Source organism: Oculina patagonica, chromosome 11, assembly GCF_052425735.1.
Source record: "Oculina patagonica isolate OP01 chromosome 11, crgOcupat, whole genome shotgun sequence".
In the NCBI taxonomy this organism is placed as follows: domain Eukaryota; kingdom Metazoa; phylum Cnidaria; class Anthozoa; order Scleractinia; family Oculinidae; genus Oculina; species Oculina patagonica.
Genome location: NC_135768.1, coordinates 19289727 through 19533143, shown reverse-complemented (window position 1 = coordinate 19533143; position 243417 = coordinate 19289727). Strand labels below are relative to the sequence as shown.

Here is a 243417-nt window from a genome sequence, read left to right as displayed (position 1 = left end):
GGGGGGGGGTACTCCCATAAGTTTCCGATAGGTGTGTGCTGTGAAGGCTCTTAAACTTAGACCCTATTTCTAAGGATAAAGAAAGCGAAGAAAGAGAAGCATTCCATGACGACCCAAATAACGATGAACCGCGCACGGCAAAATACAAATCTGTATAAAATCGCTTTACCAATACTTGAACAGATAGATACCTTTTTTCTCGTTTTGCTGAGCTTTTTTTAGCTGATAGAATTTAGGTAACCTATCTAAGGATCACACGGGGAAAACATCATTTCCAAAAAGAGCAAAAGTGTTAGCCTATTTAAGGACCGAGAACCTCAAAAACCACACCCTATTCCGCGGCACATACCTATATAGCCCATATATGGGAGTACTCCCCCCCCGGATCTGGATGACTGTCAAGGAGAGAGGTGATAGGAATAAAGAGAATGATTAACTCGGGGATTCTGTTTTCATATGTCACTAAATTCTGAGAACTAACCTTGAAAGAAAAGTATGACGATCAGTAAGAAGAATTCAAACATTTCAAGCCTGGTAAATTTGGGAAAACTCTGGTATTCGTGACATTCGTTCTTAATATGCTAGTTTCGAATTACGCTGTACTGATCCTAAACAAAGGAGTGAAGTCGAGGCAGCCTAGTCCCAAGGCGTTCTCCTCCTCTCTCGGGCGAGCGAAAGGTCCACGTAAGGGCCTGGGAACGGGTTAGCTTGCCGGCCGGAGAGTGTCATTCGGTGACGTCACGAAATTTCGCGGCAAATCGATAAGCGGGAAGGGAACGCCTGGGTACTAGGCTAAAGTCGAGGTTGGGGGGAATAAAACAAAAGAAAATTCAAATTATTTCCCTGAGCCTCGACTTTATTCCTTTGTTTGTGATCAGTGCCTATTCGATTATGAATTATCTTTAATACAAAAACAAAACGTTTTTAATTAATTCAATTTACCCTTTAGTAGTTTGTCATTTTTAAAGGGTATTTAGTTTTCGATTTTCAGGGATCATGCCCATACTAAATTTACCACAGTACTTTGGGAAAAAATCAAGCAATTGCTCTCAAGGCTCGTTTAAATTGTTAAGGAAATTTAACTATACACTCCTGTTTGCCAAATACTATCTATATACACAATAACTACTCAAAAAAGAAATAAACACGAAAGAGAATATTAGGTAACTCACTTTTAAATATCAAATTGAAAAGCTATTTTGAGCAGTTATCAACGCTGTTCTCCAGCCCTCCCCACTACTCTTACTGTTAGTCATAAGAAGAATACTGTGTGGTAAATACTCCCTTTCTGTCTTTCTTTATTTTTTATGTATGTATTCTTATTTTAGTGACGTAGGTGATACTTTAAGCTACCTCTTGAACGCAGTTATTTTGCACTAGAATTTTATAAACATTGTCAATAAATCAATGGTTGTAAAAAAAAAATGAATAAATAAATACTGTAAATACTAGTGTTAACCGCTGCTGTTAATGTAATTCCGCTACAAGTATAAAATTTTATTTTATGTAATTATGCATCGACGCCAGATACCGCTAGTAATGTATTAAGTAATTCTACTGTAAATAATGCCACTGTATTGTATTCTAACAACCATGTTGTCTGTAATTAAAGAAGTATTGTTACCGTATCTCTAGGTTTTTACTTTTTTTGTTCTTCTCTATGTGTGTACTGAAATGAATTTAAAAAAAATTACCACAGTACCCTCCCTAGCCCCTCCCCAACCCCCACCCCACCCCACCACGGGCCTGTTGCTGGTAAAAAGTGCGTTTGATTTGCATTGAATGGAAAAACCTGCTTTAGGTGGGGTTTTATAGGTAAAGTTATTTTCATATAAAAGACATACCATCTTTGGAGACCCAGGGGCAGTTAGTTGGGGCGAAGCTGAGGGAAAGTCCAATACGGGCGGAAAAAAAATCGGCGAAGACAATTCACTCCTCTCCCCCAGACCCCCGCTGGTCTCAGAGGATAATGAAAGACTGATCAGCTGATGAGTAAAGGACTCGTGACGTTAGAATTTGAAAAAACACGTGTAAAATAGCTGTGGAGAATATTTTCGACGAATGGTCAAGATCCCCGGTCAAGATCCAAGCAACCATGAAGCCAATAACAATCTCCATATTGTATTAATAAGCCAGTCACGCTCAATACACTAATTTAATGGAATCAACATCGATCGATCGTTCTTCCGCAAAGAGAATTCCAAAAAGAATGGATTTTGACTCCGCACTAGAACACGTTGGAGGATTTGGCCGTCATCAACTTAGAATCTATTTCGTAGTGAGTCTTATCTCTCTTCCACTCGCTGCTCAAATGTTAATTGTCGTTTTTGTCGGAGCTGTTCCAGAATGGAAATGCCCAACGTCAATCGGCGATATACTGCACTGCAACTCAAGGCCCCGCAACTCAAGCCACGCTCGCTGTTGTGACACCGATGGTTCTATTTGTCCCGGGGCAAAATTTTCCTCGGCGTCTACATCTATTGCGACAGAATGGAACTTAGTGTGCGCCCAACGCTACAAAATTGAGCTGAGTCAGTCGATCTTTGTAGCAGGGTTCATGTTTGGAGTTCTGATCTTTGGTATTCTGTCAGACAAATATGGCCGACGAAAACCGTGGCTTTTCGCTTATATAGTTGGAGGTGTTTTAACGCTGATGTCTGCCTTTGTGGGAACCTATGAAGAGTACATTACTTTGAGGTTCGCCATGGGTGTTTTTAATGGTGGAGGAGGGCTTATAACTTATATTTTATCAACAGAATCGATCGGTCCTTCATATCGAGGTAGGTGTACTATAATCACGGATCTTCGAATCGAATATGTTAATATTACCCGTGTTCCATTTTCCAAGGGAATTTATTGATCAGCTTTTCTAAAAGTTTGGAAGCTAAATTGACTGTGCATAGTCCCTGTTTTGTTTTTAATGAATTTGTCGTGAGGCCGCTATTTTGAATTGAATATCGTGACACACAACAAGAAGTTCTGTCACGCAATTCAATATGGCGGGTTTACAGGCAAGCAAAGCTGTTTGCATTACAAACATTACCACGAAAATAGGGAGACTGCCATTAAAGTTCAATAACAGTACCCCACCAGAAAATAATCCCTCTAAAAATAATATCACCCCCCACATCCAGATGCAAAAATCTTTAACAAAAGGCCTGTAACCCCCAACTTTATAAGGCCATATTTGGGTTAAGCATTAAAGGGACTATGTCACAGGGATTTTGCAGATTTTTGGTCTAAACTGTTAAGTTTCCTACGACACAAATATAAATTTTGGCTGTTCAAAAATCTGTAAAAATCTGTGACATAGTCCCGTTAAGGTCTACAAGCAGAAGGGTGAGGTACATGAGAATAAAGAAAAAAAAATGTATTTTACAAGGAAAATTTTTTCGGACCCATGATAATTGGAGCAGATTCAAAATTGATGAGTCAATGAGAGTCTGAGTGAGAGCACATAGGAGTAACAAGATTTGGCAGCCAAGTGAAGGCAAGAGTTGGAACTCTCACCTACTCTCATTCTCATAACCTTTTCTGGAAGCCCCTTAAGTAGCAAGCATGTATTCTCAGCATTGTGATTTGTCTGGCGTAGTAAGCCAATTTTAAGCGTCAGTCTGTGGAAAAATTCTTTAAGACGGATTCCGCTGAAAATTCGAGCAATGAGTGCAAAAAACAATGAGACCAAAAACTTACTCATAGTAGGGTAACATTTATATACTATTTGAAACATCTCACTGAAATTCATTTGTCTTAGTGACCCCGTGATTAATCTCTAAAGCATTTTTGAGAAAACTAAAGTCAAACCATGTAAAAATGTTTAAAACGTCCGCCATTTTGTTTTAAACTGGCACGAAACATCCGTTTTAACTAAGATAATTTCAAATCCATTTTTCTCTGGCGGAGTCGGCTTGAGAGCTAAAGTTTTGGTAGGTTTTGTTAGCTGTGTTCAAACTGTTACCATGCTAGGAGATCTCTTTGGTACCCTACTTTATTTGCCCGTATTGCTCAAATGTTCGGCGGAAACCATCTTAATATCTGGCCGTTTATGGTCAAGAAATTCATGGTGGTGTCGGGCTTCAGGAGAAAATAAAAGAGATTTGTGGTCTATGAAGAAAAAAAATGGTGGTCTGCAGACTGAACAACCCCCTATTATGAGGAAATTGTTAGTTGCAGAGGATGATGGGAAGGAAAAAAGACGGGAGTCTCTCTCCCTTCTCTGTTTCCTTCCTATCATTCCCCTGTGTCTAGATAGAGACAGACAGACAGACAGACAGACAGACAGACAGACAGACAGACAGACAGACAGACAGACAGACAGACAAACAGACAACTTTACTTAGAGGGGTAAGCACGTAACAGAAAAAATTCTGATGAACCTGTGGCCCTGCTTTTTTTCCTGGTAAGAGATGACTGGGAGTAAGTCAGGATTCTCAGTCTACATTGGAAGTTTGGGGTGCCTCCTCTACATGTAACTGTAGACCTGTGGAGGAAACTATTTGGGTACTACCCTCCCTTCGGCAGAGGCTTCAGTGATGGCGGAGCATTTTTCCAACTGGGGGGGGGGGGGGGCTGACTAGTGACTTAAAGTGGGAGGGGCTTAAAAGACTCTTCTCTTAGTAAGTCGTTATTTTTTCGGAAATTCTGGGGGGGCTAAAGCCTCCCCGCCCCCCCCCTCCCCCGGCTCCGCCATCCATAGGCTTCCAAGAGAAAACTGCAGGAGACTAATACTTAGCAAAGCACTGAACTGCAGATTGAGTGGTCCTGGTTCGAGCTCTGAACAGGGTCATTGCGTTGTTTCTTGAACAAGACACTTCACTCTCACAGTGCCCCCCTCTCCACTCAGGAATATAAATGCCACAAATGACTTATTATCCGGGCAATCTGACGGAGAGGATGGGGTGGGGTGGGGGTGCCTGGGAAAGACTACCACGGCATGTAGGGATGAGAATAGTGATTCTCCTAGTCTGATTATGCTTTAAAAAAATTGGCATTAGCTTGTAGTCGGTTTTACCCTTTATACATAAAACTGGATTCTTTCAGCCAGGAAGGCTGTAGCAGCTAGGCTACAACTTAACCTTTTTTCTTACTTTTCATTATAGGATCAGCAGGCACTTGGCAGCAAGCATTCTATGCTGTAGGTTACGTAGTTTTGGTGCTTGAGGCTTATTTCATTCCTGACTGGCGGACTTTGACAACAATTTCAATTTTACCCTCGTTCATCGTTTTATTGATTTTCAAAAGTATTCCTGAATCTCCAAGATGGCTGGCGTCCCAGGGAAGGATAAAAGAAGCAGAAAACATTCTACGGAAAATCGAGAAAGAAAATGGTTATGATAAGAACGAGGTTATTTTTCTAAAAACAGAATCAACCAAAGGAGACACGAAAACTGCCCAGTATGGAATAATCGACTTATTTACTCACAAGTCCGTATGCGTTGTCACCGTCATTATGATGTTTTCATGGTGTGTGAACAGTATGGTGTATTATGGACTTGCCCTGAATGTTAAAAACCTCGGAGGAAGTCTGTATATCAACTTTGCGCTCGCCAGCATCATAGAGCTACCTTCCTTTGTGGTGACCCAGGTTCTCCTTTCACGGCTCGGTCGTAGGCGGAGCTTATTTTGTTTTCTTCTTGCCGCAAGTGTGTCATGTTTTCTGTGCATGTTCCTACAACTACAAGGCGGGAAAAATGTCGCGGCAATATCGATGACAGCTCTTGTCGGTAGGTTCTGTATCTCTGCATCTTTTGCCATACTTTATGTTTACTCCGCAGAGCTTTTCCCAACAGTTGTACGTAACGCGGGAATGGGCATATCAAGTTTATCAGCCAGGCTAGGCGGAATCGTCGCACCCTTTATTGTTCTGCTCGGAGATCAACATAACTCGTTACCGATGTTTGTCTTTGCGTTTGCCGCACTGTTTGCCGCCATAGCAGGACTGAGACTGCGCGAGACGCAAGGAAAACCAATGCCAGAGACATTTGCAGAGCTTGAGGAAAGCCATCCAAGAAAACCGAAGACTAATGGCGACCCATACTAGCCCAAAATAGCTGAACAATTTAGAGCTGTTCTGTGTGAGGTTTACTACTAAACCATTTAAGGGGCAGTATCATGAGCATCACTTCGAATAGTCAAAAGTCAAAAGTAATATTTACATTAATGGAAACCTAAATCGAACCTAAAAATAATGGACAAGCTTTGTTAAAAATGACTATAACAGTCCACTTAAGTAACAAAAGAGGTATTATCGGGAGCTATACTAACCTGCGATCAGGCTTTCTTGACTACGTACACCGCCGCGAGAAAAACAACGCCTGATCGCTGGTTAGAGCTATATAGGTATGAGATTTCAATCAAAATTTGAAAACGTTTGGCAGACGTTTTCAAACTCTGCCCATGTGTCTTGGATGAATCGTTAAAAACCAGGAGCCCATGTTAAAAACCTAATTACGCTTTGCTCACCTTTGAATGATTCACTAATTATATTTATCTTGGTGTTCTAGGCGCATGTTGTGAAAGAGCGAAGATATTTTAATAGTCATTATTTCAGCTCCGTAATGGCTGAAAACGCATCGAAATCCCCATGACACTGCCGCTTTAAAGGGCCTAACGCAAATAAACGGTGGTCAGGTAAAGGACCAGAGGGGATAAGAAGGGCGAATAGAGGAACCTTACCGTAAGGCCATCCCCTTTTTTTTTTCGTTTATCGTCGTATGTGTTTTCTGATTTTGGGTCGGTCGGTCGGAATTAAAAAAAAAAATTAAAAAAAAAAGTGGATAAGGAGTCTGGAACTATGAGGCCCGGTACCTCAGCATAATGTCCGTGGAGCCTGGAAACAAGAAGACATGGTTACAAAGTCAACATGGCGGCAATGGAGGAAGGAAAAATCGACGTCGTGGTTTAAACTCAAACAAGAACAGCGTAAAAAGGATGAAACATTATTTAAAATAATGTGTCATTGCCTTCTATACCTTCTGTATAATTTTTTTTTTTTTTGAAAACGCGAAAATCTGGGTCGGTCGGACGACGCTAAACAGAGAAAAAAAGGGGATGGCCTAAGACCACTCAATGATGTGATAACCTCGTTATTTTGGTCAGTTTTTTTCTACCTGAACAAAAGCTCATTCAATTTCTCATGTGAAAATCCTTTTATGACCAACGACGTCCTTCTGAATAACTTGCAATGCAGGTGTATTCTAGCGAGTGAGCGTATTTTGACAGGGCGAGCGCCATCTTGGATTCGAACTCGGAAGAGGCTTGGGGAGAGAGGAAAAAAGCGTCAAAGAGATTAGGAAAAGTGAGGTCTCCCTAGCCCCGTTCTCTCGTCTCCACCCTTTACGTTTGCGACTCCAGGGCCAAATACGCGAACAAAATTATCGAAAGCTCGCCCATCAAAAATGCCTGCATTGCAGGCGACCTTAATTTTGAAGTCCTAAAAATGCCTGGTGAGATTAGTGATCCTGAAACTGAATGAAAATCATTTAATGTTGCAAGTGATATTTCAAAAGTATTAGCATAAACATAAGGGCAAGGATAAGCACAGGGATGATAACAGTGTGATAAGCATAAAGGCAAGTTATACTGAATAATATATATATAATAAATTAAAATAAATATATTTAACATAAATTAAAAGGACCGCCACTGCTTAAGTTATCCTGGTTTACACGGGCGACGCCATGCATTTGCACAAGAACATACGTTCTTAAAAGAACGTTACATTTAGCTTTTCAGTTTTTTTTCGTTCAATTTTATTTAATAAATCAACCACGCCATAAAGGTAGCAGGATCTCAAAGGGATGGGGAATGACTTTTTTATAAATAACTTTATACAAGTGTCAAGGAGTCTTGCCGAGGGTAAAAACCTTCTACTCAAAGTGGACACTTTAAATAAAATAAAATAAATTATAAAATATATATAAAACACTTAAAAGTTGGCTATTTACAATAAAAAGACTAAAATTTAACTTACTTATTTACAATAATTTCAAAATAAATAAATTAGATTATTCACAAATAATGTTCACGAAACAAGCTTGGTGGTTAAGTGCTACATTGGGCACAGTTCTCACATTGGTGTTCTATCTTGGACGAAAGGTCACCCTGTCCAAAGCCCTAAACCATTTAGGACTCTGAGCTTTAAAGGGAACCTGCTCTTGACGCAAGTTGACGTTGAGTTGTTTGCAATAATGCCTAAACTACAAATTTTACCGGACAAGGGAGCAATAGCATTTAATTACAAGCATAAACGGAAAAGAAAATGACTTGACCAGTGCGTTGCCCAATTGTTCCTTATAAAAGAACCATGATTCCTGACAAAAGCGGCAACGCACTGACGTCATAAAATTCAAATTCAAAGGCCCAGTATTCGAATGAAAAGACGAATCCGCGACTTTTAACAACCAAAGCGGTTTAAGACTGTGGCTGACTTATTATTTTGACCAGAACTGTTTCACAGCCGAGGTTCGCTTTTAGGGTTAACGTTTGTGCCATCTTGAGAACCTTCCAGTTCTTGTGGTCTGAGAATGTAAGCGTGTCTGCAGTTTAAAATACCGGTAGCATGTGTAATTCGCGGAGCTTGTAACTTGGAAGAAATAACTTGTTCTGAATAAAATAAGTTTTATCAAGCTTCTTATTTTTGGTCCTTTTTGCAAGCTGCTAACATTGCGTTAAAACACTGGTTCGTAATATCCTGAGATATTTTTATAAAAACTTGTTAGAAAGCTTCATTATCAGCTCGTTTTAGTATATTGAATTATCGTATTCTAACAGGCGTCTCGTGCCCCTCTTTTTTTTTCAAATATAACTACCTCCTTTCTTATATAAGCACCCCATTTCTAATATCAGAAACCGGCCAGAATTAACAAAGCGGAAATGCGAGAAAACGATTACCGTATTTACTCAAATAAGCGCCGCGGCGCTTATTAAATTTGTCGCGCCTCAAGTGCGGCGCTTATTCGAGGGCGGCGTTTATTTAACATTTGGACGCCACAAAGAATCTTACCTTTTACTTGATTGTCAGTATTAGTCTCTTGCTGAAGAGAGAAGTGGCGCTTGCTGTCCTGGCAAAGTTCGCGGTCTTTACAACGTTTACAGAACTAATGGGTGAGCAGTAAAACAATCATTGTGAACTGCAAAAATCGCTTTTGATGGAAAGAAATGTCCAAGTTTGTTTTAGGGTTGCTTTTTAGTGCTTTTTTAGTTTAACGGAATTCCTGGAATAAGCGCCGCATCGGGACTGCGGCGCTTATTGACTTTTTTGTCCCATATGCGGCGCTTATTCGAGTAAATACGGTAATCTCTCGCGAGAGTTTTTTTTTACCGTTTACGCACCCCATTTTTGACAACTATCCCCTTTCTAATAGGTTCCCCATTTCTTAAAACTATGCCGTTTCTAATAAGCAATAAAACACTTTTAAACAAGAGAAATTGAACCCTTGCTCAACTTTTATTCTTGGCTGGTGTTAATCACCTTTCGAACAACCTGGTCCTGGGAGAAATATAGCTTTAAAGCAGGCTCTCTAGCGTAAAGAGCCCAAAAAAATTGGCAAGCAGAACGAGTTGAGTACAATCTGAGTAGGAAGATCTTGCATGCTTGAGTTTTCTTATTTCTTTTCAGCTTGCCCCTCTTGCCTAATTTTTCACCTACCCTTTTAGGGGGCCTGGTTAAATATGGCACTGTAACACAATTCACTGGCCAAACTCAAAACTGGGCCTCTGAATTCAACTTATTACCCATTAGGGGACTTAACAAGATAAAAAGGTAAGGTAAAGCCTGCTGTCAAGCCAAGTGGCACATCAGGCCGGGGCTTATATCCCGCTTTCTGTGGCATAAGTGGCTAGAAGTATTTCTACTCCCCCTGGGTGGGATGCTAGTACACCTGGGTGGAGAAAGGCATTATGAGAGTAAAGTGTCTTGCCTAAGAACACATCACAGTGCCCGGCCAGGTCTCGAACCCGGACTGCTCGATCTGGAGTCCGGCACACTAACCATTATGCCACTGCGCCTCCCACAGGCACTTAACTAGACCTGCTGGATAATACCAGTATTATATGGCTGGCTCCATGAGCGGGCAAGATGAAGTAAACCCTACATTGTGATAATGGCTACCCAAGCCAATCACAATGCTGCTGTTGTTGCTGCTGGCTCTCACACTGAAATTTGGTGTGAAGAAAATATTTGCATTCTTCAAATTTTTCAATCAATTAAATTAACGCATTTTATTGTTTTAGGCAATCGCCACAAAAAAGTGTGTGCAGTCGTTTGTGCCTTGATGCTTCATTTAGGTCCATAAAGAGTCATTCAGTTCTAATTATAACTTTATTGCCCATATAATAAATCCTTTATTGACTAACTTGTTTAGCCAAGATGTTGTGATATTGGCTTCATTCTTTTTTTGCATGTTCATGGACCAAGACTAAATAAACAATCAAAAAAAGGAACTTGGTCAATATCCACCATCTTGAACTCATGCTTGGTCAATAACCCACATTTTAAGTAAATGAAACATTTGTATTAAATTCACTTATGAGCAGGACTGTGCAATGCAAATAATAAATATCAATAATTCAAAGTAGCAATTCAGATATAAAAGACAATAACAAAGTAGTATAAACATTTTGTCTTGCCTAATAAAATATATTGTAAAAATCTTTGTCAAGCTTGTGAAAATTGGCCATGAAAAATGAATGCTCATGGGAAAAAATGTAATTTGCCTTAACCCCTGAAAGAGGGCAGAGAGCTTTAACTTACATTTTTGAAATGAAAACTTTGTAACATCTACATTTAGTTTGTCAGATACAACATACCGGTAATTTTTGTATTATTGAACCACTTATAAAATTTCAAGTGTTATCAACATGCTATTTCTTCTTATAATGTTAATACACAATCAAGCCTAAAGGTGATAAGAACTTAGAAAACAATCACCAGAGCCCCCCTCCCGCAACTTGATTGTGATTTATTCTCCTAACTTGCACAATAACAAAGGTATCGTGACGACAATTTACATGCTGACATTGCAAATTAAACAATTATTATGCTTTTACAATTTTCACTTCTTCATGTTCTGATCTCTCCAAATCTTCCATGGTTTCCGGCATGGGTCGTCCCTTGGTTTCAGGCAGCTTTAGACCAGCCAAACCTGCCACTAATGACAAACAAGCAAATATAAACATTGGTAAAGATCTACTCTGTTCGCCCATCAGTACAACAAACGGACATAAAATCCCACCACAACGCGATGCAACAGTTGCCACACCCATGCCGATATTGCGGATGACAGTGGGAAAGAGTTCTGATGCATACACATATAGCACGGCAAATGATGCAGAGATACAAAACTTCCCGAGCATGGCTGAAAATGACAGCCAAGCAGGATTGGCATTTTCTTGTTCTTGCAGTTTCATGCAGGTCCAGCACGACCCAGCAGCTCCCATCATGAAATAGAACAAGGACTTGCGTCGACCGGACCAATTCAGGAGAACGACAGTCAACAAATAAGATGGAATTTCCACCAAACCAGCCAAGACAAAATTGACGTACATGTTGCCACCAAGGTTTTTCACGTTCAGCGACAGACCATAATAAACGAGACTGTTTACAAACCAACTAATGATCATGATAAGTGTTATTATACAAGTGCTACTGTTTGTAAACAAGTCAAGAATTCCGTAACTTCTTGCTGACGAGCCTGATTTTGATGCCGATTTTGCTCGCCGTAAAGACACGTGTTTATTCCCAAAGCCATTTTCCATGGATATTTTCTTCAAAATAGCTTCTGCTTCATCGTATCTCCCTTGAGAGGCCAACCATCTGGGAGATTCTGGAATTGAATTGACAATAAAAGGGCCAAACACTGCAATAAGGGTTGAAGCTATAGTGAGGTGTCGCCAGGACGGAATAAGGTACGCCATGAGTCCCAGCAATGCCACAGAGATTGCAAAAAAGACTTGTAACATAGTCCCAGCAAAACCTGTAATGATCGTAAGAAAAAATTAGCTTGCAAAACAGGGGAGTAGCCAGCTTTCTTAAGGTTTGTAGGACTAGTTGCTCTAGTCGCTAGTCGGGGGGGGGGGGAGGTATGCTCTCCTAATAAAGACCCTCAAAAGGCAATTTTGCAGCACCTAAATTTTGACATTTTGTTACAGAGAATGGGCCAATTTTCACTTATTGCTAAATACAACTTGTCTTCAACAACACATACCTATCATTTGGCTATTCTAGATAAATCGCGAAAGGGTGGTTGTGATATTTATCTTGAAATTACTTCAGTGGGCTAAAAAAAATTTGTAGGCCTGGACCTACGGGTCCATAGGCTAGCTATGTCCCTGGAGGAATTTGCAATGTTAGTAGTACTCCCTTGGAGTACTACTACACTGTACTTCCCTTGGGTGGAAATTGGCAGTTCACAACAGTTACCTTGTAGAAATTTCAGAGAATTTTTACAAAATGAACCCCCTCTTCTCTCCCTCCTCCACCCTTAGTGTTTGGAGTATCTGACAAAACTTGTATAATATTCAACAAATAGCTGAAAATGCTTATATGCCATAAGAATTTAACGGGCTCCCCTAATCCAAATAACTGGATGTAATTTCAGCATGTTCTATTGGGACTGTTTGGTTCCACAAAATACCCAAACCAGTGGCAGGTCTAGGGGAGGGGTCCAGGAGACCAGGCCCCAACCTTATTTTTAGGCCAAACAGAGGTCCATAGTGCCGGAAAAAAAATTTTAAGAACCACCCTCCTCCTTATTCCAGGGTCTGGATGATCGGGCCCCCCACTTAGCTGAAAGTCTGGATCCGCTACTGCATACCCCACTAAGGAAGGCTTTTTGGTTTGCATCCTCCCGCCCTTTTTTTTTTTTTTTAATTTTTTTAAGGGCCCCCCCCCCCCCCCCCCCCCCCCCTCCCCCTTCCCACCCCTCAGGAATTTCTGTTCCAAGGCCATGAATCTGGTTGCTTCTCCCACTGCACAATCCTGCATGTGCATTGTTCTTTTAAAAGGGAATTTAATCACTCTTGATTTTGAATGTAAATACCGTTGCTTGCATCTACATGTAAGCGTGAACGTGTGCCGCCGAAATATGATCTAACTGGATATTAAATTTATCAAGACGGCTTAATTCATCTTTCATGGCATGATTGGTAATTAAAAGTTTGAAGTTTGGCAGACCGTAATGGCAACTTGTGCATCGAAAGTTAAACACATTCTGGTTTTGAAATGGCGGAAAGATTGGATATAGACTTCTTCCAAAAAAGTTGATCCTGATCTGGGTTAATATGCATTTGCAGGTTTGCTTGTATCGTTTCTGGTGTAAAGTTTCACCCATCGTTGCGTTACAGTCTGGTTAACTTTAAATGTTTGACGATCAATCATGCCGAGTTTAACACCCAATTAGATCACATTTCGGCAGCACATGTTCACGCTTAGATGCAAGCGACAATATATACATAAAATTATAGGTTTCGGACTCCAATCCTTTAGACTAGACTGTGACTTGTTCACTATTCACTCGTAGAAACATGGGCTTGTTGTATAATATTTTGTTAAAAGCGCCACATGCAAAACATCTTACAGGGTAACCCCACCTCCACCCTCCACCCGCTAGAAAAACACTTATTAGAATCTGATCTAGGGTACCCCCACTGGGGGTCACCGAAAAATTACAACCTCAAAAGTATTGGCGCCGGTTACTATTTTTCACGTACCTCTGTAAGAAGGACCGATCGACTCCGTTGCCAGCACAAAAATGATCAAACCTCCTCCGCCAGCGAAAATCCCAACGAGAAACTTCAGAGCCACAAAGATGTGATATGATGGTGACAATCCTGAAAGAAATGCCAGGCCGCCGGCAACAAAATAACTGATCACCCACAAAAGTTTTCGACCATGCTTATCGGCCAAACCTCCGATTAATGGCGCCCCGACTAATGTCCCGGCCATATATATAGACTGCGCTAGTTCATTCTTGTACGTTTGCCCACAAAGAAGATTCCACTCCGTTGCGATCGACGTGAAATTCGTAGTAAACTTCGCTCCGCGACAGATAGTACCGTCTAGTGCACAACAATTTTCCAGCGACTTGCAATGTTTTAGCTTCGCTTTGTCGTCTTCTGGGCACATCCATTTTGGCGTTGCTGCTGTGAATACGAGTACAAGCATTTGAAAGAACATCGGCAAGGCCGACAGTGAGATTAGAATGAACTGCTTTCGTTGATTACGACCGAATTCGCCGACAACCTTCAGCGCGCTGTCGAAGTCCATGTTGACGGTGAAAGTTTTGAGACTTCCTTTGTGATCAGCTGCTTTGTGATGAGCTGGCACGAACACAACGGAGGAAAGCTGGGGCGAGTTTCTGTAAACAGCACTGTGGGGGAGTGGGAGAGGACGAATTTCAGTTCGGTCGTGCGCTCACTGGAGTCCCTGACCACAGAAGAGGGCTTATTAAAATGCACACTATTTTTGTGTCATAAACTTCATTCACCTTTATAAAATACACTTGATGAGGTTGCTGCTATCGAAAGTTGCGATTAATGAGATTTCAGTGGCTCAAAAACCGGCAGAGGCGAAAGAGTCAGGTTTTACATTAACCATTTGCGCTGTTATGGTAACAGAAATTCTGTAAAAAAAATGTCTAAACAGCTCGCAAAGGTGTTTAACAAATGAATTTAGACGTGAAAACTCACAAATGATCAACGTACCCATTCACATTAGAGAAGAGTCAAAGTATTTTTTCGAGGATTGGGGTAAAGAGGGGGAGGGGGGGGGGTGAGGGATGGATTTAGTAGTGTTTGATTCCCTTTTTCCTCGCCGCGACTTTTCTCTTCTAATATCGGCTGTAAAGGAGAACACCATTCCATCGTACCATTTTCCAATACAAGAGGTGGGAATGGACAAAATAAATCAAATAATCAAACTGAATAAGTTATTGCTATTCATCCCGCATTTTATTTCATTAATGCTTCAACAATTTATTTGTTTTATCCCGTAGATTATTTAGAGTTTCCCAGAAGTATGTTGCTCCGCTATTCCCCCATGCGTTGTCTTCTTAGTATCACCAACACCAAGCACTTCTGAAAACTGCCGACCTGTAAAAGAACATAAGTACTATTCAATGACCAGAGACAACTTTGGCATTTCAGTGTAAGAGGAGGGGGGTGAATAGGGGTACGGAAATCAGCCGATCCGTGCTTAGGGATTTCCACAAGTTGCTCGTAATTTCTCAAAAAGTTGCTCAAAAGTTGCTCCAAAAATCCAAAAAAGTTGCTTCTGATAATAAAAGTTGCTCGAAAGTTGCTCCAAAAAATTCAAAACGCTGTTTCTAATCAAGATAATTTCTCTAAATATATGCTAATTTCCCTTGAGGGTAAGATTTCTAAGCAGTTTTATGCAATTTTACAGCAAAAGGAATAACATATTAAGGGGAAAATTTGTTAAATAACCGTGATTTCTTAATTAAACTGAGAAAAATCGTGAAGATATCGATGACGTAATGTTTGCAGAGGGGTTTTTGTAAAGCCGAAAGTTGAAACGTCTTCAGATGTTTCTCGAAAATCTTCGGCAAACTTCGTAAATCTTCGGAAACGTTTATATGGCCCATAAACAATACTCAGATAATCTTCGGAGATCTTCAGTCTGGAAATTCGCTCAAAATGCAACAAGTTGCTCGAGAGGAAAAAAGTTGCTCGAAGGGGAAAAAGTTGCTCGAGATATGAAAAGTTGCCAAAAAGTTGCCGAGCAACTTGTGGAAAGCCCTATTCGTGCTATTATTTGGCAAAATCCATCAATCCGCCTCTATTTTCGTTTCAATCCGAATCCGCACTACTTGAAAACTATATGAGGTATAGTTTCACTTCAACGGACAGTAAATGTTGTTTTTTATGCCATTTTTTAAGAAGTTTTGTTTCATTGCTTGTTTCTGCGACAATTTCGCCATTATACCGACGAAGACCGACCAAAATTACCCGAACTTCGTAAAGTATCCATGATCCGAACTTCCTGACATGAAGAAGCCGGAATCCGCGCCAACATTCTCAGTTAATCCGCGATCTGCTGTATTTTCGGAATCCGCGAATGCGCTCAATGCAGGGCCGTACATAGCGACATAGCGGGGGGAGAGGGCAGTTGCCCCCGCCAGGAAAACTACAAAAACGTTTGCTCCCGCAGACAAAAAATCCTAGGTACGGCCCTGCACTGTATTGCGAGAGTCCACAATCCGTGCGTCCTTTAAGGCCAACTGCGTCGATCTTCGAACTTATTCATCCCCTCATGTGAGTTTGTAAGCCTAACATCTAGGACCTAATAATTATTTACACCACCCACTGGTGTTACAAGTCTAACAAGGATGGCGATGAAATCTAACATCTCAATACATTTTCTTTTTTTAAAAAAGTTGGAAATCATATATTCAGCCAGTCATCCAATAATAATAACATTTATTTAACCTCGGTTTGATGGGGCTGATTTGGCCCCTAGCAAAAGTATGCTAATGTGCCGAGAAAAAAAATGGCAATAAAAAGAAAACACAAAACGGACCAAATCCAAACGGACCTCTCAGGAAATAGATGTTCAATTCAACCGCACCCAACCTAGAAGTTTTTGTTGTCTTGTCAATGAATTTCATAAGAGTTATTAGACAGTCCGTGGGAGGCGCTCAGGCGCAGTGGCCTCATGGTGCGCTGGACTCCGGATCGAGCGGTCCGGGTTTGAGCTCTGGCCGGGGCACTGCGTTGTGTTCTTAGGCAAGACACTTTACACTTATAGTGTCCTCTTCAGGTGAATAAATTGTTACCGGCGAATTTATTGCTGGGGGTAACACTGCGATGAACTAGCATCCCATCCAGGGGGGAGTAGAAATACTCCTAGCCGCTTCATGCTACTGAAACCGGATGATAGCCCGGCGTAATGGGCCACTAGGCTTGTAAGCATACTTTCCTTTTACTATACCTTTGATTTCTGATTCTTTTACCAATCAGGACAACCTTTTCTTTATCCATTTCACGTAATTAGAAACCCGAGCAAACACGGAGAAATAATCCGTCTGGCACTTGTAGTGACCCCAGCTGACTGCACCTCTCAAAACCCACTTTCCGTTTTCTTCGCATACAAAAGGTCCTCCGCTGTCACCCTAAGAGAGTAAAATTTTAGTAAGTTTTATATAAGGTCAAATCCAGTACAAAAAACAATCGGTGGAAAGGATAAAATTAGGAATTTATATTTTAAAACAAGGCCGTAGGTAGAGCTGTAATCCCATGAACAGACGTTAAAACGAAAAAAATGAACGAACAGGGATACAAAAGAACGAACGAACGAATGCACGAACGCACAAACGAACGAACGAACGAACGAACGTTCCCTATAAATTAAAACGAAACAGCGTACGTTGCGTCTGTTTGAAATACTTAATTTAAATACCTTATATATATATATAAATAATGAAAGATTTCCCTACCCATTCATATACCTAAAATTGTGAAATCCCTATCCCTTTATATACCTGAAGCCTGAAAAAGCTACCCCTTTCGGGCGGAGACTCCCGTAAAGGCCATTCTAGGGAGTACCCCCCGGCCATTTTCACTTTTTCGACTTTGGATTTCGGAATATATTAGAAAATGTGCTTCATATTTTATTGTTCACCTGACAGCCCCCTTTGCCCTGACCACCAGCACACAGCATAGGTCCTTTGTAGACTTTGGCCAACACTTTGTTTGTTGCTTTGCATGTTTTGTGATCTGCTACTGGCAGTGCTGCTTGTTGCAGTACTTCCGATGCATTCCCTCCACCGATGGTGCGTCCCCATCCTAAGAAAATACCGTATTTATTCGATTAAGCGCCCTGGGCGCTTATTAAATTTTTGGACCTTGAGAGTGGGCGCTTATTCGAGGTGGGCGCTTATTCGAGGCTGGGCGCTAATTAAATTTTTACGATTTTCAGCAAATGTTAAGTTTAGATTTGTAACAAAACAATAAATAATAACAAAACGTGAAGATGTACCAAAGCAGAAATTTAATTGTTCATTGAAAGTTTCTGTACAATACTAAGAAAACTCGGTCATGGGGGAAGTCTTCTTAGTAGTACATAGTCAATTTCAATAATCAATACTCCTTTTATGGACTTCAGTTTTTTTCTTGGGTGGGGGTGGGCGCTTATTCGAGGCTGGGCGCTTATTAACTTTTCCTACCTTAAGGGTGGGCGCTTATTCGAGGTGGGCGCTTATTCGAGGTTGGGCGCTTAATCGAATAAATACGGTACATAAAAACACATAAAAAATCATGATGGAAACATAGTTAGTAGACTACTGATGGAAAGAAATAATAAAGACGAAAAGGACAAGAAGTTTTCTTGATTGGCAGTTTGCCATGAATTAAAATTGCAAAGAGAGCTATTGTCTGATACGTTTTAAAAAATGTTGTATAGTCATAAGAAATAACGAAGTCGTCAAGAAAATGACGAAGACATAAGGCCAACGAGATTTCTTGATTGGCAGTTTGCCATGAATTAAGATTGCAAAGAGAGCTATATATGCCTGATTTTATTCATAATAATCAAAGAAGTCGAATGGCTTTTCACCTTCAGCACAAACCTTCTTTCTTTTAGAAAGAAGAAAACTATTTTCACTCCCTGATTTTCATACACCTGGGTGTATGAATAGGTACAACACTTTTGTTTTTCGTGTTCTTTTAGAATACTATTTTCACCGAAAAACAAGAAATTAATTTTTTTATCTAATTAAACCAATTTGCCTGAGGGCCTTGTGTATCCAGAAGTATTCACAATATAGTTAGTAAACTTGCATGGTGTATAAAGCACTCAGAAATATTCATTTTAGTGATAATCATGTGCCATATGACTCGAAAAATAAGATCATGCTTTTCAAAGAATCTGTCTCACAAGGTAACTTGAAAAATGGAAAAAGCAATTGCAAGAAAGCAAGTACTGCAAGGAACTGGTCATTATTTAGAGTGGCGAGGGACGTTGCAAATGGAGGGAGGCTATGTTCACACCTCCCTTTTCATGAAGCACATTTTTTGCTGAATCTAACCCCTCTTACCCACTCACTCCCTTAATCCTCCCGTATATGAGGGGGTGCATGAATTTATAATGCCCACGCCCACCAATTTTTCCCTGTATAAAAATCATTGACCCTCCCTCTATTTGCACCAACCCTCCCCACCCTCTAAATAATGACCGATCCCTAAACTTCTCGGTCTAAAATTTTCATAAAAAACAAAAATCTACTTTACCAGTGATGAAACAGTTTTTCCCTGCAGATATCTTATCGTTCCGTCCTTTTGGAAGACAGACCGTGTTGACTTTGTCACTTGGTGTTATTGGCCTCTCGAGCTTCAGCAATGCCACGTCGTGTCTCAAATCCGTGCTTTCGGGAGGATTGTATTTGAACTTACTGTGATAGATCACTTTTACCACATTGATTGTTTCTTGAACCGACGTGGGAGAGCCTGTACGGTGGTGAGCACCTAAAAACAAAGAAGAGGCAATTGCCATAAATTGTGGTATACAGCTAACTAATTCACGAAAGGTTGTCGGGGAAAAAAAGGTGCACACGACAAGACCGAAAGTTGGTCTGGGTATTCACTGGAATTTTGCATATTGGCCCAGAGGAAATGTACAAGTTTGTATTTTTGCACGTGAAGATTTTGCTTTTTCTCTCAGAAGGTTTTTTTCTGAAGCTTTACTTTTACTGTCGCATGTCTTTGAGTTTTGAAAAATTATTGAGCTAAAATTCAGCGTGACTAAAAGTGCCTTGTTTCAACATGTCTGAGGAGGAAAAAAACGTGCAAATTCGCGTTTGTCATGCCGCCATCTTATTAGTATTCAGCACACGCAGTAGCTTTCTACTTCTACCCATACTACCTTTCGGTCTTGTATCGTGCACTTTTGTGCTTTTTTCCGACAACTTTTTTCGAAATAGCTGTATACACAAAAACCCATCTCGCAAAAATTTCTTCTTGACAATACGACCGATTCCGTCAACCATTTTTGGAGATTTCTGAGCCAATTTTAACGAATATGAGTAATGTAAGCTGATTTTTGCACGCTCCTCCAAACATTGACTTAGATGGCAGTTGTAGCCAAACTTAGGGCCGAATCGCACTAGCGGACAAGTTTTAAATGTCATAACATTTTTTACAAAAACAAAATTGTCGCGACAAGTCAGAGACATTTTGAAGAAAACAAAAGGTGTAATTATTAGTACAATAGCTCTGCACGTGCTTCTCCCATCCCTGTACATTTCTCAGCACGGCCATCTTGGGCAAACATCAAATATGCAGAACAACCCGGTAAAAAAATCTAAAACAATTCGCATTTAAAGTACGCGTGTTCTCATGCAGTAGAATAATGAGTCGTCTCAAGATAACTTTTTCTTTTCTCATTCTTACATTTGGCCGAAGCACTTCACTTATAAATATGCTTTGCCTCTCGCGAAAAGATTTTGCGGCTGGATTATGATAGTGAGAGCCACATCACGGTGTATACTATCCCAACAGCTTTTGAGTGCGTGTTGTTTTTCGGTGCAATTTGGGCCAAACACAATAGCCAATCAACAACGTATTGTTATCTGGTATTACGAGGGGCATGGGAATGCGACTTGTCATGAATTGTCCTGCCTTGAGGCAGGACTTCGGCCCCTTTGATGATTTGTCTGTTTTGACAAAATTTGCCCTTGTTCAACAAGTCGTTCGCACTTGTTTTTGCAATTGTTTGACAATATCTATCGCGCGTGCAACGCGGACCAATCATAAGACAACTGCTTCTTTGTTTTCCTGAAATGTTGGACAAGTTCTAGGTCTCAAAAAACGCACTCGCACTTGTTTTCTGTAACAAGTGACACGTTAATGATGAAATCTACCAATTGTTACAAAATTTGTCCGCTAGTGCGATTCGGCCCTTAGTGAAAAAAGACGTTTTAAAAATACATATTAATCTTATGCTACAAAAATTCTCAATAACAGCGTTTTACCATGGGAATGAAAAACAAGTGATATTATTGTGATGCCATGCATCAGGAACTTCAGATCTTAACTTGAACAAGTCAGGCTGACTTTTTCAAGTTCTGTCCTTGTGGCCTGGAAAAACAGCTTAAAACTTACAACGGCTCCCCTCTTCCTTCAACAACAATTTACTTTATATATTCATCTTGATGTTCTAAGCGCATTTCGTGTACGAGCGAGAGCACTTCGCCAATTTTAGTACTTTTTACTGAAAAGCAGAAACATCCCCATGACAGGGTCCATTTAATTGAATGGAAAGTATTCATTAACAATTTACACGTTACGCAATTGGGAATGCTTACGCGATGTAAGGCCAGATTGCACCATCATTTCGACGCTAGCGGGACTTCGAACGCGATGTTCGACGAGTTAGCTTTCACCGAAAGGTTTCTGATGAGTCTCTTGGCGGAGACGAAACATGCGTGTCAGACCAGCCACGAAAGGAAAGAAAAGTGAACTGAATTGAAGTGAATGGAAGAGCAGCTGTATAAATAGAAGGAAAGTCATACTCACCAACAGTGACTTTAAATGAAGCAGGAGTGGGGTCAAAGTTCACACAATGAGCCGCTGTCAAAACCCAGTCTTTCTCGATCAGTGATCCGCCACAGATGTGACCGTAGTTTTTATAGCGGAGGGAAATCTGCCAAGGCCACGAGTGGGGTGTGGCATCTTCACCGTTTACTACGCGCGATGGCTGCGAGACACGCTTCCCACATTCGGCTGTTCCAATTAAAAAAAATAAAATAAAAAGCATCAAAAAGCGTTTCCAAACAGCCAATAAAAAAAAAAAATCGAATTTAGCCCTTCGTTTTCTCGTGCCAAGGCCTAGCCTGCTAAGAGAAACGAAAGGGCTATGGGGACGAGAATGATAGTAGTCATTGCTTTTTAGGTCATTTATCTCATTTTACTCTGTACTTTTCTTATATCCCATTAACACTAAAGCTAGATCACGTTTTAAAGCTGTTTAGTTAAACATAGTTTAAACTTGTTTTCTACGGTGAAGTTGTTAACTGCTGTTTGTGGGCTTTAAATTTTGCACAGTGAAAACACGAATTTAAGCCTTCTTGAACTCTATGTAATATTTCAGTGTTTCAGTTTTCTATAAATGACTTTCCTTTTCTCAAACCTGGTTTCGTGACTAAACATGTCGAACTAAGGATTGGAAGCAACGATAGCTTTAAGAAATTATCACAAATCTGCCATAAAACAAGATCTTGTATTATTTAAACAGCTTATCATACATTTATAAGTAAGCCATAATTTTTAACTTAGCGGCACAATTGTTTTTAATGGTGCCCGTATTTTAATACAGGTTACTGAAGTATATTGACAAATTAATTTTCCTCTTTTCTCCCGAACTCCTTCGACGTTGTTTCTTTATTAATTGTCTGAGAAGTCTCACACTTTTATGTAACGTTTTAGTGTTTTCTTTTGTAATTTTGTTCGGCTGGACTACACGAGGGAAAATGGCCAGTGAACAACATCTTTCAAGTATCTTTGCCAAACGCAAACGCTGAAGAAAACTAGAATGTGTTTTGTACAATTATTTAGCTTTAAAACTTTTAGAAGTCTTCCCTTGAGTACCAATATATTACAAAAAAAATCCCTAAACGCCTTACCTTCTGTGAGCGAAGGAAATGGTACAAGTAAAACTGCCAATAAACCAAAAATTGGCCGCATCTTGCTTAGTGAACTGTGCAATCAAACTGCGCGCACATAAATGTGGTATTCGTCCTTAATAGTTTTGGGCTGTTTAATTTTACTTTACATCGGCACACAAACTTGTCAGAGAACTGCAAACATTAATTTAAGTTGTCATTTGGCTCAATTGACTCGATTTGTAAATATCGTCTAGCTCATTTTGAAACACAATGCTATTTATTGATCGATCCATTTAGCTTTGTGTGCTGTGACCCAAGCATTTCATATTAATTGAAGGCGACGGTCATCTAAAACATGTACATTAATGGGCTTGTGAAAATGAAGGCAAAATGACGCCTGCAGTAAAAACCCGCGTGTAAGAACCTAACATTTAAGAACCTGTTAGGCTAAAATTTCCAAATTAGACCCTCTTTTTATAAGGACATATTTAGCCTAAAATATGGAAACAGGTTCTTATTTTCAAAAATTGATTAAAAATGTTAACTTTCAGGAAAATATGTTAAACAAGGAATTACTGTACATGTATATAATGTTATGTTCTGAATGATTAGTGCTTCATTTTTACGTTAACACTTATGTGGTATGCAAATTGTATACAAGAACTAGGCAGAATATGACTATTAGCAACAGTTCTATTAGCAACAATGTAATTTTTTCTTTAGAAAATCAGAACCTATTAAAATAAGTGCATGGCCACTATAAACAACATTTACATTTTTACATTAAGAACCTAAATAGCCCGTATTGTTAACAACCATTTATGTAAGAACCTGTTTAGGCTAACCTGGAAAAAGGAAGGTTCTTACTCGCGGGTTTCTACTGTATTGTTGGATGTAATGTGAAAGCGTTAAGCTCCCTTTTTGACGTGAGTGTATGAAAGAACTTCATATTTGAACTATGGATAGATGTAAAGTAAGAAAGCAAATAATGAAAAATAAACAATAGTAGATGTAAAGTAAATTTTCTTTACTTCACATCTATCTGTAGTTCAAATATGAATTCTTTCGTATACCTCACGTCATTCTATTCTTTCACGGGGAAGTAAAAATGGCGTCTAAGCTCAGTGGGCAAGCATCGCACCGGTATCGCGGAGGCGCTGGGTTCAAATCACGTTGATGCCCTGAATTTTTTAAGGCCTCCTTCTTTGCAATTTCTTTAATTGCAATTTAACTGCGAGGATCATTTCTTTACTTTAGGTACCTTTTTATGTGACAAAAGTCATCTAGTTTGTAAACATTCTAACATCTTAAAGCTTTTAGTAAATCTGGAGCCGGGCACTTTTCCGCTTTTAAAAATATCAGACAAGCAAGGCAATTTACTGTGCTTTTCTACAGTTTTTCTTTTAAAACACTCAGCTGATGGATCAGCATTGCAAAGAAGTCGAAATCAAACTTCTTCCATGGGAAGTAAAACTGCACGATTTCTCTAAAACAAACGAACGTTGAAATCATTTAAGGGACTGTGTCACGGATTTTAGCCAAACTTAGTCATCGGAAATGAACATCAAATTCGGTGAAATATAAAAGTAACCCTCTTAAAACAGTGAAGGAACATTTCAATAACACAGCAAATATAGAAGAAGAAACAGATGGCCAGAAGTGACGAAGATTGAAACGGATTGCAAAACGGGTTTTTGAAATATTGTTGGGCTGAACAGTTTTCAAAGTTAGTCTCGTTTTCTTGTAACTTTAAATTATAACGCCTGGGAGACACATTTGGTTGCAATGAAGCTAAACTATAGTTTTGTCATTTGGATTTATAGGAGTAATTTCTTTGCAAACATAAAGTTTCATAGCAAACATTTGGCAAAACTTAAAAAAATAAACTTAACTGAGTCGTGGCACGTCCCTTTAATTGTTATCTGTTTTTTGCAGCTGTGCAACATGTTGAGTATTTTCATCCCATTTGTTAAGTAACTACTATTAGCACTATTTGTTTATCACGCTTCAGTCATTAACAAATCTTCTTCGCAAAAAGCCAGCTTTGTTAGCTTTTTTATACATCGGGTAATAGCTAACACGCAACGATTTTACCAGAAACTAATTAACTATGATTTTACCATCTCAGAATTTCAATTTCCAGCTTATACTTTTAAAACGTTAGAATAAAGTGGTTCTTTTATTATGCGAGAATAATAAAGGGACTGTGACACGGATTTTAGCCAAATTTAGGCATGGTAAAATGACCATCAAGTTCAGTAAAATAACACCTTAAAACAGTGAAGGCTTATTTCAATAACACAGCAAATACAAAAGAAGGTACGGATGGCCAAAAGTGACGAAGATTGAAACGGGATTGCGATATGAGTTTTTGAAATATTGTCACTGGGCTGAACAATTTTCAAAGTTAATCTCGTTTGCTTGTAACTTTAGATTTTAACGCCCGAAAGACAAATTTGGTTTCAATGAAGCTATGGTTTTGTCGTTTCATCCATAGAAGTAATTCCTTTGCAAAAATTAGCCGATTCATAGCGAGTATTTGGCAAAACTAAATAAAATAAACTTCACTCAGCCGTGACACAATCCCTTTAAGTAAAAATGCTAGAATATGTATTTCGACTCCCTATTGCACACAACGCTTTTCAATGATAGAGCCATTCAGATTCGAAGGCTGTGGACCATGCATTTCATATCATTTTAAGGCGAAGGTCCCTGAAGAGATGAAAAGGTTCTACATGATACCAGAAGTACATGATCTAGAAGTCCACATCTAGCATTGGGGCGCGTGCTATCGGATTTGCGTGTGTGCTATTTTTAGAACATCGTTGCGCGGGAGACGCGCGAGACGCGCGAGAATACAAACATTTCACTCAGAAACCAAATTAAAACTGAAAACAAATTCAAAAAATACTCCGAAATAAAGGGGAATTATCGATCTTATTTTATGAGATCTGTGATGGAAAAACATCCGATGATAACCAGAGATGGAAAAAGTTGCTTTTCGTTTTAATACAGTGATAAACTCCTTGAATTTAATATTACACAGGCAAATTTAATATGCGCGCTCGAAGGGGGACCAAAAACCATAGAAAACGCAACCTTTGGTAGAATAAAATATTTATTTTTTGGTTAAAGAAAGTATGTTTCGCTTTGTTGAACGTCTTTACATCAACAAAATTATATTGTCTTGCTCCTGAGCAACAAAAACAACCACGACTTGAAGTTCGTTTGGAATACTCGTTTTCTGAATTTCGATAAATTGCTAACTGAAAATTGTTTGGGAATATTGGTCAATATTCTCGGAAAGTGAGCGATACAACAGTCTATTGAAAACACATTATTTTCATTGGCGTTTATTTTTAAATCCAACGTTTTGACAGTCGTATTACTCTTAAATTTTGATTTTAACCGTCTGATAGTGTTGAAATTTGAAGTTTGTAGGCAAGTGAAAAGGCAACCAGTTTACTGTTTTGAGAGGTTATTTTTATATTTCACCGATTTTGGTGGTCATTTCCCATGCCTACATTGGGCTAAAATCCGTGACACAGTCCCTTTAAGTTAACAAGGTTTAAACTTGTTTTCTACGGTGAGGTTGCTAACTGGTGTTTGTGGGCTTTAAATTTTGCACAATGAAAACACGAATTAAAGCCTTCTTAAGCCCTACGTAAAATTCAGTGTTTCAGTTTTCTATTAATGATTTTCCTTTTCTCAAACCTGGTTTAACTAAACATGTCGAACTAAGGATGCAACGATAGCTTTAACGAATTATCAAAAATCCACCATAAAACAAGGCCTTCTGCTATTTATTAAACAGATTTTCTTGCATTTAAGTGAGCCATAACTTTAAACTAAGTAGCAAAATTTTTAATGGTATCCATCAGTTTAATACAAGTTAAGTATATTGACATAATTTTCCTTTTTTTCTCCCGAGCCCCTTCGTCGTTTTTTCTTTATTTATTGTCTGAGAATTCTAACATTTCTATGTAACGTTTTCGTGTTTTCTTTTGTGATTTTGTTCGGCTAGACTACACGCGGGAAAATGGCCAGTGAACAACAACTTTTAGGCCACGAAAAGAAAAAAATGTTTCTCGTCCCGATTTCTAAGAGAGCGGGCGGGCACTTTTTTATTTTTTGTTATTTGTTATTTCCTCCATCGTCAAATTCTCCAGAAGCGAGCTTGCAAAATTGATCCTGACCTCTCCAGTACGGACCAAGCGTATCGAGGCTTTAAAATTTTGGCCTGATTTTGTATTAAAACGCAGACAAAAGCCTTGTCTTACGAAACGTTCTTTGAACTTAATTGAGGAGTAACGCCTGTTGGTTTTTGTTCGTTCTAACTTTCCCAATAACAAATATTAAAAAAAGAGAAGCAGCCCCCAAAAAATGAAGCAGGCGGGGACGAGAAATATTTTCTTTTACTCGGCCTTAAGTATCTTTGCCAGCCGCAAACGCAATTATTTAACTTTAAAACTTCCCTTGAGTACCAATATCTTACAAATAAAAAAAATCCTTAAACTTCTTACCTCCTGTGAGCGATGGGAGCGGTACAAGTAAAATTGCCAATAAACCAAAAATCGGCCACATCTTGCTTAGTGAAAGTGCAATCAAACTGCGCTCACATAAATGTAGTATTCGTGCTTAATAGTTTTGGACTATTTATTTTACTTTACATCGGCACACAAGCTTGTCAGAGAACTACAAACAGTAATTTAAGTTGTCATTTGGCTAAATTCACTCGATTTGTAAATATCCTAACAGCTCGTTTTGAAACACAATGCTATTTATTGATCAATCCATTTAGCTTTGTATGCTGTGGTCCATGTATTTCTTATCATTCGACGTCGATGGTCTCTGAAGAGATAAAAAGGTTTTACATACAAACCTTTCTACCACGTCCATCTAAAACATGTACATTATTGGGTTTGTGAAAGTGAAGGCGAAATGACACATTTGTTGGATCTATTGTGAAAGCGTTAAAGTACCTCTTTGACGTGAAGTATATGAAAGAACTCATATTTGAACTGCGGATAGACGTAGAGTAAGCAAGGGATGTAAAGTAAGCAAGGATTGATGTAAAGCAGAGTATCTTTACTTTACAACTATCTGCAGTTCAAATACGAACTCTTCCATATACTTCACGTCATTCTATTCTTTCACGAGGAAGTAAGAACTTACAATTGACCTTGCTCCCAAAGGCTTCCAAACTCAGTGGGCAAAGCATCGCACGGGTATCGCGGAGGCGTTGGGTTTAAATCCTGTTGATGCCCTGAATTTTTTTCAGGCTTCTTTCTTTGCAATTTCTTTAATTACAATGAACTGCGGGATCATTTCTTTACTTTAGGTACCTTTTTATGTGACAAAAGTCATCTGGTTTGTAAACATTCTAACATCTTGATATTTTTAGTAAATTTGGAGCCGGGCACTTTTCCGCTTTTAAAAATATCAGACAAGCAAGGCAATTTACTGTGCTTTTCTACAGTTTTTCTTTCAAAACACTTAGCTGATGCATCAGAGCATGGCGTAGAAGTCGAAATTAAAATTCTTCCCTGAAAAGTGGAAGTGAATTCTATAAAACATACATAAAGAAAACGAACGTTAAAATCACTAAAGGGACTGTGTCACGGATTTTAGCCAAATTTAGTCATCGGAAATGACCATCAAATTCGGTGAAATATAAAAATAAAGGAACATTTCAAAAACACAGCAAATATAGAAGAAGGAGCGGATGGCCAGAAGTGACGAAGATTGAAACGGATTGCAAAACGGGTTTTTGAAATATTGTTGGGCTGAACAGTTTTCAAAGTTAGTCTCGTTTTCTTGTAACTTTAAATTATAACGCCTGGGAGACACATTTGGTTGCAATGAAGCTAAACTATAGTTTTGTCATTTGGATTTATAGGAGTAATTTCTTTGCAAACATAAAGTTTCATAGCAAACATTTGGCAAAACTTAAAAAAATAAACTTAACTGAGTCGTGGCACGTCCCTTTAATTGTTATCTGTTTTTTGCAGCTGTGCAACATGTTGAGTATTTTCATCCCATTTGTTAAGTAACTACTATTAGCACTATTTGTTTATCACGCTTCAGTCATTAACAAATCTTCTTCGCAAAAAGCCAGCTTTGTTAGCTTTTTTATACATCGGGTAATAGCTAACACGCAACGATTTTACCAGAAACAAATTAACTATGATTTACCATCTCAGAATTTCAATTTCCAGCTTATACTTTTAAAACGTTAGAATAAAGTGGTTCTTTTATTATGCGAGAATAATAAAGGGACTGTGACACGGATTTTAGCCAAATTTAGGCATGGTAAAATGACCATCAAGTTCAGTAAAATAACACCTTAAAACAGTGAAGGCTTATTTCAATAACACAGCAAATACAAAAGAAGGTACGGATGGCCAAAAGTGACGAAGATTGAAACGGGATTGCGATATGAGTTTTTGAAATATTGTCACTGGGCTGAACAATTTTCAAAGTTAATCTCGTTTGCTTGTAACTTTAGATTTTAACGCCCGAAAGACAAATTTGGTTTCAATGAAGATATGGTTTTGTTGTTTCATCCATAGAAGTAATTCCTTTGCAAAAATTAGCCGATTCATAGCGAGTATTTGGCAAAACTAAATAAAATAAACTTCACTCAGCCGTGACACAATCCCTTTAAGTAAAAATGCTAGAATATGTATTTCGACTCCCTATTGCACACAACGCTTTTCAATGATAGAGCCATTCAGATTCGAAGGCTGTGGACCATGCATTTCATATCATTTTAAGGCGAAGGTCCCTGAAGAGATGAAAAGGTTCTACATGATACCAGAAGTACATGATCTAGAAGTCCACATCTAGCATTGGGGCGCGTGCTATCGGATTTGCGTGTGTGCTATTTTTAGAACATCGTTGCGCGGGAGACGCGCGAGACGCGCGAGAATACAAACATTTCACTCAGAAACCAAATTAAAACTGAAAACAAATTCAAAAAATACTCCGAAATAAAGGGGAATTATCGATCTTATTTTATGAGATCTGTGATGGAAAAACATCCGATGATAACCAGAGATGGAAAAAGTTGCTTTTCGTTTTAATACAGTGATAAACTCCTTGAATTTAATATTACACAGGCAAATTTAATATGCGCGCTCGAAGGGGGACCAAAAACCATAGAAAACGCAACCTTTGGTAGAATAAAATATTTATTTTTTGGTTAAAGAAAGTATGTTTCGCTTTGTTGAACGTCTTTACATCAACAAAATTATATTGTCTTGCTCCTGAGCAACAAAAACAACCACGACTTGAAGTTCGTTTGGAATACTCGTTTTCTGAATTTCGATAAATTGCTAACTGAAAATTGTTTGGGAATATTGGTCAATATTCTCGGAAAGTGAGCGATACAACAGGCTATTGAAAACACATTATTTTCATTGGCGTTTATTTTTAAATCCAACGTTTTGACAGTCGTATTACTCTTAAATTTTGATTTTAACCGTCTGATAGTGTTGAAATTTGAAGTTTGTAGGCAAGTGAAAAGGCAACCAGTTTACTGTTTTAAGAGGTTATTTTTATATTTCACCGATTTTGGTGGTCATTTCCCATGCCTACATTGGGCTAAAATCCGTGACACAGTCCCTTTAAGTTAACAAGGTTTAAACTTGTTTTCTACGGTGAGGTTGCTAACTGGTGTTTGTGGGCTTTAAATTTTGCACAATGAAAACACGAATTAAAGCCTTCTTAAGCCCTACGTAAAATTCAGTGTTTCAGTTTTCTATTAATGATTTTCCTTTTCTCAAACCTGGTTTAACTAAACATGTCGAACTAAGGATGCAACGATAGCTTTAACGAATTATCAAAAATCCACCATAAAACAAGGCCTTCTGCTATTTATTAAACAGATTTTCTTGCATTTAAGTGAGCCATAACTTTAAACTAAGTAGCAAAATTTTTAATGGTATCCATCAGTTTAATACAAGTTAAGTATATTGACATAATTTTCCTTTTTTTCTCCCGAGCCCCTTCGTCGTTTTTTCTTTATTTATTGTCTGAGAATTCTAACATTTCTATGTAACGTTTTCGTGTTTTCTTTTGTGATTTTGTTCGGCTAGACTACACGCGGGAAAATGGCCAGTGAACAACAACTTTTAGGCCACGAAAAGAAAAAAATCTTTCTCGTCCCGATTTCTAAGAGAGCGGGCGGGCACTTTTTTATTTTTTGTTATTTGTTATTTCCTCCATCGTCAAATTCTCCAGAAGCGAGCTTGCAAAATTGATCATGACCTCTCCAGTACGGACCAAGCGTATCGAGGCTTTAAAATTTTGGCCTGATTTTGTATTAAAACGCAGACAAAAGCCTTGTCTTACGAAACGTTCTTTGAACTTAATTGAGGAGTAACGCCTGTTGGTTTTTGTTCGTTCTAACTTTCCCAATAACAAATATTAAAAAAAGAGAAGCAGCCCCCAAAAAATGAAGCAGGCGGGGACGAGAAATATTTTCTTTTACTCGGCCTTAAGTATCTTTGCCAGCCGCAAACGCAATTATTTAACTTTAAAACTTCCCTTGAGTACCAATATCTTACAAATAAAAAAAATCCTTAAACTTCTTACCTCCTGCGAGCGATGGGAGCGGTACAAGTAAAATTGCCAATAAACCAAAAATCGGCCACATCTTGCTTAGTGAAAGTGCAATCAAACTGCGCTCACATAAATGTAGTATTCGTGCTTAATAGTTTTGGACTATTTATTTTACTTTACATCGGCACACAAGCTTGTCAGAGAACTACAAACAGTAATTTAAGTTGTCATTTGGCTAAATTCACTCGATTTGTAAATATCCTAACAGCTCGTTTTGAAACACAATGCTATTTATTGATCAATCCATTTAGCTTTGTATGCTGTGGTCCATGTATTTCTTATCATTCGACGTCGATGGTCTCTGAAGAGATAAAAAGGTTTTACATACAAACCTTTCTACCACGTCCATCTAAAACATGTACATTATTGGGTTTGTGAAAGTGAAGGCGAAATGACACATTTGTTGGATCTATTGTGAAAGCGTTAAAGTACCTCTTTGACGTGAAGTATATGAAAGAACTCATATTTGAACTGCGGATAGACGTAGAGTAAGCAAGGGATGTAAAGTAAGCAAGGATTGATGTAAAGCAGAGTATCTTTACTTTACAACTATCTGCAGTTCAAATACGAACTCTTCCATATACTTCACGTCATTCTATTCTTTCACGAGGAAGTAAGAACTAACAATTGACCTTGCTCCCAAAGGCTTCCAAACTCAGTGGGCAAAGCATCGCACGGGTATCGCGGAGGCGTTGGGTTTAAATCCTGTTGATGCCCTGAATTTTTTTCAGGCTTCTTTCTTTGCAATTTCTTTAATAACAATGAACTGCGGGATCATTTCTTTACTTTAGGTACCTTTTTATGTGACAAAAGTCATCTGGTTTGTAAACATTCTAACATCTTGATATTTTTAGTAAATTTGGAGCCGGGCACTTCTCCGCTTTTAAAAATATCAGACAAGCAAGGCAATTTACTGTGCTTTTCTACAGTTTTTCTTTCAAAACACTTAGCTGATGCATATCAGAGCATGGCGTAGAAGTCGAAATTAAAATTCTTCCCTGAAAAGTGGAAGTGAATTCTATAAAACATACATAAAGAAAACGAACGTTGAAATCATTAAAGGGACTGTGTCACGGATTTTAGCCAAATTTAGTCATCGGAAATGACCATCAAATTCGGTGAAATATAAAAATAACCTCTTAAAACAGTGAAGGAACATTTCAAAAACACAGCAAATATAGAAGAAGGAGCGGATGGCCAGAAGTGACGAAGATTGAAACGGATTGCAAAACGGGTTTTTGAAATATTGTTGGGCTGAACAGTTTTCAAAGTTAGTCTCGTTTTCTTGTAACTTTAAATTATAACGCCTGGGAGACACATTTGGTTGCAATGAAGCTAAACTATAGTTTTGTCATTTGGATTTATAGGAGTAATTTCTTTGCAAACATAAAGTTTCATAGCAAACATTTGGCAAAACTTAAAAAAATAAACTTAACTGAGTCGTGGCACGTCCCTTAAATTGTTATCTGTTTTTTGCAGCTGTGCAACATGTTGAGTATTTTCATCCCATTTGTTAAGTAACTACTATTAGCACTATTTGTTTATCACGCTTCAGTCATTAACAAATCTTCTTCGCAAAAAGCCAGCTTTGTTAGCTTTTTTATACATCGGGTAATAGCTAACACGCAACGATTTTACCAGAAACTAATTAACTATGATTTTACCATCTCAGAATTTCAATTTCCAGCTTATACTTTTAAAACGTTAGAATAAAGTGGTTCTTTTATTATGCGAGAATAATAAAGGGACTGTGACACGGATTTTAGCCAAATTTAGGCATGGTAAAATGACCATCAAGTTCAGTAAAATAACACCTTAAAACAGTGAAGGCTTATTTCAATAACACAGCAAATACAAAAGAAGGTACGGATGGCCAAAAGTGACGAAGATTGAAACGGGATTGCGATATGAGTTTTTGAAATATTGTCACTGGGCTGAACAATTTTCAAAGTTAATCTCGTTTGCTTGTAACTTTAGATTTTAACGCCCGAAAGACAAATTTGGTTTCAATGAAGCTATGGTTTTGTTGTTTCATCCATAGAAGTAATTCCTTTGCAAAAATTAGCCGATTCATAGCGAGTATTTGGCAAAACTAAATAAAATAAACTTCACTCAGCCGTGACACAATCCCTTTAAGTAAAAATGCTAGAATATGTATTTCGACTCCCTATTGCACACAACGCTTTTCAATGATAGAGCCATTCAGATTCGAAGGCTGTGGACCATGCATTTCATATCATTTTAAGGCGAAGGTCCCTGAAGAGATAAAAAGGTTCTACATGATACCAGAAGTACATGATCTAGAAGTCCACATCTAGCATTGGGGCGCGTGCTATCGGATTTGCGTGTGTGCTATTTTTAGAACATCGTTGCGCGGGAGACGCGCGAGACGCGCGAGAATACAAACATTTCACTCAGAAACCAAATTAAAACTGAAAACAAATTCAAAAAATACTCCGAAATAAAGGGGAATTATCGATCTTATTTTATGAGATCTGTGATGGAAAAACATCCGATGATAACCAGAGATGGAAAAAGTTGCTTTTCGTTTTAATACAGTGATAAACTCCTTGAATTTAATATTACACAGGCAAATTTAATATGCGCGCTCGAAGGGGGACCAAAAACCATAGAAAACGCAACCTTTGGTAGAATAAAATATTTATTTTTTGGTTAAAGAAAGTATGTTTCGCTTTGTTGAACGTCTTTACATCAACAAAATTATATTGTCTTGCTCCTGAGCAACAAAAACAACCACGACTTGAAGTTCGTTTGGAATACTCGTTTTCTGAATTTCGATAAATTGCTAACTGAAAATTGTTTGGGAATATTGGTCAATATTCTCGGAAAGTGAGCGATACAACAGTCTCTATATTGAAAACACATTATTTTCATTGGCGTTTATTTTTAAATCCAACGTTTAAACAGTCGTATTACTCTTAAATTTTGATTTTAACCGTCTGATAGTGTTGAAATTTGAAGTTTGTAGGCAAGTGAAAAGGCAACCAGTCGCCGGTTTCCATAGACGAGCTCACAATACAAACATGAGGAATTTTTGTATTTTAACGAGAGAGTTATGAACAAAATTACCTTAAACTTTCATATGTAGTATGTCCTTATTAAGTTTCGTCGTATTTAAAATTACTGAATAACAAATAGAAAATTTATAACTTATTTATTTTCGGCGCCGGCAGCAAAACACAAGCTTCCACAATTCGACAAGAAATAAACTATAAACTGCACACTATGAAGTATATTCGAAAAGCATGAATGAAATCATGATTGTTCAGTGAATACAACTCGCATTTTCATTCAAGTACATTACCTTAAAGTTCTCAGTTTTACTTTTCGAAACGAACCTCCATTTTCCGAATCCGAAATGCAGGGTGTTAAGCTTACACTCATGCATTTCTAAAATGCGGTACTCGGACTTTCCTTGCAGTTGTTTGAGTTCAGGTCTAGAAATTATGCTTTCACCGTTCTGCACGCATAAAGTCTTCAGAGACACCCAACCACATAAGTATTCACTTAAGTCTTTCTTTTTCTTGCCTTGCCGTCCTGTCCTCATACTTCGAAAAAGGGCTTGATCGTGAAGCAGAAAGTTGTTGTCACATGAATCAAACTGGTGTACTTTTTAAGCTTAAGCTTATTCGTCGCACTCGATTTTAACCGCTCCAGGGACAGCCGGACTTTTTTCCACAATAGCAATAAACCTGTGCCAAGAGGTAAAAAGACATCTTCAATATGTAATAGCTGTCGTTTTCTCTTGAGTTCCATTCATCTGAAGTGTCTCGACATTTTGAATTTGAGTCGAAGCAGTCAGTTTCTTTTTCGCTCGCTGCCATCTCTACTCTGATGTGACTCCAAAGCACAACACATTCTACTGGATGCTCCGATTTTTTTAGCAACTTCAATACTGTCATCATCGACAGAAGAGGATACCAGTGATTCGTGTCCGGTAAGTTTTATATCCTCACTAAATGCACGTTTTGATAAACTTGAACAGTAAGACATTTCGTGGTGCCGTTCGCTTGGCCGTTCGCTTGTTTTCAGCAGTTCGGCTCTTCTTGCTCAACTTCAAAAATTTGTTCAACCAATCAAAAGCGCGCTGTAAAAAATACTCTCACGCGATTGGTTACTAGTTCGCGGCAAAAGCCGTGTACGTCATTTTCTCGCGCGTCTCGCGCGCGAGGCTTGTTCTAAAAATAGCACACACGCAAATCCGATAGCACAAGACCCATTACCAGAGATGTGGACTTCTAGATCATGTACTTCTGATGATACTTAATTTATCACCAAGGCCATTTACATGTATGTGCATTCATGAGCTTGTCAAAAAGAGAAAACAACACAACAACGATCGAGGTTTGTACCTTTTTATGCGAAAAGAGGATACCTGGTTAGTAAATATTGGATTATATTCAAGCTTTTACTGAAACTGGATTGAGGAAGTCATCCGCTATCAAACTATTAGAAAGCACGGGCACCAAAATGGTTGATCCGCATTGCGCAGAAGTTGAAAATCAAACTTCGAAGGAGGCCCTGTTACCATTTTAAGGGATAAGGGTAACTCAAAAAAATATTTTAGGGTTAAAGGATAAATGTTTAAATAATTATGGGGATAAGGCATAACGACTCAACTTTAGGGATAATAAAAATGAAAATAATTGGTATAACAGCTTTGTTTTAAGAATAAGGAATAACAATCATCAAATTGTTTGAATCAGGAACAACGTAACCCCCCTCCCTAACAGGGCCTCATGAAGGGTAGTCAGTTAAACTGTTTTCTCTGAAACATACGAACATAGAAATCACGATTATGTGTTTTTTGCGGCAGCCGTGCAAATGCTAAGTATTTTCAGCCCATTTGTTAAGTAACTACTATTAACTTTTGTTTACCACGATTTAGCCATGGTTTAAAAGCATTTTTTTAAAAGTTGCTTATACAGCCAGCAATAGCTAACACACATCAATTTTACCAGTTCGAAATCGTAATTTCTTATAATGTTAAAAAGTTACAGTAAAGTGGTTCTTAAATAATGCGAGATTATTTTGTAAAAATTATGAAGAATAGACCGTTAATTGGTTGTATCTATGCGCGAACACGGCAAAACATGGTCTGATTGAGTATCAAACGTTGCATGATTCGTCGTGAAACATTTGTGCTGTTTGTACAATTTGTATTGTTTTATCGAGTTGTCAAAATGTTTTCCATAGCTGCGGTCACATCTAGGCTACTAACTATAGTTAAGACGAGGATAACTATAGTCAGCTATTTCCGTAATGTGACCGCTTCTCTGTTCACCCTAACTGTAGGTAAAAAATTTAAGGTGGCTCGACCCAGTTTTTTTCTAGTGATACCTATCAACTTTGAAACCCTCATACTTAAAGGGATTTATGTCAATGACGTATCTACTATATCACATGGATTACACATAGACTGAAATGCAACATGATATAAATTTTTGGGAGATCGGAATGAATATCACGTGACAATGACGTCACACAGGTTTTTGCTCTGAATCGAATTTTAGCCCTTAACCGCATTTTCTCTCAATATCCTCCACGCTACGTATACCTTGGGTGTTTGCCTTCAGCTCTGCGGAATTTCATTGAAATCTACAAGAGGAATTTTGAAATATCTTGGAATTTGTTTTCAGATGGTATAATTTATGCGTAAAATAAAGACAAGACTTCATATAAAGAAATTTGCTTCTTTTTTGATGTTTAATGAGAAGCTTTAACCCTCATTCCTGTTAAAAATGTCCCATATCCGATATCCAAACCGTAAGAAGTAGGTAGACTTGCGCGATTTCGAAAAATATGAAATATATGAATCATAGTGAAGCTCAATGTTTAGCTCTATTTACCAATTTTACGCCTACTTTCGCAAAAAACGCGATTATTTCAAAGCTCGTCGATGAATTTTCCCCAAAATTTTTCAGGGTGGCAATTGATCAGTACACTACACAATCCCTGAATTTCATGTTCATTGAAAACTTCTAAGGTTGTCTAACATAAACGCAAAATTGAGTAAATATTGAAGCAATCTCGTAGTTTTGAATAATTTTGTGTTCTGGGATTTCCTATTGTTTCGAGTTGAGCACAACATCGAATTCCTGTGCACCACGCGTGAAATGACTACGCTTGGCCACCTTCCGAAAGCTTACCGAAATCTTTCGGAATATGGTAATATTCTCGAGTTCAAGTAAACAATAATGAATGAATGAAACTCAAAGCCGGTTATGTTTTGACGCCATTCCAGTCATTTACAAATGACTTGACAGCGTACTCAGAAACTTACCTGGTTTACACTTTCTTTCTTTTAATGTTGAAATCTCTTTAGCGTTGCATCCAGTACGGCGGCCTTTTTATGTTTTGCATTTCTTGTTCTTGGCATTTTTAACTTTCAACTCAGCCAAGACGTCGACCACACAAGAAAAGTTGTTGCGTGACAATTTCTTTTCCATTGTTTTCTTTAAAACGGGCCATATTTCGGAAAGTTTTCGGTAAGCTTTCGAAAGGTAGCCAAGCGTAGTCATTTTACGCGTGGTGCACAGGAATTCGATGTTGTGCTCAACTCGAAACAATAGGAAATCCCAGAACACAAAATTAATCAAAACTACCACAGGGAGCCCAGACAAACTGTTTGTGTGCAGACTGTGCACATTTACATTTTTATAGAGAATGTATGGAATTTACTGAACGGTCTGTAGAATTGCGTGTAATGGCGCAAAACATGAACAAATTTGTGCTGAATAAATGTAAAGTTTTCCTACCTTTTGTGTAGTGTTGTTTTTTCGGCTCGAAATGGCGAATATGAGTCGATTGAAGGATATTTTGCTTTCGCTGTTTACTATACATCTAATTATATGGAAAGGGTGGAAACTCCGACTGCTCTAAAGTAGAACACTTCCAGCGCCGAGCCGATTTTCGACCTGATAATCCCATCGCACAGCTTTCAAACTACGCACCAGAAAAGAGGAAGGCTTGACGAATCTTCTCGTATCATTTGATCGAAAATTTATCTAAACTGTCCGGAACAAGCCCTCGAACGAAAACGGGTATCCAAAATTTTTAAGCCGTCCAAATGCGTAGCACCAATTTGTGGTGCCGAAGGGAAAACGCTATTCCCCAGCCACTTTGTGATTGGATACAACTGAACAATGGTGGTTCAAGATTTTGTTTCGTGGAGAGGGAGGCAAAGGCAAAACCAATACTCAGTAGTGTAGGGAGTGATGTCAATGGTGCGACACAACCCAAGGCTCCTCCCGCAATTACGACGGCGATGTCGAAAGCGACGCATAATCATTTAAATATGCGCCGTTATAATTTTTATACGTCGAGGTAATTATAAAATAATCATACTGATTTAAGAAACGAGTAATTAAGTATCTAGATCATGTTTTATTTTTGCTTCTAATATATTGAGACGGCGTTCATTTTCTAAAGAAAAAGATATTTTACAGCCGTTGGAAAAAAAATATTAGACTTCAGTCATCTCACTTCGTTGTTTTACAGATTGCAAAACAAATCCCCAACATGTGAAACTTCCGTGCAGCGGGGTTGTCCCGACATGTTGCTCATCAACACAACAGAAACGTCAGTAAACAAAAAGCTAAATAAATAAGGATAACAACAGGCTCTGCACGAGAGTTTCATATGTAGGTGCATTGTTTTGCAACCTCTGTAAAACAACGAGGTGAGATGACTAAATTTCATTACAGTTTGTTTTCTTCGGTTGAAAAAAACATTTCTTTTCTTTGAAAAAATAAACGCTGTCTCAACATATTAGAAGCAAGCCAGCTTTAAAAATAAAGCACATATCGACTAGAATATGAACATTTTATAATTACTTCGACGTATAAAAATTATAACGGCGCATATTTAAATGATTATGCGTCGCTTTCGACATCGCCGTCGTAATTGCGGGAGGAGCCTTGGGTTGTGTCGCACCATTGACATCACTCCCTACACTACTGAGTATTGGTTTTGCCTTTGCCTCCCTCTCCACGAAACAAAATCTTGAACCACCATTGTTCAGTTGTATCCAATCACAAAGTGGCTGGGGAATAGCGTTTTCCCTTCGGCACCACAAATTGGTGCTACGCATTTGGACGGCTTAAAAATTTTGGATACCCGTTTTCGTTCGAGGGCTTGTTCCGGACAGTTTAGATAAATTTTCGATCAAATGATACGAGAAGATTCGTCAAGCCTTCCTCTTTTCTGGTGCGTAGTTTGAAAGCTGTGCGATGGGATTATCAGGTCGAAAATCGGCTCGGCGCTGGAAGTGTTCTACTTTAGAGCAGTCGGAGTTTCCACCCTTTCCATATAATTAGATGTATAGTAAACAGCGAAAGCAAAATATCCTTCAATCGACTCATATTCGCCATTTCGAGCCGAAAAAACAACACTACACAAAAGGTAGGAAAACTTTACATTTATTCAGCACAAATTTGTTCATGTTTTGCGCCATTACACGCAATTCTACAGACCGTTCAGTAAATTCCATACATTCTCTATAAAAATGTAAATGTGCACAGTCTGCACACAAACAGTTTGTCTGGGCTCCCTGTGATGGGCCACTAGGCTCGACGCAGACTTTTACCATTTTTGGTAAACCTGGTACCCACGTACGCGTTCCCTCCACTCAGTCGATTTGACGCGAAATTTCATGACCCCGCCGAAAACCCGTTACCAGGCACTTATGTAAGTATACCTCGCACTCGACTGCGAGAGGAAGAGAAGGTCTTGATTCTAGGCTGCTATAAGTCTCAGATGTATTCCTTAGACTACGAACAGTTTACGCATATCGATTGATACTCGGTCGATACTCGGTCGGTAGTCAGTCTATAGTCGAACAGTTTACATATATCGATTGATACTCGGTCAATACTCGGTCGGCAGTCAGTCTATAGTCGGTCGATATGTCGACTGACTCTCGACCGATACTCGGTCGATATCGGCCGAGTATCGACCGACTCTCGACCGATATATCGACCGACATATCGGTCGAGACAACCTGCAGTAAACGGAGCTTAAATCTATTTTTACTGAGGAATGTATTATTATTTTCCACTATAAAATAAATTATTTTGTATTATATGTGGTCATCTCTCCTTTGTTTTGTTAAGTTAAACTCGACCTGTATTGTCAGCGAAAAAAAATTAAAAATGTTAATTTATGGGCGGCGTTTGGTCATTATATGAAGCCCCACCACTCCGCAGGCAGCAAGATTCCGACATCGGCGTAAGTTTTCCTCAAATTCAACCAATGAGAATCGAGATACGTAATTTATTGCACGGACTTGCGTCAAAGCCAATAATTCTAACAGACCGACAGAATATCTGTTTTTCACTTTCTGCCGGGCTTTTGAAGTGAACGAAAGAACAGAACAACCTTCGCTCTGTTTTTAATCGTTTGCTTCGATCGAGTTGCTTTCCAAATGAGAGTTATTATACACGGCATCGTTGCCGTGTGTATATTCTACTTATATCTCCTACCAGCGAATAACTTCAATGTTTCGGGTCAACAAAAACAGAATATCACCATCGCTGCTCTGGCTCCCATGACAGGCGAGTGGGATGTCGGTCGAACGACTGCCGCGGCGATGCCCATCGCTGTCGAAGACATCAACAAAGATGCCTCCATTTTGCCAAACCATCGGCTGCAGTTTGTGTTTGGTAACACGAACTGCTCGCCCAATACGGCCTTACCGCTGGTGATGAACTTCTGGGCGCAGCAAAAGCGAGGTGTAGATGCGTTCATCGGCGGCGGGTGTAATCGAGTTTGCGAGTACATCAGTCTTTTGGCCGGGAAGTGGAATCTACCTGTGATATCGTGGGGATGTATGTCCGCTCATTTATCGAACAGAAATACGTTCCCAACGTTCGTCAGAACAGTAGGTAAGTTAAACGAAAAAAACTCACAGTTTTTCTGGTGCTGTACTTCTGTGTAGAAATATTCTGAGGCCGCGGCAAAGAGGAAATTTGAGCAAAAGATTTAGAATGTTGGTTTTTTTTTCATCCTTTAAGACTTTAAAGGGATATTTGAAAAATACAAAAAAACTTTTGATCTGATCAGATTCTGTAGCTTAATATTAAAGTGAAAGAAAAAATTTTGAGAAAGCCGGAAATTTTGACCCGAATTGATAAACTGCTGTTGTTTTGCCAAAAATCATAACTGGTCTTTTTTCGTTCAAAAAACAATATTTTAATCCTTCCGAAAACACGAGGCCTTAAATTTCTTCATCACGATTACTTGTTCAACGGGTGACGTTAATTTTCTTTAAAAAACTCCAGATTTTCAGCATGCTTTCATCTGTTTCGATTGCAAGCCTTTCAAACAGATATTTCACCGAAACGAGCGTCCTTGAGTTGCCTCTGCGCACGTCGGACTCAAAGTGTGTCATGATCACATATTTGACTTTCGCAGTTGCGCTCAAGTGGATTGAAATAGATAGTCATAATAATTTTCTCATGATTACGACTATGTTGATCATAAGGGCGCTTGCGATTATGTTTCTAAACGTTCCCACTATGACATAACCGAGTTAACTTCGTTAGTGAGTACACTCTTTTTTTTTTCTATAAGAATATTGTTTTTCCGGCCCAGGCTGAATATTCTTATTTTTCTATCGATTTTAGGCTGAAAATATTTTTATGAATATTCTTAGATTATAGCGTATGACATTTTTGTTTAAGAATGTACTGGGGTATCAGTTACAAGTGTTTGGTGTATAACTGCAGAAATGTTATTACCATGATCAAGCATACGGCTAGTGCTGCTTTCAGTGTTTCTTTTTGGTCAGTTTTGCCCTTTAGAGAAAGAAAGACTTTAATACGTTTTAGTTGAAAACATATAATTGTATTATATTTACAAATTGTCAACACATAAAATCATATTCTTTTCAAAATCTCAGCACCGGGTTTATTCTTAAAATATTCTTAAAACTTCGCACATTTCAGCCTCGATATTCTTACAAAATATATTCTTATAGAAAAAAAGGAGTGTACTAGGCCTTAGAGGATTTACTTTCCTAATCTCTCCGGCGAAAGACTAACACCCAGTCCTTAGACCGCAACCCGCTTTAGTAACACAGAATTTACCAACTTTACTATGACTTTTTTCGTCTTTGAAGGTCCCTACACTAAGATGGAAAAACTGCTTAAACGTCTAATGGAACATTTCAATTGGAAGCGTGTGGCCATAATAGCCTCCACCGACGACATCTGGCAGATTGCAGCGAATCTGGTGAAAATCGAACTGGTGCGACACGGGATCAACGTAGCGCATTTTCATTCCTTCATCCCTGGTCGTCTTCACATTCTGGAAAGTAGGATTGTAAGACACGCTGACCTCATTCGTAAAGCGGCCAATCGAGCAATGAGTAAGTGTAGAACGTAATCTCGTACCCAGATGTCTACTTACCAGTGTTGAGAAGATCTGGGTACGAGATTATGTAGAACGTAATAGAAAGCACAGACTAATTTGATTGGTCGAGAGCATCGACCAATCAACAGTAGGAATTTATGGCGGTCAAACGCAATGCGTACGCACTGTCTCTGCCAAACTGCCGCTGTCAAATGTCTCAAAATTGCTTATTCCTCCACATTCAAATTTGAAGTAAAGACATTTATTAAAAACTGCTATGGAAATAGAATATGCATAGAGACGTTTACAATTGATATCCATCAGCCTTTTTAGCCCCATATTGTGTTTTGCCACTGACATTTTTGCAACTGTTTCTTTATCTTACAAACTTTTTGCCCATTACACTTCAAATTCTTACCCGGAAACCAGGAACTGGCATAGACGTTTTGCGTTTGACCATTGTGTTCTCGGTTCAGTAAATTACTTCTGGTTGGACGAGTCTCTGTTTTCTCTGCAAACGCTCAAGGCTTCAAATTGGAATTGTATGAGAAAAAAACTCCGCCTTCCTTTGGAGAGTCTTTATTGCCAGCAGTGAACAAAGAGATCCAACGACGCATACTGTGAACGTTGCTTAAGACTATCTTCTTCTTTCTATCTCCCTCATTTGCATTCGACGCCATATTGGATGCCATATTGGCTGAGGTCACGTGGTATTTTGGCCGCGCGATTTGAAGGATATTTTTAGGGCAAAACAGTGCAACTCTCGGGGCATATAACATCGTCAATTTTATTCCGATCGGCTTCAAACTTTGGAATCTTATTTTTAAAGCTTTAAATTTTAGAAATCGGCAAAAACAAATTTCGCTTCATATGCATTTTAAAGCTCGAGAATTAAGTGCTACATCAAGACATCATCTCCTAGTTGATGATTTTCTATATTCTCGTCACCTTTCTGTTTGGCAATGTATGGATATTGTAATGGGAAGATAGAGTTTAATCACTTGTGAATTAGGTGCCTTTTTATTTGCAGTCTTCATTCTTCTGTGCGATGGAGGTGATATCCGCGAAATCATGTTAAACTTTCTGGATGTGGGGCTTCTAAATGGAAATTATGCTTTTATCACAGTTCACTTGCCAAAACGGTAAGTTTGTTCATTGAACTTCGATTTCTTTTCATACACATAAGAACAAGCGTAAGCGTACGTGTATATGAAGAATGAATACGTTTATTTAACTCCAAGTTGGTAATGAACTAAAGTACATTTATTTATTTACTTGACTTGCCCACCGACACAGCAAAACAGTTTTTTATAAACCATTAGCTTTTGCAATTTCTATCGAGCTCATCTCAGCTGGCGTAATTTTGGATTTTGACCTAGTCGTCTTTTTGGGTTTGACCCATTTGTCTCTTATGAAAAAAAGCAGGCGCAGGGACCATCCTTTGCAGGCACCATCCTTCGCGTCTTGCAATTTCCTCTTAAGAGACTACTGGGGACGAGTCAGATTTTGGGCCGTTTTGAGTGCGTGACAGTCCAAGCTTGGGTGATCGATCTACACATTTCAAGAAAAGTCGTTTTCTTGGCGCAGGAGAAAAAACTTCCTTTTGTACCCGCGGCTTATTAAGATAGTAGTAGGTTTTTAGTTCATGTCATGTCTATAAGACTCATTCACTGATGTGATGGTATGGATTTGAACTGTAGTTCGTACATTGGTAACAACACGTGGATGGGTAACGATGGTCGAGATGATGATGCTAAGAAAGCTTACGAAGGAGTTTTGAACATTGAGCAGAAGTTTGGCACAGAGAAGAGGTCTGGAGCTAAAGTCTCAGCTTTTGTAGACCGCATCAAAAAGCGAATGAAACAAGAGCCGTTTAACGTGGACATACCAGAAAACAGAACGGTAAGCTATAATTAAGATTCCTTCTGTCAAACTAAACTCATCTGATCTAAAACAGATACGTTTGGGACCAGCGTCATTTTCCCACCTTGGAGAGGTGCACTTTCCATGCAACTTTACATACATGTGTTCCTAAGATAGCTATTCGTCTTAGGGTAGTTCACCTTGAATGTTAAGTGTCTATCTTAGAGAAGTGTTCACCTTAGACAAAAGTGTCCATCTTAGAGAGATGTCAGTCTTGCCTAAGATAGCTATCCGCCTTAAAGTTGTTACCTGAGAAGGATCGTGACCGCCTTAGAGAGGTGTCTATCTTTTAGGGAGGTGTCGACCTAAGAGAGTGTTGGCCTTAGATAGATGCCCGCCTTAAACAGGTGTCCACCTTAGAGAGGCGTCCTTCTAAGCGAGATCTTTACCTTACTGCGATGTCCACCTTAGAGGCTGTCCTCCTTAGAAAGATCCCTAGCTTAGGGAGAGGTATCCACCTTAAAGAGGTGTTTACCTTAGTGTTGTGGTCACCTTAACTTAGATAGGTGCCCACTTAGATAGGTGTAAACCTCAGATAAGCATCTGCTTAAGGTGTCCACCATACCGAGGTCTCCATGTCGCCAAAGAGAAATGTCCATCATAAAGAGAAATTAACCTTTTCAAGATTTCTACCGTTGAGAAATGTCAACATTGGAAAGATGTCCACCTTAGAAAGAGGTGTCTATTTAAGATAGGTGTCAGCCTTAGATAGATGAAGTTCAGAGACGTGGTGTCCACCGTAGGGAGGTTTCCACCCAACAAGGAAGACTTGGAAAGCGAGGCATCTTGCTTACAGAAATGTCCTTCATTGACGGAAGGTAGAGGAAGTTAATGTTACCAGAAGTTTATATTGCTTTATTTGCTCGACACAGGTGGAAGCATACGCCGGAACAATGTACGATGCTGTTTGGCTGTACGCATTGGCTGTGAACGAAACACTGCAATCAGGACAAAGTATCAGAAACGGTCTAGAAGTGGCCAAGAGAACGTATAACAGACTATATGAAGGTAGAATGTTCTTCCTTCTTCGCATACGAACTAATTAAGATCAAACAAAAACACAACAAAACAAAACAAAACACAACACAACACAACACAACACAACAAAACAAAACACAACACAACACAACACAACACAACAAAACACAACAAAACACAACACAACACAACACAACAAAACAAAACAAAACAAAACACAACACAACAAAACACAACAAAACACAACAAAACACAACACAACACAACACAACACAACAAAACACAACACAACACAACACAACAAAACACAACACAACACAACAAAACACAACAAAACACAACACAACACAACACAACAAAACACAACAAAACACAACAAAACACAACACAACACAACACAACACAACACAACAAAACACAACACAACACAACACAACACAACAAAACAAAACAAAACAAAACACAACACAACACAACACAACACAACAAAACAAAACACAATACAACACAACACAACAAAACACAACACAACACAACACAACAAAACAAAACACAACACAACACAACACAACAAAACACAACACAACAAAACAAAACAAAACACAACACAACACAACAAAACACAACAAAACACAACACAACACAACACAACAAAACACAACACAACACAACACAACAAAACAAAACACAACACAACACAACACAACAAAACAAAACACAATACAACAAAACACAACACAACACAACACAACACAACAAAACAAAACAAAACACAACAAAAACACAACACAACACAAACACAACACAACACAAACACAAACACAAAAGCAGCGAGTTGCAGACATGACATTGTGCAAAAACAACCAAAACAAATAAGTACCTCGTATTCCGGATAGAGAAATATTTTTCTAGTTAAAACAAAGGCAAAAACGAAGAAGAAATGGGTCACGTTATGTTTTTGATGCACGAGTTTGCCTGCTTTTGTTTGGCTTAAAAGCATTTTAGGGTGGTGGAGGGTGGAGGAGAGGGTTCTTAGTTTGTTATTAACCTTAACAGAGTTGAAGTGACACTGACCGACAGCCAGCACCCAGGAAAAAGAGATTGTTAAATTTTAATTTCAGTTCTTTACAGTTCCATTTCGTGTTTTCTTTTTGTCGAACGATTTTGGCTTTTTTAAAGCATACCCTGAGGAACCATAATATGTAAACTAATGAAGATGAATTTTTCAACAATAACACGAGCATGGGACAAAGAAAAATTCTGAGTCCCCGACGGGAATCGAACCCATATCAACCTAGTAAATGGCCCAGCTCACCACGAGTCTCTCGTAGCTCAGTTGGTTAGAGCCCCCAACCGGTATCTGGGAGGCCATGGGTTCGATTCCCGTCGGGGACTCAGAATTTTTCTTTGTCCCATGCTCGTGTCATTGTTGAAAAATTCATCTTCATTATTTATCACCGAGCTTAAAATTTACCATCTTTATTATTTACTACAAACTTGATGAATTCGACATTGCTGATCCTAGCAGTATGCAGGACGTGTGTCACATATCAACCTAGTAAATGGCCCAGCTCACCACGAGTCTCTCGTAGCTCAGTTGGTTAGAGCCCCCAACCGGTATCTGGGAGGCCACGGGTTCGAGTCCCGTCGGGGACTCAGAATTTTTCTTTTCCCATGCTCGTGTCATTGTTGAAAAATTAATCTTCATTATTTATCACCGAGCTTAAAATTTACCATCTTTATTATTTACTACAAACTTGATGAATTCGACATTGCTGATCCTAGCAGTATGCAGGACGCGTGTCACATATCAACCTAGTAAATGGCCCAGCTCACCACGAGTCTCTCGTAGCTCAGTTGGTTAGAGCCCCCAACCGGTATCTGGGAGGCCATGGGTTCGATTCCCGTCGGGGACTCAGAACTTTTCTTTGTCCCATGCTCGTGTCATTGTTGAAAAATTAATCTTCATTATTTATCACCGAGCTTAAAATTTACCATCTTTATTATTTACTACAAACTTGATGAATTCGACATTGCTGATCCTAGCAGTATGCAGGACGCGTGTCACATATCAACCTAGTAAATGGCCCAGCTCACCACGAGTCTCTCGTAGCTCAGTTGGTTAAAGCCCCCAACCGGTATCTGGGAGGCCACGGGTTCGAGTCCCGTCGGGGATTCAGAATTTTTCTTTGTCCCATGCTCGTGTCATTGTTGAAAAATTCATCTTCATTGTTTATCACCCAGCTTAAAATTACCATCTTTATTATTTACAATATGTTAACTGTATGTGTAAACTAAAGCAATCTGAAAGTACCGCGATCGTTTCTGTCAGATCACGTGACTCTGATTCTGTCGTACCTAGAGTCTTCGTTCCTTACTGCGCGACCTTGACGAAACAAGCGACTCTCGCAATTTCCGATTCAGGATCGAATCTGATTGGCTTAAAAAAAGCAATAAAGACGGCCGGAAGTAAAACACAGTTGGTCAGGCTTTTGAAAGCTAGGCATGCCCAATTCAACCGGAAGTCTGATATTTTCGGACTTCAAATCGGAACTTTCCAGGGTCAGGCGCTCGTTTCTCGACCGTTGGTCAAGAGGAACGAAGACCCTGGGTACGAGGATGGGTATGCGTCATGTTGAGGGTAGTTGTGCGTGCGTGCATTTTTCAACGAGACCGCTTTTCTACATTAGGTATCGCAGGCCCAGTGTACATGGACAGGAATGGCGAGAGAGATCCCGACTATGTGATTCAAACCCTCATCGATGACAGATACGAAGACATCGCGTACTACACTCGATACAACGACAATTTTACCATCATTCCTGGTGTCACTATCGTCTGGCCAGGAGGGGTAACAACCCCGCCCCACGACAGTCCTGAGTGTGGGTGGGACGGGGAACTTTGTAACACAGATAGCGGTAAGCAGTAAGAAACTATCTCTTCTGATTGCTTTTTTTTTCCTTTCGTTCTTTAATAGCATATGTCTATTGACCCCTTATTGTGTACTTCTATTGTCACCTAGCTATGTAGTGGGGCAGAACAGGGGGTATGCACCTTCCGCTTCCCGTACCTTTTACTGCCGGTTTCCGACTCTTTGTGCTATTATTTCTATTGCAAAATATGACGTAATGTTGCGGCAATTTTTCTCAGTTTCTCTCGGTACCCACCAGCTTTCCGGCCTCTCCTCTCCAGCCTTTTAACCCATATTCTCCGGGCTCCCGCCCCCTGCCCGCCTCACCTATGTTTTTCTAATGACCCTTTAATTGTAGACCTCTGTCGTCTATTTAATTGAGTACTTCTATTGTGCCCTTGCTTCTAGTGGCCCTCAATGATGCACCTCCTTTGTCCCTGTTAAATTCCGTACCACTATTAATTTCCTAAACTGCGCAACATATCACCCATATTAGCACCTTATTACGTAGCTCTATTGGCACCTTAATTAATTGTGTACTTCTAATTTTATACCTATGTAAGCCCCTTAACTGTATATCTCTATTTGTTCCTCTATTGCGAATCTCTCTCTTGGTCCCTAACTGGATACTTCTGCTTTATCTGTTGTACATAAAACTGAATCAATGGTAACATGATTGTCAGCCTCGGGGTGTTTGACGGGGTTAGAAATCAGTTTCGTGGCAAAAGATATTTTCTAAAAACCTAAAACATCTTTTATTTATGTTGTGTTTCGGATATCGAATACGTGACTGATTTATCTTCTGATATAAGTTCTTATTTTATACTGCAGAGAACAGTACAACATATATCATCATCGCCTGTTGTACCGTATTTGGATTTGTGTTTGTTACAATGGTGTTTGTGTTCGTTTACAGGTAAGGTATTCCCTACTACAGAAAATTAAAAGATCCTCAACTTTCTAGCGATCCGTAGATATCATTTTAGCTAGTCACGAAATTTTCCTCAATCCCGAACGTTGCAAGCAACAGAACACTATTTCCGTGTTGCGTGACTACTTGCGTGACGTCTGCTTCCGTGTTGTGTGACGACCCGGGGCACACAACGAGCCAATTTGTCAGAATTAAAAATATTAGAACATTTGAAACAACTTTTCTAGTTGCTGGTAAAATTATATCTGTTTCACACTCCCAGGAGAAAGTTGGCTAAGTCCTCCCAGCCAGCACGTATAAAACCCCTATCTTTTAAACAAGAAAGTGTGCATGTTTTCTAGCAACACGACAAACACTTCTTTCCCAGCTATTATTGTCGGAAGAGGGGGTAACAGGGGAGTTTAAACCTCCCACCTCTCGTATCTTTTACTCCCGCTTCCCTTACCTTTAACTCCCGCTTCGCGCCACTTTCCTAAGTAGTCCCCCCCCCCTCCCTCGCTCCATTTCTACTGCAAAGTATAACAAAATGTTGCGAAATTTTACTCATTTTCTCCCGGTTCCCACCACCTTCGAAGCTTCGAGTGTCCCGCTTCCCGCCCTCTCTTCTCCCGTCCCTTTCCCCCCACGACCCCCCTCCCCCCCGGCCCCCCTACACAACACAGTACCCTCTGCGGAACATTTCTTCTTCATAACAATCTTTGTAATGTCGTTGCAGGAAGCTTATTTTCGAGCTTGATCTTGCCCAGAATCAAACATGGAAAGTTAAACAAGAAGATATCGTATTCCGGGACAGCGTGAACCTTTTTGACACCTCAGTAAGTTGGATATGTTATTGCAAGCGAAGTTGTAAACATGGGCAAGACACTCTTATTGAGCTTTACCTGAGATTAACTCTCCACCCATGGGTATAAATGGTCCACTACCAGTGACTCGAACCGTTTGGGCAACCCGAGAAAATTTTGTAGGGGAGGGGGAATTAAGTTGCCAAGCGGTATTCTGAGAGACCATGGGTTTAATTCCCGTCGGGGACTCAGATTTTTCTTTATCCCACGCTCGTGTTTTTTTTAACATTTCATCTCTCATATTTATCGCCGAGCTTAAAAATTGTCATCTTTATTATTTACTACACACTTGATGATTTCGACATTGCTAATGCTTCTTTTAACATATTCAGGACGCGTGTCACATATCAACCTAGTAAACGGCCCAGCTCATAACGAGTCTCTCGTAGCTCAGTTGGTTAGAGCGCCAAACCGGTATTTTGGGAGGCTATGGGTTCAATTCCCGTCGGAGACTCAGATTCATCCTCATTATTTATCACCGAGCTTTAAAATTACCATCTTTTTTATTTACTTCACAAAATTTAATTGATTTTTATAAACCTCCTTGTCGCTTAGTTTAATTTATTTGCTTTTGTAACCTTTGTTATTACAGAACGCCAACTTCAATTCTGTCAGAAGCATTAAGTCCCGTGTGTCGTCATCACGTGTTAGTCGACTCAGTAATGTCAGTAGTACTAGACGATCATGCGCTAGTGTGAAGTCCGCTGACACACAGTACTCTGCGAGGTGGAGCTTACACGAGCAAGTCTTTTCTTCTGGATTTACCAACATCGCTTTCAACAAGGTAGGGAGGGGATATTGGGGCATATAGGATCAGGAAAATGAACGGGAGGTCCTTATTGGAACTGATCGATGGATGGTGTTAAGCTTATCTCCAGGACTTTTTCTTTAACTTCGGAATCACTGAGCTTTCTAGCTTTTCAAGATCAAAGCCCTTAGCAGGGGCGGATGAAGAAAATTCAGAAGGGGTGGGGGAGGGGGGGGGTTAGACGATAGTGCAACCTCGCCCCTTACTCACAACACAACCCTCACTGCACAATACCACTCGAAAGACGGTACGTTACCTGACAAGTTTTTAAATCATTTACAGGAATAGGAAGAATACGCCCGAGACTGTACGAAGTTTTCTTTCTTATATGTAAACTGTACTTTTTGTACTTTTAGGGTGAGCTTGTTGTCGTAAAACACACCAAAAAGAAGGACCTCCGCATTTCTCGTAAAATACTAATTGAAGTCAAACAGGTAATAGTTGAACGACCAAGTACGAGGGCTTCCCAGGGGGCCGAGCCCATGTTCCCTTGTTCTCTGAAACCCCTGGGGGAGCCTCAAGTACGGCAACGAATATGTACATGTACTTCCTTGTATTAGAGATTATTTTTAATATAGCATTTTCGCAAAGTCTCGTGGTTAAAATGAGGATGCCTTCGAAAATTTCAAAATTTTGATTTTCTCGCCAAAACGGCAGGCATTCGTGAACATGGGCATTCTTTTACTGACGGGAAAGCACAAAATCGTAGTCGGTAGCTGTGTCAGCAATACTGTGCAATGAAATATTGCACGGCGAATTATTGCATTGCGTGGCCACCTTGACAGAAAACAATTCCGCAGCGTAACATTGCACTGTTACACAGTCGCGCCTAATGCAAGAGGATATGTACTTCGTATTCTCTTGAACTAATACAATATTAAAGTAAGATCCAACTGAAAGGTTTCTATGTTTGGAGATGCTCGAATTGTTAGAAACCATGTGCATGGTGAGCATGGAGAGCATTGCGTGGCCACCTTGACAGAAAACAATTCCGCGGCGTAACATTGCACTGTTACACAGTCGCGCCTAATGCAAGAGGATATGTACTTCGTATTCTCTTGAACTAATACAATATTAAAGTAAGATCCAACTGAAAGGTTTCTATGTTTGGAGCTGCTTGAATTGTTAGAAACCATCTGCATGAAGAGCATTCAAATAGCAGACAGAATTGAATTTTAGATTTATTTTTCTCTCACTGTTTTGTCCATTCATTACGTAGGCACGTGAATTACGTCACGAGAACATCAACCCGTTTATTGGAATCTGCATCGACTCGCCCCAGGTCATGATCCTCTCAAAATACTTGAAACGAGGCAGTCTCCAGGTATGTAGACAACTAAGCCCGCGATGTTCGTACTGTTTAGTAACAAGGAGTTATTTCCAAGTGCTTGTTCTTCTTCCTGAATGGACAAGAAAAATCGGCGTTCTTGCTAATTCCTTGGGTACTTGTACGGCGCATGTTTCCTCGCCTGTCAAAACGCTTTCACGAACGAAATCGGCATCATCTGATAAGCGATTTAAGTAATTTAAATTTAAGTAATTTATACTAATAAAGATATTGCCTCCTTTTTTTCAATTTCCACATACAGGATCTTTTAGAAAACGAAGATTTTAAGCTGGAAGAAATTTTTGTCCTTTCCTTGGTCCGCGATGTCGCAACGGTAATATAAAAAATTTAGATTACTGTGAAATTGTTTGGAATAGATGGTCAATTGAAATAAAAGGGCGCTAGTCCACGCTATTATAAAGTACTCCCCCTTGGCCTTAATACAATCTTTGAAAATATTCGGATGTCTCCAGTTAAGTTTCAGTAATCTTCAAGCTACCTCGGATGATATGAGTCACAGAGGGAGTACTGATGATCAGATCGTCAAATTAATGACATCATCACAGGGAACCCAAACGCCGTATTAGTTATTCATAATCTTAAATAAAAATGTTCTTACTTACCTGCGTTCCTGTGTGTTTTTTACCGGTTTGGGGGGGATTTGAATCAGAGCGAAGGCGGTTTACGACGTTGCGAGTTTTAAACGGTAATCGGTCTGTCGCAATGTCAATACCACGCGCCTCAAGTTTCAATTAGCCATGTTCTAAACGAGCAGGGGACTGGGTACGAATTTTAAAAATTGATTAAATTGAAAAATGAACCCTGAAATCTGAAAGAGCATCCAAAAATTAGTTTATTTACAAAATTTGATTGTTATTGGTTTAAACACATAGGTATGGTTCACTTTTAGAAATCGTTAAAATAAGAGAGCTTAGTATGGATTGGAGGGACAGCTGTCCATCTAATCCATACTAAGCTTTCTTATTTTATCGATTTTTAAACGAGTACCATGCCTTTGCGTTTAAACCAATAACTCTCAAATTTGGTTAAGTTACTAATTTTTGGATGCTCTTTCAGATGACAGGCCCAATTTTTCAATTCAATCGATATTGAATATTGGTACCCAGTCCCCCGCTTGTTTCGAACATGGCTAATTGTTATTAACACTAGTTACCAACACCATTAACTATTAACTCTCCTCGCGGGGAGTTTCGTGTTTCAATTTAGTTAAAGTAAAACTTGAGACATAATTGAGGCGCGTCGTATTGACATTGCGACAGACCGATTACCGTTTAAAACTCGCAACGTCGTAAACCGCCTTCGTTTAAATTCAAATCGCCCCCAAACCGGTGAAAAAATACACAGGAACGCAGGTAAATAAGAACATTTTTATTTTAAGATTATGAATAACTAATACGGCGTTTGGGTTCCCTGTGACATCATGACCTATCCCCCAGTCTAGCGTGACCTAGCATGAACTAGCATGACCTAGTATGACACTGGCGTGACTTAGCTGCATCATACAATGAGCAGCTAGCGAAACCTTGATGAATGTTATGCTGGAAATTCCTTGACAGTTCCTTGTATTTTTCCTTTTCATTTTGAATTTTCTCCTGTTTTAATTTCTCCATTTTACTTTGAGTTCCCTCACATTTTAACTTCTCCGTTGTATTTTGAGTTCCCTCTTGTTTTAACTTCTGCGTTTCATTTTGAATTCCCTCATGTTTTAACTTCTGCGTTTCATCTTCCGCTCGATTCGCTCGCGTTCCCCACTCGCTTCGCTCGCGAAAACCCCACTCGGGAGCCTGTTCGCAGGCTGGTAGGGTAGCTTCTGCGTTTCATTTTGAGTTCACTCATGTTTCAACTTTTGCGTTTCATTTTGAGTTCACTCTTGTTTTAACTTCTACATTTCATTTTGCGTTCCCTCATGTTTTAACTTCTGTGTTCCATTTTGAGTTCCCTTTTGTTTTTCTGCGTTTCATTTTGAGTTCCCTCATGTTTTAACTTCTGCGTTTCATTTTGAGTTCCCTCATGTTTTAAATTCTGTGTTCCATTTTGTGTTCCCTTGTGTTTAAACTTCTGTGTTTCATTTTAAGTTCCCTCGTGTTTAACTTCTGCGTTTCATTTTGAGTTCCCTCATGTTTTAACTTCTGCGTTTCATTTTGAGTTCCCTCATGTTTTAACTTGTTTTAACTTCTTCGTTTCATTTTGAGTTCCCTCGTGTTTTAACTTGTTTTAACTTCTTCGTTTCATTTTGAGTTCCCTCATGTTTTAACTTGTTTTAACTTCTTCGTTTCATTTTGAGTTCCCTCATGTTTTAACTTGTTTTAACTTCTTCGTTTCATTTTGAGTTCCCTCGTGTTTTAACTTGTTTTAACTTCTTCGTTTCATTTTGAGTTCCCTCATGTTTTAACTTGTTTTAACTTCTTCGTTTCATTTTAAGTTCCCTCGTGTTTTAACTTCTGTGTTTCATTTTAAGTTCCCTTGTGTTTTAACTTCTGCGTTTCATTTTGAGTTCCCTCATGTTTTAACTTGTTTTAACTTCTTCGTTTCATTTTGAGTTCCCTCGTGTTTTAACTTCTTCGTTTCATTTTGAGTTTCCTCATGTTTTAACTTCTGCGTTTCATTTCGCAGTTCCCTCTTGTTTTAACTTCTGTGTTTAATTTTGAGTCCCCTCATGTTTCAACTTCTGCGTTTCATGTTGAGTTCTCTCATGTTTCAACTTCTGTGTTTCAATTTGAGTTCCCTCTTGTTTTCCTTTTGTTTTCTGCGTTTCATTTTGAGTTCCCTCCTGTTTAATTTTAATTTCTGTGTTTCAATTTGAGTTCCCTCTTGTTTTAACTTCTGCGTTACATTTTGAGTTCCCTCATGTTTCAACTTCTGCGTTTCATTTTGAGTTCACTCTTGTTTTAACTTCTGCGTTTCGTTTTGATTTCCCTCATATTTTAAATTGTTTCATTTTGAGTTCCCTCATGTTTTAACTTGTGCGTTTCATTTTGAGTTCCCTCACGTTTTAACTTGTGCGTTTCATTTTGAGTTCCCTCATGTTTTAACTTCTGCATTTCATTTTGAGTTCACTCATGTTTTAACTTGTGCGTTTCATTTTGAGTTCCCTCTTGCTTTAACTTCTGCGTTACATTTTGAGTCCCTTCTCAGTTATTTTAACTTCTCCGTTTTATTTGCCTGGATGAATGAATGCTGGAAATTACTTGTCTCGGAGGAACTTTAATTTGCGCCTGTGAGCCTGTGTATTCTGATCAACAGTTCATGCTTATTGTTTATCTTTTTTTACAAAGGGTATGATGGTATTACACAATAGTCCGGTACAAGTGCACGGTCGGCTCAAGTCCTCCAACTGCCTAATTGACTCGCGTTGGGTATGCAAGATAGGAGACTGGGGTTTAAGTGAGCTGAGGTCTCCATCCGACCGTCTGCAGCCTCAAGAGGAACATGAGAAATACAATGGTAGGTCCCGAGATGTTCTTCAGTATAAGTCACCTTTGGCTACAAAAGACGATGGTTGATTTGGTAGATATAGAGCTATGGTTGGCTTAAAAGCAGGAGCCCATTTGCTCCTGCTAAAATGCTAGTAGGACACGTGACTTTAGTCTTTGTTTGTTTATTAAGAGCTGGATGTCGTTTTGTTCCGGTATATTTGCTTACACCCACTTTCAGTGGTACGTGCATATCGGCTTTCTTTCTACATCCATTTTTCGACATCGTCTTTGGACGTGCTGTTTGAAATGAGCCAATAAAAACCGATGCATAACGTTGTTGGTTTCATGCAAATGAGCCACAAGTTCAGAAGGTCATGCAAGTGGGCTGTGATTAGTGGATTTCGATCCGTCATGTTTATTTAGCATGTCGAAAGATGGATGTCGAAAGGTAGCCGGTATGAACGTAACACTGAAAGCAGGTGTAAATCCTTTAACTGCCATCAAACTTGATTCTAACTTAATTCGGTGGAAGATTCTGAACAGAACTCTTTTCTAACCTTTTTCTGTTGAAAAAGAAAGTCATGGTTGTCATCATCATCAACATAATCATCGTCATCATCATCATTATCAACGTTGTCGTCGTCTTCTTCTTCTTCTTTTGCCTTCAAGTGAAATTATCATCATCGCCTCCATATTGGTCAATAACAAATAAGTTTCGCTTTGTGATTCCTAACTTGTGCTGCCAAATACAGTTGTTAAAATTGACCTCATCGCAGTTGCTTTATCTTGTAATCAGTTTGGTATAAAAAAGAGCGCACTTGCTAGAAGTGGATAGGTCATCAGCATCGTTTCGTTTTATTTTTCAGACATGCTGTGGTGTGCTCCTGAACACATTATTGACGGGGAGATGGACAACCGAGGATCTCAAAAAGGAGATGTGTACAGTTATGGTATAATCCTACAAGAAATTGCCAACAGAAAGCCACCATACAGCATGTATCCGTGGGAGCCACAAGGTAATGAAGCACACTATCAATATCCTAGTTTTCAAGATCTGAAGCTTTCGTTTACCATGTAACGGTTATGTTATGAGAATTGTTCTCTAACGTTACATGTAAGACAAACTGAATGAACGTAAACTCAGCTAATCGAGTAGGTCCCAGAATTGCACCAAACTATAATATTCAGTGTGGGTCAACGTCAAATGCGTTTTAGCAAATATGGAGCGAAAGTTGCAGGGAGTGGATGGGTACAAATTCCGTACACCTTATAAACAACACATTCACCGAGATATCACTACGCTAACTGGCAAAAAGCCGAGTGAGACAAATCACTATTTTCTTTTTTCGAATTCGATTCGCTCTGTAAACATTTTTTTCAGTTTTATTGCTTTCACAAGTTTTTTTAAACTAGATTAAAATCTCGGCCCCTTCTTTAAAAACATGATTTAAACCGACCAACGGTGAAAATCACGAGGTTAGACAACTCCGTATCGGTGTATCGAGTTTTGCTTCGCTCCAATTGGTTAGTTAGATGGTGTGGGTGAGTCAAATGAAACAAGCTGAGGTTTGCTTTGCTTTCGGCTTGTTCCACTCCGGTTTGCTTGCGGTTAGTTTTACTCGAGTTTGCTTGCGGTTAGCTTTTATTTTTTTAGTAAAAGCAGCACTATTTTCAAATTTATAACTAATTTAAAATTTGACTTATGGACTCATGACTCATTGTCCTTCAGAAACTTTAACCTCAAAGAGGTTAAATGAATCCAAAATATACGTGTCTGATGTGTGTTTTATTTTTTACCAGAGATAATCACTCGTGTTACCGCACATGAAGACCCTCCATTCCGACCCGTTGTCAAGGAGAACGCTTGCAAGGCTGAGCTCCAGTCCCTTATGACGCAGTGCTGGGATGACGATCCTGACAGACGTCCCCATTTTAACAAAATCTTGGATCGGCTTCGTAAGGTCATGGGCAGGTAAGTGCATTGTCATGAACTTGCACAAAGGTGCTTTATTTCCTGGTGCTGAGATGGTCGAGGCCCCGTTTAAAGGAACACCGTGACGGGGATTTTTTGCATTTCAATAAAAAGTACTTAAATTGGTGAAGTACTCTTGCTCGTACAAAAATGCACCTAGAACATCAAGATGAAGATATAAAGTAAATTGTTATTGATGGAAGAGGAAAGCCGTTATTAGTTTTTAGCTGTTTTTCCAGGCCACAAGTCCAGAACTTGAAAAAGTTAGCCTGACTTTTTCAAGTTGAAATTTTAATTTTAAGTTCCTGATGGCATAACAATAATATCACTTGTTTATAGCTTCAGTACACTGGCATAGTAATTTCTAACAAAACTAGACCACTATTTGTTAGGTTTCAATATGTCTTAAGGCTCTTGAATTTTTGAAGTGAAGCTCGTGGTAGTGTCCCTTTAAGAAGATCATTCACAGGCTTTTTTTATATAGTAATCCCCGAACGTTTTTCGGTCGGAGCCGTGATTTCGTTGCTAAGCAATATGACGTAACTCCGTGACATCATGCTGACGTAAGCAGTAGTCCCACGTAAATGCGCGTTTTTGATTGGAGAATAAAACCTGGCTGATTATTCCCCCAACTGACTGTATTTTTTAAATATTTTATTGTTCAAAAGGGATGTCAACATTATGGACAACATTATGGCGCTGATCGAGCGGCATGCTGAAAACTTGGAGGCGCTTGTGGAGGAAAGAACACGACTGCTGATGGAAGAGAAAAAGAAGACGGATAAGCTACTTTATAAAATGCTGCCAGTGTAAGAAACAACGCTTTGGTCTTAGGGCGCTTTCCATTTGTCAGAACTGGCCGGCTAGCCAGGTGGTTTTGAATTTGCATTGACTGATTTGACCGAAAAATCTGACTAACAACGGAATTATGTTCTCGGATATACCGGTCTGACCAGCCAGTGCTGACTGATGGTAAGCGCGCTTAGATTGCCTCTTTAAATCAAGGAGTATAAACGGGATACTAGCCAAATATATATTCGGGTAATTTAACAAAATGCTTGGAGGTAACCAATGGTGGACTAGCATCCCATCCAGGGGAAGTACAGCCTTCTGCTCTGGAATGTGAGGAGCAGGGATACCCCTTACTTTTCAATAACTTTGTCTGTAAAAGTCCTCGCATTTCCAAGTTTGTCCATGGTGTTATTTATTTCTATCCTCGCCATCGTTAGTCCTCCTCGATTGCTAAATGGTTCCTGTCATTTGTCGAGAACTATTTTACAAATTAACCGGTATTTTGATTGGTTTTCATATGATATACATGCTTCTTAAACTTAAGCCAACAAGGAATGACAGTACCACTATCTTTGTTCACTGTACAGTGCTGTGGCAGAGGAACTGAAGCTTGGTAAGCCTGTGACACCAGAGTTCTTTGATGAAGTTACAATCTACTTCAGTGAAATCATGGCGTTCATTGATCTGGCTTCAGAGAGCACGCCAATGGAGGTGAGACGATTAAAACTTCAATTCTCCTTTTGAACTGTGATACATTCCTTTTAATGTTAGTTTTGAGAATTTGTTAGTTCATCAAGACCATATTGCCTTAAGTTAACGATTTTCCTTAGTGGTGTTGCCCGTCTGCTTAACTGAGAGAGAGAGAGAGAGAGCAGGGCTGGGGAGGAGGATATAGAGAGTTTCGTCTGTGAACGAAATTCGCCAAGTTTGCCAAGCTTAATACCTGACACAACGGACGCCAGGAGGATAACCTTGTAATGGACGGCTACCAACACTGAAATTCAATGAATTTACAAAGCTGCATTCATTTTTACTCCAGACATTTAACAAAACAACTCTGTGCCCCTTTCGGGCCACATTTTTGAAAAAGAGAATAAAATCATTTTCAACGACGTTAGGTTGGGAAACAACGAACATTCGATGCTGGTTTGTGTAGTAAATTATAAGGCGTTTTTTTTCTTCATTTTAGATTGTTGCATTTTTAAATGACTTGTACCTTGCCCTGGACAACATTCTTGGCAACTACGACGTGTTCAAGGTAAGCCCTAAGTTAGATTGATCGAAATGACAATTCTTTCTATTAACTAAAATACATTTCTTTAATGTTAATTCTGGGAAGTTGTAGGTACATTGAGACAATATCCACCAAACGCAACGTTCGGAAATCTCCGTAAATCTTCCAGTGATCCGGGAAAGGTCGGAAGTCTTCGGGTTATCTTCCGATAATCTTCGAAATACTTCGGGCGGTCTTTGGGAGCCATTACAACCTAGGGAATTTTCGACTAACTATGCTGAAGGGGTCTTCGTTGCAATTCCCAATTCAAGCTGCAGTCATTTTTAGACAGCAAAGCGCATTTGACTAGTCTTTTCAAATGTATCATTAAGTTCTTTTCTTTTTATGTTAGTTCTCGGGAATTGGTAGGTACATTCAGAAAATATCCCCCAAATGCTTTTCCAAACCAACTCGTAATCCATCTAGAGACGTTTGAAAATCTTCGTAACTTCGTAAATCTCAGTTCCAGTGATCGGGAAACGTTCGGACGTTTTCGGATGATCTTTCAATAACCTTATGGTACTTAGAACGATATTTGGAGCCATTGTAACCTTCGGGATTCTTCGCACTTACTTTGCTGGAGTTTTTTTTTTGTAATTCACAATCAAGCTGCACTTTCTTTTTAAGTCAGCCAAGCACATTTGAGAACGTTTTGCAAGTGAATCATTAGGTTATTTGAAGGGACTGTTACAGATATTTTTTACCAGATTTTTGAACAGCCAAAATTTATATTTGGTTTCATTTCAAATTGCTATGTTAAAGCACTGAAAGTTTGAAACTGTTAACGAGCATCTTTGACTGCGGATGGCTCGGATGGAAATGGATTGCAACTTGAAAAAGTTAGGCTAACGTTTTCAATTTCGTTTCACGCGTCATCAAAAAAATCAATATTTATACCTGTAACTTGATTTCTGTCCGCAAGTTAAGGTTATATATTCCTTTAGATGATCAGAGATAATGTTTTTTTATGGGTTAAGTTGCCTACCACTAATTTCAAAACAGTTTAGAACAAAAATCTACAAAATCCCCGTGACATAATTACTCCTTTAAATTTTTGTTGTGTCTTGTGCCAGGTTGAGACAATCGGTGATTGTTTGCTTGTCGTGTCTGGATTGCCAGTTAGGAATGGCAATCGTCACGCCGGAGAGATTGCAGACATGGCGTTTGATATCCTGAGTCTTATGACTCACTTCAAGATCAGACACAGACCCCGGATGAAGCTACAGCTCAGGGTTGGACTGCACAGCGGTAATTACAAAAAGAGAAACGTTTTCCAACTTCTGTTATCTTTGGGGAGACAGGGAACCAGCTCAGCGCGCTTTACGCTTTATAAGTTTTGCCAAAAATTCGCTATGAAACTTAATGTTTGCAAAGAAATTACTTCTATGGATCTAAATGACAAAACCATAGCTTCATTGCAACCGACCAAATCCGTCTCCCGAGCGTTATCATTTAAAGTTACAAGCAAACAAGATTAACTTTGAAAACTGTTCAGCCCAACAATTATTATATTTCAAAAACCCACATCGTAATTTGTTTCAATATTCGTCACTTTTGGCCATCCGTACCCTCTTTTGTATTTGCTGTGTTATTGAAATGTTCCTTCGCTGTTTTAAGAAGTTATTTTTACATTTCAACAAATTTGATGGTCATTTCCCATGCCTAAATTTAGCTAAAATCTGTGACACAGTCCCTTTAAATGTGCCCGTTTCATTTAGCTTTTGTTGTATTTCAAACTGTTTCATTGAATAAAACCGCTGTCGTTTCGTTACCAGGCTCCTGTGTGGCGGGTGTGGTTGGAATCCACATGCCTCGCTTCTGCTTATTTGGCGACACAGTTAACGTGGCATCAAGGGTGGAGACCACTGGCCAGGGTAAGGGGCTCAAGTCATCAATAACAGTAGTAGTATGCTATATCCTAGCCTGTTCCAGGCAGTCGGTTAGTTGGAAATTACGCAAAGAGCTGTTATGGAAAAAAGCGAGACTAACTATATCTACGATCGTCGCCATGATGTTTTACAACACATATTACAGTGCAAATTTGCCATGTAGGCTCCCGGCGGTGGGGGAGGGGGGGGGGGCAAATATTAGAAAGAAGACAATTTTGGGAATCTCTGCTTGTCCCAGTCCCAGCGAATATTTCCTCTGATAGTACTCTCTTCACTCAGGTGTATAAATGGGAACCGGCAAATTAAATGCTGGGGAGCAGAAAGACAGCTATCATTAAGATTATTGTAATGGTTAGTTAAAATTCCGACTTGTCAACTATGCAACTCGTTTAATTACTTTTTTCAAAAACGCCAAACATGCGAGTGTGTTAGTCACTTACTCAATCCTCTTCGTACTCTGGGACACATGAGAGGGTATTACCTAATCACGTGGTTATTTTGAATACCTTAACAGGAAGTCTTAGTAAATCAGAAAAGGTACTACATTGAGCGTTGTTGTTCTACAATCTTTGACACTACTGTTGAAACACTTAGCAAATTTCCACTAATTTAGGTAACAGAGTTCATTACCTGCTTGCAGGTCAGGACATTTGTGAAAAATGCGTGAAATGCGTTTGTTTCAACTAGTTTTGTCCAATATTGTAGTCGATTCAGTGTTTCATTCTCAACGCCCTTTTCAGCTCTTAAGATTCACGTAAGTGAGGATTGCTACAGGATTCTGAAGGAAATTGGAGGATATACATTCCTAAAGCGGGGAGAAGTTTACCTCAAGGTAAGATGAATTGTCACTTATAAGCAGACTGTACAGTTGGGAAAGAAAAACCTCCAAGTTTACTTTCACTTCCTATGGAGTGGTTGTGCTTAGGGCGCGTTTTTTATTCACAATTCTGGAATAAGAAGGGTCAGAATGTGAAATGTGCGCGCGTTTTTCTATTCCGCATCCCTATTCCGGAATGGACAGAACGCCATTCCATCCATTCTGCTACCAGGGGCAGAATGAACAGAATGTTGCGAATGAAAATCCAAGATGGCGGACGACATAGCCCGTGATTCGAGGGATGTGTCTCCTCTCCTTTGTGAATACCACTGCCAAAACATTCGGCACATCCATTACAGTCTCCATACTTTCTTCCTCCTCGTTATTAAGAAGAAAAAAAGCGGCGATAATGGCTGTAATGGCAGCCTCTTCGTCGACCCCCATATTTGTTACGAAATATTAACTCGTGCCAGGACCCCACATATCATCTCGAGTACATTCAGAATTGTGGGTAAAATACGCGCCCTTTGTTTATTTATACGTTTATTGAACTACGTCGATGATTGGTTCACAAAAATCCGTGCAAAGTATTCCAACCAATCAGAGCAAACATGTCATTTTTTAACCAATCAAGAGTTAAACCAAAACCAACGCAAATCGACGGTGACGGAAGACTTGCGTTCTCCCCCGCTTGGCACCCGTTGCGTAATTTTCGTTTGTGTATTAAACCCATTCCATTTTGTTTTAACGTCGAACTTCACATAAGAATTTGGCTTAGGCCTAAGTTAGCTTCGTTCCGAAGGTTTTCCTCCGAGGTCAAATTTAACAAGAACCAACATTTCAGTCTAACTTCCATGTACTCCATCTGGATTTTAAAAAGAGCCGCAGGCTTAATAGGCCCAGGCCAAACGTCGAACTTCACATGAGACGAACTAAATTGCAGTTTTGGTCGATCCAGACAGGTAAAGCTCTCGACCGTTGGGTCAAACGTCGAACATAATTCGTCGAACCCACCGTCGAACCAAATTCAGAGCAGCCAGAATGAATGTTTCGAGGCTAAAATTACATTAACATACAAATTTAAAATTTATTTATTAAGTTCGTTTCATGAAAAGATCGACGTTTGTCGATCTTCATTCGTTCTATCCGTCTGAAGCAAACGGAAAGAACGTGTTGGTCGATCTTAATTCAGTCGGACGAACGCAACTGAGTCAAACGTCGAACTTATTATGAACTTAATTCGCTCAGTTAAGTTCGTTTTATGTGAAGTTCGACGTTTGGCCTTGGCCTAAGGGGTCTCAAGAACGTAAGAAATACCAGTTGGATCTGAGACGCACTAAAGAACTCCAGATGACATGGACCATTCTGTATGAATAAAATATCTTTCTGATTTTTTTTTAGGGGCGTGGTTTCTGGAAAACATACTGGCTTATTGGCAAGGAAGGATTCAACAAACCTCTTCCACACGCCATGACAGCAAACTCAGAAACGTCCGTTGAGACTTTGAATATTTACTACGCCAGTTGAAGTGCAACTACCATAAAACTATGTAGTTTGCAAATTTTTGTGCCATCTTGTTATGGACTCAAACAGTCGGGGGAATAAGTGCCAGTTTTGGCAAATCTTCGCCAAAGCACTCGAAGAGTTTCTGAATTATTTTCATCCAATCAAAAACTAGCTCGAGCGCTCACGAGTACGAGAAATACGCCATGTTGCTTAGCAACTTCTGGGACGAAAACTGCGGGCTCAGTCACTTCTCGGAAAATTAAGTGATGTCGCAAACAACTGGCACTTGTTTCCCCGACTACAAACGTGCATGGCGCGAAATTCAGCGAAAAGCAATTTTCGTAAAATTGTAGCCCGATAAACCCCTCCAATAGTTAACTTTAGGAATGTAAAGCCCTAACCAAATTGTAACGCAAGTGAACGTAAGTAGTCGCAAGTTGAACTTGCGTACAGACTTGCGTTGGCTGGCCAAACGAACTCGCAAGTTTACTCGCAAGTGCACGCAAGTTATCAAAAAAAGGCATTTCAATGCTTGCATTGACTTGCGCGCAAATTTGATCCCGACCAAATTAAAGTGAACGTAAAGCCCTGACCAAACGGAAACGCAAATGGGCGCAAGATGAAAACTTGCGTCTACCTGCGTCTCCGTTTGGCCAGGCCTAAAGTCCGTGGGCTTAAATCTATATCGCTACAGTCTGTTTGAAGAAGTTTGATGTTCATCATTATTTTTACGACTGTAGAGTTTATTTTGTGTTTCATTTAGTAAGGTTTGAGAGAGTTTGCCATGTAGTTTTCTCGCGTGCAGAAATACAATTGACTTTCAAACATATTTGTGCTTTAGGGTGAAGACGTCTTTTTAAATATCTTTTCAGTTTTGAAAGCCTTAGAATTCACAAATTTTTCGCGATAACAATAGGCAACGCGGGACATTTTTACTGTTTTTCCATAATCTACATTGGTGGTGGTTGTTATCAGCGCGATGGCGAAAAAAAAAGGAAAAGACCGTCAGCTACGAAAATAAATATTTCCAATGATACATTTTAAACTTGGCTGACACCTATGAAGCCAAAATTCGGAGTTTCACGGTTATTAATTTCGTGAGCGTGGCGCCGAGTTGTAAAGACAATTGCTTTAAAGTCTCAAATTATCACATATTACAGACAGGAAAATATGGTACGGTACCGAATAGTTTTTTCCTCTTTTATTTAACTTGTACACTTCCTTGCTTTACTGTACTCAACCAAGCCTCTTGCCTCTTTTGCTGTTCAGCTCGCGCACGCGCAGTGTAAGTGGCGTACGGACGGACGTACGGACAATCACGTGACAACCAAGATTTTTCTGCTCGATGGTTCTCAGGTGTGGGACTTTCCTATTGAAATTCCTTGACTTTTCACTGACCTTGCAAAAAGTGTTTTTCTTAAAGGGGATGTGTCACCAAGATTTAGTGCTACTTGAAAATGCAATAAAAGTGTTGGTATTAATTGGAATCCACAAATAGTGGCCTGGCCTTGATAAAAACCCACTGTAAATATACTTGTCATGAAAATTGTTAAAAAGTGGTTTAAGGGGGTTTGCCTACTGACGGATAGAAAAGAAGTGGCCTAAAATTGAAAAAGTTGGGCCGACGTCTTTAAGTTTGACAGTGTTACTTGGAAGAAAATCACTTAAAAACCATTGATTACCATTTATTCACATCTTGGAGAATGAATTTATGCTTTCCTTGTGTTGTTCAAAGGTTATTTTGTTGATCATAAAGTGCACCTTCATACACAAAAGCTAAAAAGACTTCTCGTGATACTACCCCTATAAATTTGGCCCGAGGCAACCATACGAAGGGATAACTCTGGTGAAAGTAAAGGCAAAAGTGTATTAAATGCATTGGAGCCATGGACGATTCCGTGATGTTGACAGTTGAATTATATTGTATAAACTACTCCTTTATTCTAGTGCAGCGAGTTTTTGTAGTTTGGACTAGTTTTCTCTGCTTCACTATAATCAAGGGAGTGGCCTGACAGTTCCATGCCTGGTTGCCAGTCAACCAGGCATAGGCATGGCTTTGGTATAGAAGTCTCCCCCCTCGCCAGGGTGTAAGCAGCTACAAAGTAATACGCTTTAGAGGGAAGTGGAGCACTGCTGGAACTACCTGTATTACAGTTGCATCTCCTGGAAAACATGTCTGCTAATAGGGTAAAATGCATTATTTTTGTCTTGCCAAGATGCTGACCCTTTCCTTCCGGGTTTCAATTCTTCGTCTTTAACATTCTTGTGTACCCGACTATCTGTTCCTTCTAATACCAACACTGCAAACTGAATCTTCGAAAGAATTAACTTCGAAGGCCATCGAGATACAATAAACGGGTGAAAAAGACCTTTAAGGATTGGATCGTGCGAAAAAATAACAACCATCAGTTGATGACTGTTGTTCCTCCCTCTGTCAATAACAACGCATCTTCCTTGCATAAATTGTTACCATCGAAAGGTCTTTCTCGTCTGACAGCCGCTGCCTTAACGCTTTTATAAACACGAGGAGCTTTTAGATTGATGTTTGACGTTCTGGTAGCATATCTATCTATAAAGACTGTAGCGGGTTTGTTTGCGCGCCACCCCTAGCCCTCTCCCTTTCTATAATCCGTAGTTCCCAAGCCTCTCGTTTTCATGTCAATAAGCAGAAGACTGGGGCGAGTGGGTGTAATTTCAATATGGCGGACAAAAAGAGGTTTAGCAATTCTTGCAAAGAAATTTCTTTTAATGCTCCTTGGGGTGTAATTGCAGCTAAAGCTTGGGGACCCGAGGACGGCAAGCCTTTCCTTGGGCTTCATGGCTGGCTAGACAACGCCAACACATTTGACAAGCTAGCTCGTTTGCTGCCTGAAAACATCCGCTTTATTGCAATGGATTTCCCAGGACATGGTAAATCTTCCCACCGATGGCCTGGAATGCCGTATCATCACTTTGAATATGTTGCTGATGTCAAGAAAGTTGTTTCTCAACTGGGATGGGAAAAGTTCTCGATCATAGCCCACAGTATGGGAGCTTTTGTGGCTTCCCTGTATGCGGGGAGCTTCCCAAATGAAGTCGAGAGTCTCGTATTGCTTGATTATGGTGGACCCCCTGCTTTGAGCGCAAACAAACCTGCTAAAGGCTTAGCTAAATATGCAACTAGAATGTCAAACATGAATCCAAGAACTCCTCGTGTTTATGAAAGCGTAGAAGCAGCGGCTGTCAGACGAGAAGTATCTCTTGATGGTAACACTTTACGTAAAGAAGATTCGTTGTTATTGACAAAGCGAGGAACTACAGTCACTAAGGATGGCGTTATTTTTTCGCACGATCCAATCCATAAAGCTCTTGTTTTTCCGTTTTTGCCACCTCAGTCCTCTTTAAAGCTCATATTCTCCAAGATCCAGTGTGCAGTACTGGTATTAGAAGCTACAGATACTGTGTACATGTTTGACGGAGATCAAGAAACTCATAAGGAGAGGCTTAATGTCATTTGTGATCATGCAAAGTTCAAGATGTGGAAGAGTATCAAAAGTGGTCATCATTTACATCTGGATAATCCTGAGCAAACTGCACAAGAAATTAAAAACTTCTTAGCTTGTGTCTCATCGCACAATCATGACTCATGCACCAGTAAGCTATAGTGGGCATAAAACAGACCCATTATGCATCAGTCAATTCCAGCAGTGCCCATGCCCCCCCTCCCCCCCTGGGCTAACCCCCAGGCATTAGCATTTCTTTAAAAAAAATTGGAAAATTCCCCGGGGTGGGGATGAAGGAACCGGGCAAATGCCCCGCTCCCGGGTTGATTGTTTTCAATATCTTGATATGTGATATAAGAATATAATACAAGTTGTTGCTTCTTAGCAATGAAGAAATATCTAAAATTGAGAAAATATACCTTTAAAAACATCCACGAACATCCACGAGCTTCTCTAGTCCTTCATGAACTAACTAATCTGCAACATAGTCCACGTCTTGGCCTATAAACGCCTTTGTCACGAATACGCGACTCACTCCACGGTTTTGAAAGCACGTGTCAAATGCCCGGGGGTCAACCCGAGGTACGCAAATGCCCCACCCTCGGGATGGGCAACATTAGGAAATGCCCCACGGTTGCCCGGGGCGGGGGGATGGGCACTGCTGGAATTGACTGATGCATTAGGAGACAAGCATAGCCATTCTTCCTCACATATGAGCTCCCTCTACTAACTATGCCCCAATCATGTAATTGCCAAAATTAATTTCTGAAAATAATTACAATAGTCAAATTATTTTCTGAGAATAAATTATCACAGATCACCTGTTCTTGTACAAGCTATTCAAACTGTTCTCAAATAATATATCTATCAATCTGATAGTTATCAAAATAAATTATGACTATTGAACATTACCGTAAATGACCGATTAAGCGCAGGGACACCTATTTGGTTTTCCCTGTTAAACGTGCAGCGGCTATTCGAGAGAGGCGCTTATTCAAGAGCGGTACTTACTTCAACTAACAGTAAAACACTAAGGGCACACACTAGGTATGCACAATTTAATATAAAATTATTTCGAATGAAATACAAGAGGTAACATGAACACAGTTTCACAGTCTCTTTGTAAATACTCAAAGTAGGGCTGCGGCGCTTATTCGAGGGTGGTGCTTATTAAATTATTTTCGGTAAAGGTTCTGCGCTTATTTGAGTGCGGTGCTTAATCGAGTAGCGGGGCTTAATCGATCATTCACAGTATGTTTCAATCTTCTCAAGGTTAATTTTTAGTGTCAAGTTACAAAAGTACAACCCTCCAAAAGGAGTACAAACATTACTAACAAAATGTTGTGAGAATCAATGGTGCGTCTAACCTTCCCACTTCAGTACCTGTTACTCACGGTTCCAGCCTCTTTATATATTTTTTCATTGTAAGATATTATGCAATGTGACAAATTTTTTCAGATTCCTACCACCTTGGCACTCCTACTTATATATAGCCCTCTTCTCTCTCCTCTCTTGTTACCCATAAGGGGAGGGGGTTATAAATCCAATTTCCCAGCCCAAATTTTGCCAAGTCCCATTTCCAAGCCTATTGTTTTCCTAATTTTCCAAATCCCAGTGCTCGTTCTATTGCTGATTTGTTTGCGATTCCCGGTTCCAGTGACCCAAATTTCACTTTCCCAGTGAAAATTTGCCCAAATCTATACATTTTACCCCTTTCCACCATCTCAATAACCAGAAGACTGGGGCGAGTGGGAAAAATTTCAATATGGCGGACGAACCGGGCTTCAGCAATTCTTATAAAGAAATTTCTTTTAAAGCTCCTTGGGGTGTTATTGCAGCTAAAGCTTGGGGACCTGAGGACGGCAAGCCTTTTCTTGGGCTTCATGGCTGGCTAGACAACGCCAACACATTTGACAAGCTAGCTGGTTTGCTGCCTGAAAACATTCGCTTTATCGCTGTAGATTTTCCAGGACATGGTCAATCTTCCCACCGATGGCCTGGAATGCCATATATCCACTTCGAATATGTTGCTGACGTAAAGAAAGTTGTTTCTCAACTGGGATGGGAAAGGTTCTCGATCATAGGCCACAGTATGGGAGCTTCTTTAGCTTGCCTGTATGCGGGGAGCTTCCCAAATGAAGTCGAGAATCTGGTGCTGATTGATTATCGTGGCTACCCTGCTTCGAGTGCAAACAAACCTGCTAAAGTCTTAGCTAGATATGCAACTAAGATGTCAAACATGAATGAAAAAACTCCTCGTGTTTATGAAAGCGTAGAAGCAGCGGCCGCCAAACGAGAAGTATCTCTTGATGGTAACACTTTACGTAAAGAAGATTCGTTGTTATTGGCAAAGAGAGGAACTAAAGTCACCAAGGATGGTGTTATTTTGTCGCACGATCCAATCCTTAACGCTCTTGTTTTTCCGTTTTTCCCACCTCAGTCCTCTTTAAAGCTAATTATGTCCAAGATTCAGTCTGCAGTACTGGTATTAGAAGCTACAGATACTGTGTACATGTTTGACGGACATCAAGAGACTGAGAAGGAGAGGCTTAATGTCATTTGTGATCATGCAAAGTTCAAGATGTGGAAGAGTATCAAAAGTGGTCATCATTTACATCTGGATAATCCTGAGCAAACTGCACAAGAAATTAAAAACTTCTTAGCTCGTGTCTCATCCCACAATCATGACTCATGCACCAGTAAGCTATAGTGGGCATAAAACAGACACATCAGGAGACAAGCATAGCCATTCTTCATCGCATATGAGCTCCCTCTACTAACTATGCCCCAATCATGTAATTAGCAAAATGAATTACTGAGAATAATAAGTCATAAATTATTTTCTGAAAATAAAATTAATTTTTGTAGACCATGTGTTCTTATACATACAGTACAAACTGTTCTCAAATAAATATCTGTCAATTCGATGGTTATCAAAATAAATTATGATAGTCACTATAAATTGTGATAGTCACTATAAATATTATTATGATAGTCACTATAAATTATGATAGTCACTATAAGTCACTTTTTACTGTCAAGTTGACAGTAAAAAGTCAAAATCGACAAGAATGAAACGTAATAATAATCCCAGGAGGGTACTCAGGATTTCAAGTGACGGGGATGATCGAAGGATTTTTTGGGGTTTGAAATTTTTGATTTCGGGATTTTTTTGGGTAGGAAAATTTCACTTATGTCCAGAAATGCACGCAACGACGAAAATGACGAAATTTCGTCAAATTCGTCATTTGACGAAATTTCGTCAAATTTGTCAAGCCAGCAAAGTTATGTCATTTAACTCAACCCATGCAGTGCTGACGAATTTGACGAAATTGACGAATTCGACGAAATTTCGTCAAATTCGTCAAGACAGCAAAGTTATGTCATTTAACTCAACCCATGCAGTGCTGACGAATTTGACGAAAATGACGAATTCGACGAAATTTTGTCAAATTCGTCAAGCCAGCAAAGTTATGTCATTTAACTCAACCCATGCAGTGCTGACGCTTTCGTGGTACCCCTCCTCTCGAGCTCGTTCGCTCAAATCTTAGACTTTGGCGAAATTTCGCCAAATTCATCATTTTCGTCGAATTCGTCGTTTTCGTCGAATTCGCCGCTTTCGTGGTACCCCTCCTCTCGAGCTCGTTCGCTCAAATCTTAGACTTTGGCGAAATTTCGCCAAATTCATCATTTTCGTCGAATTCGTCGTTTTCGTCGAATTCGCCGCTTTCGTGGTACCCCCCCTCTCGAGCTCGTTCGCTCAAATCTTAGACTTTGGTGAAATTTCGCCAAATTCATCATTTTCGTCGAATTCTCCGCTTTCGTGGTACTTCTCCTCTCGAGCTCGTTCGCTCAAATCTTAGACTTTGGCGAAATTTCGCCAAATTCGTCATTTTCATCGAATTCGTCGTTTTCGTCGAATTCGCCGCTTTCGTGGTACCCCTCCTCTCGAGCTCGTTCGCTCAAATCTTAGACTTTGGCGAAATTTCGCCAAATTCGTCATTTTTGTCGAATTCGTCGTTTTCGTCGAATTCGCCGCTTTCGTGGTACCCCTCCTCTCGAGCTCGTTCGCTCAAATCTTAGACTTTGGCGAAATTTCGCCAAATTCGTCATTTTCGTCGAATTAGTCGTTTTCGTCGAATTCGCCGCTTTCGTGGTACCCCTCCTCTCGAGCTCGTTCGCTCAAATCTTAGACTTTGGCGAAATTTCGCCAAATTCGTCATTTTCGTCGAATTTGTTGTTTTCGTCGAATTCGCCGCTTTCGTGGTACCCCTCCTCTCGAGCTCGTTCGCTCAAATCTTAGACTTGGCGAAATTTCGCCAAATTCATCATTTTCGTCGAATTCGTCGTTTTCGTCGAATTCGCCGCTTTCGTGGTACCCCTCCTCTCGAGCTCGTTCGCTCAAATCTTAGACTTTGGCAAAATTTCGCCAAATTCGTCATTTTCATCGAATTCGTCGTTTTCGTCGAATTCGCCGCTTTCGTGGTACCCCTCCTCTCGAGCTCGTTCGCTCAAATCTTAGACTTTGGCGAAATTTCGCCAAATTCATCATTTTCGTCGAATTCGTCGTTTTCGTCGAATTCGCCGCTTTCGTGGTACCCCCCTCTCGAGCTCGTTCGCTCAAATCTTAGACTTTGGTGAAATTTCGCCAAATTCGTCATTTTCGTCATTGCGTGCATTTCTGGACATATCTCGAAAATTTGCCAAGTATTTTTTTGGGTGGCTTGATTTAAGTAGGGATTTTTTTGGTATTAAAAACAATCTAAAGATTCGTGGTAGTGCCTTGGCCGCATAGTTCTGCGAATAAAATACAAACACTGAACGTGTTTCTAATGTTTTCTTTGTGTTATATCTTCAGATGATTCCCCTTTTCTGAAAAATTTAATGGGTCAGAAATTTGGCATGGGATTTTTTGGGGGGTTGATTTTTGGTACAGGGATTTTTTGGGGTTTTGTTTAGAGCCCTAGGGATTTTTTGGGGGTCTTGACTTTTGCCCCAATGCGATCATCCCCGTCACTTCAAATCCTGAGTACCCCCCTGGGATATTAATAGTGACTTGTAAGTACCATCCTCCAAAATTAGTGACAAACACAACTCACATAATGTCATAACAAACAATGGTAGGTCTGAGCCAGTTCCATCAGTCCTAATTAATTTTTCTCTTTCTATTGTTATAATGTGGCAATCTTTTTCCCCGATTCCAGCCACCTCTCTCCTCTCTTGGTACCCGTAGGTCACCACTGCAGTTGATTCTATTACAAAGACCGATATTTTGACGGTGGCTCAAGGTGTAGTTTCTAGCAAGCCTTCGCTGTCAGTCGCAGGCAATGTGTCTACAATGTCGGGTTTGGACGAACTCTTCTCTTCAGGGGGTCCTGAAGAGAAGGAATGCATAATGAAGGGGGGTATAAATCCCATTTCTCAGCCCACATTTTGCCCAAATCCCATTTCCCAGCATAGTTTTCTCGATTTTCCAAATCCGTATCCCAGTTCTATTGTTTATTTGTTTTCGATTCCCAGTCACAGGAAAAAATTCTGAGATTCCAAATTTGGGGAAACATTGGTTATTTTTCGGTAAAACATTGGGAATTTAGTGGAAAATTAGTAAGTTTACCAATTTTGGGAAAAGAGATACACTTTCCAACATTGGTAAGTCATATATAGGAATCCAAGGTTGGGAATCTATTTTGAATTTCCAATGTTGGTATTTCTTAAAAGAGTTTCCAACATTGGAAAGAGCAATACCAAGATTGGAGTTTTTCTAGATGTTCCAACTTGGGAAAGAGCATTACCAATGTTGGTTAATCTTAAAATTGTCCAACATTGTAGAAAGCATTACCAAGGTTGGTTATTCTTAAAAATAATTGCCCAACATTGGAAAGTGCATTATCAAGGTTGGATTTTTTCTTGAGGTTCCAGCTTGGGAAGGATTGTTACCAATGTTGGTTATTCTTAAAATTGTCCTGCACTGTAATGAGCATAACCAAGGTTGGTTATTGCTTTACAGTGTCCAGCAGTGAAAGTTGCTTAAGAAAATGTCAAAGCTATGATAATAAAGGTCACTTTTAATATTTAGGGACTATTCTGTTACTTGTAATAATATTGCCACTGTAGACATGACCAGAAATGCTATAAAAACACATTTCCAATGTAATAATTAAATTATTATCACTTAAAAGTGGTAAAAAAAATCCAACATGAACAATAACTGACTCCTTTCTTATGCTGCCACACAAATGTGACAATGATCAGTGTCCAATGTTATATCACTTGCAAAACATTGAAATATTAAAAAATGGGAACAACAACTGTCTCTTTATAGTAACTTGCATGTCACACAGTTATAAACTAATGTGATAATCAACAGTATCCAATAACACAGTATTCAGGTTTCAATATATGTCCACTATCCTTTCAGCAGTGTTACTCATCAGATGGCTCTGACACCAAAGAGTCATCTGTTTCATTCACAGACTCAGTAGAATATGACGAGGAACAACTGAGATCAGGACTGCTGTTAGATGAAGAGCGTGGAGATGGCAGCTGAAGCTCTTTGATGATGATTATTTGCTCCCTTGTTAAATCTCGGTAGTTTATTGGTGCCTGAATACGAACAAACACCTCGTTGACGAGAGAAATTGCTATTTTTTTGGCCAATTCATATTTTCCACAGCCTCGTGTCTTTATCTTGAGTAGTTTGGCACCTTCAACAAGGTGTTTTTTAAGGCTTAGATTTCTGAATGCAGGTACATGAAATATTACAGCACATAACAGCTGTGCGCTGTAATCAGATATTTCATCCACGTTTTCAGAATTTTCAGTCTCTGTCGGTTTCTCTGTATCTGTTTCGGCTGCAAGCAAAAAAAGTAAGAATTAGGTTACTTATGTTAAGAAGATAAATCCAATGTGCTAAAATTCAGACACTGAATCTAGATGTAATTCAAGCTTTAATAAAATTTATACATGTGTACATGTAATGACTGCTACTCAATATTTGTGATTTCATAGAAATAACAGAACTAGGGGGATTACTCCCAGGGGGTGGGGTACTCCCATTAATTTCAGATAGGGGCGTGCCGCTAAGGTTCGTAAACCCTGACCCTATTTAAGGATAAAGAAAGCGAAAATTGATACCATTTTAAGGCCCAAGAATGAGTTCATTTGTCATCATTAACTTACCGAGGGCTTCGCTCATTTCTGGTTCACTTAAAATGGCCCTTTTGGCTGGTATTCTTGATTTCTATTGAAGCAAAAAAACCAACAAAGTTGTCAATTATGTAACACTTTAAGTTCAAACAGAAGTATCGTGGTAGTTATAAAGCCAGTACGTATGTTATAGAAATTTGTAAATGCTTGTAACAAAGAAATATACTTTTTACATACCTCAAAATCAAACCCATCAGTTAACTTCCGATTCTTTCCATTTACCCATTGTAAGATATGGCTTCGTATAGCCGCTGAAAAAAAAAATCAGAAAAATGGAAAACTGGTCATTGGGTCATTGAACTGCTCTTGTAGATTGCTACATTTGCATAAATTAGCTCTGGAGAAATGCTTTAAAAATTCCAGCCTTGATAATGATATGAGCCATTACCATACTGGTTAAATTGCTATAAAGGAGTTATTACAAATTATCAAAATGGTCAGTTGTTTACCGACTGATGTTATGTTGATGTCCCTGAGGCATGCCCTATCAACCATGGTTAATGTTTTTCCAGATATCTCAGATTCTACACAAACAAAACATCGTGTATAAGCTTAAATGGTAATGCTATATGTATATGCTAAATAATAATATAAAGGATGTTTCTCATCAAATTACAGGAACAGACAAAAGTAGAATGAAGAGCCCACCACAAACTCAACTCACTCTGCAAAAGTTGTGCTTCCTCTTTCATTTCAGGCTGAACACTCTCTAACCACATATGGCCATGTCACTGGGGCTCCATTTTTCCACTTCATTTGTTGTATTTAACTGTAACTCTGAATTATAACAAGAACCGGAGGGCTTAAAAATTTCAAGTTAATGGTCATTTTTAATTTAGCTGAGTGTTAAGCCCAGCCTGACCCGGACAGTCTATTTACACTAGCTAGAAGAGTCACCTCACAGACTGCAGCGTACAAATACGAAATTAAAGCTAATAAAATCACTCTGTGATAAAATTACACTATGTCCATATGCATATTGCAGACAAAAAGGCCGAAGTTAGCATGAAAAGCACTTCAGACTTTTGTGAGAATTTCAGGGATTTCGAGGTCAAAGAACTTCTGTGAAATTAAAGTGTTTCGTTAAATATAAATGTAAACTCGAGTTTTTAGGTAATAAGTGATTTGCTGATCAAAATTGAGGATTGTTGTCGCCATTCTGGCATAGTCGTTTTACATCAAGTCGTTGAGTTTCGAGAAATAAAAAACCAGTGCCTTGTAATTGGTAAAAAGCTCATCACGTCGCGATTTTATCTATATGACCAACTAGAAACTCGTATTAATAAAATTACCTGGGCTAGAAAGGTCTCCTCTTTCGGACGAACAACTTGCCATTTGGAAATAATTTTCTAGACTTTCTTTTCCCGCTCCTTTCACTCCTGGTTGACGTCTCGAACAGTCGAACAGTAGTATTTTGGCGCGAAAAATGGCGCGCAATCTCTCATGCGCAGTCAGCGGCTTGTACCAGGCGCCCACGATCCGTTTGGTCAGTGCATGTATCGTTGCGGACATAATAGTTCCCCATACATAACGTATCTACCGTATCGAAGAAATATCAGAATGTAAATGGCGAAAGCGATCAATGGATCGACTTGATTTAACAAGATATGCAGCCGTCAGAAGAAGAGATTCTAACTAGCTGTTATTGTCAAAGGGTCACTGGCAGGTGGAACATTCTTCTTGGATCGATGAAGAGGATTAGCAATCAGTTCCACAGGTCTTATCATGTGGGTGGCATTCAGAGGCCTTTTTGTCTAACCTTATTGATCTACATATAAAGTGCTTAGCAGCAGCTTCCAGTGATAGTTCGTAAATGGTACACTGTAACTACAAAAGTAGCCATGCATATTTGTAGAAGTTGAAACTGCGTGTAACCCCACATACAAACCAAACTGTCTTCACAGTTTTGAAAGATTGTTTATACATTTTTGCCATAAAAGTAATTGCTATTTTAAATGGAGGAACTTGAAACAAGGATACATGTACATGTAATTTTATTTTTTCAAATTTTGCAATCAGGCTACAACAATTTTTATTACTTTGAGGGATGAGGGTTATTTTAGTCAGTACAGCATTCAGTCTGGCATGGTTTCATATAAATATATAAATATTTTTTTGTACTTTTCACTTGCTGGACATAATATTCCAATAAATCACCATAGAAAAACAACTTGGATTGTTAAATTTCTGATAAACCAATAATCTACCAAATACTGCAGTGGTTTTCCAATGTTGTATTTTATGATGTCCCAATAAATTACCATTAAAAAACCAAGTTGGATTTTTAAATGAATGATATACCAATAATCTACCAACTAACTTAATCGTACAGGAGAAATTATGTAGTATTCCAATGTTTTTCCAATAGTATTCCAATATTGGAATGTTAATTTTGTTATTTTCCAATAAAAGTCCAACTTGGAATTTCAGAATTTTTTCCTGTGAGTCCCAGTGACCCAAATCCCGTTCTGCCAGTGAAAATTTGCCCAAATCCCAATTCTCTATTTTCCAATTGCCCATAATACACTTTGTTTGCCCCCCAAATTTTGCATAAACTATTGTTTTCAAATTCTCTTGGGAGGACTGCATATTTCCAAAACAATAGTTTATGCAAAATTTGGGGGGCAAACAAAGTGCATTATGGGCAATTGGAAAATAGAGAATAGGCTAGTTTCGAATTACGCTCTACTGATCCTATAAAACAAAGGAGTGAAGTCGAGGCTGAGGGGAATAAAACAAGCAAATTCAAATTATTCCCCTGAACCTTTTGTTTATGATCAGTGGAGCGTAATTCGAAACTAGCCTATTCCCGGCCTCTCAATATTGAGCAGGACTGGGGCGAGTGGGAGTAATTTCAATATAATGGCGGACGAACCGGGCTTCAGCAATTCTTACAAAGAAATTTCTTTTAAAGTTCCTTGGGGTGTTATTGCAGCTAAAGCTTGGGGACCCGAGGACGGCAAACCTTTCCTTGGGCTTCATGGCTGGCTAGACAACGCCAACACATTTGACAAGCTAGCTCGTTTGCTGCCTGAAAACATCCGTTTTATTGCAATGGATTTTCCAGGACAAGGTAAATCTTCCCACCGATGGCCTGGAATGTCGTATCTCGACTTCGAATATGTTGCTGATATAAAGAAAGTTGTTACTCAACTGGGATGGGAAAAGTTCTCGATCATAGGCCACAGTATGATGGCTTTTGTGGCTTCCCTGTATGCGGGGAGCTTTCCAACTGAAGTAGAGAACCTTGTATTGCTTGACTATGGCGGATACGCTGCTTGGCGCGCAAACAAACCCGCTGAAAGCTTAGCTAAATATGCAACCAGAATGTCAAACATGATTCAAAAAACTCCTCGTGTTTATGAAAGTGTGGAGGCAGCGGCTGTCAGAAGAGAAGAGCCTTTCGCTGGTAACATTTTGCGTAAGGAAGATGCGTTGTTATTGACAGAGAGAGGAACTACAGTCACTAAGGATGGCGTTATTTTCTCGCACGACCCAATCCTTAAAGGCCATGTTTACCCGTTTTACCCACCTCAGTCCTCTATAAAGCTAATTCTGTCCAAGATTCAGTGTGCAGTATTGGTATTAGAAGCTACTGGTACTGTGTTCTCTGGTGGATTTCAAGAAACTCGTAAGGAGAGGCTTAATGTCATTTGTGATCATGCAAAGTTCAAGATGTGGAAGAGAGTTGAAGGTGGTCATCATTTACATCTGGATAATCCTGAGCAAACTGCTCAAGAAATCAGAAAGTTCTTGGCTGTTGACGCACCCCACAAGCATGATTTATGCACCAGTAAGCTGTAGTGGGCATTATACAGACATATCAGCAGGCAAGCATAGTCATTCTTCCTCAAATATGAGCTCCCTCTACTTACTATGCTCCAATTATGCCTGTAAATAGCAAAATGAATTTCTGATAATTATTTGTCATAAATTATTTTCTGAGAATAAATAATTATTATAGACCACCTGCTCTTTAATATACTGTAATGATTCGATTTAGTGCCCAGGTGCTTATTTTACTTTTTGGCACCTCAAAGGAGGGTGCTTATTCGAGACAGGGCTCTTATTTGGGACAGGGCGCTTATTTATTTTTTGAGAAACAATCAAATGTTAAGTATGACTTAAGTAGGGGCAGTTATCCACAATAGGGGCGCTTATTAGAATAGGGGCACTTATAAGAATGGGGGCGCTTATTAGAATGGGGGTGCTTATTGGAATAGGGGCGCTTATTGACAAAACACATTTGAAGGGGGGTGCTTATTCGGAAGGGGGCGCTTATTGGAAGGAGGGCGCTAAATCTAATCATTACGGTACAAACAGTACAAACTGTTCTGAAATAAATATCTATCAATCTGATAGAAGTCTATCAAAACAGATTATGACTATCCAATTCCCCTCCAGGTTGTTTTCTTACTAATTTTACCCTCGATAACTCAAACTACCAATATCTCGAACCTTTTTGGATTTCCCTCCAAGGTTCGAGTTATCGGGATTCAACTGCAGTATGCTTCAATCATGTAATTAGCAAAATTATTTTCTGAGAATAAGTAATTATTATAGACCACCTGTTCTTTAATATACAAACAGTACAAACTGTTCTGAAATAAATATCTATCAATTTGATAGTAAGTCTAACAAAATAAATTATGACTATAAATTTGAACATTATGCTTCAATCTTGTTGAGTTTGACTTTTTACTGCCAAGTTACGAAAGTACAACCCACCACTAGTAGCAACAAACATAACTAACAAAATATCATAAGAAACAATGGTGGGTCTGACCCAGTTCAATCCTCCTTGTTCTCTTTCTGTTTCAAAATATTGTTCAATGTGGCAATTTTTTTCCTGTTTCCTGTCAGCTTGGCAATTTTACTTATAACCCTCTCCTTTCCTGTTACCCGTAAGCCCGGGGGGGGATACTCCCTAAAATTTACTACGGGGGTGTGCCGCTGAGTCTCTGAGGCTCTGGACCTGTTCAAGAGAAAAAACGCTGAATTTTCGACCCTGTTCCAGACAAACATTGCAAAATAGGTACCCTGTTCCAGACAATATCCACAATGGAAATATATGTAGCGTATATCACAATGCGCTCACTTGACTTCGTCTGTGGCTCGGAGATAAAGCGATGAGAGGAGCGGAGTTTCATAGCTAAACTCGATCGTGTTTAATCAGGATTCTGGTAAAAAAAATCGACCCTGTTCCAGAGTCAAAAGGGTGATTTTTATACCCTGTTCCAGAGTCAGATAGGCAAAAAGCATACATACCCGTATAGCCCTTATATGGGAGTGCCCCCGGGCCCGTAAGGAGGGTCCTAAAAAAGGAGGAAGGGGATGAGAGGTATAAATCCCATAAATTTGCCCAAATCCCATTTCCCAGCATATTGTTTTCTTGGTTCAATAGGCTTCTTTCGATATATTAAAATTCAGCTTGGTAGCTAGGCCTTCAGAACACAAACAAAAGAAATGAAAAAAAAAATGCGAGATGCAAGTCCACTTGTTCCGCCTGCAAGAGATTGAATTTAATTTGCATATTGCAGGCGTGAAAAGTGATGGGTGTGAAGTAAATTTGACAGCCCTCTCGCTTTCAAATAAAAAAAATATAAAACATTTCTCAAATGACAGTATACACACGTGAATTTCACAATGAATGGAGATGACTCCAGCAAACTGTTTCCCGAGTCAGTCCTTCCCCGAAATCGAAAGAAACAGTCTGTATCTTGTGCGTGGAAGCCAAAAATTCGAACCAGAGTTATCTCTGAAAGCTTTAAAACGGGCCAAACTTAGTCGCCAGCTTGCGCGAACTTAAAAATTTTCGTTGGTGCAAAGCTAGACAAAGAAAGCTGTTCGACTAAATTATCTGTAAAAACTGTGCTCGTTGAATCTCTCGAATTTCCTTGGAACCAAGCTTCGTTTAACCCGCGTTTATAGCTTCTCTCACGTTCATTTCCTTCGCACTTCTTAACTTTCTCTCACGTCGAGAGCATTTACAGAACAAGTGAAGGATTCGTGAGGATCAAGTTTCCCGGATGATAATTAACGTCTTGCGTTCCCTGATTGGATATCAGCGTTGTCACACCCCCGACACACCGCTGACCAGAAAACTGGTCGGTAAAAAATGCCACGATGCAGGCGAAAAAAGTCCATTTTCCACCAGATGACCTAACTACCAGAAACGGGCTTTGAGAAAGTCTAGCAGGCTGCAGAGGAGAAGCTAGCTAGGGTACCCATAAGTAGCGTGTTTGTAATTCTACTGGTTCTCTAATGCAGCAGTTGCAGCTTGCTGTAATTGTTTTTGCAGGGCCAGGAGTATGCTCCTGTTGTTGTTTTTTAATTGTTCTCTTCAAGAATAAGAGCCATCCCAAACCCCCGGGGGGCACTCTGTATATTTTTGGGCGGGGCCGGGGTGTGCAGCTGGGACTTTGAAACCCTTACCCTGTACCAGACCATGTTCAGCCAGACACCAAAAATCCCTACCTTATCCCAGACTTGCATTTTTTAGAACTGTATCACTATCAGTGTTTTTAATGGAAAACCATCTGTCAACAACATTGCCACGGTGATTTTATTTACGTTAATAGGAAAGCTTCTTTCTCTTCTGAGTTTCTATTCCGATTCTGAACTTAATTTGTCATACTGCTGATCAGTTTCCCAGGAAATGATACCCTATTCTAGACCAAAACTCTCTGATTTATATAATGAATGCCCTATCCCAGACTGAACTGCTTGAAAACCATACCCTTCACAGCAGCACATACCCATGTAGTTCATATATGGGAGTGCCCCTCCCCCCGGTTCTAAATCTTGATAGACTTAAAAGACCCTCCAACAGTCGCATACATGTACTACAGTTTGCTATCAAGTGAGCTCTGAATAGCTAAAAATTGTTTAATTTCTAATGCAGTTTGCTCAGGATTATCAAGATGCAAATGATGACCACCTTGAACTCTCTTCCACATCTTGAACTTTGCATGATCAAGAATGACATCAAGCCTCTCCTTACGAGTTTCTTGCATTCCATCAACCATCAACCTGACAGCATCTGTAGCTTCTAATACCAGTACTGCAGACTTGATCTTGGACAGAATTAGCTTTATAGAGGACTGAGGTGGCAAAAACGGGTAAATATGATCTTTGAGGACTGGATCGTGCGAAAAAATAACGCCATCCTTAGTGACTGTAGTTCCTCTCTTTGTCAATAGCAACGCATCTTCTTTACGTAAAGTGTTACCATCCATAGATACTTCTCGTCTGGCAGCCGCTTCTTCTACGCTTTCATAAACACGAGGAGTGCTTGGAGTGACGTTTAACATTTTGGTTGCATATCCAGCTAAGACTTCAGCGGGTATGTTTGCTCTCAAAGCCGCGTATCCACCATACTCAATCAATACAAGGTTCTCGACTTCATTTGGGAAGCTCCCCGCATACAGGGAAGCCACAAAAGCTCCCATACTGTGGGCTATGATCGAGAACCTTTCCCATCCCAGTTGAGAAACAACTTTCTTTACATCTGCAACATATTCATAGAAGAAATACCACATTCCAGGCCATCGGTGGGAAGATTGACCATGTCCTGGGAAATCCATTGCGATAAAGCGAATGTTTTTAGGTAGCAAACAAGCTAGCTTATCAAATGTGTTGGCGTTGTCGAACAAGCCATGAATTCCAAGGAAAGGCTTTCCGCCCTCGGGTCCGCAAGCTTTAGCTGCAATTACACCCCAAGGAACTTTAAAGGAAAGTTCTTGATAAGAATTGCTGAAGCTCGCTTCGTCCGCCATATTGAATACGCCCACTCGCCCCAGTCTTTTGCTTTTGCTTATTGAGGTGAAAACGAGAGGGGGTGGGAACTACGGTTTGGGGTGGGTCCACCGCGGTCAATCGTCTACGCATGCGCGGGATTGGAGCGCGTAAAGTAAACTTTAGTAAGCTCAGAAATTGTAGAAAAACTAACCAGCTTCAAGTTTTGAAAGTGAAACCCTTATCTTTTACCGACTTTTCTTATTTTTTACGGTTATTTGTCGCACGCTCGTGTTTTAATTTCATCTTGGCGTGACACCGTGTTGCTGCAATAGGTTTGCTTTGAATTTTTGCGCAGGAAATTTGTGCCGTGGGCGACTGGAATTAAAGTCATTGCGCATGTGCTACGTTTGACCGCGGTGAAGGGTGGGGGTGGGTATAGGATTGCCCATGCTTGTCCCCATAGCCCTTAGCTTTCGTTTCTCTTAGGCTCTTAGCCGGCTTGGCATGAGAAAACGAAGGGCTCTGGGGACAAAGGATTTTAAAATTAATTCGAATTTTTTTGATTGGCAGTTTTGTACAAAGAATTCCCAAACGGAAGTCAAAAACGCAACAACTCTCTCATACATTCTTTTGAAACATCATGACTGCATACATGAAGACTGGAAGTCTTAGAATCCAGTGTCCCCAGAGCCTTTTGTTTTCTCATGCCAAGGCCCAGCCGGCTAAGAGAAACGAAAGGGCTATGGGGACGAGAATGAGGATTGCCTTGAAGGATTGCCAAGGTGGTGGGGATCGGGAAAAGATTTACCAGAACAAAGAGGGAGGAACCGGGAGTTAAAGGTAAAGGAAGTGGGAAGGTCAGACGCACCATTGTTTCTCACGACATTTTGTTAGTAATGTTTGTCACTACTTTTGGAGGGTTGTACTTTCGTAAATTGACTGTAAAAAGTAAAACTCGAGAAGATTTAATTATAATGTTCAAAATTCATAATTTATTTTGATAACCATCAGATTGATAGATATTTATTTGAGAACAGTTTGTGCTGTCCGTATAAGAACAGGTGGTCTATAATAAATAAAATTCTCACAAATCAATCTATGACTCTTAATTCTCAGAAATACAATTTGCTGTTTGCATTCATATTACATGTTTACAGACTAGGAACAAAAGGCCATAGGAAGCACTATTGTTCCTATTCTTTCTCGTTTACCCCCCTTTGTTCATTCCTAGTCTTCCCTCAGCAGCACAGTTGCCTGTAGAGGAGCAACTGTGTCCTAAATTCTACTAGTTCTCTAATGGAGCAGTTGCTGTAATTGTTTTTGCAGGGCTAGGATATGCTCCTGTTGTTGTTTTTTAATTGTTCTCTTGAAGAGTAAAATCATATAAGAGCCATTCCAAACCACGGGGAAGGGGGAAGGGGAGGGGGCACTCTGTATATTTTTGGGTGGGGGTGTGCCACTGGGACTTTGAAACCCTTACCTTGTTCCAGACCTAATGCACCTATCAATGGTTTGCCCCAGGATGGGGAGAGGAGTTAAACTGGATTTTGCAACCCTATACTAGACTAGACACCAAAAATCCCTACCCTACCCCAGACCTGCATTTTTTAAAAGCCATCTGTCAACAACATTGCCACGATGATCTTATTTATGTTTCGGAAAGCCTCTTTCTCTTCCGAGTTTCTATTCCTATTCTAAACTAATTTGTCATACTTCTGATCAGTTTCCCGGCAAATGATACCCTATTCTAACCAAAAACTCTCTGATTTCTATACCCTATCCCAGACTGAACTGCTTGAAAACCATACCCTTCACAGCAGCAGATACCCATATAGCTCATATATTGGAGTTCCCCCCCCCCCCCCCAACCCGGGTTCCAAACCTTGCCAGACTTACAAGACCCTCCAACACTCACATACTACAGTTTGCTATCAAGTGAGTTCTGAATAGCTAAAAATCGTTTAATTTCTAATGCAGTTTGCTCAGGATTATCAAGATGCAAATGATGACCACCTTGAACACTCTTCCACATCTTGAACTTTGCATGATCACAAATGACATCAAGCCTCTCCTTACGAGTTTCCTGGATGCCTTCAACCATGTACACAGCATCTGTAGCTTCTAATACCAGTACTGCAGACTTGATCTTGGACAGAATTAGCTTTAAAGAGGACTGAGGTGGGAAAAACGGGTAAACAAAACCTTTAAGGATTGGATCGTGCGAAAAAATAACGCCATCCTTGGTGACTGTAGTTCCTCTCTTTGTCAATAGCAACGAATCTTCTTTACGTAAAATGTTACCATCGAGAGATACTTCTCGTTTGGCAGCCGCTGCTTCTACGCTTTCATAAACACGAGGAGTGTTTGGAGTGACGTTTGACATTCTGGTTGCATATCTAGCTAAGACTTCAGCGGGTTTGCTTCCCTTCGAAGCTGCATATCCACCATAGTCAAGCAATACGAGACTCTCGACTTCATTTGGGAAGCTCCCCGCATACAGGGAAGCCACAAAAGCTCCCATACTGTGGCCTATGATCGAAAATCTTTTCCATCCCAGTTGAAACAATTTTCTTTACATCTGCAACATATTCAAAGGGGAAATACGACATTCCAGGCCACCGTTGGGAAGATTTACCATGTCCTGGGAAATCTACAGCGATAAGGCGGATGTTTTCAGGCAGCAAACTAACTAGTTTGTCAAATGTGTTGGCGTTGTCTAGCCAGCCATGAAGCCCAAGGAAAGGTTTGCCGTCCTCGGGTCCCCATGCTTTAGCTGCAATAACACCCCAAGGAACTTTAAAAGAAATTTCTTGATAAGAATTGCTGAAGCTCGCTTCGTCCGCCATATTACTCCCACTCGCCCCAGTCTTTTGCTTATTGAGGTGAAAACGGACTGTCGTGAAAACGAGGGCAGTTTGTCACGTGAATTTATTTTGTGATCGGCCATATTGAATTTGGAGGTAAAGCGAAGATGATTAGAATTTGTGGCCCAAAACTAGCAAATTGTTGCTTTTTATTAAGCTTATGGGGCGTATTAATGTTGGTAAGGTTTTATTTTCAAAGTTAATCGCTATTTTTCGTGTATTCATGAATAAGGGAGTAAGCATTTGGCAATATATCAAAACTGAATTTTAGTTTTTCACATAAAATCAGATAAAATTGATTCTTTTCTTTCTTTGTTTTCAGCTTCTGTTAGGCGTATTTTTTAGTACAAGGAGTGTAGCACTTATAGAAGATGTCCCTAGTGGTATGGACGAAACAAAAGGATACAAATCATCAGCAAAGTTTGTATAAATAGAAAACTAATACAACCTGTATTAAAATAATTTTTAATCAAGTGCCTTATGTGGTTAGGGTGGTCAGTTTGACACGTATATGTATTGTGGAAAAGGGGGGGGGGGGAAGAGTCACTTTGTTGTATTATTATTATTATTATCTTTTTTTAGTGTGTTATGCACCTAGCTATCAATTTGTCATGGTTTGCCCTAGGATGGGGGGGGGGGGGTGTGTGCAGGCAACCCCCAGGGGAATTTGACATTTCCAGGTTTTGAAATGTCAATTTCACCACCCTAGGGACTCTATTGAGAGTCAAATTCCCACCCTTGGCCAGGCCCTCTCCACTTTGCAAGATGGGGACTGAGTAAAATATTTCACCAAGAGGGCCGTTGTGGATGTCAAAATCCCTACCCAGGTAACTGTATCAAGTTTGGAGTAAATGCTACGAGGCTAAATAAAATTCTCAAACAACGAGAACAACAACAGTTGGTGACTCATGCCACCATTAACCAGCTTTGCATAAAGAAGTTTGTGTCTGCTTAGGGGATTGTGTCCTAAAGCAGGGTATGTGACAGCAAGGAGGTTAAGCCAGTTGGCTTCTTTTTGTATAGAAAGTTGAGTTAAAAAAAAATCTTTGGGTCTCCATTTGGATGGGATACTGTGTCTGAATTTTTGTTTTGGTGCATATATGGACAAGAATGCCACATGTGAACTCTCTATTAAACACAACAAAACAAACATCTAACAGCGTAAATAGACAAAAAATGGTCTACGATTGGGGCTTGCAATAAAATTTACAGATTTCTTTAAGAGCTTTAACTAAATATACAAAGTATTAAGGAGGGCTTATTTTTTTTGGGGGGGGGGCTTATTTCCCCAGGGCGGGGGAGGGGTATGGCCTTATCAGAATTTTACAGCATATCATTCTCTTTGGTTGCCATGGGTTGGGTGGATGATGCGAGATTGTAAAATGGACCAATCTTTATCTTTAAGAGCTTAAGTCTTATCTCACAAATACGTTTATAAGAAAAGCACCGTGAGACTTGTAATATGTGCACTAGATGCATGTAAGATCCATAATTTATTTTGTTTTTTCAATTTTAGAAATTGTTTTATAGCGGCAGGAATTTATGGTGTCACAATGCTTCTCGCAGCACATCAAAAATGGGTGAATAGCAGAACAGGAGACACACAGAAACTGTAAGTAAAGCTATCTTGCTTTTCTAGTGAAGAAATACTAACCCTTGCATCTCAACAGTGATCAAAATGGTATTTTCTCTTTACAGTACAGTGCACTATCATGTGCTTGTCAAGTATAGTCCGGCAGATTGGTGCAAGAATTGTGGGATTTATGGTAAAAGCACAAATTTGGCACAAAGATAGAGAATTACCAACTGAACAATATTGGCTATGGACCCACGTGGGATCTATCCCATAATAGTAGTTATAACAGGTTTAAGGTGGCCCACTGGACCTCTAACATGGAAACGAGGCTGGGTGAATTTTTGCTTTCTTTCCAGCAAAAAAACAATGTATCCTTAGAAATTAACAAGTTTAACCCAAAAAATGAAAAACAAAATGCATTCTGAGACATTATTGGCCTTCTTGTGTGATCACGTGACCAAACACGTTTTCATGCCTAGCATTGGACATTCCTATCTTTCCCTGAATCTCTCAGTTTATATTATAACTTTTTATCAAGTTCATACATAGAAACTACAAAATAGCTATGGACCCACCTGGGATCCATCCCATAATTGTAATTATAATGGATTTAAGGTAGCCTACTGGGCTTTTAGCATGAAAATGAGGCTAGGTAAATAATTATTATGACACAATGTATCGTAAAAAATAGTAAGTTTAAATAAATTACAAAATGCATTCTGTGACAATATTGGCGTTCTTTTATGATCACGTTACCAACCATGTGATCAAAGTTTTTGACGTTTTACGTGTAAACAAATCTTTCTGTGTATCATTGCGTTCGACGGTAGGAGAACGCATCCTAATCTTGCGGTGGCCTGTGGCCCCGTGGTTGTCCTGTGAACGCGCAAGCGAAAGTGGTTCTATGTGTGGTACTATGTATGTCGGTATGTGGCAAGTTGATTAGACATTAGAAAGCAATTAATTGCGTCACAGCAACATCAACAATGACATTAAGCCGCAAAGACACCGCGCGCAAAAACAATTCAATTAAGCCGATACCGCTACGCTGCCGCTGTAAACAATTTTTGCGTTCGATGGTAGGAGAAAAAATCCTAATCTTGTGGTGGCGTGTGGTCCCGTGGCTGTCCAGTGAAAGTCGTTTATGTTTCGTTCTATGTATCTTGGTATGTGGCAGGTTGGCTAATTAATGACGTCGCAATTTTTATTTGCGAGAGACCCTGGGAACGAGGTTGATTCGTTCGAACGATCTTCTTCGGTTTGCGTTTTCAAGTTTGCCCTGTAAGTTGTGCTGAAAAATAAACGTTTCGGCAGTCCTCCTTTTAACAGTAGTAAAAAAAATTGCAGTGCTGCCTCATGCACTGTTGGATTGAGATTGTTTCTCTGATAGTTTCAAGTGATGTTGGATGCGCGCTTTACTGATGTTGCACGCGCGGTAGTTTTAAATTTGTATGACGATATAAACAGTCGTGTAACTCGGATTACGTTTACTAGTCTTATCTTGGGTACCTATCTTGGGTCGAACGCACTCCCCTAATCTCTGATTATTACTAGTTTACTCTCATGCATGTGCTGTTACGGTACAATCATACTTAATGATGGCGTATCGCTCAAGAATAGGCACTACCTCATCCATAACATCCAGCGTTGAAGCAGTGCTTTATAGAACTTTAATAAAAAGCTGATGTTAACTCATCGAATATGCCCCACACTTCCCATGCCACCTTTTTGCCATAGTGCGCAAAAGACGATGTTTGATCATAAAGTCGTGAAATGTGAGGAGAGCCTGTGACTCCTCCTGACCAAAATGACGGGCTATATCAAGTCCTGGCAAACTGATATTTCAGGTGTTTGCACTCGCAAATCTCATTTGCTGTTAGCAGCCACCTCTCGCTCTTCTCCCAAGGCATAGGAAGTGGGATGTTGAAAAAACGATATACCAGTTCAGCGAAAAGCACCCTGATCATGAGCACTTACAGAACTCGGATTGTGGTCAAAAATTATCCATTTCTGCAGTTGTGAAAACTCCTTTAAGAAGCTTGAATAGGCAAACGACTCCTTCCAATTCAAAGTGCACGCAAACACTGTTTCCAATGTCAGTTGATAATTCTAATACTTTGAGATATGAGTTCGAAAATCTCAGATTGTAGAGCTTAGCAACAAGTGTGTGCTTTGGCATTTCGGCATGTGTCATGAGGCCTAGTTAAGTAATAAGTTGTGGCTCGCGATCCCTGGAATGGTAATTTGAAGAAGCTGTTGTACCGCTATCATGTCGCCTTTTGCTTGCATTGAAAGGCATCAGTTGAGATATACTTAGATTTGTTTTGCGCTTCAGTCATATCGCTTGACTGGGTCTTGATATCTGGTCCCCCCCCCCAAAAAAAAAATAAATATACCGTATTTATTCGGTTATAAGGCGCACGGTTTTTTCAAGGAAAATCTGTTTTTCTGTGGGAAGTTTATGCCAAAATTGGGGTGCGTCTTATAGCCGAGTATTTTCGCCCAACAAAATCTCATGACCGCCATTTTACCGGAACTTACAAACAAAACAAGAAAAATGAAAACACTTAATGTTGGTCATTGACTTTTAGAACAAGAAAACAGATATAAGAAACAGCAACTTTCAATGTAAAGTTTATTGTCACGTATAAACACGTTTTAGCAATGCGTGTCTATGCCAGCATTTTGTTGAAACAGACAAAGAAAATCAAGCATACTCATTTGAAACAAACCTTTCTAAGCATGGAATGTTGGAAATGACTTTAGAAGACAGGGAAAACACCAAAAAAGCTTGAGAATCTTTCAAAACCACTCGATAAACAAAGTTCGAAGCGATACGAAGCATGCTTGAGAACTTGGTAACCAAGCTACAAACTCAGTGGTTACTGGTAACTACACATCTGCCAGGTTACTAAGCAGCTAAATTTGAAGCATGAACGATGGAAAGATGTTTTGCTCAAGTGGATTTACGTCTTTTTTAGCAAGAAATGTTACCTTTTCACTCGAAGATTGTGCCAAGAAGTATGAACAACATTCAATCATTCAAATTCTGTAAGAAGAACTGTCCGAAAATTGATCACCGAAACTTTACAACTCTCCAACTCATGGTGCGTCTTATAACCGAGTGTTTTTGGAGAATTTTCAGTTTGGAAACTTAGCATGACAAAGTTGCCAAGTTTGGGGTGCGTCTTATAACCGAGTGCGCCTTATAACCGAATAAATACGGTAAATAAATAATTGTTTCAGAGACTTTGGGACAGATTCCTGCTAAAAACTGTTATTAAATGTACTGTTGAACTTTGATTTCTTGTCCAAAATATCCCTACCAATTTTCATGGCTGCCTTAATGACAGTCATCACCTTTTCAGAATTGCGTAAGCCTGTTGAAGCGCTATAGCAACTTCATCATTGAATGCTAGTAAAATGTCTCGCCCTTTCTTATGCGCCTGAAAACCTGGGAAAATTGCTAAGATCATTTCTTTAAGATCAATAGAGTAACCTGACCAGACACCTCCACTCCAAGTTGTGCCAGATGGATAGAAAACATGTCTGTAAGTTCTGCTAGCTTTAACGCTGTCGGGGCGCTACCCTTTGTCTCGGTGCGCGTTTCATCTATATATGCAATAAGCTGTGCTAAGGCGATACCTTGGACTCTCTTTTCATTTCTATTTATTGTACTCTGTTTGGACCACTCCGCTCTGTGGTTTAAAGTGCTACCAGGCATTTTGCATGATAAACTGCTTCTTGAGAAAACATATGGCCTGTACTTAATTTCGCAATTTACACCTTGTCTTGCAACTGATGCACCAACTCGCGAATCTTTTATCTATATTAAGGTCGAGTATGGTGGCCCATCAGTGCCATAGTATTTTACGCTGTATTTTACACAATTTTTTCTTTTTTATATTTATATTTTTATTCTCTTATTCTTTTTTTAGTTTTATTTTATTTTATTTTATTTATTTTGATTATTATTTTTTTTTCATTTTTCTTCTTGTTTTTTATTTTTATTTTTTATTTTACTTTTATTTCATTTTATATTTTATTTTTATACTTTTTTATTTTTTTGATCAGCAAAAAAAAAAAAAAAAAAAAAAAAAAAAAAACGCGTCCGTGGCCCACGAGTGCCATAGCAAAAAAAAAAAAAAAAAAAAAAAAAAACGTCCGTGGCCCACGAGTGCCATAGCAAAAAAAAAAAAAAAAAAAAAAAAAAACAGCCGTGGCCCAGGAGTGCCATAGACCATGATGCATTGAGAAGGAGTAGTTAAGCAACATGGCGGCTCGAACAAGGAAAGATACCTGGAAAGAAGATGAAGAACTAACGCAGGACTTAGGGCAATACCTGAAACAGGGGCTGAAAAGAGATGACATTTTGGCATAGAAAAAGCAGGTGACAGGCCTACACAGAATACTTCGTTCGTGACATTTGTACATTTGCCGTTCTGTAGTGGATTTGGTCGGCCAATTTATTTTTGCTTCTCACTCGTTTATAAAGGGCACTATACGCTGTCAGCTGTTTTATTAGGAGTCATTTTAAGTTAAATAGAGTCGTAAGACTTCAGCCGCCCAGCAAATGTGCAGAAGACATAGGACATGTGTCGGTAAGTTTATGTTTATGTGTTTCTTGCATCAATTTGATCGAGCGTTAAGTCGTTTGATATCGATCGATGTTAATGTTTTTACCTCCCTTTTTCGTTGTGTGACATTCTTGCACCAAACGTTCAAATTTAGTTTGACTGCATATTTACAACACGCAAGTTTGTTTTTTGTGTGTTGTGTATACCACCATATCTTGCAAATATGAATGAGCCAAGATACATGACAAATTTAATACAGAGGTGTCAAAATCTACTTACGGGAAACCGTGCAGTCCTACATCCTCTGCACATTTGCAGGCGTATATATAGTGCCCTTTCTAAAGAAGTGAGAAGCAAAAAGTCAATTGGCCGACCAAATCAAATACAAAATGGCAAATGTTCAAATGTCACGAACGAAGTATTCTGTGTAGGCCTGTCACCTGCTTTTTCTATGCCAAAATGTCATCTCTTTTCAGCCCCTGTTTCAGTATTGCCCTAAGTCCTGCGTAAGTTCTTCATCTTCTTTCCAGGTATATATCTTTCCTTGTTCGAGCCGCCATGTTGCTTAACTACTCCTTCTCAATGCATCATGGTCTATGGCACTACTGGGCCACGGCTGTTTTTTTTTTTTTTTTTTTTTTTTTTGCTATGGCACTCGTGGGCCACGGACGTTTTTTTTTTTTTTTTTTTTTTTTTTGCTGATCAAAAAAATAAAAAAGTATAAAAATAAAATATAAAATGAAATAAAAGTAAAATAAAAAATAAAAATAAAAAACAAGAAGAAAAATGAAAAAAAAAATAATAATCAAAATAAATAAAATAAAATAAAATAAAACTAAAAAAAGAACAAGAGAATAAAAATATAAATATAAAAAAGAAAAAATTGTGTAAAATACAGCGTAAAATACTATGGCACTGATGGGCCACCATAGTCGAGGCTACATGAAGCGTTCACAGAAAAAGCAGCTTTTTTGGCTTTGGAAGTGGCTGCACTACAAGGTGCCCTTGTAAATTTAGAAGGTTGAGGGGACTGAGGCTCTTCTTGTCTTTTCCGTTTGTCTGCTGTTTCTAGTTTTATGTTATTTAATTTATTTCTGCTGTAAGTGTTTCTGCAATCCCTCCACCTTCACCTAGCTTCTCAACAATTATGGGAATTGGTAAACTTCGTATTTCACTAAATAGAAGAATGTGTCTAGCCAAGGTGGGCTACCCTGTTCCACAATCGATATCTGATCTTTGTGAGTTTGGACATTGAAGCGGTTCTGAGGTTATTTCCTGGCACGAAATACATTTTGTTTAGTCCACACTTTACTAAACATGGCAATAATATACTTAAAATCAATTTCGTGAATTAAAATGTTTAAAAAGCTGTCACCTTAGTATATGGTATTTCAACCAATAAATAAGAGCGATAAGTGGTTGCGTAGTTAAAGATATATGATTAGCATATATCGTGATTATGAACAATTTTTTTTGGAAAATGTTAAATATGGGGCGGCTGGTTAACTTTTCTCTTTCATTTCACTCTTGTCTTCAAAAACCCCATTGGATAGCCATTTAAATTTGTTTGGCTGACCTTCTTACTTGAGAAGAGAAGAATTTAAGAAGACGTTTGAATAAGAACTACAGGAAGCAAAAGGAAATATCATTTTGGGTACATATGTTCACTTCAAAAACTCACAAATAGTTTCATTTCTATTTTAATCAACAGCCTATTTTTTGTTGAATTTTAATTTTGAGGTAGCATTACAGCCTCACATTGAGGACGCTAGGAGAAAATATATCATTTTTTTGTTATTAAGAAATATGTGTTTTCTGCCAACCATCCATCAATATCAGTGCAATATCGCCATCTCTAAATCTTATTAATTATAATTATGTCACGGTACTGTACGTGAAATTGCGTGACATGTCACGTGATCGACTAAAACAACTCCATAATCAAAGAAAAAACCACTATATTGAATAATTCTTAACTTTTGGTGGACTGTCTCTCTTTTGATGCAATACTGTGGCTGCTACACAAGAAACAAAATCACAGCCTCGTTTCCATGTTAAAATTCCAGTGAGCCACCTTAAACCCGTTGAAACTACAATTATGGGATGTTTCCCAGGTGGGTCCATAGCTAATATTGTTCAGTTGGTATTTCTCTATCTTTGTGCCAAATTTGGTGCTTTTACCACAAATCCCACAATTCTGTCATATTTTTGCACCAATCTGCCGGACTAGTATGTAGTCAGGTTTTTAAGGTCAACAGATTTCTAGTGCTGGGAAAAAATAATTCAACTCCTAGGGACCTTACAAATGCCAAGTTTAACTTAATTAAGGTACATGTAATAATGCTACATATAGAGGATAAAAGCTAACTTCATTGACAAGTGCACACAGCTTTATTATAATGCAAACAATAGTTAGTGTTTGTTGTAAGAAAAAAAAATGTTTGCTTTACTTACCACTTTGCAATACTGTGACAGACTACATTTCTTAATGATTATTATGTACATGTAATACAATGTATAAAACATCCGTTGACAATGTGAGCTACGCGTAACACAAAGAAAAACAAAATAACACCAATGCAAAGTGTTCTGTGTCCAGATACATGTAGTTTTTACACCCCAATATTCCTCAAGTTTTTGGTGATAAAAGAAAGGTACTTTAAGTTACATTGCTCTTGCACTTAGCTAGGATTTAAAATGAGGACAAGGTACATGTATTACCAGCCTTCATCAGAAATATATTTTTGGGCAGCAATTCACAAATCTAGGTGTAAAAAAAACTTTTCCAAACACTTGGCAAGACATTAAAATTAATGCCACTAGCTTCACCACATGCTTTCGTAACTGAAAACATTTTGTGGACTATTCTGCAGTTTCTCTTTCTTTTCAGCATACTGCATAGGATTTAATACAAAGTGTGTATAAGTGATAGCACCAAAAATGTAATAAAGACATTTTCCTTTCTGGAAAACAGTACAGTAATACATTGTAGATTCTGTTTTGTCGGTGTCAATTGATACCAAGTTTCTTTAATGGAATGAGTTTTTTCCCTCAGGCATGTTCTGATGAGTTAGCACTATTAGTGTTGTTACAACTCCATGCATTTATGCAATATTGTATGTGTTCTTGTTGTCTGTTTGTTGGTCTCATAACGTGTACAGTTAACTTAATTTTCAAGGTTGCAAGTGTAACAGTTTCTTGTGTAATCATACATCTTTTGTGATGTAGTAATTTCTTTTGTACCTCTTTAGGACGCATACTTGAACAAGACTCTTCCAAAGCTGTCATTTCCTTGACAATCAATATAATTTATATTAATTTATTTCTTGCTTATAAGCAAATAATTATTGTACATACATGTACATGTGGAAAGGTTTAATAATTTGCATCTAACCATAATAATTTGCAGACTGATGTTGTGTTTTTAGTTATTTCCAACAATGTTGCAAACAAATTCAGAATGAATTACTAATAAGAGTATATTTCTGGCATCCCATTTGATTTGTAAAAATGTATACTAGGCTTTCAATGATGGCAGCCTCAATGTTGTAAAAACCAAAAGTAAAAATTTTCCGTTTTAGTTGCAAACCAGTGACTCCCCCAGGGAGTGAAACTACTTTCAGTTGTTACATGATACATTCAAGATTTTAATGAGCTACAATGTAGAGATTATGCATTATTTAATTGATTTTCTTTTTTATACATCAAGTGTTATTTTAATAAGTTGAAGTTATGGTTTTGGTAAAATATTTATTATAGCCTTAAGAAGGCAAGGTCAAATTCTAGCAAGGTCTTCTGAATGGATAAAACTGTATTTTCTTCTGTTGTATGTAGAATTTACAGAATGTGAATTAAAACTTATAAATAAACTCATCAGTGTGATTCTTCTGTTTTAGTACATGTATTGAATTATATACACTGTACATAAACTTGTTTTTAGGAATGACAAACAATATAATTCTTTGCAGTTTTTCAGGCCAAACTGTTTCACATTTATCAACTTTTGTTTTTGAATTGTGAGATTTTTAATGTACATGTATTTTGGATTTACAAAAAATGATTAAACTAAATTTGAAATTGCAACATTACAGATGGTGTAATTATTGTTTTCCTTAAAAATCCCACTGCAGGGATTTATGAATACACATAAAATTGATAAAAAAATAGTGTGTGAGAAAAAGCCATAACAACAATATCACCAGTAAAATATTTTTTCTTTAACTGAAAATAAAAACTCCATTCAAACAATCTTTTTAAATATGATTTCTAGAATACTTTCTCATCTTCACAACACTACAATCTAACTACAGTTAACAAATTAATTTTGATCTTTCTCCTTTATATACTTCATAAATTATTAACATGTGGTTTCCATATTTTCAACCAATCATCATCTTGTTTTTTGCCTTAGAACTGTTCACTGATTGGCTGTCGTGAATTGGCAGGTTTGCCTTTGAAAAGAAATGACAAGTACTTGTTGAGCTTTTTAAATTAGTGATTTCCAAAATTAATTTCAAGGGAAATCTGTTGAATGTTATATGTCAGTTATGAGATTTGAATAGTCCATGATCTTGGGTAGATTTGTTAATTCTTTACTCAAATCTTTCTTCCCTTTATGAGGATGGATTGTTGTATGTGCCTATTCCAAAAAAGTATTGGAAATATTCAAAGGAATCTATTGCTTTAAATAAAACAAGTTTTTGAAACAGTTCATAATTTCATTTTGTAAATGTGTGTAAGAACCCCAAACTATTGTGAACTATTCCTTTTTTGCAATTTTCATAATTAAGTTTTCAGAAACATGTCTGCAGCTAGTTAGTTTAATTTTCATTTCTTATTTTGATGTCTTTGCTTTTTGTCTTTTTTGCCTTTCACAATATTATGGTGTTCAAATTGTAAGAAATAATTAATGACCAGCATGAATTAGCCACCTGCCTCCCGGCAGGTCAAACAGTGATTTTTTTCTTGTGATAAATTATCTCCCCTTCCCTCACTACTTATCAAGCTTTACTGGGTAATCAAATCACATTGTATGTGACAAGTTTATGCTCTTGTTTTTGGAAACAGTTATTGTATTTGATTTTTTAATGTACATGTATTTTTGACTAACAAATCTAAATTTGAAAATTGTGTATGTGGCTTCAATGTGTGAACAAAGGAAACATGAACAATCAAACCTATACAGCTGTAGCAATATTATTTTACTCTCCGTTGTTCAAACATCTAAAATTAATGTAATTTTCATTATAGTAATTATAGCAATCAACCAAATAATGTAAGGAGTTGCATTGATATGAGAATACTGTATTGGGATTCCAGACGTTTTTTGTAATGCTCTGCCTTAGTAGCCTAACACCATAAAAATGCTACAAGTATTTTAATGGTGCCAAGACAAATTTTTGAGTAAAACCAAAACTGTGCATATATATATTTTTCGTTAGAACAAAGCCTCTAGCTTTTAAGGGCTTCCTATACACTTAATGTATGTCGGTAAAACAGTATCAAAATGATTTTTTTTTTTCATTAATAACGCTGTTTTAATATTTCAGGGTTGTGACGTAAAGACATTACTGGAGAACATCAATATTATGTTAGCTTTAAAATTGTACATTATTAAAGCACTGTTACTTTACATCACAGTGCTTTTGTGTAGTAGATTAGTTGTAGAAAACACAACGGTATAGACATTGATTACCAACAATACAATATCGTATGCAAAATAACTTCTGTTCAGTTTAAACCTGAACACATCTCTCTTCAGCACAGAGCACAACAAAGCTGTTATATAGTTACATGTAATGTAACACAAGAATAATGAAAATGTATTTTCCCATACAGTTTGACTGGGCTTAGATTTATCATTTTCTTTTCTATAATTTTGTCTGTGTGTGTGAATTTACAGCTGGATGTGGGTTTTTATTTTAATTTGGGTTTTTGCTTTTTTTGTTTTGCAGTTATATTCAAGCGTAGCAGTGGTGTATGTGTGCTTGCAATGCTTAATGTAGAAAATAACAATTTGCTTCACAAGATGATATGATCATAAGATTAGGGAATAATATAAGGTTAATTTAACTTGAATAAAACAACAGACTTTTTAAAAAAAAAAAAAAAAACAAGCAGATATCAACATTGCGTTTCCTTTTGTGCATGTTATCATTGTTGATTTTTCCAATGGCTTTGTGCACAGCGGAGTACTAAACCCATTTATTCCCAAGATCAACATCTCAATTCCTCTTTCTGTCTTTGATACATTTTCGATAATTTACTTTGGGAGAATTGTGGGTGAAAATCAGGCCTTCCTACTCATGGATGAGATATAAGAGTAAAATAATGGTGGGGATTTTTAACATTGAAAGGTTCAGAGTGCAAGTTTTGTAACAGGAACTTTAAATTAATTAACTTTTGTACTTTGCCTCATTATTGATTCCCATTCTGTAAGCTTACTATGTATGTTCTAGCTGAATATTTTTAAAGTAGGTGGAAGTTTGTAAAGAATTTAGTATTAAGAAGTTTGACAATCCATTACAAAGTTTTCTGTTTGCCATTGCATGTTATAATAATAATTATTATTAAAATGTTGCCAGTCAGATAACCCATCATTGTGATGTGAACACACTGTTGGTAGGTTATTTACTAGACGTATTTGATGAACAAATAAACCCCCCCAAAGGGGGAAGAGAAGCAAGTACCATAATATTATTATTAAGCTGGATGGCAGCGAGATTCAGTAGATCTGTTAGGAAATAAGTTGTGATACACCATACGAGTGTGTAATCTACATGTAAATGAATATGACAATATTGGAGTTATAGGGTGACAGATCTGTAATATTAAAATGCCCTAGCACCCCATGATTTGTAAAACAATTTCCTGACATTGGAGAATCTGTATGATGATCAATAAGTCTTCAGTGTATGAATAAATGATATGTTGAGACCGTTGGTGTGGTGTATTTATTTTCATTTGAAGTAAAGAGAATTGACAAGTTCACCTGCATCAGTCATCTATCTGATTATCAAACCAAACAGATCTGATTCAGTATTATTATAGGGTTAAATTCTTCATGCCTGAAAAAGGGTTAGGAGGGAGAGAACAAAAAATAAGTGTTATTTTCCACAGGCCGAGTGAAACAAAATAAGTGGAAAATGTTTTTCTCACACACCGCTGGGACCTGGGAAAGGGTCATGTGACCTTTGGTGGGCAGTTGTTTTTGTTGCTTCCACCATTAATGACCTTTTCGCAGTCCCACCCGCCCAAAGATTTTTAGTTCGTGCTGTATCTTTTGTTAGCTTTGCCACTTTGTAATAATTATTTTACCTATGATGCATGATGTACATGATTGTATGGTTTTGAGTTTGTAATAAAGGTGAGGTGGCGGTCGGCCTGGCATGGCTACCAGTGGTGTGTGAGAATGTTTCTTAATTAAGAAACATTAATTTTTAATTAAGGTTTTTTTTATAGGGCCTCTATTGATAGCAGTAATTTTGTAATTTATAATTACTGAAAGAGCAACCCTGTTTAAATAAAGGCACTCTTCTTCTTCTTCTTCATGCACATTGTTCTGTCCTGGAAACAGCCCCATGTTGTAATACAAGAAGGACTGGCCAGGATCCCACCTGAAGCCTGTAACTACATCTTTTAAAAGTCTCTAATCAAACCATGCATCATGAAAGGCCATGAACATATGGTTTGGTTTGAAGTTGTATGTCATAAGGATGAAGTTGCAAATTAAAATAATAATTTATTAGCTTTCTCCTGGTTCTCTGTTAGTGGGTTGGAGTGACAAAGCAGATTTAGGAGAAACAGGGTAAGTATCGGGCAATCTGATTTACTTTTAGCTGTACAAAAGTTGTTTTTCTTTTTATCGATATTTGTTTCTTTTTTATTCTCTGTCCTTTTCTTTTCATATAACTTCAAATTATGCTACTGAATTCCGAGTTTATTTCATGGTTTTGTAGCTGACCATGAAAATCCTTTTTACCTAGGATTGGTGAACATGCTATTATTTTTTGGGCTCCAAGGTTTTTCTCAATAACCACCTTTTAACTAGCCTCTTTTGAAGCATTGTTGATGTTTCTTCAAATCCACTGAAGCCTCGTGTGTTTAGTGCATTTTTGGAAAAAAAGAAATGAGCTACTCATAAGAGCATCCATTTCTTGTGAGATGTGGCTGATGGTAGCTTTATTTGGTCTCTATCCATTCTTCAAGACAAGCTCTGAGATATGTGTCAAACTGCTGAACTAATGACAAATCCTCTACTTTGGTGACAATTCTAAGCTGCTTCGACGTGACATCAATAACAGCTTCCACCAGGAAGAAACTTTGTCCTGAAGCCTGTTGAGAGATGAAGACGTTTTCACCAGGTTTTAAAGTACTCTACTTGCACCTCCTCATCTTTTTCCTAAAGTACCCCCTCACTACAGTCAACTCTCTGTTAACAGACACCTCTATAAGACGGACACCTGGTGTTGATCCCGTCCCTGCTTTTTTCAGTCATTTATCTCTAACTAAACTCCCTATAAGATGGACACCCCTTTAAGAGCCGCTCTGGAGCTGGTCCCAAAGGTGTCTGTTTTAGAGAGAGTTGACTGTACATGCAGTACTGGGAAGGGGGGGGGAGAGGGGTTAGGAGCTTGTCTTCACATGGAAATTTGCATTTAATGACAGGATACTATGTCAAGTAGGCGCATACCCGGGGAGGGGGGAAGGACACTCCCATATATGGGCTATCTAGCTATGTGAAAATTCCAGGTCTCTGAAAACTAACAGCAAACGATAATAGATCTAAAACAAGAAGCTTATGATTAGACATGCATCTTTCTTTTAAGAGCTATATTAGAGAGAGGGCTTTTTATCTGAAGGATTTTAGATTTTTTTTTTTCGGGGGGGGGGGGATTGGATTTTTATGAAATTTTGTGCGTACCTGTTGAGCATAGAAGAAATATCTCTGAACAGATTGACCAGGGGGGCTGCTGGCCATCAGTGCAACTCCATTTTCTGAGAAATGTTGCTGAAGCTCGTCAGGTGTGGATGGAAGATGAGCCATAGCTTCCTCCCAACAAGAACTAAATTAAAAATACATAATAAATGAATAAAAAAAATTTATCTCACGGTATTTCATTAATTTAGTTTGAGACAATTAATTATAATTAAATAAATTTAAAAGTACCAGTAGAACAGGTTATAAAAGAAGTTAGCCTTATAGAGAGGAAGACATATTTTTTGGGGTGCTGGGCAGGATAGATAGTGAGTGTAATTTTAATTTTTTTCCAGGCTTAAGGTGAGGAGGGGGGAGAGGAAGAGAAAAATCAAATTACATGGTATAATTTTTGTTTGTTTGTCACTTCTACATCATGGGCAGCAGAGCCCAGAGGGGAGGGGGAAGGGTGCTGTAGCCCCCCACATTTCAGTGTCAAAAGTATAGCTAGTGCAGCATAAAATTGTGGTTTGTCAAGTCACAAATCGTTTTATTAGGATCGTGCTTGGTGGATAATATGGCGTAGGACTTTCAACGAAACTCATTTCCGCAAAACGCTACTTAGAGAGGTCCACAATCTGTTAAGATTGTATTTGACATTAGCTGTGGCATTGGCGACTTTTACATTTTTCTCCCCTCCGATGTCTAAAGAACAACCCAAAAAGCACCATAAAGCGGGATTGTCTGAACTGCGTTGACACTGGACTTTGAATCTACCCAACCTGGGATCAAATCTTATACTCTCAGTCTGATCACAAGGTGGAGTTGTAGCCCTATAGACCAAGTGATTTAACTTGATTTAATGACACAATTTTATAACTTACCTTTGTGGAAGGGATTTCCACTTCTGCTCAAACTGGGCAGGCGTCAGGGCTGGATGATCACTCAATTCAAGGAAGTCTTCTTCTTCCTGTTCCTCATTTTGTTGTTCATTGCCAACATCTTCTCCCTTGGAATCAACACAAGTATTCTTAATACAGTAAAAACCCGCGTATAAGAACCTAGGTTTTTTCAAGTTAGCCTAAACAGGTTCTTATATAAATGGTATTTAGTGTAAAATTAGGCTAACTAGGTTCTTAATTAGGTTCTTAACTTTTGTTCAAGAAATAAAGTAGAATTTTTAAATGATCTGGTCTTTAATGTCCAATAACAGTATTCTTGGAAGCTTCGGTAAGCAAAATACTATACTATTTTAATCTGATTCTGTTAAAATCAAACCTATACTGTAACCTTCACTATAATTCCCAAATAAATCTTGTATACAAAACAACATAACATGATAAAATGTCAAAGTTCCTCTTTAAAAGCAGACTGTGTAATAAATATATTTTTGAGAAGATTTTTTAATTATATATTTTTGAGAAGATTATTTTTTTCTTTTTTGAAAATAAGAACCTGTTTTAGAATTTTAGCCTAAAACGGTTCTTATGTGAAGGGTGCTTAAAAATGAAATTTTAGCCTAACAGGTTCTTAAATGTTAGGTTCTTATACGCGGGTTTTTACTGTAGTACATAAATCCTCCAGTTTACATCCTATTTTTATTCATCTAAACCTCATGCAAGTACCATCCAGTTCCACAAGTAAGCCCATGGGCTTAAATTTGGAAGGGGGTTAGGTCGTTATGTTCACATTTGGTGTTTGGGTGAACACACCTTTTTTTAAGTACCCATGCCAGAATCCAGGCATGGTGCCTGTGGACAAGTGACACCATAAATGATATTACCGGTATTAACCTCTCTGTGCGCACTGTGGGTCTATGATGCTGGATAAAATAATAATGTCAAAAGGCTGACTCAGCCACATTTCTGACAAAAACCGGGACCTTGATTTTACACACTCAGTAAATAAGTTTCTGACTGCAAAAAAGTACTAATTATCCCAACCATCATGTTTTTGCATTGTGTTGAATGGTGCAAAAATAAATTACCAGCAGGTTGCCAACAGTAACTTGCTGACCCAAAGGAGGTCGATTTGGTTCTTCTCTTTCAATCTCTCCTTGCTGGTGTGGAATTCGTTCATCTCCTTCTAAATAAGAAATTAAGACAATTGTTTAAACAAGTCTGTCAGGGCAGCCTGACAAAAACTGCTGGGGAAGGGGGTGGGGGGTGTTAGTTAGCTAGGCCACGTGGTCTCGTGTTTGACCTCAGGGGTACCCACAATGGACTTGTATGCAGTCCACGTTTGAAAGCAATCCAGAGTTGAGCACCAACCTGGGCTGGGTTGTTCAAAGCACGATAAATCCAGGATTGATTTAAGCTTTTTAACGTTTCAGTGAAGTGCTCTGTTAATATTTTCTGTTCTCCAGTTTCGATGTTGACTAATCAATCTCAAGCTCAACAACACGTAGGAAAACAGACTTTTTAAATATTATAATTATTATAATACAAGAAAATTGAACCCTTAATAAACTTCAGTCTGTTTTAATCCTGAGTTAGTGCTAATCGGCTTTTGAACAACCCCGCCCTGATATAAAGCCACAAAGGCTTACAGACAGATTTTAACCAGGCTTGTTAGATTATAATGAGCACTGTAAGAACAAGATTGAACCTAGCATAGAAAATACATCTGATTCTAACAAGTAGGTTTAATGGTTGATTTAGCTTATATTACCCTCTTCTTTTTGTGTGTATGGTCGTCCTTTGATGTAAGGTATGGTTTGGCTGATGAAGTGATCTGATGGTTGTCCATAAATTACTGACAATGAGTTGAATTCTTCGAAGAGGGGTTCCTATAAAAACAGTTAATAATTATGTACTGTTAAAAATAATATTATCTTTGAAAATATTAAATGTGCCCTGGCTGGTTGTTTAATCTGGCGTGGGGGTGGGGGTCTACTTTAAACCCTTACCCTTTAATATAGAGTGAGGGTAAGATTTACAAATTTCGAACTAAGTTACAGTAACACAAGCGATAAAACTAGCGAATGATGTTAAAGTTCATTCTATAAACTTTTACAGCCAGACACTGTCAGTTGTCTGGATTTAGGCCAAAGGCAAATAGTGTACCATAGAAAGTAAGGATCTCATACAGGCTTAAACGAGACATGAATAGAGTTATTTAAAAGACTAGCCATATGCATGATATAATTGTGCTAGACAGTGATACAACATTTGTACCTAAACGGCCATTGTAATCATTGTCCTTTCGAGACAAGAAAGACATACAGATGTTACATTACACAATCAAAATAAACAGTAACAACCCGAGGCGGGGGGCACAAGTGTCTCGCTCCATTAACTGTGCTTTAATGTTTGGCCTTAAAGCTTTATATACCACTTCTGACAGGAAAGGTAACACTTTCATGTATCTCCATTGAAAATTGTGCCCCTTGAACACACTAATAAAACACAAAAACAAAATAAACTAAAACTAACAGTGGTAATTTAATCGTTATAATATTATTACAAACAGATTTAAAGTTGTAGGTTGTACCTTTGAACTTGGGGTGCTAGTATTCAAGTGCAGTAGATTTGTGACTGGCTTGTAACTTGAACCACAAACAACTCTCTCAGCCTGTTAATTAAAAAGAACGACATAAAACAAATGGGCAGATGAATGAATGAATGAAATTCATGAACAATGAATGAACAAATTGTTCAATAACTTTTGTCGACTTTTTGGCAAGCCAATCAATGAAAATCAATCAAACCGACAACAACTAATCATTCAGTCAGTATGTCAGTAACTCATCAGTAAATCAGCCAATCAATCAATCTGAATCAGTCAGTCAGCCAGTAAGTCAGTCAGTCATTAGTGGACTGACTAACTAACCAATTGATCCATCAATCAGTCAGTCAGTAAGTCAAAGAGCCAGCCAGATATCAATCAATCAGTCTGACCATCCATCGGTCAATTAATCATTCAACAAGTCAAATAATCCAAAGCTAGTGTGTCACTAGCTCACCTTAAGATATATCACTTTTATCAGCAGTACAAAGTTCCTTGTAAATAAATAAATGGCTTTGTGTCATTACCTCTTTTGGATTAGTTTTTAGGAGTCTGTAATATAACAGAGCTCTGTCATGTACATCCATGTGAGATTCTTCATCTGGAGATAACAAATGAGTTGTGCTGTAATTATCACAAAATTATGTTGACTGATCATGCTCATATATTTATCAATTACACGTACAATTAAGGTGGCAAATATATTTCAAGGGGCCCTTCAAATACTGCTGACTGTGCACAACAACAACATTATGTTTACTTAATTTCATTGCTTTCAACAATTACCAATGGCTTATGAATAGCATTGCCTTCTTTGCTCTACTTTGCTCAGAGAAGTCGGCTACCTTTTTTCGTAAAATTGAACTAATTAAAAATAGACTCTCTCAAACAGTCGATTACGTACTCTACTCAAACCAGCTCTGTAGCCTACTTCAAATTTTATTAAAACCCTTGTAATTTACCTACAGGGTCCCCTATACCTCTCTGCGAAATGGAATCACGTAAAGATATTTGGCTTTTCACGCATCACAAAAAATTCTAAAAATGTTTCCACCTTCAAGGAAAAATCATTGCGATCCCTGTTTAGACTGTTATGCTCGGAAGGTGTAAGACCGGATATTGTGCCTGTCAAGATCATACACATGACAAAATAGCTGACAAAAGTTCCAATCCAATCACAGAGCTAAAACAAAGATGTACGTTTACTAGAACTTACCTAAAAAAACAACAGAAATGAAGTCACGAAAAAGATGATAATTTCACGGTTCATGTCTAATTCTTGAAACTCTCCGTTCACAGGTCACGTTTAAGCTAAAAATTGCGTTCATGCACACGTAAAAAGATCTTAAAATTGGGAATCACGAATCACGAATAAATAAAAGCCCAAATCGCGTTTCACAGCAAATAAATAGCCTCAATCACGCTTCATGTAAAAAGTATAGGGGACTCTGTAACTACACTGCAAGTGGCTTGTAACTACAGCTGTAGGTAAACTGATGTCATCTGAAGAACCGAAGAGTAGGAAGGCTGTGCCAACTGTGTGAAACTCACCTACACAGAACTTGAGAAGACGACCCAGCATGTCTTGACATTCAGGTGGTTTCTTGAAAAATAGCTTCATTGTTGCAGTAAGGAGCTGTAACTTGACTTCTGCTGATTGCTCTGAGGCAACTTTGTTCACCAGAGGTTCCAACATGTAAGGACTGTCAGGAATTGACTGATGACAAATACAAGAACTGCTAAGTATTTACTAATTAAGTTCTAACTATTTATTAATCAATCAGTGAGAGTTTCTTTTACAGGGTGCAAAGAAGTGCATGTCCGATAGCCCAGGGCTAGTGGATTTTGAAGTCAGGCTAGTGGATTGTATCCTTCACTTGTCCGACGGGCAAGTGAAAGTATTCAGGGAAAATTTCTGAGGAAATTAGTCATGCTTATAAGGAGCATTTCGACTAGCGAAGTGTGACTTTTGGGCCAGTGCGTCCTGGCTACAGCTTGCCTAAAGGGTAAGCTGGAAAATTCAATTTCTTTGCACCCTGTTATAAAATGTACAAAACTCCATTGATTTCACTCACTGGAAGATACTAAAATTAATGATACACAAAAAGTTAATGTTAAATACTTACAGTTTACCTAAAGATGTATCATTCCCTTTTATAAAATTAAATATGAATGATATTATACAACATAAACTTTTATAACACTGAAATAAAAAAACATCATGTGGCCCACAATCATATTACAGTGAGCCTACAGAACACCTTAATTACCAGTCTTAATTGGCATTTTCAAATAACGATTATCTAATACAGTCTGTGAGGGTAGCAAAAGGGGTATCGTGATCCCGTTTCACGCACAAATGTTAACTGAATTCACGTGTCACTTACACTTAAAACAGCAGAATTCACAAATCATGTGTCTTTTCTAGCCATTTTCATGCATCACAGTACAATTTTTGCCCTATTTTCACATGTCACGGTATAAGTTTTGCCCTTTTCACGTGTCATGCATAAACCCTTTGCAACCCTCATCAGTGTCAATGATTTCTTGTGTGACTTTCTTAGCATCTTCTTTACGGTGGACATAAACCACTGTTATATAGTACCTGTCCATACTCTCCCAGAATCCAAATGATAGCGGATAAACCCTTAGGATCCTGTACTATTTCAAGACATTGTGCCATTTGTGGCAGAACAGCGATGGTTGACTTTTCATACTTAAGCAACAAGTCTGCAACAACAAAAAGATTTGAAACTGGTGAAAATGTTTTAGCTACAGGTAGGTACTTGTCAAGAAACTAGTTAGGGCTTTGGAACCTACCCAAGTTCCTATTTCCCAGCCTTTATAAAATAAAAAATCATGCAACAGATGGATAGTTTATCCCTGATACATGTAGCTCTACTGAGATCAATATCAGGCCATATAGTGTCTTGTGGTTGCTTTAGATTGGTTTAAAGTGTGGTGTGCAACAAATAATCAGCTAAAGAGCACACCTTCCACTTGAAAAACTTACAACTGTCACTAAAAATTGTCTAGCTGATCCACCTACCTCTAATGACGACCAGGGTCTGTGAAGTAATGTACTCAATTTCCCAGGAGAGAAATGTGAGAAGTACATCAATACAATACTCTGATGCTTCAGACAGACACATGGCAATTTCACCAATGGCTTTGATTGATTTCTTGGACATCTTAATGTCTACGTCATGAACATGGGCACTGTAGAGTTAAAAGAATTTTATTTGTAGCAAGAATAATAATCACAACACTTTTTTGTGCTGTTGTTTCCAGCTTGAAGATGAAGTAATTAAGTAGGATAGGAAAGACCGATTATGCCGGTGAGGCCGATGTGGGGCTGATGTGAGACCGATATAGGGCTGATGTGAGGTGGAATTGTGGAGAGGGAGGAAGTGAACAATAAACTTGTTGTGGTGGTGGTTGTGGAGAAGGAGGAGATATAATTTTACAAAAGTTTTTGCTAAGGACTAATTTTTTAGCACTTTTTATCACCTAGTTCACTCAAGCGTATCTAGTATAAAACTATTGTTTGAAAACAATAATGACTTCTTCAACAATTGAAGGTAATTAAATCCACAGCATTTTAGATTATGACCTTACCAAGTTAATTTATTCCTCCTTACTCTAATAAGATTCCACCCCCCAAAATCGGTCCCTCCTATACCACTAAAGTAACATGGAAACCTAATTTTTATAAACTGCAAAAAACAGCAATTTCAGTGGAAAACCGCATGTAACAATTGATGTATAAGTTATTATTACTGTATCCATGCTTACCACGCACCTTAATTCAGTGACAACTTCTTCAACATTAGAAACTGATGCAATAGTTGTGAGGATCTCAAGCTTTTTGGTCTTAATATATTGTGGATCAGTATGCCTTGAAAAATAAACACAATTATTATATTTTAATGATATTGAAAATGGACCTAATAATTTTCATCTACATTTATTTCTACTTGTGATAACAGCACATCAACATAATTACTGGTACCATGAAAATCATAAGAATCAAGAAATTGACCACCCAAGGGAAATTGTGGTGATTTCAACAGACAATCTCCCAATCATATTACTAAATACATGTACAAGGGCTGATTCAGACTGCAGTACAATAATGTTTTTTTTTGGTTCACAACTGCTATGTGTAACATTTTGCCATGTGTAACATAATGACTGTTTTGTGTCCCATTTACAAGTGTTTGAGTCAACTTTGTAAACACACACACACAACTAAAAAACAGTCTTAAGCAAGCTACAGGTTCGAATAAGATGATACAGGCTGGTGTCAGAAGCATGTTGCAAGTAATAGTTGTAAGCCAGGAAAAACTTGTATTCATTGTCTAAACTGGTTCTAAGAAATGTATGGACTGATTGGGGCTTAAAGATGTAATAACGATTAAATTGTCATTTGTTTTATAATCAACCAACAATACAAATCATTCCAGTGTCGCAACTAAGGTCTCACCTGGAGAAAAATGAACGGTATTCCTGATCAAACAACTTTGGCATTTTAGTTAGCAGTAGTTCTATGTGGCACAGACACACGTACACCAACTCAGAGTTACTTGAAGACAGAATTGTCATCAGAGGGCCTGTGAAAAATACATCAGCCATAAATGTAGCAACTATTCTCTTATCAGCTGATGAAGAGAAAATAGTATACGATTACTAAAGAGTTTCTTTGTTTAGAATTAAAGAATCTGTATTATTAGGACAAATTAAAAATAAATTAAAATACTTTTATAATAAAAATAACATGGCTCATTCTCAGTTCATGTTTCTTTTTAATTAAATGGGCCATATGTCAGGCCATTTTAGCCAATTTCAGTACTGTTCAGCTGGTCATTGAATCAACTGAAATATCAGAAGAAACACAGAAAAGCCAAGAAGGGAGACAAGGTTAAAATAGATTGCAATTGGGTAAGCTACATTGGCCCAACTTTTTTCAAATTCATCTCACTTGTAATGTTTGGAAATCATCCCTGTTTGTTAAGTGGCCGTGATTTTGCAAATTAACAACTTTCGCCCTGCCAATTTAACTCATAATTAACAAAAATAAAAAAGAATTTCCTAAAATACCATGACCTAGCCCCTTTAAAATTGTAAAAAATTCAATCAATGTACCTTTAACTCTCTTGTAGACATGTTCAGTTAATTCCTCCATGTCTTTAGTCATGTGGATAAACAGTTGTATACAAGCCATCACAACAGCACTGTTAGGGTGCTTCAAGCGATCATCCAGCAGGTTCTACAAAATAATCATAAAATAATTGTAAAATTTGTAAATTTTGAAACTGAAACAAAAAAAATCAATCCATTAAATTTGGCAAATTTGTAGTTGTACTCAATCCTGGTCACAAATGACAAAAATTATTTCCCTTCGCTCAGTCAAACACTGCACTTTACCTACCTCCACCCCCCCCCCCTCCCCCGCCTCTGCCTCCTTTCTCAAACTCCCCAATTTCTCAAATCAATATTTTTATTTCCCTTGGAGGCCGATGAAATCGGGATTCCACTGTGATATATCAAAGTTGTAGACTTACCAGGATGTCAAACAACTCATCTGTATCAACTGGTTTATAACGTAACAGTAGTTCCATGATCATACTCTGTCCCCAGCCACTAAAGGCCTTTAATCTGATAAATAAAGTGTAAATATGAATGAATGACATCACATTGTGGACTCCTCTTTTTCACTATCACTAAACGTAATTCTGACAAACTCAGTTGCAAATAAACATATTTGTTGATACACTGTACAGCTTTCTTTAGTTAGTTAATCTCATTTTACATTGATTCTTATAACTTAAGGTCCTTGTTGGGTTGTGAATTTTTTTGTGATTGGACGTTTTGTAATCAGTCATCAGTTGCAGTGTTTTTTTGTGCTTTCCCCCTGGAATACCGGTAGTTTGTCCAGTTGTGTTTTGTTGCATTTGTAGTTAGTAAAGGTCAGACTGTGTGGTTCAGGCTGGTATGGCTTCCAGTTGTGTATAAGAAGCAGTATTGTAAGTACATGTCTGTCATCTTATCCAGGGCTCGAGACAAATGGTAGCCAACTAGCCAAAGACTAGAAAGTAAAGTTTAGGCTTTGGCTACCAGGTTTAGCATTCCTCCTAGCCCGTTTGGCTAGTGAAAAACTCAGAACAGTCAGCAGTTCTTAATAGAAGTCAAAATATCTGAACTAGTGACTGAAAAATATACTTTTTGCTAGCTAGTTAAATCTGAGTTGTCAGTAAGTTAAAAAGTTAGTTGCGAGTCCTGCTGACCAGTCCTCACTTTGCAAAGAATAAAAATATCAACAAACAATTAATTATAAATTTGTTCTTAATATCAATAATGTTCAATCATTTTTGGTTGAACATAGATGATGATGGCAGCTCTTGCTTTTAAGGGCATTTGGGGGAACATACAACACATCTTAAAAATTTATTATCCAAATTTAAAGTGAAAAAAAGACACAGTCAAACTACTATTATTGTGTTACTGAAAAGGAGACATGTAATTTAACAATCTGAATGGTTACTGTGCTGTAGCTCAATTTGTTCGTTAGGTCAGTTTGTTGCCGTACCTTCTCAATAAGTTATGGGCAAGCTTCTGATTCACTGGTAGTCCACCTTCAGCTGCAAGGATTTCATCCAAAGCTGAAATGCAGTTGCACACAACCTAAATGTATAGAGATAATGTCAAATCGAAAAAGGTTAAATACAAATTAAACTAATTCACTGCCAAATGAACACAAACAGAAATGACAGTGAGTAAACTGCTTTTTGTTAGATTTTCTTGATTGTCTGACTGCTTAATAAATACCAATTTTTTGACAAGTCACAGTCGACATAAATCACTGACAGTAAGTTACAAACCTGAACATCTGGGTCTGCCAACAGTCTGCAAAGCTTCTCTATGATTCCATTATCTGTTGTGGTACAAGTAGGGAAAGTTCAAGTTTCCTATTCAGTCTTTAAAACTGTTTTCACTGGGCTTTGAATGCTACATTGCATGTTATGAGTTTATTATCCTGCTCTACTCAAGTACATGTGTTAAGAAGGTCATCTGATCTCATCCTCATCGTGCCAGCTGGCGCAAAGTGTGGCAAGTGAATAAAACAACAAGGACATATAAAGTGGAACTCCTACGTGTATATCTCGAACCTCTCAGGGAAACAAAAATTTGTTTGATAAATTGGGAGTTCAAGAAAACAGTGTGAAAAATAATATTGCAGCACTTGCACAATTGAGTGAAGCAAGTCTAAGGGTAATGACTTTTGGTTTGAGCTATCAGGACAGGAGGCTTTTCCAGCTAATGCAGGGAACTGGTTAAAAATACCAGGCCATCTTTTAATAGCAGGTTATATTATTTTTATTCCCTTTGCTGGTAAATATCTAAGAATGTTAACAAAGGAGTTAGGAATAAAGAGGGTAGAGAATAGCAGATTTCTTACATGTACCTTCTATAAAATCAGGAATAAGATGGTATAACTTCACACAGCCCATAACTGCACAGCGGCGCACATAAGAACTGTTATCTCCTAAACCAGCAAGGAGAGGCTCAACAATATATTCTACAAGATCTGGCAGCCTGCAGATTAGAAGGAAGGAAAATTAAAAAAAAGACTCAACCAGAGAAATATTGTTGGATAATGGACGGGAATCATGTTCTTTGAGTAACACAATGACAATTACAGCCACTGGTCCATGAATATGTGACCTCTCACGCGAAAACGTTCCTTAGGACTTGCCGCTTTGACACGATAGCCGCGTGTTTGTCATTCAGTAGCCGTGAGAATGGAAAGGGAATGCCGTTCGAGCCATGCAAGCTATCCGTATTCTGTTTCCCTTTGCTCTAAATTATGACTGAAAATTATACAAAGGAATTAAAAAGTGGTAAACAATGCTACACAAACACACGTTTTCTTATCATAATGGGGTTCAGAATAAAATAAACTTCCTTTTTTTATGTACCAGCACTGACCCAAGTTTTTGCTACATGTAAGTACATCTGGAACTCTCACCTCTGCAAAGGCTCACACAAGAGAAAATTATATAAAACAGAGAGAATGAAGGAAGTGATAGAGAAAGGCCTCGGGGGCAGGGTGAGAGTCTTTCGCCACTAATGATATTCCTCAGTTTGCATAATATGACATGTTTGACCAATGGCACACAAGAAAAATATTATTTTGAGGGATTAAGAATCTCTCTAATCCCCCCCCCCCCTTCCCCCAACCAACCCTCAAAAAAGCAGTCGCAGTAGAAGAAAAGTCTTAAAGAGAGCACTTTGAAGTTTAGAATGATTTACCTCAAAGAGCACATGCTCCTCAGGGCAAGACCTCTGACCATTGCACTGCTGTCCTGTGAGTCTTTCCTCATTGTGTTCACAGTTAATAAAGCCAGTTCTGGGTTGGACTCTGCATAACTACAGATGTACAGATATACAAGCTTCTTCTGTACAAGATCATGAGTGGCTCCAGCCTAAAGGAAATAAACAAGGCATTCAGTTTAAAAAAAATTACAAACAAGAAGTAGGGAGAAACATGAGCAGCTGATGTTTCACCCTACACTTCTTTTGTGCTCTTGTCACTTCCTTGCATGTTTTATAACAGAACAAAGCGCTGTCAAAGCTTTTTATCTGTTAATCAAAATAAGGCCGGCTTTATTTGTCTCAGCGTATCCAATCGAACGTTTGGTAATCGAACCCAATCCAACACCAATCATTCGATTGGGTTCGGTGATCGAACATAATCAAACTTACAAAAAAATTTGGTCAACTGAACAAAATCAAATGTTCCATTACCAGACAGTCGACATTTCTACTCAATTTTGTTTGTTTATATTGTGGACATTTTGTACGGCGCAACGTCCCCCTGATTAGTCTTGCGTTATTTACTAATACATGTATCAAAAGACAGATTCCAAACAAAATCGAATCGAAATGTGCTTGATTGTGTTTGATTAGTTCGAAAATCGAACTCGTAGCAAAGTAGATGTTTGATTCTGTCAATTACTCAACCCAATCAAACGATTGTTGTTGGATTGGGTTTGATTGATTTTTTGTTCGATTTTGTCCAAGTGATGTCTTAGCCAAAACTACCCATAAGGCACAGTGAAAGGACAACAGCGACTAAACTTGACCTTCCCAGTGAGCAGTTCGTTTCTCCTAAGCTAAATGCTAAATGCTGCGCTTCTCTCTTGCTCACAGCGTACATGTAACTTATGTAATATGAGAAAGGTGATCCGGACAATCTGTGAGCCAGCGAGCCATTTCAGTTAGGCTAAATAACACTTTGGTTAGCCTACATAGCACTCCAGTTAGCCTACATGTAAATGGCACTCTGGTTGGCCTAAAGTTAGTTTAGGTAGCTTGCAGTTACCCTTTTGTTGGGATTTGGGATTTCTGGCTCACATGGCTCACTGGCTCACACTGTGTCCTAACTTTATGATAAACCAACTGCTTGCAGGTTACCCTTGAACCTGATCTTACCTTTATCATGTCCATAAACAGAGAGGATAAATCCATGCCTAGTGTCATACATGATATCACCTTTTGGATGACTTTCTTGAACTGAGTAGCATCGCGCTGCACTTCAGCCGACTGTAAACTTTTCTTTAATTCACTCACTTCTCCCTTCTTGTTTGATTCGCTGAAATATGACGTTGGACTGTTCGACATGTTGAATTGTCAACAGCAAGAATTTTGTACATTTGAGTCAAAATACATCACTCTTTCAATCTTCTCCTCTAGTAAAAGCCATATTACAAGAAGAACACGCTATTAAGATGCTCTTTAAGTTCTGTAGTACTGAAGAACTTATGTCTTACGTCAGGAAAAACGGCCAAGAAGATAAAACATTTCTTCCAAAGGCGCCATGCTTTCGATATGAACCGAAGGCTTCCTTGTTTTTCCCCGCCAGAGACACTATACGACTTCGTACATGAAGTATCAATAGCAAACATGTTTCGTTTCCAATCTTCCTCGGTCCAATAAGAAGGCCCGGCTGGTCAAAGAAAGAAACAAGATGGCAATCTTCGTTTCTGTTTTGATTCCTCAGCAAATAGTTTCTTTATAACGGAGCGCTGATCTCCAAAATCTACGATGTTCTAGTGCTGATTATGTGACCCAAACATTTTTATTTACGGCGAAGAAATTCAAAGCTAATCACTGCACTCTATATGGCTTCCGCAAAAGAAGTCAGAGGAACAACTTACGTAAGTTTCGTGTGTCAAAGATGTTATCAACCTTTGAAGCTGGACCATTCCCTGTTGTCTTTGGATGGAGAAACGATTGCAGAGCTAACAGGTTAGTTCATGGCGTTGAAAGTGAATTCTTAGCTAGAGATATATGATCAAGTGATCAAGATCATTGTTGTCGTTGAGCTTATATTAAAATTAATCTACTTTTTACAACACAAAATTAATAGAAACGTTCAAGTGAGTACTGTGTCATTGTACAGAGGGTCCTGAAAAGGAGGTTATAAATCCCATTTTCCAACCCAAATTTTGCCAAATCCCATTTCCCAGCCTACTGTTTTCCCGATTTTCCAAATCCCAGTCCCAGCTCTATTGTTCCCATTTTCCAGTGAAAATTTGCCCAAATCCCAGTTCTCATCTTACCCCTTCAGGCCCCATTGTGCAGTGTCAATAATAAGCACAGTGCACACTGTCAATAATAAGCGCTTGGGTAGGCATACAGTAATGTATATCATATTTCATTTACCTGATTTTGTACTGGTACCCAAGCAATTTCACAAACCCTTTATTTTTTTTATTGGTTCTCCTTTCACACAGTCATGGCACTTTTTGGGTAATCTTTCTTTGCTAATCATTCTTTTTATGTTGTGTGTATATTAAACTGCTGACTAAAACAGTTAGGGTAGCAGATCCAAAGGTACTAAGAAATGGGGGAGGGGGTGTGGGGGTAAGGAGGGGGGCAGTGCAAAGTTGTTGCCATATAAAAAGTTCCTCCACTTACGTTTTTGCAGATTTCTAATGATTCTGTTTAATTGATCAATCAAAATTTGAGAAGTGTATGGGGTAGAGCTGACAGGACGACATGTAATCTAAAGAAATCTAACATTTATTGAGTGGTGTGACAGTACATTATCAACATCCCTGTAAAAATAAACTGCTTTAATTTTATATTTTTGTAATTTAGCACCCTTCCCAGAATTTGCAGATCAGACTGATAGTGGAGAAGATGCAAGTGGGAGGCATGATTCTACTTCACATCAGGTACTATTAATTGTTAACCCCTTTAGTCCCAAGCCACAAGATACATGTATAGAATCTCCTTACTGTCAGACTGTCACTCATTTCTTTTGTTTATTAATATTCTGAGATTTTTGTGGTACATCAAGGATGTCTCCTGGTCGATGGTTTTCTTTATTCTGTTAACCAGTGTTTTAGATATAGTATACCGGTATTTGATGTGTAATAATAAATTATTATATCAAAAACAAGAGACAGTGTTTCAGCATGATATCCAAACACAGAGAAGAGAGTTGAAAATATGACTCGCAGCAGAGTATTTTTGACGAAATTCAAGGTGTTTGGATAGCCGATGATTCACTGTCTCAAGTGTTTGATATGTCTTCTCAATTAAAACAAAAACTACAGAGACGGATAAAAAAAATCGTGAAAATCTATGCTAATTAACACCGGGTATCCAAACTTCCTTCACAGTTATGATTTTCTTTGTTTTAACTTGATAAATTATTGATGAGTTTGAGAAGTTCTAAGACTAACAGTCATTGTTAGTTATAGCATTATGTGAACCTTATTCACTCCTTCACTGTGGCTGTCACTGAAACTATGAATGTTCTGTAACTTATCGCACCTAAACTGCCAAGGGACTGGACTGTTGCACAGTTTTAGTCCCTTCGCAGTTTAGGTACATTTTTCTCTTTATATATATATATATATAACTGTCAATCAATTTTTGTCATGAAAACTGCTTTTAGACTCCTGTTAATGCAGAGGAAGATGACACCGTCATAAGAAGAATCATTCCTCCGGCAAGGTTAGCGTCAAAATGTGTACACTTACTTGGGAAATACAGTGAAAGTCCCTGATTTTTGTCAAAATTTTACTGTGTTCCTCATACATGCAAGTGTAGATAAGAAACTCAAAAATAACTTTCAATTGCTACCTCTCTGTTTGTTAGTAGAACAAAATTGTTTTGACTTGTAATTTAATTCTAACTGTTATTATAATCCTGGCTCTATTTTTTTCAGATTACAATCTCTAGAGGGTGGTTTTACTGTTATTGGAGATTCCCAGCCAATCAACACAGAAAACCTCAGCCACAGGCTTAAGGTAGGAAACGTTACAGACTGTACACTTGCTGTAGTGATATTCAATTTAGTTCCCTTGTTCCAGTAAGTGCACCCTTTCTTTAGACACGCAGCTCTCAAATTTTTCTTGGGCCCCAACCAGGGGCTTGCTTGCTTGCTTGCTTGCCCCAAGCAGTTGCATGCGTTATTGGGTGATTTAGTCAGCAGTGAATTTGCTTGGACCCTCCCCCTTTGAGCAAGTAAAAATGAAAAGTTACTTGCATGGAAGGAAAATCTGCTTGTCCTGGACAACTGGATAGCACTTTTTTAAAGTCCTGCCCAGGACGAACATGAGTTGACAAGAATTCAAATAATCTGTACAGGGTTCATACCCTATTTCAAAAACAATTTTGCAGGACTTTTCCAGGACTCAGATCGATTTTTCCAGTACTCAAAAATTCACATTTAACTCTTTCACTCCCAAGATCTTGGTAGTATTTGCCCTTGCTGTCTGGCATACATTTCTTATAATGTTAGTTCTGAGAATTCAGATGTTACTTGTGTTTAACAGATTTCTAGATACAACCAGGACTGGTTGTATTTTTCCAGGACTTTCTAGTCCTGGAAATTGCCAGATTAAAATTCCAGGTTTTCCAGGACCCATACAATCCCAATCTGTAGCTCTTGTTTGACCTGTGAAACTCTCATGTGCTCTTGTGACTATCATGATCATCAAATTTTAACCTGCTCAGAGTTTTATGAGAATCTTTCAGAGTTTAATTCTCATTACTGTCTGGTTTACTTTTAACGTAGGTCACCACTCAGCTGTTTGACATTATGTCTGGGCAGTCAAGCATTGACCACCCATTATGTGAAGAGTGCACAGACACCTTGCTTGATCAGCTAGACCAGCAGCTAAAGATCACAGAAGATGAACTCAAAGACTATAAAGTATTCTTCAACAAGCTTAACGATAAAACCTCACTAGATGGCGATGCATTGTCCAGCGAACTTGCGGGACTTAGAAAAGAAGAAGAGGAACTGATTAGTCAATTGCAGGAAATTGAAATGGAAAGAGGCAAAGTGGCTGAAAAAATGGAATCAGAAAAAGTAAGGTCTAAACTGTTGGAGATTGAAGAAAAGAAGTATTGGATGGAATACAGCGAATATCAGAAGGAGTTGTTAGAATATGAAGATGAGCAACAAAGGTTAGTCACTATCGGCACAGGCAGCCCAGACTCGCAAACGAGGAAGATAGTTAATGATTTATGTAAGCACTCTGACTGGAACAAGAGTCAATGAAGTAGGCAGTGTTATGTCACAATGCCGACCATTGAGAATTTGAGCGGTCTAGAAGAGGTTGTATGGAGATGGAAATCTGGAAAATTTTTGACACTACAGCTGTACACCTTATGAAGGCTACAACAGAAATAGAAAAATCCCCCAAATCAGGGAAAAATCCCAAAACCACACCAGAAAAAAGACAAGGCAATTTTCCTTTAACAATTGTTTGAATTCCACAGTAGGTTATTTTGATCTCTATACAATGTCTTATAGAGCAGTCATGTTCTCAATGTTAACAATGTTTCAGTGGCAAACATGTTTGGTTTTATCATTTTACATCTCGTTCAATGTACATATACTTCTTCAGAGTTTTGGCAATAGTATGTTTACATGTAATATATATTTTTTTCTGTCCAGTGTTGATAATCAAATGAGATATGCTCAAGCCCAGCTGGACAAACTCAAAAAGACAAATGTGTTCAACAGCACTTTTCACATCTGGTAAGTAAAAAATAATTTTATACATTATTATACTTTGGAAAAATGGAAAGTAATGTACTATTGGTTTAAACTGCTCTGAGATTGTTTTCCATCAAAGGAGCTTGGAGCATAAGTTCACAAGTTCATTTATGATTATTGCCTTCAAGAAGGCCCTGCACTAAGGGAATCATTTGAGTTAGGCAGGGCCAGTGCTCGAAACTAACTTTTGCAAGTAGTCTTCCATGGACAAGTGGACAGAAGTTTTTACTGGTCCTAGAGGAAACTTAACTGGACCCATAATTCATAACTTGCTTTTACAAAGAACACAGTAAGGAAAATAAAGAACAGGATGATTGTCATCTGAAATATGTCAGTCTATTAATGGTTTTCAAATAAAGGCTTATTAGAAAATCACCATCGTCAGCAGCCTTCGTCACTCGGCATACCGATCGATGCAACTTGCTTCATTCATCTCATTCACAGAGGCTGTTTTACCTTTTTGTGTGCTTTAACCAGTCCCCTTAAAGTAGTTTATTAATAGCAAAAAAACACTACGGCAAGCTACCACTGATGTTATTTTTACCGGCAACTAGGCAAAGAAAACTCACTAGATCAGCTGGAATACACAAGTTTACCGCGCTTCACTGGTGATCACAGCCCCTACAATGTTGTTGTCTACAGCGAATGCCTCTAGCTTTCTCAAACCAAGTTTCTCACGAATTTCAAAATGGCGTCGTAGGATGCGCGATCATGAATAGAAGACAAAGCATGCAATTAATAGTCATTTTTATTAACTCAAGATATATAAAATCAAAGACGAATGAAGGGAATGAACAGTGTACTCGTCCCCGAGCAAGAGTAAGTGGAAATTTCACTCGTCCAGTAGGAAATTTAACTCGTTTTTGACGAGTGAACGAGTGTAAGCTTCGAGCACTGAGGGCTTGTACCCTTTTTCACAAACAATTTTCCAGGACTTTTTCAGGACCTAGATTTATACCTGCCAACTTTTTCTAGGTCAAAGGCCTGAGATTTTTATCCTGAGATTGCCAGGAATTCCGAAGAGATACGACAATGTCCAAAGCCTCCCAAAGACGTTCCGAACATATCCCAACCCTAGTGCGTTGACGTGTTTTGCTAAACACAACCCCGTTTAACATGCTTTTCTGGTCAAAACTCTGAGATTTCGGAGAAAGTATCCTCATTTACTCATTTTACATGGAATTTTCTTTTCTTACATTGGTTTGAGTTTACATATTTTTTGGATTGTGTGTCCGTTTTGGTTGTAAAAACTCACATTTTTCTGCCAGGCATGAAAAATTGGTTTGTAAGCGTGAGTTGGCGTGAGATCGAAGCTTTAAACTCGCAGGCGTGAGGTGTGAGTGTTGGCAGGTATACGAGATTGATTTTTTCCAGACTCCAAAATTCACATTAACCCTTTCACTCCTAAAATCTCAATATTATTTCTCCTTACTGTCTGCCATACATTTCTTATAATGTTAGTTCTGAGAATTCTGGTGTTTCTTGAGTTTAAAAGATTTCCAGGACTTTCCAGGACGAGTTGTCTTTTTCCAGGACTTTCCAGTCCTGGAAAGTGCCACAATAAAACTCAAGGACTTTCTAGGTTTTCCAGGACCTGTACAAACCCTGGATAGGTCAGAGGCCAACAGGATCTGCTTGCAGCAAGCCTACAAGTCAGCATAAGTATTTTGAATGTTTGGTGAAAGTAACAGAGATTTTACCTGGTCTGTTTTAGGCATAAAGGTCATTTTGGAACAATAAATAACTTTAGACTTGGACGTCTTCCAAGTGTACCGGTAAGTTTCTCTATAATGCATGTAAGTATGCATGTGATTTCTGTTAAATAACTTTTATGTCTTGAGTGATGTTTGCAATAATTCCAGCTGATGGTTTGTTGATTATTACACAGGTTGAGTGGAGTGAAATTAATGCTGCCTGGGGTCAGACAGTTTTATTACTGCATTCTCTTGCCCGAAAGATGAACCTAACATTTGAGAGGTAAGGCTGAAAAATGCCTAGAATAAAACGTTTCTGAGACAGAAAGGAATTTTCTGATAGGGTTTTCAGTTTAATTTACCTTGTTGGCCGTTGTACATTCTAAGAGGAGAAGTAGAAAGAAATTTGATATCAAATTGTAAAGGAAAGAAAAAATCCTTGTGACAACATAGTGTGTTGAACTTGGTTTGAGCAGCAGTTGGCTTGAAGCAAGCCACACCCAAGGGTTGTGTGTGTTATGTGTAGGGTCACACTGAGATTTAGGGGAGAGAGAACTCTTGTGACAAACAAACCCTGTTTGAAGGCTTTTAGTTCAGATTAGAGAAGTGGGTATCCTGAGGTGGGGGTCACGGGGAGGGAATGCCACTCAACCCAGGAACACTTTACAAAATTTAGCACCCTTTGTTTGAAGGACCCCCTGACACCTTTGTGGTAAGGGATCCAAACCAGTGATTTTGCATCTGTGCACATTGAAGGACATTATCCATTATCTGTTATCCAACCCCAGACACTTGAATGTGTTTCCCAGATACAGTTTTATTGTGCATGCTGTTGTATCTTGCAGATTTAAATCTGTTTTTGTCTTGTTTTAGGTATCGCTTGGTTCCTTATGGAAATCATTCTTATCTTGAATCACTTACAGACAAATCAAAAGATCTTCCATTGTAAGTAGCACACTAATTTATCACAATATTAGCAGAAATGCATTGCCGATTCAAGCTTCATCATTTCAAAGTTCGGAATAATAATTAAATCTCCTTTCTGATTGTCTTAGTAAGATTTCTTTTAATGTTACCTAGTTCTGAAAAGTTGGTTTGTGGCTTACCAAGCGGACCCTGAATTCTGATTTATGTAGCATGAAGTGACTAGGAGAATTGCTATCCCTCTTGCATGGGTTGCTTTCACAGGCTACTTCAAGCTTTTTTGTCAGATGGTCATTACAATTTTACCAGTACACATGTCTCCTGGTAAAAGCGTGGCACTGAGCTTGTGAGAGTGAAGCGACTTACCCAGTTAAGGTTTATGATGGGTATAATTTTGTAATAGCTGGGTACTATTATACTTGAATACACTCCCTTTCTACTTGTGGAAATGCGATATTTGGACAAAATTATGGATATCTCAGTGAAACCAGGCACATAACTCACTCTGGGGCTCTCTTTTAAAATGAACTCTTTTTAATAACTCTTCCTCTCATCTTCATGTCAGATATGGCTCTGGAGGATTTAGGTTCTTTTGGGACACAAAGTGAGTACAATGTTCATTACTACACAAGAGAGAGGGGTTAGTAAATCTTGTGGCCAAATGGGGCAAAGGGGAGGAGTGGGAATAGAGTAAAACAAAAAGAGAATTACATGGCTGCCGCAGACATCAGTTTTTTAAATTCCCTGACTTTTCCCAAATAAAAATAAAATTTCCATGACCAAATAAGTAAAAATGGCAGATATAGGTATCGCAGCCTCAGTCTCACCTTGCTCCCGAAAGAAAAACGTTGCTGAGATCACAATGAAAAACCTTCTTCCAGCCTTCAATAGTATTAAACCAGACGTGGTGTAATTTCAATTTTCCCCAACTTTTTGTTCAAAATATCATCAATTTCCCCTCACTTAAAAAAAAATTCCAGACATTTCCCTAACTTTTAAGATTTTTATTTTTCCCTGACCTTTCCTGACTTGTAGCAAGTCTGAATTACTTGTTTGTACCTTATCCATCTCCAATTTTCTTGGCAATGTTTTCTGCTCATTCCCCCACCCTCCCTACCCTTCCTTTTGTGATTGTGCATGCGTTGTTGGTCACTTTGCTAATTAAGACTTGCAGTCAATGAACTAATTAGTTAATTAATGCCTGAAACAACAACATTCATGAATTTTAATGTAAAATAATAATAAAAAGAAAACTTTTCAAGTTTTGAAAGTATATGTCAAAAAAATAAGCTTAAAGTTTAAGCCTGGGTTTTCCACCAAAAGCAGTAATGAAACATTAAACGGCCTCTTAATAAGTTTAAGCTTTAAACAAAACAACCACAACGCTTTCAGAGCAAATTAATTGAAATTTAAAAGCTTACCTACGATGTTTTAATCCCGTTTACCAAATTTCCTCAACTTGAAGTATTGCCTTCATTTAAGAGAGAGTTTCCTCGCAGTTTTCTCCGCTAATTTCTTCATTTGAAAGCTTTCCAGTTCAAGCTATCCTTTCAATGTTTGGATAAACCGAACAGACTTATTCTCTCTAAATTTAAAACCGTAAAATAAATGTACTGCAAACTGCGAAACTTTTGAAAGTCGACCTCGTGTTTCATCGTCAAAGAGGTCGCTCAAACTTTCTCCCGCCACTCGATTGAGCGCGCGCCAACACGCTATTCTGTGATTGGTTGATTCGGAAGAAAGCGCACGGTGATTGGCTAGTTGCCAGAATATATTAGATACGGTTTTCAGTGTGAGTGTGTTTTATCCTGCTCATATCTGGGACGATTTTGACAATTTAAACCGCTCTATAAACCTGACCGAAAGTAAATTTTGGTAGTTCCTAAATCATTTTTTTTTAAATAAAAACTTTATTAACCAATTTCTAAAAGAATTACAATGTTTACTTTTTGAAAAAAAAAATTTTATATAAAAAAATAATTTAAAAAAAAAAAAAAAAAAAGTCTTTAAAAAAATAAAAAAAAAAAAAAAAAGACTTCGAGAGAAAAAAAAAAAAAAAAAAAATATATAAAAAAAAAATATTCGATCTAAATTGCAGTAGAGAATTCTCAACCTGAAAGTCCAAATCATAAATGTTAATGTTCCTTTTCTCTTTACAGTTGTTGCTACCCTTAGGGGGGGGGGGGGCGCAAAGAGTTTTATATAAAAAACTGAAAACCCCCCTTTCTTTGCGGCGATTAATCCGAGCCACTGGATTAAATCAATCCACTCAATTGCAATGAAATTCAAATTTTACCCTTTTTTTTTCGAGGGGCGCGCGGGCAGATACACGCGCGCGGGGAGAGAAAAAGCTCTTATTTCAGCGAGAAAAAGGGCTGCGACGCAAAAAAAAAAAAAGAGATTGTATTTTTTGGTTTTTGTTGCGCCTGGGGGAAAAAAAAAGGTTATTTTTTTTCTTTTCTCGGGTTTGCGCTTGTGCTTGCGTCGCTAGTGAAAACCAGGCTTTACATGCAGACGCGAAAATACGTTCTGCTGCCGGGGTAAATAACTTTCCTTTTCGCGCTTCGAAAATAGCGAAAACTTAGAGGCCTCATAGAGGTACAAGAAGCGAAAAGTGCTCGATAAATTGTTTTTCTTCATCGTAGGGAAGCGTAATCCTGGAAAATTTGTCTTCCTCAGCTGTAGTTCAACTGATTGATACAATGTAAAAATGTCACTTCGCAAGATTTCAGTTTTCTTTTCCCTATCTGTTTTATCCAGGTTTGATCAAGCCATGGTTGGATTTTTGGATTGTTTACAGCAGGTATTTAAATCTACTTTTTACAGCAAAATTCGCTCCGTAGAGAAAGTTGCGCGCAGATGACGAAAGCAGTGCAACAAAAGTTAACGTCGAGCTCGCGCAAAACAACAAATTTATTCCAATTTAAGGCCCGGCAAAACGAGGAAACATGTTCCAGGATGTTTCCAGCATAACTGTTTCCTCGTTTTGCCATGTTTCCATGCCGCGCGGAAACAAGAAATGTTTCTGCCGTGTAGCAGAAGCAAATTTTGCTTCTTGGAAACAAAATCAACGCTGGATACAATGCTTCCCGTGCGGCAAAACTGGGGAACATTGGGGAAACATGCGCGCGCTATGAGTGTTTCCGGAAACATGTTCCTCGTTTCAGGCCTTCAATAATACTGTAAAACTGGCTTTCTAGAGCTCGTCAGCGCTTGTAGCCATAAAAAAGGTTTTATTTACGAGGAAAGCTTTGAAACTGCGTCTAGAAGCACTTCAATGGTTCAGTTCTGTAAAAACTGTAGTTCTTTTATCCTCTATGCGAACGATATTCGGGAAATGTTCTAATTCTAGTTTTAAATGCAAATTTTTGCGACTTGGGAAGGTTTCTTCTTTTGAGCAAGCGACCTTAAGAGATATTTAACTTGCGAACGAATAGAGATGGAAACTGTTTAAGAGCTGTAAGACCCTGTCTATTTTTTTTTATATATTTCTCTCTTTAGTTTAAAGAAGCGGTAGAGAAAGTGGATAAAAGATTTTGCCTTCCATACAGGTGAGAGCTTGGAAAAAAATTGAGAAAAAAAAAAGAATTTCGAAGGTTTTCTTCTCAGTTACGTGAAATATAAATATTTTCAGTCATAGTTCTAGGCTGATGGTAAATTTTCCAACAAATTTCCCTTCAGACTAGGTTTTACTTTTTATATAACAGTAAGGTTTTATACGATCTAAGAGATGTTGCGTGTGTTCAATGCAGAATTATTTAGGGTTAAAATAGAATTTGCCGTAGTTTTTATTCCGTTTATTGTAGGATTAGTATCGAGCGTCACGCAGACGCCGAGTAGAAGATTGCGTGACAATTTGGTAATGACCATTCTTGACGTCACGGATACGTCACTAAATATTTGTTTCAAAAATTCTCGACTTGTTTACAAACTTTCCTAATTGGTAATGTGCATTTGTGACGTAGCCACTACGTCATTAATTATTCATTAAATTAGCCTAATGACTTGTTTACAATCTTGCGTTAATTAGATAATTGGCAATTATGTCTATGACGTGTACCCTAGGAATTAAATCATTTGCCGCTAGTCTCCGAACTGTCCAGACGTACATTTTTTAGCTCCGTTAAAAAATTCGCCAGAACAGTTCCAAAATGGCCAAAACCCGCCGAGGTGCTAAGAAAGCAGTCGTAGCCAAGAGAAAGAAGGCCGCCCGCAGAAAGGGAGGGAAAAGAAGACCTCTTAAAAGCCAGGCAGTTTTCAATGCCATCGCCGCCTTGCAAGACCGCAATGGATCAAGTGCGAAAGCAATTTTTGCCTACCTTTCGTCGCAGCGTGGAACGAAAACTGTTTCACCTCTGCAAGTAAGAGTTGCATTGGCACGAGGAGTGAAATCAAAAGCTCTTATCAAAAGCGGCAACGCGTTCAAACTTCGAGCCAAGTCCCGATCCCGATCCCGATCCCGTTCAAAATCCCGATCACGATCAAGGTCGGCTTCGAAGACACGCTCCCGATCGCGATCTCGTTCCCGATCAAAGTCAAAGAGCCCTGGCCGGAAATCGGTGAAGAAAGCCACCAAGAAGGCTAAGGCAAGAAAAGCAAAGAAAACTACCAGGAGACGCAAGGCCCGACGAGGAAAGTCCGCGGCCAAGAGGCGCTCTGGAAGGAAATACTACAGAGGTGCGCGCAAGGCAAACAGGAGAGCCGCACCCAAGAAAGCACGCCGCGTTCGCAGAAGGCGACGATCCGCCCGCAAGTGAACATTTGACTGTATAAAGGACTGTGATTTATTTCTTTTTCCTTCTATACATACAAGACTGTGACTTTAGATTTCTATAAGGCTTTTCAAAGAGAACAAAGGACTTGACACGCTGAATGAGATTTAGTAAGCGAAATTGACTGGATTTTTTAAACTCAAAATGGATTGTGACATAAGAAAACTTTGAATAAATCAAAGAAAAGTATAGATATGTTGTCTTTTTTTATATACAAGGGGGGGAGAAAGTAGACGAAAACAAATAAAAAACGAAGGAAATTTCGAATTGAAAACGCAGCTCGCTTTTGAAAAAAAAAAAACAGCGGCAAAATTTAGTTCAAGACATAACTGATTAGGAGGTAATTATCCAATTTTAAGGTTGTTATAAAATAAATAGTTGAGCTTAAACCGGGGACTTAGGACACATTGTTGCGGACGCGAGGTTTCCCTGTTTTCGCCCGCGCGCAACATTTGTTGCGGACACAAAATTTGTGCCTGAGACAAAATATGTTTCTTATTTTTTCAGAAAACGTTTTGTGTCCGCAAACAAATGTTCTCCGGTTTGGGCAGCTCGTTTGCTCACCCAAGAAACATTACGAGCAACAATGTGTCCGCAACAATGTGTTCTCGTTTTTCCCGGCCTTAAATTTCCTAGATTTTTTTTCCTTCCCCGGGGGGAAAAACCAAAAATTTTTTTTTTGAAAAAAAAAAAAAACGGGGAAAAAAAAAATTCCCGGGGGGGAAAAAGGAAAAAAAATGGGGAAAAATGCGCGCGCTAAAAGTGTTTAAAAAAAAATGTTTCCTCCTTTTGCCAGGTCTAAAGCGCGCGCAAGCATTGGCTACTTTCACTAGTTTTCTGTCCGCTAAAGATTCTACGGCAAACATCTCTATTTTTTGCCTTGAAAATGTCGTCTCGGCGGAGCGCGCGCGTTAAAATTACTCAACAGGGTTTTGTCAGTAATTTCTGCGGTTTAGTTTTTGTTTCCACGCTCTCGTTGTAAGAAAACGAACTGAAGCAAAACGAAAAGCAAGATTACGTATAGAAGAGCACCAAAGTGCTTCTACTTCTAACAACTTTTTTCGTCATTTTGTTGGCTTCCCAAATGTCTTAGCCAATCAAATAGCCAACATCAGCACGTGCAATTTATACGGCAGCACGTGACTGGTGACACACGAAGGGAAAAAATCACGTGTACATTCCCCCCCCCTTTTTTTCTATAACCAGGGTTCTTAATCCACTCAAACGTTCAAGTTTTCCAACATTCAGTCAGTTATGTTTCCTTACATTCTTTTTTCTTGCGTTTTTCCGTAGGATGGAAAAAGGCAAAATCCACGATTCAAGCGGATCTGGCGGAGCATTTTCTATAAAGTAAGTTAACCATTTCACGGATAAACATGATTCCAAAGTAAAGGCCTGAATTTAGAAAGAAATGTTGAAGTGACAATTTAGGTTGCCATTTTTCAATTGATAATTCCTAACTACTCGAAACTTGTTTTGTCCCTTGTTAGGATTCAGTTCAACTCCGAGGAGCAATGGACCAAAGCGTTGAAATTCGTGCTGACTAACTTGAAGTGGGGACTGGCATGGGTCTCGTCCCAGTTCACTGAAAAGTGATTCAACAAACGGCCGGCGTGAATTTATCGATGGCATCAAAAGCTGCTTTCTTTACAAGATAAACTTCTGCAAGAAATTTATTCACGACCAAGTAACTTTCCGTAGAATATCTGGTGAAACGGTGGAAATGAAACCCAAGAACTTCCCTATCTCACAGAGATGGATTCAAAATTTAAAATAACATTGACTGAAAACTAAATTTAATTTAGTATTTCTTTCTTAATTTAGTATTTCTTTCTTTCTTTCTTTCGTAATATATTATTAAAGGGACTATGTTACGGATTTTACCAGATTTTTGAACAGCCCAAATTTATATTTTGTCGCAGGAAACCTAAAAATAATAGTCAGTTTTTGTTAACAATTGCTATAATAGTGCACTGAAACTGTTAACAAGCATCTTTGGCTGCGGATGGCTTGGATGGAAATGGATTGCAATTTGAAAACGTTAGCCAACGTTTTCAAGTGGTTTCCGCGCGCCTTCCAAAAAAAAAATCGATATTTATAGCCAAATTTTGATCTCTATCCCCAAGTAAAGGTTATATCTTTCTATCTTCCGTTAAATGTTCAAAGACATATTTTTCATGAGTAAAATTTGCCAACCACTTATTTCAAAACAGTTTACACCAAAAAACTGCGATATCCCCGCCACATAGTCCCTTTAATTTCATAATGATCCCAGGCCATGCGGCTAAACCTTCGAGTCTAAAGATTTCATGAAAATATAAATTCTCCTTACAAAGTCGCATACATCTCTTTTAATGTTTGTTGTGAGAATTTGGTATATCACTAGTTGATGATTTTCTCTATTCTCGTCACCTATTTGTTGACAATGTATTGGTATTGTTGGGAGAAGTCATACGTTGGTCATATTAAGGGAAGTGCATTTTACCTAAGGTTGAACTAGTTCCATTTTCCTTTAATCTGCTGAGGAGAGAAGTAACAAACAGTAAAACGCAAACACTGCGCCCATATGAAAAATAATTTAAGAAATACTGCATATATTATAAATTTAATTTCTTTTATTGACGAAAATTAAACTGGTGATTTTGTTCAAAAAATAAAAATACTTATTTATCTGTTGGAATCAATTGAATGTACACTAGAAATAATATGATTAACTTTTGCTACTTAGCATATAATGTAAACAAAAAGAAGGCAACATAACAATCCACTCCAACTAAAGCCTTGGAGCAGGTTATCTGCTAGGGAAATCAAAAAGTACGGGAGGGGGCAAATCCCGTCCCCTAGGGTACTTTTCATTTAAATTTAAGGAAAAGCGCCCTGGGGGACAGGATTGGAAGGGGCTAGGCCCTGCCCCCTTTAAGAAGAGTGTCGTGTCACATAAAGATTTTTCATCCTCGACTCAATGAACTCGCAAATTTCAGCTTGGAAAATAGCCCGTTCTTGAGTAAAAATAGAACTCTGTTGCCCTAAAGAACGCCATGGAATTAGGAGCCAATACCGTATTACTCGATGCACCGCCCCAAATAAGCGCCGAATTTTGGACAAACGCCCCGGTCCAGTGCGGTGCTTCTTCGAGTTCCGTATACTAGTATCGGTGGACTACTCAAGGAATGAATAAACTTCGCTAGCTTCACCGTGGGAGATGTCAGCTACTACTTACATCATCGCTGAATGCTGTCTCCGAAGTTTCCTCGCAGTTCCGCAGAACTGACAAGGTAATGTGTGAATACGGTCTATTACGAATCGCTTGTGATTGGCTATCCAACCAATTCACGGGAAAATCTATCTAGAACTTACTGTGAAACGCCGTTTCACAGACGAAAAGGAGTTGCACGCTCCGGGTAATGGGCTCCTAATGGAATGAATATATAAAATTTCGCTGGCTAAAGAACTACACGGGAAAGATGCCAAGAATCATGGGAAAACGCTAACAACTTAGAGTTCACGCAACCCATAGAGGAGACTAGGAATGAGTCAGACCCAGGCTCCTGGTGAGGAAGTTAGTCATCATTCGGTAAAGATGGCGACGTGTGTGTTTTCCAACTATCCCGTGATCCTTGTCGGTGTAGTACTGGGGACAAAAGAAAAGGCAAATTTAACAAGATTGTGTACGGCAGTTTGCCGGAACACTATAGAAAAAAAACTGACAGGCTTTCAATGTTTCAGGTCTTATTAAAATTTGAACAGACGCCCTTTTCTGGCAAGATTGTAAACACCGCATGAGTTCATAAATTAAAATTTGAACAGATCCCCCTTTTGTTTAGTTAGCCTGAGACGAATGTTATTCGGCGGTGTTATTAACAACTGGTGTTAAAAGATGGGTCCAGGCTAAGGCTTCTTGCTTTTCCTGCTTTTCGATCTCGGAGAAAACGTCAGGCCCTTGCCCCGCCACGGAAGAGATTTAGCGTGGGGACGATCGGAGAATTATGTTCCACTAATCTCGTTCCTAGATCTCCTGGGCGAATCCGGGAGATCTGGGAACACGCCAAGGAACATTGTTGCTAAGCAACTAAGCTCCCGAAAACTGTGGATACAGTTGATTCTTAGAGACAGGATTTCGACCAAATAAGATATTTTTCTGATCTCACCTGCACTCTAAACTTGACCTCAGCTTCAGTCAGGGCTTTGACCATTTGAGCTGTATGTTGATAGTGGACGTTGTCTACAAAAGGGGCAAATCAATGAAAATGTTTATTTTTAGAAGGCGGTCAATTAAATTTGTACTGGAAATATCGGCTCGTATGACAAGATATTTCAAGTCACTGCACACTTTGTATGCCGTCTTACCGTCTCCAGATCCGTGGATAATAAGATAGTCTACGTTAGAAAAGTTAGCAGCTCTGGAGAGAAGGGACGTGTCCTGAAAAAAAATCAAACGAATAGAAGTGTTGCGTGGCTACTCAGGGCGGTGTAGGGGTGTAGGCCATAGGCCATCCGAAATCAGTCAACCTTGCGGTTCTCATTTTATCTCTTCTTTTTTCTTGATTTTCTTTTGGTCGATTCACACGGTAGGACTTTCCCGCATGCGACAAGCTTACGAAAGGCCTAGGACATAAATTATTACAGTTATTAGGACCGTTTACACACGGCGCGCGTCTGTCGTAAGGACGTGGTAGGTTCGTTATACACGACACGATTCATGTTTTAGTCATGGCGGCAGCGTATCCCATGCAATAATCGTAGACATTAGATTAGATTAGGCAAAATCGTATCGTCTATTTCGCCCCTTAAGGATTCTATTTTCAATTCCCGTCATTTGCAAACTTTAGTGTAAAACTCAAAAGTGGGGGAGGTGGGTCCCGGAACCCCTGGGACGCCGCAGAAGAAAACTAGACACTGGCAGTTTAACGGTCCAAGTTTACTGATTGCAAATATTTTATTGAGGACAATAATTTATTGAGGAAAAAAAAATTCAGAAAAAAACCGCGAACTATAGCATACTATGATACGATACTTACTCTGTAGCCATTTGCATTTTGCTGTGGAAGTCCCATGTATCGCTCAGTATAAGCTGAATCTATCAAAAGAAGCGTTGTAACAGGAAAATTAAGTTGTCTTTGTAAGTGACGTTAAAGCTCCTTACGTGACACGATCTCAGTCACGCTTGTCGTAATTCCTTACCGTAATATCTCCAATCCGTGACAGGAGCCACTGCAATTCCACACTTAAACACACCAGTATTCTTGCTAAGAATGTAAGTTGTCAAGAAGCCGCCATAGGACTGAGGGAAAAAATCCATAAAAAAACAATACTTACAAAAGTGACCTGGGGATATGCAAGGGTCCAAAGGTGCTGAAAGGGGGCTGTGGGCAGTGATGGGGGAGGAGAAAGTGGGGAAAGGGGGGGTGGGGAAGGGGGCGAGCACGGAATGAGTACGGAATGAAGGTGAGGTCTTTTCTTGTCCCAAAAAGGGAGGAAGGGCGGGGCAGGTCTTCTAGGCCCCTCCCCAAGATCCGCAGCCTGTGGGCCTCGGACCGCGCCTTTGATTGCCTTTGATTGCGGCAAAGACCGTCTTTGATTTTGATGGAAAGCAATATGCCTTTGACGTTTATCAAAGGTACGACAAATGTACCGTGAAATGTGACTTTGACTCGTGTCAAAAGAACCGTTGATTCAGGCCAAATCTGTTACTTATTGAACTTGGAAGCGCGTCAAAACCCTGTCAAAAGGACTTAGTTTGGCATCTGTGTTAAATTTCTTCATCCATCTTTGTCTGAATTTGGGTGCGAATCAAAAGTCGCCAAGCTTACGATCCGCCTTGTATTTATTTTATTGTTTTTTTTTATATTTCTTGTTCTCAGATTAACCCCCAGAACCGGATTCACTTCGCTGCTGTTTGTACAAGTGGTCCTTTCATTATTTTGGTCTCTTATTTAAATTTTTTGTACAGCCGGTATTCCCCGCCAAGGCTACCAGGTTCGCCAATGGTTAGGTAAAAGCGATCACTGTAAAGATAAGTTCGGTCACTACTTACCCAGCCCCATACAGAAAGTTTCTTTGGGTTAACGTATTTCTTCTTCTGCATAAAACTGCGAATTGAAAAACAAAGCGTCAATTTATCAAGCACCTTATTAACACGGTACATGATATCTGTTCAGTTTAGCTTACCGTCCAGCTGTGATGACATCCTGAGCCTCGTATTCACCAAGCAATTTGTAAACAGCTTGTTTGAAACTAGAACAGTGAAAAAGATCCACTACTTAGATGACGTTAAAATAATCCCGTATGGCCTCATACGGGCACTGGTGCAAGGAGAAGTGATGGCGAGTAAAGTGATGACGAAGGCGCCACGTCGATGATAATGATGATAATGATGATGATAATGATGATGATGATGATAATGATGATGATGATGATGATGATGATGATGAGTTGGTGGTGGTGATGTCAAAGGTAAAAAACCCTTTTTTTGTAAGTCACGCCGCAAGAAAGAAACAAGAGCGCGTATGCCGTAAAATTCCGTTTATAAGCCCTGGGCCTATACAACTTCGTAAGGGGTTTTGTGTGGGCTTATAAGCGGAGGGGCATATATCCGGGAGGGCTTATTAGCGGAATATAAAAAAACGTTTCGAAACGAGCCACGGGAGTGTTGATCGAAATACGTTTTTAAGTTAAAAACGCGCGATAAAGCAACATTTAGCCCTGTTCAGTACTGTCATCCAGCGGAGGAAGGCTTATATCCGGGGGCTTATAATCTTATTTTTTTTTTTTTGTTGTTTCCAGGTAGATGGGCCTATAGCCGGGGGGGGGGGGGCTTATAACCGGGGGGGGGGGGGGCTTATAACCGGAATTTTACGGTACCCATAATTTCCTTTGAAGTCGTCTTGAAAATCTATGAAGTATTACTATACTAACCTTTCACCTCTATACCCAGTCCCTCGTCCGTCCACGAGTACCACAATGATGTCAAAGTTACTGACCAAGAAACCGATCCAGCCAAGTTTTCTAGAAAACACCTCATTAACCTGCGACACAAAATGTCACAAAATTGCTACTAGAAAATTAAATTCATTTTATACTAAGCACCTGAAAATGAAAGGAAGACAAGCAGCAACAAACAAAGCAACGACGAAACGGTTTTACAGACATAAGACAACTGCTCAATCAGAGTCAAGTTTAGTCTCAGCCAATCAGATGCAAATACAAAACCAATCGAAATTTCACGCGCGCGTCTTTTCCCGCGCTTTTTATAGGTCACATGTTTTACATTCGAGTTCTGATTGGTTTGGAAGTAAGTTGCCGCCATATTTGCTTCTTTTGCTTAAAAAGGACTGCTCTATCACAGAAAAGAATAAACATGAGGTCTAAAACAAACCCTTTGAGATCCTGGTCCACCGTACCTGCGTAGGGAAACAGAAAAAACTAAAGTTACCTTAAAAGTTGTCAGAATCCCTTTTGGGTTACTGCTTGCTCTTAACTTGACTTTTTTTCTTCCTAAAACCTCTGATAGAGCGTGAAAAGCTACAAAGCTTCCGGTATCCACCAATTGAAAAGTCCGTGCCAGTCCCAGGATGGGTGAAGCTGTAGCATAAATCACTAGGAGTAAATTTTTTTGGTTTTTTTTTTAAATTTGTTTTTTTTTTTTTTTTTTATCGTATTATTTTTTAAAATCTCACTTTCTCAAAAAAAAAAAAAAAAAAAATCTCCGAATTTTTACGCCTTCGTGCCTTTATTATTGGTTGACTGTGTGTCCTTTGTGATTGGCCAGAGTAATAACAGCTAACAACATTGCTATTGGTTTTGCGATAATTATTGAAAACTGCAATTGATGCAATTGATGCAAAAATCTTCCAAAAATGTACCCCTCCCCCCTTTCCCGAGAGCTCGAGATGACGGAAACGACTTACCCCCTCCCCCTCCAAAAAAGATCTACTTACACCTCAAAATGGACGGCATATTTCTTGTTCTTGTCAAAATTAGGAGGAAGAAACTCAGTGGCCGTCAATTCTATAAAATAAAGAGGAGATTAAGTTTATTAGAAAATGAGTACATACCATTGAGTAGGATTAATTAAGTCTACATTCTTGACACAGCTAAAAGGCTAGCGATTCAAAAGATAACTTCAAAAAATACTTCTTTTCCTGAAACGCCAGTCTGTTACATAAAGATCACACTTTGGATCGACTGGGGGGGGGGGTGGGGGGTGGGGGGTGTGACGAAATGGGTTGGGGTGGGGACTTACCGTATTTTCCAGCGGGTATCATAAAGTTTCGCCTTTTTGGAGTCCACAGTTCAGACATTTTCTCTTCCAATCCTCTATTCATTTGAAGTTCTTTGTACCATGTAGCTAAAAGAAAAAATAAAACAACACTACGTTGCAAACGTACAGAGAAACGCAAGTAGAAACGAAGTCAACAAAAAATATATAAAAAAAATCAAACAAGAAAATAAGGAAGTTTCCCTTACTGGAGCTGGTTTTGTGCAACGTAGACCTTGGAACATTCGGTCCTACAAAAAAAAAGGAAAATAGTTTATAAACAGCACTTTTTAACTCAAAACATTTACATTAAAACACGCTGTACATCCGCCATTCTTTTCCACAGCTTTTCATTTTTGTTGGTTTCCTGATTAAAGTTTTCTATGGTATGTTGAGCTGATCGTTTTTTGGCTGATAAGTGTAGGAAATCAACAACAACAACATATCACGTCGAGAAAAGTAACACATCTTTCTGCAACCCATTTCCTATTTGCTTTTTACCTCTATTTTAAAATGAGACCCAGTAAACAAACTGACATAAAAGGTTGTGCATCGAGACTGGTTTTAAAACAGAGGTAAAAGGTAACGCGGAAATAGTTCATTATGATGTCTTTGCTATCCTCATGTGTTCAAGAAATCTACTGTACCAAGGCCGATCAAGCTACTTACCGTAGCAATACAAGATGTACCAGCTAGCATCGTGACTAAAGCTTGCAGAAAAATATTTGCAATCGCCATCTGGAATATAAATGCACAGTGATTTCATAAGGGAACATACTTGTACGTGGAACATTCATTAAGCTAATTTCAGTCCATGTGCCTTCAATCATATGATCCTTGTAGTTTCCTGACTTTGGTTGTTTCTCTTTTCCAAACCATTATTTTCTTTTTTTCAGACTCGAGGTTATGAGTCAAATAAAAATACTGGAACAAAATGTACAGTATGTGGCCCTTGGTCCGGACGAAAAAGACGCGAACGTGTATTTCTCAGATTAAAAGAAGAGCAGTGAGCTGAAATTTGTCCTGTAAGTTACCGTGACATCCAGCTAACATGTGGAAAGACAACAGCTTCTTTGCTTACTCGATTACTCTGTAATATCGAAAACGGTGGTTCGGTTTGACGGCCCTAGGTCCGGACAGCGGGTCCTTGGTCCGGACAGCACGAAACATTTACGCAACAATTGTTCAAACTCCCATCTAAAGAAGCTTCTTGCACATTTTTAGTAGTGAAATTCTGAAAAATTAAATAAAAATTTTAGGGAAGAGAGCTTAATTTCGTGTCGTCAACAATATACAGGCAATATAAACTACATTTTAAAAATAGACCTGTAACCAGGTGGTTGATTCATTAAGAAATAAAAACGTTACTCTGGTTAAAGATTGTTGTAAAATGTTCGTAAAATACGGTATACGCAATGTCCCAACGTTTCGGCTCGAATTTCTAAATTTAGCCTTTAGGGACAAACATTAGCTCTCGATTTGCATATTATATAAGAACGTGCTTTTTGTTATTCACTTATCACTTTCCCCTGATGAAGGCTTTAGTTTAAGCCGAAACGTTGGGACATTGCGTATACCGTATTTTACGAACATTTTACAACAATCTTTAACCAGAGAAACGTTTTTATTTCATAAACTACATTGCTTATTAGCCTGATAAGCGTGATTTGAAGCTTGAATAAAGTTTGAATTAAAACTCCTCGTTTTAGTTTTATTGTTGTAAAATGAAGTTTATTATGCCTTTGAACTCAAACGAAAGGTGTATCTTTTGTCAGAATCGTTTTCATTCAGTATTATTTAGCTTTCCACCTTCAGAAGTTTTTAAGTTATATTTCGTTGCCGTCAGTGTCCGGACCAAGGACCTAGTCAAGAAAATTATTTAGAAATTTTAATTCTTTACTTTGGACGGAAATTCAGGCGGTCAATCAAATTATTTACACTAGTCGAAAGAATATTTCCTATACATCAATTCTACCAAAAATTACCTCCTTTATTTAGCGCGCTCAGTTCGGATATACAAGATTACAAAGAAAACCAGTTAGTTTGCGGCGCCATGAACAAACAAACATCGCGGAAACAAACTTCACCTTCCTTCAGGTCGACTTGAAATTCTCGACTTTACCGCCAGCAGAAAAGCCTTCGAGCGAGGTTAAGACAGCAAACAGATCAAGAAATCTTTTGAAACGTTCGGTTTTATTCAAACTTTGTTTCCTATCGGAAAAATACTCGATGAACCGAAAGTGTCCGGACCAAGGGCTGTCCGGATTTAGGGCCACATACTGTAATCTTAATGCACTGTGAATGCCAGTAACCGCGATGCACTGGGGCGCACGATAGTAATATCAGGGGGAAGGGTGGAGAGAGTTTTAAAGATTCTGCGATTGAACGTTTTGGCTAAGATGAAATTTGCACGAAATTCGTGCAAATGCCGGTGCTCAATAATAAAGCACTTGTTACAGCTTGAAAAATGCGAGACCTTCCTCCCCTATCTTTTCAGACTTCATCTTTATTTTCAGGTATGGACAACTATTTACAGATTTTCCATACTTTTTTCCAGACTCTACGCAAGTCAGCGTTTGGTGAAAGCTATCCAAATACCTACTTAGCAAGTTCAAGCAGCTCTTTCCGATGTTTCTCCGACTAAGGCAAAGTAATGCAAGTACTGTTGACCGTGTCGAAGAGAAAAAACGTGTCTATTTAAAAAAACCCGTCCCATTCAGGTACTCATAACTTACTTTCGGCCCAAGGTAAGAAACATGTGAGGCATTCTTTCGCTCTTGACTTGACATTTACACTGTTAAAATAAAACACATTGTGACATAAGTTAGCGCCGTTCTCTTACATTGTCGTTGTTCCTTTTAAACGTCTATTACAGGCCTTTAAAACGTGCTAAATAACATAATACTGTCTGTTTGTTGGGTCAGAAAAAATGCTATTAAGCTCTTGCTAGACATTTTCATAGTAGTATGGCTTTTTAGTTTTACTCATCATTTGTAATTTGAACTCGCCCAGGACTCAAAATAGCGGTAGAGCGATTTTCGATTGAGTGTCCAAAACCAAAACCGAAGTAATCACTCCGTCCAATGACAAAGGGCACAGGCAATTAAAGCAACCAATCAAAACTCAAAGCAAATACATGTAGCCCATGCGAAGGGCGGGAAAACGTATGTGAACGAGTCAAGACTGGTTTTGCTTTTACCGTACTTCTGATTGGTTAGCAAAGAGGCGCGAGTTTTTTTTAACTAATCACTAAGCGTAGTTTACTAAAACCAAAGCAAATGTGAATTACTTTCAAAACCGCTCTAATGCATAATAAAATTCTAATAACTAATCATTGGATATTTACATCTGTTGATAACAATCCTACAAAAGCAGAGAAGAAAGACGACGTTCTATCGTAGAGAGAGGATCTGAAAATTGCTGCTGACCTTTTATAGGATTGTGGACTTCCCACATATCGACGCTTGTGAAATGTTGTTATGAAAAAAAATCGAGCAAAACAAATGAAACCCACCTGTAAATATGTCTTTCTCTTGATGATGTTTCTGTGCTTTGAAAATACCTGATAAGTAAAAAGAATAACATTACGGAAAGTCCTGTTTTTTCTTCACAGGAATGAACAACTAAAAGGGAAAATCGAAGCGTTAAAAATTCAAAATAACATATACACATCAAAACACATCAAAAGCCAGGTAAGTTTTACCAGTTATTAAAAATATATAAAAAATGATTTGGATATGTGTGAACTTTTTAATTAAAATTTAACTAATTTAAATTAACTCTAAATGGCAAAAAAATAAAAAAAAAGACAACAATAGATATTATCTTCTCTTGTCAAGGTCTAAAAACGGCCAACATGTTACATGAAACCTCGTTCCCAGGGTTTTCTCTGCGAGAAGAGAGAGAATCATCGGCCTGGGAACAAGGTTGAAAGATAGCTTATTTCGAAAACAGTGTGATGGCCTGGAGCTAGGGCTTTCCACAAGTTGCTCGGCAACTTTTTGGCAACTTTTCATGTTTCGAGCAACTTTTTCCCCTTCGAGCAACTTTTTCTCTCTCGAGCAACTTTTTGCATTTTAAGCAATTTCCAGACCGAAGATCTCCGAAGATAATCCGAGTGTTGTTCAAAGGCAATACGAACGTTTCCGAAGATTTACGAAGTTTGCCGAAGATTTTCGAGTAACATCTGAAGACGTTCCACCTTTCGGCTCATTCTGCATATTAAAACATTACAAAACTCGTCACAAACATGACGTCATCGATATCATCACGATTTTTCTCAGTTAAAGAATTCCTTGTTATTTAACAAATTTTCCCCCTAATATGTTGATTAGATACTTCTTTTGCTGTAAAAGAGCATAAAACTGCTTAGAAATCTTACTCTCAAAGGGAAATTAGCATATATTTAGAGAAATTCTCTTGATTAGAAGCAGCGTTTTGGATTTTTTGGAGCAACTTTCGAGCAACTTTTATTATCAGAAGCAACTTTTTTGTATTTTTGGAGCAACTTTTGAGCAACTTTTTGAGAAATTACGGGCAACTTTTTTGGAAATCTCGAGCAACTTGTGGAAAGCCCTACCTGGAGCCTAGCTAACTGCGGAGTGCGCGAGCGTTTATGGGATTATTCGATGCACAATAAACAAAATATGGCGGAACGGAATAACAGTCTAAATCTTGGGCTGCCTATGACAGGACATTCTCAAGCGGACAAGTAAGTTCCTTACCATAGGGAAGACCAAAGAATCACTAAATTTTTCGAGGCTGGGTAAATCGGCAACAAGAACCTAACTTACACTGTTTCGGTTTCTTTCTTGAACGCCAAAATCTGGACCACTTCCCATGCGCCAGAGGTGAGAAATGTGGTGCTTTCTTTGCCTGACGACTGTGAATATAATTAAATGTAGGAAACATTAGTAAGCGTGAAAATTGCGGGATTAAATTGTCAGGAGGCTATTTGATGGGCTTCTCGGTACGTCATTCTGAAGAGCATGGGAGCCCCGAATGCTGAACAAATCCCACCCCACACACTTGACCCACAAACGTACACTCTTTTTTTCTTATAAGAACCTTTTTTGTAACAGGGCGTTGAGACTGAAATTGACCTAGTTTCTAAAATCATGCTAGGAACAATGTACCCAAGCTGAAACTAAAAGAGTAAGCAACTTTGGAAGACTATTAAAGTGAATTTGGTCTCTTTAAACGTTCATATCAGGATGAACATGCTAAGAACGTTTCAGGATCAAAACACAAAACAAATAAGGACATTCAGTTTTGGTTCAGCCTTAGCCGCAAAATTAGACATTCTTGTAAACAATTCTGCACGGAGGTCCGATATTTTTACGTGCGGCGCTCTAAACCAGTAAATAAGCATCTAAGGAATAACGTCCGTACTTACAGGGACCATCACTTTGGCCAGATGAATGAAATCTCCCTGTTTCCCTTGAGACGAAGGCACAAGAGTCAAGTAATAAGAACCGTCTTTTGCAAACCACGGGCTTGGAGGCTGTAAACATCAACAAGAGTTTTACCTTTGCTCTAAATATTAACTCTCCTTACTGATTCCCATACATTTTCTTAATGTCAGTTCTGAGAATTTAATGGATCATCAAGACAATATCTCCTAGTTGATGATTTTCTTTATTCTCGACACTCGTCTGCTTGATAATGTATTGACATAATATGGAGAAATAATATTTTGATAAGTTGCTGATACTTGCAGTGAAACCCTTTAAACCATGGGCGCTAGAAATGCTACCACAAATCCCGTGGAAGGAAGATATAACGGGAACGTACCCGCAAGAATAGTTAATCTGGGACTAAAAAGTTTCGCGAAACGAATTAACGTTTCACTATACGGGTTAACGGGTTTTAAGATTGAGAGGGTTATCTGAAAATAATTGCAAGTCTAGATTCTCGATTGCAAAAGCGAAAACAAAAAATTCGAAAATGTTCACTGACGGACTTACCAAGTAAGACTTAGTGTTCACCCAGCCGTTTGTGACCTTCAGTTTTTGATTCTAAAAAAGTACAAAATAACAACGAAACATTAAGACAGGAAAAAAAACTAAGGCTTTCCACAAGTTGCTCGGCAACTTTTTGGCAACTTTTCATATTTCGAGCAACTTTTTCCCCCTCGAGCAACTTTTTTTCTCTCGAGCAACTTGTTGCATTTTGAGCACTTTCCAGACCGAAGATCTCCGAAGATTATCCGAGTGTTGTTCAAAGGCCATACGAACGTTTCCGAAGATTTACGAAGTTTGCCGAAAACTTTCTGTCATCTGAAGACGTTTCAACTTTCGGCTCATTGTGCATTTAAATATTACAAAGCTCGTCAGGAAACATGACGTCATCGACACCTTCACGATTTTTCTCAGTTAAAGAAAACCTTGTTTTTTAACAAGTTTTCCCCTTGATATGTTATTTAGATACTTCTTTTGCTGTAAAATTGCAGAAAACTGCTTAGAAATCTAACCCTCAAAGGGAAATTAGCATATATTTAGAGAAATTCTCTTGATAAGGAGCAGCGTTTTGGATTTTTTGGAGCAACTTTCGAGCAACTTTTATTATCAGAAGGAACTTTTTTGGATTTTTGCAGCAACTTTTTGAGAAATTACGGGCGACTTTTTGGGAAATCTCGAGCAACTTGTGGAAAGCCCTAAAAAAACCCATTGTGCGCTCAGGTAAATAAGAGAGTAAACTATAAAGAGGCATCGCATGAGACTATAGGTCAAGAGAATTGTGTAGATTTCCTGTCTCTAGAGGAAAGACAGCCCTATACTTTAGTTGAACCTCGTACCCTTGGGGCAGGATTAACTGGCCGTCAGGTTGTAGAGAGGTAGCCTTTGTATGGTCCCCTTCGTAGCCGTTATTTGGATTGTAACGCAACGCCTTTTCCCACTAACAGCCGTTGGTGGAAGATGAAGCGTTGCGTGACGAGCCCAAACAACGGTTGCAAAGAAGGCTAGCCGTTGTAGGGAAGTTTCAATAAGACGACAGTGAATAGATAAAACATCCTAGCCATTGGAGAAAGGTGGCACATAGTTAGTAGAGGTCTAACTTTATTTTTTAACTCGATGTTCTGACAACAAAAGTGAACAAAAATCTACTGCCGCTGGGCTCTCCAGCCTTGTAAGCGCGGGCTCACTTCTGTCGATACTGCTGGTGTCCTGCTTTTTAGACGAAGCTCTTACCTCAGCACAGTTCCCGGATGATGCGTTACAGATGGATGCAATTGAAGTGTCCTGTATCCGGTTTAACCACCAAACCAATACTGTACTGTTTGACGCCCATGCCACGTTGGTGTAATAATGTTCACTATAACGCGAAAGACAATTCGCACAAACGTGTTACATATAAAGACAAAAACATCTATTTAAATAGTACAGGTATTTGTGGTTGGGTGAGGTGGTGGGGTGGCCTTAGGGCCGATTTACACAGTACGACCTTCTCGTATGCAACAAGCTTACGACAGGCTTACGACATTAGGACCATTTACACGCGCGCGCGTTTGTCGCAAGGATGTGGTAGGTTGATTGGCACGACTCGATTTTTGTAGTCATGGCGTAAGCGTGTCGCATGCGATAATCGTAGGAAAAATGGTACCGTCTTATTCGCCCCCTTAGTGACTGGTTTTGGCCATCCATTGGCTGCTCGCGTCATACAAACATCGTACACAGTATTCATCACATAACGTTGCCTGACGCTACGATTGTCACAAACAATTCTACGACATTTTTCGTGTCGTACGCGACAATCCTTAGAAAAATTTTTGAGTCGCAGTCTTGTCGTTATATAAGCTTGTCGCATGCGATGAAGTTGTACTGTCTGTATTGTACATAAAGGGTACGTTAGGGGGCACAAACGAAAGTGGGGAAATCTGAAGCGGGCCTATTTCATGCAATCATTTTACATTTTCTTTACAGTTTTAAGAACATTGCAAAGTATTTACAGATTCACAGAGAGCGAACTTACACATTTCCAAACTCGTCCGGCGGTTGTAGGTCCGTTGTATTTGGCACCTTGTTTGTCTTGTTTGTATCTGATGGCAGATGTTCCAAGTCCACCATTTTGATTTTAACAACAGGATTCGGCGAGCCAGGTTTGGGGTAAGCTATCTTCTTAACAGTTGTGTAGATGTCAGCATTTTTCCCATTTTTTTTTTACATTTTCTTTACAGTTTTAAGAACATTGCAAAGTATTTACAGATTCACAGAGAGCGAACTTACACATTTCCAAACTCGTCCGGCGGTTGTAGGTCCGTTGTATTTGGCACCTTGTTTGTCTTGTTTGTATCTGATGGCAGATGTTCCAAGTCCACCATTTTGATTTTAACAACAGGATTCGGCGAGCCAGGTTTGGGGTAAGCTATCTTCTTAACAGTTGTGTAGATGTCAGCATTTTTCCCATACCACATGTACGGGAACCATTTCACTTGAGTGTCGTTTGATTGCGCAAAGACAAGATATCGGCCGTCCGGTGAAAACCACATGGCTTTATTGGTGATGGTGACATCCTCTATAAACAGAGTTTAAGTTAGTTTTAAGTCGTGGTCGAGATTAAGGTCGCGGGGGACAGCTTAGGTTCATCATTATGTATTTATTTAAAGCATATGCACGAAGTGCAACGACTGACATCGACAACTTTACGACGAGATATTTGCATAAAAATATGAGCACGCGCGTGTGATTTGATGTGTTCGCGTGTGGAATTGTTTATGTCTTTTTTAAAACGCATTGTTCTCACCAAAAAAGCGTGGAATATAATTACCGTTTGGAAACCGTCTTTTCATCGGGACACCTTCGGAAATCTCAAAGTTTGGACTTTTCCGACAATTTTGTGGCAGAGAATTCAGCGCGGATATAGAACTTCATGACCGGCCACTGCAGAGAGGCAAACTAGGAATACTGAAGTGTGTCATAACAGAAGCGGAATTTTAAAAGAGCGTTTTTAGAAAGAGATAGAAAGCATTAAATTCAAATTTGCGCATTTAAACCATCATAACTTGCTGGCAAACTTTAAATTAAAAAATCCGCTTCTGTTATGACACACTAGAGGTATTGACTGATCAGTTATTGACAAGATCACAGAGTGCTGTCTCCTAATCGATCCGTAAACTCTGCCACAAAATCATGTTTCTCCTAGTTTGTCATTTACGAGGCTATATCACCGCCGTCAAGTGTAATCTTCCAAGTAAACGATGATATTCAAAATATTCCATCATTTCTTTACGTCTCTGTAAAATTTGAGCTTAATCGCACCCATAACAGCCGAGAAATTAGCGTTCTAAAAGATGCAGGTCAAGCAAAATTTCACCTTATGAATTTATTCATGCTGTAGGTATCCCCCGCGACCTTAAGAGGTCGAAACCCTGGCTGGGCTTTTGTATTGTGTTCTTGGACAAGGCCAATTACTCACACAGTGCCTCTCTCTACCCAGGTGTATAAATGGGTACCGGTAATTTGTTGGGACGATCGACCTGACAAGAAAATGCTGGGGGGTAACCCTGCGATGGACTAGCATCCCAACCAGGGGGAGTAGCAATAGTCCTAGTCGCCTCATGCTATGGAAACCTGACTTATCCACCAACTGTGTAGGTTGCGAATTGCGTGGATTGTAAGAAAGACTTAGCCAGGTTATTTTGAAATTAATTCCCTTTGTTTGGTAAAAAAGTAGTAACTCTAACATAACTGTACAACTGTATACTGGGTTTGGGATTGTAGTTAAACAAGGCGCACAGTTCACCGGGAAATGAATTAAGATTGTGGAACCCTTCCTAAGTCGAAACGTGAGAGCAAAAAGCCTTGGGACGGTCTAGGGCCTTGATGTCCTCCTTCTTTTGAAAGCCGCCCAACATTTAAGCTCAGCAGCCTGAAGTGATCAAGTGAGTAAGGAAAGGTCACGTGTTACTTACCTTCGTAGACCCAATCAGGAACTCCGTTAAATAACTCGTTTTCCTTTCCGTTATCAGTGATAGTATGAAGGCTGCCTCCAATCCTGTCCAGCCAATAGATATTGTTATCCTGAACAAAGCCCTATAAAGTGAGACATCAATTTTGGTCAATGCAAGACGTTGGAGAAACCTGGAACGATATCGAGCGCGCGCGGGCGTTTTTGGTTACGTTTGGAGATTTGGTCCGATACTTCCACGTATAGTACGAACTACGAAGAACACCGAAGACTGACACTCATTATATCGGAGGAGGGGGGAAAGGTGGGAAAGTTAAGAGAAAAATACGCTAAGGCGGAGTAAACTTACCACCGAACCGTCTCGGATGAAGCATCTTGTGAAATTTAGCCAAAAGTATCCATCTTCCCCAATCTTAACCATCCCTTTTTCTTTTTGGTTTACTGTTACTTCTCTTGCGTTTTTCTACAAAGTGGATTACTATTTTGGAGTTTCCTTTAATTTAGAGCGCAAAATATATCGTTACTTAAGAAGACGGCTTACTATTGAAGTGCCATTGTTTCCCCATAAAGCCAGCTGAATCTGCTTTTGTGGATTAGGTGGCATGACTCGAAAGGTCGACCTTGAAAGAGAAAAAATGGAAATGGGGTTAGAAAGGCCAACTTTTTTATTTTAAAGAAACGATTAGAAAAATATGTTTCAGTTTACCCACCCGTTTTCCAAGTAGTGCGCGTAGTAATCTGCAAAGAACGATCTGCGGTACAACTGAAAGACAAAGATATGATAAATATTTTCAAAAAACCTTTTCAATAAAAAGCTTGAAGTATTCTCTTATTGCTGAACCAAATATCCCTTAGTTGATGATTTTTTAAATTCTCATCACATATCTGCTTGATATTGTATTGATATTGTAATGAGAAATTAGCTTTTAAGCACAGTCTCGTCTTGGCATGATAGGATTTTCGGACAGTCCGTCACTAGGGACCTTCAGATCAGACTAAGACATCGAGTACGAGTATTTTCGAATTTCAATCCAGTTACGTTTCCAGAGCCCTCACTCCTCCCTGTTGCTGACCAGTTGAAAATGATACTATCGGTACGAGATTGGTGTGAAATGGGATAAGAGCATAAGCACTAGGTTTGAGAAGTCGTACTCGTACTCAATCTTGTACTCGTACTCAAATATGAAGGTCCCTACTATCTAGACGACTGCGCCCACTAGTGACGTAACCCTACAGAGCTCCATGCAGCGTCGGTGATTGGCTGTAATAACTGTTGAGCTACGTCAGTACGGAATTTTTTCGCGTCGTTTGTCATATGTCTCTCAGGCGGGAAAAAGTTCGAGCTCGGGAACAGAGCCGTTTCTGTCACGCGGCCGTTGCTGCCTCAGAGCGATTACTGAGACGTTTTACCAAAATAAAGAAGCGTGACATCTTACTGTGCGTTACCTTTCTCCTGTTGGAAGCCAGCAGAACCCATTTTTCGTCCGGCGACATCCACCAGGAAGAGACATTGAAATCATCCTATCGGAATCAATGAAGCAATTACTTTTTCTTTAGGAATATATTCACCTAAAGCAACCTAAAGACCAAATGAACTAACGGGAGTTCGTCACACAAAGGGTTTGTGGCAAATTTCACGAGGTGCGTGACACGATGTTATGGGCGTTTTCGCGACACATTAAGTTTCCGTTTCGTCACAAGTTTTGTTCTCGTGGCGAAAAAAAGTTGAGACGGGTTACCTTAAGCAACCATTCAACACACGGTGTTTGTAACTGAGTTGAGCATATAACGACTCTGTGAAAGATCGAAACGTTATTGTGACACCTTACCTTGCGTTGCGTTACGAGTCAGTTCGCTCTCGTGACCTTTTGGAGTTTTTTCGAAGAGACAAGTTCAAGAGAAATAGCTGCGCTGCCAACATTTTTTGAATAGGCAACGGCTGTCGAGTCATTGCATCGAGAGCGGAATAAAAAACGGAATAAATTAATAAGTTACCATGATATCTTTAGAAACAGCAAAATTCTTGGTGGTGTTCTTGGCAAGATCAGTGACTGTTAAGTTGCCGTTAGAATACCTGATATACTCGGTATCTGTGGAAAGAAAATATAAACCGTATAATCATAAAATTAAAAAAAAAATTGACGCAACTGAACCACACTTGGCTCGATTTGAGCCTGTTCCAGAGGGAGATGGGTGAGAGCGAAAGACGCGCCCACCCCCCATTTCTTTTTCCTCGCTGGCCCGCGTTTTTCGCTCTCCCAACCGACTCCCATCCTCGTTCCCAGGGCTTTTCCCTCCAAATTATCGAAGAAAAAGCCATGGGAACGAGGTTGTCGCTGTCCTCCATCTACCGAAGGCCTTTTTTACAAAGTTTTTTAAAGGCTAGCTCGATTTCCCTGCTCTCTCGAGACAGTTCTTTTATCCCTCCCCCGAGAGGAGGCGTCCTTTCTTGAGGGAGTTTGAAGCTCTTCTCAAACGTTTTCAAACGAACGTTATCGTTTTCTGAAGAACTTCCTGGGCAGGGTCTGAACTGAAAAAGGGTTTGGGTCAAGCCTGAAGTACTGTAGGGAAATCGCAGGGGGAAAGAATTTCAGGAAAATTGCCTCACACCCAATCTAAATTGGGCTCCTGCCCCGAATTATAAAAACTACCCTAATTTTTTTTACGCATACCTGACATCCATCGAACGGAATATGAGGAGTAAGAGTATTTGCCATTGAACATGTCATCAAAGCCGTACACCTTCCCAGGAGTTTCAGATCCACTGCTGGGCTTACCTGAAGCTGGTCAAAAATATTATTTCATTTGTGTTTCTCAAGATCTCGTATTTTTCTCGCTTCCTGACCCTCTCTCCACCCGCACGCGCGCTTCCGCTTTCACATCCAGCTCTCCCGCAACTCCGTCTTCGCGCGTTTAGCAATCGATTTAAAATCTGAGGAAACAAGGGATTGTGAACAGTCTAGCGACCAAACCCACTAACGTGTAACAGAGGCAACAATCCCTCTAGAACCGACGCGCCAAGCCCTCATAGTCTTTGTCGACTTATAATTTGCGTAAGCCTCAAAAAAAGTCCTGTCCTTTTACATTTTGCGTAAACCGGAGATCTAGCGCCAGTTCTGCCCTCCTTCACTTTGCGCATAGTTTATGAACCACAGAACGGGCGCAGCCTGCGTCCAGTGAACGCAAGTGAAATGAGCCGCGGTGTTTTCAAAAAGATACAGCTATTTCGAGAAAGGTTGTCGAAAACTGAGCACAAAAGTGCATGCACGCGACAAGACCAAAAGGTAGTATGGGTAAAGGTAGAGAGCTAGCTACTGCACATGCTGAATTGAATACCTTATTGTTACTTATTTTCGCGGGAACTTAATTTCGCGAAAATGGAACTGGCATATTTCGCGGGACTTAAATTTCGCGATTTGGCAAAAAAAAATATGTTTAGAGGAACTAAATTTCGCGAAAATTGTCAAAATACTGATCTGCATAACAAACAGTCAGTCTCAAAATTGGCACAACTGATTTAAATTTTCCACTAGCAATGGTTTCCAATGACACTGGACAAAACCATATAACGAAACAAAACTTAAAACAGTTTGACATGTTCTTTTGTAACAAAGTGAGCTAGTTTGACGACTGTACCAAGATAATTATGTGGTTAACTGACGGCAACGTTGATTAATCATAATGAATTAAATAGAATGGTATTAAAGTTCGCGTCGTTATTTTTCGCGAGAACCTTTTTTCGCGGGTCTTTAATTTCGCGATTTTTTGAAAATCGCGAAAATCACGAAAATTAGTCCCGCGAAAATAAGTAACAATAAGGTACTAAAAAGATGGCGACACGACAAACGCGAATTTCCATGTTTTCTTTCTCTTCAGACATGTGGAAACAAGACTGACTTTTAGAAGAATTTTTAAAACTCAAAGACATGCGACAGAAAAAGTAAAACTACAAAAAAGGCCTCCTGAATTTGACTGACTTGGAAGTGTTTCGGAATAGCGTTCTGTTACGTCGCGTTACAATTGTCTATCTATAAAAGCAGATTTGGCTGTAATGAAAGCCATAAAGCGGCATGTAAGCCATAAAGCGGCATGTGTTTAAGTTGTTTGTTATGGAGACGTTATAGTCTGGAGCAGAGTATAGTCGGTTTATTATTTTTGACAGAGGAAATCGTTATTCAAAACATATTGCGAAAGAATACCGGTCATACAAGTCCCAGCCATGGCCCGCGATAAGAGCCATTAGATTAGATAAAGCGATAAGCACACGGAAACCACTCCCAAAAGACTGTAAAGAAGTTTAAATCGCATTTTGTGCGTCGTTTATCTTTGTCAAAGAAATCAATTTCCACAACATAATGCCATACTGAAAAGAAGCCGCGTTATTTACTTTGCTTCGTAATCGAATCAATGACCTCTGCTCTCTCAGTTCTAAATCGCTCACTCCCATTATGAAAGACGCGCGAAGAGTATGAAATACAATGGAAATGAAATTGCGACATACCCCGACACAAAACTGACAGTAATCCGGGGCAAAATCCCCCGCCCCCCCCCCCCCCCCCCCCCCCCCCCTCCCCCCCTCTATATTAGAACGTCTTATGGAACGCTTTCGTGGACAAAAGCAAGCTTACAAGCAAAAAGCCCTGGTTGTTTCGTCTCTCATAGTCCGCCGTGTGCTCGCACGCTGCTTCCCCCTGTAAATGAAATGTTACAAGTGGAATCCGGGGGGGCGAGAGGGTAATTATCAAGTGGTAATTATACGTGTGGTGTCTGGAGCATGTTTGGATTCCTGTCTTGAAACAGATGCAAAGATTTGAGCTGAAAAGTAACATTGTTTTAGCCTGGTAGAGCGTGTATCAAGGGTTTGGGGGACCCAGCGAAAAAGCCTAGCCCAAAATTCTGTTAAATCATGTCCCCCACCTCTTTCTGGGAAGAAATCAGCCCCAGGGATTAAACTTACCTTTTGTTGCAGATTTTTGAGAGAGAGTGACAACTAAGATGATAGCAACTCCTACCAGCACACTCACTACAATCAGTGGCAGCCCGATCTTCGCAAAATTCGAGCTTGTACCCATTTTTGTGAAGGCAATAGGCAAATAATTTGACCGAAACTGCAAGCCAGACCGATGCAACTACAACAATAACACTCGATCGTTTCTTACTGTAAATGACGTACGTACAATCGGATAACTGTCAGTTAATTTTCTCAGGAATCGTATGACCTTTGACCCCGTTTTCCGTCACGCGAACAACCTAGCCTCCCACGCAGTCGTTGTTAGGGGCGATCGTGGGGAGGAGTTAAACACGATGAACCTTGCTGAAATGTTTACTGTTCAGTTAGTTTTTTCTTTTTTGGAATCAGACTCTTGTGCTTCAAGATACCAACGCGAGGGGACAAATCCCTGCCACTAGTCCCGGGGGGGGTACTCCCTATAATGGCCTATACGGGGAGACTCCGCCCGAAAGGGGTACCTTTTTGAGGTAAGGATTTCATAACTTTAGGTATATGTAAGGGTAGGAAATTCTGTCATTAAGATATATATTTCGAACAGACGCAACTTATGGCTGTGTCGTCTTAATTTATTAAGCGCTACATAAAAATGTCAAGTCGTGTAGGTATATGAAAGGGGTACCTTTTTTTCAATAAAAGGTAGGGGGGGCAAAAAAAAAAAAAACCAAATAAGAAAGGTTGCACCTCGGGGCGGAGCCTCCCCGTATAAAACTTTTTTGAGTGCCCCCATGAGATGACTAGTCACAGGGACTTGTCCCTTTTGTGTTTGCTGACCTTAAAGGTCGGTACACACGAGACACACGAAAAAATCACAAAAGAATACAAATGATCGAACATCATTTTTTCTGATTCAAGTGTAAACATATTAATTTTTATTGGCCTGAACAGCACGCCAGAGGAAAAATATTTTACACGTAAACCAAAAGGATCTTAAAGCAGTTGAGCGTTTTTAACTAAATTACTTTATAAAGCTCTTGATTTAATACTGAAACGTTCCTCTTACTAATTTTTGCGCCAATTTACCTTAAAGAATTGTTTTCCAAGTTAATATTTACTGTTAAGCGTCAGTCGTTTTTCGAGACAATATATCATTGTTGTGCAAATTTTATTAGTATACTTTCTAACAAAACGTATTTTGAAAATGAATTTAGTTGCACTAGAAAGATGTGCTCGCATGACCTTCTATGCGAAATCGAGGGTGTTTTAAGATGAAAATGAGAAAATGTGGCGTAGAAACGAAAAAGAAAACCCTGAGACATTTGTGAATGTCAAATAAACTAACCTCTATTGTTTCCAATTCTAGTCATAACAAAAGTAACAAAAACAAACAAAGCTTTTACAGATGTCAAACTCAGCGGCAAAAGAATCTTCTAGCGCAGCTTAGACAGCTTTCAGAAAAATTTGGGAGGACGTCTGCCAAACTAATTAGCACGCGCAGAAATTGGTAAACTCATTGAATTTACTTTCGATTTAGTTTATACAACAATTCTTGACGTGCTCTCTGAATAAAATAGTTTTCCACAAAGCATATAAAGCAGTCGGCTAAGAAATTATTGAAACAATCCTGGTTGAAAACGGTAACTAATTTGAGATTAGGAACGGCTTTCTTTTTTTACTTCCGGTTTATCTTCTCGAAAACAGCAGTTTCACGTCAACATCTAATCCGTTTAGTGTTTTAAAGCGTTGTGTTACAACTTCAGTCACGCAACCGCTTAGACAAGAATAGCCCAAGTCATGGTTCTGGTAGATCATTTAGCACAACATGTACAGTTTTTCTGAAGACTATAATTTCTTCGGACCCTATCCCTCACCCTGGGGACAAGGAACTAAACATAATTTCTTAAAACTTAAGATCACTTGCGATTGAACACATTCTTAACAAAATTTTTTAATTATTTTATTTTCATTCATGGTACTATAAATTTAAATTTACACACCTATCTTGATTAAAATACTCCACCACTCTCCCACACCAACTTCAATTCTTAAAAGGTTATGAAATAAATTGGGGCTAAAACTAAAGAAAAAAGAAAATTGTTTTGCAAATACATTTCTGGGCTAGCATGGTGTAAAAAATGATATTTCTGCCCTGATAAAGTGTTTGTGTTTTTCTGTACCTTTTCCTACCAAGTTTACCTCTACTTATGCCTTCTACCTCCTTGGGGGGGGGGGAGGGCATGCATTTATAAAAGTGTCACCAACAAAGAACAGCGAGGGGGCTCCCCAAACACTAACAGCAATACATTTTTGTGCTCAATTATGCAATATTTTCACCATTTTTACTTATAAAACTCGTGCATAAGAACAGCAGCTGTCAAAATAGTGCAAAGAACTGAGGTAAATGTACTTGCTTTTGACCACCACTGATCATTTTCCACAAATTTGTTGGTGGGTATTAAAACATCCTCATGACCACTTCCCAAAACAGATTTGTCGTTGATACACTTGGCGAGCTTCATTAATTCCTTCTGAGTTTTTTCTTCATGTTGAAGAACAGAACTGTCAAGTTTTTTCAGGTACTGCTGCAATGCCTGAAAATCTCCCTGGATGTTGAACTGATTGATTTTCATGACCTCAATGACGGAGTCAATTCTTGATGCAATGCTAGTCATAATATCAGAAATATTTCCTTGGTTTTGACTTACCGCAGACTGTCCACCAGCAAAGCTCTTAGCATCAACAGGAGGCTGGATGTGAATTCCAAACTCTTTCAGAGGATCAGAGGCTAAATTCAGAGTAACAAAGTTTAAGACGCTTCCCAATTCTTCAAGCTTTTGTTCCAGTAATTTACTTTGAGTAGAGAAAGATTCCTTTAGCTCACTTGCCTGGGTTCCAATCTGATTATCTTGCGCTTTGACCAGATCTGTTAGCTCATCAGTCTTTTCCATCAAAGTGTTCCCTGTTTCCTTGATGGAGTTTTTGATCTGTTTCAAGCGAATATAGTTCACTACAGTAGAACCTAAGATTCCTGGAAAAGAACAATTAATAATTCTAACATTAACACCATGATTACTACAAGGTCTTGCTTCCAGTAAGCACCTTTGTGAGTCTCAAAAAAATACTCCCCTCATAAGACATCTGAGGCCCTGTTCAGGGCCGTAGGCAGGGGAGTGCGATGGGTGCATTCTCCCCCTCTCCCCCCCCCCCCCCCCCCCCCCCCCCCCCCCCAAAAAAAAAAAAAAAAAAAACAGTCCACAAAAGTTTATCCCCCCTTGATTTTCAATATTTCCTAGGGGAAAATACCCTCAGACCCCCCATAGATAGTTATGCTTCCAGGGCTTGTACCCACCCTGCAAAATCCTGCCTATGGTGCTGTTGTCGTGGGGGAGGGGAGTGGGGATATGCATGTCCCCCATCTTAAAAAACCTTCTCATGTTGCAATTTTAAAAGGTCTACACTTTGCTGTAGGAAATTCAACACAGGTCTTGTTCTTCCTTGTCATTTCATTGATCTCCATGTTGGTGTTTGAATGCTGTATGAGTATTACGGTATGTTTGAAATGTTATGGGTGTGACTCATGTTGGGATAGCTAAGAATTGGGTCACTTTCTGAATACAGTCAACTCTCTCTAAGACTGACACCGTCGGGACCAGCTACAACTGTCCGTCTTAGAGAGGTGTCAATCTTATCGGGAGTCTAGTTACAGGAAAATGACTGATGAACGGCAGCAATGGGACCAACACCAAGCATCCATTTTACAGAGGTGTCTGTTAACAGCGAGTTGACTGTATATTTTTTATGGTGTTTTTACCCAGCTTAACCATTCCATACAATTACTGCCATGGACTCCTCCATACAACAGCCATGTCTATAATGGCAAGCTAGTTCTGTCCCCAGTGTGGTAATTATAGAGAGGTTCATTTTTGTGGGAGGAGGGGACAAGAAAAGGAGGGTGTGGTAGAAGTTTTTGCTTTGGGTACCAATCTCTTATACTACCTGTACCATTCTCTCCTCATTAAATTAATGAACATATTGTCTTTTTCTGCCTGTCATCTCAGAAATTCTGCTTCGATACCATTCCTCTTTTGTCTCTCATACCTTTTCTTCAGGGTTCATGTCCCTCTGCCCCCTCCCCCGCCCATAATAGTGGAACCTTGATATAATGAAGGGCCAAAGGACTGGCAAAATGTGTTTGCTATGCCAAGGCTTCTTTATATCAAGGTTCTTATCCTTTTATTTTACCATTACTGGAACGAAGAACACCATTTGTTATACCAAGGACACCATTATATAGAGGTTCATTAAGTTGTCATAAAAAGCCTGTACTTACAGGCCAGAGGAAAAACCTTACAGTACCACCTGTGGGTGGGGCCGTGTCCACCACATGGTGCAAAGAGACTGAAACAAGTAAGGGCCATTCCATTTTATATCCACTCCCTCCTTTTGATGATTTTTTTGAACAGGTTTTGAAAGTCATTTCTGACATAACCTGTGCTCAGGCCAGGTTTCTGGCAGGGAAGCTCTGTCGGCATTCTTTGATCTTTCAAATATTTCCTAAGGGATAGGGGAAAAGTTGGCTTTTTCTAATGGGGTTAAGAAAAATCAGGTTTTTTTCTGAGGGGGGCATCATGTCGGTACTTTGATCTTATTTTCTAGGAGGGCAAATTTTGACTTACCCCGTCAACAGGGGGGTGTGGTTATAAAATGGAATGGCCCTAAAGTTAAAACTTTCCACGAAGAGAAAGGTAATTTAATGGGTGCTTTTCTTACCAAGTGCTGCTCCACCAACAGAACCAATCACAGACCAATGTTTCGTCCTCTCTGCCCTAGCCCTCTCCCTCTCGTGTGAATCCCTAACAGCCCCAGACAGGACAGCAAACTGATCTCTTTCCAAAGCCTCCAAGTTTTCATATTCACTCTTAATCCTCTTCTCTTCCACCAAAATCTTGTGTTCCTCTGTGGCTAAACCCAGATATCGTTCATCGTCACGAGGAATTCGGTCCAATTTACGTCGTATCTCTTTAAGCCTCTCCTGAACAGAATTTAGAGCGGACTTCGCTGATTGTACCTGACCGCGCGTTGTCATAAATTCGTTCTCCGCCTTTTTGACGCTGGACTGCGCTTCTTGTACCTCGGAAATCCCCAACAAATCGTCAAAGGATTGAACAAAACCACCAATTTTCTCGTAAGAGTACCGCACTACGTTTTCACTCTTGATATAAATCACATTTGAAGCTTTAGACAGCCACTGTCCTGGGAATTTTTGGTCGCGAGATTTTGTTCCATGAAGCAGGCGGTACAATAATTGCCAAGTCCTCGATTCATTTTGAAAGCAACAGTTTTTCCCAAGGACTGGTCTAGGAGATAGCATTTCTGTTAGTCTTTGCGTTAAATTCGTCCACACAAACTCGATGTTTTACTTTCCCAGAGCGCGCGAGTGAACGGGTAAAAAGGTTAGAACGCGTCGTCCGCCATATTGTTTTACACTGTCAGAGGGAAGATTGGGAAGGAAGGAAGTCAATAATTTAACGCGGAAGTGGGGTAGGGAGGGGAGTGTCTTTTACATGAAATCAGTTCTGGAAATTAATCAAGCGTTTTCCATTTTGATTACTCAGGTTTTACAGAGTTTTATTTTTCATCGTAACGTTTAGAATTTACCGGTAATAGAATATGTAGTAAATATCTTGAGTATTTCACATACTTACCTAACCGTACGTTTATTCTCACCCCACCCTCCCCGCCCTAACAAATATTATTATGAGAGAGCAACCTGGAAACAAATACCAGTCACGCTCGACATTTTCAGCATAAAAACATGGCGACGTTAACTTTTTGTCGAGCTACGCAATGTTTGCATTATCGTATTTTGACAAATTGCCACTTCCACGGACTTCAGCCAAGAACTTTAACTCATGTAAGAGTTGTTGGAAGTATTTACAATCGACTGGATGGCCATCAAATGAACTTTTCGACGTCGTCTTCAAATGCGACGAGATTTGGCGACAATTCGCGGATTCAAAAATTTCGTAAAGTTGTGAACGCATTTATGGCTGGTACCAGGCAGTTAGGACACGACGTGAAGCGAATGTTTGAGATACAGAGAAAGCTGAAAAATAATTCTTACGACTGGGACAGTTTAAAGACGGAGGAAATAATTCATTTACATCAGGTAAAAAATAAATTATTTCCGGGGTTGTTTTGTAAACTTGAACTTTAACCACCCCCCCCCCCCCCTCCCTTCTCCCCCCGGGAAGGGGGCGGGGGCATCCTCGGTTTTAAAGAGGGCTTCCAAGGGGTTAAAGCGACAAGCGACCCTGAATTCTGGCGACACAGGATCATTTTAACAGCGAGAAGCAACATCATTACGGCACTAAACTGCGACAGCGACACAATGCGACAGCAACACAATAGGGTAAAAAACGACAGTGACATTTACAGCTGTTAGCTTGGCGACATGGGTTCTCAGAAACATGTGACATTGTGACACGGCTACCCCTTTGGAAGGCCTCTTTAAAAACCTGTAAAACTCGCCACTGACATAAAGCTAAAAAAAAAAAAAAAAAAAAGTTTTGCACAATGTTTATTGGGAATACAATAGCTCCAAGACAAGAGGCCTTCCAAGGGGTTTTGGTGACATGCGACATTGCTCCAAAATAGCTAAAAATGAGCGACAATCTAGCTTGTTCCAGAGCACTGACAGCCAACAGAAACTAGCATTGAAAGAGTGTATGTTTGTGACAATGACAATGTTCCCCTCACCAAAATTATAGGCGACAGGTGGGTTGGAAACAAGTGACAACATAACATCAGAAGCCCCCTTGTAAGGCCTCAGACAAAGAAAAACTGTTTAAAAGCTTTTTAAACAAAGTGTTTACACAGGCGACACAGGGCAGCTCAATGCAATTTTTGTTGCGCCGAAGTTGCATCAAATTCTGAACAAGTTCGAAACTCCTGCGTGAAACAGGATCACAACCCCCTCTTTGCTATACCCTGTTTTATCTCTCTTTAGATAGCCTATAGTTCAGTCATTTCCTGTATAAGTTCATTAAAATTATCACTTATGTAAGTGACTATGCTTCTGTACATTGTTATAGACAAGAAAAGACCTTCTGAAGAGTTTGCCTGTTGTGGTTGGATTCTTCATACCGTTCCTGGGCTATGCAGTTCCATTTGTAGCGTAAGTGTTGTCTCCAGATAAAATCCATACCCAACCCATGGAAGGTCATTGCAAATTCTGAGGGGGATTAAGCAGGGGTGAGGAATTTCGATGAAGCTAAAAGGGAATTTCCAAAGGGGTGTGGGGTTGGGGGGGGAGGGTGGAGAGGGATAAAACCAAAACCAAAATACTTTCCATGGTGGGGATATAATTATGTGTAGATATTTTCTGTAACAAGACATTACCATTTATACTTTTCTTTTTTTACTGTATGATGGGTTGATGGGTTGGGCAATTGGCCATCTAATTATTACTTAATAGAGTTGCATTTTACCTCTTTTTCAAAACCATTCCTGGTTCAAAACTTTGAGTTCTTTTCACCAGTTACTCAAACAAAACTCATCTTATATTGAATGGTATTTTCAGTAACTTACCATACTTGGGGTAATGAATGGTCCATCAAAATTTTGTAGTGCTCATAAAATTAGGCTTCTGCTCGGAATGCTCGCAAAATTTTAACGGGTGCTGGTTTGCTTGTGGTCGCATTTTTTGAACAAGTGCTCTCATGCTCGGTTTTTAGTGGAGGTAGCTTTTGGAAGAGTGCTCAATGCTCGCAAGGCTAACTTTTGTCAATGCTGGTGCTCGCAAAGAAAAACGCTCTGCTCGCATGGTAGCGAAACCTTGCAAAGACCATTTGATACCCCTCATATTTAAATGAACTAGTATTTAGAGGGGTGGTGAATGGTCCTTCAAAAAGTGCGTGTCTCGCAAAATTTTAGCCAAATTTCAGGGGTCTTGTCGTCTCGAATTTTTCTTTGACGCCTTCTCGGAGTCTCGATTTCTTTTGCAAGGCTAAAAAGGGCTCGGGCTCGCAGAAAAGATATCAGTCTCGCCGTCTCGCAAAGTCTTGCATTTACCATTCTACACCCCTAGTAAGGTTGTCTTTTCACCAGTTACACAAACAAAACTCATCTTATATTGAATGGTATTTTCAGTAACTTACCATACTTGTGGTAATGAATGGTCCATCAAAATTTTGTAGTGCTCATAAAATTAGGCTTCTGCTCGGAATGCTCGCAAAATTTTAATGGGTGCTGGTTTGCTTGTGGTCGCATTTTTTGAACAAGTGCTCTCATGCTCGGTTTTTAGTGGAGGTAGCCTTTTGAAGAGTGCTCAATGCTCGCAAGGCTAACTTTTGTCAATGCTGGTGCTCGCAAAGAAAAACGCTCTGCTCGCATGGTAGCGAAACCTTGCAAAGACCATTTGATACCCCTCATATTTAAATGAACTAGTAAGTAATAGATCCCGATAAAGAAAATAAACTCAAATCATGCTAACAAAGTGCTTATATTTGAATGGAAATAGGAATGAAAATAAAAAAGAACAGAAGAAAACAGTTCATTAATTTTAATAATAATTTATTTTTTCCAATTATTTCCACTTCACATAAATTTCCTATGATAGTTACAACTTAACTTTCATCTTTCCTCCATCCCCTCTCTTCCTGCTAAAACATTTGCATTTAACTTTTTAGCTTCCTTTATCCAAAGCAACTGTTATCCCATCATTACTGGCAACCTCACCAGCGAGAAAAGTTTGCACTGCAGGATATAAGGAGAAGATCAAAGCATTATCTTCCTATTGTGAGAGAAATTGGCAGATTGGCACTGAGGTACAAGGCTAACAGACATTCAACAGACTTGATGTCAACTTCTGTAAAGGTAGGCTTGGATCTTTTTCTTATTTTGAGCAGCAATGTTTGCTACGATACAGCTCCAAAAGTAATGATCCCTTTATCCCCAAGTTGGTCCCAACCCCACCCCAATACCCCCTTAAAGTACTGAAAGATTAAAATTTGTAACATGGTTGGTAGTAAACCTCAAAACTAGTGTCCTACTGCATGCAAAAAAGCAAAAAAAAACTTCTGAAACCTTCATTTTGAATACGGTGTATTAACCTAATTTCCTGGTAATTAATAACAGGAAAATCTATAAACAGCATGTACCAAGCAATAATGTTGTCAAAGCTGTGCTCTTAGAATAATTGCAGGGTGCCCAAAGGCTTTTATGTAAGAAATCTTGGTTAGCAAAGTTACACAAGTCGCCCAAAGACAAAAGTAAGTCACCTGTGGCACCCGGGCTCTGCTTGAGCACAGCTCTGGTTATCCTGTATTTTTTTACTTAAAATAGATTCAAGAACACAAAATGGATTGTTTTGTTGTCATGCAGAGCTGGTCAGAAGGCCTTTAATGCCCTCATTAAAGTGAAATTAACAACTAGCATGTACTTAACAGGCCTTCTGAAATTTCGCGTGGTTGCGGAGCCGCGAAATTCACGTATATCCGCGAAATCCCGCGAAATTGACAAAAACACGTGAAATACCGCGAAATTCGCCAGAAATTCTACCAAATACATGTCGGTTCAACATATTTGATACTTATCTTGGCTATTGGAGCTGTTTACTTGCCGTAAACTTGCAAATTTATCTTGAAATTTCGTCTCTGCCACGAGTAAACATCGTGCCAAAACTACCAGGCGTTCTTAGATTAATGTTGCGAAAACCTGGGGACTGGCCACAATGTAAAAAGCTTTGCAATTGGTGCATTTCTGGAGCGTATTGTTGTTGAAATAGCAAATGATGATCTCTGTAAAAAAAAACCTAGTGGAAAGGAAACTGCTGTCTCGCGAATTATCAGAAGGCCTGACTTAAGTGGATTGTCACATTAGACTTTTGAGAGAAATCATTCTTGTCCCCAGAGTCCACAATCCTTCTGGTCTGTGCCACAGGGATCCAGACCTCTGGCTTGATCTAAAACCGGAAGTATGCGATTCACAGACTCATTGTCAAATCTGACAAATCTGATTGGCTGAAAATACAGAACGAGTACTCTGTACATGCTCACAAATCTGGACCGGCTAGAGGTCTCTATCCCTGGTGCAGACCAGAAGAATCGTGGACTCTGGGGACGAGAATGGAGAGAAATGAAAAAAATTGTGCTTTTCAGTTTGAGAATGTCAGAAAAGATTTTGTTTAGCAACTAACAGCAGTTTATTAATCATAAAATCAGGATAAAAGGTTATATTCCCTAGGTAGAAATTTCTTCCAGTATATTTAGCTAATAAAAATAAGACTACCTACAAGGTCAAACTGTACTCATCTGATTTACACAGACAATATGAAAAAAAAAATTACAGAAGTGGCAATTCCTTTGCTATAATTCAAGCATGCACTTAGTTTGTAGAAAAGGTACATGCAAAGATCCTATTGTTATTAAGCTTATTGACATTACCTCCTAGGTTGTAAACAAGGAACATCCAACCAATGAAGAGCTATTAGGCATGTCAGAGTTCTTTAAGGGTGAACTGCTTGGTTTTGACCATCTGCCACGCTATCACCTGGTAAGAGAAATACCTTATTGTAACTTATTTTCGCGGGGCTTAATGTCGCGATTTAAAAAAAATCGCTAATTTAAAAACCTGCGGAAATTTGTTTTTAATGTTTTTTTATTGAATTTTTTGTTTTAAAAGTATTTTAAGGGCCTGTTTACATGGAAGGCGGGTGCCCCGGCTAACCGAGTTACCCGGCTAACCGAGCTACCCTGGGGGAGCCAACTTTTCATACGTTTCTTAAGAAAACGTACTGAAGCCTTTACATGCTAGAAGGGTAACCCGCCTTGCCGGGGCACTCGGTCTACTTGCCCGGGGCACCCTTCTAGGCGGGACAGCTTTTTGCCATGTAAACGGTTATGACCGAGCTATCCCGGCTTGCCGGGATAAGTTTTCGCGCTTGTTTTTGAACTAAATTTTAAGTAAATGGCATAAAATGTATATATTCTGGACCCAAACAGTGCTATTTGATCAAAATTAGTTTTATGGGTCGGCTGGAAAATATTTCTTTGAGCAACAGCTAATTAATTCGAAATTTTCGTGGGAATGATTATCCTAATTCACGACACAACAAATTTAATTTCAATTTGACAGCCAAATACTGTTAAATTTCGATTGAATTTCGCCAAAAATGAACGCAGTAAATTTCTGAGAACTTGCACATCAAATTAAAATAGGTTTGAAGACGAAAAGTCTTGATTATTCAGTAAAAAGTCATATTTTTCTTCAATCATTTGGAGCTACAATGTTTTTCCACGCCGTGTCACGCTTCAATGACGCTGTCTCATCTCAGGTAGAAGGGCTGTGAATTCTGCATGTAAAGGCGGGCTAGGTTTTATCCCTTCTAGCCGGGTAACTCGGTTAGCCGGGGCACCCTCCCTCCATGTAAACAGGCCCTAAGTCCCACAAAATAATTATGCCTGTTTTTGCAATGCTATCCTTTATTTTCCTCTTATGTGTGCAGTCGACGAGCTCTGAACTGGCAGGTTACAATAAGCTACTTAACTAACTACATTTGTATTTTTTGCCTGTCGCTTAGGACCATGTTCACTTGCATTACCATGGCAATCCACATTCAGGGATTGAAACTAACGGTAGCCAACTAGCCAAAGACTAGAAGAAAATAATGTAGTTTTGGCTAGTAGATTTTGGGCTTTCACTAGCACAAATGGCTAGTGGGAATTTCAGGCAGTTTTGTGAAAAGGAACTGCAAATTGAAATCCACTCTGAGAGAAAAGAACTAACAAGTACACTGTTGATATATACATGTATCAAAAATTATGGACTAAGTAACCGAAAAGCGAACAAACGATAACATTTTTGGGCTTTCCAGTGATGAAAGCGACAAGTGAAAGAAAACAGTTGCTGCTAATTATTAGCTGGCCTGGAGAATCAAGCATAATGTAGGTTGTAACGTTAATTAATGATTGGGGAAGGTTGCATGGACAACAAGGATGAGAGGCCGCGTACGTGAATGCTTTTAAAAAAGCTTTCATGTACACATGTAAGGTGTGGTTCCGATGGATACCTGGAAGATTATTTTGCGGTGGGTAGGAGCAAAAAGCGAGGAAAAGACCCAGTGAAGACAGTAAAGTCCCCCCATCAATACGCAAGTTTTTGCCTTCGTGGAAGACAGCCGGACTTTCCATGAATTGCATATCGAGATGGCGCGATGTTCTATTTTGTGTGAAGAAAAACCACTTTTGTCCAATTTGTCGTTGGTTTTTGTCGCAGGTGGCTTGGTAAAATAATAAATTAAAAAATTGAAAAATGCTTGAAAGTTCTGGGTAGTAGAAAATTGGTTTTGGCTAGTGAAATCAAAGCTGTCACTTTTCAGAAAATTCAGCCATAAGATTTACTTCATCCTTTGCGCTGCTTCCATGTAGCATCCTTGAATGTTTAAAAATTCCTTTGTTAAATTTCAGATTTATTGTAATTAGCAGTTTTCTTGCTTCTTGTTTGTAGTGTACAACCTTGTAAAATTTCTTAAAGTTCTAGATAATGACTGGTTGGTTAGAAATCGTGCTTTATTATTTAAACAAAAATTGCGTGATCGCAACTTTTTGATCAACTGCGAACGCACAGCATTAAAATTTTGTTTTTCTCAAAGCCACAAGCGTGTTCGCTCTGACTTGCGTCGGTATTGAATCCAAAGGGCATGCAGAAACTGTGTTAAGCCACCTTAACCCTTTGCCTTGAAGTGCAGGTAGACACACTGTGGGGAATAACATATTTAAACAGCTTTTAATTGACATCAATTTGTCCTAAAGTCGTTCAAGAAACTCTACACAGGACAACAATAAAATTAAGGACATTTTATAGTGCAAATTTTAATATAGTATTACATCATGTATATTTCATTCTCGCAGAAAAAACTTAGTGATGTTTGGCTTGTCAGCCCCTGGCTACCCAAACCAGTTTTGCGAGCTCGCCTGAAACACTTACTGAAGTCAATTAAGAAGGAAGATGCTGCTTTGAAAAGAGAGGGCTTGGAGAATCTCCGAGAGGAACAACTGAAAGCGGTATGAGATTGTTGCAGTTTTACTTGTACCTCATTTTAGCCTGCAAGCAGGCTCACCTTGGGTCACACACACGATTGGCAAAGAGCTTTTCCCAACGAAGCGATTAAGACGTGAAGGACAGGTGTTGCAGCTTTGCCGCTCGTATTTCCAAACTTGAGCCTGCACGCAGGCTAACCCACTTTCAGTGTTACGGGCATACAGCTCAGTTTCTATGAACATCTTTCTTTCGACATGCTTTATTACAAGCAAAATGGATCGCATGCCAATCGCAGCCCACTAGTATGACTTTCTGATCTTGTGGGCTCATTCGCATGAAACCAACACTAGTATGCATCGGTTTTGATTGGCTTATTTCAAACAGCACATCGAAAGACGATGTCGAAAGATGGATGTAGAAAGATAGATATGCATGTAACTCTGAAAGTAAGTGTAAAGAAATGTTTGGAGGTCTTTTATGTAACATTAAATTTTATTATTTCTTGCAGTGAGTCTTGCTGGTTTGTGAAAATCGTTGATATAATATGCCTTTTTGCTAGAAAGTAATGGCTGTCAATACTGTTATACCTTGCAAGTCAATGTGAATGTAGTTTGTTCCTTCCCTACCCCTTAAAAAAACTTTTGTTCATCTGCATTTGCTTGGGTAGTGAAACACGGCACAATACGAAAGGGTTTATGTTTGTTGCCACAGACTTAGTATACTCTAGTAGATTGTAAAGTTGGTGATTTGTCTTGTTAATAAATATCAAAACAATACCAACAAATCTGCAAGAGGAAGAACTATATAAACCAGCAGTTAGTTATCCGGCATTCTCCACTTTCTTCAGGTTTGCCATTCAAGAGGCCTGGACACTACTGATGTTGACCCGGAGGCACTGGTACGGTGGTTAGCTGAATGGGTGGAGTTGTCAGATGCTGCAAGAGGTGAGAAGATAGTGCTTGCCACTGGTAACATGTTTTCCTGCGCCTGCCGATGGTTACATGTTTTCCTGCACTTTTCACTGGTTACATGTTTTCCCGCGCTTATCACTAGTTACATGTTTTCCCACGCTTGCCACTGGTTACATGTACATGCTTTCCTGCACTTTTCACTGGTTGCTTGTTTTCCCGCGCTTGTCACTGGTTACATGTTTTCCTGCACTTGTCACTGGTTACATGTTTTCCCGCTTGTCACTGGTTTCACGTTTTCCTGCACTTTTCACTGGATACATGTTTTCCCCGCGCTTGTCACTGGTAACACGTTTTCCCGCGTCTTGTCACTGGTTACATGTTTTCCCGCGCTTGTCACTGGTTACATGTTTTCCCGCGCTTGCCGTTGGTTACATGTTTTTGCGCACTTTCTGTCATTTACGTGTTTTCCGCGCTTGTCACCGGTTACATGTTTTCCCCGCCTGCTACTGGTTACATGTTTTCGCGCTTGCCACTTGTTACATGTTTCCCGCGCCTGTCACTGGTTACATGTTTTCCCGCGCTTTCTATGTTTACGTGTTTTCCGCGCTTGTCACTGGTAACACGTTTTCCCGCGTCTTATCACGGGTTACATGTTTTACGCGCTTGTTACTGGTTACGTGTTTTCTGCGTGCTTGTAACTGGTTACATGTTATCCCGCGCGTGTCACTGGTTGCACGTTTTCCCAGGGGGGTACTCCGGCTTGTAAATGACAGGGATGATCGAAGGTTTTTTTGGGTTTGAAATTTTCGATTCCGGGATTTTTTTGGCTTGGAAAATTTGGCAAGTATTTTTTTGGGTGATTTGATTTAAATAGGGGATTTTATTGGCGTATTTATGGTATGATGAACAAACAAACACCAGCGTTCATTTTTTTATAATTTTCTTTGTGTTATATTATTGCCCCTCCTGGTAATTTAGGGGTAATTTGACATGGGATTTTTGGGGGGTTATTTTTGGTCCAGGGATTTTTTTGGGTAATGTCGGAAGACTTAGGGATTTTTTTGGGTCCTGAGTTTTGCCTCCATTCGATCATCCCCGTCATTTACAAGCCGGAGTACCCCCCCCCCCCCCTGGGCATGTTTTCCCGCACTTGACACTGGTTACATGTTTTCCCGCGCTTTCTATCGTTTACGTGTTTTCCGCGCTTGTCACCGGTTAACCTTTTTCCCGCGCTCACTACCGACTACGTATTTTCCTGCGTCTGCTACTAGTTACACTTTTTCCAACACCTGCTATTAGTGGTTTTTTTTTTATTAGGATCTCAATGGTTTATTACTCTCAGTTTAATTTACAGCCTCTATGATTGGCTCTGTCTTAGTAGTGTCCTAACAAATAACTATATTAAAAATCTATTTTTTGTTCGCTGTCGCTTGATGACTTATTCCCCCTTCTTTTCACAGATGCTGACGAATCATTCTTGGCTCATTGTGCTGTCTTCAAAGGCGTGAATTATAGTGGAGACAAAGATTTATTTTTTCAAGGAAGATGATACTGAGAAAATTAATATAATTGATAATTTTTGTTGCTGTATAGGACAAGCCTTCTAGAAATACCTATAGCCTTCACAGCATGGCAGAATTTCCAAGTCTGAAATTGTACATAATTATTGCAATAGCTGTAATACCGTAATATGCCGGTTGTAAGCCACTCGGGTTATAATATAGGCTTACATAAAACTGATTATTCCGGTAAGCCCTCTCGGATATAAACCTTTCCCACTTACAATTTTTCCATATTAACTTGCTAAAGTCCTCAAAGAACATTGGACTTCAAATAGAAGTAGGCAGAGTGACTTTCTTACAATATACAGTCAACTCTTTGACACCTTCTGGACCGGCTCCAGCTGTCCGTTTTAGAGAGGTGTCCGCCTTATTGGAAGTTTAGAAAAACGGGGTGCAGTTTTGTAGCGATTTTCACTGCGCTTTTTGTCGCACTAGCTGTTGCAAACTCCAAATCGCGCGATTACCAGATATGTCCAGGATTGAACGCTAATGAGATGCACGTTCCTCATGACAGGCATCACAAAGTGTCCTCATTAATAAAAGCTCACCAAAACACACCAAAATCTGTCAAATATGAAGTAATATGGAAATGTCAAATAACACAGTCAAACATGAAGTAGTCATTAAACAATACTTGCGTTCAATCCTGGACATAAGTGGAAAATGGCGCCAAAAATTTAATGTAAATGAGTCTAGAGAGAAGCTGTAAATTTTCAAGACTTATGTGAACAGCATGAGTAGCACTAACTCTTTAAGCTTCAATGATAACGTACAAATTCTCCCTACTATTCCTAATACAATTCTTATGGTGTTAGATGTGAGAATTTGTTTTGATATTATACAAATGATACAACGACGATGTCGGTTGACGTGATCATTTTTGCAACTTTCTATTACTATTTGCTTGATATTTGTTGGAACCATGAGAAAGAGAAGATACTGTTTAGGGATGTTTTTGTGTGTTTGTTGAAAACTGATCGAATTAAATATAATTTAACAGGAGCTATATGTCACGGTATTTTAAGACATATTTCAGATTGGATTTAAACTGAAGAAAACCTCAAAATAGTAGTTTTCTAAGGTAGAAAAATACCAACCTAGTAATAAAAATCTCAAAATGAACAAGGATGGCTTCGGCCGACGAAGATTAAGACGGATTATGAGCAACAAACTTGAAAAACTTTGCCAATTTTTTCAAGTTGAGTTCTCCGTGACGTAGCCCCTTTAGGGCCATCCCAATAAAATGTTTCGTTTCCCATCGCCCCGTGTCTTGTGATGGTGAGTCGGTCGGTCGGGCAAAAAAAAAAAAGAACGAACACTTGAAGTGTTCTGGGTTCATTTAAGAAGCCAGGAGATGCAGAACCGAAAGATTTTGTTTCAGTTGATCTCGCTGAGAATGTTGGAACAATCGTTAATTAATGCCCTTGGCACGAAACAGCCTTTGAAAAACTTAATATCGATGTTAATTAAAGTAAGAACATCACATCATACCAATTGTTGTTAATAAAACAAGATCGTGTGCTTGTTACTTCAACTACTTGCCTCTTTGACTAGTGAATCTGGAATATTTTTTTACATTTCGAAAAAAAATGGGTCGGTCGGCGATGGGAAACGAAACATTTTATTGGGATGGCCTAAGTCGCTGTGTCACGGAGAATGAAAAGTAATTCGAGAAATACTACGTATTATGGTAGCAATAAAAGACAAAAACAGGCTTGTAAAAAGGACATTTTGAAATGTGAAGATACAAGCCAACAGAAACTTGACATTTTAAGTTGGGTTATGTTTGTTGACTTTACCAATCCCCACCCGGTTTGTCATTTATACTTCCCATGAGCCCTCACAAACTCAAGTATTTCCGGGACAGTTTTGCTTTCACTTTCTGTCTGGCGTCCACCTTCCGGTGGTGGTTTCGACACACTCGCGAAAGTTGATAATTTTGAGGAAAATCATATGGGCCGATTGGGAATTGAAGGTAAGCAACTTCAATTTGTTTTTCCTTTCATTGTATCGTGCTTTTATTGAAACAAAGCCACTTAATTTGCCCGTCTCATCAGACTGAATTTGCATGCAAATAAAAGTCGCTTGTTTAAGCATTTTGTGCAGTACGCAAGTAAACAGCCGGCGCTATGTTCTAAGTTTCAATTAACGAGTATTAAATCGATGGGAGGCTTCTTAGCTTTCATTTATACACTGATTTATAATGGCGTCTTGTCGAAGTTTCGGTTTTGGCTGTCGAAAAGACCGCTTGCGTGTTGAGCGCGAGGCCCTCGCACGCGGCGGTATCGAAACATTCCGGAACAGTATATGTAACTAAAAATTCCCCTGGATAAAGTTAGAGGTTGATAAACTTGAAAGAAACTTAAGGTACAATATCTATTATAAATGTGCAGCGTTCTATTTGGAGACTTCCTTGGCCGGAGCTGCTTGAAAAAAGATCTTGCTGTCACGCGATGTTCGCGTGACACTCGTACTGATCACGCGAGAGAATGAACATTGCGTGATAGCTTGGCACAAAGGAGTTTCTCATTAATGAAGGTTAATAAACGTTTACTTGATCTGTACGATATTGGTTATAAGGGAACATTAATTATTTATGCCAGGGGTTGGGCTGGCAAGAATTGAGGGGGGGGGTCATGAAAATTCCAGGATGTTCTGGGGGGGGGTGTCATCTTCAAATGTTGCAGACAAAGAGGTGGAATATATGTTTTCTTGTTAGCATTTCTATTCAATTATTATTGTGTGTATTACAGTATTAATGTGTCCAGATCATGTTTGGTGGAATATAACTGGCACCGGGGGAGATTTCTCCTTATTGTTTTCACTCTCAGAGGACACTAGTTTGTTTTTGGAGGCAATTTTGTTAGGGCGTGCACAATTGACTCGTGGTACAAATCGGATTTGACCAGATCTTGCCTTTTGGCTCGTCTAGCCACGAGAATCTGGGAACGACATTAGGCACTATCAGCCCTTATAGTTCACCACTAAATTTTCTCCGATTCTGATTGGTTTAAATTGATCATGTGATGTGATAGTGTTCGTCCGCCGGAGGGCACTATCAGCCCATAGTGCCCGCCGAAGAAAAATTTCGGATCGATAGTGCCCGCCGGTTAATTTTTTTTGTAAACAAGCGTGCCTGCAGACAAAAACACCCAACCAAATTCACTGCATTTAGTGGGTTTCTTGTCTGGTTTTGTTTTGTTTGTTAAATTTTGGCTTTCAATTGAGTTTTTTATCCTGAAAAGTTAAAAAAAAATCACAATGCTCGTGATTAGTGGTGAACAATAAAGACAATAGATTGTTTCTGTCTCGGAACTATCGGACTGATAGTTGCCCCTTGGAAATTTGATGTTCTTAAAACTAGAATATTAGCACTTGAAGCTTCGCTTCTCGGGCTAATATTTGTTTTAAGAACATCAAATTTCTGCAGGGCAACTTTCAGCCGATAGTTTCTCGACAGAAACCCTCTATTGTTAAAATAGCGCCGCCCGAGAAAAATAATACCTGGATGGATAGTACTCGTCCTTGAAAATTTTTTTAAACAATCGGGCCTGCAGACAGAAAAAACCCAACAAATTCACTTCATTTAGTGGGTTTCTTGTCTGGTTATGTTTTGTTCATTGAATTTTGGCTTTCAAGACTTTCATCCAAAAAGGTAAAATATAAAATTTCAAGATGCTCGTTTTTGAAAGGCCACGTGGAAGAAAATTTAGTGGTTAACAATAAAAACGATAGAGTGTTTTTGCCTCGAAACTATTGGTCTGATAGTTGCCCCTTGGAAATTTGATGTTCTTAAAACTAGCATATTAGCCCTCGAATTAAGCTTCGCTTCTCGGGCTAATATTTGTTTTTCTGTCCTCGACAGAAACACTCTATTGTTTAATTATAGTTCACCACTAAATTTTCTCCGATTCTGATTGATTTAAATTGAACACGTGACGCGATAGTGCCCGTCCGCCGGAGGGCACTATCAGCCCATAGTGCCCTCCTGTGAAAAATGCCCGGATCGATAGTGCCCGCCCGTGACTGTTTTTTGTAAACAAGCTGCCTGCAGACAAAAAAACCCAACCAAATTTACTGCATTTAGTGGGTTTCTCATCTGGTTTTGTTTCGTTTGTTAAATTTCAGCTTTCAATTGAGTTTTTTATCCTCAAAAGTAAAAATAATTCACGATGCTTGTTTTTGTATGTGCGTGCGGGAGAAAATTTAGTGGTGAACAATAAAGACAATAGAGTGTTTCTGTCTCGGAACTATCGGTCTGATAGTTGCCCCTTGGAAATTTGATGTTCTTAAAACTAGCATATTTGCCCTCGAAGCTTTGCTTCTCGGGCTAATATTTGTTTTAAGAACATCAAATTTCCGCGGGGCAACTATCAGACGATAGTTCCTCGACAGAAACACTCTATTGTTAAATTAGAGAATGATCTTGATATGATTGCTTGTGAACACAAACAATACAACAAGCAAACTAGAATAAGGCAAATTATATGATTTACTTTTGGTTGTGTGCTGATTCATGGAATTTTAGCAAAGTGTAAAGTGTACTATTCTCACTGACACCGCTCGCTTTTCAGCATTCATATACAGTTCAACTGAACAAGGTTTAATTGCTCCAGATTAGGATATTTTCAGCAGAAAAATGTTCAAAGCTTATTTTTATTTTATTCTTTAACCAGACTGGTTTATATGAAAGAAATCAAGGCAGGAACCAAACCAGAGTATCTGGTCAGGGAAATTCACAACTTAATTCTTGTTTGGATTATTAAACTGAAATTTAATGGTGCGTGCCTGTGTGTGTTGGGGGTTTAGGGTGGGGGTGGGGGGGGGGTGGTAGGGGGGAGCAGGGGGGTCATAACTTCTCATACCTTTTACTCCTGGATCCTGCCTTTTCCTAAGCGGTTCCCACTTCTGTTCCTAAGCTATTCCCACTTCTCAATTTCTGATCTCCTGGTTCTTGCCACCTTAGGGAGCCTGCTCCCCGCCTTCTTTTCACCTGTCCCTTTTCTCCCAGGCTCCTACCCCCTGTCCCTCTCCACTATGGCAGCAAATGACTTCTAAGCTTGCATAATTAGCCTGCGTAGCTGCCAGTATTGTTGGGTTTTAAAGCGCGCACAAGCAAGCGGCGAAGCCACAACAACGAGGGGCGCAGCCGCGAGTGGCTTGGGGAGTGGCTTGGCTCCCCAAGCCACTCGCGCCTGCCTGCTTGTTGTTGCGGCTTCGCCGCTTGCTTGTGCACGCTTTAAAACCCAACAATACCGCCAGCTACGTAGGCTTAGCTTGCATATATAGAAGCTGATATTATAATGTACCAGAATCTTAGTCAAAATAAGATCTTCATAATGCAAAAAAAACTGGCCTCAAGAGTCCTCATGGGCCCGATATGGATAAGTGAGTAAGTAGTAAGTAATGCAAAAAAAGGTTGCCATAGCAACATGTAGATCAAACACCCCTATAAAGCTACTTGATAAAGATATTTTTTATTTCCATACTTTTACGCCATTAAGTAAAAATTATATTTAATAGTTGAACAATGTTTGAAAAAATCATGGTTAAACGGTTCGATCATAGCCAATTTAATTTACAACAACAATTCTTTTGACAGATTAATTTATAAACGTTGACAAAAAAAATTTTGCGATTAAAACATATATCAAAAAGAGAAACTTTAACTAAACAACCTGTCAAAGAAACCCTTAGTTTTAGCTTTCAGTGCTAATAACTCGAATATGAGTTCGGTGACCCCCATTTTTAGTGCAGAATGCTCTATTGTGATGGTTTGTTGGGGGCTGTCGGGGCCCCCGCCCTAATGCGCTAAGGTGTAAACTTTAATAGTCAATTAATTAATTGATATAAATTAATTAATTATTCCTTGTGAAGGGGGTAGGGGGTGGGCAGCACCTGACCATACGCCCCAGGTAAAACGTGGAACATATCTACGTGACTTTCATATGAAGATATCAAAGGTATATATTTGTTTCAGAAAAACCCTTTACTCTCCTTGTGGTACTATTCTTTCTGAGCAAAGAACTTTGTGCCAAACGCATACGTAGATTAGTCTACGTTATATTCTCAGGAACATTGCGTGTATCGCGTGTTGTGCGGTAGGTTTCATGCAGACTCAGTGGAGCCAAGTTGAAACCGCAAACTAATTACAAATTAAATTTTGAGACTTTCACAGCGCTTTCGTAATTAAGTATGCAAAAATTTGCACCAGGATTTTCGGCGCGATACTCTAGATCTAATAACCAGGAAACAAATACCGCGCTTTAAAAAAGCCTTTTGAAAGAGCTGTTTTTTATTTGATTTGTTCTTTCCTTTTTGAAAAACGTCTTTTGAGAAGTTAAAACCGCAACTTAATTAAATTAAAGTGAAATAGTTGGCTTTATTATTAAAAGCAAAACAACTGCCATCGATGTAGCCGTGAAAAACAAAAGTATCATGTTACAGCGTTTGCAAGGAAAACAAAAGTGTCTTGTTACAAGCAAATAATCGTGTTACTGTTGCAAAGATAAGCGTAAGTAACTCTCGGGAAGGAACACAAGTGTTGTTTGGTGGAGACATACTAAACACATTTAAGTTGAAATATCTGAGAATGCCACTAAATTCGCTTCTTGTTTATTCTTGCGGGAACAGTTCTTAATTGAAACTACACTCCTACATGAAAAAAAAAGATCTCAAGTTACCGTTCGCAAATAAACATAAAAATAACTCATAACATTTGCTTGGAGCATAAAGAAAACAATTTTAATGCACATTTTCCTTGGTCAGAACTGTTACAACAATCATTTTGTTTCGTTCACAACAGAAATCAGTTCATTCAAATAAAAACAAACTAACTAAACATTTGTCACGAAATAGCACGTTCTTATTCTGTTGCCGCTATCGATCGTAGTTCATTCGATTTTAACTCCTAAACATACCGACCTAGTCTTTAAAAGGTGACCTTATATCTCCTAATCTGAAAAGCTATTTCTTGGATTTATCGATAATATCTGTGTTATAATTGGTTTTATTACTTAAAACAAAACAATTTCCATCGATGTTGCCCTATTTGCCAAAGAAATGTATCAAATTACGTATATTTTCGACAAAAACAAGTGTTGCGTTACATAAGTTTAGGAAAAAACTGAAAAGTATCACGTTACATTCGTTTACACAGAAGGGGAAAGTATCACCTTTGCTGTTTCAACGTCTAAGAAATATTTCTGCTTTTTAGCCGGCAAAGATGAAAACTTCTCCCAAATGCATTGCGACCCATACCTCATAAGTGAAAATCAAACCAACGAAAGTTAATGTTATCTAAGCCTAACGCCATGTGATTTTCAATGCGGTAGGATTCTTGTAGACTCTTGCTACTTAATTAAATAAGACTCAGTCGAAAAACAAAAGTATCATGTTACGTAAGTGCACTAAAAGTAAACGTATCATGTTTGCTGCTTAAGAAGTCTCAAATTAACGAAAGTTAACATAACACACAACGGTTCAAATGATTGAAATCTTCCTTTGCTAAAAAAATCGACTTTTAATTGTGTCAATTGGTCAGCCGCGTGTGACTTTTCAATAACGGAAATCCTTCTCCCGGATGTAGGTTGTCGCGTGATTTAGTTGTCACGTTTGGTCTTTTAGCATCTTACAAGTACACATGAAACAGCGTTTCAGACTGAAAGGTGAACTCATTTGACTTATTCTGAGGCGAAATTACCCTGGAAAATTATTATCATGCTGTCAATTGATTGGCCATATTGCATTCTGCACTGTCCTTTGAGTTTTATTATTGGGTTATGATCAATATGTCATGATACAACTTTTGGCAAAAAAAACTGTATCAGTGCGGTTCAGAGCCACCTTAAATTTTTAAAAAAATTGCCACATACCTAAATTGGTGAACGGGTGTTACACTAACACTTCAGTCTTTTTTTATCTTAGATCAGACGATGAACCACAGAATTAATGCTGATAACTGGCAGATGCATTCTGAACCATAAAGAGAAACTGATCCATTCCTGGTGACGAAACCAGTTATATTGTGTTTCCACTAGCTGTTTATATCTTCTTGAAAAATGGCCACCGCCATTCTTACAGATGAAGTGCTTAGTTCAACACGTGGAAAAGCAAATTTTCAACGTGTCGCACGGCTGCTAATAAGTGGAGGCACCACGCTACTGAGGGAGATTTTTGATCTCAGATGTCCACCGAGTAACCTTCCCACAATACTAAAAAATCCAGCCACAAAGAAAAATCTCAAAGCAGCAAAGTTTACAAAGCCGCAATGGGATTGTCTTTACCCTTCTCCAGGGGTGTACGGCAAGTCAACTGATTTTGATGTTAGTCTGCTCTTTAAGCTGCTAAGAACAATATGCAGTCTCTCCCCTCCAGTCACGGGCTGGGATGCTTTACCAGCAAGCACAGACCACAGTTTAGCTGCAGAATTAGCCAGAATTAAATATAACCGCAACTCAGTTTACGGCCACGTGAACCAAACCATGGAGATAAAAGATGACGAGTTTCCATTGCTTTGGCAAGAAATCAGTGAGGCCCTTTTAGGAATTGCGGGGCAAATTGGGCATACAAAAAGAAACGAATGGCAGGAGGCAATTGATAACTTTTTAACGGAATCGCTTACAGACGAAGATGAAAGAAATATACAAGAACTTTTCAGATGGTACAAAAACGATGTTGAAGTTAAGAATTTTCTGGAGGATCTCAAAAACGTCACTCAAGAAGGCATAGGCGGTTTGGAAGAAACCATTAAGAACACCAAGACAGGACTTGAGAAAAAGGCAGAAGTAATTGCTGAAGGTATCCGGGACTTAAAAACAGTAGTTCGAGAGCAAGCAGAAGGCACGAAAAGTCAACTACAAGAAAAAATGGAAGACGTATTAAAAAAAGTCCAAGAAAGAATCGACCAATTGCAGACAAGTGTAAACGATATTCAGAACCGCCTTCATGAAAACGCAGAATCTGTTTCAAAGATTGCAAAGAAATTCCAGTGCTTTGAGAGAGAATTTAAAAAGTTACGTATGTTGTTATATTCAAAAGACAGTCAAAGAACCTCAGCTAGTGATCTTCAATTAAGAAATTGGGGTAAGTATACGGAATCGTCAATGTTGGCATTTTTTAGTGGTTACAGTGAAAGTTTGCCGAAAGAGAATCTTTGGTGGAGGAAATTAAATGTTTAGTTTTGCTTATCAGAGTCTACTTCTACTTCCTTTTGCTATCTTGATAGTTTAATTCATAGCCCTTTTTGAAAACGTGTGATGGGATTATTTGGAGAGACAGAATAGGTGGAAGGGGACGCCAATTTGTTTATCGTGTCCCACAGGTAATGGCAAAAGCACTATCACGGCCACTGAGGCTCCAGACCATTGCTGAATTTTGAAGTGGGCTTTTTTATGGATTCTGCTCTTTCTTAATGGTGGGATTGAACAAGTTCTCTTCCCAAGTTAATTTCACAGGTAGCAATTTATCATCTATGAATGGAAATATCAAATACGTAATTAAATTGACATATGTTATCTACAAAAAAATAACAACGGCACATTTATTTCTTACATGTACCAACGATGCCCACAACAAAATAGCAGTGGAGATCACAAAGAATGTCCAATCCTTGCAGAAGGCATTTGTTTGTCTGTTCGAACGTGACAAAGATATTCCGATGTCTCTTGGCAATAGCACTCAATCGCGAAGTGAAGGTAAGTAGACCGAATTCGCAGCACAGTTTTAACACACTCATTTCTTCTGTTCAGTACCAGGTAGTCCACTTGCTCGAAAGATCAAATACCTGGACAAAATGTTGCGGTTTGCTTGATCTGTATGGCCTTACTATCACACTGGGAACTGATCATGAAAACACTAAGTCCAAAACTATTAAGTGCGGTTTTCTGCTGAATGTCGCAAAACAGACTTTTAAAACCAAAACCAAAGTAATCACTTCAGCCGATCACAGGGGCACGGACAATCCACTGAACCAATAAAAACTCGAATAACAGGCACGAAGCGCGGGAAAACTGTGAGTCACGATTCGTTTTGGTTTTTCTTCTAATGGTCGAGAGAGCTGGCGCGGGTTTATTTAAACCAATTACTGAGCGAAATAGTGCAAAATTGACGCAAACGGGAATTATCACGACATCTAAGTGAAAATCGGTCTAAGGCAAGTAGCAAGCATTTTTGTGTCCTGAAACCTCGGGTGACACAATGACACGATTTTAACGATTGATATAATAGTTGTTGGGATGGTTCCCCAGACAAAGTCAAAAAACACATCGAGATCTGAGGAGAAGCAAACTTTAGCAGTGTCCCGTGTAGTCAGTCAGGAATTTTGTTGTTATATGACAAGGTACAACTAAAATAAAAGAGAGGCGCGCGGCCAAGAATTATTACATTAAGTTTAAATATCTGAATATTTGTTTTCAATTGTAACCTTGTCGCCTTCCAAGAAATTAACTGAAACAAAAATATTTTCCTCGCTCAATGCAACAATACATTACTAGTCCCAAGAAGACCTTTTAATTTGATAATACACAAACTGAATACACGAGCCTCTATAATGTCCGAACAGAGCGATTATTTCTGACTACTTAGTCTATTATCGATGTCCGTCGCCACTAAAGTCACGTTGTAGTTACGTTCTTGTTGGTAATCGACTGTTGTTTGGATCCACGAAGAACAATAGTTAGGTGTTTAAAATGAGTTTCAAACACAGTAAACACGTTCTTGAGATTCGATGCAGTGATCTAGTAACATTAAAAAAAAAAAAACAAATTACACGTAGAGTCTTTGTAATGGTAATGGTTCTTGTATAGAGCAATTAGTTTACAAAGCTCAATGCGCTTCACAATCAAAGTTACGGGACGAGATCGGATATTAGCACTGATATCAGTACGACAGGACGCAGAAGGAATTGATCAGTTAAAATGATGCAAACGCAACATTTTGTGCATAGCATTTGCTATATCTTGCTTGCTTGGAAATTTCTTCTGCTCGACAAGCGCTCACTTGACTTGTCACCGGTTACACTATTTGTCTAATTCTGATTGGGGTATGGCACTGTTTGTTAAAGTGGTGATCTATATATCCGAGTATTTAATCAAACTTGTAAATCAAAAGAAAAATGGAGGTAAACAGAATTGGTCTATTTTAAATTGCCTTCCTATAATGACTTCACTTCCCATCTTTCATCTAAACACCCAGGATTATTTACGTACCGTCCTTTACTTTTGACTTACGTCGTCAAATTCTGTTGATATAATAAAGCAGTCTTCTGATGACTTCCAGTTTTAGACTAGTCGGTATTTGCGTAAAGTCATTTTCAGATAAATCAAATGGCATTTTTTAGTAAAAGTTGGTAACAGTAGTTTTCTTAAGTAATTTGACCTGCTGAAAACGAAAATGCTTGTTACCAAAATTTTTTTTGCGATCTTCAGTCTCAAAATGACGTCACAAATAAAGACACCTAAGATGACGTCATTAAACCGTTAACCCTATCCGTAACTTCCTGAATATTAAAGCAATCACAATGAAATATAGAGGATATATAGTATGTCCAAAAATCTATTTTTTGTAATACGTCATGTGTAATGGTTACGTCACATCACGTGACAATTACATCCTGATATCAAAACAGGCACCATCTTGGATCCGCCATCTTGGATTTTTTTAATAGATCACAAAAATTACAAATTTTGGAAAAGAAAAATATGCCCTTGACGACGAATTTGTAACACAAAGATCCGAAGAAAAGGTCAATTTCACGTTTTGTTGGAACTACATGGAAATGGACTCTATCCTCTTAATTCTCACACGGGCTCATAGAGGGATCTGTACTTGCAAGTTTCCGCCCGATGTTGCCATATGAAATGGAATGCAAGCAAATTCAGCCAGGTCAGTGCTGATCACAGTCTTGAACGGCTAAATGGGATAGGGAAAAGAGCAGTAGGGATCGTGGACATATCCAAGAAGTAATCAGCATTGAGTAGAGCGGCACTGTTCTATAATCCCCTGTCACAGATTGCTGATATTACACACACAATGTTTGGATTGAGCCAAGAAGTTTTCCCGCAACAAGTCTACTCCTGGTAGGAAAGATTGGGGCAAGAAGATTGAATCTTCATTTCTCGCCATCCTTAAGTAATTTAAAGTATTTTCGCCACCAGAAAATCAAACCTGACTTTATAGCATTTCCACGAACGACCTGTCGCTGTTAAATACCAAACAGCTCGGTCAAAAAAAGCAAAAACAGTTGAGAGATTTTGTGGTGCAAAAGGTTGGAAACTGTGTCTTGACAGGAGCAAGATGAGTCGTCAAAGATCAAATTCTGGGACACGATGCACAAGAATAACGCTCCAACTTCCGATAACTTAAAAGCCTTATCTTTGCCTATAAAGCTGGTTGTTCAGAACTATTTCTTCTAAGATATATTTGAAGCAAAAACACCGCCAATATGAATAAGTATAAGGCAAAGATGTAAATGACTATTTCCTAATAGCGAAACGTCCAAGGAATGTGTTCGTATTTTTTATAACTTTTTTAAGATTTAACCGAACGCTGCCAACTTTGCGAGTTTATCTAAAATTTATCTGGGAATAATTTAGTAGGATGGGTTGTTGTTTGGGGAACTTGACAATACAATGGCAATGGCATTTTGACAGGAATGTTTTCCAAAATTTGTGATTTTTGTGTTCTATTAATGAAATTAATAAAACACAAAATCTTTTTTGTTTTTGTTTTGCACCGTTTTATTTATTTTAGGTACTTTTCAGTAATTTTGGGCGATTTTCTGACGTTTTGGAAAAAAATGTGAAATTCAAGATGGCGAATCCAAGATGGCGCCTGTTTTGACATGTGGCGTGATGATGTCACGTGACGTGACGTAATCATCCCACGTGACGTATAACAAAAGATAGATTTTCGGACAAACTATATATCCTCTAAGTTTCATTGTGATTGCTTTAATATTCTGGAAGTTACGGTTAGGGTTAACGGTGCAATGACGTCATTTTAGGTGCCTTTTTGTGACGACGTCATTTTCAGACTGAAGATCGCAAAAGAATTTTTGGTAACAAGCATTTTCGTTATCAGCAGGTCAAATTACTTAAGAAAACTACTGTTACCGACTTTTACTAAAAAAATGCGTCATAACATTCAAATTTTATGAAAGTCGTCTAGTCTATTTGGTTTTTGGTTTGATTAGCGAATGATCAAAATTAAAACACACGAAATATAAGCCTGTGGGGAGGCACACTTATTTGGGGTTCCTCACAAGCGGCAAAAATGTAACTTTTTGGAGGAAAGATTGCGTGTCGAGCATTGCTATGATATATATGTACAGTAGAACCCCGGTATTAAACTCGAACTCTGAAGGGAAACGAAAAATAGTGCGAGTTAGCGGGGTTTCGAGTTAGATTGAATATTTAATTTTCCAAGTTAATAATTGATAGTTTACTGATTTTTCAGCACTTCAGTATAGAGCACAGTGCAAATTAAGAACTTTGAAGCCTTTAATTTCACTGCTTTTTTGTCCTTTCACATTTACAACGGTTGGTAAACAGCTATTTCGATTTTGGAGAGCAAAACTTTCATGTGTTCGTGATACCAAAGCTGCAAAATGATTTCGCGCCGTGAGCGGTCCGTATGCGGTGTCCGGAAGGAAAAATCCGGACCGCTGGAGCGCGTGCAATTAGCCAATCAGCTTCAAAGATTGAGGATTTCGGACCGCTGAGATGCTCGAGAAAAAATAAAATTATATATTTCGTTGAATTGTTATCGTTTGGCACTAATCTTCTTCCAAAACTCCAAAAATGACTAAAAATATTTTACTTCCATTTTCTTATTCCACAAAGTACTTAAAAAATACAGGTAGTATCGAAAACGAAGACCTCGAAAACAAAGACCGAAGACCTAAGGGCCTGTTGACATGGAGGTTGGCGGGTAGGTGAGGTAACCCGCCTAGGTGGGGTAACTCTAATTTTTTTTCGATCGCGTTTACATGAAAGGTTGGGTAACCCGCCTAGGAGGGTTGCCCGGTCTGCTGGGCAGGGTAACCCTGCCAGCCGGGGTCGTGGTCTGCCATGTAAACGTTTTAAGGTGGGGTAACCCGCCTACCCGGGGTCGACTCATGTTTAATCTGGAAGTTCGCCAAATGCAAACTACACAAGCCTATGGCTACCTGTGGCTTCAGTTACGGATACAAACCCGGCGAGCTTTTACTATAGCTTCATCTGCCCGATGTGCAACGACAGTGAGAAAGATGCTTGAAGAATCAAAAGTGAAAGTGAAGCATCAAGCGTAGGCCCGAGCGAGTCTCACGCTTCGCTGACTATAAACGACAATGACTTCGACAACTGCTTCGACTACTAATTCTTTGCCTAATCAACTAATCAGAGATGAGGGAAATCCACTATAATATAAAACATTACACAACAAAATGCGATATGCAACTTCACGAAACCACTGAAAGGAACCTAAGAAAGAAAACAACGAAGCCATTTTGTCTGTTTACGTGCTAACTTTGTGAAAAGGTCACACCGGGACCCCGGGGTGATAGGATTACATGTAAACGCGCGCTAATTTTCGACCACGGCTGGGCGGGTTACCTCGCCTACCCGGGGTTCCCCACCTCCATGTCAACAGGCCCTAAGACCGGATCGAAAACGAAGACCTGATCTCAACAAGCCGGTTCAAGATGGCGTCCGAACGCTGAAATCATATGGCATCACTTCTCCCGCCCTGGGCTTCACGATATGAACCCACAGGACTGATTTCGGACGAACGACACGATTAGTGTGCGTTCTCCTTCGTCGAACGCATTTAGTTTTACAGTGTCATTAGGAATCCGCTCAAACTGCTAGCGTCCGTTTGTTTGTTTGTTGTTGTTGTTTTCACTTACTACAAATGTAGCATAAAAAATGGTAATACATTGTATTCTAAACATTATTGTCGGATTGAACTTGTTTTTTCTCCTGTTACACCTGAAAGGTGAGGCCATTAGTTCCAACCAACAAGACAAAACTTCAAAAACACCAGACGAACAGTCTCCTAAGGCGCCTACTGTACAATTCCTGCCCGACCAACAACGTCTGATCCTTGCTGGAATGGAACTAAGTGAATACAACATCCATAAAGAATCAACGCTACCCTTGATTACTCGACTTCGTCCTAGCATGCAAATCATGGTTAAAACGCAGACGGGAAAGAAGATCTCTGCTGAAGTAGAACCGAGTGATTCTATTGAGAATGCAAAGGAGAAAATTCAAGACAAAGAAGGCATTCCTCCTGACCAACAACGGCTGATCTTTGCTGGAAAGCAACTTGAACATGGTCACACCGTGAGTGAATACAACATTAAGAAAGATTCAACACTGCATTTGATTCCTTCCCTTCGTGATGGCATGCAAATCTTCGTCAAGACGATAACAGGAAAGACGATCGCTTTAGAAGTACAAGCAAGCGATTCTGTAGATGATGTAAAGGCGAAAATTGAAATAAAGGAGGGTATTCCTCCTGATCGACAACGCCTAATCTTTGGTGGATTGCAGATTGAAGATGGTCGCACCTTGAGTGACTACAACATTCAGAAAGAAGCAACACTGCATTTGGTTCGTCGACTTCGCATGCAAATCTTCGTTAAGACGCTAACTGGAAAGACGATCACTTTGTGTGTATATCCATGCGATTTTATTAAGAATGTGAAAGTGAACATTCAAGACAAAGAGGGCATTCCATCTGACGAACAACGCCTGATTATTGCTGGAAAGCAACTTGAAGATGGTCGCACACTGAGTGACTACAACATTCAGGAAGGATCAACACTACATTTGGTTCCTCGACTTCGTGCTGGCATGCAAATCTTCGTTAAGACGCTAACAGGGAAAACGATCGCTTTGGATGTAGAACCTAGTGATTCTATTGAGAATGTGAAGACGAAAATTCAAGATAAAGAAGGCATTCCACCTGACCAACAACGCCTGATCTTTGCTGGAAAGCAACTTGAAGATGGTCCCACACTGAGTGACTACAACATTCAGGAAGGATCAACACTACATTTGGTTCTTCGACTTCGTGCTGGCATGCAAATCTTCGTTAAGACGCTAACAGGGAAAACGATCGCTTTGGATGTAGAACCTAGTGATTCTGTTGAGAATGTGAAGTCGAAAATTCAAGACGAAGAGGGTATTCCTCCTGACCAACAACGCCTGATCTTTGCTGGAAAGCAACTTGAAGATGGTCCCACACTGAGTGACTACAACATTCAGGAAGGATCAACACTACATTTGGTTCTTCGACTTCGTGCTGGCATGCAAATCTTCGTTAAGACGCTAACAGGGAAAACGATCGCTTTGGATGTAGAACCGAGTGATTCTATTGAGAATGTAAAGACGAAAATTCAAGATAAAGAAGGCATTCCACCTGACCAACAACGCCTGATCTTTGGTGTAATTGAACTCGAAGATGTCCGCCGCACCCTGTGGGACTACAACATTCAGAACGATTCAACACTGCATTTGGTTCTTCAAATTGAAATTTTAGTACAGACTCCAATTGGAAGGACACTCAACTTTAAAGTCGAATCATGCAGTTCCACTGCATTTATAAAGACTAAAATACAGGACAAGACCGGGATCCTGCCAGAACTGCAACATTTAGTTTTTGATGGCAAGGAGATGGTAGACAGCTGCATGTTGTATGACTACAGAATTAAGCAAGGCTCAACCTTAGACTTGATTCTGAAACGTCGTGCTGTCATGCTTATCTTCGTTGAAGTAATTGGAGGTGGAAAGACGATCACATTAGAGGTCGAAGCAAGCGATTCTATTGAGAATGTGAAGAACAGACTTGCCGAAACAGAAGGGATTCCGTACACTGAGCAACATCTCGTCTTCGCTGGTAAGAGTCTCCAAGATGGCCTCACTCTGAGTGAGTATAACATTGGGAGTGAATCAACCTTGCAGTTGGTTCAAAGACCTTGTGGAGGCATGGAAATCTTCGTGAAGACGCCAACTGGCAAGATGGTCATGTTAAAGCTCGAGCCAACCGATTCTATTGAGAATATGAGAAAGAAAATTCATGAAAAAGTAGGGATTCCACCCGAATTTCAACGCCTTATTCTGGCTGGCAAAGAACTTGAAAGTGGTCACATTCTGAGTGACTACAACATCCATAGTGAAGCAACCATTCACTTGATCTTCAAGCGTTGCAGTCCTATGCAAATCTTCATAAAGACGATGAAAGGAAAGGCCATCAGTTTACATGTCGAACATAGCGACACTATTGAAAATGTCAAGATGAAACTTGAAGACCAAGAGGGTACTCCAAAAGAACAGCAACATCTCTTTTTCAATTGTTGGCAACTGGAAGATAACCTCACCCTGAGTGACTACAACATTTGGAACGAATCGATCTTGGAACTTCGCGATGTCATGGAAATAAGAGATTAGGACTCCGACTGGAAAGACGATCTTTTTGGATGTCGAGCCAAGTGACTCTGTTGAAAGTGTGGAAATCACAATATATGAGAAAGAAGGAATTCCGCCTGTCTAGCAACGACTCAGCTTTGGTGACAAAGAACTCGAAGATGGCTACACACTTAGTGACTACAACATTTATACGGGGGCAACATTACATTTACTTGTAAGTTGCATACAGTTGGAAGATGGTTGCACCGTGGGTGACTGCAACATTCAGGAAGAATCAATGCTAGAACTCCATGATGGCATCAAAATTAATGTAAAGATTCCAGCTGGAAAATTGATTACTTTCGACGTCCAAGCAAATGAGCCAGTTAAGAATGTGAAGAGCAGAATCTATGAAAAGGAGGGAATTTCTGTCGTCCAGCAACAACTCATCTTTGCTGGCAAAGAACTCGAAGATGACCGCACTTTGAGTGACTATCATATTACGTCAAATTGCACCATATCTGTGCTTATGCATCGTCAGGCTAGTAAAGAGAAATGCGTCAGGGTAATGTAAGCACACGACCACTTTGCTCATTGAGAAACTGATAGGCAAGAAGATGAAAGCAATTTGTGCGGTTACTCCCAGGAGGACTTGATACAGAAGAGTGAGTACTTTTTCTCATCAAACACTGATAAAGCGTTAGCTCCTAGCATGTTACTATAGATGGCTTTGCTCTATATCAAGCACATTTTGCTGCAACGTTTTCAAGGAGAATCCTTTTTATGACGCCTTTTGGACTCGTGAGATAGGCAGCACTGAAAAACCTAGGTTATCATGTAAACATATAATTCGCTTGACACTTTCATGTTGACGTTAATAGGAGCTTTCAAAATTCTATACCCAGACCCAATAATATAAGAGATGAGAACTAAGGTTTATCGTGCATCTAATCTAATATAGTTTAGCCCAGTCTTATCTTGTGTAGTCTAGTCTTATCTAATCTAGTATTTTCTAATCATATCTAAAGTAATCGTTGAGTGCACAATCTAGTAAGGACTGTAGCGACACGCGCGTGGCAAGCACCAGGCGTCCAGCTATTCATTGTTTTTGTTGCACACACTCAGGCCCGGTTCAAACGTCCCGCTATCGTCGTGTCGAACTCAATTAATTTATTAAGTTCGACATTTAGCGCGACTGTACCTCGAGGTTTGAATCCAACGTCGCGCCAGAGTTGCATGGGTAGGTAGTGCGACAGGCTGAGTCGCGCTACACGACTCTGGCGCGACGTTGATTCAAACGTCGAACTACAGTCGCGCTAAAGTCGAACTTATAAAATATTTAGTTCGACGTTGGCACGACGTTTGATTCAAACGTCGTGCAAAATTGAAGCAAAACATAATGCATACATTAACAGCGAGGTAACGTGAAATGCATGGGTAAATATGTTTCAGAATCGGTGAAAAATGGCTTGAAGAAATACCTGTGCTCATAGCGATTTCAATTTGAATGGCAACGAAAGCTTGGATTGAGAGTGCGAAGATTAAGACCTATCGTATGAGCAGCTCGAAATCAGAACTGAGTCGCATTTATCAGAATGTTCAAGCGTATTGTCAGCACAATCGAATACTACTTACTCTTCGCGAAAGGCGGGAAATAAGGAACAAATTTCAGACGTGTTGCTTAATACAAGAAAGCCCCTCTAACCTTAAAAACTGCGACTGGAATCAAAATTGCAACGGTTTCAAGAAGACAAGAACCTCAGCTAATGGTTCAGCCAGCTTTTTAGCTCTGTCAAGTCTCGTGATTCGTGCACACCTTTTTTTTTTTAATACAATTGAGTTCGACACGACGATAGCGCGACGTTTGAACCAGTCAGCAGCTATTAAATGCGACGTTTGAATGAACTGTCGTGCTGCAATCGTGCTGACGTCGAGCTTAATACGATTGATTTCGACACGACGATAGCGCGATGTTTGAACGGGGCCTCAGAGTTACTTAATAGAGTACAAATGCATTCGTTTGCGTGTTATTTGTACGCTTCTAAAAATGGTGCCTTGAGGACGCGGAATATTACAGTCGAACTCCGCTTTTTGGATGAACGTCTTTAATTCAGACAACTATTGTTAGTAGTTTCTTTGGTGTCAGTATACACGGAGTTCGATAGTACCTCTTTGACAGCAACCGCAGCCAAAATAAATTCAGAGACGAGAGTTTGACAGTGATTCAGGCCGGCGAGCCGGGTTGCTTAGTAACATGACGGCGGGAAGCTCGTGACAACTTTGAAAATTTGACTGTATTATTTTTGGATTGGAAAATAAGGTCCAGAAAATCTGTTGCCACAAACGAGGAATTGTCTACCTTTATCGATTTTACCAGGTGTGTGAACATTCAAATGAAAGCTATTGAGCAGTACTTTTACGTGGCACTGTTTCTTATGCTGTACAAGACTGGTCCGTAGCTAGCAAGAGGCAAGACGAGGCACTTCGTCTAGATTTTAATCCGGAATTAAAAATAAAATACGTTAAGTTGGAAAAAAATAATCCTCAGTTGAACAAGATTGATTTTTCTCAATAATTAGTTTATGAAAAATGTTGAAAACACGTTTCAGTGCTTCTAGATTACAAAATTTTCTGGGACATGTCCCCAGACCCTGGTCCCCTGGCAAGATTTTACTCGTCTGTGTTAAAAGTCTGGCTACGGTCGGCCCTGCAAGATGGCTCAAACTTTTAAGTCTGTGATAAAACCCTAGTGTGTGACCATTCAAATGAAAGCTTTTGAGCAACGTTTTCATGTGGTACTGTTTGTTATCCTAAACAAAGTGATTGTGCTGGTCACGTTTGAGTAGTGTGTGACCAGCAAGCTTAATATCGAAAGTAAATATTTCAATACTCGACATAACCTTAGTAGAATTCTACTATAGTGTTCTAATGCAAATGCTGTAATTTGATTGGTTGAGCTACCGTACTCTCTCAGCCATTCGTGTGCAGTGGCTGGAGGTCGTCTACAAATTCTCAGGTTTTTCGTTTCTCCAACGTTTTGGAGAAAGATTTCAAATTACTACAGGATAGTTCGATTTTTGAGAAGACTTAAAGAAAGACATTCACCGTTACACGACTTAAAAAGTCCAAATTTTTGAATAAATATACCATATTCACGTTAACACCATGTGGGAGGCGCGGTGGTCAAATGGTTAGCGCGCTCGCCTCCGAGTCGAACGGCCCGGGTTCGAGGCCTGGCCGGGGCGCTGCGTTGTGTTCTTGGGCAAGACACTTTACTCTCACAGTGCCTCTCTCCACCCAGGTGTACCGGCGAACTTACTGCTGGGGGGTAACCCTGCGATGGACTAGCATCCCATCCAGGGGGGAGTAGCAATACTCCTAGTCGCTTAATGCTACGGAAACCGGGATAAGCTCCGGCCTGTATGGGCCACTAGGCTCGAAGCAGACTTTACCCTACCCTACCTACCACGTTAACACCATGACGGTTTTACATTCTGATGGAAGTTATCCTCGTTGAATACCGCCAGGGGACAACCGTTTCTCGGAAAATCGGCTCGTCTAAATGGTGAAGTATCTGCGCAAATATCACATTTTAGAGTCAAATTATGCAATAAATGATTTCATTATTAAAGTTAGTTTGAAAATAGTTACTCGATGACTTGACTTGTAAAGTAGGCAAGCTGTTTCCCATTTGTAAAATCACCGAAATTGCACAAAACTAAGAATATTTTATAACAATATACTGAAGACAAAGCATAACTATGAAAAAATTATCAGGCATAATAATAAGAAACCAGCTGCAATATATCGATTAAAGCAAAAAATCACGTGCCTTATTTACCTTATATCTTGAAAACAAACATGTCGGCTATCGTGAATAAGGCCTGTTGATGAGCGCATGTACACAGAAGCAAGTTTCGAAATGATAATTCAGTCCTGTTAAAGAAAATCGTTATTATTATCAATACACGCGGCCAAATTGAAAACCGCCCTATTGAAAACACGCGCTTTGCGGGCCGCAAATGACTCCTAGCGGGCTGTTAATGCATTAACGGCCCTGCAGCTGATTGGTTCTCAGTTCATCATCCGATTAATTTTAACCAATCAGCGTCGCTGACGCGGGAAAACCATTCAGGTGTACGCGTACACCAAGCTTTGAAGTTATCAAAGCTTTGAACAGTTTCTCGAGAAGCGAATTGTGTTCGTAAAGAAAACTCAAAGTCTATTTGTTGTAAATGGGACAAAATGCAGCCAAAAAAACGGATTTAAGCAACTGCACAAGGCGAAGAGACAAAGAGAACATCTTCTTGTTGTTTTGCGAGAAACGAAACATCGTTCACTTGAATTGTATTTCCGGTCGAACTAATTTAGTTATAAAAGCAGTTGCAGGAATTTTATGCCGAAGCTCAATCGGAAAATGTAAGTTTGTAAAGTATTATTATTTATTAATCAACGCATTGCTTAATTATTATTTTCAGAGACACTGCAGCTAGCTCTTTTATACTAAAACTGCACAATAAGACATAGGCCTTAGTAGTTTCGTGTAAAATTTTCATTTTGCGACGAAGTACTTGTGTTATTGAATCGAAAATGTTAACTTCATTAAAGGCATTTGTTACCTATCTGGATGTTATTTGGCCTTGTATATTGATAATAATGATAATAAAATGACTTCTTTTCGGGAATATTGTTTATTTGCTCCCTTGTAGTGTCATTTGTGGCCCTTGCGCTTCGCGCTCGGGCCACAAATGACACTACGCGGGCGCAAATAAACAATATTCCCTCAAAAAAGTCATTTTATTCCCTTATTTGATCAGCAAATTTAGTCAGAATTCTACTAATTCCTATGGACTGACGGTTGATTCGGTCTTCACTTTCATCAACTATCACTCCATTTAATCTAATTATAATCTCTTATAATCTAATCTAATCCCATTCTCCCAGAGGAGATATAAGGAAGCAGATGATGAGATGATAGATCATCGTTGTAAATAGTGGCAGATTGGACTTTGCCACCTTTTTATGTCTTTTTTTTACGTTGAATTTTACTATATTTTGAAATTGTAGATTAAATTTACGCATAATTGTAATGTTAGGAAAAAACTATAAAGCATCTGTATGTTTGTTTGATTATTAAAACCAATTGTCGGTGATTTTCTATTTGTTGCGATTTTTGTCACGCTTTGCTTGTTGCACTCGAGCGGACAATGAAAATGGAAAGTGTAAACTAGCGGCGATTTTGTCCTGTTGGCAATTTTCCTGCGATTTTCATGGCGAGCTCAAGCCAGAAAAAATCTGGAAAGCGCGACAAAAATCGCATCAAAAATCACCTGTGTAAACGGGCCTTAATAATTAGGACGAATTTCGCTGAAAGTTCGAGCAATAAGTGCAGCAAATACTTACCAAAAATCCACTTATAGCACGTTAACATTTTGTATACTGTATGAAACATTTCACTGTAATTTATTTCTATAATTGACCCCGCAATGAAATTGTATTCTCGGGAACATTGGTGTTAAACCCCGTTGAACTGAAAAGCTTAAAACGTGTGTAATTTTGTTTTTAACCGACGTGAAACATCCCTTTTAACTAATAAAATAAAATATGGAATTCTTCAAATTTGTTTTTCTCTCGCGTGGTCAGCTTGAGAGCTAACATTTCGATAAAATTTCCTTAACTGTGTTAAAGCTGCGTCCATGCTATGAGCTCTTTTTGGTTACTATTTTTGCCTTTATTGCTTGAATGTTTAGCCGGAACCGTCTTAAAGAATTGTCATCTTATCGTTTACTATTTGGTATATAGCAGGAGTTGGTTACCAAAGACAGTTTGATCCTTAAAGTCCCAAATGTGATCTACTTCTAATTTCTCCTTACAATATCAATACATTTTCAAGCAGACAGGTGACGAGAATGTAGAAAATGATCATCAACTAGAGGATATTGCCTTAATTCTTATAACTAGCTATAAAGCAAATGTGTGGGAATAAGTTAGGAGAATTTATATTTTGATTTGGAGCTTGGGACTAGAAGGGTCCAAACTACTGGTACAACAAATCCTGATCTAATAATAAAGGATGTTCAATTAGTGATGTACATTTATAATCTATCTGTGTAAGTAATTAGGAAGGAATGTTGAGCAAAAATGTAATTTAAAAATGCCTTGGAGCATGTTGTTTAAAAGTAGTTATTTTGGGTGTCTGTGTAATAAATATCTCAGTTTAACTGATTTGTGGATTCGCAGGATATTTTCAGTTCTTTTATTTCTTACTTAATTTCTCGAGTTATTCTCTTCAGTTATATCATTGCATTCCCCATCAAAACAAGTTGTATTTTTTTTATGTCAGGACGCACTGTTCCCTATCTCTTCCCCAACAATTGTTCTTTTTTTATATATTTGTATGTTGGGACTCTTATACGGGCGTATCCAGGTACAGAAGGAAAGTTGAGGGGGTTGCAAACCCCTTCCACCTTCTCGTACGATACTAACTTGTTGTGGAGACACTGCCTCCCCCATGGGAATGACTTCGACTTGGCCACTCGTAGACCCCGTCCCCTCACCCCCACTGACAAAATCCTGGATTCACTGCGCCTTGCAGGAAAAGTTAAGTGACAGCTCTCTGCAGAATCAATATACTATGGAAGTTCGGCCCTACTACATCTAAACTTTCCTATATACTCGGACGGTTTTACAGAGGAAAAGCCATACGTCCCCTGTACCCAACCCCCCTCCCCCACATTACACATACACGCACACACTCAAAGCACCAAGGACGCTCGTGCCTGATTTAATTGACGTATGCCTAAAATGGAGGCTTTTATTGGATCTCGTAAGTTGCTGTAATGTAAACGTGACTTGCGTGACATATCCTTTTAGCTTGATCGTTGAGAGATTCGTGGGCGAGATTTGTCACGGGAGTTAAGCTTAATTAATTTATATGATTTATATTGCTTTCCTAGAAGGGAAAATGACTTATTACAACCTAGAAAACGTACTCTGCTCTGATGGATGAATTAATCAGATGTAACAAATTCTCTGAATGGATTAATCAATAGCAATTAATTACAATCATGGCAGTTCCTAACTGTTAAATTATCGGAAACATTATACCGTAAAATTCCGGTTATAAGTCCTCCCGCTTATAAGCCCCCCCCCCCCCCGGTTATAGGCCCATCTATCTGGAAACAAAAAAATTCATCCGATTAAAAGCCCTCCCAGATATAAGCCCCCCTATGCCGGATAACAGAACTGGACAGGGCGAAATGTTGCTTTATTATGCGTTTTTAACTTAAACACGTATTTCGATCAACACTCCCGTGGCTTGCTCCGAAACGTTTTTTTTTATTCCGCTTATAAGCCCTCTCGGATATAAGCCCCTCCGTTTATAAGCCCACCCAAAACCCTTACGAAGTTGTATAAGCCCAGGGCTTATAACCGGAATTTTACGGTATACGTCCAACAGTCTTTATCAAAGGTATTATTGAAGGTAGCTTCTCTGTAACTACCCGTTATTACCTTGCTTAAGGGCTTGGTAAATTTTCTATTTTTTTTCTTTTCTAGATATTTTCTCGCTAAATTGTTTGCAAAATTTGTTTGCCTCACCCTCCCTGCCCATGCTTTTTTCATGGCCAATTAATGCGGCTGTTTTTTCCCGTGAACCTTCACAAACCCCAAATCACTTCCGCTTTCGTTTTGTGGACTCGTCGCAGGGAGGTACAGGTAGAAATCGGAAACGATTAAGACAGACTTCTGAAGGTAAGAAGCCTTGATATTCATTCTTTATTCTTCTTACTTGACAATGACGTTGCACTTTAATTGTGATGTCCTTGTTCAAGTTTCTATTTTCTGACTTCGTGAGCTGTCGAACAGATCGTGCAGTCGAATGCGAACGAGCTACACAAGCGTAAACAATTATAAACGCCTTCAATTTTCTGATTAGGCTTAGCTCCGAAAACTCCAGGGGAAATGTTGTGTTTCAGGTAGCATTCGAATTTTTAAACTCGTTCATTAGTTCAACGAGTGAATTCAATACCTAGCTGATGATTCCTTCGGCATGAAATTTGTGTAAGGAACTGTAAATAACAGCGTCATGGTAATCTGTTCATTGTTTACTTTGTGAATGCGTTCACTGTTGTTATTGCTTTGTATAGTTTAGGCTGTCCTCCTATTTATAGCTAATTTACATAGCTTTCCTTTTGAGTATATGTTTTATAGGGAACCTTTTGAAGCGAATAATACAAATACTGTGCACAAAGATGGTAGTAAGTTTGTTGATCAAATCAGTGCAACGCAGGAATTTTTACTCCCTTCCTTCCCGAGACATTGGATGACGGCTAATGCATCTGTCAGTGTTAAGCTGGAGCAGGGTGAGGGGGGGGGGGGGGGGATTTGAACTTAGCACAGATTTTCTGTTTAAATGCTCCATGCCGTATCATTCGTGGATGGTCAAAAGAGTCACTAAATGTCGATAAAATGTTGACAGAAAGTACATTCCAATAGTTAATTTCTCCACTACAGGCAGACGATTACTGCCAAATCCCCTTCCTGTGCCCAGCCTCCACACCCCTCCAGCTTAATACATGTAGCACTGATAGGTGCAAACATGATATCCAAATCTAGCTAGAACAATGAAAGAGAATACTAGACAACATCAACCATAGTCCCTGAACAAGTAGCTTATGCCACACAACACAATGCAAAACCCAAAAGCACAACTCTCACTATACTGCCAGTTCGAAACCCCCCTGTACAGCACTATACCAAACACCCCTTTCCAGCATTTTACACCCTTTTTATACCACTACACTCCCCTATACAGCACTATACACCCTGCACAGCACTATACACCCCATATACAGCACTATACACCTCCTGTACGGCACTATACATCCCCTATACTGCACTATACACTCCCCTATACAGCACTATACACCTCCTATACAGCACTATACACCCCCTATACAGCACTATACACCCCCTATACAGCACTAAACACCCCCTAATAGGGGGTGTACTATTCGCACTGCATAAATTATCAGCATCGCATATAAGTACTACAAATCATGAATAAATTGACATTGTTCAAGTGTAGCGGCGGAAGGAACATGCCAAGTGCGATTAGTAGCCAGCTGGTAAGTTTGGTGAATATTGTTGGGAGTCTTTTGTATGGTACAATTTTACCTACCCACCCACCCACCCATGATGAACTTAGTTTGCACTGCGACTCTTGTCGGGTCGCCGAATTTTATCCCCAATCTTAAATGCGATGCGATGATTGTTGCAGTGCGGAATAGGATACTATACACTCCCTATACAGCAATAAACACCCCCTATACAGCACTATACACCCCCTATACAGCACTCTACACCCCATATAAAGAATTATACACCCCCTATACAGCACTATACACCTCCTATACAGCACTATACACCCCCTATACAGCACTATACAATCCCTATACAGCACTATACAATCCCTATACAGCACTATACACCCCCTATACTGCACTATACAATCCCTATACAGCACTATACAATCCCTATACAGCACTATACACCTCCTATACTGCACTATACACCCCCTATACAGCACTATACACCCCCTATACTGCACTATACACCCCTATACAGCACTATACACCTCCTATACAGCACTATATCTCCCCTATACATCACTACACACCTCCTATACAGCACTATACACCCCCTATACATTATTAAACACCCCCTATACAGCACTATACACTCCCTATACAGCACTATACACTCCCTATACAGCACTATACACTCCCTATACAGCACTAAACACCCCCTATACAGCACTATACACTCCCTATTCAGCACTCTACACCCCCTATACAGCACTATATGCCCCCTATACAGCACTATACACCCCCTATACAGCACTATACAACCTATATATCACTATACACCCCTATACAGCACTATACGCCCCTATACAGCACTATACACGCCCTATACATCACTATACATATCCTAAACAGCACTTTACACCCCCTATACAGCACTATACACCCCCTATACAGCACTATACACTCCCTATACATCACTATACATATCCTAAACAGCACTTTACACCCCCTATACAGCACTATACACACCCTATACATCACTATACATATCCTAAACAGCACTTTACACCCCCTATACAGCACTATACACCCCCTATACAGCACTATACACGCCCTATACATCACTATACATATCCTTAACAGCACTTTACACCCCCTATACAGCACTAAACACCCCCTATACAGCACTATACACTCCCTATACAGCAATAAACACCCCCTATACAGCACTATACAATCCCTGTACAGCACTAAACACCCCCTATACAGCACTATACACCCCATATAAAGCACTATACACCCCCTATACAGCACTATACACCTCCTATACTGCACTATACACCCCCTATACAGCACTATACACCCCCTATACAGCACTATACAATCCCTGTACAGCACTATACACCCCCTATACAGCACTCTACACCCCATATAAAGCACTATACACCCCCTATACAGCACTATACACCTCCTATACTGCACTATACACCCCCTATACAGCACTATACACCCCCTATACTGCACTATACACCCCTATACAGCACTATACACCTCCTATACAGCACTATATTTCCCCTATACATCACTACACACCTCCTATACAGCACTATACACCCCCTTTACAGCACTAAACACCCCCTATACAGCACTATACACTCCCTATACATCACTATACATATCCTAAACAGCACTTTACACCCCCTATACAGCACTATACACACCCTATACATCACTATACATATCCTAAACAGCACTTTACACCCCCTATACAGCACTATACACCCCCTATACAGCACTATACACGCCCTATACATCACTATACATATCCTTAACAGCACTTTACACCCCCTATACAGCACTAAACACCCCCTATACAGCACTATACACTCCCTATACAGCAATAAACACCCCCTATACAGCACTATACAATCCCTGTACAGCACTAAACACCCCCTATACAGCACTATACACCCCATATAAAGCACTATACACCCCCTATACAGCACTATACACCTCCTATACTGCACTATACACCCCCTATACAGCACTATACACCCCCTATACAGCACTATACAATCCCTGTACAGCACTATACACCCCCTATACAGCACTCTACACCCCATATAAAGCACTATACACCCCCTATACAGCACTATACACCTCCTATACTGCACTATACACCCCCTATACAGCACTATACACCCCCTATACTGCACTATACACCCCTATACAGCACTATACACCTCCTATACAGCACTATATTTCCCCTATACATCACTACACACCTCCTATACAGCACTATACACCCCCTTTACAGCACTAAACACCCCCTATACAGCACTATACACTCCCTATACAGCACTATACACTCCCTATACAGCACTATACACTCTCTATACAGCACTATACACTCCCTATACAGCACTATACACTCCCTATACAGCATTATACACTCCCTATACAGCACTATACACTCCCTATACAGCACTATACACCCCCTATACAGCACTATATGCCCCCTATACACCACTATACACCCCCTATACAGCACTATACAACCTATATATCCAATACCTCCCTTTGGAGAGTAAGGCGAAATAAAGATATACTATTACTATGACTATACACCCCTATACAGCACTATACGCCCCTATACAGCACTATACACGCCCTATACACTCCCTATACAGCACTAAACACCCCCTATACAGCACTACACAATCCCTATACAGCACTATACACCCCCTATACAGCACTAAACACCCCCTATACAGCACTACACAATCCCTATACAGCACTATACACCCCCTATACAGCACTAAACACCCCCTATACAGCACTATACACCCCCTATACAGCACCATACACCCCCTATACAGCACTAAACACCCCCTATACAGCACTATACACTCCCTATACAGCACTAAACACCCCCTATACAGCACTACACAATCCCTATACAGCACAATACATCCCCTGTACAGCACTATACATCCCCTATACAACACTATATACACCCCCTATTCAGCACTATACACCCCTAATACAGCATTATACACCACGTATATAGCACTTTACCATGCCATAGAAAATACAGCCAATCAGAGTACAGAAAAGCCGTTGTATATTCAACGGTAGTCAACTCAACCTTCCCATCGTGCACTGCGATCTTTTGTCCCGGTGAAATTTAGTCAGCTTATTTTCTATGGCATGGTATAAAATAGTTACACAACACTTTCTCGTGGTAAACCATGGAATATCCCACTTGTCACTTGTATTTTCGCGGTAGGAGGAGACCATCAATAGGCTCTTTATCCCCCAATACTCATAATGATATCCAAAAAGGAGGAGTGTAAAGGAGTGTATAGTGCTGTATAGGGCACTATACACCCTCTATACAGTACTATACACTCGCTATACAGCACTATACACCTCCTACACAGCACTATACACCCCTATACAGCACTATACACCCCCTATTAAGAACTATACACCCCTATACAGCACGAGTAAGACTTGACATCCCTAAGAAGCAGTATCTTTTTGTTTTTTTTGTTTTTATTTTAATAGGTAGCTAGTTACTTTAGTTTAGGTCATTTTTCTTGTAATGTTACACTTATAAATTAATAGCTTTAGATTTTGTGCTGAGAGGAACTACCTTGTAGCTCTTCCCTTTTCTCAATTTTTATATTTTTAAGATTACTTCATGTGCAGTTAATATAGATTACTTCATAGAAAGTGCGACGTACGGATTTTTATTCACGAGTTGCAAAACTTTGGAAAAACGAACGAGTGAGCGAAGCGAACGAGTGAGCTTTCCAAAGTTTTGCAACGAGTGAATAAAAAATCCGTACAAAGCACTTTCTATGCTGTAATTTGTTTATTATATATATATAACGAGAATTCAACCATTGTAAACTTGACGCGATTTTTCTCGCAAGTTAATTCATAAACCTTTGACATAAGCTTAAGCTTATTACAGTTTGACCGTAGAGGGAGGAAAATGCACATCGCTTTCCAAGCGAAATCACTTTTAAAAATTCGAAAAATTACTGCCAACAAAATCTCCTGAAAAAACTTTATTTAATTAAACACATTGCGTTAATTTTTGAAAGCAAAACTTTTGGTATACATCGCATCGAGTAAGCGTCGCTACAGGCGAATCAACTAAACACGCAGGCGAATTTTGAACAAAATTGTGCTAACAGTGCTAACACAACGAGTCGGTTAATTAAGCAATAATAACGACGTAAATCCACATTCAGAAATACAATCTACTTTACCATGGTGTTCCCAAGAGTGCTTGAATATTCTTAGAAAGTCTGCGGATGCGTTGCAATTTGAAAGAAATTCTTGTCCGCCGGCTTCGCTTTCATTTATCGACACTTCGCTTGTCTTCGCTTCGCCTTTGAAGAATGATTTTTATCGTTATCATCTCATTACTGTATCCTTTCGGTTTTGCTTAGCGAATTCCTGTTTGCTTGCCTTTCCATAAAGTTCTCCAAAGACCAAGGTTTAATTTGTTAAGGAACAAATCGTGTAGCCATGTTTTCCAAGCATAAACTGCCGTCGGGAACAAACTTGCCGCTCGCTGTTCAACCTTTTTGGAAACCATTTGAGTTCGCGCGCTCTGATTGGTTGGGTCGTTCAACTCTAGATGCTGATTGGTTATATTTTTCACATGTGAAGAAAGCTATACGCGAAGCTGATTGGACGTATCGCTTTTCTCACATGTGAAAATATAGAATATAGAAATCTATTTGCAAGGTTTATTGCCCAAAATTCTCGCTATATATATAATAAAAGGAGCTACGTCACGGACAACACATTGTGAAAAAATTGGCAAAGGTTTTCAAATTTGTCGATCGAAATTTGTTTTTATTTTTATCCGTCGAAACGATTCTTGGTTGTTTTCGCGTTTCCGCGTCACAGTAAATTGGTGTATTTTGTTTCAGGCCAGGACACATGTACCTGTTGTAGTTCAATTTTGCCCTTGGTACAATTTGGTATTTTCCTTTGTTTTCATTATCATACATCACCATACATCAGAACAAAGGAAGGAAAATACCAAATTGTACCAGGGGTAAAATTGAACCACATCATATCCTTTTCTGCCCTTTTTCCTTTACAGACGTACAATGGTTAAGTTTTCGGTTAGCGTTCTTACCAATTATCCTTAAATCCTGTAGGAGGACCCATGGGTGAGTTGAGGGAGTCAACCCCCCCCCCTCCCCCACCTCACTGTATGAGAAGCTCGGTCTATTTGTCTAAAGGAGAAACATTTTTCGAGAACTCTCCCACCTCCCCGTAGGACTCTCGCGTGCGACCTCGACACTCGTATACCTACCTGGATGCGCTCTTGCCACTTGCAAGAAATGTGGTGAGTGAGCGATCCACAGAAAGGATCAGAAAGCTAGGGAAATTCTGGGCAATCAACCACGTAAATCAGGCTACACGCAACTCTGACGGTTCCAGACCGGCGCGTATTTTTACAGGAAATGGCTAAAAGGTAGCACCTTTTGTATTCCATCGTGTTACCTTTGCCATCTTTGAAGAGCTATGGAGCGCCGTTCAGGCTAACCGGAGCCGCATGTAGGCTAACCCGAATTCTCATAATGTTAAGGCTAAGCCAAACGGAACGGTTTTTAATAGACTGCTCTGGGTGTTCTCTTCCGGGGTGCACCCTCCGCTTAGCCTGTTAACGATTAGCTAATTGATAGTAATTTTCTATTGCTGGTTTTCACTGTCACGCCACTGTCACGCCACAAAAAATTAAATCCAAAACTATCGAGTTAAAAAAAACAACAAGAATATTACAGGTTGTAGAAAATTAATAAAACCAGATTGATTGCAAGGCTGGTACAACGGCAGGAGGGCAAGATTTGTTGGTCAATATTTCAACTAGTAGAGCTAGTCTTCTTCAGAGCCAGTACTATCTAAGGAAAATAACGCCGGGCTCTAAAATTTGAATTTGGATAATACAGAGTGGATTAATGTTTAACTAATAAAAGCTATATGAAGATATACGGTATATAACCATGTACAATGCAGAAAACAACAACAACAACAACAACAATAATAATGATAATAATAATAATAATAATAATAATAATAATAATAATAACAACAATAATAATAATAATAATAATAATAATAATAATAATAATAATAATAACAATAATAATAAAATTAATTAAACCAAATATAATGAAATAGTCAATGTTCATTTCTACGGTTAATATCATTAGGCGCATTAACCCACACTGTATTATCCAAATTCAAATTTTAGAGCCGTTATTTTCCTTAGATTATAGTACTGGCCCTGAAGAAGACTAGCTCTGCTAGTTAAAATATTGGCCAATAAATCTTGCCCTCCTGCCGTTGTACCAGCCTTGCAATCAATCTGGTTTTATTAATACTTAGATAGTCTACTTGTCCAAGTCTCAGGTGTGTATGGTATTCCGTACTCGAGTTATCCGTTAAATTGTTCCACACAAATTTAGAGAGCGCAGCATGGAAACGTTATTTGGGGCCCATGCGGAGGGGCACCAAAATGGCGGCCTGAAAACAATGAAAACATCTGGAATTCACTTCTGCTATAAAAAGAGGTCAGTTTACCCCCATGAACAAGTAAACATTCACATAAAACACTTCTCGCAAAACGTCCTGCCAAGGGTATTAAAACCTCCCCCACCTCCTCCCATGACAGCAGTGTAAAGCAAGCATGTTTAACACCCAAACAGAGCCGTTCGTGGCCTGATTCAATCTTAATTTCCTGGCAAAAATATGCATAATTATGCTCGATATAGAGAAATTTTTCCTACTGTTCTGCAGACGTGACTTGCTGCGTGATCACTTATCGTGACGAGATTTGTCACGCGACTTAAACACGCGTAACAATCATATTGCTTTCTTAGCGTGTAATTATATAAGGGGGAAATGTCTTATAACTGCATTTTTAAAATAAAACGTTCTCTACTCTGAAAGGATGAATTCATTAGAAATTACGTTCTGTGAAATTTTAAATCAAGAAGAACAAGTCGAACTAATTATTGGATTTTTAGATCTGAAGCAATATTTACCTCTCGATCAGAAGTTTATTTTGTGTTGTTATTAAAGATGTCAATTTGCTTTGAGGGGTTGCTTTATTTCCTAAATTAATTACGCGTCTTGTTGTTTTAGAGGGTAAATGTTTGCACATTTTAGTGCCCCACTCTCCCTCTCTTTGCAACTGCTGTTTACCCGTGAGCCTCCACTAACCCACATAACTTCCGGTCGTTCTGGAACTTCTGGTAAACGGCGCTGCATTCGCAGGGACAGTTTTGTGGTGTGAAGGCACGCATCTAAAAGGTAAGAAAGGCAGCATTTGAAATCGAAAGTCGGTAGTTTGTTCTACGAGTGAACACAAGTCATTCTGATGATTTTTCGACCTGAACGTTGTGAACGCGTGCAATTATCATAATCTATGTTTACTGTTTTTACGTTAAGTTCAGGCTGTAATTCCATTATCAGCGAATAAAGATAGCTTTCCATTTAAATGAATGTTATACTGCGACCACTACTATGTACACAAGGGGACAAGTTGAGTTGATTTTGCTCATCAGTTCACTGCATGGGCTCCAACGCAGGCAGCGCATTCTTTGGCTTTTATGCATCAGTCAATTGAAACCCCGGCCCCCCGACCCCCGGGACTTAGCGGGGATTTAACGCGTCCAAAGCCGGGATTTAACGCACTTTTAACGGCGCGTTGGCCCCGGTGGGCGGTGGTTTTAACAAAAAGGCAGTAGACCGGGCCGTGGAGCGGTGATTTAACAGCACGCTATCACCTGAAGCGGGGACGGCAGCCGGGATTTAACATAAAGGACTAAATGTTTTTCTCAAAATGTTCGTCCTGAGAAATCCGATCTAAGAAGTCTCCGCGCTTCTCCCTTGATAAAGCCTTTCGTGACGCCTGGGTTTGTATTTAATGTGTTCGCACGATTTAAATAGACTCCTTGTACTTGGAATCTGCCACCTTTGTACACTATCGTCTCCAAGAAAGTAGTTTCTGTTTCTGAGATTTCAGCCGTGAATTATATCGTAGGGTGAAAGCTGTTTACCTTTAGAAGAAATTCTTCTATTTTGTCTTTTCTTGTGTCCCACATCAGATGAAAAGACGTCTTCAATAAATCGTTTCTAAAGGATAGGCTTATTGCTACTTGTCCAGTGAGTATTTCGTTTTCTATTTTGGCCATGAAGATGACAGCAGAAGATGCGGCGATTGTCGTGCCCATGGCTGTTTGATGTGCTTAAATCCACTGAATTGGAACGAGTTTTCTTGAAAGATTAGAGTGAGCATCTCTAAAAAACCTGTTAGGTACGGGACGGGAGGATTTCCTTGATGAAATTCTTCGTATGCTTCGCATACAGTGTTAATGAGACAACGAAGGCTTTTTAGGCTGTTTAGGCAAGGCAGTGTAAAGTCTGTCGCACGAAGCTTGTCGCTGTGCTACCGGCTGAAGTAGATGGTCAACAAAAGCTGAAATACGTTCTGTAGGGCAAACACACCCCGATATTATGGGTCTTCCGGCAGGTGTGTTCATAATGGCTAATTTCGGGTTTGAAATTTGTCAAATTCGTTTCTCTGACCACGAAAAACGATTTTTAATAGGTTTTTGGCGGAAACAAACTACATCAGGTTTCTTTCCTACCTCATAACTATATATGGACAATAAATAAGAGAAATAGACTTTTCAACTTCTGTAACGAAATCAAGATTTTGTCCGGTTTTTCCCCGAAAGTCGATTCGGATGCCCCCGCTATGCGGGGCTTTTAACAGACGTCTTGGCCCCTAGGGCGGGGAAATAAGCCGGGTTTTAACACTTGGTAAATGTTAAATTCCCCGGTAAGTCCCGGGGGGTGGGGGGCTGGGGTTTCAATTGACTGATGCATTACCCCGTCACTTAATCTTTCCTTCCTGGAGTAAACATACTCTAGACATTGCGCCACGACCAAACGATACATCATGACAATGAAGACTTGGATTACTGACTTCTACGCTCTCCTTATCTCCTCGTTTCATCATTTTTCATGATTTTTGCCCACTAGGTTGTGGAAGTAGGCTATCTGGAATTGTGTTTGGTTTTTAGAAGAAACTACGTTTTTCCCATTAACATTAATATTGGGGAAATTTCATTTCTTTCTAAACTGTTAATTAATACAAATGTAAGCCATTCCTGAGTAGTTGAGAGATCATGACATGTATATGACAGATGCGTGTACTTGCATGTATTTTAAGATCTAAAATACTAAAAATATCATGTAAGAAAAAATCCTTGATACTGTATCTCACCTTCATCTTTGTAAATAGTGAAATGGCTGCTGCCCCAGACCCAAAGGAAGTACTTCTTTCGACCTCTGGAAAAGCGAATTTTCAACGTGTGACGCAGTTGTTAGTAAGTGGAGGCACTGCATTACTGAGGGAGATATTTGATCAACTTTGTCCACCAAGTAATCTTCCCACAATACTAAAAAATCCAGCCACAATGATACGGCTCAAAGCAGCAGAGCTCGCCATGCCAGAGTGGAACTGTCTGTACCCTTCCACAGGGGTGTATGGCAAGTCAGTGGATTTTGATTTCATTCTGCTCTTCAGATTACTAAGGACAATATGCAACCTGATCCCTCCTACCGTGGGCTGGGATCATCTTCCAACAAGCACAGACCACAGTTTAGCTGCAGATTTAGCAAGAATTAAATATTATCGCAACACAGTGTATGGTCGCCCAAAGCCAAACATGGAGATAACAGATGATGAGTTCCCACAACTTTGGCAGGAAATCAGTACAGCTCTTGTAAGAATTGCAGGGCACATCAGCCAGAGAAGGAAACTTGAATGGCAGATGGCCATTGACAAACTTTTTGAAGAAACTGAAATCCAAGAAAGAGTTGAGAGTTTGGAAAAAGCAGTTACAGATGAAGCCCAGGACATTGAAAAACAGAAGCAGGAAAAGCAAGAAATCACAGCTCTAGAAGTGGAACATTTACAGACAAGTAAGTCACATTTATTTGCATTTGGTGCTTCCATGGAATAAAACCCTAACCCATAGCCACGTTTTCCCTTGTAACAAAGCTTGCTAGATCACATCAAAATATTCAGCCACTGGGAATCCTGCTAGTCTGAAATATCAACCATCCTCTCGTCCCAAGGAGGACAGCTGACATTTCAGACAAGGAATCCTGCCTCCACGGCCAAGAAATTAGCTGCCAAGAATCCTGCTCCTGCCAGGAATCCCACTGAGAATTCCACTGAGAACTTGCTGAGATTTTGGCCACCAGGAAACCCACTGGAAAGCGGGAAACTTGCCAAGCCACACAGCAAGCTTATGGCTGCTGGAAATTCCTTCATTGGCATGATATATGGCGGGCACAAATCTCACCAATATTTTAGCTGCCAGAATTTTGTTTAGCTATATATTGCATTTAGAAAAAAGCAATGCAGTGTACATATGATGAGCTTCAAGAAAACTCTTGACACTAAGACTAGTAGACTGTAAATGATCCCCATAGTGGACCAATAGTAAACTGTAAATAATCCCCATAGAGGACCAATAGTAGACTGTAAATGATCCCCATAGAGGACCAATAGTAGACTGTAAATGATCCCCATAGTGGACCCATAGTAGACTGTAAATGGTCCCCATAGTTTACCAATAGTGGACTGTAAATGATCCCCATAGTGGACCCATAGTAGACTATAAATGATCCCCATAGTCGACCCATAGTAGACTGTAAATGATCCCCATAGTGGACCCATAGTAGACTATAAATGATCCCCATAGTGGACCCATAGTAGACTGTAAATGATCCCCATTGTGAACCCATAGTAAACTGTAAATAATCCCCATAGTGGACCCATAGTAGACTGTAAATGATCCCATAGTCGACCCATAGTAGACTGTAAATGATCCCCATAGTGGACCCATTGTAGACTGTAAATGATCCCCATAGTGGACCCATAGTAGACTATAAATGATCCTCATAGTGGACCCATAGTAGACTATAAATGATCCCCATAGTGGACCCATTGTAGACTGTAAATGATCCTCATAGTGGACCCATAGTAGACTGTAAATAATCCTCATAGTGGACCCATAGTAGACTGTAAATGATCCTCATAGTGGACCCATAGTAGACTATAAATGATCCCCATAGTGGACCCATAGTAGACTGTAAATGATCCCCATAGTCGACCCATAGTAGACTGTAAATGATCCCCATAGTCGACCCATAGTAGACTGTAAATGATCCCCATAGTGGACCCATTGTAGACTGTAAATGATCCCCATAGTGGACCCATAGTAGACTATAAATGATCCCCATAGTGGACCCATTGTAGACTATAAATGATCCCCATAGTGGACCCATAGTAGACTATAAATGATCCCCATAGTGGACCCATTGTAGACTGTAAATGATCCTCATAGTGGACCCATAGTAAACTGTAAGTGATCCCCATAGCGGACCCCTAGTAGACTGTAACTGATCCTCATAGTCGACCCATAGTAGACTGTAAATGATCCCCATAGTGGACCCATTGTAGACTGTAAATGATCCTCATAGTGGAGCAATAGTAAACTTTAAATAATCCGCATAGAGGACCAATAGTAGACTGTAAATGATCCCCATAGTGGACCAATAGTAGACTGTAAATGATCCCCATAGTGGACCAATAGTAGACTGTAAATGATCCCCATAGTGGACCCATTGTAGACTGTAAATGATCCTCATAGTGGTCCAATAGTAAACTGTAAATAATCCCCATAGTGGACCCATAGTAGACTATAAATGATCCCCATAGTGGACACATAGTAGACTATAAATGATCTCCATAGTGGACCCATAGTAGACTGTAAATGATCCCCATAGTGGACCCATTGTAGACTTTAAATGATCCTCATAGTGGAGCAATAGTAAACTTTAAATAATCCGCATAGAGGACCAATAGTAGACTGTAAATGATCCCCATAGTGGACCAATAGTAGACTGTAAATGATCCCCATAGTGGACCAATAGTAGACTGTAAATGATCCCCATAGTGGACCCATTGTAGACTGTAAATGATCCTCATAGTGGACCAATAGAAGGCTGTAAATAACCCTCATAGTCGACCCACAGTAGACTATAAATTCCCATAGTGGACCCATAGTAAATTGTAAATGATACCTATAGTGGACCCACAGAAGGCTGTAAATGATTCTCATGGTGGACCCACAGTGAATTGTATCAGGCTATCTCCTCCATGATCTTAAAGATTAAACAGAGCCTCTTTTCTTTCCAATGGTATTCAAAACTCACGAAAACCTATTCCTCTATCCATGAGAATAGACCAGCAAATCAATCCTGCTAACCGCAGAAGCAGCAGCGGTGGCTTGTCTGCGGATATTGACATGGGGACAAGAAGTCCTAGACGTGAGTCTGAATCAGAAGATGCTGTACAGAAGCATAAAGACATGTCGACAACAGAAACCAAAGGTGATGGTCAATATAAAATATTATTAATTTTCAATACACGCGTAATTGGCAATTTTAGGCTCCAAGCTGCCGTACAATGGAATCCTGATTTCTCTAACCTCCCGATAACTGAAACCAAAAGTCAATCACTGCAATTTCACCCCAATTTGTTTGAACTCTCCGATTTCTTGATCCATTTTTTTGGAGTTTAAATTAAGATTCCACTGTATATGAACCTAGAGTAGTGAGATCTGTGAACATTCATTCTCACTCCAACAGTTAATAAGTATTTTATGGGATATGGGGATATAGTTGACGATCTCTTAGCTGAATGTCATAGTATTTGCTTGTTAAAAATGTGTGTGTAATAGAGGCTAAAAATGTAATTCAATGATCTAAAAACCAAAACGTTTTCGACTATATGGTCATCATCATTGGTAGTGAAGCTGTTATTCTTAGCTGAATATTAGCCACAGAAGGGAGTATATTCTTAGCTGAATAATAATTTTCTTTACGCAGTTCTTGACGTCCCCAGCAACTGGACAAAAGGGAAATTCCTAGGATCAGGAGCTTTTGGCAAGGTAACGTATCAATTGCAATATTGTTGATTAATTGGTTTCCAAATTGTTTTGTTGCTGCACCTCTCCCTGTGATACTGCCGCTAGTTAGCCATGTACACGAGATGTCCTTTTCGCTTGATTCTTCATGTGACTCAAGCTGTGTTCACACTAGACCAAAACATGATTAGTCTGATCGCGAATGTAACAAAGTGTTCACATCAGGCAGTGCATTGCGCGAAACATGGTTGAAACATGTTTATTCTGAACATGATTGAAACAACCTCACGAGGTAGTGTCAATTATGATCAGACGAAACACGTTTAAAATGGCGCACATGAGGAGAGGAGGCGAGCGCCTAAAAGCTCCAAAATTGGGCCTAATATGAGACCAAATGTCTATTTAAAATATGGGCTGATGAAGCGATAAAACATGAATTATCGGCGATGGGTAGAAAGGAGAATATGTGGGAGAACATCGCCATGAAAATTAACGACGGCAGATACAAGCGCACAGCATCGCAATGTAAAACCAAAATTCAGAAACAAGACTCAAACAAGTCTTCTTGCACCGAAGATAGCGCTAATTCTGACAATATACTGTCTCCTTGCTAAACGCTTGAGAGCCCCTCTTCTCCGAAGGGCTAGAAAATTGACACAAAACCAAAGAATTAATGTATAGTAATTTCGAGGTACATTTTTCGATTAAAGTGTACAAGATTTATGCAAATACCGTAAAACCGACTAAATTACACAAAGGCATGAAACGTGTTTGAAACTGACACCTTATGTGAACAATGCAATAACAAGCATGTTTAGGTGAAACCTGTTTCGTTGAAACGTGTTTATTCAACATATTTTGGGTTTAATGTGAACACAGCTTCAGTCACCAAGAACAGTCCTTTTCAGAACTACTCTCACCTGGACAACTACAATACATTAATTATAAAAAGGGCTCTTCTTGAAATCATGTTTCTTTAACTCGTTAATAATTTATCAAGATAAAACAAAGGGGATCAGATTACTGGACGGTTGTTTGGATATGTGATCTTAATCAGCACAGATTTTTGCGAATTTTTGTTTCTCCGTTTCCTCTGTAGTTTTAGTTTCGATTGAGAAGTAAACTGCGACCAGTCTCTTTCTTTTCCTAGCGTGTGGTGAGAAAACACGAATATTACCTCGTTTCCCCCTCATTTGCATATTTTTGGCTTTTCCTTTTGGGCGAACAAAAACCGACTGCTCGTAGTCTTATTGAGAAGTTATATCAAACACTTAAGATAGTGGGTTTTTTTTTCATCACATTTTCAAACTCCTTGAAGTTCGTCAAAAATAGCCCGCTGCTTGTCGTTTTTTCAACTCGCTTCTTGGTGTTTGGAAATGTGACGAATCAATCTCTCTCATGTTTGATATAATATATAGATTTAGGCAAGCCTAAAAGCGGAGCTCCCCATTTATTTAATTTTCACTGGAGTTAACAATGTTTCCATTCTGATAAGTATGCGGTCAAAGCTTTAATGTATACGCTGGCCCATAGGTGCTAGACAAATTTAAATCGATGATCGTTTAAATGAATGTCTTTAATTTACGGTACAACAAAGATAATAATCTCGAGGCAGAACAACTCATGGCCTAAACATTAATTAAGAGTTAATTCTCTGCTGTCTAAGACATTTTTAAAAATCGATCATGGTTAAAATGAATGTCTTACGGTACAACAATAATAATCTCGAGGCAGAACAACTCACGGCCAAAAAAAATTAATTAAGAGCTAAAATAGAAAACAGTTTCGCGATCGCCTTATCGTTCTGCTTAATACAAAAGAAACGTCAATATATTTTGTGGACATATATCCCAGTCTCACTCTTCTTGTCTCAACCTCGGTGCACTCAAATGGGTTCCTCACGTACGCAAATTTAAAACTTACCTGGGATAAAGCGGTGGTCATTTTTGTCTTGTGACGTCATGACGTAGTCATGACGACACAAGATAATACTACAGGGAACAAGGTGCATTCCATGCGTATTTGCTTTCTGAGGCCGCGGAATTTTCCCGCCATGTCAATATTTTTCCCGCCATGTCAATATTTTTCCCGCCATGTCAAAATTTTCTTTTTTTTTAGTAAATGCCGAAAAATGCGATCATCAGATTTTAACAAAACAGATGCAGACTTCTCAACCTCAAAGCACTGGAAATCTAGAGATTGAGGTAAAAAAATCTGGAGATTTCAGTAAAAACCGGGAGATTGATCAACTGACGGACAAAAATAACTAAAAGAGTCCTAAAACCAGGCGCTAATCAAATGACTTGTTACTCTGTTTTTTCGTGAGATTTCTGTTTCTCGTCGTGAGATTGAAGTGAAAACCGCGAGTCTCAGGACAAAATCGTGAGACTTGAGAGGTCTGCAGATGCTGTTTACACTGACAGTTGCGTTTATTTTTAAGCTTTTTGTTTGTTTTTCTTAGTGATAAAAGCAATCACACGAGATTCCCACCATTCTAGTCATATTAGTCAATCTGATAATAGCTACCGTTTCGTGAGAACAATGTGTTTTATGATTTTGGTACAGCAATAGGGGAAAAGCATGTCTTAAACAGGATTGCGCCTTACAGAACTGTAGGTATGTCGACCGTCAATATGTCAGGAAAACCTTTTTTTGCCGTTTCCATTTTTGATTAGATCCGATTTCAAAGATGTAATAGACCGTAGTAGTCGAACCACATGTGTGCCTTTACTTCAGTTGACTAGCTAGCTTAGGCAAGTTAGAATTTGTGCTGATTAAACTAGTTCAAAACAACTGATCCCGTGGACATTATTTTCCTTGTGTGTCTTCAATTTGAGTATTACTCGAAGACACACGCGAAAGGTCAACCATGAAACTTTGCTTGGTAGTGTGCGTGAGTTTATTGAAACGTGAGGCTGAAAACGTTCTTATCAGTCACAGACACAAAACAACAAAGGAAAATCTGTGACTTTGTTGACCTTTTTAAGATATTTAAGAATTATCTGTGACAGATAAATGCTTATGAATCTGTGTGTCTGTATTCTTTTTGTGCTGTTATCGGAGTCCTATAACTGTTCAACGGCTACATGCTGGAGTGTACTTTGAATTTAAGTCAAGCCAACTTTGGCTGCTTGGAAAAAATCGCTTTTGATAAGGTGTCGGAAACAAGTCGCGTGACAATAATAAGTACAAACATTATCCGCCTGACAGAAATAGCAACGATCAATTAGTATGAATCAAAATGGACGCTTAATTACCGTGATTGTGATCGGAATGGATACTATTAAGGCATCGATTTCAAAACTTTAAGCACGTAATCTTATACAATAATTAAAGATAGAAACTTCACGGACAGTTACTCAGAGTTTAACGCACGAAGCGATCATCAGACTGTGTCGTTAGATGCGGTGAAATACAATTTAAACTACGTTCATGGAGGACGGTTGGAACGATCCTGTCTCTGATTGGCCGTGTAGTACTTGTTTTCGTGCCTGCAATTGGTAACAAGCTCAGATCTTTTGTTCAAGAAGGTGTATCTGTCAGCTGATAGTATGCAGAGCTTCTCCGTCAGACACAAATTGCAGCGTGACGGGTTTCCCCTGTAAGCGCTTGCTCTCGTGACAATGGACCACTTGATCGAAAATTCGGTGTTGTTGTCTTTTAGGTCCCAAATCTTATATATATTTTTTAGTTGGATTTTAAGCCTTTCGCGTGAGAACCTTTTGTAGTTGGAATAAACCTTTGTTTTTATCTTTAGCTGTGAAATCGTGAAGTTCAGCGCAAGCATTCACGACAAAGGTTTCTGAATTGACAAGTGAATCAAGAGTTTCGTATATCGTGTTTTGAATGTCACAACTTTTATCGAGCGACAAAAGTAGCTTTAGTTTAAGTTTAAATTTTAGGGGTGAGGAGTCTAAATGTTTCTTTATGTTAGATGCACGCTTTTTAATTTTCGATATCTTTACAAGCAATAAATAGACGTGAAAAGCGGTCTATTTTCAAATAAATTAAACTCTGAAAAGAGTCACAAGACACTAAGCCCAGAGGGCTTTTGATTATTTTTCTTATCGTGTGCACAGTTTAAACAAATTTAAACGTCCACTAAATTATCTCTTTTCATTGCAGTTATTCAGTGTAAAAGTAAGCTACTTTGAAAAAAAAAATGAGTCAGTTTGTATTCACGTACACCTCGCACTCGAGCTAGCGCTAGATGGGGTAAACATGATTTTCACGACCAAGTTTATTAGTTTACATAAATTAATTTTGTTCGAGCTTTTTGCTTTGTCGTCGTTCAACACTTCTAAAAAACGTCACTTATACTGTATGAATTTCTTCTGCCGAGAAAATTTACGGTTGAAAGTCGGAATAAACTCACAGCAATAAGAAATAAACTCCCATCTGCCGGCAGAACTTCAAGGCAAGGCCTCACGGCAAGGGATTAGAATTCGACTTCAGTACGGCCAAAGAAAATGAACTTACGGCAATAGATAATCAGTAAATCCATAGCAAAATAAAAGCACCTAAGGGAACAAAAACAAATAAACTGACATGTAAGCATAAGCCTTAATGTACTACATATTAAAGCGACTGAAAGCGGCAAAGTCAGTTTACAGATAGATCTAAAAACCTTGCCGGACCGAATCTATCGAAACTGCGTTCAGATTCTTCAGAAAGTAAAAACAACATGAAATTTTCTGTCATAAAATCAGGCTCAGCAATTCAGTACAGGTTGTTACCTTGCATCAGGGTCCTGTGTCTTTCTTCAGAGGACTTGATCCTTGCAGTGGTTAGCTTCGTTTTAACACAATCATTTGCTAAAGTTATCGTATTCTTGATGATGCATGACAGCCGCAAACAACAGAATCAAGCAAACTGGACTTGCAAAATTCGCAATTATTTCTGGTCTCCTCGTAAACCTTTTTCGTTTTCCACAATTTCATGGAACATACTGTAGATGACTTTTTAGGTCATCGTGCGAGAAATATTTCGGTAAGAAAGTTCTCCTTTTACTAGCGATTTTTATTCAGCCTACACAGTGAACACCGCACAACAAATTTTCCCGCGTTTTCAAATCGTAACTTCGTTTAGATCTAACTGAAACGTCCACCTCATCCAGTCGATAGAAGATAAAGGACCATAAAGTAAATTGCTCGTTTCACGGTTACTGAAAATAAATGCGACTAAAGACCAATAAAATTAAAATTTAACCGTGTAGCGATCGAACGAGAGCCACAATTTTTTTCGCGTAAAAAAGACAAACAAAATAGAGCACTTGGATATTAAATCTCTCAGGTGTTTTGCTGTGTAGTGTCGCTGAGTAATTTTACACTTTGTCTATATTTGTCTTGCCCCGAATCCTCGTTTAAGACCTTTAAAAATCTCGGATGACCATGGCCGCCATGCACGACGTACGTTGTTCCGTTGTTCGTCGTACGGCGCACGCGCCCGCGGACCATGCCGCTAGCCATGTTGACCATAAAAACTCAGCTACATGGTTCCTCTACTTGTAATTTTCTATGGCTATGAGGCTACGCTCAGGAGCTCCGCTATTACGAGAAATCTACAACAATGGCATTTTTTAACATCGTTCATCACTAAACTATAGTTGATAATGATATAGTTGATAACAATTCCTCAGTCACATTTTGCTTGCCTACTGTTTCATACTTTATAGGTATATTTGTGTCATGATCACGACACAGGAAGTGAGTTAGCTGTAAAACAAGTTGAAGTTGAGCGTCTCAACTCAGCAACGCAAGAGGTTTGTGAATGATGAACATTAATCATTTCTCTTTACCGTACCTACACAGTATCAACATTAAAGACAGGTGATACAAATTTATAAAATCATCAACTCCCCAATAGATAAAAACCTCCTTATGTTTTACAGAAGAACAAAGATGGCCGTTCTCAAATCGCAGAATGCACCCGGAAGCGACTGTTGGATTAGTTCTTGATAGTAGCCCCAATCTGATTGGTGTAACATACAAACTAACATCACTCACTGAGTCACCCACTACATGGTCAATCGCATCGCGACGCCTGTATTTCCTACCACTGACAAATTGTCATCCAATTGTATACTCACACTGTAGGAATATGACAAGCACTTAGCACACCTCAGATGGCTTTCAGGTCCATGTCTGTCTTAAAGCGCATACAAACTTTGAAGTGGGCTAAAATTCTTACCACAAACCTTCACTGAACATATATTTAAAGACGTATTATTTAGGTGTGGAAACATATGTAGAGGTAAACAAATCGTCGCTGCTACGTTTATTCATCCGAAAATAAAAACGTTGATTATATTAAAATTTTGTAAACTTGGCAAACCTTCAGCGTCAGCTCAGGTTGTCAAAACATCAGTCACCAACAAGAGTCCTTTTCAAAACTATCGCTTCTCGTCAGCCTAGTACCCAGGCGTTCCCTTCCCGCATACTGATTTGGCGCGAAATTTCGTGACATCACCGAATGACGGCACGCCAACCGCCCCCAGGCTCTTAGGTCAACCTCGCGCCCGCCTGAGAGAGGGGGAGAATGCCTAGGGACTATAGGATGGCTTCACCTCAACGATCGACCATAGAACTAAGATTACCAATCTGACCAATGCTGAGTTTGCGGGAGTAAACTCTGCATTAACCTTGTGGCAATTTTGTTTTGTTTTGTAGGACGTAAAAGCTCTTGAAGCGGAGATAAATTCTTTAAAGAATCTTAGACATGAGAGAATAGTACTTTACTATGGAACACAACAGACTGATCATCATGTCTATATATTTACGGAATACATGCCTGGGGTAAGTTTTATTTAAAGTTTAAACAAAGGGAAAACCCCAAAATGTATTGCGTGTTTGCACCAAGATGGTGAAATTGATATTATTTTGAGAGGACTTAGCTCATCGAACAACTTTCACATTTAATCGTCCCCACCCCTTTTCCATCGCGAGATGTCCGAGTTTCCACCATAAAATTCCATACTGATGACGTAATTCTAAAAATATCCATGTAATGTCTCTGATTGGTTGTTACTTTCGCGCGAAAATTCAAAACCAAGCAACAACCAATCAGAGACACGACAGTAATCTCTGTAGAGCTACGTCATCAGTATGGAATTTTTTCCGATCGAATTCTTGACCTCTCTTAAGGTGGCTGAATACAGTTTTTTCGTGGCTCAAAGGCGCGCGCTACGATTTTCTGCCTGACGTCATTACTGCTCGCGCGGGTTAAAATGGCGCTAGCAACTCTAAACAGAAACGAAAAAGAGTTTCATCTGTTTTACCGCGCTTTTCCAAATTTATATACAAAAGAAAACTTTAAAATACTTTCAGATAGGTCTTGAAATTTGGGACGGAAAACAATACGACAAAAAAGGTGGATAAACAACCGACAGAGAAGTTCTAATTCTGTCTTTCATTATCGCTCGTGACGCATGGCGTCATATTAGCGCGCGCTCGCACGCGCAATTTGATTCGCTTCGGAGGTCGTAAAAGCCAGATTTTGATCCAGATTCTCTCGAAAACCTACCGTACAACCTATTATGAAACTTTCACAATTAATTTTAAGGGGTGAATCACGTCCACAGCCAAAATTTTGAAAAAATCTGTAAGACAGATTTTGAGCTATTTTAAAAATCGGCAAAATATCACATTTTCCTATTTTGCGAAAAATCTGTCTTACAGATTTTTATATAATTTTGCATGAATGATAAATCAAGGCCAATTTCTTATTTCTGAAATTTTGAGGTAGGGTCGTACGGGTAGATTTTGAGAAAAACGCCGTTTAAACTACTAGTGCCAGTCCCCTCTTAAGCACTCGGCCGTTCATTTAAGCTGTTTATTAGCACTTTTATTTTCCAAATATCGCATTAGATGGTTTTGGGATGTAACAAACAGTGATAAGAGAAAGACAAAACTTTTCTGGAGATTGTACAAGAGAATTAAAGGTTGGACTGATTTGCCCTCTCAAAACTGTATTAAGCCACCTTAAGCACGAATCGCAGTTATGAACGAAATTTATTTTTAAGCAATTGCAAAAACAAAGTAAAAAAAGCTTTATTAAGATTCGAACCCATGACCTCAGCGATAGCAGTGCAGTGCTCTAGCTACCAACTGAGCTATCAAGCCAACTGGTAGCTGGCTACTATGTGAGTTTGTAATATACCTGTGAAAGATGAATATATGAAGGTTAACACACAAAATGTCATAGTATTTGAACTGCAAGTGAAATATTTATCGCAGTTTTTTGTAGCAATTTTGGTTGTAATGTAGGTATTGTAACACCATATTTTACTTTGTTGACCTTTTTCCTATGAATTAAGTCTTGTTTATCCGATACCTTCCCCAGGGATCAATTCATGATTACATTGACGAACATGGAGCTCTCAGTGAGAGTTTAACAAGAAAATATACCAAACAAATTCTGGAAGGAGTGTCTTTCTTACACGCAGAGCTCGTAATACATAGAGATATTAAAGGTAAACTCTCTGCAGCTAAACAATATAACATAGCCTCGTTATAACATAGCTAGCAGAGCTGGGCAATAAAATGATTCAGTATACGTAATAGTGCACGCTGATAGCTGGGGCAAATCGCTTCACCATGCGGGGGAAATTTTTTCCTTGGGCGGGGTTTGATGTAAATTTTTCACCGGCAATGCTACAAAACAATTGGTTTTTGCTTTCGGCTGTGCACTTCTTCCACTTATTTCGTGCTCTCCAGAATTCCACATGCACCGTAACGGGATAGTGCACGCTAAAACTGGAACCAATTGTTAACTGCGCCTGCAAAGGACAAAAAAAAGATAAACCTGCATCAAAAGAAAGAACAAAGTAGACTGCAAAGGGTCTATTTTCATAGCCCAAAGTTATCTTCCACTTCGCCCCACATTCCACTGGAGCAAGATTCGTGGCCCACCTTTTCACGCCAACAATCCCTCCCTTGTTTAGGCAAAAATGGTCCATCATCACTTTGCCCCCCTTCCCACCCCCGGTGCAGATCTAGATGTATACGAAGTGATGGTGTTCTTGCAATGTGCAATTTACATAGCACCAGGTTAAAAAAAGTCATTTTCTAACTGACTGTTTCACACATATTTCGTTTCAAGGTGCAAACATCCTTAGAGATCTTCTTGGAAATTTAAAACTCGCTGACTTTGGAGCATCAAAAAGATTACAGGTAACTCCAGACAACTCTGAAAATAGTTTTAATTTTTGGGGCCGGGTATTGAAAAAAAAAACATTAAGTGGAACCATTCAATGATAGCTATTGTGCAGGGCTTTCATTTTATACTTTGCCTTTTCAGTCTTAACATCGTTCACTTCGTTTCTATTTGCAGACAATTCGTAGTAAAACATACATCCAATCTGTTCATGGTACTCCATACTGGATGGCTCCAGAAGTGATAAACGGAGAAGGTTATGGACGAAAGGCTGATATCTGGTGAGTAATCACCGTAAAGATTTGTGATGAATAGCTCAATTTCGATATATTAAAATTCAGCCTAAAACAATAGACCTCAGGACGAGGCTCCGGGGACTAAACTATAGAGTTTGTGGGGTTTATTCCCCGGAGCCTCGTTGTGATGTCTATTGTTTTAGGCTGAATTTTAAAATATCGAAATTGGGCTATTGCGATTCTCTCTTTTCTATTTCATCAAAAAAATCAGTAGGAAAGTCAGAAGAAAACAGGGTCTGATTACTAAAAGTCTTCATGTGAATTCTTGCTTCTCCCCAGGTAAGTTACAAAAAATTCGAGGGAGGCATATGAGCGGTCTTTGCTTGGGTGTTGAAAGAAATTCGCGTTTGCTTTGGTTTGTATTACTACGCTCAGTGATTGACTAAAAATTCTCGTGCCGCTTTCTCAACCAATCAGAAGTAAAACCAAAACCACTCGTGACTCATACGCACACCTTTTCCCGCGCTTCACGCAAGCCCACATTTCTTTGCTTTGAGTTTTGATTGGTCCTTTGTAATTGATCAGAGTAATACCTTTGGCTTTTTTGAGGGGGTTTTACGACATTCGGTTGATCGTTTGTCTATTGTAGGAGTCTTGGCTGTACCGTGGTGGAGATGCTGACTACCAAACCACCATGGTCAGAATTCGAGCCTATGGCAGCTATGTTTAAGATCGCGACACAACCCACAGAGCCTTCATTACCGAGCGACTTATCAGAGGATGCTAGAGAGTTCATTCAATCCACTCTTACAAAGTGAGTAAGATCACTGGGAATAGATCGGTAAAAAAGGTGACTTGGTGAGGGGGGCGAGAGTGGATTGTTAGAAAAGCTAGTATTTTTGTTTTTGGGAGGGTGAGTGGGAGACGTTTTTGAACGGGAACTTTCTCACAGGAAATTCTGTCTACAAGTACAAGCTCACGGTTTTCGCAAGGTGTGTTGCTGAGCAACGTTATTATTCCAATGACGTCACGCTGACGTGAAATCCTACCTTGCTGGCGCTAATTTTGAGTGGGCAATACAATTCGAGAACCTATCAACCTTATCTACGATACTTTTAGGTGAAAAACGCGTCCATTTTCCACACGCATCGTTTATAGCACACACGTATCGTCTCGGAATTTAATAGACGAGCTAGAGCTGTTACTTATGGTCTAAACACAGGCAACGTTAGTGTTATTGTCAGGGAGTGAAGAAGTAGCGGAGGCAGTAGTAACAGAAGCAATAGTTGAATACGAAAGTAGCAATTGTGAAAGAGGCAGTGGCGGCAATGACAGTGGTAGCGGGAGTAGTAGTAGTGGTGGTGGTGAGTCATGTGCGACAGCAGCAGAGGGAGTGGAATACGGAGGAAGCAACAGTTGAGGCAGTAGAAGTCATGGTGGACGCAGCGGTGCATGGTAGGAAGCAGCAATAATGTTGAAAGCAGTAGGACATTGCAGCATTACATGGGAGGTTGAGGTACAGTAGAGGTGTCATTTCAAGCGGTAACGTTTGTGGTCATGGCAGGGGCAAGAGCAAACAGTGGTGGCAGTTAAAGTAACAACAGTAGTGGTTTCAAGCAAATGAAAGATCATCGCAGTAATGTACTCAACTTTAAAAGCAGTTGAGAAAAGCAAACCTGAAAAAAATTCAGGCTTGAACGGGAATCGAACACTTGACCTCTGCGATACTAGTGCAGCGCTCTAAGCAACTGAGCTATCAAGCCACTGGAAGCTGGCCACTTTTGAGTTCGTAATATACCCGTGGATGGAGAAGATATGAATTGAACATATGAAATTCATATATATGTAGTGGTTGTGGTAGGCGCAGTAGGTAGTGGCACTGGAAGTAGTTATAGCAGGAAGCAGTTATAGTAGCTGAAGCAGGAACAGCCAAGGCAGTGGCAGAAACCATATAAAGCAGTAGTGTTGGTGACAATGGTGCAAGCTGACACCTCCATGAACACTGAGACAGTATCGATAGCGACGTTTGCAGTTGCACAAGGTTTTACAGACTTAATCTGTCAGACTTAGTTTTGGCTGAAGTGGTTGAGTTGTTTTGCTCCCTTTGTAGGGACGCTATGCAAAGACCGTCGGCAGAGGAGTTGCTCAGCTTCAATTTCATTGTAAGCTCTGACGTGACAGCGTGCCAATGACAAAAACAAGCTTGTTGAGTGTAATGTTCTACATGGGAATCAAGTTTAACGCGAGGAAACGTGGATCATTCCCTTTCAAAGAGTATCAAAGGCATGGAAAACCCCAATTTCCAATGTAGTGACACGTAGGATTCGCTTAAGAGTACTGGTTGCTTCTCTCGCTGGGCTAATTGCCCGCATATCAACAGTATTTCCATTTTCAAATCATTTTCTGCGTTGTCTAAATCAACTTCAGTCTTCCAGGAATGTTCATTTAAACTTTTTAAAACAATGGAAATTAGTTTTTAACTTCTGTTAACCGTAATAGAAAGAAATTTACCTTTAGCCAAAAAAGGCCAAAATTTTAACCATTAACCGTAATCTTTGAAATGTGTAAAATAACAGAAGAATATAGTAATGCTTAGATCTCATATTTGCGTTCCGCTTACAGTGCAAAAATATTTTCCTATGTACAGCAATTTAAGGCTGCTTTTTTGTCAGTACAGTTACACAAGCTAGGTGAGCATATTATAAGATTCTTTACCATTGTAAAGTATCAATTTTTTTACCTTTGTAAGAGTTGTATTCCGTTTGTGCTCTTACCTATGTAAACCTTGATATCCTTAATCACAGGGATCCCAACGGAACTGGGATAACACGGGACTGTCTTCTGTGAGGCTGCTGTTCCTACTGGAAATCGTCATTCTCGTCCCCATAGCCCTTTTCGTTTCTCTTAGCCTGCAGGACCTTGGCAAGAGGAACGAAGGGCTCTGGGGACACAGAGTTTCCTGTCCTAGATTCTAGGACTTCCGGCCTTCATGTATGCAGTCATGACGTTTCAAAAGAATGTATGAGAGAGTCGTTACGTTTTCGACTTCCGTTTAGGAATTCTTTGTTTCAAACAGCCAATCAAAAAAATTCGAATTAATTCAAAAATCCAATGTCCCCAGAGCCCTTCGTTTTCTCGTGCCAATCCGGCTAAGAGAAACGAAAGGGCTATGGGGACGAGAATGTGGAAATCGTGTGTCCCCAGACCCCTTTTGTTTCCTCGTGCCAAGGCCCTGCCGGCTAAGAGAAACGAAAAGGGCTATGGGACGAGAATGACTCAAATATTAAAAACGAGAAGAAAAAAAAAGAGACTTTTTTAAGTCAATAAAGGCTCCAAATCTGATGTGTTCAATTGTTTATTCCAGGGAAACATAGCGAAGACATCTCAGTGCCTTGTTGAGCGTTTTCTTGTGTATTCCTTATATCGACAGCGTTTCTTTACAGTCGACTGGATACGAGTGAGTGTCCGCCCCTTTTCCAGTCCGTTTCAGCTGTTATAACATGAATATTTTCCAGTGAAGCGTTAAATCTACTTTCGCTTTCGAATCGACTCATCTAAGCTGTGGCTTCCGCAAACACTTTGACGCGAAGCGGGCGAGCCAAGAGGTGACGGTGAAAATATCACTGTGATTTGCTTTTATATTGCTCATGAGATTGCACCTTAGTTGAGGCAAGATTCCGCTGAAAGTAACTGAGCTTCCAGCAGTTGGCTGCACAGCATTCCCAGCACTACATCAGTCCCGAAGGTAAGTGAATTCTATCTTTCCGTAGTGCATATACTAAAACCTGAAACGAAACCGTTAGCTTTCACTCCGGTTCAGACGGTACCCGGTTCAGTTGCTTGCGGCTAGTTCAACTCCGGTTCGCTTACGGTAAGCTTACACTTCGGTTTGCTTGTGGTTAGCTTTTATTTGTTGGTTGGGTTTCGTTTCGTTTCGGTGGTTTTGTCGTTTCGTCGTTTCGGGTTTTAGTACATGCCCTTCGTAGGTAGCATTTCTACCCTAAGCCAATATGACTTGTGTGTACGCACTGGTAGAAGACTTTCCAGGATAATCGATAGTAATCTTAGTTGAGAAGCGTCAGGGTGTATCATGACTACACTGTATTTCTCGAAACTGAAGTAAATCACATGACCTCGGTAGCAGTAGCCCAACATTGCTCTCTTTCAAACCTGTAAGGTTCCCAGTACCTGCACTTTTCCTGCTGCTTTGCTTTCACACTACGTTACGTTACGTTCTGCGGGAGTAATGTATTGTTTCATTTTCACTCGACTTCTTTAGAATTAAATTTGGTTAAAATGTACGTTGTATGTCGAATCCAATACAGTGATCACCGTTTTTACATATTTCCCGTCATTTGTTCTCAACTCTCGATAACTCGAACTCCTGATAACTCAAACCATTTTTAATTACCCTTGAAGGTTCGAGTTATTGAAAGTCGGCTGTAGGAATAACAACTCGCAGCTCGTGATCAAAATGTTCCGTAAACTACTTCATGACATCAGCGTTTTCAGCTTCACTGCTTTTGTTAAGATACGGTATGCGGTTCTCTCGTTGTAGTGGTTCTTGATTGCTAGATCGAAAATATCAGTATTCTTGTTAGTTTGAGAACAACTGTACGTGAGGTTGTCGCGCTCAGAAGCGTTTTTTCTTTGAAACACGTCTTCTTTCTTCGCGAATAGCTACGAATGCATGCAGTCACAAACACTTTCGATTTATTTGCATAAATTATTTTTTAAATTATTCTTTTGTGTAAAAAGAACGTGGGTAAACCAGTATTGCTGGCTTGCAACTGACGTCACGGCGGCCATGTTGGGGGACAGGAACAAAGCGTTTCCCTCCACTGGGAATTTAACTTTTTTATCATGCAAATTTTGCGAAAATTTATTTTATTGTTTTGACCCCCAACATGGCCGCTTTGTCACGTGGTTGCAAGCCAGCAATGGCTCCTCTACCATCTGTTAAAACCACGGAAAATGTTTTCATTGGGATAGGATGTTTTATTGACCACACCAAAAATTTTAGGGAATAATAACTCATTCAGTGTTTAAAACCAATTCATGATATGAGCGTTTTACTTCAATGCTTTTTGGCTAAAATAAGATAATGTAAACATCTTTAACGTGCAGTTATCCAAATGAATAAGCGACAAGGTATTGTTATGTTAATTTACTTACAATTGAAGATGAACTTTCCACGGACGGGCTTTCCGCCATCTTGGATTGCAGACGAAAGCACATGTTTGCTTTGCATTACCGCTGACCAAAAGAAGTAACTCGATCTGTTAACTCGAACTCGATATTTTAACTCGAAACTCGAACTCGAAACTTCAACTCGAGCTCATGAAATGGACAGACCCCTCTTATTTTAGTGGAACATCTGTAAACTAGCTGTTCTAAGCTAAGCATGTTTCCCACTTTAAATAAAGTCATGTATTGTATCGTATTTCAGCCGACCATTTCAGAACACACTGATATGTTGATGATGTGGCCAATTCCCCATAGGCATTTCCCCATGCGATGATAGGCGACCTCTTATCTATTTGTATTTTTCTGGATTGTATTGATCCAGACCCCTAGGAACTCTCCCCTATACTTCGGACTCCCGTCCCCTCGCCCAAAAGGCTGATTTTACCCTTGCGTATGCATGGAACACTCTGCAGAATTCTGGGGAGGTTTTGGGCATCTTAACCAAAGTCCCGCACGCAACTCTGACGGTTTTCCAGACCAAAAGTCCCTGTTTTTTGTTGTTTCCTTATTCCACTCCAGGATCACAGCAGTGTAAATCGAACAAGTAATTTTTGTACCCAAAGAAATTACGTTTAAATGGCGTGATTCAACCTGCACATATTTCCTGACAAAAATACGCCAGAATCTATATTTTGTACTTGATGTACTGTAAATATAGGCAAGATGTTTGCATTTATGTCGATAGAAACACAGTTTCACCGCCCCACCCTCCGTATCCTTGTTTTTATTCGTTTCTAATTTATGCGAATGCTAACTTCCCATGGACCTTCACAAGCCCACATCACTTCCGCTTTCGCTTTTTCTGAGAAAATAACATTCTCGAAAACTGCATTCTCTGGGACAGTTATAAACTATGAAGGCAAACATCTGAAGGTAAGAAACATAAAATTATATTTTCTTTGCATTAACCATACGCTAAACCTCTACTGTGTTTTTTTGTTCATGTTTCTAGTGAATAAATGAGCAAAATCGATGGCGTTTGTTTATAATTAATGCATTCGCATTTGACTGCATCCGTTCGACAAAAAACATCTGGATGAAATGTTGTGTTGGATGTAGCATTTGAAATTTTTAAGTCGATCATAAGTTCAATACATTAGTTCATTAGTTAAATACAGTTTAACCTGGTGATTCCGTCGGACCTGAAATTTGTGAAATTGGTATAAACGAACGCCTTCGCCTGATTTCATTTTAAGTTAAAAAGATAGTCAGGTTAAATGTTGTTTTGAGGGCAGCATTTTTAACCTTTAAAGTCGGTCATTAGTTCGATACAGTTTAAGCTGATCATACATTCGGCTTAAGATTTACTACGACTAACAAGGAATTGCGGTCGTTTCGCCTACGAGTTGTTTCGCTAACGACCAGTTCGCTAACGAGTTAGGTCGTTTCGCCTACGTCTAAAGTCGTTTCGCTAACGAGCTGTAGGTCGTTTCGCTAACCTATAAAGTTGATACCCTGACGTCTCTTTTAGTTCTTTTTCATCAACAGATAAACAAAGCTTCTTCATCAACAGAATAAAACAATCGAACTCACGCTCTAACTTGCCGAAAGACAAACTCGAATCGCGTCAAAAAGTTAAGCTTGAAAGCCCGAAGTTAGCGAGTTAAAGCCGCCATTTTGTTTACCGGAAGGCAAATTGTGCATTGTAAATTCAAATTAGTCTGTGGGTTCACACTAGACCACTAAGTCTGTCTTAGTGATCTCTTAAGTCGACTTAGTAAAAATGACGCGTGTGAACGACTAAGTCACAAATGCGTGATTTCTGTCTTAGTGTCGGCAAACTCAAACGAACTAAGCAGATCTTAAGTCTGTTGCAAACATGACTTAAAGCTTGCTTAGGAAACCTGATAGCAAAAAAATCCAAAGCTCGCAGAGTTTTATCAGATACAAGTTCCCGCGCTGTAGGCACGAAAGCCCTAAAAGATCACGGCACGGCCACTTCTCATGAACAAGAATCAATTCTGAACATGTATCGCCGAGAAGAAGACACTTTTGAAGGGGCAGCACACAATTACACTACGGACTTTTCTCCTTATGCAAGGTAAGTCGAGTTGCTTTGAGTGTTTTTTTTTTTTTTTTAATCTTTTACGCACATGCCATTTTCTTTTCTTATGACATTTCTTGCCGTTTTCCAAACAGGTCCGAAGCACGACTCCCGCATGTTTTTAATTCAGCCACACCACCACAATTTAGTCGGTCTCCTTCACCATTTATGCCACCATTTGGACCGTACTATCCACCGATGATGGCTCCCGTGCCAGCTCCTACAGATCTTGCCAGTGACTCAAGTCCGTCTTCGGAAGGGTCGAAGCGAACGAGGACTGACTGGAACAAAGAGGAAACAAGCATTCTGCTCGAGAATTGGGGTTCCCTCTACGAATCCCTGAAATCTGCTTCTACCAAACAGAAAAAAGTCCTTTGGAGTAAAATCCTGAATAATTTTCTCAGCAAGTGCCGCGAACTTGGACTTTCATCGAGCAAGAATGTTGAGCAGCTCAAGAAACGAATAAAACAGCAGGCTTTCGCTCTCTTGGACAAAATCTTCCACTATTCTTTCACGAAGGAACATAAGGTTTTGTAAAGTGATTTGATTAATCAACCTTTGTAAATTTAATAAACACACAACAGTCGCAATTAAAGCGATGTTATGGTTTCTCGGTCTCATCTTGATCTTTGTCGAATCGCACAAAATAGTTCGTGACTAAATTTACGGCTAGTTGCTTAGTATACCTTATCTGTGATTTCTATCGCTAATGATGACAGTTTTGCACGCAAAGAATTTGTCTCCCAAAATACGTCTGAACGCTTAAGCGGACTTAGGATGACTTGGCTTGACTTAGGCTAAGACAGACTTAGTGTGTAGTGTGAACTCAACTATTATTTCTACTTTTCAGAAGCGATTCTATTTTTTATTTTTTTATTTTTTTTGTTCAAGATTAACGCTAGTAAATGAAAACAACAAAGTAAGCAAGGTAGTAGTATAGAGAGGAGTCGACAAATACCACCTCTGAATTAGACGCTTTATCGCAGCTGGAGTTTGTTTTTTGGCAAGTTTTAATGAGTCACGGTAAATTCCCCGACTTTGTTTACCCACGCGGAAAAAAACAAAATTTGCATACCATGTTCAGGCAAGCCCTTGACATGTTCAAACAAGCCCGTGACTGTCACGCCACGCGACGCTTTTTTGACAGGTGGCGATGAGTCATGATATTACAACGTCTAAAAATATTATTCGGGGAAACCCCCGACACCCACGCACAAATTTGCATGCCGCTCAATTGAACATTTGCGGCCATTGGAATATACACAAAGATGGGTCGAGGAAGACGTGGACTTTGTCTTTTAAGTGGGAAAAAAAACTTGAAAAATTTTATCGGTCCACCATCAGAAATCTTTAAACACGAAAAAATCGCAAAGGATGCTTTACAACCAAGGATTTTATTGTCAGAAGAGGCGATCGCGCAGTTGAAAACTTTTGACAAAGGGCTTGTCGCAAACCTCTTGACAGGAAATTGACTCTTTTGTACGTCTTAATATTTACTAGAAATTATTAAATTTAACAAACCTGTTTTTGTATTTATTGCTCCGTTTCTATTTGCAATTGCGGCCAAAATTTTGTCTCCTTTTGATGCTTCTAATGAAACGTCCTGTTTTTGGAAATTAGACTCGGTTGGACTGACTGTGGCTGACCCCCTTCCACCATCTTTTTTTTTAACCTTAATAAACACCTGTACTTTATCATTTACAATATTATCATCTTTTTTACTTTCAATAAAAAACTGCCATTCTTCAATTATTCCATCAACGGGCATAATGAAGTAATTTAAATTAAAATTAAATTTAACCAAATAAAAAACAACAGAACTTGAGCCAAAACCACCTCCAAGAGTAGTTGTACCATCTGTTCCATCATAAAAACCGTTTATGACAAAATTTTTGTCTTTTTTTAGAAAATAGTTTTTTAACTCGTATCCATTCAGATCAAGATTTGTTTCTAACAAAAGGTCTCCACCTGAAAAAGTAAAAGGCTTTTCAAAAACATCGCTTGGCACATCTGACTGATAACCTTTTACACCATAAGCAATTAAATAAGCTTGCTCACTTGCTTTTGACCCAAAGTAACCAGGGTTGGTTATATCAATAAAAAGTTTATCGTCACTGCTTGACGCATCTTTTTGTGAGTGAATAATTGTTCGCATGTATTTTGGACTGTGATTGTTAAAGCGTTTTGTATGATAATTAACAGTGTTTCCCCCAAAAGGTGACGAAGCACTTAAACTCCAGTTAAGATCACTTTCAGGAAAGAAAAATTCAACGCAAAGAGTATAATCACCAGGCGACAAGCCTGTGAGGCCAATTTTAAATCTTGAATTGAAACTGTCACCAGATTTTAGTAAATTAAAACGAAAAGCGTTTCTGTTAACTAAGTGAACACCAGAGTTAAAATTGTTAACAGTTGTTAATGAGTCAAAATTTGTAACTCCTGTGAAAGAAGATTCTGAAAAAAACAAATGAGAAAACAGATTTTCTTTTGTTCCTGAAGAAATTGTGTGTGTTCCAACATATTTTTTCATTGATGTTAAGTTTACAGCGTCTTGGACACCAACAGGATTTGCAAGCTGTTTGATTGAATGGTCGTTCATTACCAAATTTTGATTAACAACACCCATTTGTCCAGGGTCGCCTTTTGCCCCAGCGGGCCCTTGTAGACCAGCAGGGCCAGTTGGTCCAGCATCGCCTTTTGGCCCTTTTATTCCAGCAGGCCCAGTATGCCCAGCAGGCCCTGTGGCACCAGCGGGACCAGTTGGTCCTGTTTCACCTTTTGGACCAGCAGGACCAGCAGGCCCGGTTGCACCGACGGGGCCAGCAGAGCCAGTTGCGCCTTGGGGTCCTTGTGAACCGGTAGGACCAGGAAAACCAGTTGGGCCGCGGTCGCCTTTATCACCTTTTTCACCAACAACACCTTTTGAGCCAGTTGGGCCCTGGAGGCCTTGAGGACCAGTGTCGCCTTGCGGGCCAGCGGGGCCAGTAGGACCACGAGAGCCTTGAGGACCAGCAGGACCAGTTGGACCTTGTGGACCTTGGGGACCAGTGTCGCCTTTATGACCAGCGGGGCCGGGCGAACCTCTTGGACCAGGGGGGCCGGGAGGGCCAGTTGTTGATGAGCTGTCTGAAGGATGACCTGTATCTCCGTTGAAAGCACCCATTATATATATTCGTCAAAATTTTTTTTTGTTATTTTTTTTGGTCTGTCATGATACAAGAAAGAGAATTTTGTTTTTGTTGCAAGATCAAGCAGATTTCTGTTTATTCCAAGCTCATCCGCTATACGGTTATTTTCTCTTGGGAGAAAGGAAAAAATGCAAAAATGGCTGCAATTATCACGAATATTTTTGGGTACTTTGAAAAAACATTGAGAAAGATAAATGACGCTGCATTGCCTATGCCTTCCGTTTATGAAGTAATTGATGATTTCGTTTTGATTGCTTTCGCAAACCATGTCGTCAAATATGACGATTGTTTGGTTATCGTCTGTAAGTTCGTCAAGTGGAATGACGTTGTCGGAAGCTTCGATAACTTCATAACCAGTTTCAGGATTAACTCTTTTTTCAAAATCGTCAAGAATCAACTGGTACTTTTCTTGATGAAGGTTTTTTGCGCAAAGATAAATCTTGTCGTAAACTAAAAGCTCATAAAGCATGTGTAAAAGAATGTTTGTTTTTCCAGAGTTGCTCGGGCCACAAATAAGCATGCGAAAGGTGTCAGAGGGCATGCTTGGATGCCCTTGTTTGAAAGCACTTTGCGAATAAAACTCAGGATCGTAATTTGGAATCTTCATTTTTTAGTTGTTATATATATATACGCGAAAAGATGTCGATGAAAAAATGGCAAACACTTGCTGAAAAAAAGGCCGCTGTTGAGCAGCAAAATGACAAAATACTTGCCGCAATGAAAAACAAAGCGATTGAAAAAGAATTCGGACAGCTTTCAGGTGAGGAGGTATTTAAACCGCTGACACGAAGGCTAGACCGCTCTTTTGCCACGCAAAAGAAAACCGATGCTGAAGAAGGCCCAAACTATAACCTGGATGATTTCGATCTTAACAACCCATTTGGTGAAGATTTCAGGCCAGATGTGGAAACACCCCCACCAACTCCGCCGCCGTCACCAGAAGTACCTGACTATTCGATGGTTGAATCTGACCAAGATTTCGAAGAGGAAACTCCAACATCATCACCACCATTAACATCATCACCAGTCCCACCTCTTGCGGAAAAGGAAGATGATGATGATGATGATGATGATGATGCAGAAGGTGATGATGTTGCAGAAGGGGGTGATGATGGCGCAACGCTGTCACACGACTTGTCTCAGTCAGTTGAACGGGCCAAATGGGGAACACCACAAAAACCAGGAATCGAGGGATCAGAATCAACAGACCTGCAGGTGCTAAACAGCATGTTGACAAAAAATGTAAACAATCCCAACTATGTCGTGAAAAGTCCGAAATCAAAATTTTACGGTTACACTCTTTCAGACATAAAAAAAGCGCGAGACGAAATTTTAGAAAGAAGGGGAGAAAAGAAAGCAAAATCTTCTTTATTTTTTGAAAAAGAACCACCAGATCAAGAGGGGAGTGGTGTTGTTGATGTGAACGATCTTGTTGACAGACTTTATATAAGCATCGGTTCCATTAAGGCAGGTAACACTTCAAAAAAGTTGCAAAGACAAATAGTGATATTGTTACAAATATTAACAAAACAAAAAGTGCTGACAACAGAAGAATCAAAAAAAATTTTACATAAGTATATAAGATGAAACATCTTAACCTTTTGCTCAACTCCGCGATTGCGAAAAAGAGTGATGCAAGAAATGAACCTCACAACTTTCAAATCCACTTTGATCCACCAATCGATTTAGACTCTTCAAAAAGGTACAAAGCAGCTCTGAACGAGCTTGTAACAATGAGCTATTCTTGGTTTAATGTTTCGGAAAAATATGACAACAACAAATTTAAATGGAAGAAAAAAAGTGACTCAGACTGGGTCACTGTCACTATTCCTGAAGGAATGTATGATTACAAAGACCTAAACGACGCTTTTCAATCTCATACAGGAAAAACGGATGATTCGAAAGACATTTTCAAACTTTATTTTCACACTACGACATACAGGGTCATAATTCTTATTGCAAACGATTACGAGCTTGATTTGAGCGAAGGCAATTTGTCAGAGCTTATTGGATTTAACAAAAAAATCTTAAACGACATGAACAACGTTGGTGATCGTGTTCCGAACTTGACAAGAGGGGTAGACTGGATTTATATTCATTGCGACCTTATTTCAAGATCTGTTGATAATATTGCAGACGATGTTTTGTACACGCTGTCAACATCGACTCTTGAAATCTCTTACCCATTTTCGAAAGAGCCTCGTCGACTCTTGTGGCATCCGGTTAACAAATACCGGATTAATTCGATAAAAATCAGAATTAGTGACGGACAGGGAAATGACATTTTTCTGAATGATCAACCTGTCGCTTTGAGCATTTTTATCGAAGAGGAAGAATAATTTTTGAGAAAAGTATATAGGATGAATCACCCAAGCGAGTGGACGAGGTTTTACGACAGAGGCCGATACAGATATCGGCACAAAGGAACAGGGGTCGTAAGAGATACTTTAATGGCTATCGGAAAACGATTCGCAAAAAGCGGAAAAAAAGGGCAGAAGAGGCTGCCAAAAAAGCAGCTGAAAAAGCAGCTGAAAAAGCTCTTGAAAAAACGGCCGAAACCACTAAAAAAGTTGTTGAGCGTGGCGCGGAAAAAATTCAGCAAGTTCTAAAAAGAAAAAAAAGTCTCTTACCTGAGTCACAAAAAAAGCTTGAGGACTTGATGAAAGACATAGAACTTAACCAAACATCGAGAAAAAAGCTTGAAAATAGTTTAAGAAGAAAAGAAGCAAGGTTGAAGGTAAACCAAATCGTTTCAGAAAATTAAATTCTTTTTTGCAGTTATATATACCCTGCTTTGGGAGCGATGTTCAGAAGCGGAAAGTTTTTGGAAAAAAACTGAGTTTGTGCGGTTTGGTCTTTCCACGCCAATAAGCCTTCCTGGAAACGCTCAGCACCAGACAAAAACTGGCTACAAATTTTCTGTAACCGACAGAAGCAACTGGTACGACTGGTACAACGCTTACCTTCGAGCAGATTTCACTTTTGAAGCGACTGCAGATGGGGCCGCGGTTGCAGGAGACACTCGTTCCGCTCCTATCAATGGGTCTTTTTCTTTGATAAATAAACTTATGGTAAAATCTGGGGGAAAAATTCTCTATAACGTTGACAACATTCACAAGCTGATATTTATTAAAAACTTGTTGGATTATTCTGATGACTTCTCCAGAAGTGTGGCAAAAAGCCAGTTTTGGTATCTTGACACGGATAACAGTCTTGTTACAGCAGCAGCGGATGCAACAAACTCCGGAATCCAAGCAAGGGGTTTGTTAGCCCACGCGGGTGCAACGGTCAACACTATTATTCCTCTGAACAGGTATTCTTTTTTCGAAGAGCTCAGTGACAAGCTTTTGCCACCAATGCAGCTTGAGATTGAATTACAACTTCAGTCTGACGCAGAAATGATTTGGCAGAACGACGGCACAAACAGGCGAATTGTTGTAAGAACCCTTGAGCTGTGGGTTCCAAAGCTTCGGTTTACGAGCGAGGGGCAGACGCTTGCTAACGAAGACTTTTTAAAACCAAGAAAGTGGACTTACATGAGAGAAATGGTAGCGCCCAGCACCAGTCAACGTGCGGCTTTTGGAACTTGGCAGATAAATCCTGGAATTAAAGACGCAAAGCACGTTTTCATCTTCATCCAGCAGACCCGAAAAGTAAACGCTCTTACCCAGAACCCGTACTTTTTTGACACTTTTGACATTGACGGAGATGACTCAGCAAAGCTCGCCACTTGCAGGTTGGAGTACGGTGCTTCCAACTTTTATCCTGAGTCGGAGTATGACGAAAATTTCAAGCTGCGAATCCTTAACGACGTAATGAATTACCGTTACCGAAAGAATGATTACAATACAGGAGTTCAGCTGCAGACAAGCAACTTTAGCACACTTTACCCTTTTCTTTACTTCGACCTTCGAGAAAACAAAGATAACTTGACAAACGATCCGAAGCAGATGGTTTTTCACTACAGGCTCAATGAAGCGGCAAATGCCCAGGATTACACGATATTCGCAGCTATTCTGTACGAAAGCGAAATGGTTCTGAAGGAGGTGGGTAACGAACTGGTTGTGGTCTAAATTTTTTCACAAAATATATACACGATGACTTCTTACCACTCACGTAAGGTCGTGCTTTCTGAGGGACAAAAAGAAAGCCTCGCCAAGGCGTTTTCGAATAAAACAGCAATTACACTAAGGCTGAAGTACGAAGACATTGCAAAAGGAGATGGAAACACTTTGCATCTAACAGCGCGTCAAATCAAAAAAAATAAAGCAAGCCGTTAGCGACAAAAGGGGAGTCGATTTAAAAATGAGCAAAACACAGATCAGAAACTCACTCAAGCTTGTCAAGGCCGCGGTTCTTGGTAAAGGGTTGCAGGTAAAACCAAAAGGTGGCAATGGCATGAGGGTCCGTCCTGCAGACGTGATGCGGCGGCCGCCCCCATTTATTGGAACTTGGGAAAAAAAATGAATTTTGAGGACGTTCCTTTAACTGATTTTGACCTGCTTGCATGGTGTGATTATCTAAAAATACCGATAAAAGGCATTTTTTCAAGAAACGAATTTTTACCAAAAAATCACTCCCCCTGCATAATTAACATGGACGACTTGGGCGGTCCCGGCACCCATTGGGTATGCTGCTTTAAAGAAAGAGAAAGATACGAGTACTTTGACTCTTTCGGCTTGCCGCCTCCCGCGGAATGGGAAAATGATCTTGTTCTTAAGGGAAAAAAGAGCTTTTTGCGAAACGACAACCAGCTTCAGTGGGAACTTAGCGTCCGGTGCGGCTACTACTGTTTGCTTTTTTTGAATGAACGAAACAAAGGGCGGTCGTTTAACAAAATTCTTGAAATGTTTTCTGACGATTTGTTGAAAAACGAGGCTGTGGTCAAAAGGTATTTTTTGCATCAAGTATAGAATGGAGGTGTATTGCGTAAAGGAAAGGCAGTTCACTCCCAATGTGCCGGGAAGCGAAAGGGTGGAAACCACAAAAAACGGCCGAAAAATGTTGAAAGTCAAATGCGCCAGTTGCGGTATCACAAAGACGAGGTTCCTTTCAAAAAGCCACAGCCGAGGAGGAGCTTTGGCAAGGCACAAGCCACGCTTAGTTGACAAAATCGCCGAGGGAGCAAGCATGTTTTTGTCTGGCCCCTCTCCCACGTTTGCGACCGCGGCCGCCAAACTTGCGGGGCAAGCATTCAAAGGAGTGGGCGACAATGTTAAATATTTTCGAAGCACATAAATTGAACAAAAAAGATAAAAACTTGAATGGAAATTCAAAAAGTTTACTGCGTAAAAGAAAGGCGTTGCACTTACAACGAGCCTGGCAGCAAAAAAACCGCGATAAACATCGATGGCCAAAAAATACTTGAAGCCAAATGCAACAGTTGCGGTATAACAAAAATCGTTGTTTACGATCCGGTAAAAGGTTTTTGGACTGCCAAAGGTGCTTGGAAAGCCAAACAAAAAACAGAAATTTTTTCGTCAGGTATAGAATGGAGGTGTATTGCGTAAAGGAAAGGCAGTTCACTCCCAATGTGCCGGGAAGCGAAAGGGTGGAAACCACAAAAAACGCCCGAAAAATGTTGAAAGTCAAATGCGCCAGTTGCGGTATCACAAAGACGAGGTTCGTCAAAACTCAAGGTGCTGGAATTGACATTCACAAAGCAATCGGCAAGCTACCGAAACCGAAAAAAGGGTGGACGCTGCCGGGGCACAACTACACCGGGCCTTACAATCCTCTTGAAAAGCAGCTGACTTGGAAAGATTTTGAAAATCAAACAGCAACCGACGGGGGCGACAGACGCGGTCGCAATGCAACACGACGTCGATTACGCTGTTTGTGCTGGTAAAAAGGATGAAAAAAGTTGTAAACACGCTGCAGACAAAAAAATGGTAAAAGCGCTTGACGCGGTTCCCAAAAACAAGCGCCAGTGGGGGCACACTTTGGCAAGAAACGTAATTGCATCAAAGCAGAAGGTTGGCTTAGGGGTTGGAGAAACCGTAAACAAAAAAATCGGAGAAAAAATTCCTGGTTTTCAGCAGGCGCAAGATCTTGCTATGATGATTACAGGAGCCGTTGGCGGAGATAAAAAGCTTCTTGAAAAATATTGGTCAGGAGACATAGCCAAGGGCGCTTTTAACACCAAAACAGGTTTGTTCAGCAAAAAGTTTTGGACTCACCCTTCAGAAAACCAAGACCCTTCTTGCTCAGCCACAGTTTATAACAAAAAAAACAGGAAAATGGGTTAACCATTATTGCGATTAAATCTGAAAATTTTTGCCCTCAAGTATAATGGCGACCGCTACCCAATACAGACGAGCCGAAATCAAGGCAATGAAACTGACCTTGGAAAATCAGCAGGCCCACTACGAAAAGACTTCCGCCAAATTCAAGCGCTGGCATACTCGCTGTCAGACAGCTTGCGCTTTAACGGGCGGTGCCGCGACGATTCTTACTGGCTCCGGTCTCGCGGCTTCTCTTTCCGCTGTTGGCATTGTCGTTGGAGGGCCTTTGATTGCGACAGCAACCGTTCTTTCTCTCGCGGCAACTTCTTTGAGCGTAACTGTCAAGTTTTTCTTGCAAAAAGCAAAAAAACACAAAAAAATACTTTTACTTGCTGAAGAAACTCTATTAGCAATCAACTCTCTCACGTCAGCCGCCTTGGAAGACGGCAAAATTTCTGACGACGAATACCAAGAAATAGTCAGAAAGTACGGGGCCTTCTCTACGAAAAAAACGAAACTGCGTTACTCAAATCACACTGACGGCGCGCGCTCCCACCAATCTTGAAAACTTTTCTCGGCAGCTTTTTTCGTTTTTTTACTTTTCGTCAGGTTTTTTGCCAGCTTTTCGATTATTTCTTCTTTTTTTGGCCAAGAATCGGGCAGCTTTTTGAAATAAAAATACAAAAAACAGACGTGGTTAACGTTTTTTGCATGCCTTTTGTATTCTTTTAACACATTTGCCAAAGAACGCAGCCTTGCCGGCTCAAAATCCAGCCAAGAAATGCCGTTTTTTTTCAAAACTGTTTTCAAATATGACAAGTTCGCCACCGGCGGAATCGATCTTCTTTCTGTCTCTTCCTGTTCTTTGAAATCTTGGCATTCTTGAAAAACAATTGGTTCAAAAGTTTTCTTTTCCGCAACAAAAACCAAAAAGAAATTTTGGATATCTTTTTTTGTTAATTTAACGCCCAGACCATAAGGGTCATCGCCAAATTTTTTTTTGTCTTTTAGCCACTTGAGTCTTAAAGATTCAACAAAGTTATAATAAATCGTGATCATATTATTACTAAAGCCTGCAAGGAAACAAGTGTCATCGCCAAAATATTTTTTTTCTTCCATGTTATATTAAGTCTTTTAAGTTCAAATGGAAAATAATAAATTGGAGTCACGTTACTACAGCCCGCAAGGATACTGGAAAGGAATTTCTGCAATAAAAAAATTAGCCAAAGCCGCAAAGGTTTCCGAAGATACTGCAAAAAGGTGGCTCGGAAAACAAGCTTTTTGGCAAATCTACCTTCCCGCACCACGATACGTTCCTCGTCCAAAGTTTGATGTATCTTCTCCTAACGCGGTCCACCAGGCGGACCTTCTTTTTCTTCCTCATGACAGATTGCCGCGAGGGCGAAAAGTTTACAAATACGCGTTGACTGTTGTTGACGTTGCCAGCCGTTACAAAGAGGCCGAGCCTTTGACCTCCAAAGATTCAACTGAGGTTGCAAAAGGTTTTCAGGCAATTTACAGGCGTAGTGCACTGAAATGGCCACAGATGCTGCAAGTTGACCCCGGGCGCGAATTCATGGGCGCTGTTACCAAAGAAATGGAAAATCGAAAAACAGCTATTCGACGCGGGCGTGTTAACATTCACAGAGATCAGGCCGTTGTTGAACGTTTCAACCGCACACTGGCAGAGCGCCTGTTTGGTTATCAGTACAGTGTCGAGTTGACCCTGCCATCTGGCCAGCGGTCGACAGCGTGGGTTAAGAGGCTACCCGAAGTTATTGCCGCTCTGAACAACGAAGTTACACGGCTGACGGGCAAAAAACCCTCAGAAGCTATTAAATTAAAAGCCGTTGCTGCCAAGCCGTCGACTCCTTATTTGAGGTCTGTTGGTAAGAGCGAAAAAAAGCTCCCCCTCCTCCGTGAATGTTAGATATTTGTACCAGCCGGGTGAGTTAGAAGGTGGCGGAAAACGTGCCACCGATCCAATCTGGTCTTTAAAAGTCTTTTCGCTTGAAAGAGCTGTAATGAACCCGAACGAACCTGTTTTGTATTACTTGCAAGACGGCCCCAAGCGTGGCTTTGTGCGCGAGGAGCTGCTCGTAGTACCTCCTGATACCGCCCTTCCACCAGTCAATGCCAGCTAAACGTGATATTCAATCGGTTCGGTATGTATTCCATCTTCAAGCACCCAACGTTTGTCGTAATAGGCGCTCAAACCCAGTTTTTCCTGCTCGTAAGTTACCATTTTTCCTTCCTTCATACGGAAGCCTCTGTTTGTTGCCATGTCCTTATGACCATTCAGAGCGGCCTTAAATCCTTGCCATCTTATTTCGTTTTGCGTCTTAGATACCCCCTTGGTGCTAAACTTCTTTTTTTCACCTTCTGGTTCCTCGATAAAATAACACTTTGAGCAAAGCGCAATCATCCGGCTGCCCGTACACTCAAGCTTAAAGAGACCAGGGGTGCGGCCGCTCCACTTGTCCCAAGCCAGCCATTGTTTTTTTTGGGCCTCGAATTCTTGTTTTAGCTCAGGTTTTACGATGTCCTCAAGCTTCGAAGCAGAAATGGCCATGTAACAGCTGTCCGTGTCCATCTGAATGAGCTCAAAGTCTTTTCGATCAAAATACTTGTCTAAAAAGTCATAGTAAAACTTGAGCATGCGCAGCTTTGCTAACTGGTAAACCGCGATCCCAACTTGAAAAGGCCTGCTAATAGTTATCCGGGGCTTGCGGCTTTCCAACTCGTACGCTTGCCCGATTTCATCTAAGTCGCTGAAATACGCGCTTCGCAGGGCTCGGTCAACCACTTTTTCGTCTTTTGTATAAATTACGTTTGTTTGCCTTTCTAGAGCCTCGATCAGCTTCCCGTAAGCACTGTTTCCTAACAGCTTAAACACGTCAGCCAGCAAGGCCTTGCTCTTATCAACATCGCCTGTTCTCCGCGCCTCTGTCACTTGTTCCACAAACCATGGGAAGATCTTTTTCGGTTGGTAGTTAATCCTCCGGTAAACAGCTTTTATCACTGCTCCATGTTTTACATACCAGCGCAAAAGTGGTGCATACAAAAGAATCATTTTGGCAGAAAGAGCACCGACTAACTTTTTTCCGTCACCTCGATTTCTTTTTGTTTTTTGCAAGTATTCAAGCATGTGGTTTGGAACGGCTTCACCTGGTACCTCTTTGTTATAAAAGAAAGGCGGCATCTCTTCAAACTTTTTCCATAATTTTTCTGGAATCTCAATATCCACTTCAGCAAAGCCAAACCAGCTCCGAGCGCCTTTCAGGTCTCTTGTAAGTAAAACAGCCTCTTCTTCTTCATGTCCAAAAAAGTGGCGGACTTCTTCATTTCCGCAAGGCATTTCTTCTAACATTGTTGATAAATAAAGAGCGTTTGCGTCGTAACCAACTATGTTTTTACAAAGCTTCGGGTTTTCAATCTGGTGGTCTCTTATCTTTGAAACAAAAGCTTCGTGGTATCTTGTAAAAACAATGCTTGGCCCTCCAACGACCGCCCCTTTCAACATATCATAAGCCTCTTTACTCGGAGAATACAAATCTGCTCCTCTCTCGATCGATCCTCGCATCAGGTAATGCAAGCTAACACCTGGAATGCTTACGGCATCTTTAAAAATGTCGATACCCTTTTCTGTATAAAAGGCTTTCATCTTTTCTAACGCTTCCAGGCCTGGTGCAACATCAAGGTTGTTGTAATAGCAAAGCCAATCTGCGAAGGTGCGCATACCCTTTTCTCGGAACAGCTTCTTGCAGGCTCGCCATTCTGAAAGTTTAAGCACAAAGGAGTTTTTCAACCTTGAATACCAAGCAAGATAATCCGGCAACCCTGGGTAGTCAAGCTTCTCGGGGGAGTCAAACCACTCATAAGGAAACCACGATTTCGTAGCCTCGCATCCGTATGCCTTAACCCACTTTTCATAGCTTGTTTCCGGCCCAAGGTAGTTGATAATGTCAAGGAAACGAAAGCCCTGAGTGAGCAAGAACATGATTTTGTTACAGTTTTTTGCCACTCTGACTTTGCCCGTTGTGTCAGCAAGGCGGTCCGCGAAGTTATTTTTGATCAGATTCAGATCGTAACTGCCAGAGTTGAACCCAACTACAGGAACCTGGTTGCACCATTCCTCAATTTTTTGTCGCTGCGCTTTTGGAAGCAGGCCAACGTCTTTTGGCATAAATTCCGCTCTTACTTGAGCCCGGATGTTTTTTCCGCGTCTCTCCAGCTCTTCCATAAACTTGCGGACCAGCTCCGCGGGGTCTCTTTCACAGGTTGGTGGGCTCTCTTTCAAGGGTGTCACCGATGCTTACCGAGATTGGCACGTGTGCGTTTTCGATCGTGAGTGTTGGCGTTGGTTCCTTTCGCTGATTATTGTCGCCATACGCCTCGAAATCGTACAAGATCGCGTGCGGGTAGCTTTTTGTTTGCGCCTGCGGTGGATCAACAACGATTTCCCTTACTTCGCACGCCCAAGCCTCGATCACGCGGTAGCCGGCCCTTCGTAGCAATCTTGTACGTTTCATTGTGGCTTTAAACCTGTCTTCGCGTGTTTGGTCGTTGCGGTCAATGATTTTGTTACGATCTTGCGGGTAACATTTTCGACACCCGTGCCAGTGGCAGCCGTGGTATTGAAATACAGTTTTTGAAATAGGGTCGTACCCGTCGACAGGTGCGCGCTCAACCCAACGCTCGCCACCATGCCCGCACATCGCGTGGTGTATGTGAATTTTCCGCCGCTTGGCTTCTCGTTCAAGCCACCGAAGCGATTCTTTGGAAGCTTGATTGCTTGGCTGCTTGTTTTTCCTTGGCTGCAAGTTTGATAATGGCGTTTAAGGTGGCAAGCTTGTGTAAATCTCGCGTTGCAATGGGTGCAAGAAAAGATTTTTGCCAACTTTTCAATATCTTTTATAACAAAAGCGTGACCTTCGTAAGTTCCGATTGTAAGCACATTATTTATCTTTTCAGGCGAGTTTCTTTTTAGGTGCCATATTAATTCTCTTTTTTCTTTCATCTCATTGTCAATTCCACTTATATTTACAGGCACATATGTACAGATAACCTCTGGCTCATATACACGAATGCCAAGCCAATCAGAAAAAGGTAAACCTTTGTTAAGATGCCTTTCAACTTTATCTAATTCATCAAGAGATGTTTTTGGACAGTCGATCGGCACAGTTTCGAGTTTGAAGAAACTCTTTGCGAGACCTCGAGCTGCTGCTGTGCTTCGATCAATACGCGCTCCTTGGTGCACAGCAATACAACGCCATAGACACAAATTATCAAGATAGGTATCTAGCGCAACCATCGACCGGCCATGCGCAAGGTTGCAAAGCCAGTCTGGTAAGGGGCCTGTGCCTAACAGCGGTTGTCGGTCAAGCACAACCTTTACATCAACATTAAAAAAGCTTTCAAACTTCCACTTTGTAGAAGGTCTTTTAATATTGTCAGGGGCTAGGCGTTTTGTCTCCTGTTCGGTCAACCATTTTTCCGCTGCAGAAAGCTTATTAATCCAAGGTGAGCCTTTGTTAATGTAGTAAACAATGACCGTATCATCATCAATGTTGCGCAACCGATACGAGTAAGTATGCCTGATATAAAACGCTGTGTTTACATTTTCTCGAATTTTTTCCATAAAGTTTGGTGTAAGGTCTTTTTCCAAACCTCTGATAAAGCGCCATCGAATAAAACGCCGGCCACTATTTTCCTCCCCCTCGTATTCCGCGACATCAAGAAGGTTTAAAATCTCATTCTGATAATTTGTTACCACCCGATTTTCGTGTGGTACAAAAGGATCAAATTCATTTAGAATGTTCTTCCTTTTTTGCTCCTTCTTTTCCTTGGGACGAAGTCGCTGAGGGGGTTTTGGGTGATACTTTTGTGCAAGCAACGGTTTTAGCAAACGCTTTTGCACTTCAAGCGGGATCGGTTCATCCAGTATATTACGGACAACTTCACGAAGTGGGCCCGATATTTGAGGCATTCGCTCAATTTGTTGCTCAACAAACTCGTCAAATTGACTTGCTTTGTTCGCGGTCAACAAGGTCTTGCTGAAAGCCATGTAACTAAAAAGCACAAATGTTCAATTGACATGAAGCTGCGAGCGGCATGCAAATTTGTGCGTGGGTGTCGGGGGTTTCCCCGAATAATATTTTTAGACGTTAGTAAGTTGTTTTCATTCCTGTGTGCTAAAATCTGAGTTCTAAGCACTCTGGAATGAAAAATCTATTGTTTTACACGTGCACAACTATTGTTCTTTTGATTTAATGCACGTGATATCAATTATGACTCATTGCCACTAAAAATACTTTATGATGTCACTTGCATGACGGCTAACATTCCGCCGCTCGCTTCGAGAAGAATTGGCTGCCGATCGCTCAATTAAGATGTGTCCTTTCTCTAAAAATGGTTGTCGAAAAATTGGTTGTCAAAAAAAAAAAAATGCGCCCCCATAACGGGCTTGTTTGAACATGTCAAGGGCTTGCCTGAACATGGTATGCAAATTTTGTTTTTTTCCGCGTGGGTAAACAAAGTCGGGGAATTTACCGTGACTCATTAAAACTTGCCAAAAAACAAACTCCAGCTGCGATAAAGCGTCTAATTCAGAGGTGGTATTTGTCGACTCCTCTCTATACTACTAAGGTAACTTCATTTTATTACAAATGAAACTATTTACAAACATTTTTCTCTCGAAGCCTTAGTCCTAAACACATTTTTCTCGAAGCCTTACTCCTATTCACAATCAGTGAATTATTGAGCACGAATTACTGCTAAATTACTGATGATCATACTGTGATGTCGCTTTGCTTACAAAACTTCACTAAACTTGAGTCTTTATAATTTGCATATGTTCAGTTAGCCGACCCGAATTGGTCGATTGTTGAAGAAAAGCTGGGTGAAATAAACTTTTGATCACGTATACTTGTCTACAATGTTGATCAGTCTTTTATGTTACGCGGAGGACTGGGACTTGACTTCCAGCCCTTTTTCGGACAAACATGGAGGCACATTTTACTACGGTATGTTTTAAACTGTCGTGTTTACGTCGCTGAATTTGAGTCAAACTCGACGAGTCTTTAATGCGGATTGATTTCTATTAGTACATATTATATAAAATATGAATTTTCATAATACTATAGCGGAATTTTCATAATACTATAGCGAAACGACCTACGGCTCGTTAGCGAAACGACTTCAGACGTAGGCGAATCGACCTAACTCGTTAGCGAACTGGTCGTTAGCGAAACAACTCGTAGTCGAAACAAAACTGGTTACCCTAACAAGCCAGGTCACGACAATCAATCATCACTATCTTTAACTGTTGTTGATTCAGAAGTTTTAGATAACTTTCCTTTAATTTGAATAAATGTTATATAAAGAACCTTTTTCAAGCGAAAGTATTTTATTTTCACAGGGAAGTAAACTGAGTTGACTTCGCTGATCGCTGCTCCAAAAAGCGGAAATATTATCGAACCACACTTACTCATTATTCCTCATTTTCTTCCGACTTATTTATTATTCACTGTAGGATTTGCACGATATCTATTATTCATTATTCAGTTTCTAACGCATCACATTTTGCTGGGCATAAGTAAAAATTCGGTTGAGAGACATACATGATTTCGGCCAATGGTGCATTTTGAACGTCTATGACATCCATTTTACAGTGCAACTACTTGAACCGGGTCACTTGAAACAAAATTAACGGGATTTTATTGGTAAAGCGACTTTTAAGAGTGGGTCCGCACGAGAGCCATGCAGGCGAGTCTACAGCGCATCTCACCGATTTTCCTCAAATTTGGCACACTTGTGTAACTTCACTAAGACATTAACCATGTGCAATATTTTGGTTCAATTGTTTATTGTTTTGGAGAAATGTCAATCAAACTGTCAGACAGTGGAAAGTACTTAAATTTGACCTAAAAATATTCACCATGTTTGATCGCCTGCTACAAGCTAAATATAAAAAGAAATGATACGAAACTTTTACATAAGACAAATCAAGTCCCGAACAATAGAAAAACGTTCAGTAAACTTGTGTCATTTGCTGCGTTTGGCTGAAAGCAAAATTCCAAATCTCCTTATTCAATTCGTATCAAAAAAGTGGGTTTTCAAAAGTCGTTGTTTGTAGACATGCGGCGTTTCTTCAATCGAATTTGAAAGTATCAATAGATTGCCAAGGAAATGGTGTCTCTATTTATCAAATAAAATCTCTGTTAAGTTTAAGAGGAATTACAGGTTCGCATCAATAAATGGTGTTAACTTCGTGACAATATGCAAATGAGCTCAACACAGAAATCGTGATAAGTTCAGAGTTTGTAAAATACAAACTAAATAGAATGTTGCTATAAGAAGTAAAACATCGTTATGAAGCTTTTTGCATAAAAATACTTTTAAATCGTTAGTAGTTTTAACTACTGGAAGTCGTTGGCTGGTAATAAGCAAATTAAACACATTCAAACGAACACAAAGGTCATACCGACCTGCTGGTCGTACTGCACCAATGTGAAAGATATCCCCACAAGCAAGCATCATTGCATAAAAGTCATTTCCTTCAAGGGTTTTTGGCATCGCCCTCTTGGTGTGTAAGCTGCATTTTGCCGTATTTGCCAGCACCATAGTAATTTAAGAACAGATGTTATCAAAACAAGTTGGCGGCGAGGCATCAAATATAATATCCACCGATCATGAAAACCGACTTGTTTTAGAATTCGGTCGCGTGTTTTGTTCACATATAAAAAACATGTTTCCACTGCAAAGAAATTATGTAGTCATCGTTTCCATCCAGTGAGAATCTGCGGCACAAGTGGTTTTTGGTGCTGTCGTTCTTCGAAGAACACCGACAATAGTTGATTGCGTGACAGACCGACTTGAGAATTTTATCTCAAATTTCATGTCTCAAATTTCACTCTGACTCAGATCATATTGCGATCGTCATGGCTTCGTTTATGTGCTTTCAAGAAGGACCTGACATTCAGGGGCCATGGGATATGTATTGAGTCATCTATAAATGATCCAATACGCCACAAATCGCCATGGCTTTAATTTTCCACCTTTTTTAATTTTGAAAATCTGAAATCGAAAAATTAACCTTTAATACCGACTTACCGTAAATAATCTTATAAACGCCAGGGCTTTTCAATTTAAGGGGTACATGCGGGAGTGTTAAATAAATATGAGGCGTTTAGTAGAAAAGGGGCATTCATTTCACCAGGAGCCCATGATTTCACTCTAACTGTAACGAAACAAATAGACAAACAAATATGTAAATATGACGCGTAGTTTGCTCCCGGATAAAGATAGGAAACAGATTTTGTGAGTAGGAGACTACTCTAATCTTTTCTAATGCAAAGCCTAAAGATGTCGTTCACAGATTGTTCGGTATCGATGTCTTCATCGTCATCGCATCGGGGTTAACCATGTTGGCTAGCTAGCTCCTTTGGCCCCTTTGATGTCCGAGTGAATCAATTAACTAACTAAAGAAAATTGCGTGCTTTTTACTCCATGAAACGTTTACTTGAATTTTGAGGCGAATATATTTTTTCTTTTTTTTATTGGGGAGGGGGTGGGGGGTGATGGGGGGAGCAGGGGTGTCTATTAGACATGGGACGTTTATTAGTGGAGGCCTCTAATACAAACTTTACACCTCAGGGGGAGGCGTTTATTTGAGAGTGGGGCGTTTATTAGATCATTTACAGTATTTCACTCATTTACATTTATTCTAAGGATTGCCTACAGGAAAGATAAAATAGAACAAAAGAGTATGATTATGAGTGTCACTGAAAACGAACTTTCAACAACCTGGTCAAGGCAAAGACGAATCATGAGTTGTAAAAAGGCACGCTGATCTACACTTATACAAATATTTAATTCCGTCGATACGTCGGTCCGTCATTCTAGCTTTAAATTAGGAAATCAGTAGGAGCACTATCAGAGATACAGGTGATTCCAAATTTGTTGAAATTGTTCTGGATCCTTGTTCCCAGGGTCTTCGTTCCCCTAAACCAGCGGTTGATAAACGAGTTTAGATATTAAATTTCGTTCCCAGAACTTGCGCATTTTCCGTCAGCCTTGACCGAACTGGGCCGTCCTCTGCCCTCTGGGCCATTTATGGTTCCGGTTTAATTGTGCGCATGCACCGGAAACTTGAGATGAAATGAACCGTTCTCGCCCCCAGAGTCTACGGTCCTTCTGTTCTGCGCCAGGGATCGAGACCTCTGCCGTTAATGTCTGTTAAGCTACGCAACGAATTGAAGGCGGGGTTTGGCTGGGAATGAAAAGGGATGAGGCACCAGCGGAGTGGCCCCGAAGCGAAAGCGGAAACCCGACTGAGAGGTAAGTGCTTGGACGGTTGCTATAGAAACCGGCTCCACATCGAGGCCCTTTGAGTCACACTAGGGCTTTCCGCAAGTTGCTCGGCAACTTTTTGGCATTTTTTCATGTTTCGAGCAACTTTTTCCCCTTGGAGCAACTTTTTTCCTCTCGAGCAACTTGTTGCATTTTGAGCAATTTCCAGACCGAAGATTTCCGAAGATTATACGAGTGCTGTTCTAAGGCAAAACGAACGTTTCCGAAGACTTGCCGAAGATTTTTGAGGGACATCTGAAGACGTTTCAACATTCGGCTCATTCTGCATTAAAACATTACAAAACTCGTCAGCAAACATGACGTCATCGATATCTTCACGATTTTTCCCAGTTAAAGGAATCCTTGTTACTTAACAAAATAATATTCCCTTTAATATGTTATTTAGATAGAGTGATTTCAGTAAACCCATGAAATAGTTATTACACTTGTAGATACTATTACACAAAAATTCCATTGTTTTCTTTTGTTTACTTTTGACTATTACGCACAAACTGGTAGATATTGTTTCACGGGTTAAATGAAATCACTCTACTTCTTTTGCTGTAAAATTGCTTAAAACTGCTTTGAAGATCTTACTCTCAAAGGGAAATTAGCATATATTTAGAAAAAATTCTTTTGGTTAGAAGTAGCGTTTTGGAATTTTTGGAGCAACTTTCGAGCAACTTTTATTATCTGAAGCAACGTTTTTGGATTTTTGGAGCAACTTTTGAGCAACTTTTTGAGATATTACGGGCAACTTTTTGGGAAATCTCGAGCAACTTGTGGAAAGCCCTAAGTCTCACTGCCCGAAGCCAGTGGAGAGCACGGATGAAAGAAAGAAGGATATAGTGAAGGCTGAGAGCAACGAAAAAGAAACTACTTGCAGCAAGCGAGCAGAATGCAAATATACGCGTCAGCATGACGACATGTCGACAGCGCACGAAAGACATGATCCACGAGGGCGAGGCTGCACCAGGCGCGAACTCAAACCAGTTTAAATTCGTGCGACTGATCGCAGTGACAAAATGAGTGAAAGCAGCCTTGTCGCAGCGTGTGTGCACTTCTGCGACAAGTCGCTGCGACAAAATATAAACTAACCAATGAGAGAGCTTCATGTATTGAATTCAAAAACTAGTTTACATTCTCCCTCTTCCAAATTCGCTGCAGGTGCACCGAACAAACGCCTTGTTGCAGGGACTTTTTGAAGTGGTACACACGAAGCGATTTGTCGCAGAGAACCTCACTTAAGGTTTATTAGTACTTCATTAGTGTTTTCATTAATTTGAAAGGAATATTGTGTATAAGCTACTTTAACTTTTCCATATATCACATTGATCTGCAATATGGCACGAACAGGAGCTAGAGAGATGGTGGATATAACCCCAGTGTATAAGGACTGAGTGAAGTCCAATTGGGTATGTAATTATATGCGTTATTAACAAAATCGAACTGCGCGGTCGTTCGATTTTGTTAATAAGGCCTTTGAAAGACCTTTCAATTGGCATTAATGGTTTTCACATCCACACTATAAATCAAACATTCAGTTAGGGACGCAACATTATTTTTTTGGAGGAGTGGCTAAGTGGGATCAAAAATCCTGAAAAAAATTGTTTGCAATAGCAAAATGCCCACATAAATTGTTTGAAGACATCAAAAAAACATTGTCTGCAGAAAGATGCAGCTGGAAAAATTGTTTGGACAGAGAGCGCCACGGAAAAAAATCGTCTGTACTGTACTATACTACGCTTCGAGTAAAACAATGGTCCATTCCAGCGTTTCGATCGAGCACTGAGGCAAGTCTTGAGAGACTGGGTACTAGTCCAAAACAACATGGCGCCCGGGTGAAAAGTAACTTACCAGGCTTATGAAAATGTGAAGTACTGAGGCCATCGCTTACGAGAAAAGTGGAAACTAAATCCTTGCAGAATTGTTTGTGAACATTATAACTACCGGGTAGACAGGCGTGAGCGACGTTTTCTCTTTCCAATCTGCACGTGAAGATACGCTTGAATTCGGTCGATGATGAACATGTCAAGTGGCTTGTTTACCTTTTCTCACGCCGTAAGTCTGTATTTATGGGCACTAAATAGCCGGATAATTAACATCACGAACCACTTTAGATGCTAAAAGGTTTATTGGATTTATGTAAGCGGTATTTCTCACGTCCTCAGCCGACCTATCCATCATGTTATGAAATTCGTTCTAAAACTTTCAGAACTTTGTTTTTGTTTTGCTCACATGTAGCACATTTTTGTACGCTAAAATCATACGTGCCGATTGAACTTAACATACTTTTTTTGACTTTAATTTATTATTTGGTAAATGTTTTACAAAATAATGGCTAATGGAACCATCAGAATAACGCCGCATCGGCGATATTCAAACGTAATTTTACCATAAAATCTCTAGTGTCACACATTGCCCGAAAGACCTTATTTTTTAAATAGGTTTACTACCAAACCAGAGAGCGATGAAAAATCTTGATGATATCATTAAAATTGTACTAGGTGATACTAATTACAGTGGTATTTTGATATGGAAAGCTTTAATTCTTGCAGAGATATTTTGGTCGAAAGATGGGTCAAAATTTGGGTATTTTTTGGCTCAAAACCGACCATGGGTACGTTGACCACGATATCTTTCACACGTTAAAGAATTTTGCGATAATATTCTACCTACAGCATTATCATCTCAATATGTAGCCCCATGCAAAATATAAAGGAAATCTGAGAGGGTCGATGTAGACTCAAATTTTAATATTGCATGGATTTCAGATGGACCCTTTCTTAAAAGCTGTTGAAACGTTAAGCGTTCAAGAATACAAACAATAGTTTTACAACAAAATTCAGGAAATTTGAAATCCAACAAATTTACGGGCTTTCAGGATACTATCATTTTGTGATTGGTTAGTTTTGATCCTAATTTTGAGCGCAACCTATAAGGGTTGTTGGTTTTGGCAGTTTTCAAGATAAATGTTTCCTGTAAAATTAATAATTCATCACGATAATTCGTCGCCAACAATGGGATCTGTGGGGTGTATACGGTATAGACCAGAATAAAAGGGTTGATTGGTAATTTCAAATAAAATAGACCTTTATTTATCCTGTCGGATACCTAAATTTTTGTAGAATTCTGCATGTCTGAATGCTTCAACATCATTGATCTGTCATTTCGGTCTGTTTAAAGGGAACCTGTCACGAGCTTTCTTCAAACATTCAAGAGCTTTAAGACAGTGGAAACCTGTAAATAGTGGTCCAGTTTTGTTAAAAAGTTACAGACTATGCTAGTGTACTGAAGCTATATAAACAAGTGATATTATTGTGATGCTATTAGAAACTTTAGATCTGAATTTGAAAAAGTTAGGCTTATTTTTACAAGTTCTGCCCTTGCAACCTGGGAAAGCAGCTAAAAACTAATAACGGCTACCCACCTCCTTCAACAACAGTTTACT

The 243417-nt window shown here is 39.4% G+C and overlaps 19 protein-coding genes and 1 pseudogene across 25 annotated transcripts; 13 read left to right on the top strand and 7 right to left on the bottom strand.

The window, feature by feature from the left end:
- The first annotated feature begins 2028 nt into the window (after positions 1-2028).
- On the top strand, positions 2029-6040 carry LOC144629815 (solute carrier family 22 member 15-like). Its single transcript, XM_078488026.1, has 2 exons — positions 2029-2780; positions 5100-6040. The coding sequence occupies exons 1-2, from the start codon at positions 2159-2161 to the stop codon at positions 6038-6040; spliced, it is 1563 nt and encodes a 520-aa protein (XP_078344152.1). The 5' UTR covers positions 2029-2158.
- Positions 6041-10318: 4278 nt separating this feature from the next.
- On the bottom strand, positions 10319-14348 carry LOC144629794 (solute carrier family 22 member 15-like). The gene is made up of 2 exons (XM_078488002.1): positions 13711-14348; positions 10319-11975 (listed from the first exon to the last, which is right to left on the bottom strand). Exons 1-2 carry the CDS (start codon positions 14264-14266, stop codon positions 11038-11040), a joined length of 1494 nt encoding a protein of 497 aa, XP_078344128.1. The 5' UTR covers positions 14267-14348; the 3' UTR covers positions 10319-11037.
- A 591-nt stretch (positions 14349-14939) lies between these two features.
- LOC144629795 (chymotrypsinogen A-like) lies at positions 14940-27246 on the bottom strand. Of its 3 annotated transcripts, none has more exons than XM_078488006.1 (6): positions 27140-27246; positions 21529-21735; positions 19246-19479; positions 17639-17802; positions 16933-17129; positions 14940-15082 (listed from the first exon to the last, which is right to left on the bottom strand). In XM_078488006.1, the coding sequence occupies exons 1-5, from the start codon at positions 27198-27200 to the stop codon at positions 16974-16976; spliced, it is 822 nt and encodes a 273-aa protein (XP_078344132.1). In that variant the 5' UTR covers positions 27201-27246; the 3' UTR covers positions 14940-15082; positions 16933-16973. The 3 variants fall into 3 exon arrangements, with proteins under 3 accessions (XP_078344132.1, XP_078344129.1, XP_078344131.1); XM_078488003.1 differs by lacking the exon at positions 27140-27246 and adding an exon at positions 22635-22747; XM_078488005.1 differs by lacking the exon at positions 27140-27246 and adding an exon at positions 22635-22747 and having other exon boundaries at positions 14940-15090; positions 16949-17129.
- A 13261-nt stretch (positions 27247-40507) lies between these two features.
- LOC144629827 (atrial natriuretic peptide receptor 1-like) lies at positions 40508-64166 on the top strand. The gene is made up of 22 exons (XM_078488041.1): positions 40508-41146; positions 42382-42630; positions 43645-43756; positions 44315-44516; positions 45410-45545; positions 48206-48433; positions 49258-49342; positions 50073-50172; positions 50792-50983; positions 51364-51441; positions 52227-52331; positions 52597-52668; positions 55631-55799; positions 56638-56787; positions 57572-57743; positions 58412-58552; positions 59123-59246; positions 59725-59793; positions 60882-61056; positions 61584-61682; positions 62438-62529; positions 63916-64166. The coding sequence occupies exons 1-22, from the start codon at positions 40687-40689 to the stop codon at positions 64039-64041; spliced, it is 3336 nt and encodes a 1111-aa protein (XP_078344167.1). The 5' UTR covers positions 40508-40686; the 3' UTR covers positions 64042-64166.
- Positions 64167-66455: 2289 nt separating this feature from the next.
- Positions 66456-68813, top strand: LOC144629514 (serine hydrolase-like protein 2). The gene has a single exon (XM_078487743.1). It carries the CDS (start codon positions 66720-66722, stop codon positions 67662-67664), a length of 945 nt encoding a protein of 314 aa, XP_078343869.1. The 5' UTR covers positions 66456-66719; the 3' UTR covers positions 67665-68813.
- A 425-nt stretch (positions 68814-69238) lies between these two features.
- Positions 69239-70349, top strand: LOC144629515 (serine hydrolase-like protein). The gene has a single exon (XM_078487744.1). The coding sequence runs from the start codon at positions 69268-69270 to the stop codon at positions 70210-70212; it is 945 nt and encodes a 314-aa protein (XP_078343870.1). The 5' UTR covers positions 69239-69267; the 3' UTR covers positions 70213-70349.
- A 7221-nt stretch (positions 70350-77570) lies between these two features.
- On the top strand, positions 77571-79346 carry LOC144629734 (serine hydrolase-like protein 2). Its single transcript, XM_078487952.1, has one exon. The coding sequence runs from the start codon at positions 77571-77573 to the stop codon at positions 78510-78512; it is 942 nt and encodes a 313-aa protein (XP_078344078.1). The 3' UTR covers positions 78513-79346.
- A 2204-nt stretch (positions 79347-81550) lies between these two features.
- LOC144630494 (serine hydrolase-like protein) lies at positions 81551-82486 on the bottom strand. The gene has a single exon (XM_078488847.1). It carries the CDS (start codon positions 82484-82486, stop codon positions 81554-81556), a length of 933 nt encoding a protein of 310 aa, XP_078344973.1. The 3' UTR covers positions 81551-81553.
- A 1879-nt stretch (positions 82487-84365) lies between these two features.
- On the bottom strand, positions 84366-85342 carry LOC144629464 (serine hydrolase-like protein). Its single transcript, XM_078487667.1, is given in 2 exon segments — positions 84366-85009; positions 85011-85342. Coding segments are annotated over 2 exon segments (927 nt in total). The 5' UTR covers positions 85295-85342; the 3' UTR covers position 84366.
- Positions 85343-97581, top strand: LOC144629465 (ribonuclease kappa-B-like). 3 transcript variants are annotated; one of them, XM_078487670.1, is made up of 5 exons: positions 85343-85491; positions 85635-85732; positions 86829-86924; positions 97015-97055; positions 97420-97581. In XM_078487670.1, the coding sequence occupies exons 1-4, from the start codon at positions 85420-85422 to the stop codon at positions 97025-97027; spliced, it is 279 nt and encodes a 92-aa protein (XP_078343796.1). In that variant the 5' UTR covers positions 85343-85419; the 3' UTR covers positions 97028-97055; positions 97420-97581. The 3 variants fall into 3 exon arrangements, with proteins under 3 accessions (XP_078343796.1, XP_078343794.1, XP_078343797.1); XM_078487668.1 differs by lacking the exon at positions 97015-97055; XM_078487671.1 differs by lacking the exons at positions 97015-97055; positions 97420-97581 and adding an exon at positions 94717-95647.
- Positions 97582-99018: 1437 nt separating this feature from the next.
- Positions 99019-113655, bottom strand: LOC144630547 (AP-4 complex subunit beta-1-like). Of its 2 annotated transcripts, none has more exons than XM_078488908.1 (19): positions 113385-113655; positions 112203-112375; positions 111355-111485; positions 110771-110823; positions 110479-110573; positions 109454-109547; positions 109035-109158; positions 108376-108502; positions 107692-107787; positions 106939-107108; positions 106495-106619; positions 105441-105606; positions 104417-104490; positions 103875-103955; positions 103053-103170; positions 102370-102464; positions 101267-101391; positions 100389-100530; positions 99019-99799 (listed from the first exon to the last, which is right to left on the bottom strand). In XM_078488908.1, the coding sequence occupies exons 1-19, from the start codon at positions 113571-113573 to the stop codon at positions 99647-99649; spliced, it is 2331 nt and encodes a 776-aa protein (XP_078345034.1). In that variant the 5' UTR covers positions 113574-113655; the 3' UTR covers positions 99019-99646. The 2 variants fall into 2 exon arrangements, with proteins under 2 accessions (XP_078345034.1, XP_078345033.1); XM_078488907.1 differs by having other exon boundaries at positions 99020-99799; positions 102370-102467.
- Positions 113656-114044: 389 nt separating this feature from the next.
- LOC144630548 (beclin-1-like) lies at positions 114045-127176 on the top strand. Its single transcript, XM_078488909.1, has 14 exons — positions 114045-114200; positions 115056-115132; positions 115861-115919; positions 116134-116215; positions 116986-117380; positions 117874-117957; positions 119690-119750; positions 119864-119952; positions 120543-120614; positions 121159-121197; positions 123354-123396; positions 124095-124144; positions 126659-126715; positions 126856-127176. Exons 1-14 carry the CDS (start codon positions 114074-114076, stop codon positions 126959-126961), a joined length of 1341 nt encoding a protein of 446 aa, XP_078345035.1. The 5' UTR covers positions 114045-114073; the 3' UTR covers positions 126962-127176.
- Positions 124658-125556, top strand: LOC144630549 (uncharacterized). The gene has a single exon (XM_078488910.1). It carries the CDS (start codon positions 124745-124747, stop codon positions 125348-125350), a length of 606 nt encoding a protein of 201 aa, XP_078345036.1. The 5' UTR covers positions 124658-124744; the 3' UTR covers positions 125351-125556.
- A 1581-nt stretch (positions 127177-128757) lies between the features above and the next one.
- On the bottom strand, positions 128758-148696 carry LOC144629839 (prolyl endopeptidase FAP-like). The gene is made up of 27 exons (XM_078488056.1): positions 148486-148696; positions 146201-146311; positions 145524-145618; positions 144975-145049; positions 144239-144291; positions 144070-144148; positions 143533-143653; positions 141848-142136; positions 140813-140936; positions 139589-139639; positions 139018-139125; positions 138416-138504; positions 137137-137184; positions 136358-136416; positions 134292-134360; positions 133832-133873; positions 133608-133712; positions 133303-133372; positions 132741-132765; positions 132281-132390; positions 131534-131599; positions 131400-131454; positions 130547-130646; positions 130384-130442; positions 129713-129785; positions 129514-129587; positions 128758-128996 (listed from the first exon to the last, which is right to left on the bottom strand). The coding sequence occupies exons 1-27, from the start codon at positions 148598-148600 to the stop codon at positions 128889-128891; spliced, it is 2373 nt and encodes a 790-aa protein (XP_078344182.1). The 5' UTR covers positions 148601-148696; the 3' UTR covers positions 128758-128888.
- A 2085-nt stretch (positions 148697-150781) lies between these two features.
- On the bottom strand, positions 150782-153951 carry LOC144629989 (uncharacterized). Its single transcript, XM_078488249.1, has 2 exons — positions 153247-153951; positions 150782-151504 (listed from the first exon to the last, which is right to left on the bottom strand). Exons 1-2 carry the CDS (start codon positions 153845-153847, stop codon positions 150816-150818), a joined length of 1290 nt encoding a protein of 429 aa, XP_078344375.1. The 5' UTR covers positions 153848-153951; the 3' UTR covers positions 150782-150815.
- A 320-nt stretch (positions 153952-154271) lies between these two features.
- LOC144629833 (LETM1 domain-containing protein 1-like) lies at positions 154272-164374 on the top strand. The gene is made up of 7 exons (XM_078488050.1): positions 154272-154645; positions 155571-155653; positions 157167-157353; positions 158929-159030; positions 161388-161540; positions 162365-162461; positions 163889-164374. The coding sequence occupies exons 1-7, from the start codon at positions 154292-154294 to the stop codon at positions 163975-163977; spliced, it is 1065 nt and encodes a 354-aa protein (XP_078344176.1). The 5' UTR covers positions 154272-154291; the 3' UTR covers positions 163978-164374.
- A 1405-nt stretch (positions 164375-165779) lies between these two features.
- On the top strand, positions 165780-173169 carry LOC144629733 (uncharacterized). The gene is made up of 2 exons (XM_078487951.1): positions 165780-165965; positions 171917-173169. The coding sequence occupies exon 2, from the start codon at positions 172051-172053 to the stop codon at positions 173167-173169; it is 1119 nt and encodes a 372-aa protein (XP_078344077.1). The 5' UTR covers positions 165780-165965; positions 171917-172050.
- Positions 173170-173557: 388 nt separating this feature from the next.
- Positions 173558-181983, top strand: LOC144629828 (polyubiquitin-C-like; annotated as a pseudogene). The gene is made up of 3 exons (XR_013566423.1): positions 173558-173685; positions 178967-181622; positions 181689-181983. The product of XR_013566423.1 is annotated as a polyubiquitin-C-like (transcript).
- A 7086-nt stretch (positions 181984-189069) lies between these two features.
- LOC144629731 (uncharacterized) lies at positions 189070-200920 on the top strand. The gene is made up of 3 exons (XM_078487950.1): positions 189070-189135; positions 199822-200504; positions 200661-200920. Exons 2-3 carry the CDS (start codon positions 199826-199828, stop codon positions 200918-200920), a joined length of 939 nt encoding a protein of 312 aa, XP_078344076.1. The 5' UTR covers positions 189070-189135; positions 199822-199825.
- Positions 200921-202883: 1963 nt separating this feature from the next.
- LOC144629834 (mitogen-activated protein kinase kinase kinase 3-like) lies at positions 202884-215163 on the top strand. Its single transcript, XM_078488051.1, has 9 exons — positions 202884-202985; positions 203484-203545; positions 209196-209282; positions 210190-210315; positions 211862-211991; positions 212621-212691; positions 212852-212955; positions 213560-213724; positions 215021-215163. The coding sequence occupies exons 1-9, from the start codon at positions 202901-202903 to the stop codon at positions 215100-215102; spliced, it is 912 nt and encodes a 303-aa protein (XP_078344177.1). The 5' UTR covers positions 202884-202900; the 3' UTR covers positions 215103-215163.
- Positions 215164-243417: the final 28254 nt, after the last annotated feature.

Coding starts and splice junctions, on each gene's coding strand:
- LOC144629815 (XM_078488026.1), top strand. CDS start 2,159: ATGGAATCAACATCGATCGATCGTTCTTCCGCAAAGAGAATTCCAAAA. Junction 2,781..5,099: donor GATCGGTCCTTCATATCGAG/GTAGGTGTACTA, acceptor TTTTCATTATAG/GATCAGCAGGCACTTGGCAG.
- LOC144629794 (XM_078488002.1), bottom strand. CDS start 14,266: ATGGACTTCGACAGCGCGCTGAAGGTTGTCGGCGAATTCGGTCGTAAT. Junction 11,976..13,710: donor GATCGGTCCTTCTTACAGAG/GTACGTGAAAAA, acceptor CGATCATTACAG/GTTTTGCTGGGACTATGTTA.
- LOC144629795 (XM_078488006.1), bottom strand. CDS start 27,200: ATGTGGCCGATTTTTGGTTTATTGGCAATTTTACTTGTACCGCTCCCA. Junction 21,736..27,139: donor GCTCCCATCGCTCACAGGAG/GTAAGAAGTTTA, acceptor TAATTGGAACAG/CCGAATGTGGGAAGCGTGTC. Junction 17,803..19,245: donor GAAAAACTGTTTCATCACTG/GTAAAGTAGATT, acceptor GTATTTTCTTAG/GATGGGGACGCACCATCGGT.
- LOC144629827 (XM_078488041.1), top strand. CDS start 40,687: ATGAGAGTTATTATACACGGCATCGTTGCCGTGTGTATATTCTACTTA. Junction 48,434..49,257: donor ACTTTGTAACACAGATAGCG/GTAAGCAGTAAG, acceptor TTTATACTGCAG/AGAACAGTACAACATATATC. Junction 55,800..56,637: donor GGAACATGAGAAATACAATG/GTAGGTCCCGAG, acceptor TTTATTTTTCAG/ACATGCTGTGGTGTGCTCCT.
- LOC144629514 (XM_078487743.1), top strand. CDS start 66,720: ATGGCGGACAAAAAGAGGTTTAGCAATTCTTGCAAAGAAATTTCTTTT.
- LOC144629515 (XM_078487744.1), top strand. CDS start 69,268: ATGGCGGACGAACCGGGCTTCAGCAATTCTTATAAAGAAATTTCTTTT.
- LOC144629734 (XM_078487952.1), top strand. CDS start 77,571: ATGGCGGACGAACCGGGCTTCAGCAATTCTTACAAAGAAATTTCTTTT.
- LOC144630494 (XM_078488847.1), bottom strand. CDS start 82,486: ATGGCGGACGAAGCGAGCTTCAGCAATTCTTATCAAGAACTTTCCTTT.
- LOC144629465 (XM_078487668.1), top strand. CDS start 85,420: ATGATTAGAATTTGTGGCCCAAAACTAGCAAATTGTTGCTTTTTATTA. Junction 85,492..85,634: donor TATGGGGCGTATTAATGTTG/GTAAGGTTTTAT, acceptor CTTTGTTTTCAG/CTTCTGTTAGGCGTATTTTT. Junction 85,733..86,828: donor GGATACAAATCATCAGCAAA/GTTTGTATAAAT, acceptor TTTCAATTTTAG/AAATTGTTTTATAGCGGCAG.
- LOC144630547 (XM_078488907.1), bottom strand. CDS start 113,573: ATGTCGAACAGTCCAACGTCATATTTCAGCGAATCAAACAAGAAGGGA. Junction 107,109..107,691: donor GAAGTTGTCACTGAATTAAG/GTGCGTGGTAAG, acceptor TTAACTCTACAG/TGCCCATGTTCATGACGTAG. Junction 106,620..106,938: donor GACCCTGGTCGTCATTAGAG/GTAGGTGGATCA, acceptor TTGTTGTTGCAG/ACTTGTTGCTTAAGTATGAA.
- LOC144630548 (XM_078488909.1), top strand. CDS start 114,074: ATGGCTTCCGCAAAAGAAGTCAGAGGAACAACTTACGTAAGTTTCGTG. Junction 115,920..116,133: donor AGAATCATTCCTCCGGCAAG/GTTAGCGTCAAA, acceptor TATTTTTTTCAG/ATTACAATCTCTAGAGGGTG. Junction 123,397..124,094: donor TTTTGGATTGTTTACAGCAG/GTATTTAAATCT, acceptor TTCTCTCTTTAG/TTTAAAGAAGCGGTAGAGAA.
- LOC144630549 (XM_078488910.1), top strand. CDS start 124,745: ATGGCCAAAACCCGCCGAGGTGCTAAGAAAGCAGTCGTAGCCAAGAGA.
- LOC144629839 (XM_078488056.1), bottom strand. CDS start 148,600: ATGGGTACAAGCTCGAATTTTGCGAAGATCGGGCTGCCACTGATTGTA. Junction 144,149..144,238: donor GCGCACTACTTGGAAAACGG/GTGGGTAAACTG, acceptor TTCTCTTTCAAG/GTCGACCTTTCGAGTCATGC. Junction 132,766..133,302: donor TATGCCGTCCATTTTGAGGT/GTAAGTAGATCT, acceptor TTCCCTACGCAG/GTACGGTGGACCAGGATCTC.
- LOC144629989 (XM_078488249.1), bottom strand. CDS start 153,847: ATGCTATCTCCTAGACCAGTCCTTGGGAAAAACTGTTGCTTTCAAAAT. Junction 151,505..153,246: donor TGTTGGTGGAGCAGCACTTG/GTAAGAAAAGCA, acceptor GTTCTTTTCCAG/GAATCTTAGGTTCTACTGTA.
- LOC144629833 (XM_078488050.1), top strand. CDS start 154,292: ATGGCGACGTTAACTTTTTGTCGAGCTACGCAATGTTTGCATTATCGT. Junction 161,541..162,364: donor GAGAGGAACAACTGAAAGCG/GTATGAGATTGT, acceptor CACTTTCTTCAG/GTTTGCCATTCAAGAGGCCT. Junction 162,462..163,888: donor GTTGTCAGATGCTGCAAGAG/GTGAGAAGATAG, acceptor TTCTTTTCACAG/ATGCTGACGAATCATTCTTG.
- LOC144629733 (XM_078487951.1), top strand. CDS start 172,051: ATGGCCACCGCCATTCTTACAGATGAAGTGCTTAGTTCAACACGTGGA.
- LOC144629731 (XM_078487950.1), top strand. CDS start 199,826: ATGGCTGCTGCCCCAGACCCAAAGGAAGTACTTCTTTCGACCTCTGGA. Junction 200,505..200,660: donor AGTGGAACATTTACAGACAA/GTAAGTCACATT, acceptor TCTCGTCCCAAG/GAGGACAGCTGACATTTCAG.
- LOC144629834 (XM_078488051.1), top strand. CDS start 202,901: ATGGGGACAAGAAGTCCTAGACGTGAGTCTGAATCAGAAGATGCTGTA. Junction 202,986..203,483: donor GTCGACAACAGAAACCAAAG/GTGATGGTCAAT, acceptor TTCTTTACGCAG/TTCTTGACGTCCCCAGCAAC. Junction 209,283..210,189: donor TCAACTCAGCAACGCAAGAG/GTTTGTGAATGA, acceptor TTTGTTTTGTAG/GACGTAAAAGCTCTTGAAGC.